The 288358-nt window shown below is 34.9% G+C and overlaps 8 protein-coding genes across 9 annotated transcripts; 6 read left to right on the forward strand and 2 right to left on the reverse strand.

Annotated features, from left to right (window-relative positions):
• Positions 1-335: 335 nt before the first annotated feature.
• Positions 336-19559, forward strand: LOC138324042 (GTP-binding protein Rhes-like). The gene is made up of 3 exons (XM_069269048.1): positions 336-420; positions 5059-5423; positions 18871-19559. The coding sequence occupies exons 1-3, from the start codon at positions 398-400 to the stop codon at positions 19434-19436; spliced, it is 954 nt and encodes a 317-aa protein (XP_069125149.1). The 5' UTR covers positions 336-397; the 3' UTR covers positions 19437-19559.
• Positions 19560-39744: 20185 nt separating this feature from the next.
• Positions 39745-50322, reverse strand: LOC138324043 (uncharacterized). Its single transcript, XM_069269049.1, has 9 exons — positions 49851-50322; positions 47920-47980; positions 47546-47627; positions 46160-46329; positions 44854-45084; positions 44051-44135; positions 43796-43947; positions 42407-42544; positions 39745-40922 (listed from the first exon to the last, which is right to left on the reverse strand). The coding sequence occupies exons 1-9, from the start codon at positions 49973-49975 to the stop codon at positions 40740-40742; spliced, it is 1227 nt and encodes a 408-aa protein (XP_069125150.1). The 5' UTR covers positions 49976-50322; the 3' UTR covers positions 39745-40739.
• A 2563-nt stretch (positions 50323-52885) lies between these two features.
• Positions 52886-57955, forward strand: LOC138324044 (E3 ubiquitin-protein ligase RING2-like). The gene is made up of 4 exons (XM_069269050.1): positions 52886-53319; positions 54201-54535; positions 55172-55234; positions 56213-57955. The coding sequence occupies exons 1-4, from the start codon at positions 52904-52906 to the stop codon at positions 56419-56421; spliced, it is 1023 nt and encodes a 340-aa protein (XP_069125151.1). The 5' UTR covers positions 52886-52903; the 3' UTR covers positions 56422-57955.
• Positions 57956-75373: 17418 nt separating this feature from the next.
• LOC138324045 (interferon-induced protein 44-like) lies at positions 75374-186735 on the forward strand. 2 transcript variants are annotated; one of them, XM_069269051.1, is made up of 9 exons: positions 75381-75467; positions 97321-97414; positions 126935-127475; positions 170355-170410; positions 171385-171582; positions 172810-172956; positions 173866-174037; positions 177453-177745; positions 183567-186735. In XM_069269051.1, the coding sequence occupies exons 3-9, from the start codon at positions 126944-126946 to the stop codon at positions 183795-183797; spliced, it is 1629 nt and encodes a 542-aa protein (XP_069125152.1). In that variant the 5' UTR covers positions 75381-75467; positions 97321-97414; positions 126935-126943; the 3' UTR covers positions 183798-186735. The 2 variants fall into 2 exon arrangements, with proteins under 2 accessions (XP_069125153.1, XP_069125152.1); XM_069269052.1 differs by lacking the exons at positions 97321-97414; positions 126935-127475; positions 170355-170410; ... (3 more) ...; positions 177453-177745; positions 183567-186735 and adding exons at positions 83252-83789; positions 84444-84541; positions 85510-85707; ... (1 more) ...; positions 87106-87277; positions 87994-88762 and having other exon boundaries at positions 75374-75467.
• On the forward strand, positions 104479-111001 carry LOC138324461 (interferon-induced protein 44-like). Its single transcript, XM_069269525.1, has 4 exons — positions 104479-105010; positions 105669-105724; positions 106693-106890; positions 110942-111001. Exons 1-4 carry the CDS (start codon positions 104479-104481, stop codon positions 110999-111001), a joined length of 846 nt encoding a protein of 281 aa, XP_069125626.1.
• An 8565-nt stretch (positions 186736-195300) lies between the features above and the next one.
• Positions 195301-206451, forward strand: LOC138324046 (uncharacterized). The gene has a single exon (XM_069269053.1). It carries the CDS (start codon positions 195374-195376, stop codon positions 197039-197041), a length of 1668 nt encoding a protein of 555 aa, XP_069125154.1. The 5' UTR covers positions 195301-195373; the 3' UTR covers positions 197042-206451.
• A 22735-nt stretch (positions 206452-229186) lies between these two features.
• Positions 229187-236874, reverse strand: LOC138324462 (uncharacterized). The gene is made up of 3 exons (XM_069269526.1): positions 236870-236874; positions 235284-235717; positions 229187-230704 (listed from the first exon to the last, which is right to left on the reverse strand). Exons 1-3 carry the CDS (start codon positions 236872-236874, stop codon positions 230586-230588), a joined length of 558 nt encoding a protein of 185 aa, XP_069125627.1. The 3' UTR covers positions 229187-230585.
• Positions 236875-278460: 41586 nt separating this feature from the next.
• On the forward strand, positions 278461-282386 carry LOC138324047 (probable G-protein coupled receptor B0563.6). The gene has a single exon (XM_069269054.1). It carries the CDS (start codon positions 278680-278682, stop codon positions 279694-279696), a length of 1017 nt encoding a protein of 338 aa, XP_069125155.1. The 5' UTR covers positions 278461-278679; the 3' UTR covers positions 279697-282386.
• Positions 282387-288358: the final 5972 nt, after the last annotated feature.

The following is a 288358-nucleotide window of genomic DNA, read 5'->3' on the forward strand; positions in this document are numbered from 1 at the left end:
TTGACGTGTGCGTGGCCAGTGTTGATATATCCCATTATAGTAGACTCCACAGCCTCAGCCTGCTGTCACCAAAGACAGTCCAATTAGCAGACATCTACATCTGCGTTATGTATCATGTTATATTACAATTATTTGACCTCTTGTAACACACTGTTGTGTGTAGGGGTGAACAATAAACCGTGAATCCTGCTTCTGACAGCTATCTCCATTAACACCTGTCAGTCTGTCACTGCCTTTCTCCGGGAGAAATCTGGGACATACCCTACTGTTTAAGATCTTGCTGTTTATTGATCTACCCACAAAATGGTGAAACGCTTCCATCAAATTATAGGACTCTAACATATAACTGCTATTACCATTTCGTTAGGACCTTGGACAGACTGCTGTTTATATAAATATGGACTGTCAGAAGCTAATGAGGTGAGTTCAACGTATATAAAAATGGACTGCCAAAAACTAGTGAGCTGAGTTCACTTCGAATTACATACAAAATAGGATTGAAATGATGAAAATATCGCTAAATACACAATCTGTGATATCTTGAGAATATCTTAGGTAAATAATCAACAACAACATTGCAAAGGTTCTACATGTGTTCCCGTGAATACGTTTGTTGCTATCATGTGTTCGTTAAACGTGTGATTTATGTTACACTTAAATTGAATTTCAATTGCATGGTGTCATTAAATTTGCCGTGCTATATTAGACTGAACATTGGTATATCTAGCGAATATGATGAAAAAGTTCGAAGAGATACACGCAACAAATCGCTAGTAATCGACAGTAGAATCACTACGAACCATACAGTCAATTCCGTCATGACCAGCTACAGACCATACAGTAACCCCCGACTAAAAGACATGATTGTGATTATTCTAAATAAAAATTTCACATATTTTTCAATAGGGCAAAAATTATTTCTGTTTAGGGTTACATTGAAAAGAAAAAAAAAAGAAAGAAAAATAGGGTCGGTAGGTCGGGATTTTTTTAGTGTCTTTCACTCTAAAGTAATGGCCGGAACCGGAGTCTGAGATCGAAATCCCGATTTAAGATCTTTTATTCGTAGTAAAGTGGAAAAAACGGTCGGGGGTTAAAAATTAGGGTCGGTCGGGTAACCCTAAACAGACAAATTTTGTTTGCCTTATGAATCATTCCATATTTCGTCCAATTTGTTATCTGAATTGCAGAAATTTGGTCGGTTCGAATGCTGGTGTTGTTGATTAATGATTGATTACGTACGATTATCATAGAATGATTAAAACAAGTATTTGATATCAGTACCCTCCTACCTGTTTTGAATCTCTCGGTTCGGCGATCGCTATTTCCGCTAAATCGCTAAATTTATACAGTGAAGTTCGACCACTGTGAGGTTAGTTTTTATGAAGTATAAGTGGTGCCGTTTCTTTTTTAATGTTAACCCATGGTTTGTTCGCACGTCGTCGGTCGTAAGTGGCTTGTATGAGAAATCAGTGATAAGTTGGAAGGAGTTGGTTAAATATTTAGGGTGACCTACGGGGTAAAAAGACCTATTGTTTTTGTTCTGTTTCTTCTTTCTTCTTCTTTTTCTTCTTCTTCTTCTTCTTCTTCTTCTTCTTCTTCTTCTTCTTCTTCTTCTTCTTCTTCTTCTTCTTCTTCTTCTTCTTCTTCTTCAACTTCAACTTCAACTTCATCTTCTTCTTCTTCTTCTTCTTCTTCTAACTAGCAATGGCTAAAATAGGATAGCTATAATGAGGCTATCGCACTGATTAAAATAGGATAGCTATAATGAGGCTATCGCACTGGCTAAAATAGGATAGCTATAATGAGGCTATCGCACTGATTAAAATAGGATAGCTATAATGAGGCTATCGCACTGATTAAAATAGGATGGCTAAATGAGGCTGTCGCACTGCTTAAAATAGATATCTATAATGAGGCCATTATATAGACTAAAAAAGCATATCTACCATGAGGCTATCGAGCTGGCGCTATGAACGACGAGAACTCAATGACCTGATTCCCGCACTGTTTGGCAGCAAAATATTTCCGAAATCGCTTTTGATCCTAACTATTACAAAAGATTTCAGTGAAATATTTCATTCCTAATCCAAAATAGTATTGAGTTATCGTTATATTTAGAATACTAATTGACTATTTTATATCATTCTATTATTGTAACATACAAGCCTGTTTTCATGTAAATGGAAATTTCACCATTGCGCATGTGCATTGTCCTGTATTTTATTTGGAGATTACGCTACCATGCCAGCGGATATTACGTGACATTAACATTGCCTTATGCTGGTGGGTCATAACATTAATACATAACACAACATTCAGTTCAATTTAGAAGCGGTTTTATATCAAAATCTAATTTCCTCTTCATGCTGATTGCATGCTTTCTAAAAGCAATTTGGAAATAGTTGCTACTCATCGGAGTGGCACTAAAGAATACAGTGTTTCAAATATTAATAACTTGAAAAAAAGGCCTTACCTATTAAAATAGGAGTATTCTCTAATGTGATGTAAGTGTCTCGTTTATAGTAGAAATACAGCGATAACTGTGATCGATTGTCGCCTCAAAAAATGTAAGCTGATTACCAAACAGTGACAGGCGATGGATGATTTGTAACTATCTGTTGTATCTGTTTACGCATATAAACACTGACCTTGTATCATGTACATGTAATACGCCATTATTCGCTGATGGAATTACAAGTACACGAGACGTTCAATTTATCAGGACGACATAGACATCTACTCACGGTATTGTAATACGAGTTGTAAGCCAATCTCCTACTACACAAGTGATAAAGTCTCCATGTTTAGGGGGTCTATCAAGTCTGAGATTAGCTAAGTTTTCTACACATGTATTCCGACGTTATGTTGAATGCAATTCAATTAGAAAAGAATGTGATGATACTTTTTTGATGTAGCTATTTACATTTTGAGCGCGGATGTGGTCTGGTAATCCTAAGGGAAAAAAATAGCTTAGAAAAGACAATGGAAAAATGTACTATCCCATGCGAAATTATAACCTAAAAGGACAACGTATATGTATTATCCCTGGTATCATTAAAGGACCATTTAAGATTTCTATAATATCGATGAAATGTTATGGTACAATATTATATACGAGATGATATACCGTATTATAATGGCGAATTTGTAACATACAGGATGTTTCAGAAAGCATGTCATCAATTTACTACTTAACAAAACTTTTTAACCCCAAAAAGGTCCAGATATAACGTTAGATTGTAGACAATTCCACATGAATACCCGTACAATTTGATTGGGGTGTAACTATAGCGGTCTAGTTTCACAAATGCAGTTAATATATGCTACGTATAATTAACAAACTTTTATAATTTAAAATTAAAAAAAAAAAAAAAATAGGTGTCATTATAATATTTGCTGCAATCACTCCTAACAAACCTTTTTTCATCACGATTTCACGATGATAGTTTGAGGGAGGGGATTGAAAAGACTAATTCTTTCGAATGAAGAGAATAAAAGAGTTAATTTTTTCTTCGTTAATGTTGCAAAATATATCTATGGCGTTATATTTATCCATTGGTTTTGGATTCTGTTGTAGATATTCTATGTATATGTTTTTATCCTTACATTATCTCTCGGCTATAGAATTATTGATTGCTTCACAAGTCATTTCGCAATTTATTTCTTCGTTATAAATCGTCCCATTTATAATTTTGTTTTTGATGTATTTCTAGACAAATTGTGTTTAAATGATTTTGAGCTACTTACCGTGTTGTCTAAGTCTTACATTGTATACTAAACAAAGGTTCTCGGTGAGATTAATTATTTCTATGATTTTTTTTTCTGAAATGCATCAGAGGTAACCAGTTTCATCTCTGTCTTACGCCATATAGGTTCAAGTTGAGTTATTCCGCTTTGTCACATGGTTGGAAGTGTTGTCTGGTTCACTCATTGTTATGTCACAATGCTTGATTTCAGTATCAAATTTTATTTACTATAGTGATGCCAAGGAAATTAGTTGCTAGAGTATTTTGTGGATTCACATCAACCTTGTGTTTGGTGATCACAAATGTAAGTAAAAACTGTTCTGATATGTTTACAAACCCATAGAAGATCAAACAGACACTGTTCGTATTTTTTGGCCAACTCACGAGCCATTTTGACGCGGCATATATAGTTGGTCGGAAATTGACACCTTCATATATTCTCAACAATTCGCTATAGATAAACTAAGTGGCCTGTCTCTAAATATCCCTTAGCTATAACACAACAGTACCATCAATATGGGTCTTGCTGCTGCCTCGTAATACATGAAACTCTGATATTGCTGGGAAACATTTATCTGGGCACATGTCCCTGACGAAGACAGCCCTTTTCTACATATAAACCCATCTTATAATTATTCAATCTTGTCCCCTCTATTAGCTAGAAGCCAATGTTGTATCTTGTTGGCTTTACTATCGAATTCCCTAAGCTGAACATTACCATTTTATGCGAGCTCGGCTGACTGGCTGTGCGCCACGCTCCCTATACAGAAGAGCCGGTCTGGCTACACATGTCGTCTGCTGATCGAGGCCGATTTGTCACTTACATTGTATTATGTATAGATATATCGGATGCATTTGATGCAGAATTCCATGTGTTACATCACACGCATAGAAGTCCTACAATTGCGTTTTGATCTTAATTCGCTAAATATAGATTTCTTATTATCCGGACCACTTTTATCTTAATGAAGTTGATTTGAATCATGAAGATTGCTAGATCTTGATTACAGATTATAATGACTTACCTGAGTAGTTGGAAAGTGAAATAAAATTGAAAATGGAGCTGGAAATGAACGACATCTATAAATTGAGTGCGGTGAAACAAAGGAATTACCAGTGAATTGTTTTACATATTCCAATGGGGAAATACACATTCGCCTCTCGCTGATAATTCAATGTGAAATCATAGAGATTTCGGGCGAAACAACTGCATTTCACAAATCTGATATCAAAATATAGTATTATTTTTGTTTTCACGCCAACTTATTGCAGTGGGTCCATTACCATTGACCATGTCTTTGTCGTTTTGCAGTCGTCCATGGAACCTTCATATCAGTGCTCAGAATACTACTTCCTGTAACCCTGACAACCTTGAAGGCAATTGCTTGTGCTGGGCACCAAACTTTACGACACCCAAAATGGCGTTGATTGAACAAGGAGATTCAGCTCCGCCTGAAAATTGTCAGCGTCTTGTGGTTCTGGGATCGAGTAAAGTGGGTAAAACATCTTTGGTAAACAGGTTTCTGTATAATAAGTTCGACGATAATTACACACCAACGATTGAAGATTTCCACAGGAAAGTTTACCGAATAAAAGGGGAAGCATATCGCTTGGACTTACTAGATACTTCCGGTAATCATCCATTTCCGGCCATGAGGAGACTTTCTATGATAACAGGTAAGTGTATTACTACTAACTTAAACATAAACATTTTCCTAGTTAGAAACACTTAAACATTTTCAATTTCATGGTTAGAAATAGATTGAAGTCAGTTATTTCTATCGAAGTACTTAAAGATCTTAGTATATGTGTAGTGGTATTATCTAGCAGGATTTATATGTATGGTGTTATATAGCTGGATTTATATGTAGTGTGGTATTTTATAGCAGGATAAATATGAATAGGGTTTAGCAGGATTTTCATATATGGTATTATATAGCAAAATTTATATGTTTGGTGGAATTATATGGCAGGATTTATATGTATGGTGGTATTATATAACAAGATTTATATGTATGGTGGTATTATATAACAGGATTTATATGTATGATGGTATTATATAACAGGATTTATATATTTGGTATTATATGGCAGGATATATATATTTGGTGGCATTATATAACAGGATTTATATATATGGTATTATATAACAGGATTTATATGCACGGTGGTAATATATAGCAGGATTTATATGCACGGTGGTAATATATAGCAGAATTTATATATATGATGGTATTATATAGCAGAATTTATATGTTTGGTGGTAATATATAGCAGGATTTATATATAAGGTATTATATAACAGGATTTATATGTATGGTGGTATTTTATAGCAGGATTTATATATTATATGGTATTATATAACAGGATTTATATGCATGGTGGTTTATATAGCAGGATTTATATGTATGGTGGTATTATATAGCAGGATTTATATGTATGATGGTATTATATAGCAGGATTTATATGTATGATGGTATTATATAGCAGGATTTATATGTATGGTAGTATTATATAGCAGGATTTATATGTATGATGGTATTATATAGCAGGATTTATATGTATGATAGTATTATATAGCAGGATTTATATGTATGATGGTATTATATAGCAGGATTTATATGTATGATAGTATTATATAGCAGGATTTATATGTATGATGGTATTATATAGCAGGATTTATATGTATGATAGTATTATATAGCAGGATTTATATGTATGGTGGTATTATATAGCAGGATTTATATGTATGATTGTATTATAATAGCAGGATTTATATGTATGATAGTATTATATAGCAGGATTTATATGTATGGTGTATTATATAACAGGATTTATAATGGTATGATAGTATTATATAGCAGGATTTATATGTATGGTGGTATTTATATAGCAGGATTTATATGTATGATGGTATTATATACAGTGATTTTATATGTATGATGGTATTTATATAGCAGGATTTATATGTTATGATGGTATTATATAGCAGGATTTTATTTGTATGATGGTATTATATAGCAGGATTTATATGTATGATAGTATTATATAGCAGGGATTTTTATGTATATGGTATCATTATAGCAGGATTTATATGTATGATGGTATTATATAGCAGGATTTATATGTATGGTGGTATTATATAGCAGGATTTATATGTATGATGGTATTCATATAGCAGGATTTATATGTATATGGTATTATTATAGCAGGATTTATATGTATGGTGGTATTATATAGCAGGATTTTATATATTTGGTGGTATTATATAGCAGGATTTAATAATGGTATTATATAGCGGATTTATGTATGGTGGTATTATATAGCAAGGTTTATATATTTGGTGGTATTATATAACAGGATTTATATGTATGGTGGTATTATATAGCAAGGTTTATATATATGGTGGTATATATAACAGGATTTATATGTATGGTGGTATTATATAGCAGGATTTTATATATTTGGTGGTATTATATATAGCAAGGTTTATATTTATGGTGGCATTATATAACAGGATTTATATGTATGGTGGTATTATATAACAGGATTTATATGTATGGTAGTATTATATAGCAAGGTTTTATATGTATGGTGGTAATATATAGCAGGATTTATATGTATGGTGGTATATATAGCAGGATTTATATGAGGTGGTAATATATAGCAGGATTTATATATATGGTGGTAATATATACAGGATTTATATATATGTGCTATTATATAGCAGAATTTATATGTTGGTGGTATTATATAGCAGGATTTATATATATGGTATTATATAGCAGGATTTATATGTATGGTGGTAATTATATAGCAGGATTTATATATATGATGGTATATATAGCAGGATTTATATGTATGGTGGTATATATAGCAGGATTTATATGTATGGTTTATATAACAGGATTTATATGTATGGTGGTAATATATAGCAGGATTTATAGTATTATATATATGATGGTATGAGTATTATATAGCAGAATTTATATGCACGATGGTATTATAGCAGGTTTTTTGACGTTCTGTTGCGTTTTTTCTACGTATTATCACGGCTGATGCAGATTGAAAGCACGTTTTGTGCCGTTTTGTCCAGATTTGTCAAGGTTTTGACGGCAAGCCAAGGTGGATGATAACCGTTTCGATACGTTCTGTCAAGGCACATCACGGCTTGTAGCGATTGAAAGCCCGACGTGATACGGCGTGTTACGTCTTATTATGGTCTTACGTTGCAAGCAATATATGATGAAGTATCATTGCCTGGCCTGGTACATATTTGCTACTTCATGGAATTATTTGTATTTAATAAATAGAAATAGTCATTATCATAACTATTATTGCAAAAGGCAGATTTAGTGAGAGAACCATTACTGAAAAAAATATTTGCGTAGAAAAACTTGACTATAATAATTATATATTCATACCAAATAAAGTTAAGATTTTCTTCTCTTTTAACACATTTTGTTATTAAAACGTGTTTGAAATGAAATTATCGGTCATAAATATTGTTTCAATTGCTCCAAAACGCCCGGCATCAGACTTTCATCCCTTGTGAGCCTTGGCGGACCGTGAAAAACGTATCGGAGCTTGAGCAAAACGTGTAAAACGTAGCAGACCTCATCAGATCGTAACAGGCTTAGAGAGAACGTAGTGGTACTTTGATAGACCGTGCTAAAGCCATAGTGTTCCTTTAACCTCTGGGAACAGCACTTTCCCCTATATCTACGGTCCATCACGTAATCCGTAAAATACCGTGGCAAAACTTCACAAGACCTAGCTCAACTTGAATATAGAGACAAAAATAGCCAAAATTCCCCGGCGCACCACGTTTCGGGTAAACGGGGCTACCGTGGTCGCCGGGAACATAATGTAAACCTAGTATTACTGTCGGGTAAAACTTAATCTTGCATTAGCTCTGTTGAAACAAACATTGGCCTAGACAAGCCAGATGTCCACCATATCCAAACTTGATGCCATCGCTATGACATGAGGGATAAAATTGGGACAAGTTAGAAAACCAGTCAGTGTGCACATGGGTTTGTGCAGCACGTGTAGTTTGGTGTCTGGATGCATTTCTGTTGAAGTTGAAGCTCTTTTTAACGTTCTTTTACTCATTGCTGTTGACAATGCAAGGGAAAACGCATACATTTGAGGTTTAAGATAAAATAAAAAATAAAATGATAAAAACAAAAAAGTAATCCTAAAGGATAACAAATAAAAAAAACCCGTTTACCCCCCCCCCCCCCCCCCCCCCCCCAGTTATGACATATCCAAGATATGTGGTATCCAAAGAAGGTAGTGGCTTTTTCTTTTGCTCTGCTTTGTTATCTCCCACTGGTCAACCTCTATATATAACGCACGGGACTTGATACACGTCTAAGCATATATAGTCTCGGACAACATTGTCAAACTGAAAATAAACAATGCACTCACATGACAAGGTTTCATTGAATTAATATTGCCAGCTAGATCCCAACATATTTCAATTACGAGCTAATAAAACACTTTAATATACACTAGGTTTTACACGTACATGTACGCGTGTGTTACCATGGTATTATATATATGGACGTGAAAGGTGGTCACGTGCACATGGCAAATCGAGTGCATCGAGTACGATAATATACGTGGTGATATGTAGACGGTTGAGAAATTTTATTTTGAGAAACATCTAAATGACTGCTTAGAGGAATCGACATGTTTTCTTGCTAAACCAAGCCCAATACAGCTGATACACAGTGGGCAACTGCTGGGTGTAAATGTACATGCATAGACTGGGTCGTACGTGTGTCGATTTACGCTCTTCATATACATTTTGTATATAGGGGTCGGTGCGCGCGTCGGAATACTGGTAGAGAGAAGAACAAAAGTGGCTGTCCTCGATATAAACGATTCTTGCAATATAATTGTACTAATCTTTTTAACTTGCGTTACCAATTTTAAGGTAAAAAATAATCAAACTTGAGACCTCAAAATAATACCGTAATGTCCTGCGTTTAACCCGCGGCCTATACGATGCTTTGTATCAGGAAATGTATATAGCCGATGCGGGCTAATTGTGGAATCTATTACCAAATTTGAAATATATACAGGCTATACGTTAGAAGATATTTCAAACACACACAAAGTACCTGGTGAATCACTGAGATGTCATCTTAATATACCAATGTATGAGCTAATTTTCTGGCATTGCCAACCTATTTTAAACAAGTAGTATGCTAATGACAACTTCACATTTCTTTGAATAAACATATGCCCCATTTCATATTAAAAGAATGTAAGATATACATGCATATACAAAGACTCATATACCATTATTGATCGATGTATAAACCCGCGGACAATCTGCCGATACGGTTTATGTGAAATTCATTTTACAAAATCATAGAAAATGTCTGATTTTGCTTCCCGCGGGCTATACCTTGGTGCCGGGTAATACGCAGGAAATTACGGTATTTACAATGTATTTCAGATACATCTTCGATGCTTTGTTGTTCCGAGTTCACGCAGACTGGAGATACATATGTCTCACTCATCGTCTTATCATTCTGTGCTGACATTCAAAACCTTGTGCGTAAAAATTCCTGACCTAGCCATCGCTTCATGTTTTCACCATTGAGACATAGATGGCCGTTTGAGTGTCCGATTGTTCACTTGGGAAAAAGGGTCAGTACCGATCGTTTTAGTTTATGCACGAATTCAGCAGTTGATGTGGATAAGCAGCATTAATGGACTCAAGGATTCTTTCAGGTTAGGCAAAGAGATAACTGTAAAAGTATAATATTTAAAAGATAGCAAAGCTGAATACGTTAGACAAACAGAACATCCTGGATTGTTTACTTGTTTGCCTTGATTTAGTTGCTAACATTTTCCGTCTAGATAAGTAGGAAAATATGCCTTGCAGTGCAAACTATTCGAAATGCTTGATAAATTATACCTAAAATAACTGTGTATTGATATACATGTTATACACAGAATTCTTATAGTTTTTACTGCGCTGACTCTTTTTTAGCTCACCTGGCCCGAAGGGCCGGTGAGCTTATGTCATGGCGCGGCGGCGTCCGTCGTCCGTCCGTCCGTCCGTCCGTCGTCCGTCCGTCCGTCGTCCGTCCGTCAACATTTCCTTTAAATCGCTACTAGTCATAGAGTTCTGGATGGATTGTAACCAAATTTGGCCAGAAACATCCTTGGGGGAAGGGGAACAGAACTTGTATAAATTTTGGCTCTGACCCCCAGGGGGCAGGAGGGGCGGGGCCCAATAGGGGTAATAGAGGTAAATCCTATAAATCGCTACTTGTCCTAGAGTTCTGCATGGATTGTAACCAAATTTGGCCAGAAACATCCTTGGGGGAAGGGGAACAGAACTTGTATAAATTTTGGCTCTGACCCCCTGGGGGCAGGAGGAGCGGGGCCCAATAGGGGTAATAGAGGTAAATCCTATAAATCGCTACTTGTCCTAGAATTCTGCATGGATTGTAACCAAATTTGGCCAGAAACATCCTTGGGGGAAGGGGAACAGAACTTGTATAAATTTTGGCTCTGACCCCCAGGGGGCAAGATGGGCGGGGCCCAATAGGGGTAATAGAGGTAACCTATAAATCGCTACTTGTCCTAGAGTTCTGCATGGATTGTAACCAAATTTGGCCAGAAACATCCTTGGGGGAAGGGGAACAGAACTTGTATAAATTTTGGCTCTGACCCCCCGGGGGCAGGAGGGGCGGGGCCCAATAGGGGAATTATAGGTAAATTCTTTAAATTGCTACTTAATTGTCCTAGAGTTTTGTATGGATTGTAACTAAATTTGGCCACAAACATCCTTGGGGGTAGGAGAACAGAACTTGTATAAATTTTGGCTCTGACCCTCAGGGGGCAGGAGGGGCGGGGCCCAATAGGGGAAATAGAGGTAAATTCTATCAATCGCTACTTGTCCTAGAGTTCTGCATGGATTGTAACCAAATTTGGCCAGAAACATCCTTGGGGGAAGAGGAACAGAAGTTGTATAAATTTTGGCTATGATCCCCTGGGGGTAGGAGAGGTGGGGCCCAATAGGGGAAAGGTAAATCCTTTAAATCGCTACTTCTCATAGAGTTCTGCATGGATTGTAACCAAATTTGGCCAGAAACATCCTTTGTGGAAGGGGAACAGAACTTGTATAAATTTTGGCTCTGACCCCCAGGGGGCAGGAGGGGTGGGGCCCAATAGGGGATTTAGAGGTTAATATTAAAATTCCTTCAGAAAAGAAACAATGAACCTGTATTCAGAAAATTATTTGGCATTACAAACCAGGTGAGCGATACAGGCCCTCTGGGCCTCTTGTTATTATCATTCCCTTTTGGTATATATCTCTTTATATATCGTCTGCTTTTTTCGCTTTTTGCTTCAACATATCAGCGGGAAGCTTAAAGAGCACGTGTGTGACAGCGAGGTTGACTAACTGCTAAATACCGAGCTTCCTGTTGTGGAAACGGTAGAGCTGTATTGATTATAATGTTGGTTGACCGCAGTGATTTTACCTAGAGAACAAGCCATGATGCATTACTAGCAGTTTCCTTTCTATATAGAAATCTAACAATATTGTCAATATTCAAATACGAGAAGAAATCAGTCGTCGCAGCAATCAAAACCAGATCGTCACGTCCCAGAAATATGGAAATTTTGGATGTGGTCATATTTTGACTTGTTTAACGTTTGGCACGAAATCGATAAGATTTATCACACTAACATTTAATTAAGTTCTTATTTGTTTATATTTTTATTTCGCTTCGCCTCTATGGAACTAGTGAACTCCGATCACTTTATTTGCCAATGAATATGTTCGGTCACGCGCTGACCTCTGACCGACGTAAGAATACATTAAGACATTGTACTTTCTGCGATGAGGCCTGTAGTAATATCGTTGTACATTTAGAAACACCGACAGGAATGCTTGATCAAGTGGCATCAGTGTCAGTAGTATGCAGATAATTTAGAAGAATACGCATGTTGTGATGAAACTTAGGCTCAAATTATAGACAGATCTTTTAATTAATTGACATTAGGTCTAAAGTCCATTATCAACAAAACGATGCACTGAGTGACAGCACCCAAGATAATGGTCGGTCGAAACCGCCAACATTTGAAATCGATATTCCTCTACTTACTTTATTAAAAAAATTGATCCTCAAAATCCAACTGACAAAGTTGCCACATTTTGAGAATAACACAAAAGTCTCCCAGTGATCTGTGACTAAATGCCACATTTAACACGTTATATTGAGCTCCGAAAGCTTCGTGTTATTTGATTGCATAGCATACCATAGACACAGGAGTTTCACACAAAGTTAAGTTAATATATATTTAAATATCATTTGCAAATAACCTCTAAACAAAATAAACATTCAGTTACATCTTACAATTATTGAAATTGAGTTTGAAAGGTTTCATTATGTAAATAGATACAAACTGTTCGTTATTTTCCATAAATCGCCAATTTCTTCAAAAATCTAACATTCTACACCAAATGTAAATCAATGTAACCAAGGAAATCTACTAGTCCACACCAGATGTAAACCAATGTAACCAAGGAAATCTACTAGTCCACACCAGATGTAAACCAATGTAACCAAGGAAATCTACTAGTCCACACCAGATGTAAACCAATGTAACCAAGGAAATCTAACATTTCACATCAAATGTAAACCAATGTAACCAAGGAAATCTTACATTCCACACCAAATAAAAACCAATGTAACCAAGGAAATCTAGCATTTCACATCAAATGTAAACCAATGTAACCAAGGAAATCTGACATTCCACACCAAATGTAAACCAATGTAACCAAGGAAATCTAACATTTCACATCAAATGTAAACCAATGTAACCAAGGAAATCTAACATTTCACATCAAATGTAAACCAATGTAACCAAGGAAATCTGACATTCCACACCAATTGTAAACCAATGTAACCAAGGAAATCTACTAGTCCACACCAAATGTAAACCAATGTAACCAAGGAAATCTACTAGTCCACACCAAATGTAAACCAATGTAACCAAGGAAATCTAAAATTCCACACCAAATATAAACCCATGTAATCAAGGAAATCTAACATTTCACACCAAATGTAAACCAATGTAACCAAGGAAATCTGACATTCCACACCAAATGTAAACCAATGTAACCAAGGAAATCTAACATTCCACACCAAATGTAAACCTATGTAACCAAGGAAATCTAACATTCCACACCAAATGTAAACCAATGTAACCAAGGAAATCTAACATTCCACACCAAATGTAAACCAATGTAACCAAAGAAATCTGACATTCCACACCAAATGTAAACTAATGTAACCAAGGAAATCTAACATTCCACACCAAATGTAAACCTATGTAACCAAGGAAATCTGACATTCAACACCAAATGTAAACCTATGTAACCAAGGAAATCTGACATTCCACACCAAATGTAAACATATGTAACCAAGGAAATCTAACATTACACACCAAATCTAAACCTATGTAACCAAGGAAATCTGACATTCCACACCAAATGTAAACCAATGTAACCAAGGAAATCTAACATTTCACATCAAATGTAAACTAATGTAACCAAGGAAATCTAACATTCCACACCAAATGTAAACCTATGTATCCAAGGAAATCTGACATTCCACACCAAATGTAAACCTATGTAACCAAGGAAATCTAACATTCCACACCAAATGTAAACCAATGTAACCAAGGAAATCTGACATTCCACACAAAATGTAAACCAATGTAACCAAGGAAATCTAACATTCCACACCAAATATAAACCAATGTAACCAAGGAAATCTAACATTCCACACCAAATGTAAACCAGTGTAACCAAGGAAATCTAACATTCCACACCAAATGTAAACCAATGTAACCAAGGAAATCTGACATTCCACACCAAATGTAAACCTATGTAACCAAGGAAATCTAACATTCTACACCAAATGTAAACCAATGTAACCAAGGAAATCTAACATTCCACACCAAATGTAAACCAATGTAACCAATGAAATCTGACATTCCACACCAAATGTAAACCTATGTAACCAAGTAAATCTACTAGTCCACACCAAATGTAAACCTATGTAACCAAGTAAATCTACTAGTCCACACCAAATGTAAACCAATGTAACCAAGGAAATCTACTAGTCCACACCAAATGTAAACCTATGTAACCAAGGAAATTTAACATTCCACACCAAATGTAAACCTATGTAACCAAGGAAATCTGACATTCCACACCAAATGTAAACCAATGTAACCAAGGAAATCTAACATTCCACACCAAATGTAAACCAATGTAACCAAGGAAATCTGACATTCCACACCAAATGTAAACCTATGTAACCAAGTAAATCTACTAGCCCACACCAAATGTAAACTAATGTAACCAAGGAAATCTAAAATTCCACACCAAATATAAACCCATGTAATCAAGGAAATCTAACATTTCACATCAAATGTAAACCAATATAACCAAGGAAATCTAACATTCCACACCAAATGTAAACCTATGTAACCAAGGAAATCTATTAACCAATGAAATCTAACATTCCACACCAAATGCAAACCAATGTAACCAAGGAAATCTAACATTCCACACCAAATGTAAACCAATGTAACCAAGAAAATCTAATATTCCACACCAAATGCAAACCAATGTAACCAAGGAAATCTAACATTCCACACCAAATGTAAACCAATGTAACCAAGGAAATCTAACATTCCACACCAAATGTAAACCAATGTAACCAAGGAAATCTAACATTCCACACCAAATGTAAACCAATGTAACCAAGGAAATCTAACATTCCACACCAAATGTAAACCAATGTAACCAAGGAAATCTAACATTTCACACCAAATGTAAACCAATGTAACCAAGAAAATCTAACATTCCACACCAAATGTAAACCAATGTAACCAAGGAAATCTACTAGTCCACACCAAATGTAAACCAATGTAACCAAGGAAATCTAACATTCCACACCAAATGTAAACCAATGTAACCAAGGAAATCTAACATTTCACACCAAATGTAAACCAATGTAACCAAGGAAATCTAACATTTCACACCAAATGTAAACCAATGTAACCAAGGAAATCTAACATTCCACACCAAATGTAAACCAATGTAACCAAGGAAATCTACTAGTCCACACCAAATGTAAACCAATGTAACCAAGGAAATCTAACATTCCACACCAAATGTAAACCAATGTAACCAAGGAAATCTAACATTTCACACCAAATGTAAACCAATGTAACCAAGGAAATCTAACATTCCACACCAAATGTAAACTAATATAACCAAGGAAATCTAACATTCCACACCAAATGTAAACCTATGTAACCAAGGAAATCTAACATTTCACACCAAATGTAAACTAATGTAACCAAGGAAATCTAACATTCCACACCAAATGTAAACCAATGTAACCAAGGAAATCTAACATTCCACACCAAATGTAAACCAATGTAACCAAGGAAATTTAACATTCTTCACCAAATATAAACCTATGTAACCAAGGAAATCTAACATTCCACACCAAATGTTAACCAGGCAGTGTTGCTGCATATTAGGTGACAATCTGTATCAGTCACCGCATGCAATATATCTATCAGACAGGAATGCTTGATCAGGTGGAATCAGTGTCAGTAGTATGCGGATAATTTAGAAGAATATGCATGCTGTGATGAAACTTAGGCTCAAATTATAGACAGATTTTTTAATTAATTGACATTAGGTCTAAAGTCCATTATCAACAAAACGATGCACTGAGTGTCAGCACCCAAGACAATGGTCGTTCGAAACCGCCAACATTTCAAATCGATGTTCCTCTACTTACTTTATTCAAAAATTTGATCCTCAAAATCCAACTGACAAAGTTGCCACATTTGAGAATAACACAAAAGTCTCCCAGTGATCTGTGACTAAATGCCACATTTAACACGTTATATTGAGCTCCGAAAGCTTCGTGTTATTTGATTGCATAGCATACCATAGACACAGGAGTTTCACACAAAGTTAAGTTAATATATATTTAAATATCATTTGCAAATAATCTCTAAACAAAATAAACATTCAGTTACATCTAACAATTATTGAAATTGAGTTTTGAAAGGTTTCATTATGTAAATAGATACAAACTGTTCGTTATTTTCCATAAATCGCCAATTTCTTCAAAAATCTAACATTCCATACCAAATGTAAACCAATGTAACCAAGGAAATCTACTAGTCCACACCAAATATAAACCAATGTAACCAATGAAATCTAACATTCCACACCAAATATAAACCAATTTAATCAAGGAAATCTACTAGTCCACACCAAATGTAAACCAATGTAACCAAGGAAATCTAACATTCCACACCAAATATAAACCAATGTAACCAATGAAATCTAACATTCCACACCAAATATAAACCAATTTAATCAAGGAAATCTACTAGTCCACACCAAATGTAAACCAATGTAACCAAGGAAATCTAACATTCCACACCAAATGTAAACCTATGTAACCAAGGAAATCTGACATTCCATACCAAATGTAAACCAATGTAACCAAGGAAATCTACTAGTCCACACCAAATATAAACCAATGTAACCAATGAAATCTAACATTCCACACCAAATATAAACCAATTTAATCAAGGAAATCTACTAGTCCACACCAAATGTAAACCAATGTAACCAAGGAAATCTAACATTCCACACCAAATATAAACCAATTTAATCAAGGAAATCTGACATTCCATACCAAATGTAAACCAATGTAACCAAGGAAATCTGACATTCCACACCAAATGTAAACCTATGTAACCAAGGAAATCTAACATTCCACACCAAATATAAACCAATTTAATCAAGGAAATCTAACATTTCACATCAAATGTAACCATTGTAATCAAGGAAATTTAACATTCCACACCAAATGTAAACCTATGTAACCAAGGAAATCTACTAGTCCACACCAAATGTAAACCAGTGTAACCAAGGAAATCTAACATTCCACACCAAATGTAAACCTATGTAACCAATGAAATCTAACATTTCACACCAAATGTTAACCAGGCAGTGTTGCTGCATATTAGGTGACAATCTGTATAAGTCACAGCATGCAATATATCTATGGGGACAGATAAGTCATTAGAATATGAGCCGACAGGTCAATCCATAATGGCATCCAGTAATTAGATTTAAAATTGAATTACAGTAGCGTGATTATAAAAATGTCATCGATAAGTTGATAACACTCTCTGGAATTGAAACTGGAGTTACAGTCTCAATTTGTGTTATCACCAAGCTATTTAAATTGAAATGCTGACGGCGTGAAACGTGTTTTTTCATCGATTGTTTTATTTTTATAGAAACAGGTTAATTAGACGAAAGGAACAATGTAACGGATACTATTATTGCAAGTGGCTTAAAAGATGGAATTCAAATAAAACAGCATTTGCAGATTTGTTTTCCATTTTTGCTGTTATCATGCGATTTTCATGTATATATAAAACCAACATTGCAATATTTCCATGCAAGAGATAAAATCTAGATTGATAAATTTCGATCCTAAACAAAGATTCGGGATTAGTCATGGTGTTTAAAATGTTTGGTAAAAACTTAATTTTTGAACGTTAAAACATTTTACAACACGACTACTTTGTTAAAACTACATGGTCTGTGTGTGATTGTAGATTTTTTAGAGTGGTCTCGACCTCATCTTTCGCCACCAATATACAGTTGTTGATGTTATTGGGGTTTTTTTTAAACTTTATTTTTTGTTTTGGAAATGTAGTGGGCTTTTAAATATTCTGACGCCGTATGGAATTTATTTATTCAACCGTTCTTGTACATCTACATAACATAAGATATTTCTATATGCAACTTCAAAACAATAGCTCCGTTGGGATTTGAGGGAATGTCTTGAGCGTGATTGTGGATGGGCAGACAAACAGACGGTTGGACACAGTGATTACCATGGAGTTCCTGGGTACTAATACTGGTTTTGATAATTCATGTTGACAGTAAATTATCATGAGAGCACACACATGTCTTCATAAAAACTTGTAAGTTTATTCATTGATGTATTATTTTGTTATTCAGGTGACTTGTTTGTCCTCGTCTACAGTATCGACAACAGGGATTCTTTCGAGGAAGTGACAAAACTGTGTAAACAGGTCCAAGAGTGTAAGAGTCAGTGTAGGAAAGAAACAAAGCGGCTGGCACAGGTTCCTATGATGATTGTGGGCAATAAATGCGACAGAGAAAAGAACAGAGTCATAGACTCTTCAGAACCAGAAATGCTCATGGAAGCATTCCATCATTGTGGTTTTCTAGAAACTTCCGCCAAAAAGAACATCAACGTTGAAGAATCATTTCAATCTTTATTTGATCTCGCCAAGTTACCTGTAGAAATGAGTCCATCATTACATCGGCGGGTTCAACCCTCGTATATCGGTGGAAACACCTCGCAATCGGGAAAACGAGGAGTATCTATAAGACGTAAAATGTCTGACGCATGTGGCACTATTGCGCCCAATGTACGGCGACCTAGTATTCGAACGGACTTGCTTGTGGCTCAAATGCGCACAAACACTGGTGGTAGTGCTTCTAAAATGCCGTCAACTAGTGATAGACCGAGGACTGAGTTCAGATGTGTGCTACAGTGACTTACATTAAAATCCCGCTATACGTAAAGTTTATATTTTATATAAGTATATCTACTGGATGTTGGTGTCAATTATTTTAAGCCTTGATGTAAACTATATTGTGGAATAAAATGTGACAAAAGATACGTAATAGATTCCCAATTATAGATATCAGTGTTATAAATCATGCAATTTGAATGTCCTGGAATTAGCATTCCAAAGTATTTTTATATTTCAGTTAAAACAAAAGCTAAAACCATCATGGTGGAATCAGGATGATATCGTAGCCAATCCTAAAGATGTGAACATCGCATTGTAATTATTAGCAAATTGCGTTGTTATTAGCACATCGCGTTGTTATTATTAGCACATCGTGTTGTTAATTAGCAGGTATACTGTTGTAGGGAATTTGGTGGTGTAATTCCTACCTTTGCTGTGAGAGGTTGTATATTTAACGACTATATTCACAAATAGTCAAACACCATGCCGTTTTTATTAGCACATTTTATTTTCCATTCAAACGAAAATTAACAAAACATTTTTAACATGGCAAAAAAAAAAAAAAAAAAAAATGGACCCGGACACCGGGTGAAATATCCGGAATTATACTTAGAGTCTGCACTATCTGACCAGTCATATAGGCGTATACAACAATACTGAGGAACTGTAGATATCTAAGTAACAGGCCAATATGTCCATTGTGTATTAACTTTGTAACTGACAAACTTCGCATCAGTAACAACTGAATGATCGAATCATCTGTAACTATGTATCTATCTTTTTGCAGGAAAGAATTTAATGACGTTAATGTGTTTTGAATGCAAACAGTCGAGTTTTTTATCTTTGAAAGACGCGAATCGTAAAATACCGTATACTCATTTTCGTCCGGAAACGGGCAAACAATATGTTACGGAATTTTTTATTTGTTGAAAAAAAATCTTCACGAAGATATATATATATATAAGATGATATTTCGGAAAATAGTTAAATATAATACACAATCGCACATTGCAAAATATCTACCTCAGAAAAGCTAATTTATGAATTATTTGCTGCAGAATAAGACTCTTTTTTTAAAGATGCTCCACCGCTGACAATTGATATTCTTCACTATCAAAAACATGAGCAAACGATTTAGTAATTTTCTTCAGTTACAAAAGTTAATTACTTTACACCATTACCACCATTGAAAAGCTTGAACTTCTTATTTTACTTTAAGTTAAAGATATAAAGAAATAATTAATTGCATCCCGAAAAAATTCCGTGTCACTATACCCAATATGGAATGAAATACTGATTGTGCATGCACCAAAGGCAAAATAAATTATTTTATTATAGTTTTTGTGTTAATTAGACATATATATTTACGATTGAACACCAATTATTGTTCAAATGATGAATGCCATTTATGCTCTGTCGGCGGTGGAGCATCTTTAATCAAAAGTTTGAGGTTAGGCCTAGCTTTCCAAGCTTGTTATATCTAAAAGAAAATATATGGGTCAAGGAAGTAATATCAGCAGTCGTTTTTCCATATAACACTAGATCCTTATAGACATATGTCTGTAGGATACGAATTACTTAAAGTAGTAAATATCGGGCAAAGAAGTAATTCTAACAGATTGTCGAATATTCGAGGCGATCTGCCCCTTTGTCAAGACACAAGAAGAACAAATGAAATTACATGTTAAGGACGGTCACGGATGTACACAAAAAACATAAACAATGAACACAAATAGAACATCAATATAAAAAAAATCATCAAGATATGACATTGTTGTGTTATCTTGTATACTCCAATAATAAAATAAATATCGAAAACTTACAGGGGTAAATGGAAAACATAAAACGTTGAAATATGCTGTGGATTTGCATATTTAAGCGTTTTCAGAGCAAAATGCAAGGATTATCAGAAAGCGAATCGGTCATTTTTGAAAAAAAAATGTGGTGAGGTATACACTTCATTGCAAATATGTTCATCTATTGGGAAATTCTTAAAAAAAATCTTTTCATATCATTTTTCAGAAAAAAACCCATAACATAACTATTTTGATGCAATTTTTTTACTAAAACGGGTCAGAATTTATTTGACAAATAGCTTTATTTCGTTTTATTACGGAAAACTACACGATATAGTTATGAATGCTATATTACCTACTGAAGGTAGGAACATGATTGATATAGGCATATTCTTTATATGATAAGGGAAGTTACAAGGAGGAAATGCTATTTATTTAATAAATCTTAAAATCAGGAATATTAAATCATAAGTACATATCTTAAAGCAACCCTGGAATAAAAAATATACTGATGACATACGATAATTATGAGTTTGTGTGAATATTGTAAACCTTAAAATAAAATATGGAAAAAAATAAAGGAAATTCTTCAGAGGAAACCTGAAATTTTTAATAAAAATTTGTTTTCTACGACCTGAAGTAATGATACAAAAATCTATATCATAAAATAAATCCTTATATGGTAAATAGTCCTTTTGTCTGTTGTTTTGTTCAATAAATAAGATTATTAAATTAGGACTTAAAGGCAAATATATTTGATAAAAAACACATTTTAATATTTTGTCTTTACCATTTATATATTATGATGAATCCATGAGAACTTTCAATATCTTTAAAAATTTTACAAATCTAAAAGTTAGAAAAAAAAGATGGGCACATGAAACGTCATACTATACAGGTGCATATCAAAAAGTCTCCAAAAGTTTTAAATGACATGCGTATCAATATGATATTTCTGTCAGTATATTAGACTTAAACTGAGTTTGCTGTGTACATAAAACGCACAAGAATTGTATGGTTATAGAAGGTTACGGTAAATTCAGAAATTTGGAGAAATGACACAGTCGTTAAACGTAATCATTTTTTCAGAGCGATGGATATGTGTGTGTCCTTTGTTTAATACCCGCAAAACCGAAAAATCTAGCGGTAATGTGGACATGATGTACATAGCGACTATTATACATGATGAATAATTTGCGTGCACCTGTGCTTGGGCTGAGGTCATGGTCCCAGATATGCATCACTGATATATAGAGTCCGTTTATTAAAGATGTTCCACCGCCGACAGAGCATAAATGATCCAAGCAATCAGTACTTCATTCGATATATGATGTAGTGCCACGGATTTTTTTCGGGATGCAATTAATTTTTTTTATTTTTAACTTGAAGTAAAATTAGAAGGTCAGACTTTTCAATGGTGGTTATGGTATAAAGTAAGTAACTTTTGTAGCTGAAGAAAAATACTAAATCGTCTGCTCCTGTTTTTGACAGTGAAAAAATACCATTTGTCAGTGGTGGAGCATCTTTAAAAAAAGATGGATTAAGAAGATGTCATTTTTTTTCTACAGTAGCGTTCATACCCTCGATACTATATATTTCAGCATTGGACGATTTTCAGTTGGCATTCTTAGACAATATTAATGCCAACTGGACATAGGCAAATTCCATGAAGTTCGCCAGCGCTTCATTTTGGATTTGCCTATGTCAATTGCAAGAAGATGGCATTCATATTGACTATGAAGGTCAACTGAAAGACGTCCAATGCTTATATTCATATGTGGTTACAATCATGTGTTAAAATAACAAGGGAGTTTGCATCTATAATGAATTAATCATTTGTTATCTTGAAGGATGGAACAGCCATTTGAACAGCCGTTTTCTGTGTTCGCTTGCACGGCAATTGTGATATCACAATGATAATGACATCATAAAAACGATTGAAGTTCATAGTCTTTATGAATGCAAACTGTACTTAGTAAGGTTACACAGAGGGGCTGCAGTGAAAATGTAAATAAACACATATAAATACTGGTTATTAGAAATCCATGCCAGGTCATTATCGCGTATTTATTACAAACATAACAATTTCTAGGTATAAAGTGTGATACATATCTGATTCGTTTTATCTCTTAATGAAGGTCTAGATCGACATAACATAATATGTACATAATTATTTATTCAATGCCATGTAATGAATTAATGTAGCAAGTCTGGAATACAGTAGATATTTTCCAATACTTTCATATTAATTATCTGAATTTATGACTTTATTTACACTTCATTGTTGCGATAGTGCAATTCTTCATTTTTGTAATATATACCTTTAACAAATAAGAAGAAAACTATAAAGTGATAGTTGTCTTTCTCCCAACGTTTCCGCTTTGCTTTCGTACAGAATTCCAAAAACGACCACCTTTTACATGAACATCTTATGAAGGCATGGAGTTTCTAAAATGAAACAAAATGGATGTTGAAAAATATGGCCTTTATAATGGTCGAAGTGATATATATAGATACACAGATAATGACTATATTTAAGTATTGATATTACTATTTTTTAACTTCATAGGGGTATGAAAGAAATTTTGTTTGCAGACTGTGCGAATCCTCTTAGCGGTTTCTCACTAAAGCTGCAAACAAAATTTATTTCATACCCCTATGAAGTTAAAAAATAGTTACATTAATGCTTATCATTATTTTTTTCAGATTACTTTATAACATAAAGTACGTTTAAACGTACGATTTTTTTGATTGAGTTGTATTTAGTTTGAAAACAAATACAAATCAATTTTACGTAAATGTAACTAATATCTCTTTAATAACAATATGATATCCCGACAGTGACAGATATGATACATATTTTAAAACAAACAATGAAAATAACGAATGTTTCAAAGACAAATTATGGAGATTTTGTATCAAAATCACGATATCTACGTACATATTATTGTTATACGCAAACCTTTCCTAACTTGAGCTGCGATAATTTTCCTAGACTATGTATACTGATACATGTAAAACAATTAAAACATTTCGCGGCATTCCGAAATAACTTATGAAGTTACTCTCCATTATCAGTCTCTATCTGATTTCTATATTTAATCTTTGTATCAGAAGAATTCAATTTTCGTTTTATCAGTATTGAAAGAATTACGAGGCCAATAAATTAAATGAACGGAAAGCGAACAAAAATATCTAGACCACAATCCTTACCACAGAACGAATTATCAAAATTAATAAAATGACGTTAGTGTTGTCATTTTTTTCTCTCCTCAAAAAGTAGTTTTTCGGAAGCCCAAAAATAATGCCAGAATGACGTATCGTTTGAAACCCACGGCGGTGGAAATGGCGAAAAGCACAGTTTTCTACATGTATGTGCCAAAGTTTCCGGTTAGTTGTCAGAGCGTGATACCTTAATTATTGACGTGATAAAAACATTTATACTGCAACTGCCCCACACATTGACGGATAACTACTGTCGGATTCACTTGTGCTTTATCCGTCAATACAAACTGTTTATCCGTCAATTTATACGATCACGTGAATTTGTTCCATATTTGACGGATTTTTTTTCTAACTTGACCCCGAACTTTTACCTTCAGGTGAATGAAACGTCATTCAATCTAACTAAAATGTGACGTCACATTTACCGCATCGACGCCATTTTTATGATATCGAAAATCCTTCGTATAGTTGTGTCGTCTTGTTCTTGGCTCAAAACAAAGGTATTCAAAGGTACCGTAAAGTCATTATTTGATTTTTTGTATTATTTTTTATATTGCATTGAATAGAATTACTGGTACTGTTTGCGAATGCGTTTATATATTTTCCACTGAAGTAAAAAGGGGTACACTTTCATTAAGTTTAGTAAATTGATCTTTTCTCTGCATCAAAGAACCGTCCCGCTTCGGGCGAAACTAAGTAGACCTAAATAACTGGCAATTTGCTTTCGTTTTGAATGTCATAATAGATGCAAGATAAACCGAATATACGGTTTGTATCTTACAATACAAGTTTTATTTTGGTGTTCGATACGGAAAGCCGAGATGACTCCGCAAAGCCTCGTCATCTCGGCTTTCCTAAGTCGCACACCAATAAAAACCGTGCATCGTAAGATACAAACCATGTATTCTCTAACGCGTTAAGTAATGTCGCTAACGGTCTTTCATATAAAAAAGCGGAGATGATGAGGTTATGCCGAGTCATCTTTGTGAAAACATTTAAACATTTTTTTTCAAGTTTAACGCGTTAAATGTTGCAATCATATTTTTAACACGTTAAAGTTGAAAAACTAAGCTAACCAATCAGAGACTTCGTTTCATGAGTTCGACAGATCAACAATCAGCGGCAGACCACAGATCATAAAATTAGCCCTCTGGGTGAACATGTTATATGATGCTGACAAAAAGGCACGCTAAATTCAAATATATCAAATCATTTGTTTCAATGGTATAGAAACCAGACGTCGAAATACGGCTTCAGCGCTGGAAATATAAATTGTTATATATTCAAAGAACTGAGCTGAGTCATCGCACGACGACAATGACGTCATTGATAAAAGGAAATCAATCTAGGTCTACCGTTTCCATCTCTCTTTTATAATAGTCTTGGGCAATGCAAACCATTATCTTCCTAAAATTGATTCTTAAATTGCATCCATTACGGTAGTTTACATATAAAGTATTAATCATCATGCAATTATTTTTTACAAATTCATGTATATCTTATTTTTTTCTTTTCAGCATATACACTTTTGTAACTTGTATTTCATTTGACACGACGCCCGCTCACTACACATGTAACATTACAGTACATAAAACAAATATATCAAGTTATAAGAATAAATGTTTATGAAAGTCGAGATCGATGCATCGAACACTCACACACAATAATATATATAGTAGAGGTTTCCCAATACTGTAATATTCATTATCTGAATTGTATGAACTTATTTACACATTGTTCCGGTATTGTAATTCATTTTTGTCATAAGAAGGACACTGTGAAGATATAGTTGTCTTCCTCCCAACGATTTGCTTGGTTTGTTTTCGTTTTGTTTATGTAGGTACAGCATTTCAAAGTCAACCACATTTTTTCTTCAAGTTCTTATGAAGGCACGGACTTTCTCCAATGAAAACATGGATTTTGAAAATTATGGCTTTGATAACGGTCGAAGTGATGTGTATTTGTAGATATTCAGGTAATGAATATAATATGTATATACAACTAATATCTCTTACATAACAACAGAGTTCCGATAATGATAGATATGATACATACGTTAAAACAAACAAGATATTTTCGAATGTGTCAAAGACAAATAATTAAGATTTGATACGCAAACCTTTCCTTGAACTATCTTGAGCTACGATAATTTTCCTAGTTGATCTAAGTTTAAAGCGATACGTGTAAACCAACTAAAAAACGTTCCGTGATATTCCGAAATAATGTATTAAGCTTTTTTTCACCATTATCAATCTCTATCTCATTTCCTTAATTTCTGTTTCAGGAGACTTCAATTTTGGTTTTATCAGTATGGAAAGAATTACGAGGCCAATAAATCATATGGAGACGAAAATAAAAAAAAAGATAAAAATTCTAGGCCACTACTCTAACCACAAAACATATTGCCAAAATTAATAAAATGGCTTTATTGAAACAAATTTCTTCCCTCCTCAAAAAGTAATTTTTATCGAGTACACGAAGAAAACAATGCCAGATTGACGCATCGTCGGAAAGCTATGAGCCATCGATATATTTGTACTATTTTTCAAGCGGCTTTGGGATTTTGACCATATGGGAAAGGCAAAAAGCACAGTTTCTTACATTTTGTATGTGATAAAATAATTATTGACGTGATAAAAAACATTTAATGCGTTAGCATTTAACGCGTGATATGCAGTTTTAACGCGTTAAAAATGTGTTTAACGCGTTAAATTGTCTCGTTTCTGACATGAACGGCTTTTCTTTCATCTCGGATTTCCGTGTCGAGCAATCAAATATATATTGTGTGATACTAACCGTGTATTTGTTTATTCTGCAACTATTTTCTTATACATTCATTCAAAACAAAAGCAAATTGCCTGCGGTTTACATGATTCATCTCGAAGTGAGACGCTTCTTTGATGACCAAGAACAGATTCATTTCATAAAACCTTGAATGAGAGTGTACTCCTTTAGCGCCTTCACAAACAGTTCTAGTAATTCTGTTCAGTGTGTAATATGATTGAAGCAATATAGAAATACTCAGTAATTTCCCATCAATTAATGTCGATACAAGTGTTGAAAATGAAATGTTTGTTGATGTTGATCCGCTTTTTTTGTTGAGTTTAAAGGGCGTCAGAAAGCTTGTTTTCAACGGTAATAAACACCGTAGTGATAAAGACCTTCCAAGTTTGGCGATAGTGAGTATTTGCATCCGGGGATCAGGGACACATAAGTTGATTTTCTCCAAAGGTAAGTAAGTTAACATACATTGTACAATGATCGAACCATGTACCAATGACCTAGAATAAAGGTGAAAGACGTTATTTATGACAATATTCCGTGCAGCTAAACCTGTGATATTGAACGGTCAAAAGTCGTCTTTTAAACATACCTGTCATCTTGAAATTGCAAATGGAAAACCGACAACTACCGAAGCGTTTCGTATATTGGCCCACTCGGACCTGACCGACAGTGCATTGATATATGTATTGCAAGTTCAATGTTATGAACTCTACGGCAAAGAAAAACGGACACATACATATATTTTTTTTAAATCCGAGTATTTTTTGTTGATAATCGGGCTCTACATCAGTGACGCATATCTTACCTCAAAGAGAAGAAGTAATGGATACTATAATACAAATATATACTGTTGGTTAGAAATTAGTGCCATATCCCTGTTTAGAGATCTGCATAGGTCGCTAACGTGTTTGTTTCTGTTTTCACCGTGCGAAGTCGATCGGGTCACGACAATTACGAAGCGTTTCGTATCGATCGGGTCACGTGATATTATCCGGAAATGAGAGTTTCCGTGAACTCCTTTGTATCGTTTCGGTTTGTATTTATTGTTGGCAACATTGATTATTATTTTTGTGTGTACATTTTTCTTTTTCGAAACCTCACAGTTGATCTCGGTAACATCTTACCTGGCTTTAGTCAACATTTTCTGCAGAGAGAACGTGGTAATTTTCTTGTAAATGTTTGTGATTACAAAAAACAAAAACAAAAACAAAAAAAAAACACAACACAACACCCCCTCCCCCCAAAAAAAAAAAATGAAAAAAAATGAAATGTTACGTAAAGCGTGTATTTCATAAGTGTGAAAGGCACTTACATGAAAATATAAGAAAAATTCAATCATCAACATTCAGCCCTGCACACTGACAACTTAAGTTTTCGTCGGCCATATTGGATTCATCCACTATGTATATAACGCTTTACACCAAGGGGTGAACCCCAAAAAATTTCTGAACGAATATACAGTAACAGCTATTGGCGGCCATATATTTGTCTTGAAATTTTAACATGTTTAGAGTGTTGCTGGATACTCAAAATATAGCTAATAAAATGCAAATGATTTTTAAAGAAACAATTACAACTTTAATATTCCAGTAGCCATCTTAGAAGCCATTTCAAGTAAAATAAAATACTCACTCAAGGGTGTCCACGCTCATCTGTATCTTTATATCTATATTCGGCAGACAAGAACAGCTATATCATAAATATTGAGCCGGAATAAAATCCACTAGTTCGCGTCTAGACTATTATAAATTATTTATCATAGATTTTGGCGCCAATTTGGTCCGCCATCTTGAGTTAAGTAATACATATCGAAAATCTATCCTCCTTAATTTTATAATTATATTTTTAAAACTTTTATTTGTCCTGCATGAACATGCAATAATACTCTCCTTTCGATGGCTGCCAAGATTCGAACCTGACTCAATTTTGATAGTAGGTTATAATAAATACCATTTATGAAAGCAGTTTGCATCTAGATTACGGTTTGATGCCATTTTCACAATAATAACAAACAGTACACACTGCAAACAAGCAAAAACAGTCACCGGAAGTCCCTTAAAAGTCACCACGCACGGGTCATGGGAGGCAGAACCCTGCGCATGGGACTTTTTTTTTTTTTTTTTTGATGAAATCGGTGCTATTTTCCCCTTTCTTTTCCTTTTCTCTTTCTATTTTCTCTTACTTTGATATTTTTCTATCGTTTAAGACCATCTGCATATCTGTACCTTGATAATTTTGCTCACGACGACAGGTTTCCGGGCACACTATTTTTGACTTATTTGGACACGTTCAAAGGTGATTTGTGACGTCACTAATGCACTGACCGAATCGATATTGACATGTTATATAGGGATTGGATTTCGTTTTTATGTTAACCATGCTTGTATGGAGCAATTCCTCTAAGAATATATTCTATGGGGCGCGTTAGCGCCCCATATTGAATATATTCTTAGAGGAATTGCTCCATACAAGCATGGTTAACATAAAAACGAAATCCAATCCCTATATTTACACTCACACGACTTTTTATTTATATTTTATGCAATAAAATCGTCATTTGAAAGTGACGTAATTATTCAATAAAAGTCGGTCAAAAGTGGGAGGAGCTTACTCAATTGAACAGCGAATGATGACGCTGCACGTAAGGTAGAATTATTCATCCGCGACGACAAAAAAGTTCAATATTTTAGTGTAAAATAAACATGAAAAACAAAGTAAATTTCAGAGATAATTTTATTTAATCAGATCAGAACTTTAAGTAGGTATTAAATTTTGCAAAAAGTTCATATATAGCGTAATAACATAAAGTATTTGTTCTCGGCCACATGTGTGAACTCGGTGACCGTTATTGTGCAGCGAGGCGAGGCTGACGCACGCTTACACAGTGGAGTTTTCCGAAGTTGTCAAAACACCAGTGTTCAAGTAGCTAAATTTGTTTGAGATTGTCGTCTGACTTGACGATATTACATCCTTCGGAGCCATGTGATTATATAATCTACGCTTATATCCATCGCCATCTAGGCTATAGATGGAACAACTTCACTTGTGTTCGATGGATACAATGTATTTGTGGTGACGCGTAACTGTCAACACGTGGATTACTAGCGGTGCATGTTTTATAATACACATGATTAAATTCTCAAAGAACAAAGACAAGAGGATATGTTTATAACTGACCTCTATCAGGAGGTCTCACGCCCGTCCACCCAAAAGACTCGATCGTATGACGAACACAGACACAGAGGTAATGTTTACATTTGACACCCATCATTTTTAACAAAAATGAAAGCACGTCGCCCCGGTCGGGATATTTTTCCGTTTCTTTATACAATTGTTAATTTAAAAATTGTTTGAATCATATATAAATATAAAACATGTATTTATTGTTTACATTTTTCCAAAATTCTATGAAAAACAACAATATACACGTAATGTTGCATCAAAATGTAAACAAAGCCATGTGTTTGTTTAAAAAAGTAGTCCTTTTACGTTGCATAGAACATTTTCTTACGCAAGTTCAAAGTTCAATGTTACCATGCAGTTATGGTAAACAAAATCGGCTAGTATTAGCGTATAGTGACCAAGCATAGCAAGTGTAAATATATAGTGATGAACCTCTCCTTTTCAAAAAAACCTCGTATTTAGTTTTCAATGGTCTTAATGGGGCTCCAGAAGGGTGCATGAAAAGGGGCAAATGCATAATTACGCATAAATACCGTACGGCCGTCCAAAGGATATAATATCGTCTTGTTATATAGTGTTGAGCTAATGAAGGTTAAACCTTAGGCTCATTAACATTTAATTGTTAACGCTACCTGTCTGTGTAATTGTTAATGGAGCTGCATAGGAAATGCACTCAATAAACCCCAGAGTTACAAGTGTTGTTTATTACATTGACCATATTCAAGTTTTCGATTAGTTCAGTACTAAATTACGGTTATCGGTATCACATCTTATAGATTTGCTCTTCTGTAACATGTAAGCCGGGGCGAATCCTATTTCTTGTTGGATCCCAATCACGCTGGGCCAGTCCAAGAACGATATTGACCGATGTATTGTGGCAAGTACTGGCGTCGTTTTTCTTTTCTTTTGTTGTTGTTGTTCATTGACGGCATTAAGATACCTTTTCTTTCTGTCGGCCTGCCAGTTAGTTCTGTAGAGATTCCTGAATAGCCTAATCTTGAGGATTGTTCAGATAAATAAAACGTGAATTATATCCAACTGTTTTAGAACGACCTACAAAAAGTGTTACTGTAGCAGCAAATAACACAACCATGTACAAGTATATCGAGACATGCAACGTAGACAGCATTTCAATTATTTTTAAAAGCTGTTTAAAATACGAATTAAGTGTATATATTTTAATGATTAACAAATGTGCATTTCGAAGTGATGATTTTAGTTGAAGATAAAGCTTGAGAAAAAAAGCTTAATAGCGTTAAAAGCATGCATTTTCAGTGTAAACCGATATGATTTTCAGATAAAGCAGGTTAAACTTTTCCTTCAAAGACAATAAAAAACTTTCAATGTCATCTTAAACCATCAAAATCAGCCAAAAACCGACACTTTTGCCCGGCATCCATCTTTGATGACCGTAATATATATTAGTCATCAGTGTGTGCACAGTGCTATTTGTGTCATGATGGGTTTATTTACTTAAAATGCTCCACCGCCGATGAACCATAAACAATACTCATTATTTGAACAATAATTGGTGTTTAATCGTGTATATGTATGTCTAATTAACTCAAAAAATAATATGAAATGATTTATTTTGCTTTTGGTTCATGCGCAATCAGTATTTCATTCCATATAGGATATAGTGCCACAGATTTTTTTTCGGGATGCAAAAAATTAATTTTGATATTTTCATCTTGAAGTGAAATGAGAAGCTCAAACTTTTCAATGGTGGTAATGGTGTAAAGTAAGTAACTTCTGTAACCAAAGAAAAATATTTAATCGCCTGCTCCTGTATTTGATAGAGAAAAAATGCCGTTTGTCAGAGGTGGAGCATCTTTAAGAAAATGTCTAATTTATCAAAACATATATCGGTGTAATATATATTTGGATCTTCCTCAAAGAATATACTGTTGTTTGATCTGATAATCATGTGATGACTAACTAGGATTTCACTCTTAAGCCAAACGGCCCATATCTGACTATTATTCACAAAATAAAACATGATCAAATTATACAATAGCGAAAAGGAACTCGGTGGACTGAAATCGTCTTCATTTCTTTGGCTAAGAAATAAGATATTGCACGCTCGGAGCTCTTCAATGAACGTTTTTGGTGTCTGATATATCTTTACCAATGTTACCAGGAAAGTAGGTCAAGCTTATTCAAGTAAACAAATCATCTGGAGTACCACAGACCAACTATCTGAGTTCTTTATCATTTCATATATTTTGAGAAGCTGCTTGAAGACTAATAGGGTCTTTCCATACCTTGAGGGTAGGACAAGGAAATCTCTACCGAGATGGAAAATGAAAGTGAATGATCCTTTTTCTGCCCCTGAAATTTCCTCAAAAATATTAAAACTACAAATACGCGATTACACAAAACCCAAGAATAACAAACATTTGGAGATTTGCATTTTACTTTGTCAAAAACTTTGTTTAAATTGCTGAACTGTGACAAACAAGAATCGAATTCAATTTGAAATATTCACAGTCATAGAAATACTAACTAAAATGAAAACCGGTTAAATAAGTCTTTTTACCGGTTAAGACATCAACGAAAATAAGTGAAGACAGTTGGGATTCCGATTGCGATGATCATTAGATCAAAGTTCATCACGCGCGTGAAGCACGAGCTCGAGTTCGAATGTGATATTGATTGTCCAATTGGACTGCACAGATTAAGTGTTATATGCATATGACGTATTACAACTTCCAGTTTATCACGCGAATATGTTCTACGAGTGCAGGCTGTCTTGCCCTAGGTATGACAGAAAAATCTTACCCTTACCGGAAGTGCAGTTATCTCTGTCCGATGGGGTAGAATTTCATATCTTTGACCTGTTTGAAGTCCTTCATTCCGCCACATTATAAGTCGTCTCGGTTATTGCCAAGGAGTTGTTTATGTTTGCCAATTTGAACCATTTGACATTGAATTAAAGTCATTGTCATTCATTTGACAACTTTTATTATATATTATATTATGTCATATTATAAGGCTTTTTATATGTGGATATAAAGGATAGGTATATTGTACCCGAGGGTCACAAAATTTACAACATTTTGTGATCTCGAGGGTAGAATATCCCTATCCTTCATATACATGTATGAAAGAGTACTTTTTCTCTCTCACCTCGACGTTTATTGCAATTTTACTACTAGCATTTCCCGCCATTTTGAAAACGGGAATGCGAGTCAATTCTCCATACATAAAAATCGCGTGTTATTTTCAAATCAATTCCCTTGTTTGTATCTTTTAAAGTAAATCCAGCCTAGTTTCTGAAAAAAAAGAGAGTTAAAATCGTACCCAAAAGATAGTAATTTTGTCAACGCTGTGACTCACAAGGCTTTATCGCATGGGAAGCCATACAATACAGCCTGAGGCGACACGAGTATATTGCCCTAGACCAGCCAGTATTACACGTGTAGGTATGAGAGAAAAAATATCTACATTTCATGATAGAACACACTTGGAACTTCGGAGTTACATCCCTTGCATCCATATTTTTAAAAAAGAGATAATTATATATCTATATCAGTGTATCTACATTTAAATCAATTGAAATTTGAAAGCGATCGCACAATCTTCAAAGCATTAAAAAAAATTTTTTTTCTTTTTTTTTTGTTGTTTCTTTTTTTGTTTGCTGTGCTATAATCTCAACATTTAGATCTTTTATAATATCAAACATGTAGAAACGCATCAATTAGAATGTCTCAATTTCTCGGTCAGCAACTCACTGTTTGTGATGATCAATCATCGGTGTATTAGAACATACGTCCTTGATACTCCTCGTTCTTGCTTTAATTTTCAAAGTAAAATTTCATTTTACAATCACAAATTTTGTAATTAACAAAATGTCAAAGACACAGATACAGGAAAATGTCATTATCTTATTTGTTGCTGAACTCCTCGACAAAAAAAAACCAACTGAACTTTTTGTGTGAATTTTCCTTCATAAAAACATGAAAATACCTGCAATTAAAGCACAAATTAAAGTATTTGAACCATTGAATCCCACACTTTTAGTTATTTACATTCGAGCTTAAGTTTTTGAACGATTAACTTCACTCAAAAGTGGATCAGGAGGATTTTTAGGTCAGATGGTAAATTGTTAAACATTTATGAAATAATATATAAATCCTAATATCATTGTTAATTTGGACATAGATGTGTTTAATGCCTGGTACAAATTAAGAACAAAATCCGATAATTAGAATGCGACGGCCAATCGCTGCTTAAGACATACTTATGGTATAACAAACGAATTTCTGTAGGAAATGAGTTATTTTTATCGTAAGTGGTATGGAAAGGGGGGGGGGGGGGTAATTATAATTAATAACTTTTTAAAAAACTACGTAATTTTCCTTTCCGACATTTAATAAATTTTACACTATGCATAGCACAATAACAAACTTTTTAGAATACTATGGTCTAATTAAGTGTTTGTCTGATTTTGGCGGCTTCAAAAACCTGATGGTTTTCGATAGATTCCCGAAGAAAAAACATAACATGTCATTTTGTTTGCCCAGTTATGGCATTATCTCTAATACTAGTACATGTATATGTTTCTGCTTTCAACTTTTTCATATTCAACATAGACTGGTGCACAACTGGCGAGATAGTTTTAACATGACCATGTACACGTTTGATCCTGTAGTTAAAAACCGGTAAGATATACCTTATAGATGGAGATGGTGTAACTTTGGATTAAATGCTGTGGGCGAGTATAATCAGAATTAAATTGAAAATTAACTCGTAGAATTACAAATAACTTTTCGTATTTCTTCACGGCTAGTGTAATATGTATTTTAATGTTTTCACGTTATCGATACATGTGCATAGCGCATTGTCGCCCTGTCGCATGGTACTAGTATATTGTCGCACGGTTACATGGCTTATTGTCGTACTTTAGCATGACTCATTGTCGTATTCATTGACGTTTTGATATAAACACATCATATATACTGCTGTTGCCCTAATTATATACATCTTTCCTTCGCAAATGGTAACCACTGAGGTGGCCGTTTTTGGAGACTGTTTCAGTTTTCCGAAACCTCTGTGACGACAAGAAGAGGAACATTGTAAGCATAAATGGATGTGGACTCGTGGACAACCTCGATGAATGAATGGTAAACTGGAGTCTTGAAAAACTATGAACGGCAAAATGTAAGTATACTTAAACTTTCGTGAAAAACGTAAATCCAGTAAACATCTATGTTTAATTGTAAAGAAATTGTTCTAAACAATGAATGTGTATCAATTCGCAAGTTAATACGCCATGCGACAACTCGACAATGCGCCGTGCGATAGTGTGTTTGTCGCATAGTGCATTGTCGTACTCTGGTATGCTATATTGGCATACTGTCGCATGCTCTATTGTCGAACTGTCGCATGGTGTATCGTCGTAATGTCGCATGGTGATATTGTCGTACTGTCGCATGGTGTATTGTCGTCCTGTCGAATGGTGTATTGTCGTATTGTGGTATGCTATATTGTCTTACTGTCGCATGGTGTATTGTTGTTATGTCGCGTGGTGTATTGTCGTACTGTGGTATGCTATATTGTCTTACTGTCGCATGGTGTATTGTTGTTATGTCGCGTGGTGTATTGTCGTACTGTGGTATGCTATATTGTCTTACTGTCGCATCGCATGGTGTATTGTCGTACTGTCGCATGGTGAATTGTCGTACTGTGGTATGCTGTATTGTCTTACTGTCGCATGGTGTAATTGTTGTTATGTCGCATGGTGTATTGTCGTACTGTCGCATGGTGTATTGTCGTGGTATGCTATATTGTCTTATGTTCGCATGGTGTAATGTTGTTTTGTTCGCATGGTGTATTGTCGTAACTGTCCATGTGTTTGTGTATGTCGCATGGTGTATTGTCTTACTGTCGCATGGTGTATTGTCGTACTGTCGCATGGTGTATTGTCGTACTGTCGTATGGTGTATTGTCGTACTGTCGTATGGTGTATTGTCGTACTGTCGTATGGTGTATTGTCGTACTGTCGTATGGTGTATTGTCGTACTGTCGCATGGTGTATTGTCGTACTGTCGTATGGTGTATTGTCGTACTGTCGTATGGTGTATTGTTGTTATGTCGCGTGGTGTATTGTCGTGTTCATTTACATTTCGAAATAAGCATGTCCTATACACTATCACAATAATTATATAATTCTTTCTCTCGGAAATGGTAATCACGAGAGGTTTGCCGTTGTTTGAGACTGTTTCAGTAGTCTGAGACCCGAATGGTCGACAGGAAGGGCGACATGGTAGCATCCTTGGAAGTGCACCCTTGCTTAACCTACATGAATGGAGTCGTGAAAAACTACTAGCACTCATATTGCATTGGTAACATCCTTATGAGGCGGGGATTTAAAACTGTACAAATTGTGGGACAGCTCAAAATTAAGTGTCAATTCGATTATTTCCTATAAATGACTTTTTCTCTGAAAATTGGGTAACACTCATATTGCATTAATTTATGGGTTGGATTTCAAAATTGTACAAATGATTGGGCCAAAATGTTTTTTTGCTATACAGTATAACCCCTTTAGCTCGAACTCGCATTCCTCGAATACACTTAATTCGTCGAACAGATCGCATGGTCCTGATCGTGTCCCTATATAATTATATAACAAAACCCCTGATAGCTTGACCAGCTATTCGTCGAATACCCCTTATTCCTCGAACAGAAATATATCCCCGTTTCATCAAAAACACAGTTTTAAACCATGTATTCGTCGAACAGATGTTCGGCCCTTTAGTTATATTCAAAATCTTATTTTCATATAATACATATGTTTGCAATCATATTCTACTTTCATTAAAAAAATTAAAATGCATAAAATCACGGTAATAAAAATGTCATTGACATGCATTGTGTGTCATATTTTAACACAAGACATTTTGACTGTCAATAATCGATCGTGCCCAACCTCGGATGAGTCGAATACCATATATTCCTCGAACTATTCAACTGGTCCCCTGCTGTTCGAGTTATAGGGGTTTTACTGTATGTAATATTTTGTGATGTTACTAAATAAACCAGATGAGTGTTACATATCTTAGCCTCTTTAATCTTAGCGACATTTTTTCAAAATGCATGGCCACCATTGCCGTCAGCTTCAAGATCTGGTTGGGGTCATCTCCTGAAATGGTTGGTGCGAGGTCAAAGTAAGTGTGCCTTTACACTTGTATTACAAAATTCATGTTTCAGCAAAACATGACTTAAGACAGCTGCAATGTAAATGTTCTAAGCAAGATGATAACTTTTTAAAATTTTCAATTCTGGGGGTATAAAGAAGTGGCAACGCATATACTTTGTTTGGAGTTGACAGTATCTTTCCAAAGTCCACAAGTCAAGGCTTCAAGTGCCAAGTGAAGCGGAAAATTCAAGATGCAAAAATTGCAACACAAGATGTACTCGATAAGTATCTACGTCACAAGAAGAGGCATAATCAGCTTGGATGTCCAAATCCTATACCAACACTCCTGGTTTAATAAGACGGATGGCGAAGAAGACAAGCCTGTTGACTATAACAATGGAGAACACACGGAAGACTTGAGAGAAGGGAAAATAATAAACACGAAGCCTTCGAAACAATAATGAGGTAGGCCAGTTCTGCTATAACGTGGAGGAATGGGTTAGATACTGTGAGAATTACAATAATGAAAGAATGTCTGAGAATAAAGCACATGTGAAAATGGAGGGAAAATGAAACAAGTCGAAAAATATTTGATGTGAATTTTGGGTGAAATTATCATATGCATTCTAAAGTTATAAAATGATTCAATACACGAGAAAGTAATAGATGATGAACAGAAGTCATTTTGATGTTGGTGTCATTATGAATATCTTTTAGTTGGCATTCATAGACAACCAGACGACCATCAGGATAGTGACCACCCTCAGATGACAGACGTTCCTGGATAGTGACAAAAATTAAAATTGGTGCTTTTCCTGGTAAAACAAAATATATTATGTGTTTATTATGCGAATGAAGGTAATGTGTATTTGTATGTTATTACCTGTACTTGTTTTGAAAAAAAATGAAAATTAAATAATAAGTAAAAAAGCAAATTTGGTCTGGAATATTGGAAAGAGGAAGAATAGGTGTTCGTAAAGTACACGTATGTGATTTATTACCATAACATGTATTTTCCTCCATACTAATGATATCAATATATTCTCCCTGAGTGACAACAATGCATCAGGATAGTGACGAACATCAGGATAGTGATTAACATCAGGATAGTGAAAACCATAAGATAGTGACTCACATCAGCATATGTTAACCATCAAGATAGTGACTAACAGTCAGATTTTCATATCTCGAATCTTCGAAACAATGGTGACTTGTTGACTTGTTTACTTACTGAATTATTTAAGGTAGCTCTATACTTTTGGAAAACTCATAATTTTTTTCTAACAGGTTTTATTTTCTTCATTTTTCTACTTTTTTTTTAGATATTTGAGCTTGAAATGTACAACCCGTACAAAGCTACCCGAAAATAGATAAAATCATAAAAATGTTTTCTGTAATATTAGGGTGACTGTAGTATCAGTCCTGTTGATTTTTTGTCCTTAATTTCTAACAGTTTTTGTAAGCTTGAAGTTTTCAACTTCATTTCATCCAGGGCTATGATGGGTCATATTTGACTATTTTTTTGAAAATCATGCCACAAAAAACATTCCACATCAGATCTTGTTTTAGTGTTATCAAATCTGGTTTATGTCTGTTATTTTGATGATTTTCTCCAAATTTTGTGTTTTAAGGAAATCCGTAGGCATTTTTATAGTTAGATATATATTTAATGGGGAGAGCAGTACCGGAGCAACGCACAATCGGAACAGTTTAAACCGGAAGTACGAAAAAAATTTAACCATCCATACCTGCAGGTCATTGATCTCAATGTGTACTTTTGCTTACGTATATGTTACCGAAACAGAACTCCGATTTTCGACGCGAAAAAGAGCTTTGCTCTTATTATATTTAGACAATTTTCACCTATTGAAAAAATATCAAAGTGGAATGCCGTAGCGTATCGTAAACCATTCTTGAATTCAAATCAACCTTGGCAGCTTCGGGTTTAGCGTCAAATGAATTGGCATGGTTTTCAAAAGTATGGACCTACCTTAAAGAATGACGCTCGGGATCTATAGTGTATTTTTCATTTGTTTTTATTTATTGAATTAAAATTTCAGAATGCAATTTCTGCTCTCAATTTAGTAATTTTTAATAATTACAGTATTATAAACATAGCTAATTTTTTTTCTCAATATTCTTCTATATGTAAATATATATCTAGGATAAAAGAGTTTTACAATATAAACTATATGTCAATATCATCCAGCTAAAGGAATTTTACAATAATATAAACTACAAAATGTATGTTAATATCCTCCATCTTGATGCAAAAGTGTTTCGATCACTATTCCATATGTAAGTTTCATCAAGCTTAAGGAGTATCACTATTATTTTACATGTAAATATCATCCAGCTAAAGGAGTTTTACCTTATCTGCGGGTAGGCTTTATTTTCAAATCTAGGAAGATCATCAGTACCGAAAACAAAAATGAAAATTGTTTGATTATACATGTATTTGTAGACATGTGTTGTTCATAGTACAAGTATGTTTTTACCTTCAAATTATTACCTTAACCGTTATTGAAAAGACAGATTTGATTAATAAATACTATCTAAATCTCTGAAAATAATCAATATCCTTTGAGAAACAATAACAATTTGGTACGTTTGTATATCAAGTTTGTATATGTTGTGTTCCACAAGTTTTCAATGATATATAATGTTACCTACATGTAACTTTATTAAAAGAGGAAAATCACAATCGCGGCTTTTAAGTACCGGATCGACAGACAGACAGAGGGACAGACGGACGGACGGAGGGACAGACAGATGGACGGACGGCCAGACAGACAGACAACAATCTTGATTTCCTCTTTACAAGATTTTATATCAATCAACCAATAAATGTGCTATATTTCAGTTTTTGACCTAGTACATGTACCTGTATGTTTAATTTATAGATGTACATGTAATTACATTTCTAAAAAAATAATATGATTTTTTATTTGTAAATATCCAAGTCTGAAATACACGTTAAACCTACGACTCATTAACATCTAATTGTTAATGAAGCTGAATAGGAAATCCACTCAATTAACCCCGGAGTAACAAGTGTTGTTTGTTACATTGACCTTATTACCATTTCCGATTAGAGCAGTGCTAAATTACTGTTGTCTGTATAGCATTTTATAGATTTGCTCTTCTGTAACATTTATGTCGGGGCGAATCCTAAGTATTGTTGGACCCTGATCAAACTGGACCAGTCCGAAAACAATATTGACCGATGTATTGCGGCAAGTACTGGCGTCGTTTTTCTTTCCTTTTTTGTTGTTCATTCACGACTTTAAGATATATTTTCTTTCTGTCGGCCTGCCAGTTAACGTAATTCTGTAGAGATTTCTGAAGGGCCTCATCCGGAGGAAATCGACTCTCCTGTTAACACAAATAAAACGTAAATTATATCCAACTGTTTTAGAACGACCTACAAAAAAGTGATACTATAACAGCACATAATACAACCATGTACAAGTATTTCGAGATGTGCATCGTAGGCATCTCAAATATTTTTAAAGATATTTAAAATACGAATTAAGTGGTGCAGATATTTTAATGATTAACAAATGTACATTTCGAAGTGATGTATCGTAGTTCTAGAAGTTTAAGATTGAGAAGTTTAAAATTATTGCAGTGCTTTAATGAAGTGTCACCTAGAAAGGCTAAAAAGGATGTTACATGGCCACTCACGATCGATTTTCAAGATTTTTAGTGCTTATTCCATAACTATCTTAATCCTGCGATTACAGCGCTACCTTTTGTAAGTTTACGTCCGCTTCCTACTAGTACTCCTTTAATGTATCATATTAAGGCTCACAAACCGAAGATGAATTGTTTTTGTGTATTAAAATAGCATTTCATATTATCTTTTTAACGATATACCACACTTCTCATATCTGTTTGGGTTTTCTTGCAATTTCCAGCTTTGCTCTTAATTTTTCATGAAAATAGAGCAATTTCATTTTATTAGTTTTTTATTAAATCCTTAGATAACATTAAAACCCCATGTACCCTAAAATTTTATATAAACAACAATTAAAATTATCTTTTTAAATCTTAAACTTCTCCTTTAATTAAGGTCGATGTTATTCGTTTTAACACGCCTGGTAGTCCATTATCCTAACATATTACAGACCCAATATCAGGTTTCTAGTCCTCTTAGTTATTCAAAAGAAGTTGTTTATTTTAGTCTTTTTAACCCCTGTGACCTTGAAGGAAACTGCGAGTTCAGAAGGGCCTTTTTTGCAATTTTAGTTAATTTTATGCCTTTTAGCCCTTCCCAAAAGCTGGAAATAGTTCAACCTATCTTTCCGTGAAAATTTATTTTCCTGCACCGGAACCTCATTACCATTTATCTTGTAGAAAATATTGAGTTTTTATTATAGTTTTTCGTTTTTTATAGAATCTATGCTAGAATCTATTCAAAATTTGTAATGTTCCAATCATCCGGTCTTGTCATTTTAAATTATCGTCTGTATCATTATTAATTTTAATCATGTTGAATGGTTTCAATAGATGGATTCCACTATTCATTTCTAGTTTTAAGTAAAAGTATAATTTCCAACGAATTCGTTTTGGGTTTTAATCTGTTATCTAGGTACCCTTCTAATCTCATATCAAAGTAACGATTTACTGTCTCCTCAAACAAAAAAAGCATAATATCATTATGTTTCTAATGTAGATTTTGATATATCAAGTTGTTTTTTCGGGATGATATTTTTTGCGATTTTGCGGTGTATTTGTTGGCATTATATATGAATAATAAGCCAGAAAAAAAAACACATTTTCATACCATGATGTCCAAAGTATATGCATTCAATAGATATCAGACAGAAAATGTTATGTTACAGCTATCAACTCACACATTGTTCTAGATTTCGTCGGACGGATTCTGTGGATTTCTCTTCGAAGAACTTCTTTGAGATCATTATACATTCCGCTCCATTACTAACCAGACTAAAGGAGGGCTGGACCTCTCTACTAATTACACTGTGAACCCCCTGTCAATAAAATCATACCGGTAAGGACAAATCTCGGCTATCCAGGGGGTCGAACGTGTCTTGGTATGCGAAGGTGTAATTTGGTATGCGAAGCAAATATGGCGTCGAAAGCTCCGCTTCGAGTGTCAACCGTGACTGGAAAATCACTCATGTCTCTTCTATGCTTCATGGATCATTCTCATAGATGTTGCGCTTCGGTGACAAAATTATTTCAATTTTTCTTAAATTGAAATCTATTGAAGAAAAACCAATCGATTTCACGCAAAAAACATCACCTAGGCATGATACAGGACTTTGTTTGGCTGAATGTAAAATTGTAGTTCGTTAGAACGACCGTTTGATAGACAGAATCCTTTAAAACAACCTATAAAACAATGTTTACCCTGTGTCCACTGTGAGAAATTGCTGAATTTACAGTATCGATCATTTTATTTCTGTGTACGCAATCATACACCTTCGAATACCAAGACACGTTCGACCCCCTGCAATCGTTCTGATCATTCATTTCAAACTGTATCTCTGAAACTTAATGAATTTGTTCCAGGCAGGGGATTTCGGAAATTTAATAGTAGTTTATTACAGGAACAAGAGTATCTAGTATAGTAAAAATATGTATTAGGAAAACGAAACTAAAACATTTTCTTCCTGTCTATAATTTAAATATCGCAGATCACATCTCTCACTCTGAAATTGACTTCATTATCGATGATCAATTATTTTTAGAAACACTGCCTATGCAAATTAGAGGTAAAACTTTATCATAATCATCCCTTAGGAAAAAAACCAAAACATTAGGAAAGAAAATCTTTTAAAAAAACTATTCAGGATATCGAATAAAGAAATGATATAGACATGGTTGAGTTAGAATTCAAAAAGCGAGAAGAACTACAGGCAATTAGAGAACAAAAGATTAAATGAAGTATAGTAACGTCATGTGCTAAGTGGTTAGGTTTTTGGTTGAATAAGAGCAGGTACGAGACAATTTAAACTACAAGTTTATTTTTTGAATCTGTTTTTATCTTAAAATCATACTGGGATAAAATTACAACTAGATAAAGATAAGATCACGCTTTCGAATCTTCTATCTGGAAGCGAACCATTTCCGCCATTTACATTTCCGCCATTTACATTGCAACGACAACCCTATCTGTGACATAGTTTCCCCACCCTGATATTCTGTAGTAAGCTATAGCCACACTTTGTACAGTCAATAGGCAGACAACTCAAACACAAAACAGCTTCTTAACTTACAAAGTATTGTCCCCTTTCAAGGACTTTGACCAAAATAAACATTGGATTGAGATCAGCCTCTGTGAGTTTGAAGTCAGTCGGTGTGTTTTTATCAAACTCCTCAGCTATTGTCTTCCTGTCTTCCCCGTGTGTCGCCTTTTGCCTCCATAATTCTGAAAAGATCATGCCATTTTTTTATATGAATTAAATATTAAGCCTAGCTATCTAGTGTTCAGTAAAACAGTTCTATAATTAATACTACTGTCTACTATATACCTTCCTTTCTCTTCTGTATTTCTTTCTGAATATTCTGCTCCATGGTTACCTTTCGTCCTGATTTTCCTGAAGAGAAGTATGCTCCCTGAGGACACATTAAAGGTAATTATACTCAAAACAGCGTTCGAGCGTCGGGGGACAATTTCAGCTTTAAACAAAGCACAAACGCAAGTTTAAAAATTATATTTAATGCAATTTTCACTCGAACAGACTTAGGTAAAACATACAATATCTGAATATGCATGTATATCTTTGATAGTTCAGATCCATAAAGACATCAGCAAAGCACGGAGAAAAACTTTCGGTTAAAACTGGAAATCCGAATCGCATCAAGTGACCGACATCGGCGTTACCTGTACAAATCGGAATAGATCGAAGCTTCCCGAGTCGTATCACGTGACCGTTATCGAAAGCTTTCGAGCTATTTTCAACGTGAACACGAGAAAAACAATATATATATTTACTGGATTATTTAATAATGTTGCGATTACTAATGTTATCAAAGTAGGAAAATATTGAAAGTTTAAAACTTAAAGACACAGAGAAAAAAAAACGTCGGACACTTTAAATGTTGTTTGTTATAAAGGAAAAAGAGCAAGTCATAGATCATGATATTTAAAAGGTGGTTTTATAATAGTTATTTGCAAGAAATATGATTTCAATAAAAATATGATTAAAATCAGATAATCCATGGTGCATAGGTTAAATACTCGTATACAACAGCAGAATCAACTCCTCATATTTGATATTCTCAGTGAAAAATGGCACAACCCTGTCTAATGAAAACGAAATGGAATAATTACCTTAGATGTTTTATGTATGCTAGGCAGTCGAACCTTTTGACTACTTGTTTTGAGTTCATCTTTTCCATTTTTTTCAATCGAGTCATCACTTGGTAAGAGAGGTAATCTAGTTTCATTTCCATCAGAACGTTTGTTTGAAATGATCCTAGCGTTATGTTTGTTGATGATGGCGTCATAATCAAGGACACCCAACCTTTCTCTAGGATTGTTCACACCTGGTAGACTCTGCTCCTGTAATTAAACCAGAACTACTTTTTATTCTTTCAGACTTCTGACTGGTCAATATTTAGATATTGTAAGGTCAGTGGAAAATAGAATTTTTTTCGGTATGCAACTTGCATGCATTGTACCACATTTGAAAATCTGCGTTGGCATGGTTACGAAATAAGAGGCTTCTGATTGGTCGAGTTTCGGATAACACCCGATTTCAATGAAACAATGTAAGTTTTAGTGCAAAAAAGCCAAACCAAAGGCCTTACCGGGATAAATATTAAAAAAAATGCAACCAATAGCAGTCCACCAAACTAAAGGCCTAACTTGGTACCAAATAGAGGAGAAAAAATGTAATTTATGCTATGTTGATAGCAGCGCTGAATTTCACTATCTTTAAAAATGAAAACTCGGAAATTAAAGCTTTTAGAGAAAATGTTTTGCTCAGTATTATACCAAATATGGTACTTTTAAAAAAAATCAGAGCGGCTAATGAATGTTACGAAAGTTATAAACAAGAGCGGTAGTGATATTATTTTAAATTGAACACTATCCGTAACTTTCTGTATTTTTATACAATGTAAATTGTATATCCATCTAGTCATGCATATGATTGTATACTACAATGTATCATGCCCTCATTTAACACATTTCCATTTGTTTGAGGAAATCAATAAAAATCCTGAATCTTGTAATAACAAACAAACAAAAACAAGTCATCCTAGCCGGATAACAAAGAATGATCTATGTCTGACAATTGAAAGAGGGATTTTTTCTCTGCTTTTCAAACTGCAACTATCAAAATAAAAAAGTTGGCGGCCGGTCGGCCATATTATTGACCGATCGGTCCTGAAATCTGATATGCACAACTAGGGTCCTGGGAGAATCTACATATGAAATTTGAGATAAATTCCTTCGGTATTTTCTGAGGAATAGCGGTAACAAACTTCAACTACCGATCGGCCCCAAATCCATTATGCCACAGGCGGTTGACAATGTATGATACACAGGTTTACTGCAAAGTATATGTACAACTGATACAAGACATTATGATAAAATCTCCACATGAGATCAGCTTTCTGGTGGGATGACTTACCAGTCTCCTCTCCATTTCGTATCGTGATTTGTACATTTCAGGTTCTGACTGCCATCCTTTCCAGAATTCTGCCAAGTCTGTATCACATTCTCTTGAGTAGACTTTAAGGCCTTTCTGTCTCTTCTGATAAGGCACTCCATAGGACTGGCGCTTTTTGTCAGTTTTCGTGTCTGTGCGAATTCATAATGACATTTTATTAAAAAAAATATATTTAAGCAATATGTGTTGAAAAAGCAATAATTCCATGAAGAGTAGAATCATTATTCTTTGCTTGCACTGAAGGGAATGTTTGGAGGAGTTGCATAGAGGATCAAAATGCGCCCTCGATAAAGTTTTGAACTTTGAATTTAGATAAGTTACATAAATTCATAACATACATTACATAAATTCACATTTGTTTATAATACATCATTTCAACCACAATAGCTAGGTGCTGTTATTCAACTCTCAAGTTATCAAATAAACAATGCAGCTTTTGATCAACAATTTGGTTATACCACACATGATATCATGCCTGTTTATCCAATTTTAGATTACGGATTTGATAACATTTCTCATAACTGAGGCAAAATAGCTCATGTAACTATCATCTGATTTTTACGTCCTCATAATTTGGAAGCGCAATCCGATTGTTGGAAGCGGCATTGACAGATTTACTTAAATAATTGACTGTCACGCATCCTTGGTAGCATTTTAGATCATATGGTTTATTATATTCAATGTCATTAACAACTCAGATGATTTAATAATAGCTTGCTATGTGTGCACAGTACATTTACACATGATGACACGAATAGAAAATACTTTTTACGACCGTGTGTGCATAACGAATTTTTATTTTTGAAGTTCTAAATATAGGTCATATTGACATTATTTTGTATGATGACACAACACATTGTCTAGATGAATCTATGACCATAAAACGGACATTTTGTATAAAGTATGATAGATAGGCAAAAACAACTTTTAATTTGATATAAATTGCTCCATTTTTATATTGAAAACCCAAGAAACTGTAAGAAAACCGCTTCAGATAAGCTCAATTATTGTATACCGTTGCTATGCTGTGACACCAAAATGATTTCTCTTAAAACCCCTTAAATGATACATTAAGGGTGCACATAAAGGAATCGCGCGTAAAACGTGTTAAAGAAGGTGGCGCTGTAGTCGCAGGATTAATCTATTCATGGAATTAGCACTGTTCCAATACGTAACTTTAAAATCGATCGTGGGCGGCCATGAAACCTTGATCTTTGAATATAGTTGATACAAACGTCCTGCGGTAAAACTTGATCAAAACATTATTGACATGTTAGGCTCGCATATAACATATTTAACTCTATGACTAGTAAGTTATGTTGGTGATTTTGAATGTAATAGATATACCGCTGTGTATCCCTGGGTTAGGAAGTTCCTCGTCCGTTTGTGGCAGGACCTCTTTCAGTTTCTTCAATACCGACAGACTTCCCTTTAATGAAATTACAAGAGTTTTGTGTCTGCCTGTAGCATATTACAAAGTGCAGATATATAAAACACATCAAAAGCTGCCAGCGCCACGTAGTATTTAAGGTAAAGTGCATCGATAACTCATTCAATGATATTGTTTAATGGAATTAAAACATTAATTAGCTATGTTCACCTCTCACATGTATGCAGCCTTCTCATTACAACTCTTTCAAGATTAGTATATGATGTGGGGGCAGGTGGAACAGATCAAACCAACCACATGATTTAGTTTACAATTGTAGCATAATACATACCGATTTAACAATGTATATCCATTCTGAGTGGTTACTGTCACGGACGAGAACTTGGCCTCGCCTGTAACAAATAGTAAATCTCATCACCAGTATATCACCAGTCATCACCTGTATCTCAGCAGTATCTCACCTATATCTCACCAGGTTTTTTTCACCTGTATCTTACCTGTATATCACCGGTATCTCATCACCAGTATCTCACCTATATCTCACCAGTTGTCTCACCTGTATCTCATCTGTATATCACCAGTATCTCATCACCAGTATCTCACCTATATCTCACCAGTTGTCTCACCTGTATCTCACCTGTATATCACCAGTATCTCATCACCAGTATCTCACCAATATCTCCCCAGTATCTCACCTGTATCTCACCAGTTATCTCACCTGTATCTCACCAGTATCTGTTGATGAGATACGGGTGAGATACAGGTGAGATACTGGTGAGATATAGGTGAGATACTGGTGAGATGTGAGATAACTGGTAAGATACAGGTGAGACAAAGAACGAGTGAACCAATTGATATCTTCTTTTTGCAACATTAGTAGGATTACAAACAATGATTATCATAATTCGAAACAGAGACCAAGAACTAATGACGATAAATCTTGGTATTCTGGGGATTGTAAATTGAAATACAGAGTTTACAAAAAGCATTGTGGAAGTTTTCTCAATGTAAGTCCATGCAAACCACTCTGATCTTATTGTCAAGGAAAAATAACTAACATGGATTAAAACAAGATTACGGCGGCATCAAGGCAATCTGATGTTTTTTTGTTTTTGTTTTTTTAAGAAAACACAATTCCAAAAGGTTTTCAAACATTTTAGGAAGAAAAACAAGCAAGCAAATTGTAAAAATAACGAATGAAACTTTAACAAACATTTTAAATCATCCCTAAGCATATATGAAAATGACGAGTTTCCTCGAGATTATCGAGACATCGAACGGAGAGTTGTTGGATAATATTGTATCAGAAAGAAAAGTTTAATAATCAATTTCTTTTTTCAAACTTTTGTGAGATCCGCTACGCAGATTCACACAGTTTGCAAACCAAAATTTCTTTCATACCCCGATGAAGTTAAAAAAATTAGTGACATCAATGCTGACATGTATAATCGACCGAGGACGTAGTCTGAAGTTTCGGGTCGATAAGGTCATTATTTATCTTGCTCGTCCTAAGTCAATGTCATTCGGACGGATAAAAAAAAAGAATTTGGATTAAAGACAATTATTATAGGATGATTTGTCGACCGTATGACGCTTTCTGGCTTTCATCCAAATGTGTATTGAGTTAATACAGTGTGTAATTATAGATTATTTGACGGTGTGCTGTTATAATAAATGATACGGAAGTGGATGTATTGAACATCGTTACACCTATAAGTATATATTGTGGCAATTTATCGTTACACACTATGCAAATAAGAATGTATTGACTATGAGGGAAATCGATAGTCTCCTAGTGCGAGAACCATAGCTAGAACTCCGCTATGTTGCTCTATACTTTCTGTAGAGGTTTGTCTCTCGACATCGGACATTCACATATCAGATAAAAGTTAAAATGAATTAATCTTAGACTGACAAGGTTATCGCACGTCCAACGTTAGGTTTACATACTCTTATCGTTTCTTCATTCGTTTTCTAGGTATAATTATATGTGTTGTGTCAAATTCCTACTGTTTCTGTCGTTCACTGACGACGGCCGCATACCATAGCATGGCATGGCTTTCATGGTAAACGTTTGTAACATGTAGTACTTCAAAGTTATCTATGTGTTGAGAAATGCAAACAAATATGCAAATGTTAGTAGCAGACTACGTTACGATTAATCAAACCTTCCTTTATGTGACAAACATTTCAACTTGTTTAAAAATCAATCAGTTTTTCAGCCTATTCTTAATTAAGATAATGAATATTTTATATACTTACTTGAAATAATGGAACATGCAAGCATTCGGATTTTGGGCTAGCAAATGGACCGGCCAGTTCTGGAGAAATTGTATATTCCTCGAATGTATAAAGTTCAAAGCATCCCCTAGTGTTGTCGTTACCATACTCACCAAAGCGCACAGTATTAACAAAGGTTAAAAGAAAACACACAATAGTTACTATTATAAGACTTTGTCAGCCTCCGATTGCGAGCTCTGCATGGTACACCCGTGCCGTGCGGTAAGCTAAGGTTTTCAAGTCCATAATAAACTATATATGACAATGGTAAGTTTGTGTAAAGTTTCTAATCGATCATGATAACAGAGCTGACGGACGCCCATAGACATCAAAAAGGAACGAAAATGCTGTTATCGACAATTAATGATGCCGTTAAATAAGAGTGTGTTAATTGTAGTGTGTTTCTATGTACTGACGTGTTGAAAAGACGCGCCCTATTGGTTTAATGCTATCGCGTAAGACCCAGCGATAAGTTATGTCAGGTAAATTCCGTATGGTGATTTTCCTACCTATCAGTACAGTTTACATAGGATTCTAACCGCCGACGTTACTCCTAATGTTGTCGCCAACAAATACATACCTGTTGTGATAAAATGGTTTTTAAGCAATGCAGAGTGATTCTGTAATGTGGGGGTCATTATTTAATGGAATGTCGTTAAGCAATAAGATACAATATATGTATAGTGTTACCATTGATTTAAATAATGATAAAAATTAGTTGGGAAGGGAACAAACAAAAGTATTCTATATAATTGTATAGATTATGTAATTGATGTATCTCTGTTATGTCATCTCAATGTATTTGTTTCATTGACCTCCTGTTACACACGGGTCGTGTGTCTGGAGAGAATAAAATAAATTTAATAAACTTATCTGCAGTGTTTCTGTCAATCATTGCTATGACCAGAAACATATATACATAGAGATTGGCAACTCCGCCATTTTTACGATCGGCAGATGTACCTCTATGGGCATAGGGGTTATTAGACAAACTTTTAAATAGTTAAATACAGCAGAATAACTTTGAAATGTAATAAAAGTTCAGTAATTTTTAGATGGTTTGGGTACGATTTTGGAAAGAAAAAACAATTTACTTATATATTAATAAAACTAAATGCACTTCCGGTTTTGAATATCTGATTTTCGAAAAACTAGTTAAAGTTGCCGATTTTCATTCTTTCAAAAATCATTAAATAACATCAATTGGAAAAACTGATCACATAAAACCATCATATAATTTTTAAACTTTGTATTAATGCAAAAATATCATGTTGAACAGAATACACTTAAAAGTAGTTAGTCAAGGCAAAATGCCTATAAACCGGAGGTCCCTCTCCCTGTCAACTAAGACAAATAAGGAGTTTCCAATCTCTATCTATATATGTTTCTGCTATGACACCAAAAATGACATCGCCTAGGTTGCTAGTTGAATAGAGTATCTTTTGATCATCCTCTTTCTACCTATAAGGCAGTAAATATGTCATTGTTCTAATGTAATCATTACCTGCCGATCCTTGATAGCACAGGGATCTGAGAATTAGATACAGTTTATATTATTATGGACCCAACAGAGTGCCCCAAGACCATGGTTAGGCTTTAGAGGTTCAGACCAAAAATCGCTAAAATTCATACTCTATACAGTACTATAATTTCGATACGGTTAGATTTGGATTTCAATTTTACATCATTGTGCCAAATATCAGCTACAGAATTTCTTACTTTCCTACGGCGGCACAGAAGTGAAAAATATTTTTTTATGTAGGACGAAATTATTTTTTTTATGTAAGACAAAAAATATTTTTTTATGTAAGGTGAAAATATTTCTTGTGTTACACAAACTGTTTTACGTGAACACGTAAACGTTTTACGTCCTCACGTAATAAGTTTTACGTGAGCACGTAAAAAAAAAATTCACCCTACATAAAATCTTTTTTTTTGTCCTACATTAATTTTTTTTTCGTGTCACTTCTGTGCCGCCATACTTTCCTCATAAGGCCATGAAAAAAATGTGTCTGTTCAGGGTTACATTGGCAAAAAAATAGTGCCGGTCGGGAGGATTTTTTTTATCACGGCGATGGCGTACTGTAAGCAGTCTCAAGATCCCCGAACCCGTACCACGGGAGCTAACTCTTATATATAAATGGCCAATAGTTTAAATGATGTCATTACTAAACATGTACTTGTACCTGTGAATGAAACAAATTGACAAAAATGTTTTTTTATTAATGATAACATGCATTAAACGCATACTCAGTTATACATTTTTTGTATGACTATTTATGTTCGATAATCATTATAGTACATTTTTGTACATGAATCTTCAACTCCTAGTATTGACGGTAAGCCAATAACTTTTGCGACTCTACAAAATTCTTAATCTCGTTTTACATTCCAATTAAAAAAATTAAAAAGCCGTTTCGGAAATGTTTACGTGGGCCTTTAAGTGAATTATTAGATAAACACAATTAATTAAAGATAAGTAGGGCGATATAACATATAAGACAAAATAAAAATGGATTATAAGTAGAACCACGTCCTCGTCGTTAAGTATGAAAAATATACATAGGTTAAAATATATGGCGAAGCCAAGGATTTAAAAGTCCTTGAGCTAAGCGTTTTACACGCAGCTGTCAATAAGAGTTAGATCCCGTGCTCACATACGCCATCGCTGCGATACACGATAAAGACAAGATTTTGCATAAGTAACTACTAAAATCTTTAAAATACATGTACCTTTGAAAATGCAATATGTTTCGGATTGCGGCGTGCAAGAAAACACCGATTGAACAAATGAAAATTTCAATTATGATAAATTTGACACAATGATGTAAAATTGAATTTCAGATGTAACTGTATCAAAATTATTATTGTAGTCAGAGATAGTTAACTATCTAAACTCTGTTGTAGTTTGATAATTCCTGGTACGGTGATTAGGTACGGGAACGGGGACGGCGTACACGAAATCACCTCAACCTTCAGAGCGACCCCTAGCGGAAAATAGAATCACTACGGCAGGTAATTTGGCGATAACAAAAATGGCGAACGAGATCACTCACGCTCCAAACAAAACATGGGAATTGAGTCTGTACGAGCTGCACAGGACACCACAGGAGGCAATAACAGATTCGACAGAAATAGCTGTGTCCCCAAGGAGTCTACACAGTGAACTCATGTGTCCGATTTGTTTAGATATGCTCAAAAACACAATGACAACAAAAGAGTGCTTGCATCGTTTTTGTCAGGACTGCATCATCACTGCCCTCCGAAGCGGCAATAAAGAATGTCCAACATGCAGGAAAAAACTGGTATCAAAGCGGTCTTTGAGACCTGACCCAAATTTCGATGCACTTATTTCTAAAATCTACCCTAGTCGAGACGAATACGAGGCGCACCAAGAGCGAGTCCTTGCTAAACTGAACAAGCAGCACAGCACTGCTGCCTTGACACACAGGTAGCAAAATTGAATATTAATCAGTAATGGTCATTATAAATAAGAATTTGAATATTTGCAAAAGAAATAAACCAAAGTTTTATGGTTAAATCTGACAATTGTAAATGGAATTTCAACCTATTGACATTTATAATTATTAAAGACCATTAATAAATCTGTAACACTAACTAACAGGTTTGGCACAACCCTGCATATGGCCTATGGGTAACAATTATGGGATCCAAACAGTAGTCGTGATTGTGTGCCAATTTTACTGTGCGTCCAGATTTCCGAATGTCTGGAGCAGTTGACGAATATTCGTGATGGTGTCAAAATTATTATGCCCTTTTTTGATAAAAATGTTCAAAAACAACTTCATACATTTTTCTGTTACTCAAATGGTAACTGTTACCCATATGCAGGGTTGTGCCCAACCTAATAAATGGCATGGATTAACAGGTTTATAGGATTTTAATGGAAAACTAATGGAAACTTATATTTGATTAATAGTATTTTAATTGATTCTGCATATAATAATGTATATAGTCCAACTACATGACCAGTTAATAGTTTCTGAACAGTTAGATAGTTGTCACGGATGTCCTCAAACTTTTTTATGTGAAAAATAATTGCAATTTCGTTATTTACATTTAATAGAGATTCATTTATAAATTGCTACTGCTATGTCAATACAGGTGTACAAAACATGTATGATATCAATGCTAGAATAAATATTACGTTATTGAACAGAAGTATTATATTTTAAATTTCCTCATTTTGTTGACTATATCTGGTAATAAAAACTATAGGTAAATAACAAGTTCATTACTACCTTCTTATGTCATTTTTTATAGTCATTTGTTATACTTTCATTATTTTGATTGTTTTTTATCTTCCCTCAGTATTGAAGAAGGATTGAGATTACAGGCAATGAATAGAGCCCAAAGGGTACGAAAACACGCTACAGAGCCCGATCGCCTCGAAACAGCCAGTACTACATCTAATGATGCAACACCAAAGAAGAGACCAAAACCCTACTCCGATGATTCCAGTACAGAGAACTCGGTCGGGGAAGGTGGTTCTGAGCTCGGACATCCCACTGAGCCTGCAGAACGTGAAGCGCCAGTTAGTGACATCGAGCTTGTGTTCAGACCATTACCTATCGACTCAGAGTCAATGGCAGCTAACTTTGATGCATCACAGACACGCTATATCAAGACAACTGCAAATGCTTCAGGTGAGATCAATCAACATTTGTTGGTGTTAAATTATTTTCAATGTTGTAAGTAGGGATGTAAAATTATATTAAGCCATATATATGCGCATGATTTAAGCATTTCAACGCACAATATGATAATCTTTATTATAATCAAAACTATAACTATGAACGATTTTTTGGTCATTTGACCTGAAGTGTCGTCGGCCTTCTTCTCAATAACTGTAATGCCCAGGGTACTTGATCATATTGGGTTAAAATCTTTTAAACAAGTTATTGTCAATAACAATGAGCCCTAGATACATGTACCTCATATTGGGCCTATAGCATGTGGGTATGAACGCCTAGATAGGCTACCAAGATTGTTCAAATCAATGACCTTGACACAGGAGTCAAATAGGCAAAAGTCTTTAAATAACTTCTTATCAGTAAATAAGAGGCCTAGAGACCTGATATTGGGTCTGTAGTCAGATGACTGTTAAGGCTCATGGGCCTCTTGTTAAGGTCGTTTGACTAGACGTAGACAGAATTGAGAAAAACATGAAATTACAAAATAGAAAGAGTTAAAAGTCTGATAAAAATGATTGTATGCCAGAAAAGACCAAGGATTGCCATCAGATATTACTTACATTGTTAATTCTTCTCTTTTATTTTCAGTGGATCATTTATCAAAATATCTTGCTATCAGACTGTCACTGGAATCACAGAAGACTGACGGTGGTAAGAAAAAATTTAAGGAATCCCTTAACTTAAAATTCTCCATAGGAAGGCATTACATATTTTAAGGAAGGCTTCGAGCTCCTTAAGATTGTTTCCTTAACTTTTGTTATGCTGTGTTTATGGGGAAATTTATATAATTAAGCTAAGGAAATCCTTTAAGTTAAGGAATGTTCATGAAACTGGGCCCTGGTCCTTGTTATTCTAAATTCTATCAAACCGGTTATTTTCACGAGTTAAAAGTTTCGTGATCTGAATTAAAAAAAAAACCCAGAACAGTCCAATTTTAGCAGTTTTAAATATTTGTGATCTGGCTTTAAGGATATAATGTATCAACCATTTCTTAACATTTCGCTGATCAAATTTTTGCGATCATAGCAAAAAGATTATTTCTGTGAAAGTCACCTAGCTTTTAATGCTATCGGTTGGCTCTGGTTGTGACTTCTTGGGTTTGCAGAATGAAACCAATTTACCACAGTATTTAGAAAATGTGAAATATACACTTGACCATAAGTTAGGGAGCACTCCTATTTTGTGAAGGACCTGATTTTGTCAGTTATTTAAAAGCACAAAAAAAGACAGAAATTCACATGGATATACAATAATAATTTTTTTTTTTTTTATCTATGAAGATATCTTAAATAATAAAAACACCAGCAACAGGTGTAACAAACAACGTCAAAACACGTCCAAATGCATCTGTACTCAGCCAGCCCAAATTTATGTTTTGTATAAGTAAGGGGTCTATTCAGAACATGAAATCGTCGAGTACGTGTGATACTGGATAGTCAGTCAGAGTGATTCATAAAATTTAACGATACATGATATCAGGGGTGACATAAATGTCCATTCATTTCGAAATGAAAAGTTCATTGCTGTCTAAAGTATAAACTGTACTCCCTAACTTATGGCCAGGTGTATATATGTGAATTTAAATTGTAGCCACATGTTTGTAAGCGTCCTCTGATTGTGTGTTTCCAGGTGGTGCTAGCAGTGACACGAGATACAGTATCCACATAGCCAGTACTCCGGGATGTTATACACTGTTGAGTGGAGTTATGACCCTGGAACAAGTCAACGAAAAGTATTGGCGCGTGAACAAGCCTCTGGAAATGTACTTTGCCACCATGAAGAAGACCGGAGAAAATACACCCAGTCATACTCCAACTAAAAAAGGCAGTGAAAAGTGAATCAGTAATGGAATTTTAAAACCTTCATGACCTATAGTTATCATGTTCCATCGTTGTGCGTAAACTTTCATTCAAACGACTTCGTTTCTATAACCGAATGGCCTGGGGTACTGATATTTGGCATGTAGCATGCTGAGATGGAGGGCAACCAAGTTTGTTAAAATGAATGACCTTAATTTCATTCAAGGTCACAAAGGTCAATATGGCAAAAATCTTAATATATCTTCTTGCAGTTGTGAATAATTAAGAGACCTAGAGACCTGTGGCTGTTTTACTAAGCTTCTTTTATATTGTAACCTTCATTTAAGTTAATATATACGTGAAATTTGTTACTAAACTTTGAATCTTTAGTGGTCAGCATGTTTTTAGAGCGTAACTACAGTTACTAATGTCTGATTGGATACAGTGAAGATGTAGATGGTGCCGTAAACGTAACTACAAAATTTTTAATTCAAGTTTTCGTAAATTTCTTACGAACGTTTTAGTAAAACAGATATATTGTAACTTAAGTTTTGACTTACGAAAATCGGAAGTTAAAATTTTCATCATTACATAAGAAGTTTAGTAAAACAGGCAACTGATATTGGGTCTGTAGCATGCTAGCGTTAAGAGCTACCAAGTTTGTTCAAATAAATGACCTTGACCTTTATTCAAAGTCACAGGGGTCAAAAAAGCTAAAATCTTTAGCTGATGTTCTTGTGAATAACTAAAAGCCATTGAGATCTGGTATTGAACCTGTGGCATGCTGGGATGTAGTGCTACCAAATTTGTTCATTTGACCTCCATTCAAAGTCACAGGAATCAAATAGGTTATAATCTTTAATGATGTACTGGACTTCCTGTTTACCCTATTTCTGCTATATATGTATTGTATTTATAGTCAGATGACAGTACATGCCCATTGGGCCTCTTGTATAAAGTGCATATATACACAGATATTGAACTTCAAAATCTTGATTACTGATTACGTTTGAACTATTCGCTTGTCATCATTGAATGTTGGTGATGTAAGAACAATACAAAATACCTGGAAATGTTGCCGAAAGAAATAGATACGCATATATTTATCAGATATAACCCATGTGTCAATATTAAGTGCATTGCTAAAATTTAGTGAGATCTGGTAATTGGAAGGTTTCTGACCGCTGAAAATAAAAGAAAAGGAGCAAATCAGTAAGATGTACATGTCTCGTACTTTGTAAGAATATTGTAAAATATGATATTTGTTTTGTAAACGTAGCTAGCTTCGTATCTTTTTGTACACATTGTCATATACTTTCTTTAAACGTATATATTCATTTCATACCTGTGTGTACATTGTATTTTACTGCTTATTTGATTCCTGGTTGCATATTAAATGTGTCAATGTTTTAAAGTTTTAGAGTTGTTATTATTCACATTAAAATCTGAACTTTGGTAAGATAGTATTGTCAGAGGCCCTGTATGGGGAATACAAAACTTTTTCAGGGTTTTAAGTAAGATTTATGATAGATTGTCAGAGTAACAGCTAAATATCAATAAAAAAGAGAGTACATCAGTCTCCTGTCATGTTTTATTCTCGCCAATTATAGAATGTGTATAAACTTTAAAAATAAACTGTAGAGCAGGTATTTACTGTCAGAATAAATGTTCCTAGAATAAATCGTACTCTTGTGATACAGGCGATCCTTTGTTAATAAACACCAGTTTTTTGCCCACCATCATCAAATTGCCTTTCGTCCATGGTTCATGGTCCGTCTGAAACAACGCTTAATAATGCTATTTCTCAAAAGGTACTGAAGGATCTGTCTTAATTTTCATATGTAGGTTCCCCTAGGGCACACAGAGTATCATGCAGATTTGCAGAAAGATCGGAAAACCAATATGCCCACCAGGCAGCAATCTTGGATTTTGGTAGTTGATGTTTGTTGCCGCTATTTCTCAGAAAGTACTCAAGGGATCTGTCTCAAATTGCATATGTAGGTTCCCCTAGGGCCCTAGGAGTGTCAAACAATATGGCCGCCAGGCAGCCATCTTGGCTTTGGTTGTTGATTGTTACTGCTATTTCTCAGAAAGTTCTCAAGGTATCTGTCTCAAATTTCACATGTGAGTTCCCCTATGACCGTAGGAGTGTCATGCAGATTTTCAGAGTGATAAGAAACACAGCATGGCCGCCAGGCAGCAATCTTGGATTTTGGTAATTGATGTCTGTTACTGCTATTTCTCAGAAAATTCTCAAGGTATTCGTCTCGAATTTCACATATGAGTTCCCCTAGGACCCTAGGAAAGTCATGCATTATTCCTGACTGATCGGAAAAACAATATGGCCGCCAGGCAGCCATCTTGGATTTTGGCAGTTGATGTTTGTGTCCGCTATTTCTCAGAAAGGACTACAGGGATCTGTCTCAAATTGCATATGTAAGTTACCCTATGGCCCTAGGAGTTTCATGCTGATTCTGAGACTGATCAGGAATACAATATGGCCACCAGGCAGCCATCTTGGATTTTTGCAGTTGATGATTGTTACTGCTATTTCTCAGAAAGTTCTCAAGGTATCTGTCTCAAATTACATATGTAATTTCCCCTAGGGTCGAAGGAAAGTCATGCATTTACCCAGACTGATCGGAAAAACAATATGGCCGCCAGGCAGCCATCTTGGAATTTGATAATTGATGTTTGTTACCACTATTTTCTCAGAAAGTACTGAAGTGATCTGTCTCAAATTGTATATGGTAGTTCCCATAGGACCTTTGTTGTGCATTTTGCATTTTCGGACTGATCGGTCAAAAAGATGGCCGACATGTACCATCTTGGATTTTGATAATTGAAGTTTGCTACGTGTACTGTTATATATTTCAGAAAGTACTCAAAGGATCTTTCTCAATATCCATATGCAGTAATTAGAGGATTATATGTTATACTTGATCATGTATGTGTCCATGTATGCGTCAGCATATCACCAATTATTATTGTCTAGATCTAATTTACTTTGTGTGTCTTTTCAGACCGTGTTCATTGCTGAATAAACAACTTATGAAGTAAACGGACTTGAGTCCCATTTATGAACACGGTGAGATCTCTACAGTTTATCCTACCACATCGCCACAATGCCAGCTGTTGCCTGCCCTATACCCGACTGCGACTTTGTCACGGAGGACCTGAACGCCACTATCGTTGCGGCACTCATCACGGCTCACTCCGCTGTACACAACTCGGGACAAGCAGCAAAAGTTGTGAAAGTCAAACGACCAACGCTCAGCGCCACAGGAACTAGTGAAGAGTGGGCCTACTTTGAATCCCGCTGGTCTGATTACGTTAGTGCCACGAAAATAACGGGACGCGATAAAGTAGTTCAGCTACTTGAATGTTGTGACGAACCACTCCGCAAGGATTTAACTCGATCTGCTGGTGGTAGTCTCGCGGACAAACCTGTTGAAGAGGTTTTAACGGCCATTAAAAAGCTAGCAGTGCGCGAGGAAAACACAATGGTCGCAAGAGTAGCGTTACATAACATGCGACAGGATCGCGACGAAACCGTCCGAAGCTATGGTGCCCGTCTTAAAGGACAAGCCGGTGTCTGCAAGTTTGTAATGAAATGTCCTGGATGTGCGAACGACGTCAATTACACTGATGCTATCATGCGCGATGTACTAACACGCGGGATTTCTGACCCGGAAATACAGCTTGATCTGCTCGGACACAAGAATCAGGACATGACTCTCGAGGAAATATTCCGATTCGTAGAGGCAAAGGAAGCCGGTAAACGTTCTGCTTCTAGACTATCCGACTCCCACCCGGTTAAGGCTGCCAACAGTTCATACAGGAGAGGCAAGTTTGACAGATCACCACCAAAGGATACTTCTAACAAGACAGATCCATGCGCGTATTGTGGAAAGAAGGGTCACGGCAAATCGGTCCCTGCTCGAATTTGCAAAACAGAGTGTACAGCGTATGGACACACGTGTGAGCATTGTCATCGACAACATCATTTTGAAATCGTGTGCAGAAGTAAGGATAATCCAAAACCATCTGATCGAGGCGCGATTTCTGGAAGTGCATTATTTGACGCTCTGTGTACTGCTCAAGACTACCATTGTACCGTTAGCGAGTCCGGCATGGAACGTTCTATCCGTATTGATCATCACATCTACGATGAACTGACAAATTCCTGGGTGAAAAAACGATCACAACCACAACCATTTGTGAATGTCAAGGCTCGTATTACACGTGAAGACTATGCGGCTTTAGGCTTCAAGCTACAACGTGATACCCGCACCATGCCATTACAGGCTATGGCCGACACTGGATGCCAGAGTTGCCTAGCTGGCCTCAAAGTTATCCGCCGTCTTGGTTTACGCGAATCTGAACTCATACCGGTAACAACGCAGATGCACACTGCTACATACAGTGGCATCAAAATTCTCGGAGCAAAAATTCTTCGTTTGGCGTCCGAAGACTAGGCAGGCAATATCAAGGAGACGAGACAAATGACTTACGTTACAGACTCAACAGACAAGCTCTTCCTCAGTCGCGAAGCCTGTGCTGTCTTAGGTATCATTCCAGAATCCTTTCCGCATGTTGGCACTGAAGACACCTCTGCATACATCAATGCTACTTCGTCTCCCGTTAACCGCCAGGATGCACCATGCGATTGTCCTACACGTGAACAACCTCCACCGCCTCCGACGAAACTTCCTTTCCCAGCTACAACGGACACTGTCGGCCGGCTAAAAGATTACCTCCTCGAGTATTACAAGTCGAGCACATTCAATACGTGTGAACATCAGACCTTACCTCTAATGAACGGACCACCCATGAAACTCATGGTAGATCCCGACGCGAAACCGGTTGCCCATCACACACCTGTACCCGTTCCGATTCACTGGCAAGATGCAGTGAAGGCTGGAATAGATCAGGACGTCCGTCTTGGGGTTCTCGAACCCGTACCGATCGGTGAACCTGTCACTTGGTGCCATAGAATGGTAGTTTGTGCGAAAAAGAACGGAAAACCTCGTCGCACCGTGGATTTCCAACCCTTAAACGCGCACGCCACTCGCGAGACTCACCACACTCCTTCACCATTCCATCAAGCGCAATCTATTCCACACGGAAGGAAGAAGACATTATTTGATGCTTGGAACGGTTATCACAGTGTACCAATTCGCGAGGAGGACAGACACCTGACTACATTCATCACACCTTGGGGAAGGTACCGCTACAGAAATGCGCCCCAAGGCTACATCGCTTCAGGCGACGGGTATACTAGACGCTATGACGAACTTGTCTCGGATATTCCTAACAAAACCAAGTGTGTCGACGATGTGCTCTTGTGGTCAGACACTGTTGAGGAGAGCTCCTTCCAGGCCGTACAGTGGCTTGACATATGCGGCCGTAACGGGATAACCATCAATCCTGAGAAGTTCCTATTCGCAGAAGACACTGTAGAATTTGCGGTATTTGAAATCACCAGCGATAGTGTTCGACCATCACAGAAATATTTACGTGCTATCTTGGACTTCCCTACGCCGAAGAATATCACAGATGTGCGATCATGGTTCGGACTAGTCAATCAGGTATCATATGCCTTCAGCATGGCCGAGAACATGCATCCATTTCGTGAATTACTCAAGCCTGATCAACCATATAAGTTGACTGAAGATCTCCAACGAATATTCGAGGAATCTAAAATCGTCATCGCAAACAAAATTGAAATGGGTGTTCGAATTTTCGATCCAAGTAAACCAACGTGCCTCGCGACGGATTGGCCGAAGTCTGGAATAGGATTTTGGTTGCTACAAAAACACTGTGCGTGTACTAATGAGAGTCCCCTGTGCTGTCGCGATGGATGGAAAGGAACACTTGTCGGAAGTCGGTTCACGCACGCCGCGGAAATGCGCTACGCGCCAGTTGAGGGAGAAGCTTTAGCCGTAGCGGATGCTCTAGATAAGGCTCGACACTTCGTTCTTGGGTGTGACAACTTGATCATAGCGGTCGACCACAAACCGCTTTTGAAGCTATTTGGAGATAGATCTATGGAAAATATTCCGAACAATAGACTTCGCAACCTCAAGGAAAAGACACTACGTTATCGGTTTAGAATGCTCCACATACCTGGCATACGACATCGCGCTGCTGATTGCATCTCCAGACATCCTATTGGCGATCCCGATAAACTCTTTCTCGAAGATGACATGTTCTCATCAACCACTGACTTCAGTGTACTACATGGTTTACGCACACCGTCCTCCGGATTAGCTTTTGTCGAGGAACATGTCATAGCTGCAGCTTCTACAACACTGAATGCCATCGATTTACGTTCAGTAACTTGGGATCGTGTCAAAACAGCCACTACAAGCGATGACAACATACAAGCGTTACTCGCGTTGATAGAATCCGGTATGCCGAACACTCGGCATGAACTTCCGAAGTCACTACAGGAGTATTTCACACTCCGTGACGACCTTCATACAGTAGATGGTGTGGTTCTTTACAAGGAGAGAATAGTCATTCCACCATCACTTCGACAGGAAATATTGGCCTCTCTACATTCAGCACATCATGGGGTTACATCTATGACTTCAAGAGCTGAGGCTTCAATATTCTGGCCTGGGATCACACCTGCCATCGCGTCGGTTCGGGCATCATGTAATCACTGCAATCGTAACGCCCCGTCCAACCCGAGTGCACCACCAATGCCTTTGACCACGCCTGACTATCCGTTCCAATGTGTATGCGCCGACTACTTTCGTTACATGGGATGTAACTATCTCGTAATCGTCGATCGTTATTCTAACTGGCCAATAGTGGAGAAAACGTCCGTTGGTTCTAGCGGCTTGATAGAAAGCCTCCGAAGGACATTTGTTACTTTTGGCATTCCAAATGAACTAGCCTCAGATGGAGGTCCCGAGTTCACTGCCATGAGTACACGACGATTCCTCGAAAACTGGGGCGTTCACCATCGACTATCATTAGTCGCCTTTCCCCATAGTAACTCTCGCGCTGAAGTGAGAGTCAAAACAGTGAAGCGATTGATCATCGGCAATACAAGCACCAGCGGCGATCTTGACACTGATGCGTTTCAACGTGCTATTCTCCAGTATCGTAATACACCTGACAGGGACACAAAACTTTCCCCTGCTATGTGCGTGTTCGGTCATCCTTTACGGGACTTCATCCCTATACCACCAGGTCGGTATATTCCACATAACATATGGATGGAAACATTAGCAGCCCGCGAAGAAGCGTTAAGGAACCGACATATGCGTGATAGCGAACGTTGGTCTGAACATACTAAACGTCTTTCGCCACTGGTATTTGGAGATCATGTGCGTATCCAAAACCAAGTCGGACCCCATCCCCTCAAATGGGACAAGACCGGTGTTATCATCGAGGTTCGCCAATTCGACCAATATGTAGTTCGGGTTGATGGGTCTGGACGTGTTACCCTACGCAACAGGAAATTCCTCCGAAAATACATCCCTGTTATTACCCCTCCAGCGCGTCTGACGATCGATAAAGACATTGCCATTGGCCTTCCTCATCGTGTATCGTTACCTACCTCAAAAGTCCGCTCACAGTGCCCCCTAGTCCTACACCTATACCACAGACTACACACTCACACCTGTCCGTAAATCTGGTCGTACAACAAAACCGGCGTGGCACTTGGACTATGATATGTCTGGATGATTTGACATTCTACTACTCAGGACATTGGTGTTGTACTTTTTACAGACTTGATGTTCATTTTATGTTCACTTCGACAAGTAGTCTGACATGTTAGTGATCATTGTATATCAGTGACACTTCGAATTCACCGCCAAAGACCTGAGGGGAGATAGAGGATTATATGTTATACTTGAACATGTATGTGTCCATGTATGCGTCAGCATGTCACCAATTATTATTGTCTAGATCTAATTTACTTTGTGTGTCTTTTCAGACCGTGTTCATTGCTGAATAAACAACTTATGAAGTAAACGGACTTGAGTCCCATTTAGTAATATGTAGCAGAAAAAAGAAATTTAAGTTTGAAAAGCAGAGAAAAGATCTCCTGTAATGTCAAATGTTTGAGTTTTCCCTGTAGGTAGGGTGTTCAAATAATAGCTGTTGCCTCTATTTTATATCGTAAAAGGCGACTAAAGGACTGTATAGTTTGGGCCATTTCTGGCCCAAAAATTGGTCAAATTTTCAATATGGATATTTATTATTTAAATTGTTGGATTTGACATATTTAGTACATCCCTAATTTAATTGTGATTATAGGTTTTCTAATTATGCAGCTTCAGTTGCCATGGGAACTACTATGCATTAATTATGAAAATGTGGATTTTTTTTGTTTTAGAAACCATAGAGCGCATCTTTGAACAAACTTTATGTTTCTCCTAAAGATGTATTAGAAGTGCATTTCCACATTTTTATAATTTATGCATATTTTGGATTGTTACCATGGCAACTACAGCTGCAACAGTATAATGTTGAATCAAAGCTTAAAGATGCTCCACCGCTGACAAATGGTATTTTTTCACTATCAAAAATATGAGCAAACGATTTAGTATTTTTCTTCAGTTACAAAAGTTACTTACTTTACACCATTACCACCATTGAAAAGTTTGAGCTTCTAATTTTGCTTTAAGTTAAAAATATAAAAAAAAATATTAATTGCATCCCGATAAAATTCGGTGTCACTTTACCTATATGGATTGAAATACTGATTGCGCATGCACCAAAGACAAAATAAATTATTTTATTATAGTTTTTGTGTTAATTAGACACATATATATATATATATACGATTGAACACCAATTATTGTTCAATTGATGAATGTCATTTATGCTCTGTCGGCGGTGGAGCATCTTTAAGGTGTACTAAAATGCAGAAAATTAATCACTAAATAACAGTATTGAAAATTTCATGGATTTGGGGGCCCCAAAAGGGTCCAAACCATACATATACTTAAGGCCACACCAATATGAAAAATAGTTCCTCGGGAATTCCCGCTCCTAAAATTGAAATTTCAGAAATATATATATAATAATCCCGCTCCCGTTTTCCGATTCCGGATTTTGATGAACAAATTCAGTTTGTTCAAATCGCTTTTCGTTCATGGTCCGTCGTCCGTCCGTCCGTTAACAATTCTTGTTACCGCTATTTCTTAGAAAGTACTGAAGGGATCTTTCTCAAATTTCATATGTAGGTTTCCCTAGGGCCCTAGTTGTGCATATTGCATTTTGGACCAATCGGTGAACAAGATGGCCGACAAGCCGCCATCTTTGATTTTGATAATTGAAGTTACCACTATTTCTCAAAAAGTGCTTAAGGGATTATTCTCAAATTTCACATGTAGGTTTCCCTAGGGATCTATTTGTGCATCTCGTATTTTTGAACCGATCGGTGAACAAGATGGCCGACAGACCGCCATCTTGGATTTTGATAGTTGAAATTTGTTACCGCTATTTCTCAGCAGAAAGTACTGAACGGATCTGTCTCAAATTGCATGTGGAGGTTCCTCTAGGGGTCTCGTTGTGCATTTCGCTTTTTTGGACCGATCGGTGAACAAGATGGTCGACAGATCGTCATCTTGGATTTTGAAAACTGAAGCTTGTTACCACTATTCCTCAGAAAATACTGAAGGGATCTGTCTCAAATTTCAGGTGCAGGTTCCTCTAGGGACCGAGTTGTGCATATTAATTTTGGAACCAATCAGTTGACAACATGGCCGACAGGCCGCCATCTTTGATTTTGATAATTGAAGCTTGTTATCACTATTTCTCAGAAAGACTAAAGGGATCTGTCTCAAATTTTATGTGCAGGTTTGCCTAGGTCCCTGGTTATGCATATTGCATTTTGGTACCGATCGGTGAATAAAACGCTATTTTGGATTTTGACTATTGAAGTTTTTTAACCGCTATTTCTCAAAAAGTACTTAAGGGATATGTCTCAAATTGCATGTGCAGGTTTCCCTGGGGGGTCTAGTTGAGCATATTGCATTTTGGGACCAATCGGTCAACACGATGGCCGACAGGCCACCATCTTGGATTTTGAATGTTAAAGTTTGTTATCATTGTTTCTCATAAAGTACTGAAAGTACATGTAGCCATCTTGGATTTCGATAATTGAAGTTTGTTACTGTTATATATTTTAGAAAGTATCAAAGGAACTTTCTCAAATTTCATAGGTAGTAATATGTAGTAAAAGTCTGAAGAGCAGAGAAAAGATCCCTCTTTCATTTGTCAGACATAGATAATTCTTTGGTGGACGCCAAGATCCCTCTGGGATCCCTTGTTTAGCTCTACTGGCCCAAACCCTGGATTCTAGCTCCACAGACGTCATCAGCAGGTCCACCTTTCCCTAAACGTTTTGACTACTAACCTGGAACGTCCTCAAGATGGCGAGTTGACAGTGATTGGCCAAATCACAGCCCGTCTGTGGATAGCTTCCAGCTCATGTCTTGTCGTCTCCACCACAGCCAGCTGGACGTCTTCACTGCTGTTCTTGACAGTCGGTCCACTGCTGCTTTCCTGTCTCTGCCCTTCACACCCAGTGCTGCAAATATTCTCCATGTTGAATGTGTAGGAAATCCTCTGCATCCGATCTCCACTGAGAAGAGCCAAACACTTCACCCTAAGGCCCTGATGTCTCCTGCCTTTTCTTCATACTTTCCCTTCTTTCGCTCAAATGCCTCCTCACATCTTCCTATGGAACTGTCGATTCCACCATGACCATCTTCTCTCCTTGCGTTGACCATATGAGGATATCTGGACACAGATTGGTCTGGATGATGTTGGGACGTACCAGTCTACTGTCTAGGTCGACCCTCTTCTCTATAGCTCAATTAATATCATAATCGTGTCTTTCAGAACCATGTGAAAAAATTGTGTTGTCAGTGGTATATCATTATCAAGATTCATAATAGAATTAGAAATAGGAAAATAATAAATTCGTACACTTTGCATAGTGTCCTCGTTCATTATAATAGAACTTGTTTCAGACGAAGATTTAGTTACAGACTTTCGAACAATTGTAATGTCCCTCCTGGAAGATGCTTGCTAAATGCCTTTCTGAACAAATCAATGACAAGGGATAGAACTTATCTACACATAACCAGACGATTCAAACATTCCTGTTTAAACGTTCTACGTTTCTAATATTGAAACATATTAATTAAAATTGGTACCGACCGTCTTTTCCAAAACTTCAAGTCACTACTTATTATCACATTTGCCAGTGGTACTTACAGCCCTAAGTGTAGATGTTAAGGTGCGACTAAAGGGATATTTTCAATTATTCATCAAAATATGATAATATATTTTTCTAATATCATACTAATTGAACCAAGAGCATTGTGGTTTTCAATATAAGAACACATTGACTTCATCAAACTTTATGCATCAAACATTCCACACTGTTCATACCGCCATCTTTCGTTCGGGAATATGTTGAGTATATGATTGAAATGACATGAGACTCAGTTATAGTGTAGATTATGTTGTGATAGATCCTATATAAATCAATTATGGACCTTTACTGAGGTTCTTTACTAAAATTCTGTAAGGGCGATATAACATTATATTACCGAAACAAAGGTCATTAATGTTTATATTAGATATGTCGTTTCTTTAACAAATGTCAAAAACAATTACTAATGTGTATATTAATTACACGAATATAGAACAAAAACCATTATTTTTCTTCATAACAGAATAAAATATTGAGCATCTGGCATAGAAATCAGTTGAGGAAGTTGAAAGGTGTTTGCAGACTTCCTGGTACTGTTATCCGTATGGTTTGAACAAGGGATATTGTATAATGCGGAAATCCATTCTGCTGGATAAGTTAGTGGAATACGAAGGTGATGATGTTTGTGGGACAGGCATTCGAGGGACCAGTTTACATTATAAGACTCTTTTTTATGTGGATATGAAAGATATGGATATTCTATCAACGTATGAATGAGTATTTTTTCTCTTACCTCGACGTTTTATTACAATTTTACTACTATGATTTTCCGTCATTTTGAAATAAATTCGAATTAATCGAGTAATAATTTATCCCATTGATTTATTTTCTCACATTTTGTACAGGTCCAGTTATTCTATAAACACTTAATGCATTTCAGTACAGAACCTTCAATCAAAGAGGAAGTATTTATGTTGCCTAAGTCAAGTTTACATAAAAAAGTTTTATGCACTATGGTTATATTACATAAGATCTCATATAACGCTTAAGCAATACCATACACGTATTTGACCTTTAATGACTAATGTAAATGACATCAAGGATTTCCTTTTTAACAAACATAAGTTTGTTAATGCTGTTTTATGTATCTAGCAAGTTTAAGAACGCCATACTATCTATAACTACAAAAATTAATGGTTGTCAACCCGTGTAACATATATAACTAACGTATATTGTCATAAAGGATGTCCCCCATGCTTCGTAACATCACTGATATTACTTTGGCAACATGTCAGGGAGAGAGAGAGAGAGAAAGAGAGAGAGAGAGAGAGAGAGAGAGAGAGAGAGAGAGAGAGAGAGAGAGAGAGAGAGAGAGTCTCTAGCTATTAGCTGTTTACCGGTATATGTTTTATCAAGTTTCAAGTACATGAATGTATATCTATTAACTATAAAACTAAATAACCCGAGTTAATTAACTAAAAGACATGTAAATGGCACGAAGGATGATTTTTGTCAAAACATGTTAATATTGTTTCTCTATGTCTATCACTTTTGTAGTACGTCACATCATATATCCTAACAAACGGTAATGGCACGAGTTAACTAAATGGCAGATATTGTCATCAGCGTCCTTTTCTAACTACAATTTGTAAATATCTTCTCATTAAACATTATGGAAAGTTGTTCAGCAAAATTTGCAGCAAGGATAGGTTAAACATTCGGATAGCAAATTCACTCAGAAATTTTACTTTAGAATGATAATTTACTTTGAAATTTGACTATTGGTGGCAAAACTGATATTTATAAGGCTTAGACATGATAATTTACTTTGAAATATGACTATTGGTCGCAAAACTGTTCTTATAAGGCTTGGTTCAAGAAAAACATAATTGTAGTATATGATTTGATTTAGGATAGTGACACGTTTACTTTTTTACTGTTTTGATGATTTTATACAAATCTATCAGATTAGTACTAATTTTGTAAAATATCCTGGTTTATTATCTGCTATCAGAGAATATCTGAATTAAGATGACTCTGAAATATGTCAAATTTTATTCCTACTAACTTTAAATATTTCATATTGATCTGCACAATGTAATGAAAAAATAACATAACTCCTACCGGGAGGAGAAGATAGGAAGACTTAGTTCAGTCGAATCATTTGAAATGGGTTGATATTTCTAAAATGTCCTTTACAGTAACGAAAAATTGTAAGTTTCAGTGGTTTCAATATATCTTATAGCAGATTCACTCAGCAATTTTACTCTGACATGATAATTTACTTTGTAAAAAGAATGTGTTACAAATTATATTACATGTACTTAATATAGAAGATCTTGTAAATATTACGTACATGTATTACGCAAACAACCAAACGATAAGATGCCGTTATAAAATGACCCTTCATCTTCTAAACAATAGAACAGCCAATCTTAGATCACTGCTTATCATTTTGATGTGGTCATGATCAATGTATCACATCTTCACACTTGGCTGCACACTGCTACAGATACGGAGAGATGTATATATATGGTTGCACGTGGTTATCTTTCCTATAATCTTTGAAATATTTTTCTCACAAACTCAGCTCCTTACCGCTCCGAGCAACCGTTGTAAATGAATTATATAACATCTGTTGAGAATATGTATTACAGTATTTACAGTAAAACCTTTCTATTAAAACCACGCAGTGGTCTGAGTAAAAGTGGTCCTAATAGCGAGGTGGTCTTAATTCTGAGATGGACCAGGTTTCATCTCTGATCATGACGATCAAGAACAGTAACTCTCTATCCTAGCTGACCGGTACATGATACATGTACTGTATTTTTGTTTCAAGATTTAAATTTTATGAAAAATGTAATATACATGTATATATAAATGTATATCATATTTTAATGCATGCGTATCTAATACAAAACAGTAATTTACAAATATTTCTAATTATTCAAGTTTGATAAATTAGGGACATATATATAATGACTATGCCATTTATATTTTATTTCTAGAGCATAACCATATTTTTTCATTAAATAATGTTTATAGTGTGTGCTTATTTAAATCTTAAACTGAATTTCACTGAAGTTGTTTTTGACAATCCAAATGGAAATACCTTTATATACATTACTTTCTATTATGTTCTAATTATGATTTAAATATATATCGGTAGTGTAATTATCACATAGTATCACCTGTAGGCTAGACAATGAATTTTTTTCCCCATAAGGGGTTGGACAAAAATTATAACAAAGGTTTTTTAACATTAGTTAATGTAAATGTTCATCTAACCACAGAAAAAAGTTTACTCGAATCCCTGCATGGCAATGCCTCGTTTTCGACACAAATCCAAGATGGCCGCCGTTAAGTCTGATCAACTTTTGGTATGCTCATAATTCTGGAAGTAAGCGACCTATAGATATGTTTGAGGTGTCAATTTTGATGGAATTGGTGATGGCGGATCGTTTGGTAACAATAATAGAGTGATAAGAAATCAGCTGAAGCGGTAAGGCTCAATATCATTACAATGAGTACTTGTTAACACTAGTTTTTTGCCCACCATCATCAAATCGCATTTCTTCCGTGGTTCGGGGTCCGTCAGTAAACAATGCTTGTTACCGCTATTTCGGGGATGGGAACAGAGTTTGTATAAATTTTGGTTCTGACCCCACCAGGGACAGGAGGGGTGGGGCACAACAGGGAATAGAGGTAAATCCTTAAAATCGCTACTAGTCATAAAGTTCTACATTGGTTTTAACCAAAGAATATTGTTTTGGATAGGAAAAAGAGTTTGTATAAATTTTGAGTCTGACCCCCTCGAGCGCCCAATAGGAAAATCACGGGTAAATCTTTAAAGCCGCATGATCCGTATCTTTCAGGGTCTGTAAAACAAAAAATAACAAGATATGGTGTAATAGCCCTAAAAAGTTATGAACTTTCCCCAAATTACAAGTCTAGAAAGTTAAGAGGTCCAAAGATATAAATACAAAATGTATACAAAATTTTATTTTAGACTTACGCGCGGTCCGACAGAAAGTCAAAAGTTAACGCCTCCAAAGCTTAGAAATGCTACTTTGCGCATGTCCGGAAATAAAAGTTGTTTACCGCAATGGAGCGAGCTTTGCAGTGAAAGCTCGCCGGCTTAGAATCAACTGCTGATTCGAAGTGAATAAGGAAATTATTTAAACTAAAAAATGTTCTGAATTGCTGAGAATATTATATGGAAACGAATTCGAGCTATGACAACAACTATGATTTGTGAATGATCTACCAAAACCACATAAACTGACTTCTCTTCGTCTCTATAAGGTGAGTGGGGCCCCGAAGGGGTAACAGTTATATTCTGTAAGTGTTTGGTCGCTTTTTGGAATTGGTACCATAGTTAAAATAGAGATTAGAAATCAGGAAAGTGTTGATAAATTTGGGAACATATAACAGATTTAATCTTGGATTACAACAGAAGCATTAATAGAGTCATATTATACGTGTTTCCTTAAAAGATGATCGCATTCTTCAGTGTTATACATGTACATGTACGATATACATGTAGCTACTGTTAAAGGCTTACAGCGTCAGGAGTGTGATATCTTTTCCGATATCTATTTGTGTTTTGATGTATATCAGTGATATATATCCTTTTACTGTATGCTATGGATATAACTGTATTAAAGAAGCCACTTTCAAACTTAATTCATCAGTGCTCGTGTGTATAAGATTGTATTTTTTTAGACTTACAGTCACTTAGTCACGTACTCGTTATCCTATCTGCTGGTCTTAATTATATAAAATTCACACCAATACATCATAAGTGGTGTAAGTAAAGAATAGTAATTGACTTTTTAAAATATGTATTATATATTATGTCCAATATATTTAGGCTACATAAATTCTGGCACTAATTAGTACCATTATTCTTCACATGGAAATGTCTAGACCTATGTAATTCAAGAAATGACTAACTTAGTATCTAGTGAGGTTTGAATTTGATAAACGTGTTCAAAAAATGTGTAATTGTTATAAGTTTGTGTTTGACAGAAAACAATTGGAACTAGTTTGATTTACATGTAGGCTTACACTGAAATGCATGCATGTATACAGTATTTATCTATGTACATAACTGACATTTACTCCACATTTTCTTTATAGAATATATGGGACCTTCAACCAGATGACAGAAGTGCAAGATGTGATGGCAGCTCGCCCAAAAATAAAAGGGAAAAACAACTACATGTATCTCTGAGATCAAAACTGACAGTAAAAAATAAAGTCTGTTTGTAATGTACCCATTATGAACCAGAAAGAAATTATTTTCAAGAAGGAAGGACAGAACAAACCTAGCATAATTCTTTACTATTATCACCAGGATATTTTAAAATTATTCATTTCTTCTTCACACAAATGAAAAAAGGAATAATAATGATTATTGCATGTTTACACACCTAGTGTGTATAACTTTTGAATAATTTATATGGACAAGGATGTAATTCTAATTTATGAACAATAAACCAATTAAAATAATATATGTCATTTGTCTGAGTTGTTTAATTATGAAGTGTTCATTTCAGAAATGAATAGTAAACAAGACTGGAGCTAGATCAAAGGTTATTTGGGTCAAAAGTCAGTGTCAAATCTCAAGATATTGGCTCTATAGATATACATATATCCCTATGTGTAATAAAAAAATCTTCTTGTTGTGTAATACACAGATTGCACATATATATAAGAATATCCATATATCTGTAGAGACAATAGCCTGTGATGCATGCTGTTAAATTGCATTATTCATTTTTGACTATTTTAAGTTGCAAAGTTTTGATTGATTTAGAAAGGAATAGACTGACAATAACTTCTAATTAGTCCAGGTCAATCAAGGTCTACATGTACAAGCTCTTAGCAACTTCACATAATTAGTGTTTGGAGCAAGATCACACTAAAGGAATTAGGATTGCTTGAATATATAAAGATAAACTAACAAAATACAACTAATAAAGTTAGATTTTCCACCAGGTTAGACTATATACATACTAAAAAATGAATTTTACTGCAATTACTCTGATGACATGATAATCACATGCTATGGTCAGCTTATTTGCTACTGGATGCTATTTTGAACTCCAGTCATTTTCTATTGACTTAAAATTCAATACACAATATGTGTACATGACACTATACAATGCATATGAATGTGCTATTTGTGCATGAATATGATTGTATAAGAAACATCTAGGTCTTTTATTATGCATGTTTCTGATTCATTTGATTCAGAGGCAAATTCACGGCTGGACATCATATTATATGGTAGATATATGGTTCATTGGCAAGCTATCATGTACATGTACATCACAAATTTAACTAAGGGAGCTGTCTTCATTATCTACACAGAAAATATATGCATAATTGCATGTTAGACATTCAGAACTTTTAACACACATTAAACCGCCTTATTGCAACCTCAACCCCATTCTTTCTTTTATTTTTTTTTAAATTTTCTCTAATCCTTGAAATCATATAACCAAATGTTTATAGTTTCACCAGAAGTTTATCATCATGTTTTTAACGAACATGGAGCTTTTCCAACATAAATATCAGAAATATACATACAATAACATGTATTAAGTTTTATACTCGTTTATGGCGGTACATGGTGATTATTTAACTAATAGATATGTATGTATACATGTATACACATAAATGTATGACATTGAACAAAAATGCACATTATGTCAAGTTTGCTCTCCGTGCTTATTTTACTTGATTTATTATTACATTTCATTTGGACCTTTATAAAACAAGTTATATGGTTATCCATGGCAAGTCAAATATCGTCTGGGATACTTATTTAAAAAAATTATCACCAGAGATTTACATGTAGAAAACCATTTTCGTCTCTATATAGTACGATGTGTCTTGTCTATTTCATTATTTATCAACACCATTATTTATATATCTGGTACATTTTTGTGCAATTTATTATCTTGTCTAGTACGTTTTATGGTATCGCAACACGTATTTTATACGAAGTTTTAATACCGTTCCCACAAAAATCCCTCCGGTGGCCCCCGGAAATTAGGCAAAGCATAGTCAACCGATCGCCGTATTGTTAACACTCAAAATGACCGAATGGAAGTATTATTTACACGACGTTAATGTATATATATATTGTTCTGAGGGACTCTTTAACTTCATCACATAACAAAACATTCACTTGTTCAGGATAAGTAACAAGTTCTTCCGTAGAAGTTCCTGCTAACATGAACGACACACTTTTGACTGGGCACGCCATTTCGTTTGGTCTGGAAAGTCACGTGATCGTCTACGATTGAAAATGCATCCCATCCTCGATACTACAGGGGTCCGATCACTGACGATAATCCCATCCTCGATACTCCAGGGGTTCTGATCACTTACGATCTAATCCCATCCTCATGATATTCAAACACTCTGGATATCGAATTTTTAATCATTAATTTCTTTTGAACTTGGGACTTTTTGGGTGTGTAATTAGGGAAAAGTTGATAACTTTTTATAATATATGTACACTAATTTTCTTTTGTTGATTTACGGACCCTGAAAGATACGGATTATGCGGCTTTAAATTAAAAAAAAAGAAATAATGACTCTGTATTAAGAACATTTCTTGCCATCATAAACCAGGTGAGCGGTACAGGCCCTTTAGTCTCTAGATCTGGGCCTCTTGTTAATAATAATACATGGTCTTTTGTTAAGCGATATTTTCGATATATCAGCGCAGGTGGCTTTTTGTAAGTATGATTAGTTTTCACTTTCACTTTTCTTTCCAAGAACAGGTGTGTTGAAACGCCACTTGACAAAGACCACCAGCTCGCTACAGAGAATACAAACACGTCCTGATTTCTGTCGGTTCGGTCCATCGAAAGTAAGTATGCCATTAGTATTGACTTCACTGCTAATAATACACATGTTCTTGATTTTGTTAAAAATCTAGCTACTATTGTAGCGGAAAAGATATCACCTTTTGACTGACCTTTCCGCTACTGCAAGGTCCCTCTATAAAGCGCGGTGGCTAGTTTACAAAATGTCAGTTGATTTTAGCCGGTATCCAGGTGTGTGTCAAGTTGAGCCGTGTTTGATCGAAATAATTTTCGACAAGACATAATCAATGGTCGGTCGTACCAACACCTTGCAGTAGCAGAAAAGTCAGTCAGAAGCTAAGGGGATATCTTTTCCGGTACAACTAGTAATATCATACTCTTCATAGTACTATATATGTTGTAGAGTACCGGCATATTACTAGTAATAACATGAAATCAAAAACTGCATGGTATTATATTTTGCATGGTAATATGCATGGTTTTTACGTATGCACTTTTGATTATAACAAGAACGTAAACAAGATATGCTCTACTATAAATAATTATTATAAAATGCTTTTGAACTTTCACTTTCGTTTTTGTTTTATGGAATAATCGGTAAACTCCCACCGACGCCATTCAATCGACGTTATAATGCCCTTTGTATATCATTACATTACGATTTGTTAGTTTTCAGGATATTTAAAAAAAACTTGTTTGCTTCTATTAGTTCTTGGAATATTCCTCAGCCTAAAAGTTATTTTAAACTGAAAACTGAAGAAACTTATTATATTATATCTACAGGTGGGGGATATGGCACGAGGACTGTATGTCTAATTTGTACACTGTACGGGTGGGGATATGGCACGAGAACAGTATGTCTAATTTGTACACTGTACGGGTTGGGATATGGCACGAGAACAGTATGTCTAATTTGTACACTCTACGGGTTGAGATATCATACGAGAACAGTATATCTAATTTGTACAATGTACGGGTGGGGCTATGGCACGAGAACAATATGTTTAATTTGTACACTCTACGGGTTAGGATATGGCACGATAACAGTATGTCTAATTTGTACGCTGTACGGGAGGGGCTATTGCACGAGAACAGTATGTCTAATATGTACACTCTACGGGTTGGGATATGGCACGAGAACAGTATGTCTAATTTGTACACTGTACGGGTGGGGATATGGCACGGGAACAGTATGTCTAATTTGTACACGTTACGAGCTATGAACTATGTTAAAATCTATTTACAGACGGATTTCAATTTGATTTAACGAAAAATATGGATTAATGGAATTGCTATTAGACTGCTATTATAATAATTGTTTGCTATCAATAACATCAATGTATTTGGTTATTTTGGCTGATAATATAATGTATTTTCATTTTTTTATATGGCATATCAATTAACGTCCCACAGACGTAGATCCAAGGGAGACAATAGAGTTGGACCCGTTAGTAAATGGTGAATTGATAAAAATGATTTCCGGACGCTAAGATGAACATTTTGCTTTATTTTCTTATAAAACATTAAAAGGTAAATTCACAGTAAGAGTATGTTGACAGAAAACGTTATATGCATGTTACAAGTTTGGGTTCAACAAATTGCATAAAGGAGACTGCATATATATTTTTTTATACAACTCAGGCGCGAGACGAAACGACAAAAACAAACAATGCATTAGATTAAATTCGATGTATGAACTCATGGACACTTATCTGGTTTACTTATACAATTCAAACATTCAAACAAGATTATGTATCACTGCAAGCGATATCAGACTGTTATACAAGAGATAACACGGGGATACTAATAATCAGTAATTTGTGTGGGCGTTTTCTTTTGTACTATCATAACGGATTCAATTCTTGAAGTATCAAATCGTCACTGTGGTAAGTAGATATCTAGGTCATTTGACCCGAAGGGTCAGCATGACCATTGTCATCAGGCATCGTCCGTCGTCGTGCGCCGTCCGCCGTTGACGTGCGTAAACTTTTCATTTAAATGACTTCTTCTCAATAACAGAAAGGCCCAGGATACTCATATTGGGACTACCAAATTTGTTCAAATGAATAACCTTGACCTTGATTCAATGTCATAGGGGTCAAATAGGCTAAAATATTTAAACGACTTCTTCTGAAGAACCGAAAGACTCAAGGTACTCATATTAGGCCTATGATATGCTGGGATGAAGGGCCACCAAGTTTGTTCAAATGAATGACACTGACATTCATTCAATGTCCCAGGGGTGAAATAATCTTAAATAATTAAACGCTTTGTGAATAACACGCATGTATGTTACACGTCAAAAATATGACAACCAATGCTTATATTTATATTTAAAGTGGCCATTACGTTTAAAAAAAGAAAATAGATGAAAAAATAAAGCATGAAAATAGCTTATACATCTGCATAGAGAAAAATATATCAGTCGATGGAACAGCCTATGGCGGGAAATACTGTGTGCTACTGGCTTCCGGTATGTTGTCATCGACAACCGACTAAACAATAGCAGTGGATGAATAGTCCAATCGACAAACCAGATATACAAAGATTGATACAACACTTCAATCCTTTTCAAGTATTTTAATTAGAACATTTTGCCATATTGATCAATTCTAAGAATATTTTAACAGTTTTTGCAGTGAAATCTCACATTGACTTAAACCCAATGTTTTCGTGACCTCTTCAACTTTGATTGTAGTAATAGTACGCCCGAGCCTAACTGCCAATGTTAATATTGGACAATAACATGCATTGGGCTTAGTAGCAACATTAAGGTACTATACAGTGGTAATGTAAATCTGTCTTAATCTTCTTTCGGGTCTACTCTGGTGAAATGTCAGATTTTTTGGATGACTAGCTTTTTTTCTATAATAGCTTTTTGGAAATAGGAATTCATACCAAAGTTAAAAATGTAATCAAAATAACAAGGTGTTGTGTTTAATTTTTGATGCTGTGAAACAGCATTCTTAGGTACGCTAGGCGAGCCTGTGCACATCTAAACAATAAAACCACTCCACGATGAAAATTAAATGTTGTTTTGTTCATTTTACCTTTTACTTGATGGTATAAATAAATCGATCCTCGGTATTAAAAAATACAAACATTGAATTTTACCTACATATGCACCATAGATGATGTGTTTTAAATGTTCAGTTTAGACTTTATGATTTTTGTATTACTACGCGTCTTGTGTACTCCCAAAAATCAAGAACAGCGCCTGGTTCGATGCCTTCCTCCGCGGCAGACTTTCGGTCGATTTTGGATTGTGTATGTTTGTTTCAATTTTACGTAATTCATGGTACTGATCGATTAATGTAATCAAATGTTAGGATGATAATTGCAAAAGAAAGTTCTTATAACGTTTACATTTTTTTTGTTTTGGTTGCATTGACGAACTATATCTTTTTATATTATCGTGAAGAACATTTTAAATATCGTGATTTTTGCTTCGCCGAATTTTTCTTATAATAAATCATGGCAAAATACTTTTGCCAAATAAAAGGTATATTATTTGGTTACTTATACCACTTAAATTTCTTTTGAATTACTAAGAACGCTGCTAACATCAAGAAAACTTCATGCAAAGCATCTGGCTCAAGTACTGTAAGTCTTCGTCTACCGTACAATACAACGACAAATAAAAAGTTTTTGTGTTCGCTATGGCTATCGTCTAGCAACCCGTGTTAAGAAGCAATTTTTTAAAAAGGAAACCAAACCAATTAAAAAATGTAATCAAAATTTCTAATGTTTTAATTTTGATGCGAAAAGCATTCTTAAAAGGCGAGCCTGTTATACAATAAAACCATCCACGATGTACAAAATTAAATGTTGTTTTGTTTTATTTTTCTTTTACTTGAGAGACATTAAATCGATCCTGTATTGAAAAAATACATAACATTGAATAAGAAACCTACATATTAACACGAAAGATGATTATTTTTAATGTTAGTTTAGACTTTATGATTTTTGTATTAACGCGTTTGTGAAACATCAAGAAAGCGCCTGGTTCGATAAAAATTCCAACTTACGGTCGATTTTAAATAATTGTGTTTGTTTATAACTCCAAAATTTACGTAATTTATGTACATCGATTAATGTATCAAATGTTAGGATGATAGTGCAAAAGAAAGTTATTATAACACGAGGAACTATATTTTTTTATATTTAGACTTTTAAATACATTTTTGCTTCGCCGTATGGTACACGGAGTGCACACTTAAAGCATCCTTTAGACTACAGGTAGACTAAAGGTTCGGACGTGACAAAAACTATGCACAAAGATAGACTACAGGTAGACTGCACAGGGTAGACAACAGGTAGACAGTGCACTAGTACAAGTGTGAACACGGTGTCCACGGTGTCCACTACAGGTGGACATCGTGTCCAGGTAAAATGTCCACTACATCCAGACCACAGACAGACTAGATGATGTGCCACAGAAAAATGAGAAAATATGTATTGATTCTGCAGTCTATATGGACTTTGACAGATAGAAATATTATTGCGATCAAAAACATTCTGATATTCATTGCAACATAAAAATTGCCGTTAATTACTGGAAATCATTTGTATGCAATTTTATTTGAATAGATACATATAAAGTAAAATGTATCAATATATATTATCAAACAATTTAATTTATAAAAAGGAGATTTAATTATAGAATTTCGCCAAAAGCAAATTAACTGCGTCTTAAAATTAACTGCGTATTAAAATTCTAAAACCACATACATGGTTATGTCTCATCAATGGATAGTTCCCAGTTGACTTGTTTTTCTTAGCTAGACCTGATAAGTAGTTTAAAGATGAAATTTTTTTTCGAACGCATAAAGTGATGAACCTTGCGTGGAGTAAAGATTTTTAGTATAAGCAAATCGTCGCCAAAGAGATATTTTGATCGGCAAATTATTTTGATTAAAAAGAGAATATACTTGATGGGCATAATAAAAGCAAGGACCATATAAACATAAACAAATTACATTCTTCATAAAATGTTTAACTATGTATGTATGGAATATAGTTTTCTAAACGGCAAGGTGCGCGAAATTGTTTGTATAATACGTATACATTTGCTACATGGAACCTGGCGCGTTGCAACAGCTATCGGGGTAAAAATGAGGATAAAGAAATCGTCACAATAGGAGGGTTAAAATAATAACGGCATTAGAAAATTTACTCTTTATTACTACTCAACAGATTGTCGAAAACCTGTAAGCACTGGCTTTAAAGTAAGCAAAAATATTTATTATCGGGCATGTGGGCTGCTCGTTGAGGCAATCAATACATGTTTATGTTCTAAGGACCGATCGCTAATATGTAGGTCATATGTCTGTCTAATACAAAATCAAACAGACAGAATTAATATTATATCCTAACTTCATACATTTAAATGTTGGATTCATAGTTGTTAATTAGATTCTGGAATTTGTAATAAATTAGTTTTATAATTCTAGTAAACCTTGATAATGTGACAATATCCTTATTTGACCTTCTTATACAAACCGCGTGAATTTTATGATAAACAATATATATATTAATGTATTATCCATACATGTAGTATATTGTTCACTTAAATTTGCCTGCTCGAAAGGTAGACCCCCTAGGCTAGGACTGCAGTTGCCATGGTCACTTGGACTTCATTTACTGTTCCATCAACCACACGGGTTTGATAATCTAAATTACCTAAACATTGGTCAGAGTGGGGCCAGGGTCTGCTGGGGCCTTCTTTTGGGCACCCTTCTATAAATATGTTCAGTCAAGTGTATCCACAGACTAACAACACCTGTATACATGTAGTACCTTATCCCAACCCCAGGAGGTCCATTTATAGCATGCTCTGTACTTAGGTGGCAGCCTCTCTACATACATACATTGTACTCATCAACAATATACGTACAGTTTATACAACAATGCTAGTCAATAGGGATATGTGTTTTAACTGGTAGTGTGCATTTTAATTTATTTGTTAATGAAGCTTTATCATATTAAAATTAATTAAATAATGCTAAATACCAAGTGTATAGTTTAACTAAAACATTTATTTCAAATTATTGGAAATACATATTTCATCCAATATTTTAATTAATTTATTTTTTTACACTGGTTTTGTACATATATGAAACCTGGATTACCTATGTAATATAAAATACCATGTTACATGTTGAATAAGTTCCTAATCTACATTAATTTTGATTATAAATATATAAATGTATTATTGGTTAATTCAAGGTTGTGACAGACATTCATATTTAGCATTGTATTGTAAGCTACCTTATGAAATAGGTCATTTTTTGTTACAATGTTTTCCCCCACTTCCCCCCCCCCCCCCCCCCCCCAGGAATGTACATGTTTTCTACAACAAGCATGTACATGTATCTAAAAAGAATTGGTACTTATGTGTTTCAAACTCATGAACATATATGATTTTTTAAACGGTAAAGGGTCAATATTTTGTTTGTCTTAACAAACTTCCATAGAAACAATTCTAAAATACATATTATATAAGGATACTGAATTCTCATAAAGCCGTTGCAAACAAAGAAGGTAACGATTCTGCCCTCTGGCCATCTATCGATGGTCACCTTGAGGACTGTATAGCTGGATACTGTGGCTTACCTGTATGTTTGACAAGTTATAATTACTGGACCATGACGCAATATACGGTCAAGATAACTTGCGGGGTTGGGATCATAAACTTTATTGTGTTACCGGTAATTAAGAATCAAAACAAGCTGAATTGGGTACTTGTAGGTAGACAACCAATTAGTGGAGGACGTCATATAGTTTGAAGTGGATATTTAATTCTGCATGATCTTTTAAAGACGTTCAGTTTTCATAAAGAATATGTAATTAAGTTTTTTTTTACGTACAATACTTTTAGAACTTAAAATAGCAAGAAAAATATTATAAAAGTGTATATATTTTAATGAAAGACGATCTACAAGGGTATCGCTAGACAACTGATTGATAGGCACCAAATCTTTTTGTTTAAAAGCTATGTATTACCCGGTATATGATTGTATTACTGATAGCTTATTATAAAAGAAAAAGTGTCTCAAAAGCACATTAGGACTGGTTTTTGCTGCAATTCAAAGTTGTTTTTGACTTGTGAAAATGCTTGATGTAACTCGGAAATTATAGTTTAATATATATATTTCCCCATAAAACATTTACTTTTGAAAACGTAATATAGACAATTTAAGATAAGAAATGGAAACTATGATATAATATTAAATAGACATAAACATGTACTTAATGAATATAAATGAAATCTTTATTACTTTTGCAGTGAAAAGGTTTTATTCATGTATACTTAAAAATTGTATTATTGTTATATATACTGTACATTAAATTGTAGATGTTGTAATTAAAAAAAAATAAACACTTAAAAATTATAATTATGTATTATTTTCAAATTGAAGAACTTATTCTTCCCCGATCCCTAACTGTAACACATCACCTTGTCTGTCAATTAACTCAATTACCTGGACACGATGTCCACTGTAGTGGACACCGTTTCACACGTAGTGGAACTCCGTGTCTACAAAAATATACTCATTATTTTACTGGCTGCTGCGAGGTGGCGAACCAAAAAAGGCCACTTTAAGTTGCTCGTACATATATGGATCTATATTATTCTTATATTGTCAGTTTTTGTTCATAAATTTTGTTCTGTTTTTCCTTTCTATATAACGCAGTTGTCCACAACTCCCAGTGACAGAACAAGGGAGGAAACTCGTATTCAAAACTATTACCTTTATTAACTGCGCAATAGTATACTCAAGTGAGACTGATATTTCTACATGGTATATATTTATATACGTTTTAGGTAATTAAAATGGCGAAGAAGCTGACAGAGACCCACAAAAACCAACTTTCCAAGTGGATTGATTCGTCAAAATCACACAAGTTTACATTACTGTACAAGATCAGCCGAGATGGCTGTAATGCTCAGACCTTCCACACTTACTGTGACAACAAGGGACCAACTGTTACCGTCCTTTATAACACAAACAACTCAGTATACGGGGGATACACCGCCGCCAGCTGGAACTCAAACGGTGCCTACATACCTGATCCAAAGGCGTTCTTGTTTAAATTAGAATACAATGGGACACCACAACCCATGAAGTTCCCCAACACCAATGAAACATATGCCATATATGGTGCATTTGATTATGGTCCGACTTTTGGTGGAGGCCATGACTTAATTTGTTTCAACGGAACTGTAAATAAATCTGGCAATTATTTCCCATTGAATGGGAGCACTAATGTGGGACATTCGTATGACATGCAAGGACAGAATTACTCCAGTGTCATGAACAGTCACATGCAAGTCCTGGAGCTAGAGGTTTACAGCGTTCAAGGTACAACATACTGAATACGGTTACAATTATAAATAGTATTTTTGTTGTTTATTCTTTAGGTCTCAGGCAAAATCAGGACTGGCTTTGACGTTGGCATCCGTCAGTCTGTCTGTCCGTATGTTTGTTTACATATGGTAATCTGAAGCTTCTACAAGGTTAGGATATTTAGAAAACAGACTGGGATTAAAGCTGCGGTAATATTAGCGCTGTTAATAAAAATAGATTCCAGAAAATTCATCCAATATTTGTTTTGGAAAGTAGAACACGCTTGTTGTTAAACACAGATAACTCGTGCAATATGTCAGTTTCTTGATTTAAACATATTTTATTTGCACATTATATACAAATGGGATTAGACACAAGTTGTGAACTTATAATCAGTCTTCTCCGGTTTGTTAGTAAGTTTCTATAAATCACAACATAATGTATACGGTTACAATTAATTTATTATATTGACGAACTCTATGTAATCAAATATAGGTGTATTGTATCGAGGATCATGTATTCGTGAATTACATCATTCTGAACCTAGTTACATAATGTACGTTGACTTTATTGAAATCGAAACGTCCACTTAATAATCCTGATTGATGAAATGTATTCGAAATACATCGGAATTATGTTTTAAAGTGTTACCTTCTTTTAATTGTTCAGAGTCACTGGATGTTCTTCAAAAGCCACTGGATGTCCTTCAAAAGCCACTGGGGGTTCTTCAGAAGCCATGGATTCATAATATTGATTGGAGTAGTAAGGTAATAGGGCATTCTTCAATCTAGATAAAGTCATTAATGCCTAATTCATAAACATGTTACAATCTGTAATTTCTCTCTTAGAAATATTCTTCTGAATAAGTGGGCATCAGAATTACTCTTCTGAAAATGTGGCGCTTAAAATTATATCCTTATAATATGTTATTTACTACCAAAAATTACCAACATTTTGAGAATTACAATACTTATAATGCATAGGATTAAATTTCATAAGTACAAATAAGAGCTCAAAATGATTTTTTGCAGTACTGAAAAAATCATTATATTTACATCTACAGCGCAACGGTGAAAGTATATAAGGTCCGACCTTGAAGTCCAGTTGTAATCTATAGTTTAATTTTACATTTTTACAGTAAAAATTGATTGTAAAGCGATCAGGGATGCTTCCATCTAAACATACATAAGTCGTAAAACAAGAATTGTACATTGCATAAACGTCGTCTTGTAACTAGTGTTTATAAAGCGTACATATTTGTACGCGCCTTTGAATGCTTTTCAAAGCTTAAATTTTGGTTTGTTTTCAATAGATTACTTAAGAAATAATAACATGTCAAAGTTTTCCCCGGTTAGGGCATATATGTCTTTAGCAAAGTCGACCTTAAAACAACCAATGTTGCAAGATATATTTTGACGCCTGATTAAGAAATCATGATTGCTAATATTAAATCCTTCCGATATTTCCATATATTTATGTCACATTCAAGTTTTCATTAACAGTTGAGATTTTTGTCACTATATGGCCTGCGATTAAAAGTATTGTAAATATCCCAGTATGCTATTGCTTAAATAATACATTGCAACAAAACACCGTATTGAGGTAAATATTCAAAATATTACGTTTCGATCATCATAATTACAAGTTAAATGTCTTTGATATAATATCAAGAAGATGCCACAGACAAAACTAGGCTGATATCAATACAAATAATACAATGTATGTCTATCCGCAGCTGGAGGAGGAGCTGAAAGACAAAGTGGCTGCCTACAAACCATTATCTGGCCTAGATCTCCAGCAGGCGAGGATCTTACTGGTGGGACAGGTTGGTGCGGGCAAGTCAAGCTACTTCAACACCATCAACTCCATCTTTAGGGGACATGTTAGTGCTCAGGCTAATGCGGGAAGTGCTGAGCACAGTCTAACAACTGCTGTGAGTCGAAAATTTGAAACTTTTGTGAACTGTTTAAAACAACACCTGTATGTTTACAGGTTACCTATGATAGATCACGAACATATAATGTTTAAACTCTAATGAAAAATGTATCACCTACCATTAATAATGGTATTTTAGATTTCAAGGATTTTATCAAGTTTAGTGAATTTGATAGAAGTATGAAAGTAGGCCCTTGAACTGTCTTCTAAGATCGCAGAAAGACAAAATGAGAATATTGGTGATCTTTACGTAGCAGTAAAATACTTGTTTGGTAAGAAGTAAGTTCATTGTTGCATATTTGTAAATTGTTTAACCATTATTTAGTACCGGATATATCAAGTCCGAGACGGATATGCCGGTAAACCCCTCAACTTCCGGTTATGTGACACCCGTGGCTTGGAAGAGGATCGGGGTCTAGATGATAGAGATGTGGACTATCTACTGGACGGTCAAATGCCTGACCGCTACAAGGTCAGTGGATATAGTATATAATCTTACATGGGTACTCTAAGTAGATAGGGATATTTCAACTGAAAAATTTTGCTTTCTCGTTTCGAGGGTTGACGACTAAAATATTTTTGTAGCAACCACGGGATATTATCCCTGTGAAGTATGGAAGAAATTTATATGTGCCATGCTATATTGTAAGATCATTCTTCGGCAGTCATAGGTTAGATGTCGTGACTATACAAAAACAACATAATTCACCTATATATATATTTACACATTCTCATTATTTATTTATTTATTTCATAAGCAAATATGAATTTGAATTGGTATTGAAATGGAACATGTAAGTTTAAGTCGTCCTGGCTATGAGCCAGTGGCGACGTGTTAATCTAAATGTTCGTACCCTGCATAAAAATTGTTTGACAGATTTCCAGTCGATGCGCACGCATACACCGACTTACTTCCGCTTCTGAGAATACCAATATTTAACGCAACGTATAATCATTAACAACTACAAGATCTTACACTAAATCTCCATGAATGTATTATTTATTGTAATATTTCTTACACTAGTAAGGATGTATAAAACACAAAGAAATTTTTCAAACGTAATGAAAATATTGGTTTTAGAAATTATCGACGTCAAAATAAAACGGAAGCCCTGGAACATTAGTGTATTCATCGTATGATTAAAGACATGTAGAAATAAAAAGTAAGAAATGAGGGTAGTATTTTGTTGTTTCGTAATTTATAAACTCCATATTAAACAAACACCAGTGATATTTAACAAGTGATTTTATTTTTGTTTTGTTTTTTAATACTTGTTACGTACGGGTCAATGTCATTCGTTGTCTGTAGTCTCCTTTGCTATGTATTTCAGATTGGTTTACGGGTGACATTCACCCTCAATATCTCTATAATTCTATGTCTTTTGGTCTCCTCCAGTTTAACCCCTCCGTGTCACTGTCGCCTGATGCCATATGCTACGTGAAGCATCCTAAGCTGTCAGATAAGATCCACTGTGTTGTGTTTGTCCTAGACGGTAGTACTGTGGATGTCCTTTCTGAGAAAGTGCTGGAGAGGATAAAGTCCATGCAGATACGGATGAATCAAAGAGGTGATGTTCTGTTTCGTATTCATTGTATCAATGCAATGGTGTAAATTTGTTTGAGATTGTTCAGTACTGCATTTCATTTAAAGCTGAAAACAAGCCTCCTTACGAAAAGTCAATATGTCATTGCTGAGCCTTAGTCAAAACAGCTATCCTGTCAGACTCGGGGCGTATGATTGAGCCTCTTTCCCCTTCATACAATATGAAAAGGGGGCTACCTGATTTCCCGTATTATAATAAGTGTACTAGAAGTGTTTAGTTGCATAGAATACTATTACCTCTCCAGTCGACATTCTTTTCGCTTGATTTATAGCAGATAAAGCCCAGTTATCCACAACAAAAAGCGGCAACAGGTCATAGTATTAGGTAAATTAGTTTCCCATCTTATTAACACAGATAAATAAACATTCAGTTCATCTGATTATGATAAGATGACTGTGCTTCGTCCGTCGTCGTGCGTCGTCCGCCGTGCATAACCTCTTTATTCAAACGGTAGACGTAGAGTACACATATTGAGCATGTAGCATGCGGGATGATTACTATTGTATACTTTGACCATGTTATTTTGTGCCAGTAGTCAGAGGACCGTCAAGGTCCCTGGGCCTCTCATTGCTTAACATTTATGTGTACCACGTCATCTTAAATAGCTGATGATGACAATTTTTATGCCATTGTCATTTATTTTCATATAGTACATGTTAAATTGTAATTGTTTTCCGCAGGAATACCCCAGGTTGTGCTGCTCACCAAAATCGATAGAATATGTGAAGAAATCTCCGATGACGTCAGCAAAGTTTTCTTTAGTCTAGCGATGAAGGAGTGTGTTGACAAAGTTGCCATGGTGATGGGTTTACCCCGGTCACATGTACTTCCTGTCAAGAACTATGAGGGTGAGGTTGAACTTGACCAGAACACCAACATCCTGGCACTTCTCAGTCTCAGACGGCTCCTATATTTTGTTGATGACTTCCTGTACAACAAACTGGACGAGATGGAGGCTGATCAAACACAAAAAGTTAAAATCAGAGAATGAAACGACGTATAATAGACGGAATTCTAAAGCGAATAAAAATTTGAAAGATGTTGAGAGAAATGAAGGAACATTAAAAGACATTTAATAATTGCTTTACAACTAACGCTTTTCACATGACATGTTTCCCTTAACCATAAACTGTAGATAATGATGATGATATGAACATGCTTCGGTGTCATTAAGTTAGGAATATTTAATCATAGCCAGTGTGTAAGATGTCATGCAGATTTTGAGTTCACACAAATAAGGAAAATGCAGATACATACGTAGAATATAATGGCGATCTTATTTTTATAACGTAGAATATAATGGCGATCTTATTTCTATAACGTAGTGTATAATGGCGATCTGATTTCTATAACGTAGTGTATAATGGCGATCTGATTTCTATAACGTAGTGTATAATGGCGATCTGATTTCTATAACGTAGTGTATAATGGCGATCTGATTTCTATAACGTAGTTGTATAATGGCGATCTGATTTCTATAACGTAGTGTATAATGGCGATCTGATTTCTATAACGTAGTATATAATGGCGATCTGATTTCTATAACGTAGTGTATAATGGCGATCTGATTTCTATAACGTAGAGTTATAATGGCGATCTGATTTCTATAACGTAGTGTATAATGGCGATCTGATTTCTATAACGTAGTGTATAATGGCGATCTGATTTCTATAACGTAGTGTATAATGGCGATCTGATTTCTATAACGTAGTGTATAATGGCGATCTGATTTCTATAACGTGTTATAATGGCGATCTGATTTCTATAACGTAGTGTATAATGGCGATCTGATTTCTATAACGTAGTGTATAATGGCGATCTGATTTCTATAACGTAGTGTATAATGGCGATCTGATTTCTATAACGTAGTGTATAATGACGATCTGATTTCTATAACGTAGTATATAATGGCCGATCTGATTTCTATAACGTAGTATATAATGGCGATCTGATTTCTATAACGTAGTGTATAATGGCGATCTGATTTCTATAACGTAGTGTATAATGGCGATCTGATTTCTATAACGTAGTGTATAATGGCGATCTGATTTCTATAACGTAGTGTATAATGGCGATCTGATTTCTATAACGTAGTGTATAATGGCGATCTGATTTCTATAACGTAGTGTATAATGGCGATCTGATTTCTATAACGTAGTGTATAATGGCGATCTGATTTCTATAACGTAGTGTATAATGGCGATCTGATTTCTATAACGTAGTGTATAATGGCGATCTGATTTCTATAACGTAGTGTATAATGGCGATCTGATTTCTATAACGTAGTGTATAATGCGATCTGATTTCTATAACGTAGTGTATAATGGCGATCTGATTTCTATATAACGTAGTGTATAATGGCGATCTGATTTCTATAACGTAGTGTATAATGGCGATCTGATTTCTATAACGTAGTGTATAATGGCGATCTGATTTCTATAACGTAGTGTATAATGGCGATCTGATTTCTATAACGTAGTGTATAATGGCGATCTGATTTCTATAACGTAGTGTATAATGCGATCTGATTTCTATAACGTAGTGTATAATGGCGATCTGATTTCTATAACGTAGTGTATAATGGCGATCTGATTTCTATAACGTAGTGTATAATGGCGATCTGATTTCTATAACGTAGTGTATAATGGCGATCTGATTTCTATAACGTAGTGTATAATGGCGATCTGATTTCTATAACGTAGTGTATAATGGCGATCTGATTTCTATAACGTAGTGTATAATGGCGATCTGATTTCTATAACGTAGTATATAATGGCGATCTGATTTCTATAACGTAGTGTATAATGGCGATCTGATTTCTATAACGTAGTATATAATGGCGATCTGATTTCTATAACGTAGTGTATAATGACGATCTGATTTCTATAAGATAGTATATAATGGCGATCTGATTTCTATAACGTAGTGTATAATGGCGATCTGATTTCTATAACGTAGTGTATAATGGCGATCTGATTTCTATAACGTAGTGTATAATGGCGATCTGATTTCTATAACGTAGTATATATAATGATCTGATTCTACGTATTAATGGCGATCTGATTTCTATAACGTAGTATATAATGGCGATCTGATTTCTATAACGTAGTATATAATGGCGATCTGATTTCTATAACGTAGTATATAATGGCGATCTGATTTCTATAACGTAGTATATAATGGCGATCTGATTTCTATAACGTAGTATATAATGGCGATCTGATTTCTATAACGTAGTATATAATGGCGATCTGATTTCTATAACGTAGTATATAATGGCGATCTGATTTCTATAACGTAGTATATAATGGCGATCTGATTTCTATAACGTAGTATATAATGGCGATCTGATTTCTATAACGTAGTGTATAATGGCGATCTGATTTCTATAACGTAGTATATAATGGCGATCTGATTTCTATAACGTAGTATATAATGGCGATCTGATTTCTATAACGTAGTATATAATGGCGATCTGATTTCTATAACGTAGTGTATAATGGCGATCTGATTTCTATAACGTAGTGTATAATGGCGATCTGATTTCTATAACGTAGTGTATAATGGCGATCTGATTTCTATAACGTAGTGTATAATGGCGATCTGATTTCTATAACGTAGTGTATAATGGCGATCTGATTTCTATAACGTAGTGTATAATGGCGATCTGATTTCTATAACGTAGTGTATAATGGCGATCTGATTTCTATAACGTAGTGTATAATGGCGATCTGATTTCTATAACGTAGTGTATAATGGCGATCTGATTTCTATAACGTAGTGTATAATGGCGATCTGATTTCTATAACGTAGTGTATAATGACGATCTGATTTCTATAACGTAGTGTATAATGGCGATCTGATTTCTATAACGTAGTGTATAATGGCGATCTGATTTCTATAACGTAGTGTATAATGACGATCTGATTTCTATAACGTAGTGTATAATGGCGATCTGATTTCTATAACGTAGTATATAATGACGATCTGATTTCTATAACGTAGTGTATAATGGCGATCTGATTTCTATAACGTAGTATATAATGACGATCTGATTTCTATAACGTAGTGTATAATGGCGATCTGATTTCTATAACGTAGTGTATAATGGCGATCTGATTTCTATAACGTAGTGTATAATGGCGATCTGATTTCTATAACGTAGTGTATAATGACGATCTGATTTCTATAACGTAGTGTATAATGACGATCTGATTTCTATAACGTAGTGTATAATGACGATCTGATTTCTATAACGTAGTGTATAATGACGATCTGATTTCTATAACGTAGTGTATAATGACGATCTGATTTCTATAACGTAGTGTATAATGACGATCTGATTTCTATAACGTATTGTATAATGACGATCTGATTTCTATAACGTAGTGTATAATGACGATCTGATTTCTATAACGTATTGTATAATGACGATCTGATTTCTATAACGTATTGTATAATGACGATCTGATTTCTATAACGTAGTGTATAATGACGATCTGATTTCTATAACGTAGTGTATAATGCGATCTGATTTCTATAACGTAGTGTATAATGACGATCTGATTTCTATAACGTATATAATGCGATCTGATTTCTATAACGTAGTGTATAATGACGATCTGATTTCTATAACGTAGTGTATAATGACGATCTGATTTCTATAACGTAGTGTATAATGACGATCTGATTTCTATAACGTAGTGTATAATGACGATCTGATTTCTATAACGTAGTGTATAATGCTTGATTCTTAAGTATTATATGACGATCTTTATTTAATCAGATTGTATCAATGAACCATAAGAGTATTTCAAAAAGATTCATATCACATTGAAGACTTTGAATGGAAAAATACCGATGATAATATTTTTGAACAGTTAACGAAAATAGATTTACTCTGGCAAGCTTGAAAAACTAAAAAGCTTCTTGTGAAGATAAGATTTTAAATGAATACTTTAAGAGTACAATGGATGTTTGCATACCAATCTATCCTTAGGTGTTTACTATTATATTGGATACAGAGAAACTGGAGTAATAAAACTAGTGAATAAAAAATAAAGGTGACCCAAAAATCTCGACAATCATACAGCGAGTACCCTAGTATCATGTCCTGGAAAAGTTTTTACTTCTTTCACTAACAATCGACTTAACAAGATTTTTGATGAACTCAGTCTTATTAGCAGTGCTCAAGCTGGGTTCAGAAAAAAAATATTGTACAACAAATGATATTTATGTTCCCCAAACGAAGTTGGGAAACATATTGTTTTTGCTCCGTTTCTTCTCCTTATTATTATTATTACAAGCTAACCGATATTTACATAATATATAATTCATTTTTCGCAATTTTCAGTCATGTGGACATGACGTACATAGCAAATATTTTACATGATGAATAATTTGCGTGCCCTTGTTCTTCGGCTGAGGTGACCAATATTACAGTTCACGGTCCTGGAATAGCAGTTGAGATGGGTATTTTTCATCTTGTATACACGTTCCTTCCACATATTCATATATCTAAATATAACTGTCGAAGACAGATATATCTGGATCAAATTATCGATGAAAAGTTACATAATACTTATATGTATAAGAACACGATCGAGTGCATTGTGGGTAGCGATAGGCCTAAGACGTCTCCTTGCAGGCGGTATATGGAAGAAATAAATGATTTGTTTTAATGTCCAGGAGACAGGAGTCATCTCGTCTTTCCGTGTCGACACCAAAATAAAACTAACAGGCCTATTCAAGGATACGTCCTTGGCCTACTGTAAGATATTGACCGTGAATCCGATGTAAATCCTAAGATATATTATTATTTATTTTGTAGTAATAGCTACATGTACATGTAGCCCTCACCATATCTTGCGATTAGTTTGAATAAGCATGTTTGCATGATATATTAAAGAAAAAACGGAAAAAAATTGTCGCCGGTGGTGAGAATCGAAAGATGAGAAGAACTGCACGTTAACACTAAGCCCGATTTCTGTTTTTTATATACAGTGATTTTTTTATGTGAAGCAGATACCATTGTTATTTTAATCACATATCTTTAATAGCAAATATTTGATGATGTATGATTTAGTATTTCCTAAAAAGGGCACAGCCCTTCGTGAAGCACTTCTAAGGTAACGCATACACGAAAAAAAAAGAAAAAACAATCTTTAAAATTCAATCCTACACACTGACAGCTTCAGTTTGCAGTCGCCATTTTTTACCCACTGTAAAAAATCCCGTCAGCGTGAATGCGATGCTTTGAAGTCAGCTCAATATATAATCTAGCGGTTCAAACGCCCTTATGATACGACGAACGTAATCTTCGTCTGGTAGAAGCTCAATGCAATTGCTCTTTATTTGGAAGCGTTCAAGTGATAGACCACCTTCCAATATAATCAGCTGACCCAAAACGGAATATCTGTTACGGAAATAAAAAAAATCTTCTTCCTCTTATGTGCATTTCCTTCTCAGATGGGGGTTTGGGGACAAGGATAGAGTGAGTAAAAAAAAATAAAAATAAAATTCTGCTCCGTTATTTCCATAAATTGAACTTTTTAACATTGCATAATTAAAGGTTACTGAAACATGTGGTTGCGCCCTTTAAGGCCTTGCCTTCAGTCATATTAGGAAAAAAAACTTTTGTAAATGTGATGTGCATGTAGCTGTTGTTTCAACATGAAGAAAACTGAAAAAATGGTAATAACGGATTGATCACAAATATCAAAGTCTTTTGTTGTTCTTTAATATACCTGGTATACGATATTCTTTGTTTGTTTGTTATTTTATTGATTTTTTTGCCGAAATGCTCGAACGTTGGTGAAGACACCCCTGAGAGGAACGAGTCAGATTTCGCCGACACGAAGCACAGGATCGTGTTACGTTGATACATGTACGGAGAAAACAACATTTTTATTTCATAATGTTACCATGGAATATCAAAGTTATATGCAGTGAGAAACTGTACAATACTATCTATTTCAGATTATATTTTTCGGTCGAGCCTACTGCATATGCATCATAAAATTCTACTTAGTTGCATGAAAAATCACGATAACTCAATGTCGGGAACAGATCCGATTTGATGCATTCAACTCAAATATAAAAAAAATGAATGCTAGTGCCGAAACCTTTTGGACGTAAGATAGTTCATGTGAATGTTTAGGTCTTTAAAGATCGCTTCTTTTTAATGAATATGTTGTAAAACCTCGTGCAATGCCACACATGAAACTACACGGTCACTGATAATAAAAGTATACTCACCAGGAACTGTGGCTCTTGGCGAGTACAGGCATATAAACATCGTTAACATACATGTCATTTACAGTCAAAGTCAATGTCAATACTAAATAGGGTATACGTGGTTACTGGCTGGTGCTGGATTCAAGACTGGCGAGGTTTGTCAACCACCTATCGGACGCACACAGATACCCGAGGTATCCCGAATACCAGCGGCATTCCGATAATTAATACAACTTGACCAACCCCTGTTTCACTACAAATAAGAAAAAAAAAACATGAAAAAATCACGATAGGCTTAGCTGCTCGCAACCCAGTTCCGCGGTTTCATCGGTTTTCGACGGCGAAAGACCAAAATAGATTTTTACACACAATGTCAAACATATTCAATTCAAATCATTAATTATATGTTTCAGAAGCATTTTAATGATGTTTTGTGCAATATTTCATGAATTTCATCTACTAAACGAAGCATTGTATCCACAAACGCTGTAAGATTTACATTGTAGCCTATATTTCTTTTTGTCAAAGTGACGTTTAAATAATGAAATGTTTCAAGATAAACTTACACTATTATTTTAAACTATGTTATGCTGTATATGAGTGCAAATTGTCGACATGATACCACAAATGAATGCTTATTCCTCCAAAACGCCAGCTTGCAAGGTCGAATCACCCGGGCTCATAGAGGACTAAAAAGTGACGTCATTGGAATGTTCGGGATCCAATTGTCAAATTTAGAAATGGTAATCAGAATAAAGAAATTAAACATTTATTTACTCATATCGCAATATTTTCCTATCGCAATTGTTAGAGGAAATTCTTATTACCTGGTATCGAGTTCTATGCTTGATTAATCTCTATATTAGTGCTGAAAATATCTGGTTTATTGATACTGTTTCGCTACTTTTGTTGAGTTTGAATTCGCAAATTCGAAGGGCGTCAGAACGCTTGTTTTCAAAATGAATCAACACCGTAGTGATAAAGACCTTCCAAGTGAATTTTTGCATCGGAGGAACTGGGACATTAAAACATGATTTTCTCAAAAAGTAATAAAAATAGAATACATTAATTTTGCTGGTACACTAAAAAAATCATTCTGATTTTGGAACAGCTGGAATTATGAAGATACCTCTAACAGTATTTTTATTATTATTATTACATATTATGTAAGTTAATTATTTTTATTTTTATTTCTTCCACTTTCTTCCGCCGCGCTGGTTTCCGCAGCTTTTCTCAGAAACTACTGGGCCGATTATCGCGAAACTTCAAATACATACTCATTAGGGTGTCGGATTGTGCAAGTTTTTTTCCCAACCGGAAGTCCAAGATGGCCGCCAGGGCCCATTTCCTGTTTTCAGGTTTCGGTCTCCGATCTCAATGAAAATTGGTATATAGGGGTTTTAAGGGATGGCGAACATCATGCAAACATTTTTGTAAAGATTTTGGTATTCCAAGATGGCCGCTGGCCCACTTTCTGTTTTCAGGTTTCGGTCCCCGATCTCAATGAAAATTGGTCTATAGGATTAATTAGGGATGACGAACAACATGCAAACGTTTTCATAAAGATTTTGCTACTCCAAGATGGCCGCTGGCTCACTTTCTGTTCATCAGGTTTCGATCTCCGATCTCAATGAAAATTGGTCTACAGGGGTTTTAAGTGATGGCGATCAACATAAAAACATTTTCGTAAATATTTTTGATATTCCAAGATGGCCGCTGGGCTAACTTCCTGTTTTGATATTTTGGTCTGATTTCAATAAAAATTAGAATATAGTGGTATTAAGGGATACTGAATAATATGATAAAAAATTTAAAAGATTGTCGCTGGGCCAACTTTCTGTTTTCAATTTTTCGTCAGCAATTCATTGAAAATTGGTAAATGGGGGGTTTTAACTTAAAATTTTAAGGGATGCCATACAGTCATGATAACTGCCAAATCAATTCCTCTGAAAATAGCCTTGTATTACCGTATTTTTGTGTGTATAGTGCGCACTTTTTTCATAAATTATCAAATGAAAGGTTGGGGTGCGCACTATATACAGGTACAAGGCATGGCCAGGTCCTGGGTCATGATCACCGAGTTATGTAGTTATGCACATTTTAGGAGAACCTGAATTCCTATATAAAAGTACATCAAATTTCTCCCAAGATGTTCATATACACTGTGAAACTGCATTCTTGATTTGTTGCAATTGGGGATGCGTTTGGGGGACTATGTAATGGTGTCCATTACAATGAGTAATTGTTAACACTAGTTTTTTGCCCACCATCATCAAATCGCATTTCGTCCGTGGTTCGGGGTCCGTCAGTAAACAATGCTTGTTACCGCTATTTCGGGGATGGGGAACAGAGTTTTTGTATAAATTTTGGCTCTGACCCCACCAGGGACAGGAGGGGCGGGGCACAATAGGGAATAGAGGTAAATCCTTAAAATCGCTACTAGTCATAAAGTTTTACATTGATTTTAACCAAAGGATATTGTGTGGGGATAGGAAAAAGAGTTTGTGTAAATTTTGAGTCTGACCCTCTCGAGCGCCCAATAGGAAAATTACAGGTAAATCTTTAAATTAAAAAAAAGAAATAATGACTCTGTATTAAGAACATTTCTTGCCATCATAAACCAGGTGAGCGATACAGGCCCTTTAGTCTCTAGATCTGGGCCTCTTGTTAATAATAATACATGGTCTTTTGTTAAGCGATATTTTCGATATATCAGCGCAGGTGGCTTTTTGTAAGTATGATTAGTTTTCACTTTCACTTTTCTTTCCAAGAACAGGTGTGTTGAAACGCCACTTGACAAAGAACACCAGCTCGCTACAGAGAATACAAACACGTCCTGATTTCTGTCGGTTCGGTCCATCGAAAGTAAGTATGCCATTAGTATTGACTTCACTGCTAATAATACACATGTTCTTGATTTTGTTAAAAATCTAGCTACTATTGTAGCGGAAAAGATATCACCTTTTGACTGACCTTTCCGCTACTGCAAGGTCCCTCTATAAAGCGCGGTGGCTAGTTTACAAAATGTCGGTCGATTTTAGCCGGTATCCAGGTATGTGTCAAGTTGAGCCGTGTTTGATCGGAATAATTTTCGACAAGACATAATCAATGGTCGGTCGTACCAACACCTTGCAGTAGCAGAAAAGTCAGTCAGAAGCTAAGGGGATATCTTTTCCGGTACAACTAGTAATATCATACTCTTCATAATACTATATATGTTGTAGAGTACCGGCGTATTACTAGTAATAACATGAAATCAAAAACTGCATGGTATTATATTTTGCATGGTAATATGCATGGTTTTTACGTATGCACTTTTGATTATAACAAGAACGTAAACAAGATATGCTCTACTATAAATAATTATTATAAAATGCTTTTGAACTTTCACTATCGTTTTTGTTTTATCGAATAATCGGTAAACTCCCACCGACGCCATTCAATCGACGTTATAATGCCCTTTGTATATCCTTGCATTACGCTTTGTTAGTTTTCCGGATATTAAAAAAAAACTTGTTGCGCTTCTAGTAGTTCTTGGAATATTCCCCAGCATAAATGTTATTTTAAACTGAAGATCTACAGTATCGTATGCAATCGGATCTCCTCGGAGAAATTTTCGGCAATCTTCTAAATTTCCGATGATTGACGGGAATTACTCGGAGATGTCGCGATTGTATCGTATGGTGACTCATATTTAGAATTTAGCTTATGTATCTAAGTCCTTATGTCACGATAGTTAAGCAATAGTCTAACGAAACACCAACATGTGTAGAAAGCATGTGGTTGGGATATGGCACGTGAACAGTATGTCTAATTTGTACACTACGAGCTATGTACTCTACAGTATGTTAAAATCCTGATTTCAACTTAATTTAATAAAAAATATAGATTATTGGAATTGATTTCAGACTCTAATAATAATAATTGTTTATCACCAATAACATAAATACACTTAGTTATTTTTGCGATTAATATAATGTATTTTTGTTTTTTATACTTGGCACATCAATTAAAAACCCATAGACGTAGGTCCAAGTGAGACAATAAAGTTGGACTCGTTATCAAATGGTGAATTGATAAAAATAATTTCCGGACACCAAGATGAACATTTTGTATTATTTTCTTATAAAACATTAATAGGTAGATTCACAGTAAGAGTATATTGACAGAAAACGTTATATGCATGTTACAAGTTTTGGCTCAAAAATTGCATATACAATACATGCGCGAGCCGAAATGACAAAAACACACAATGCGTTAGATTAAATTCGATGTATGAGCTCATGGACACTTATCTTGTTTACTTATACAATTCAAACATTCAAACATGATATGTATCCCTGCAAGCGATATCAGACTGATATGGTATACTATAGATAACACGGGGATACTAATATTCTGTGTGAGCGTTTCTTTTGTACTATCATAACGGATTCAATTCTTGAAGTATCAAATCGTCACTGTGGTAAGTAGATATCTAGGTCATTTGACCCGAAGGGTCAGCATGACCATTGTCATCAGGCATCGTCTGTCGTCGTGCGCCGTCCGCCGTTGACATGCGTAAACTTTTCATTTAAACGACTTCTTCTCAATAACAGAAAGGCCCAGGATACTCATATTGGGACTACCAAGTTTGTTCACATATAACCTTGACCTTGATTCAATGTCATAGGGTCAAATAGGCTTAAATCTTTAAACGACTTCTTCTGAAGAACCGAAAGACTCATGGTACTCATATTAGGCCTATGATATGCTGGGATGAAGGGCCACCAAGTTTGTTCAAATGAATGACACTGACCTTCTTCAATGTCGCAGGGGTGAAATAATCTTAAATAATTAAACGCTTTGTGAATAACACGCATGTATGTTACACGTCAAAAATATGACAACCAATGCTTATATTTAAAGTGGTCATTACTTTTAAAAAAGAAAAAAGATGAAAAAATAAAGCATGAAAATAACTTATACATCTGCATAGAGAAAAGTATCAGTCGATGGAACAGCCTATGGCGGGAAATACTGTGTACTACTGGCTTCCGGTATGTTGTCATCGACAACCGACTAAACAATAGCAGTAGATGAATAGTCCAATCGACAAACCAGATATACAAAGATAGATACAACACTTCAATCCTTTTCAAGTATTTTAATTAGAACATTTTATCATATTGATCAATTCTAAGAATATTTTAACAGTTTTTGCAGGGAATTCTCACACTGACTTAAATCCAGTGATTTCGTAACCTCTTCAATTTTGATTGTAGTAATAGTACGCCCGAGCCTAACTGCCAATGTTAATATTGGACAATAACATGCATTGGGCTTAGTAGCAACATTAAGGTACTGTACAGTGGTAATGTAAATCTGTCTTAATCTTCTTTCGGGTCTACTCTGGTGAAATGTAAGATTTTTTGGATGACTAGCTTTTTTTTCTATGATAGCTTTTTGGAAATAGGAATTCATACCAAAGCTAAAAATGTAATCAAAATAACAAGGTGTTGTGCTTGATTTTTGATGCTGTGAAACAGCATTCTTAGGTACGCTAGGCGAGCCTGTGCACATCTAAACAATAAAACCACTCCTCGATGAAAAATAAATGTTGTTTTTTTTCATTTTACCTTTTACTTGATGGTATATATAAATCGATCCTCAGTATTAAAAAATACAAACATTGAATTTTTACCTACATATGCACCATAGACGATGTGTTTTAAATGCTCAGTTTAGACTTTATGATTTTTGTATTACTACGCGTCTTGTATAATCCCAAAAATCACGAACAGCGCCTGGTTCGATGTCTTCCTCCGCGGCAGACTTTCGGTGGATTTTGGATTGTGTATGTTTGTTTCAATTTTACGTAATTCATGCTACTGATCGATTAATGCAATCAAATGTTAGGATGATAATTGCAAAAGAAAGTTCTTATAACGTTTATATTTTGTTTGTTGCATTGACGAACTATATATGATGATACACTTGCGCAGTTAATGAAATTATTAGTTTTGAATACGAGTTTCCTCCCTTGTTCTATCACTGGGAGTTGTAGATCCATATATGTACGAGCAACTTAAAGTTACAATCAATCAATCAATCAATCAATCAATATTTGATTTTAGTGTCACGCATCGTAAAAATATACAGCCATTGATAAAATAAATATACAAGTAATTTTTGACGCCCAGCCGATATCAAATGAACTTTTATTGCCGTGTAATGTACGGTAGCCTTACGAAGACTTGCTTAAGCCCGATGCTTTGCATGAAGTTTTCTTGATGTTAGTGTTCTTAGGAATTCTAAAGAAATTTGAGTGTTATAAGTAACCAAATAATGTACCTTTTATTTGGCAAAAGTATCTGGTCATGGTTTATTACTCTAAAGTCGTCAAAGCAACCCGTGTTAGTTTTCTAAAAAGGAAACCAAAACATATCCGGAAATGGTAACATTTCTAATGTTATATTTTCCGAAAATATTCTTAAAAGTTTAGATGGGTATTAAGACACAGTTATGTTAACTAATTATTTTTTGTTTTTGAAGAGACATTGATGTTGAAATCGATAATTCAGAAATAAGAAATTTAAATAAAACATTTATTTAAGTTATTTCAGGAAAATAAGTTATTCAAGTTCTTGAAACAAATTAAAATATCATAAAACAAATACGGTATACTATAAATATATTTTGTTATAACTCCAAAATTCAAAACTGCACACTTAGTATATTAATTCAATATTTAAATGAAAAACACATTTTCTCTATTTCTTTGTTTGAGTCCTTCATTCACAGCATCTATGAGTGGCCTTGGCACTTTGATTAGATATTATGAATCAAAGATAGTTATTTGACGTAAATTGTGTTCTCACCGGAATTTCAATGTTCTGGGCATACACTCGGCAAACTAAAGCAATATTTTGCAAATCAGTTGTCTGATGAGTATGAATATTCCCAAAATTGACAAAACCAATGTGATCTTCAAGAAAAATAATAATATTACACGTTCATTCTATTATTTTTGCTCAAGACAGTCGTATATTTTGCCCCTACCCCCTACAGTTTAAAGATGAAAATACCTCGTTTTTCCCATTTTTGGCAGATTCAACGTTTCGCAGAAAAATATTCTGATGATTATTTTTTTTTAAATTTTGCAGTCCCATAGGTTATGATTCCAATCTTATATGCTTATCATTTTCATCTCAGTAAACATAAGAAAGATTTACACAAAAAAATTAACTTGATATAGCTCAAAATGTTGTTGCATCGGTGAGTTAAGTAAAAATATTGAAGAAAAAAAATGAAATTTCACCTCTCTTCAAATTGTAAGAAACGCACCTTTTCAAAATGATCGCCAAATTGGACATGTCTTAAAATTTGTGTATTAAAATTCTAAAAGCAATTGAAGTCTTATTTTAGGTCACCTTAGACGAAGTCTCAAGTGACCTATTCTAATCGCCTTTTGTCCGTCGTCGTCCGTCGTGCGTCGTCCGTCGTCCGTCGTGCGTCGTCCGTCGTCCGTCGTGCGTCGTCCGTCGTCCGTCGTCCGTCGTGCGTCGTGCGTCGTATGTCCGTAAACAATTAACATTTTCGACTTCTTCTCCAAAACTGCTGAAGCAATTGCAATGAAATTTTGCACAAACCTTCTAAGGCATAAGGCCAATCAAAATTGTGTATTATATGGTCCCCACTCCCCAGGGGGCTGAGGGAGGGGCCAAAAGGGGTAAAATTGAGTAAAATTTCAAAAATCTTCTTCTCTGCTCGCAGATGTGGTAGGATCAAATACTCTTCATAGATAGAAAGGTCTTAAGGTCTTTTACAAAAATTGTGAATTATATGACCCTGGGGTCTCTAGATTCCTCCTGGGGAGGAGGTTAAGTTTACTATAGTTTATATTGGAAAATACATTTTTGAGCATTATTTGGTCATTTGTAATAGAAAATGAGTCAAATGTTGTCAGAATTATCAGTATGAGATGGCCATTTAATCCTTTTAACAAATTTTCTATGACTGACCCCCGGGGGCCTTAGGGGCGGGGTCAAAAGGGGTCAAATAGGCTAAAACTTCAAAAATCTTCTCCTGAAATTCTGGAAATGGTAGAATCAAATATTTTTCATAAATAGAAAGGTCTTAGGGTCCTCTACAAAAATTGTGAATTATATGACCCTGGGGTCTCACGTTTCCCTCTGGGGAGGGGTCAAGTTTACTATAGTTTATATAGGGAAAACACATTTATGAGCATTTTTTGCTCAATTTTCATTGGAAATGAGTCAAACTTGGTTAGAATTATTAGCCTGAGATAGAATTTTAACATTATATCCATATTGGTCCAGGCCGACCCCCTCGGGGCAGAGGGGCGGGGCCAAAAAAGGTCAAATAGGCTAAAACTTCAAAAATATTCTTCTAAAATTCTGGATATGGTAAAATCAAATACTTTTCATAAATAGAAAGGTCTTAAGGTCCTTTATAAAAATTGTAAATTATATGACCATGGGGTCTCATGTTTCCCCTTGGGGAGGAGGTCAAGTTTATGAGCATTTATGAGCATTTTTTGCTCAATTTTCATAAGAAATGAGTCAAACTTGGTTAGAATTATTAGCCTGAGATAGCATTTTAACATTATATATCTATATTGGTCCAGGTCGACCCCCTGGGGGCACAGGGATGGGGCCAAAAAAAGGTCAAATAGGCTAAAACTTCAAAAATATTCTTCTAAAATTCTGGAATTGGTATAACCAAATACACTTTATAGATGAAAAGGTCTTAAAGTTCGTTTTATAAAAATTGTAAATTATATGACCCTGGGGTCTCATGTCTCCCCTTAGGGAGGGGTTAAGTTTACTATAGTTTATATAGGAAAAACACATTAATGAGCATTTTTTGCTCAATTTTCATAGGAAATGAGTCAAACTTGGTTTGAATTATTAGCCTGAGATAGCATTTTAATATCATATCCACATTGGTCATGGCAGACCCCCTGGGGGCAGAGGGTCTGGACTAAAAAAGGGTCAAATAGGGTAAAACTTCAAAAACCTTCTTAAATTCTGGAAATAGTAGAATCAAATAATGATAGATGGGAAGGTCTTAAGGCGTTTTATAAAAATTGTGAATTATATGACCTTTGGGTCTCACGTTACCCCCTGGGGAGGGGTCAAGTTTACTTTACTTTAAATAGAAAAACATATTTGTGAACGTTATTTGCCCAATTTTCATAGGAAATTAGTCAAACTTGATTAGAATTATTAGCCTAAGATATAGCATTTTAACATCCATATCCGTCCTCGATGACCCCTTGGGGGACCAGAGGGGCAGGACCAAACAGAGTTAAAATGCTTAAAATTTCAAAAAATACCTCTAAGTTCACAGGTTTGATGGAAGCAAATACTCTTCATAGTCTAAAAAGTCAAATTTATAAATCACTGACCAACTTCAAGGCCCAGCATATAGTGTTTATGTGTCTTTAATTTGTTTCATTATTTGTTTCATTATATATTCTAACTCGGATGACAGTTAAGGCCCATGGGCCTCTTGTTTCACATATTTTCTATATGGTAACTTGCTACAACTTGGAGATCACAAAAAACTCTTAGATGGATGTTGAAACGAGACTGTGCAGGGTCTACTTTGCTGAATGTACTTTTCTTGTTAACACGTGTTTCAACGTAAACAATGTGGCACTCGTTTATATTCTTTATTTGTCATCATGATTGAATTACAGCTTGATTGTACCTGCAGTGCATAATATGAATTATACGTAATATTTACTGCATGGTACATACAGTAGACAATTAATATTTCTTTATCGACGTGGAACAAGTATAGGGTTTTTATAAGACACAACTATTAATGTAGATCTGTCAGAATCAGTGATAAGAGTGCGAACTCCAATCAGACTGATATTTCTACCTGGTATATATTTATATATGTTTTAGGTAAGCGAAATGACCAAGGAGCTAACACAGACCCACAAAAAACAACTTTCCAAGTGGATTGATTCATCAAAGTCACATAAGTTTACACTATTGTATAAGATCAGCCGAGATGGCTGTAATGCTCAGACCTTCCACACTTACTGTGACAACAAGGGACCAACTGTTACCGTCCTTTATAACACAAACAACTCTGTATACGGGGGATACACCGCCGCCAGCTGGAACTCAAACGGTGCCTACATACCTGATCCAAAGGCGTTCTTGTTTAAATTAGAATACAATGGGACAACACAACCCATGAAGTTCCACAACAAAACCAATGGAACAAATGCGATATATGGAAAATCTGGTTATGGTCCGACTTTTGGTGGAGGCCATGACTTATATTGTTTCAGCGGAACTGTAAATAAATCTGGCAACTATTTCCCATTGAATGGGGGCACTAATGTGGGACATTCGTATGACATGCAAGGAGAGAATTACGACAGTGTCATGAACAGTCACATGCAAGTCCTGGAGCTAGAGGTTTACAGTGTGCAAGGTACAACTTACTGAATACAGTTACAATTATAAATATAATTTTTGTGGTTTACTCCTTGCGTGAGTCCCCAGCCGAAATCAGAACTGACTTTGAGGTTGGCATCCGTCAGTCTGTCTGTCCGGGTGTTTGTTTTTAAATGATAATCTGAAGCTTCTACAAAGTTAGGGTATATAGAACAAAGACTGGGATTAAAACTGCGGTAATATTAGCGCTGTTAATAAAAATCGATTCCAGAGAATTCATCCAATATTTGTTTGGGAAGTAGAACACGCTTGTTGTTAAACACAGATAACTTGTGCAATATGTAAGTTTCTTGATTTAAACATATTTTATTTGCACATTATATGCAAATGGGATTAGACACAAGTTGTAAACTTATAATCAGTCTTCTCCGGTTTGTTAGTAAGTTTCTATAAATCACAACATACTGTATACGGTTACAATTATTCTATTATATTGACGAATTCTATGTAATCAAATATATGTGTATTGTATCGAGGATCATGTATTCGTGAATTACATCATTCTGAACCTAGTTACATAATGTACGTCGACTTTATTGAAATCGACACGCCCACTTAATAATCCTGATTGATGGAATGTATTTGAAATACATCGTGATTATGTTTCAAAATGTTTCCTTCTTTAAATTGTTCAGAGTCACTGGATGTTCTTCAAAAACCATGGATTCAGAATGTTGATTGGAGTAGCAAGGTAATATAGCATTCTACAATCTAGACTCAAGTCATTAATGCCCAATTCATATATATGTTACAATCTGTAATTTCTCTCTTAGAAATAATCTTCTGAATAAGTGGGCCTTAGAATTACTCTTTTGAAAATGTGGGGCTTAAAATTATATCCTTATAATATGTTATTAACTACCACAAATTTCCAATATTTTGAGAATTACAATACTTATAATGCATAGGATTAAATCTCATAAGTACAAATAAGAGCTCAAAATGATTTTTTCCAGTACTGAAAAAATCATTATATTTACATCTACAGCGCAACGGTGAAAGTATATAAGGTCCGACCTTGAAGTCCAGTTGTAATCTATAGTTTAATTTTACATTTTTACAGTAAAAATTGATTGTAAAGCGATCAGGGATGCTTCCATCTAAACATACATAAGTCGTAAAACAAGAATTGTACATTGCATAAACGTCGTCTTGTAACTATTGTTTATAAAGCGTACATATTTGTACGCGCCTTTGAATGCTTTTCACAGCTTAACCTTTAATTTTCAATAGACTACTTAAAAAATAATAACGTGTGAAAATCCCCCCCCCCATTTATGGCATATATATCTTTAACAAAGTCGACCTTAGAACAGCTGATGTTGCAAGATATATTTTGACGCCTGATTAAGAAATCATGATTCCTAATATTAAATCCTTCCGATATTTACATATATTTATGTCGCAATCAAGTTTTCATTAACAGTTGAGATTTTTGTCACTATATAGCCTGCGATTAAAAGTATTGTAAATATCCCAGTATGCTATCGCTTAAATAATACATTGCAACAAAACACCGTATTGAGGTAAATATTCAAAATATTACGTTTCGATCATCATAATTACAAGTTAAATGTCTTTGATATAATATCAAGAAGATGCCACAGACAAAACTAGGCTGATATCAATACAAATAATACAACGTATATCTATCCGCAGCTGGAGGAGGAGCTGAAAGACAAAGTGGCTGCCTACAAACCATTACCTGGCCTAGATCTCCAGCAGGCGAGGATCTTACTGGTGGGACAGGTTGGTGCGGGCAAGTCGAGCTACTTCAACACCATCAACTCCATCTTCAGGGGACATATTAGTGCTCAGGCTAATGCAGGAAGTGCTGAGCACAGTCTAACAACTGCTGTGAGTCGAAAATTTGAAACTTTTGTGAACAGTTTAAAACAACACCTGTATGTTTACAGGTTACCTATGATAGATCACGAACATATAATGTTTTAAACTCTAATAAAAAATGTATCACCTACCATTAATAATCATAGGCGTAGGAAGCGGGGGGGGGGGGGGGGCAGGGGGGGGCCCCCCCCCCCCCGTTCCCCAGGACGGGGGGGCAAACATGTCTTTTTGCCCCCCCCCCCATTTTCGCCGACTGAAATTTTCTAAAAATGTTTATTTGAAAGAAAAAAGGGTCCTCCTGCACATTTTTCGTACTTCATTCTAGAAAATTTTCCGCTGCGCGGCGTATTTCCTAAAACGTTCAAGCACATAATGTCAAACCTTAAATAGGCCTAGTCAAAATTCAATACACAGGATTTTATGTACTACCTAAAAAAATTCTCTTAAAAGATCAATTTGTTTATGTCTTAGCGAGATAATATTAATTCATTTTTTATGTTACACAACCATGTGCCGATGGTGTGAAGCCGGTGTATTCAGATCGAGTAGGGTTGCATAATGTTTTGACGACACAATTATCATTTCTAAATGCAAGCAGCTTTAAATAGAAAAATTACCATGTGAAGAACGCTTTATAATCATTAAAATACATCGTAAAACTCATCTCAGCCATTCTAAACCGTAATTTTTTTTCCGGGGTAGACACCCGGACCCCCCAAACACCAAAATCTCGCGCTTTCGGGCGCTCGCAAATTCATCAAAACTCATTTAAGCTATTCTAAATCGTAATATTTTTCCTAGAGGAGGCCCCGGACCCCCCAAACACCAAAATCCCGCGCTTTCGGGCGCTCGCAAAATCATCAAAATACATTGTAAAACTCATCTCAGCCATTCTAAATTACTATATTTTTTCCGGGGGTCACCCTCAGACACCTAAAACACTAAAATCTCGCGCCTTCGGCGCTCACACGCTAATCTGGCCAATTTGCGTATTCGTTAATATCCTTTTATAGCGACCCCCACTGTCTATAAATGTGTACAAGGATTAAATTTACTGATATATGAAAAATGTACATAAAACATATATGGTTGGGAGTTGAATTAATCTCCTCCTGTAGGTAGGTGTCGTCGATCATCATAAATCAGTCGTTAAATTAAACTTATGTGCCACTGAAAACTAGGTGATATCAACTACAATAAATTCATTGAAACTGGAGGAGGATATTTGCTTACAAACAATTACAATTCCAAAGCGATGATTTATGGGAAAGAAATCGAGCTACTACAATCCATTCCATATCAGGGAAAATATTTTATTCAAATTAAAACAATGTGTTTCGAAAATTTGATTAAAACCTTTTTCGTTAAGTAAACCTGTATTTAGTTACCATGAAGATCACGAAATTTAATTTTTAAACTTAATTATCATACTTTTAATTATAATCAGCTTAGCCGTAGAAGGGGGGTGGGGGGGGGGGGGGGGGGGGGCAACTGCCCCCCGTTCCCCAGGACGGGGGGTCATGTCTTTTTTTCGCCGACTTATTTCTAAAAATTTGAAAGAAAAAAGGGTCCTCCTGCACATTTTTAGTACTTATTCTATAAAATTTTCCGCTGCGCGGCGTATTTCCTAAAACGTTCAAGCACATAATGTCAAACAGATTTTAAATAGGCCTAGTCAAAATTCAAAACATTCAGGATTTTATGTACTACCTAAAAAAAATTCTCTTAAAAGATCAATTTGTTTATGTCTTGTTATAGATAATATTAATTCATTTTTTTATGTTACAACCATGTGCCGATGTGTGAAGCCGGTGTATTCAGATCGAGTAGGGTTGCATAATGTTTTGACGACACAATTATCATTTCTAAATGCATCAGCTTAAATAGAAAAATTACCATGTGAAGAACGCTTTTATGCTTAAGCATTAATCATTAAAATAATCGTAAAACTCATCTCACATGTATAAGGTTAAACCGTAATTTTTTTTCCGGGGTAAACAACCCGGTCCCCCCCCCAAACACCAAAATCTCGCGCTTTCGGGCGCTCGCCAAATTCATCAAAACTCATTTAAGCTATTTCTAAATCGTAATATTTTTCCTAGAGGAGGCCCGGCCCCCCCAAACACCAAAAGGTCCCGCGCTTTCGGGCGCTCGCAAAATCATCAAAAATACATTGAAAAACTCATTCTCACCTCAGCCATTCTAAATTACTATATTTTTTCCTGTGGGGTCACCCTCAGACACCCTAAAACACTAAAATCTCGCGCCTTCGGCGCTCACCGAGAGACTTTCTCAAACAACACGCTGAAATCAAATGGCCAATTTGCGTAATTCTTTAATAACCATTTTACATAGCGACCCCACTGTCTATAAATCTCGGTACAAGGATATAAATTGTACACTGATATATGAAAAATGTACATAAAACATATAATGCGTAGGGAGTTGAATTAATCTCTCCTGTAGCGGTGCGGGCGGGCGGGCGGTGGGTGGGCGGGGTCAGTGTGGGGGGTTACGAAATATTGAAGGAAACCTTTGCCCCCCATTGACGATTCATCTTCCTACGCCCAGATTAATGGTATTTAGAATTTACAGAATTTATCAAGTTAAGTCAATTAGGATAGAAGTATGGAAAGTAGGTCCTTGAACTGTACACATTTTAAGATCGCAGAAGATACACAAAATGAGAAACTCAAACTTGTGTTCTGTACGGTAACAGTAAAATACATGTTTTGGTTAGGAAGTAATGTTCATTAAACACATTTTTAAATTGTTTAAAACCAATATTTAGTACCGATATATCAATTACTAGACGGATATGCCGGGTCAAAAGCCCTCAAACATTCGGTTATGTGACACCCGTGGCTCTGGACAGTAGGTTCAGGTCCTGGCTAGAATAGAGATGTGGACGATCCTACTGCGTACGGTCACGTGCCATGACGACTACACTAGAGTCAGTGCAACATAGAGTTGTAGAATCTTACTACAGGGTCATGCTTATCACGAATAGGGATATATTATAAAGTGAAAGATTTTGCTTATCTCGCTACTGGAGGTTTCACGACTTCTAATTATTATTGGTAGCAAACCACGGGAATATTATCCCTGTGAAGTAGGTGAAGAAATGTATAATGTGACAATCGCTATTATATGAATTGTAAGTCATTCTTCGGGACATTCATAGGTCAATAGTGATCGTGACTATACAAAAAACAAACATACAGTTTTCACCACTAATATTATTAATTTACACATATCTCATTAGTTATTTTCTAATTTATTTCATAAGCAAATATGATTTGAATTGGTATTGAAAATGGAACATGTAAGTTTAAGTCGTCTGGCTATGAGCCAGTGGCGACGTGTTAAACTAATATGTTCGTATCCCTGCATAAAAATATGTTTTGACAGATTTACAGTCGATGCGCACGCATAACACCGACTTACACTTCCGCTTCTGAGCATCTAACCAATAATTAAACGCAACGTATAATCATTGACAACTACAAGCATCTACTACATTGAAAATCTTCCATGAATGTATTATATTATTTGTAATATTTCGTTACACTAGTAAGGATGTATAAAACACAAAGAAAATTTTTCAAAACGTAATGAAAATATTGGTTTTAGAGAATTATCGACGTCACAAATAAAACGGAAGCCCTGGAACATATAGTGTATTCATCGTAATGATTAAAGACATGTAGAAATAAAAAAGTAAGAAATGAGGGTAGGTATTTATTGTTGTTTCGTAATTTATTAAACTCCATATTCAAACAAACACCAGTGATATTTAACAAGTGATTTTTATTTTTGTTTGTTACTTACGTGGAGGTCAACGTCATGTCACTGTCTGTAGTCTCCTTTGCTAATGTAATTTCAGATTTTGTATTACGGGTGACATTCAACCTCTAATATCTCTATAATTCCTATGTCATTTTGGTGTCCTCCAGTTTTTAACCCCCTTACCCGTGTCACTGTCGCCTGATGCCATTAGACTACGGAGAAGCATCCTAAGCTGTCAGACAAGATCCACTGTGTTGTGTTTGTCCCCTAGACGGTATACTGTGGACTGTCCTTTCTGGAGAAAGTGCTGGAGAGGATCACAAGTCCATAGCAGAATACGGATGAATCAAAGAGGTGATGTTCTGGTTTTCAGATTCGATTTGTATCAATGCAATGGTGTAAATTTGGTTTGAGATTGTTCAGTACTGCATTTTCATTTAAAGCTGAAAACAAGCCTCCTTACGAAAAGTCATCATATGTCATTGCTGAGCCTTAGTCTCAAGAACAGCTATCCTGTCAACTCGTGGGCGTATCATTCGAGCCTCTTACCCCTTCATCTACAATATGAAAAGAGGGCTACCCTGAATTTCCCGTATTATAATAAGTAGTACTAGAAGTGTTTAGTCGCATATTAGCAAAACTATATTACCATCGTCCAGTGCGATATTCTTTTCGCTTGATTTATAGCAGATAAAGCCCAGTTAAGCCACAACAAAAAGCGGACAACAGGTCCATAGTAATAAGTAAATTAGTTTCCACGCTGCTTACGTAACACAGATAAATTAAACATTCAGTTCATCTGATCATACATGATAATATATACTTGAACCGGTATCCGTCCGTCGTCGTGCGTCGCCTGCTGTGCATAATCTCTTTATCAAAACGGAAGACGTAGGATACACAGTCATTGAGCATGTAGCATGTTGGAGAATGATTACTATTGTATACTTTTGACCATGTTATTTTGTGCCAGTAGTCAGAGGTACCGTCAAGTCCCTGGGCCTCTCATTGCTTAACATCTTATGTGTACCCCGTCATCTTACTATATCTGATGATGACAAATTTTTATTGCCATTGTTCATTTATTTTCATTTCATAGTACATCTGTTTAAAATTGTAATTGTTTTCCGCAGGAATACCCCAGGTTGTGCTGCTCTCACCAAAATCGATAGAATATGTGAACAGAAATCTCTCCGATGACGTCAGCAAAGTTTTCTTTAGTTCTAGCGATGAAGGTGTGTGTTGACAAAGTTTGCCATGGTGAAGGGTTTAACCCCGGTCACATTGTACTTCCTGTCAAGAACTATGAGGGTGAGGTTGAACTTGACCAGAACACCACATCCTCTGGCACTTCTCAGTCTCAGGAACGGCTCCTATAAGTTTTGTTGATGACTTCCTGTAACAACAAAATATGGACAACGAGATGGAGGCTGATCAAACACAAAAAGTAAAATCAAGAATGAAACGACGTATAATAGACGGAATTCTAAAAGCGAATAAAAATTTTTGAAAGATGTTTGAGAGAAATGAAAGGAACATTAAAAGACATTTAATAACATTGCTTTACAACTAACGCTCTTTCACATGACATGTTTACCTTAACCATTAAAACTGTAGATAATGATGATGATATGAACAACTGCTTCGGTGGTCATTAAGCTTAGGAATATTTAATCATAGTCCAGCCATGTGTAAGATGTCATGCAGATTTTGAGAGTTCACGGACAAATAAGGAAAATGCAGATACATACGTAGAATATAAATGGCGATCTTATTTTTAAAACGTCAGAATATACTGACAGATCATGATTTCTATAACGTAGATTCTTATAAGGCGATCTGGATTTCTATAACGTAGTGTATATACGATATCAGCTGATTTCATTCTATAACGTAGTATATAATGGCGATCTGATTTCTATAACGTAGTGTATAATGGATATGGCGAATCCTGATTTCTTTATAAAACGTAGTGTATAATGGCGATCTGATTTTTCTATAGTACTGTGAAGTGTATAACTGGCGATCTGATTTTCTATAACGTTAGTATAATAAATGGAACTTGATTTCTGCACTTTCTATAAAACGTAATAACATAAAGACGAACTGATTTTCTATCGTATAAAACGTAGAATGTATAATGGCGATCTGATTTCAAATAGACGGAGCGAATCTGGGGGCGATCCTGATTATTTCTAAAAACGTAGTGTATAAATGGACGATCTGATTTCTATAACGTAGAATGTATAATAGCGATCCCCTGGATTTCTATAACGTTAGCGTATGAATCGAAATCTGATTTCTATAACGTAGTGTATAATGAACGATCTGATTTCTATAACGTAGTGTATAATCAGGCGATGCTATAACGATCTAGATTCTCTATAAACGTAGTGTATAATGACTATCCTGATTTCTATAACGTAGTGTATAATGGTGAGATCTGATGCTTCTTATAACGTAGTGTATATAATACGATCTGTATTTCTATAACGTAGTGTATAATGACGATCTGATTCCTCTATAACGTAGTATATAAAATGGCGATCTGATTTTCTATAACGTAGTGTATTAATGGCGATCTGATTTCTATAACGTAGTGTATGGCGAATGAGCGATCTGTTCTTAATAACGTAGTCTATAAATGGCGATCTGATTTCTCTATAACAATTAGTAAAATATAATGGCAATGGATCATTATTTCTATAACGTAGTATATATATGGGCGATCTGATTTCTATAACAAGTCGTAAGTATAATAATGACGATAACTGATTTCTATAAACACGTAATAAAGTAAAATGTCGATCTGATTTCGTATAAAACGTATTCAATATAAAGTGGCGATCTGATCTGTTTCTATAACGTAGTGTAATAATGGCGATCTGAGTTCTATAAACGTAGTGTTAACTGACGATCTGATTTCTATAAAACGTAGTAGAATATAAAATGGCGATCCTGATTTCTATAAACGTAGTATATAATGTGCGAATCTCTGAATTTTCTATAACAGTAGTATATAATGGCGATTGATTTCCGTATAAGGTGTATAATTGGCGATCTATTTGCTATAACGTAGTGTATAAATGGCGATCTGATTTCTATAACGTAGTGTATAATGGCGATCTGATTTCTATAACGTAGTATATAATGGCGATCTGATTTTATAACGTAGTATATAATGGCGATCTGATTTCTATAACGTATTGTATAATGGCGATCTGATTTCTATAACGTAGTGTATATTTGACTATCTGATTTCTATAATGTAAGTGTTATAATGGCGATCTGATTTCTATAACGTAGTGTATAATGGCGATCTGATTTCTATAACGTAGTATATAATGACGTGACGATCTGATTTCTATAACGTAGTGTATAATGACGATCTGATTTCTATAAGTAGTGTATAATGGGCGATCTGATTTCTATAACGTAGTTGAGTATAATGGGCGATCTGATTTCTATAACGTAGTGTATAATAGCGATCTTGATTTCTATAACGTAGTGTATAATAGCGATCTGATTTCTATAACGAAGTGTATAATGGCGATATCTGATTTCTATAACGTAGTGTATAATGACGATCTGATTTTCTATAACGTAGTGTATAATGACGATCTGATTTCTATAACGTATTGTAAAATGGTACGATCTGATTCTATAACGTAGTGTATCAATGACGATCTGATTTCTATAACGTAGTGTATAATGGCGATCTGATTTCTATAACGTAGTGTATAATGACGATCTGATTTTCTATAACGTAGTGTATAATGACGATCTGATTTTCTATAACGAAGTGTATAATGACGATCTGGATTTCTATAAAACGTACGTATATAATGGCGATCTGATTTCTATAACGTAGTGTATAATGGACGATCTGATTTCTGATTTCATGTATATATGCGTAGTATTCTATAGTAGTGTATAATGGCGATTGATTTCTATAACGTAGTGTATAAATGGATGTACGATCTGATTTCTATAACGTAGTGTACTAATGACGATCTGATTTCTTATAACGTAGTAGTATAATGGACGATCTGATTTTCTATAACGTAGTATTATAATGGCGATCTGATTTCTATAACGTATGTGTATATAATGACGATCTGATTTTCTATAACGAAGTTTGTATTAATGGCGATCTGATTTCTATAACGTAGTGTATATAATGGCGATCTGATTTCTATATAACGTAGTGTATAATGGACGATCTGATTTCTATAACGTAGTGTATAATGGACGATCTGATTTCTATATTACGGTAGTGTATAATGGCGTATCTGCACTTTTCGATAACACTTACGTAGTACGATAATGGCGATCTGATTTCTATAACGTATGTGAATATAATTACGATCTGATTTCTATATAACGTAGTGTATAATGGCGATTGATTTCTATAACGTAGTTGTCTAATGGACGATCTGATTTCTATAACGTAGTGTATAATGGCGATCTGATTTCTATAACGTAGTGACATAATGACGATCTGATTTCTATAACGTATTGTATATTATGGCGATCTGATTTCTATAACGTAGTTATAATGGCGATCTGATTTTATAACGTATAGTGTATAATGGCTATCTGATTTCTATAAACGTAATTGGCGATCTGATTTCTATACGTAGAGTATAATGGCGATATGATTTCTATAACGTATTGTATAATGGACGATCTGATTTTATATAACGTAGTGTATAATGACGATCTGATTTCTATAACGTAGTGTATAATGGCGATCTGATTTCTATAACGTAGTGTATAATGGCGATCTGATTTCTATAACGTAGCTTGATATAATGGCGATCTGATTTCTATAACGTAGTGTATAATGGCGATCTGATTTCTATAACGTAGTGTATAATGGCGATCTGATTTCTATAACGTAGTGTATAATGGCGATCTGATTTCTATAACGTAGTGTATAATGGCGATCTGATTTCTATAACGTAAGTAGTAGTATAATGGCGATCTGATTTCTATAACGTAGTGTATAAAGGCGATTCTGATTTCTAAAACGTAGTTATAATGGCGTATCTATTTTCTATAACGTAGTGTATGAATGGCGATCTGATTTCTATAACGTAGTGTATAATAATGAACGATCTGATTTCTATAACGTAGTGTACTAATGGCGATCTGATTTCTATAACGTAGTGTATAATGCGATCTGATTTCTATAACGTATTGTATAATGGCGATCTGATTTCTATAACGTAGTATATAATGGCGATCTGATTCTATAACGTAGTGTATAATGGCGATCTGATTTCTATAACGTAGTGTATAATGGCGATCTGATTTCTATAACGTATAATGGCGTGATTTCTATAAATGTACATAATGGCGATCTGATTTCTATAACGTAGTATATAATGACGATCTGATTTCTATAACGTAGTGTATTAATGGCGATCTGATTTCTATAACGTAGTATATAATGGCGATCTGATTTCTATAACGTAGTATTAATTAGCGATCTATAACCGTGTGTATAATGGCGATCTGATTTCTATAACGTAGTGTATAATGGCGATCTGATTTCTATAACGTTGTAGTGTATAATGACGATCTGATTTCTATAACGTAGTGTATAATGACGATCTGATTTCTATAACGTAGTGTATAATGAACGATCTGATTTCTATAACGTAGTGTATAATGACGATCTGATTTCTATAACGTAGTGTATAATGACGATCTGTATTTCTATAACGTAGTGTATAATGACGATCTGATTTCTATAACGTAGTGTAATAATGACGATCTGATTTCTATAACGTAGTGTATAATGACGATGATGATTTCTATAACGTAGTGTATAATGGCGATCTGATTTCTATAATGTAGTGTATAATGACGATCTGATTTCTATAACGTAGTGTATAATGGCGATCTGATTTCTATAACGTAGTATATAATGGCGATCTGATTTCTATAACGTAGTGTACAATGGCGATCTGATTTCTATAACGTAGTGTATAATGACGATCTGATTTCTATAACGTAGTGTATAATGGCGATCTGATTTCTATAACGTAGTGTATAATGACGATCTGATTTCTATAACGTAGTGTATAATGGCTATCTTATTTCTATAACGTAGTGTATAATGACGATCTGATTTCTATAACGTATTGTATAATGACGATCTGATTTCTATAACGAAGTATATAATGACGATCTTTAATTTAATCAGATTGTATCAATGAACCATAAGAGTATTTCAAAAAGATTTCATATCACATTGAAGACTTTGAATGGGAAAATACCGATGATAATATTTTTGAACAGTTAACGAAAATAGATTTTACTCTGGCAAGCTTGAAAAAACTAAAAAGCTTCTTGTGAAGATAAGATTTTAAATGAATACTTTAAGAGTACAATGGATGTTTGCATACCAATCTATCCTTAGGTGTTTACTATTATATTGGATACAGAGAAACTGGAGTAATAAAACTAGTGAATAAAAAATAAAGGTGACCCAAAAATCTCGACAATCATACAGCGAGTACCCTAGTATCATGTCCTGGAAAAGTTTTTACTTCTTTCACTAATAATCGACTTAACAAGATTTTTGATGAACTCAGTCTTATTAGCAGTGCTCAAACTGGGTTCAGAAAAAAAATATTGTACAACAAATGATATTTATATTCCCCAAACGAAGTTGGGAAACATATTGTTTTTGCTCCGTTTCTTCTCCTTATTATTATTATTATTACAAGCTAAGCGATATTTACATAATATATAATTCATTTTTCGCATTTTTCAGTCATGTGGACATGACGTACATAGCAAATATTTTACATGATGAATAATTTGCGTGCCCTTGTGCTTGGGCTGAGGTGTGCAATATTACAGTTCACGGTCCCGGAATAGCAGTTGAGATTGGTATTTTTTATCTTGTACACACGTTCCTTCCACATATTCATATATCTAAATATAACTGTCGAAGATAGATATATCTGGATCAAATTATCGATGAAAAGTTACATAATACTTATATGTATAAGAATATATATGGTATATATATATATATATACGGTATATGGAATTTTCAAAATATTATTTGCCTAGATGAAATAAATGATTTGTTTTATGTCCAGGAGACAGGAGTCATCTCGTCTTTCCGTGTCGACACCAAAATAAAACTAACAGGCCTATTCAAGGATACGTCCTTGGCCTACTGTAAGAATACTAACCGATTATTTATTTTGTAGTAATAGCTACCATGTACATGCAGCCCTCACCATATTTTGCGATTAGTTTGAATAGGCATGTTTGCATGATATATTAAAAAAACGGGAAAAAAATTGCCGCCGGTGGTGAGAATCGAAAGATCAGAAGATCTGCACGTTAACATTAAGCCCGATTTCTGCTTTTTTTATATACAGTGATTTTTTACCCACTGTAAAAATCCCGTCAGCGTGAATGCGATGCTTTGAAGTCAGCTCAATATATAATCTAGCGGTTCAAACGCCCTTATGATACGACGAACGTAATCTTCGTCTGGTAGAACTCAATGCAATTGCTCTTTATTTGGAAGCGTTCAAGTGATAGACCACCTTCCAATATAATCAGCTGACCCAAAACTGAATATCTAGTTACGGAAATAAAAAAATTCTTCCTCTTATGTGCATTTCCTTCTCAGATGGGGGTTTGGGAACAAGGATAGAGTGACATATATGAATAAAAAAATAAACAGAAAATTCTGCTCCGTTATTTCCATAAATTGAACTTTTTAACATTGCATAATTAAAGGTTACTGAAACATCTGGCTGCGCCCTTTAAGACCTTGCCTTCAGTCATATTAGGAAAAAAACTTTTGTAAATGTAATGTGCATGTAGCTGTTGTTTTCAACATGAAGAAAAGTGAAAAATGGTAATAACGTATTGATCACAAAATACCAACGTCTTTTGTTGTTCTTTAATATACCCGGTATACGATAAATAAAAAAATATAATCTTTGTTTGTTTTTTTATTGATTTTTTTGCCGAAAATGCTCGAACGTCGGTGAAGATACCCCTGAGAGGAACGAGTCAGATTTCGCAGACACGAAGCACAGGATCAGCGCAGGTGGCTTTTTGTAAGTATGATTAGTTTTCACTTTCACTTTCGTTTCCAAGAACAGGTGTGTTGAAGCGCCACTTGACAAAGACCACCAGCTCGCTACAGAGAATAAAAACACGTCCTGATTTCTGTCGGTTCGGTCCATAGAAAGTAAGTATGCCATTAGTATTGACTTCACTGCTAATAATGCACATATTCTTGATTTTGTTAAAAATCTAGCTACGGTTGTAGCGGAAAAGATATCACCTTTTGACTGACATTTCCGCTACTGCAAGGTCCCTCTATAAAGCGCGGTGGCTAGTTTACAAAATGTCGGTCGATTTTAGCCGGTATCCAGGTATGTGTCAAGTTGAGCCGTGTTTGATCGGAATAATTTTGGACAAGACGTAATCAATTGGTCGGTCGTACCAACACCTTGCAGTAGCAGAAAAGTCAGTCAGAAGCTAAGGGGATATCTTTTCCAGTACAACTAGTAATATCATACTCTGCATAGTACTATATATGTTGTAGAGTACCGGCGTATTACTAGTAATAACATGAAATAAAAAAAAAACTGCATGGTAATATATTTTGCATGGTAATATATGTTTTTACGTATGCACTTTTGATTATATAACAAGAACGTAAACAAGAATGCTCTACTATAAACAATTATTATAAAATGCTTTTGAACTTTCACTTTCGTTTTCGTTTTATGGAATAATCGGTAAACTCCCACCGACGCCATTCAATCGACGTTTATAATGCCCTTTGTATATCATTACATTACGATTTGTTAGTTTTCTGGTTATTTAAAAAAAACTTGTTTGCTTCTATTAGTTCTTGGAATATTCCTCAGCCTAAAAGTTATTTTAAACTGAAGATCTACGGTATCGTATGCAATCGGATCCCCTCGGTGAAATTTCCGGTAATCTTCGAAATTTCCGATGATTGCCGGAAATTACTCCGAGATGTCGCGATTGTATTGCATATTGGCTCATATTTAGAATTTAATTACAATGTATATATCTAAGTCCCTATATCACGATATAGAAAGCAATAGGGTAACGAAACACCAACATGTGTAGAACGCAGGTGGTGGGGAAATGACACGAGAACAGAATGTCTAATTTGTACACTGTACGGGTGGGGATATGACACGAGAACAGTATGTCTAATTTGTACACTGTACGGGTGGGGATATGCCACGAGAACAGTATGTCTAATTTGTACACTGTACGGGTATGGCAAGCCGTTGGGGTTTTACCTATTGAAATGAAGATATCTCTATTTAATTAAAGATATCTCTATTTAAAATGAAGATACCTCTATTTAATTAAAGATATCTGTAATTTAAATAAATATATCTCTATTTGAATAAAGATAGGCCTATGTAATATTTGAATACAGATATCTCTATTTCTACTGAAAACAGAAATTATCTTCTTTTAAATTACAGACTATCTCTATTTCAAATTCAGATATCTCTATTTGAACTACAGATATCTTTAATCGTAGATTTTTTGATTTCGTAATTGAGATATCTTTATTTTAAATAGAGATATCTTTAATTATTGTCCAATTAAAGATATCTATATTTGAAATAGAGATATCTCTATTTGAATTAAAGATCTTCCTATTTTAAATAAAATAATGTTAATTTTGTTTATATAGAGATGTCTTCATTTTAAATACAGATATGAATTAGACATATCTGCAATTACTTTGCAATACAGATATCTCTATTTAAAATAGAGATATCTCAATTTGAATCAAAGATATATGTACAAAAAATAATGACTACTCCCTAATCCTGACCAATGTTAATGAAACGCTTGTAATTAAATTGGATTTTGAAAATGTATGATAAATGTAGGTCTACTACTAAACCGATAAACTTGCTATTTGGAGGGGATTTCTTATGCACAGAACATGGCAACTGCTCTCCGGGAAAACAGAGCGAACTGTTGCAGCTATAATTGAATAATGTTGAAAGCAGATACGTTGTAACACCGTGTGCATTCCCTGCCATTTTGCGTCACTACTGCTTTACTTCCGTCATACGCAAAACGGAGAGTCAAGGGAGCAGTCGTTTTTCCTATTTGATAGTTAAATACAGATATCTCTAATTCATGTCAAATGAAGATATCTTTAATTCAAATAGAGATATCTGTATTTACAATAAAGATATCTGTATTTCTACAACAATTAGAGATAACTTTAATTGAATTAGAGATATCTTTATTTGAATTAGATATATCTTTATTTGAATTAGAGATATCTCTGTTTTAAGAGCAGATATCTTTATCTACATTGAAATACAGATATCTCTAATTGAAATAAAGTTATCTTTAATTGAATTAGAGATATCTGTATTTCGTGTTTAATTCGAGATATCTCTATTTTAAATAGAAATATCTGTAATTCAAATACAGATATCTCTAATTGTTGTAGAAATACATATATCTGTATTTTGAATGAAGGATTTATATGTGATACGTCTTTGTTTGAATACAGATATCTTCATTTCAATAGATAAAAACCCAAACGGCTTGCCACATACGAGGGGGGATATAACAGTATGTCAAATTTGTACACTGTACGGGTGTGGATATGACACGAGAACAGTATGTCTAATTTGTACACTGTACGGGTGGGGATATGACACGAGAAAAGTATGTCTAATTTGTACACTGTAAGGGTGGGGATATGACACGAGAACAGTATGTCTAATTTGTACATTGTACGGGATGGGGATATGACACGAGAACAGTATGTCTAATTTGTACGCTGTAGGGTGGGGATATGACACGAGAACAGTATGTCTAATTTGTACACTGTACGGGATGGGGTATGGCATTGGAACAGTATGTCTAATTTGTACACTGCATATAACAAAATGAATTTTGAAACTTGTTGGTATACAGATGTCCGGGTTGTTCTGGTGATACTGGCGTTGTTACTGTAATTGGCCGGCATGGTGTCTTTGTTGTGGTTCAATAATGATGGAGACCAATATTGTGTCGACGTTTTATTTTCTTAGTGCATTTTACAATATGCAGGCAATATACATTGAACATTATATCGGGAGCCCAAAATGGGACCACACACAAGGTGTGTGCTCCAGGTTAGTTCCCGCTCTCTCTAGCCCTGTCTAGCTGTCTCCCTGTATACATTACTGGTCAGCTCTATTTATAATAGTTAGTACATGTTAACAAGATCTACAGAGCAGGTAGGTTTACACATCAGTATTTGGGCATGATATCTAATACCTGATATCTACTACCGCAACAGCCCACACAATGTATCCATTCCGTGTTATACAAGACTAACGAGGTATTATGATATGACCAACATGTGTGCAGATAACTGACCGTATACATGTACATACACGAGTAGCTTTAGTCTGACACTAGCCGAATAGCTTATTTTATGAATTCAAATGAAACTTATTATATTATATCTACAGGTGGGGGATATGGCACGAGAACAGTATGTCTAATTTGTACACTGTACGGGTTGGGATATGGCACGAGGACTGTATGTCTAATTTGTACACTGTACGGGTTGGGATATGGCACGAGAACAGTATGTCTAATTTGTAAACTGTACGGGAGGGGATATGGCACGAGGACTGTATGTCTAATTTGTACACTGTACGGGTGGGGATATGGCACGAGGACTGTATGTCTAATTTGTACACTGTACGGGTTGGGATATGGCACGAGAACAGTATGTCTAATTTGTACACTGTACGGGTTGGGATATGGCACGAGAACAGTATGTCTAATTTGTACACTGTACGGGTGGGGATATGGCACGAGAGCAGTATGTCTAAGTTGTACACTCTACGGTTGAGATATCATACGAGAACAGTATATCTAATTTGTACAATGTATGGGAGGGAAAATGGCACGAGAACAGTATGTCTAATTGATTAATTTCTACACTGTGCGGATGGGGATATGGCACGAGAACAGTATGTCTAATTTGTACACTGTACGGGTAGGGATATGGCACGAGAACAGTATGTCTAATTTGTACACTCTACGGGTTGAGATATCATACGAGAACAGTATGTCTAATTTGTAAACTGTACGGGAGGGGATATGGCACGAGGACTGTATGTCTAATTTGTACACTGTACGGGTGGGGATATGGCACGAGGACTGTAATGTCTAATTTGTACACTGTACGGGTTGGGATATGGCACGAGAACAGTATGTCTAATTTGTACACTGTACGGTTGGGATATGGCACGAGAACAGTATGTATAATTTTGTACATTGTACGGGTTGGGATATGGCACGAGAACAGTATGTCTAATTTGTACACTCTACGGGTTGAGATATCATACGAGAACAGTATATCTAATTTGTACAATGTATGGGAGGGAAAATGGCACGAGAACAGTATGTCTAATTGATTAATTTCTACACTGTGCGGATGGGGATATGGCACGAGAACAGTATGTCTAATTTGTACACTGTACGGGTGGGGATATGGCACGAGAACAGTATGTCTAATTTGTACACTGTACGGGTAGGATATGGCACGAGAACAGTATGTCTAATTTGTACACTGTACGGGTTGAGATATCATACGAAAACAGTATATCTAATTTGTACAATGTACGGGAGGGGATATGACACATGAGAACAGTGTGTCTAATTTGTATACTGTACGAGCTATGAACTATGTTAAAATCTATTTACAGACGGATTTCAACTCGATTTAACGAAAAATATGGATTAATGGAATTGCTATTAGACTGCTATTATAATAATTGTTTGCTATCAATAACATCAATGTATTTGGTTATTTTGGCTGATAATATAATGTATTTTCATTTTTTTATATGGCATATCAATTAACATCCCACAGACGTAGATCCAAGGGAGACAATAAAGTTAGTTAGTAAATTGTGAATTGATAAAAATAATTAACGGACGCTAAGATGAAGATTTTGCTTTATTTTCATTTTCTTATAAAACATTAAAAGGTAAATTCACAGTAAGAGTATATTGTCAGAAAACGTTATATGCATGTTACAAGTTTGGGTTCAACAAATTGCATAAAGGAAACTGTATATATTTTTATACAATTCAGGCGCGAGACGAAACGACAAAAACAAACAATGCATTGGAATAAATTCGATGTATGAGCTCATTGACACTTATCTGGTTTACGTATACAATTCAAACATTCAAACATGATATGTATCCCTGCAAGCGATATCAGACTGTTATGGTATACAAAAGATAACATGGGGATACTAATAATCAGTAATTTGTGTGGGCGTTTTCTTTTGTACTATCATAACGGATTCAATTCTTGAAGTATTAAAATCGTCACTGTGGTAAGTAGATTTTTAGGTCATCTGACCCGAAGTCAGGATGACCCATTGTCATCATGCACCGTCCGTCATCGTGCGCCGTCCGCCGTTTGCCGTGCGTAAACTTTTCATTTAGACGACTTCTTCTCAATAACAGAAAGGCCCAGGATACTCATATTGGGACAACCAAGTTTGTTCAAATGAATAACCTTGACCTTGATTCAATGCCATAGGGGTCAAATAGGCTTAAATCTTTAAAACGACTTTTTCTTTAGAACCGAGAGGCTCAAGGTACTCATATTAGGCCTATGATATGCTGGGATGAAGGGCCACCAAGTTTGTTCAAATGAATGACATTGAATGAAGGTCAATGTCACAGGGGTGAAATAGGCTAAAATGTTTAAACGCTTTGCGAATAACACGCATGTATGTTGCACGTCAAAAATATGACAACCAATGCTTATATTTAAAACCCATTACTTTTAAAAAAGAAAACAGATGAAAAAATAAAGCATGAAAATAACTTATACATCTGCATAGAGAAAAATATCAGTCGATGGAACAGCCTATGGCGGGAAATACTGTGCACTACTGGCTTCCGGTATGTTGTCATCGACAACCGACTAAACAATAGCAGTAGATGAATAGTCCAATCGACAAACCAGATATACAAAGATAGATACAACACTTCAATCCTTTTCAAGTATTTTAATCAGAACATTTTGCCATATTGATCAATTCTAAGAATATTTTAACAGTTTTTGCAGTGAAATCTCACATTGACTTAAACCCAATGTTTTCGTGACCTCTTCAACTTTGATTGTAGTAATAGTACGCCCGAGCCTAACTGCCAATGTTAATATTGGACAATAACATGCACTGGGCTTAGTAGCAACATTAAGGTACTATACAGTGGTAATGTAAATCTGTCTTAATCTTCTATTCGGGTCTACTCTGGTGAAATGTCAGATTTTTTGGATGACTAGCTTTTTTTCTATAATAGATTTTTGGAAATAGGAATTCATACCAAAGTTAAAAATGTAATCAAAATAACAAGGTGTTGTGTTTAATTTTTGATGCTGTGAAACAGCATTCTTAGGTACGCTAGGCGAGCCTGTGCACATCTAAACAATAAAACCACTCCTCGATGAAAAAATAAATGTTGTTTTTTTTCATTTTACCTTTTACTTGATGGTATATATAAATCGATCCTCAGTATTAAAAAATACAAACATTGAATTTTTACCTACATATGCACCATAGACGATGTGTGTTTTAAATGCTCAGTTTAGACTTTATGATTTTTGTATTACTACGCGTCTTGTGTACTCCCAAAAATCAAGAACAGCGCCTGGTTCGATGCCTTCCTCCGTGGCAGACATTTCGGTCGATTTTGGATTGTGTATGTTTGTTTCAATTTTACGTAATTCATGGTACTGATCGATTAATGTAATCAAATGTTAGGATGATAATTGCAAAAGAAAGTTCTTATAACGTTTACAATTTTTTTTTGTTTTTGTTGCATTGACGAACTATATCTTTTTATATTATCGTGAAGAACAATTTAAATATCGTGATTTTCGCTTCGCCGAATTTTTCTTATAATAAATCATGGCAAAATACTTTTGCCAAATAAAAGGTATATTATTTGGTTACTTATACCACTTAAATTTCTTTTGAATTACTAAGAACGCTAACATCAAGAAAACTTCATGCAAAAGCATCTGGCTTAAGTAAGTCTTCGTAAGGCTACCAGTACATTACACGACAATAAAAGTTTTTGTGTTCGCTATGCTCTAACTCATTATTTTACTGGCTGCTGCATGCTGAAGCTCCGTTTTTTACAGATGTGATATGTAATGAAATATATAACAGAAACCATAATGAGAATGATTATCAATTTATTAATTGACTAGCATATCCAAAACAACTGGATAACTGAACAATTTAACACAAACTTATGTTACAAAACATTACATAATTATAAACTCAATTATGAACATAAAAATAGCATCTATAAAAAGGTGGCGAACCAAAAAAGGTCTTACACAAATTACGGCCAAACTACTACTCAACAACGTAAACAGTAGTTTTGCAAAATAAATCAACATAAAAAAATAAGGGAGAGGTGGGTGGGGTACCAAAAATCTTTTCTGAAAAACGAGGACGCTTCTTTGTCTTAGTGCGAGTAGTGCTAATTATAGCTTGCTCAGGGAGATAACTCTATATCGTTCAACGGTTTAAATCTCCCCTGGAGCAAGGGAAATAACTCGAGTTGCCTAAAGTCAACAATCATAAAAAACTAGAACATAGATCACACAAAATTAATTATCCACGCTACGCTACATAATTTACATTTGTGTTCGCTATGCTCTAACTTCGCAAAAATATACTCATTATTTCACTGGCTGCTGCTAAAGCTCCGTTTTTTACAGATGTGATATGTAATGAAATATATAACAGAAACCATAATTGAGAATGATTGTCAATTTCATTAATTGACTAGCATATCCAGAACAACTGGATAACTGAACAATTAACACAAACTTATGTCACAAAACATTACATAATATAAACTCAATTATGAACATAAAAAATAGCATCTATAAAAAAGGTGGCGAACCAAAAAAGGCCACTTTAAGTTGCTCGTACATACATGGATCTATATTATTCTTATATTGTCAGTTTTTTGTTCATAAATTTTGTTCTGTTTTTCCTTTCTATATAACGCAGTTGTCCACAACTCCCAGTGACAGAACAAGGGAGGAAACTCATATTCAAAACTATTAACTTTATTAACTGCGCAATAGTATACTCAAGTGAGACTGATATTTCTACATGGTATATATTTATATACGTTTTAGGTAATTAAAATGGCGAAGAAGCTGACAGAGACCCACAAAAACCAACTTTCCAAGTGGATTGATTCGTCAAAATCACACAAGTTTACATTACTGTACAAGATCAGCCGAGATGGCTGTAATGCTCAGACCTTCCACACTTACTGTGACAACAAGGGACCAACTGTTACCGTCCTTTATAACACAAACAACTCAGTATACGGGGGATACACCGCCGCCAGCTGGAACTCAAACGGTGCCTACATACCTGATCCAAAGGCGTTCTTGTTTAAATTAGAATACAATGGGACACCACAACCCATGAAGTTCCACAACAAAACCAATGGAAAAAAAGCGATATGTGGAAAACCTGGTTATGGTCCGACTTTTGGTGGAGGCCATGACTTAATTTGTTTCAACGGAACTGTAAATAAATCTGGCAATTATTTCCCATTGAATGGGAGCACTAATGTGGGACATTCGTATGACATGCAAGGACAGAATTACGACAGTGTCATGAACAGTCACATGCAAGTCCTGGAGCTAGAGGTTTACAGTGTGCAAGGTACAACTTACTAGCTGAATACATGTTACAATTATTAAAATATATTTTTGTGGTTTACTCCTTGCGTGAGTCCTCAGCCGAAATCAGAACTGACTTTGACGTTGGCATCCGTGTAGTCTGTCTGTTTATGGCATCCGCTTCTAAAAGGTTAGGATATTTGTCTGATAACACCGGTAAACAAAAAAACTGTTTGTTTCATCTTGTTTATTTTTTTGTGAATAAACAGGTAATCTGAAGCTTCTATAAACAAATGTTAGTTTTCAATATCCACTTAGTAAAAATATATGACTGGGATCGAAATACATCGGTTAGTTTTAAATGTTACTTCGACTTTTTGATTGTTCAGAGTCACTTCGGAAAATGTTTTGGAATGTTGCAAAAGATACATGACGTGGATTATACAAATCATGATTGCTTTAAAATAGCCACTGGATCTTCCATATTTCATATATTGATTATAGTAACAATAGCATTTTCATTAACTAGTTGAAAGTCATTATATGCCTAATGCGATAAAATGTTACAATCTGTAATTTCTCTCTTAGAAATATTCTATTGCTTAAATAAGTACATTGCAAATTACTCTTCGTGAAAATTGTGGGTCTTAAAGGTATTCAAATATTATTTTGATCAAAATCAGTAATTACAAGTTAAATGTCTTAGGATAAATATCATAAGTACAAATGCCACAGACAAAAATGATTTTTCAATATACAAATAATTCTTTATATGTTATCCGCAGATTGATATAAAGGTGTCTTGAAAGACAAAGTAAGGAAATCCTTGATTATTATACGGTGTCCGTCAGACTTGATAATACACAGTAGGCGAGGATTTAACTGGTGCGACAGGATTGTGGTGCGAAGTTTGGCAAGTCAAGCTAACATTTGTACACATCAAGAATTGTAATCTTTAAAACGTTAGTGTCAACTAATGCGGGAAGTGTTGCGATAAAGTCTAAACAATTGCTGTACGTCGAAACTTTTGAAACTTTTTGAAATTTTAAAACAACACCTGTAATTTATAATTGAAAGTTCACGAAATGGTATGTTTATACTCTAATGAAAAATGTATCACCTTACCATTAATATGGTATTTTGACGCCTGATTTGAAATCGGATTATCAAGTTTAGTAAATTTGAACAATATTTATGTCGAAAGTTTTAGGTAACACTGTCTTATGTTCGATTCAGAAAGACCGTATGAGAATAATGGTGTTCTTTACGTACAGTAAAATACTTGTTTGGTAAGAATTAAGTTATTGTTCGATTTAAATTGTTTAACCATGTATTGGTGTTTTTTAACTAAAATGCCGTGGCAAGACTGTCACTACTCTTCGTATGTTGCTGCGAGGCCCGATTTTGGAAAAAAAACGTCAATGTTCTATAATATAGAGGATATTTTTACCAGGTCAACTACTGACACACCCATATTACTACATTGAAAATGATTGAAGATTATACTAAAATAGGATAATTTTCAATTTCGTAATCTTTATATTTCATTGAAACCTAAAATACCTTTAAAATTATCCTTATAATATGTTATTTACTACTATTACCAACATTTTGAGAATTACAATACTTATATGCATAGGATTAAATTTCATAAGTACAAATAAGAGCTCAAAATGATTTTTTGCCAGTACTGAAAAAAATCATTATATATTTACATTCAGCGCAATGGGTGAAAGTATATAAGGTCCGACCTTGAAGTCCAGTTGTAATCTATAGTTTAATTTTACATTTTTACAGTAAAAATTGATTGTAAATAGATCAGGTATGCTTCCATCTAAACATACATAAAGTCGTAAAACAAGAATTGTACATTGCATAAACGTCGTCTTGTAACTAGTGTTTATAAAGCGTACATATTTGTACGCGCCTTTGAATGCTTTTCAAAGCTTAAATTTTGGTTTGTTTTCAATAGATTACTTAAGAAATAATAACATGTCAAAGTTTCCCCGGTTAAGGGCATATATGTCTTTAGCAAAGTCGACCTTTAAAACAACCAATGTTGCAAGAGATATTTTGACGCCTGATTAAGAAATCATGATTGCTATATTAAATCCTTCCGATATTTCCATATATTTATGTCACATTCAAAGTTTTCATTAACAGTTGAGATTTTTGTCACTATATGGCCTGCGATTAAAAGTATTGTAAATATCCCAGTATGCTATGCTTAAATAATACATTGCAACAAAAACACCGTATTGAGGTAAATATTCAAAAATATTACGTTTCGATCATCATAATTACAAGTTAAATGTCTTTGATATAATATCAAGAAGATGCCACAGACAAAACTAGGCTGATATCAATACAAATAATACAATGTATGTCTATCCGCAGCTGGAGGAGGAGCTGAAAGACAAAGTGGCTGCCTACAAACCATTATCTGGCCTAGATCTCCAGCAGGCGAGGATCTTACTGGTGGGACAGGTTGGTGCGGGCAAGTCAAGCTACTTCAACACCATCAACTCCATCTTTAGGGGACATGATTAGTGCTCAGGCTAATGCGGGAAGTGCTGAGCACAGTCTAAACAACTGCTGTGAGTCGAAAACTTTGAAACTTTTGTGAACTGTTTAAAACAACACCTGTATGTTTACAGGTTAACCTATGATAGATCACGAACATATAATGTTTAAACTCTAATGAAAAATGTATCTCCCTACCATTAATAATGGTATTTTAGATTTCAAGGATTTTATCAAGTTTAGTGAATTTGATAGAAGTATGAAAGTAGGTCCTTGAACTGTCTTCTAAGATCGCAGAAAGGACAAAATGAGAATATTGGTGTTCTTTACGTAGCAGTAAAATACTTGTTTGGTTAAGAAGTAAGTTCATTGTTGCATATTTGTAAATTGTTTAACCATTATTTAGTACCGGATATATCAAGTCCGAGACGGAATATGCCGGTAAACCCCTCAACTTCCGGTTATGTGACACCCGTGGCTTGGAAGAGGATCGGGGTCTGGATGATAGAGATGTGGACTATCTACTGGACGGTCACATGCCTGACCGCTACAAGGTCAGTGGATATAGTATATAATCTTACATGGGTACTCTAAGTAGATAGGGATATTTCAACTGAAAAAATTTTGCTTTCTCGTTTCGAGGGTTGACGACTAAAATATTTTTGTAGCAACCACGGGATATTATCCCCTGTGAAGTATGGAAGAAATTTATATGTGCCATGCTATATTGTTAAGATCATTCTTCGGCAGTCATAGGTTAGATGTCGTGACTATACAAAAACAACATAATTCACCTATATATATATTTACACATTCTCATTATTTATTTATTTATATTATTTCATAAGCAAATATGAAATTTGAATTGGTATTGAAATGGAACATGTAAGTTTAAGTCGTCCTGGCTATGAGCCAGTGGCGACGTGTTAATCTAAATGTTCGTACCCTGCATAAAAATTGTTTGACAGATTTCCAGTCGATGCGCACGCATACACCGACTTACTTCCGCTTCTGAGAATACCAATATTTAACGCAACATATAATCATTGACAACTACAAGATCTTACATTAAATCTCCATGAATGTATTATTTATTGTAAAATATTTCTTACACTAGTAAGGATGTATAAAAACACAAAGAAATTTTTTCAAACGTAATGAAAATATTGGTTTTAGAAATTATCGACGTCAAAATAAAACGGAAGCCCTGGAACATTAGTGTATTCATCGTATGATTAAAGACATGTAGAAATAAAAAGTAAGAAAATGAGGGTAGTATTTTGTTGTTTCGTAATTTATAAACTCCATATTAAACAAACACCAGTGATATTTAACAAGTGATTTTATTTTTGTTTTTGTTTTTTAATACTTGTTACGTACGGGTCAATGTCATTCGTTGTCTGTAGTCTCCTTTGCTATGTATTTCAGATTGGTTTACGGGTGACATTCACCCTCAATATCTCTATAATTCTATTCTTTTGGTCTCCTTCAGTTTAACCCTCCGTGTCACTGTCGCCTGATGCCATAGGCTACGTGAAGCATCCTAAGCTGTCAGATAAGATCCACTGTGTTGTGTTTGTCCTAGACGGTAGTAGTACTGTGGATGTCCTTTCTGAGAAAGTGCTGGAGAGGATGAAGTCCATGCAGATACGGATGAATCAAAGAGGTGATGTTCTGTTTCATATTCATTGTATCAAACGAAATGGTGTAAATTTGTTTGAGATAGTGTTCAGTACTGCATTTCATTTAAAGTCTGAAAACAAGCCTCCTACGAAAGTCAATATGTCATGCTGAGCCATTAGTCAAAACAGATATATCCTGTTCAGACTCGGGGCGTATGATATTGAGCCTCTTTCCCCTCATACAATATGAAAAGGGGGCTACCTGATTTTCCCGTAGTGTATATAAATGGCGTATCATAACGTATATTATAAAACGATTAGTATAACGTATATATTGGCGATCTGATTTCTATAACGTATTTATATAATGGCGATCGATGATTTCTATAACGTAGTGTATAATGGCGATCTGATTTCTATAATTAGTAATAATGACGATCTGAATTATAATGGCGATCTGATATTCTATAACGTAGTGATATATAATGGCGATCTGATTTCTATAACGTATAGTGTATAATGGCGATCTGATTTCTATAACGTAGTCATATATAATGGCGATCTGATTTCTATATAAACGATTTTATAAGTAGTAATAATGACGATATCTGATTTCTTTCTATAATAGTGGCGATCTGATTTCTATAACGTAGTATTGTAACGATGTATAATGATTTCTACATTTTCTAGAACGTAGTATATAATGTATTTCTATAATGGCGATCTGATTTCTATAACGTAGTGTATAATATGGCGATCTGATTTCTATAACGTAGTGTATAATGGCGATCTGATTTCTATAACGTAGTAATATAATGGCGATCTGATTTCTATAACGTAAGATCTGTATAATGGCGATCTGATTTCTATAACGTAGTGTATATAACGTAGTGTTGTGGCGATCTGATTTCTATAAACGTAGTATATAATGGCGATCTGATTTCTATAACGTAGTGTATAATGGCGACATCTGATTTCTATAAACGTAGTATTAATGATAATGCGATCTGATTTCTAATAAGTAGTGTATATAATGGCGATCTGATTTCTATAACGTAGTGTATAATGGCGATCTGATTTTCTATGTAGTGTATAATGGACGATCTGATTTCTTCTATAACTATAGTGTATATAATGTAATCTGATTTCTATAACGTAGTGTAGTAATATAATGGCGATCTGATTTCTATAACGTAGTGTATAATGGCGACGATAACGTAGTGTATAATGACTCTGATTTCTTTATAACGTAGTGTATATAATGGCGATCTGATTTCTATAAAGTAATAATGCGAAATGACGATATGAATGGCGATTTCTATAACGTAGTGTATAATGGCGATCTGATTTCTATAACGTAGTATATAATGGCGATCTGATTTCTATAACGTAGTATATAATGGCGATCTGATTTCTATAACGTAGTGTATAATGGCGATCTGATTTCTATAACGTAAGTGATTATAATGTAGTGTATAATGGCGATCTGATTTCTATAACGTAGTATATAATGGCGACTGATTTCTATAGTGTATAATGGCGATCTGATTTCTATAACGATATATAATGGCGATCTGATTTCTATAACGTAGTATAATGGCGATCTGATTTCTATAACGTAGTATATAATGGCGATCTGATTTCTATAACGTAGTATATAATGGCGATCTGATTTCTATAACGTAGTATATAATGGCGATCTGATTTCTATAACGTAGTATATAATGGCGATCTGATTTCTATAACGTAGTATATAATGGCGATCTGATTTCTATAACGTAGTATATAATGGCGATCTGATTTCTATAACGTAGTGTATAATGGCGATCTGATTTCTATAACGTAGTATATAATGGCGATCTGATTTCTATAACGTAGTATATAATGGCGATCTGATTTCTATAACGTAGTGTATAATGGCGATCTGATTTCTATAACGTAGTATATGGCGTGATTTCTATAACGTAGGGGACGATCTGATTTCTATAACGTAGTGTATAATGGCGATCTGATTTCTATAACGATTTTATGTATAATGACGATCTGATTTCTATAACGTAGTGTATAATGGCGATCTGATTTCTATAACGTAGTGTATAATGGCGATCTGATTTCTATAACGTAGTGTATAATGGCGATCTGATTTCTATAACGTAGTGTATAATGACGATCTGATTTCTATAACGTAGTGTATAATGGCGATCTGATTTCTATAACGTAGTGTATAATGACGATCTGATTTCTATAACGTAGTGTATAATGACGATCTGATTTCTATAACGTAGTGTATAATGACGATCTTTATTTTAATCAGATTGTATCAATGAACCATAAGAGTATTTCAAAAAGATTCATATCACATTGAAGACTTTGAATGGAAAAATACCGATGATAATATTTTTGAACAGTTAACGAAAATAGATTTACTCTGGCAAGCTTGAAAAACTAAAAAGCTTCTTGTGAAGATAAGATTTTAAATGAATACTTTAAGAGTACAATGGATGTTTGCATACCAATCTATCCTTAGGTGTTTACTATTATATTGGATACAGAGAAACTGGAGTAATAAAACTAGTGAATAAAAAATAAAGGTGACCCAAAAATCTCGACAATCAAACAGCGAGTACCCTAGTATCATGTCCTGGAAAAGTTTTTACTTCTTTCACTAACAATCGACTTAACAAGATTTTTGATGAACTCAGTCTTATTAGCAGTGCTCAAGCTGGTTCAGAAAAAAAAATATTGTACAGCAAATGATATTTATGTTCCCCAAACGAAGTTGGGAAACATATTGCTAAGCGATATTTACATCCCCAAACGAAGTTGGGAAACATATTGCTAAGCGATATTTACATAATATATAATTCATTTTTCGCAATTTTCAGTCATGTGGACATGACGTACATAGCAAATATTTTACATGATGAATAATTTGCGTGCCCTTGTGCTTGGGCTGAGGTGTGCAATATTACAGTTCACGGTCCCGGAATAGCAGTTGAGATTGGTATTTTTTATCTTGTACACACGTTCCTTCCACATATTCATATATCTAAATATAACTGTCGAAGATAGATATATCTGGATCAAATTATCGATGAAAAGTTACATAATACTTATATGTATAAGAACACGATCGAGTGCATTGTGGGTAGCGATAGGCCTAAGACGTCTCCTTGCAGGCGGTATATGGAATTTTCAAAATATTATTTGCCTAGATGAAATAAATGATTTGTTTTAATGTCCAGGAGACAGGAGTCATCTCGTCTTTCCGTGTCGACACCAAAATAAAACTAACAGGCCTATTCAAGGATACGTCCTTGGCCTACTGTAAGATATTGACCGTGAATCCGATGTAAATCCTCAGATATATAATTATTTATTTTGTAGTAATAGCTACATGTACATGTAGCCCTCACCATATCTTGCGATTAGTTTGAATAGGCATGTTTGCATGATATATTAAAGAAAAAACGGAAAAAAATTGTCGCCGATGGTGAGAATCGAAAGATGAGAAGAACTGCACGTTAACACTAAGCCCGACTTCTGTTTTTTATATACAGTGATTTTTTTATGTGAAGCAGATACCATTGTTATTTTAATCACATATCTTTAATAGCAAATATTTGATGATGTATGATTTAGTATTTCTTAAAAAGGGCACAGCCCTTCGTGAAGCACTTCTAAGGTAACGCATACACGAAAAAAAAAGAAAAAACAATCTTTAAAATTCAATCCTACACACTGACAGCTTCAGTTTGCAGTCGCCATTTTTTACCCACTGTAAAAAATCCCGTCAGCGTGAATGCGATGCTTTGAAGTCAGCTCAATATATAATCTAGCGGTTCAAACGCCCTTATGATACGACGAACGTAATCTTCGTCTGGTAGAAGCTCAATGCAATTGCTCTTTATTTGGAAGCGTGAAAAGTGATAGACCACCTTCCAATATAATCAGCTGACCCAAAACGGAATATCTGTTACGGAAATAAAAAAAATCTTCTTCCTCTTATGTGCATTTCCTTCTCAGATGGGGGTTTGGGGACAAGGATAGAGTGAGTAAAAAAAAATAAAAATAAAATTCTGCTCCGTTATTTCCATAAATTGAACTTTTTAACATTGCATAAAGGTTACTGAAACATGTGGTTGCGCCCTTTAAGGCCTTGCCTTCAGTCATATTAGGAAAAAAAACTTTTGTAAATGTGATGTGCATGTAGCTGTTGTTTCAACATGAAGAAAACTGAAAAAATGGTAATAACGGATTGATCACAAATATCAAAGTCTTTTGTTGTTCTTTAATATACCTGGTATACGATATTCTTTGTTTGTTTGTTATTTTATTGATTTTTTTGCCGAAATGCTCGAACGTTGGTGAAGACACCCCTGAGAGGAACGAGTCAGATTTCGCCGACACGAAGCACAGGATCGTGTTACGTTGATACATGTACGGAGAAAAAACGAAGTTTTTTTATTTCATAATGTTACCATGGAATATCAAAGTTATATGCAGTGAGAAACTGTACAATACTATCTATTTCAGATTATATTTTTCGGTCGAGCCTACTGCATATGCATCGTAAAATTCTACTAAGTTGCATGAAAAATCACGATAACTCAATGTCGGGAACAGATCCGATTTGATGCATTCAACTCAAATATAAAAAATAATGAATGCTAGTGCCGAAACCTTTTGGACGTAAGATAGTTCATGTGAATGTTTAGGTCTTTAAAGATCGCTTCTTTTTAATGAATATGTTGTAAAACCTCGTGCAATGCCACACATGAAACTACACGGTCACTGATAATAAAAGTATACTCACCAGGAACTGTGGCTCTTGGCGAGTACAGGCATATAAACATCGTTAAAAAACATACATGTCATTTACAGTCAAAGTGGCAATGTCAATACTAAATAGGGTATACGTGGTTACTGGCTGGTGCTGGATTCAAGATGGCGAGGTTTGTCAACCACCTATCGGACGCAACAGATACCCGAGGTATCCCGAATACCAGCGGCATTCCGATAATTAATACAACTTGACCAACCCCTGTTTCACTACAAATAATAAAAAAAAAAAACATGAAAAAATCACGATAGGCTTAGCTGCTCGCAACCCAGTTCCGCGGTTTCATCGGTTTTCGACGGCGAAAGACCAAAATAGATTTTTACACACAATGTCAAACATATTCAATTCAAATCATTAATTATATGTTTCAGAAGCATTTTAATGATGTTTTGTGCAATATTTCATGAATTTCATCTACTAAACGAAGCATTGTATCCACAAACGCTGTAAGATTTACATTGTAGCCTATATTTCTTTTTGTCAAAGTGACGTTTAAATAATGAAATGTTTCAAGATAAACTTACACTATTATTTTAAACTATGTTATGCTGTATATGAGTGCAAATTGTCGACATGATACCACAAATGAATGCTTATTCCTCCAAAACGCCAGCTTGCAAGGTCGAATCACCCGGGCTCATAGAGGACTAAAAAGTGACGTCATTGGAATGTTCGGGATCCAATTGTCAAATTTAGAAATGGTAATCAGAATAAAGAAATTAAACATTTATTTACTCATATCGCAATATTTTCCTATCGCAATTGTTAGAGGAAATTCTTATTACCTGGTATCGAGTTCTATGCTTGATTAATCTCTATATTAGTGCTGAAAATATCTGGTTTATTGATACTGTTTCGCTACTTTTGTTGAGTTTGAATTCGCAAATTCGAAGGGCGTCAGAACGCTTGTTTTCAAAATGAATCAACACCGTAGTGATAAAGACCTTCCAAGTGAATTTTTGCATCGGAGGAACTGGGACATTAAAACATGATTTTCTCAAAAAGTAATAAAAATAGAATACATTAATTTTGCTGGTACACTAAAAAAATCATTCTGATTTTGGAACAGCTGGAATTATGAAGATACCTCTAACAGTATTTTTATTATTATTATTACATATTATGTAAGTTAATTATTTTTATTTTTATTTCTTCCACTTTCTTCCGCCGCGCTGGTTTCCGCAGCTTTTCTCAGAAACTACTGGGCCGATTATCGCGAAACTTCAAATACATACTCATTAGGGTGTCGGATTGTGCAAGTTTTTTTCCCAACCGGAAGTCCAAGATGGCCGCCAGGGCCCATTTCCTGTTTTCAGGTTTCGGTCTCCGATCTCAATGAAAATTGGTATATAGGGGTTTTAAGGGATGGCGAACATCATGCAAACATTTTTGTAAAGATTTTGGTATTCCAAGATGGCCGCTGGCCCACTTTCTGTTTTCAGGTTTCGGTCCCCGATCTCAATGAAAATTGGTCTATAGGATTAATTAGGGATGACGAACAACATGCAAACGTTTTCATAAAGATTTTGCTACTCCAAGATGGCCGCTGGCTCACTTTCTGTTCATCAGGTTTCGATCTCCGATCTCAATGAAAATTGGTCTACAGGGGTTTTAAGTGATGGCGATCAACATAAAAACATTTTCGTAAATATTTTTGATATTCCAAGATGGCCGCTGGGCTAACTTCCTGTTTTGATATTTTGGTCTGATTTCAATAAAAATTAGAATATAGTGGTATTAAGGGATACTGATCAATATGATAAACAAATTTAAAAGATTGTCGCTGGGCCAACTTTCTGTTTTCAATTTTTCGTCAGCAATTCATTGAAAATTGGTAAATGGGGGTTTTAACTTAAAATTTTAAGGGATGCCATACAGTCATGATAACTGCCAAATCAATTTCTCTGAAAATAGCCTTGTATTACCGTATTTTTGTGTGTATAGTGCGCACTTTTTTCATAAATTATCAAATGAAAGGTTGGGGTGCGCACTATATACAGGTACAAGGCATGGCCAGGTCCTGGGTCATGATCACCGAGTTATGTAGTTATGCACATTTTAGGAGAACCTGAATTCCTATATAAAAGTACATCAAATTTCTCCCAAGATGTTCATATACACTGTGAAACTGCATTCTTGATTTGTTGCAATTGGGGATGCGTTTGGGGGACTATGTAATGGTGTCCATTACAATGAGTAATTGTTAACACTAGTTTTTTGCCCACCATCATCAAATCGCATTTCGTCCGTGGTTCGGGGTCCGTCAGTAAACAATGCTTGTTACCGCTATTTCGGGGATGGGGAACAGAGTTTTTGTATAAAATTTTGGCTCTGACCCCACCAGGGACAGGAGGTTGGGGCGGGGCACAATAGGGAATAGAGGTAAATCCTTAAAATCGCTACTAGTCATAAAGTTTTACATTGATTTTAACCAAAGGATATTGTGTGGGGATAGGAAAAAGAGTTTGTGTAAATTTTGAGTCTGACCCTCTCGAGCGCCCAATAGGAAAATTACAGGTAAATCTTTAAATTAAAAAAAAAAGAAATAATGACTCTGTATTAAGAACATTTCTTGCCATCATAAACCAGGTGAGCGATACAGGCCCTTTAGTCTCTAGATCTGGGCCTCTTGTTAATAATAATACATGGTCTTTTGTTAAGCGATATTTTCGATATATCAGCGCAGGTGGCTTTTTGTAAGTATGATTAGTTTTCACTTTCACTTTTTTCTTTCCAAGAACAGGTGTGTTTGAAACGCCACTTGACAAAGAACACCAGCTCGCTACAGAGAATACAAACACGTCCTGATTTACTGTCGGTTCGGTCCATCGAAAGTAAGTATGCCATTAGTATTGACTTCACTGCTAATAATACACATGTTCTTGATTTTGTTAAAAGTCTAGCTACTATTGTAGCGGAAAAGATATCACCTTTTGACTGACCTTTCCGCTACTGCAAGGTCCCTCTATAAAGCGCGGTGGCTAGTTTACAAAATGTCGGTCGATTTTAGCCGGTATCCAGGTATGTGTCAAGTTGAGCCGTGTTTGATCGGAATAATTTTCGACAAGACATAATCAATGGTCGGTCGTACCAACACCTTGCATGTAGCAGAAAAGTCAGTCAGAAGCTAAGGGGATATCTTTTCCGGTACAACTAGTAATATCATACTCTTCATAATACTATATATGTTGTAGAGTACCGGCGTATTACTAGTAATAACATGAAATCAAAAACTGCATGGTATTATATTTTGCATGGTAATATGCATGGTTTTTACGTATGCACTTTTGATTATAACAAGAACGTAAACAAGATATGCTCTACTATAAATAATTATTATAAAATGCTTTTGAACTTTCACTATCGTTTTTGTTTTATCGAATAATCGGTAAACTCCCACCGACGCCATTCAATCGACGTTATAATGCCCTTTGTATATCCTTGCATTACGCTTTGTTAGTTTTCCGGATATTTAAAAAAAAACTTGTTGCGCTTCTAGTAGTTCTTGGAATATTCCCCAGCATAAATGTTATTTTAAACTGAAGATCTACAGTATCGTATGCAATCGGATCTCCTCGGAGAAATTTTCGGTAATCTTCTAAATTTCCGATGATTGACGGGAATTACTCGGAGATGTCGCGATTGTATCGTATGGTGACTCATATTTAGAATTTAGCTTATGTATCTAAGTCCTTATGTCACGATAGTTAAGCAATAGTCTAACGAAACACCAACATGTGTAGAAAGCATGTGGTTGGGATATGGCACGTGAACAGTATGTCTAATTTGTACACTACGAGCTATGTACTCTACAGTATGTTAAAATCCTGATTTCAACTTAATTTAATAAAAAATATAGATTATTGGAATTGATTTCAGACTCTAATAATAATAATTGTTTATCAGAAATAACATAAAATACACTTAGTTATTTTTGCGATTAATATAATGTATTTTTGTTTTTTATACTTGGCACAATATTAAAAACCCATAGACGTAGGTCCAAGTGAGACAATAAAGTTGGACTCGTTATCAAATGGTGAATTGATAAAAATTTAATTTCCGGACACCAAGGATGAACATTTTGTTATTATTTTCTTATAAAACATTAATAGGTAGATTCACAGTAAGAGTATATTGACAGAAAACGTTATATGCATGTTACAAGTTTTGGCTCAAAAATTGCATTTACAATACATGCGCGAGCCGAATGACTAAAAAACACACACAATGCGTTAGATTAAATTCGATGTATGAGCTCATGGACACTTATCTTGTTTACTTATACAATTCAAACATTCAAACATGATATGTATCCCTGCAAGCGAACATCATATCAGACTGATATGGTATACTATAGATAACACGGGGATACTAAATATTCTGTGTGAGCGTTTTTTTGTACGCTATCATAACGGATTCAATTCTTGTGAAGTATCAAATCGTCACTGTGGTAAGTAGATATCTAGGTCATTTGACCCGAAGGGTCAGCATACCATTGTCATCAGGCATCGTCTAGTCGTCCGTGTGGCTCGCCTGTCCGACCGTGACATGCTGCGTAAACTTTCATTTTAAATACGACATCTTCTCACATAATCAGAAAGCCCGAGGATTTCTTCATATTGGGACTACCAAAGTTTTGTTTCACATAAACCCTTGACCATGATTATCAATGTCATATGGTCAAATATAGCTTAAAAATCTTTCAGAACTTCTTCTTCTGAGAACCGAAAGACTTCATGGTACTAATAATAGGCCTGATGGATATGCTAGGATGAAGGGCCACCAATTAGTTCAATGAATGACACTGACCTTCTTCAATGGTCCGCAAGGGGGTGAAAGATAAATCTTACATAATTAAAATAAAAAAAAAAACGCTTTTGATTGTGAGATATAAAACAAACACGCATCGTATGTTACCACGGTCAAAAATATGAACAAAAAAAAACCAAAAAGCTCATAATTAAAACGGGGGTCATTTACTTGTTTCAAAAAAGAAAAAAAAAAGATGATTAAAACGATGAAAGCATGAAAAAGAACTTATTATTATACATCTTCATGAGAGAAAAGTATCAGCAGTCCTTATGGGAACAGCCAAAGGCGGGGTGAAATACTACAGTGTAACTAACTTCTACACTACTTTGTACTCTCTTACTGACTACTTACTGGCTTCCCCCTTTCCCGTAATGTAGTCATATTCGACCAACCCGACTAAACTATATAACCAATAAGCATAGATGATAGAGGAGGGTTTCCGTCCATATCTAACCAACCAGATATACAAATGATAGATACACAACAACTTTCAATAAAATCCTTTTATCAAGTATTTTTAAATTAGAACATTTTTTAATCATATTGATCAAATAGTCCTAACATAGAATATATAACCGTTTTTTGCAGTTGAAAATCTCACATTTACTTAAACCCCAATTATTTCGTGACCTCATCAACTTTGAATTGTAGTAATAGTACGCCCGAGCCGTAACTGCCAATGTATATATTGGACCAATAACTGCATTGGTGCTTAGTACCAACATTAAGGAACTATACATGTAAATGTAAAATCATGATCTTAATCTTCTTCGGTGTCTACTCTGGTGAAAATCTTGTAGAGATTTTTAGTTGATACGCCTATCTATTTTTCGTATAAAGATTTTGGAAATAGGAATTCAAACCAAAGCTAAAAATACAATCAAAATAACAAGGTGTTGTGCTTGATTTTTGATGCTGTTGAAACAGCATTTAACTTAGGTACGCTAGGCGAGCCTGTGCACATCTAAACAATAAAACCACTCACGATGAAAAATAAATGTTGTTTTTTTTATTTTACCTTTTACTTGATGGTAATATACTTAAATCGAATCCTCAAGTATTAAAAAATACAAACATTAACTTACAATTTTTTACTACATATGCACCATAGACGATGTGTTTTAAATGCTTCAGTTTAACTTATGATTTTTGTATTACTACGCGTCTTGTATAATCTTATCACGAAAGAGCGCCTGGTTCGATGTCTTCCTCCGCGGCAGACTTTCGGTGGATTTTGGATTGTGTTATGTTTGTTTCAATTTTACGTAATTCATGCTACTGATCGATTAACTGCAATCAAATGTTAGGATGATAATTGCAAAAGAAAAGTTCTAATAACGTTTATATTTTGTTTTGTTGCTAACTTGACGATTCACTATATATGATGATACACATTGCGCAGTTAATGAAAGCTTATTATGTTTTGAATACGAGTTTCCTCATTCCTTGTTCTATAACTTACACTGGGAGTTGTAGATCCATATTTTGTTACGTCAGCAACTTAAAGTTACAATCAATCTAAATCAATCAATCAATCAATATTTGATTTTAGTGTCACGCATCGTAAAAATATACAGCCATTTATAAAAAATCAATATACAAGTAACTTATCAAATGAACTTTTATTGCCGTGTAATGTACGGTAGCCTTACGAAGACTTGCTTAAGCCGATGCTTTGCATGAAGTTTTCTTGATGTTAGTGTTCTTAGGAATTCTAAAGAAATTTGAGTGTTATAAGTAACCAAATAATGTACCTTTTATTTGGCAAAAGTATCTGGTCATGGTTTATTACTCTAAAGTCAGTCAAAGCAACCCGTGTTAGCCTTTTCTAAAAAGGAAACCAAAAACATATCCGGAAAATGGTAACATTTCTAATGTTATATTTTCCGAAAATATTCTTAAAAGTTTAGATGGGTATTAAGACACAGTTATGTTTAGAACTAATTATTTTTTGTTTTTGAAGAGACATTGATGTTGAAATCATAATTCAGAAATAAGAAATTTAAAATAAAACATTATTATATTTCAAGCCATGACATAAGTTATTTCAGGAAAATAAGTTATTCAAGTTCTTGACAAACAAATTAAAATATCATAAAACAAATACGGTATACTATAAATATATTTTTGTTATAACTCAAAATTCAAAACTGCACACTTAGTATATTAATTCAATATTTTTAAATGAAAAAACACATTTTCTCTAATTTCTTTGTTTGAGTCCTTCATTCACAGCATCTATGAGTGGCCTTGGCACTTTGATTAGATATTATGAATCAAAGATAGTTATTTGACGTAAATGTATGTGTTCTCACCGGAATTTCAATGTTCTGGGCATTACACTCGGCAAACTAAAGCAATATTTTGCAAATCAGTTGTCTGATGAGTATGAATATTCCATAAAATTGACAAAACCAATGTGATCTTCAAGAAAAATAATAATATTACACGTTCATTCTATTATTTTTGCTCAAGACAGTCGTATATTTTGCCACCCCTACCCCCCTACTGTTTTAAAGATGAAAATACCTCGTTTTTTTTCCCATTTTTGGCAGATTTAACTACGTTTCGCAGCAGAAAATATGTATACTTCGATATTTTTTTTTTTAAATTTTGCAGTCCCCATAGGTTATGATTCCAATCTTATATGCTTATCATTTTCATCTCAGTAAACATAAGAAAGATTTACACAAAAAAATTAACTTGATATAGCTCAAAATGTTGTTGCATCGTGTGAGTTAAGTAAAATTATTGAAGAAAAAAAAAATGAAATTTCACCTCTTCCTTCAAATTGTACAGAAACGCACCTTTTCAAAATGATCGCCAAATTGGACAATGTCTTAAAATTTGTGTATCAAAATTCTAAAAGCAATTGAAGTCTTATTTTAGGTCACCTTAGACGAAGTCTCAAGTGACCTATATCTAATCGCCTAACTTTTCCGTCGTCGTCCGTCGTGGCGTGTCGTCCGTCGTCCGTTCGTGTGCGTTTCCGTCGTCCGTCGTGCGTCGTCCGTCGTCCGTCGTCATGCGTTTATTCGTGCGTGCGTATTGTCCGTAAACAATTAACATTTTCGACTTCTTTCTTTAAAACTGCTGAAGCAATTGCAATGAAAGACAAATGCACATGTGTAACCTTCTAAGGCTATAAGGCCAATCAAAATTGTGTATTAGTATGGTCCCCACTCCCAGGGGGCTGAGGGAGGGGCCAATAAAGGGGTAAAATGAGTAAAATTCATCAAAAATCTTCTTCTATACTCGCAGATGTGGTAGGATCAAATTTCATTCATAGATAGAAAGGTCTTAAGGTCTATTTACAAAAATTGTGAAATTATATGACCCTGGGTCTCATTAGATTCCTCCTGGGGAGGAGGTTAAGTTTTACTATAGTTTATATTGGAAAATACATTTTTGAGCATTATTTGGTCAATTTGTAATAGAAAATGAGTCAAATGTTGCTTCTGAATTAAGTAGTACCTTGAGATGGCCATTTAATCCAGTAATTTAACAAATTTTCTATGCGTTACTGACCCCGGAGGGGCCTTAGGGGCGGGGTCAAAAGGGGTCAAATAGGCTAAAACTTCAAAAATCTTCTCCTGAAATTCTGGAAATGGTAGAGAATCAACTTATTTTTCATAAATAGAAAGGTCTTAAGGGTACCTCTACAAAAATTGGTGCTTAATTATATGACCCATGGCTGGTCTCACGTTTCCCTCTGGGGAGGATTACAGTTGTCAAGTTTACTATAGTTTATATAATTTTAAACACAATTATAGCTTTTATGAGCAGTTTTTGCTCAACCATTTCATTGGAAATGAGTCTAAACTTGGTTAGAATTATTAGCCTGAGATAGAATTTTAACATTATTATCCATAGATGGTCCAGATTGACCGACCCCCTCGGGGCAGAGGGCGGGGTAAAAAAGGTCAAATAGGCTAAAACTTCAAAAATATTCTTCTAAAATTCTGGATATGGTAAAATCAAATACTTTTCATAAATAGAAAGGTCATTTAAGTGTCCTTTATAAAAATTGTAAATTATAAGACCATGGGGTCTCAATGTATTTTTCCCCTTGGGGAGGAGGTCAAGTTTATGAGCAGTTTATGGCATTTTTTGCTCAAATTTTCATAAGAAAAGAGTCAAACTTGGTTAGAATTATTAGCTGAGATACTGCATTATAACATTATCATATCTAAAATTGGTCCAGATTCTGCACGACCCCCTGGGGGCACAGGAATGGGGCCAAAAAAAGGTCAAATAGGCTAAAACTTCAAAAAAATTCTTCTAAAATTATGGAATACTGTATAACCAAATACACTTTATAGAAGGAAAAGGTCTTAAAGTTTCGTTTTTATAAAAATGTGTAAATTAATGCATACCCCATTGGGTCTCATGTCTCGCCCCTGTAGGGAGGGGTTAAGTTTACTGTAGCCTTTATATAGGAAGAAAAACACATTAATGAGCACATTTTTGCTCAATTTTCATAGGAAATGAGTCAAACTTGTTTGAATTATTAGCCTGAGATAGCATTTTAATATCATAAATCCACATGGTCATGGTACAGGACCCCCCTGGGGGCAGCTAGGTCTGACTAAGCCAAAAGGAGTCACTAAGACCAGGGTTAAAACTTAGAAACTGCTCTAATTCCTAAAATACGGCTAGTAGTATCAAATAATGATTACCTAGATGGGAAGGTCTAGATAGGCGCTTACTCATTAAAATATTGTACATTATCCTGACCTTTGGGTCTCACGTATACCCCCTGGGGTAGGCTATCACAGTTTACTTTACTTTAAATAGATAACCAGTTTATATTTGTTCTATCTATTTGCCCAATTTTTAGTACATAGGTAAATTAGTCAAAAACTGGCTTAGAATTATTAGCTCCTATAAGATATATAGCATGTTTAACAATCCATATCCGTCCTCGTAGCTATGACCCCATTTGGTAGACCAAGGAGAGGCAAGGACCAAACAGAGTTAAAATCTTAAAATTTCAAAATTTACCAAACTAAGTTTTGTGCAGTTATTATGGAATGCAAATACTCTTCAATCATGTTTTAAAAAAAGAAGTCATAATTTCATAAATCACTGACCAACTTCAAGGCCCAGCATATAGTGTTTATGGTGTCTTCAATAATTTGTTTCATTGATTTGTTTCATTATATAGTACCAAACTAGTATGACAGTTAAGGCCCAAGGGCCTACTAACCATGTTTCACATAGTTCAGGTATAATGGTAACTTGCAACAACTTGGATTTCACATGAAAAACTCTTAGATGTAATGTATAAGAAAACGGAGACCTGTATGGCAGTGTCTACTTTGCTGAACTGTACTTTTTTGTAAACACGTGTGTTAAACGTAATAACTTATATGTTGCACTCTATTATATTACGCTTTTTATTTGTAGTCATTTCATGAATTTGAGTATAACAGCAGTGTTGTACCTGGCTAAAGTTTTAATATGCATATAGTACGTTTATTTTGACCCAGGTTGCATGGTAAGATACAGTAGACAATTAATATTTCTTTCATCGACGTGGAACAAGTATAGGTTGTAGTAGCAGACATTAAAGACGACAACACATAATACAAGTGGTGTAAATACTATACATTCGTGTGATAGGTTGACCTGCGAGGTTAAGCAACACATATATTCTACCATGGTAAATATATTTAGGATATATGTTAGGTTTAGGTAAGCGAAATGCTACTTTGGATAGTCTCCTACACAGACCCCACAGAAAAAACAACTTTCCAAGTAGGATTGATATTCATCAAATTGGTGAGAGGACATAAGTTGATTTTACATATGGGTGTATTAAGATCATTTGAGATGGCTAGATAACTGCTCAGACCCATCCACATACTATACTGTAGTTACAAGGACCAAGGTTGTATGTCCTGATACTGCACTACCGAACCAATTCAAAGCAGTTACAGGTTAAACCCAGTACTCGAAAACCGACCTGCCAGCTCAATCAACAGCGGTTGCCATACATACCAGGAACTCGTATGCATAAAAAATCTAAGTTAGGATTTTTTCTTAAGTCTTGTACTTATAGCTAAATTTTCAAAACAGTTGAAGCGATTCTAAGATCTTAGCTGTTTTTTCATAAGCAATACTTAAAGCACCAAGCATGGGCGATCTTGACACTGATGCTTTCATCGGCAAACGCACCAAGCGGCGATCTTGACATTCTCACAGTATCCAGTATCTCGTAATACACCTGACAGGGACACAAAACTTTCCCCCTCTATGTGCGTGTTCGGTCATCCTATTAGGGACTTCATCCCTATATCCACCAGACCGGTATATTCCACATAACATATGGATGGAAAACATTAAGCAGCCCGCAAGAAGCGTTAAGGAACCGACATACGCGTGATAGCGAACGTTGGTCTGAACATACTAAATCGTCAATCCGCCACTGGTATTTGGAGAAGTACAAGTCGTATCCAAATACCAAGGCGGACCCCATCCCCCTCAAATGGGACAAGAACGGTATTATCAACTGAGGATCGCCAATTACTCGACCATATACGTAGTTGTCGGGTTGATGGGTCATGGACGTGTTACCCGCTACCAAACAGGACAATCCTCCGAAAATACATCCCTGTGTATTCCCCCTCCAGTCGCGTTCTTGTACTATGTCGATAAAGACATTGCCGATTGGCCTTCCGCCATCAGTGTTATCGTTACCTACGCTTGTCAAACAAGTCCCGCTCGGACAGTGCACCCATAGGTCCTAAATAAACTATACCCACGATTACCTTCCACCTTATAGTCAACTCCACACACACCCCTGCACCGTCAAATCTGGTCGAACAATAAAAACCGGCGTGGTCACTTCTGACTAAATGAAATATGTCTGGATGAGAATTAGTCACATTCCTACGACTCAGGACATTAGGGTTTTGTGACTTTACATATCAGACTTCTAGATGTTTCATTTTATGTTACACCGTTCGACAAGGTAGTCTGACATGTTTGTGATCATGTGTATATCAGTGACACTGCACCTCGAATTCACACTCGCCCAAAAGACCTGAGGGGAGATAGAGGATTATATGTTTTATACTTGAACATGTATGCGTGTACCATGTATGCGTCAGCCATGTCACACCAATTGCTTTAACATGTCCTAAGATCTAATTTACTTTGTGTGTCTTTTCAGACCGTGTTATTCAGATGCATGTAATAAACACAAACTTACAGGAAGTAAACTGGACTTGAAGTCCCCTACCATTTAGAGTAATATGAGTCTAATGGCACGAAAAAAAGAAAATTTAAGGTTATTGAAAAGCAGAGAAAAAGAGTCTCCTGTAATGTCCAATTGTTTGAGTTTTACCCTGTCGAGGTAGGGTGAGTTCAAATAATTAGCTGTTTGACCTTCTAATTATAATCGTATAAGGCGATTAAAGGAGAGACTGTAATAACGTTTTGGAGGCCATTTCTGGGCCCAAAAATTGAGGTCTCCAAATTTTCAGATATGGATATAGTATTAATTTCAATTGTTGGATTTGACCAATCATTATAGTACAATCCCCTAATTGAATTTGTGGATTATGAGGTTTTTCTAAGTAAAACTGCAGCATATCAGTGCCCATTGGGAACATACAAATAACCACTCAACTTATGTGCATTTAATGGAGAAAATGTGGATTTTTATTTTTTATGAAACCATAGAGCGCACTCATTGAACACAAACTTTATGTTTTCTCCGTAACAATGTATTAGAAGAGCATTTCCACATTTTTAATAATGTTGCGTATGCCATATTACTTGGATTGATACTCATGTGCAACCCTACAAAGCTGCAACATGTAGTGAACTGTTTGAAGTCAAAAGCTTAAAGAATGCTACCAACCGATGACAAATGTGGAGTATTTTTCACAATCATAAATATGAGCAAACGAATTTAGTATTTTTCTTCAGTAACAAAAAGAGTTTCTCACGTTACTTTACAACCAATACCAATCGCAGATTATGAATAAGTCTTTGAGCTTCTAATTATTAGCTTCTTAAGTTAAAACTTATAAAAACAACAAAATAAGTTAATTGCATAGCCCGATAGAAATATCGGTGTGTCCACTTCTACCTCTATAGAGATTGACATACTGATATGCGCCATGGCCCCAACGCCAAAATAAATTTATTTTATTGAACACACCTAGTTTTTTTTTTTTAGTGTTAATTAGTACACATATATACTTATTATATAATAACGATTGTAACACCAATCTTCAATGTTTCAATTGGATGCAAGTCATCTTTATTGCTCGGTCGGCGGTGGAGGCAGCTTTAAGGAGTAACTAAAATGCCGAAAAATAATCACTAGCAAATACCAGGAGTGAAAATCTTCATGGATTTGGGGGTGCCACAAAAGGGTCCAGAACCATGAACATATACTTCTAAGGCGCACACCCAATGATGACTAAACATAGTTCCATTAGCGGGAAATTCCCGGTGGCTCCAAAAAATGAAATCTTCAGGAATACATAATAATATCATTCTCATGCGCCGCCCCCGTTTTCCCGATTCCGGATTTTGAATGAACAAATTCAGTGTGGTCAAATCGCGCTTAGTTCGTTCCTGGTCCCGTCGTTCCGTCCGTCCGTTAACAAGTCTAGTTACCGCTATTTTCTTAGAAAGTACTGAAGGTATCATTCCAAAATTTCATATGTAGGGTTTCCCTAGGGGTGCCTCCCCACCCTAGTTAGTGCATATTTGCCATTTTGGACCAATCGGTGAACATGATGGCCGACAAGTCCGCACCAGTCTTTGATTGTTTATAAATGAAGTTACCACTAGTTCCTCAAAAGATGCTTTAAGGATTATTCTCAGAATTTTTCACATGTAGTGTCCCCCTAGGGATCTATTTTGTGCATCGCGTATTTTTGAAAACCGATACGAGAACAACAAGATGGTAGTCTCCGGCTACAGGACCGCCAATCCTTGAGATATTTGATAGTTGAAATTTGGTTATCCTTGGCGACATGCTCTCAGTCAAGAAAGTACTGAACTGGATCCTTGTCTCAAATAGGCATGTTGAGAGTTTCCGTCTAGGGGTGTCTGCGTTGGGCAATATTCGGCTTTTTGGGAGCCTATCCGGTGACACCAGATGGTCGACAGATCGTTCATCTTGGATTTTGAAACAACTGAAGCTTGTTACCTACTAGTCCGCAGAATATACTGAAGGGATCTTGTGCTCTAAATTTCAGGTGCAGGGTTGCCTCTAAGGAGGTCGCCGGATTTTGTGACGAACTAAGATAGATCTTTATGAACGCCGATCGAGTTGACAACTCGTGATGCCGACCTGGCCCGTGCCATACTTTATTGGACTTATTAGATCAATATGACAGCTTGTTTTACCTCTGTATTTCTCAGAATGACGCTCGAAGGGATCTGTGCTTCAAATTTTATGTGCAGGTATTTGCCTAGGTCCCTTGGGTAAGCTAGATTCGCATTTTGGTACCGTGATCGTAGTGAATAAAACTGCAAATGTGGGATTGTGTAACTATTGGAGAGGTTTATTTAAACCGGCGTATTTCAGCAAAAGTGTACTGTAAGGGTATATGTGCTCCAAATTGCATTGTGCAGGTTTGCGCCTTGGGGGGGGTTCTACAGGTGATTGAGCAGTAATTTGCATTTTGGGGACCAATCGTCGTCTAACACGGAAGGCGCGAGACAGGCCACCATCTCTAGATTTTGTCATTAGTGTTAAATGAGTTATTGTTTATCATTGTGTTCTCATAAAGTACTTGAAGAGTACAATGAATAGCCATCTTGGATTTCGATAATTGAACGATTTGTTATACGATGTTAATATTTTTTTAGTCTCTGTTATCAAAGGAACTATATTCTCAAATTTTCATAGGTAGTAATATCGGGTACTTAAAAAGTCTGAAGAGAGCAGAGAAAAGATCCCTCCGTTCATTATAGATCAGACATAGATTAATTCTTTGGTGGAACAGCCAAGATACCCTCTGGGATCCCTTGTTTTAGCTCTACTGGCCCAAACCCCTGGATGCTCTAGCGTCCACAGACGCCACCTCAGCAGGTCCACCTTTTCCTAAACGTTTTGACTACTAACCTTGGAACGTCCTCAAGATGGCGAGTTGACAGTGATTGGCCCACAATCACAGCCCGTCTGTGATAGCTTCCAGCTCATGTCTTGTCGTCTCCACCACAGCCCAGCTGGACGTCTTCGACTGCTGTTTCTTGACAGAGTCGGTCCACTGCTGCTTTCCTGTCACTGTCTCTGCCCTTCAACACCCAGTGCTGCAAATATTTCTCCATGTTGAATGTGTAGGAAATTCCTCTGCATCCGATCTCCACTGAGAAGAGCCGAAACACTTCACCCTAACAGGCCCTGATGTCTCCTGCCTTTTCCTTCATACTTTCCCTTCTTTCGCTCAAATGCCTCCTCACATCTTCCTATGGAACTTGTCGATTCCACCATGAAGCCATCTTCTCACTCCTTTGCGTTGACCATAGATGCAGGGATATTTCTGGACACAGATTGGTCTGGATTGTGATGTTGGGAACACGTACCAGTCTACTGTCTAGGGTCGACCTCTCTTCTGCTATAGCCTCCAATTTATAATCATAATCGTGTCTTTCAGAACCATTAGTGAAAAAATTGTGTTGTCAGTGGTATATCATTATCAAGATTCATAATAGAATTAGAAAGCAGGAAAATAATAAATGTCGTGACAACTTTGCATAGTGTCCTCGTAGCAAATGTTATAATAGAAACTTGTTATCAGACGAAGATTTTTAGTTACAGGACTTGAGCTTTCGAACAATTGTAATGTCCCCACCTGGAAGATGCTTCTAAATGCCTTTCTTGAACAAATTCAATGACAAGGGATAGAACTTATCTACACATAACCAGACATTCAAACATTCCTGTTTAAAAAACGTTCTACGTTTTCTAATATTGAAACATATTAATTAAAATTGGTTACCGACCGTCTTTTTCCAAAACTTCAAGTCACTACTTATTATCACATTTGCCAGTGGTACTTACAGCCCTAAGTGTAGATGTTAAGGTGCGACTAAAGGATATTTTCAATTTATTCATCAAAATATGATAATATATTTTCTAATATCATACTAATTGAACCAAGAGCATTGTGGTTTTCAATATAAGAACACATTGACTTCATCAAACTTTATGCATCAAACATTCCCACACTGTTTCATACCGCCATCTTTCGTTCGGGAATATGTTGAGTATATGATTGAAATGACATGAGACTCAGTTATAGTGTAGATTATGTTGTGATTAGATCCTATATAAATCAATTATGGACTTTTTTTTTTTCTTATTTTACTGAGGTTCTTTACTAAAATTCTGTAAGGGCGATATAACATTATATTACCGAAACAAAGGTCATTAATGTTTATATTAGATATGTCGTTTCTTTAAACAAATGTCAAAAACAATTACTAATGTGTATAATTAATTACACGAATATAGAACAAAAACAAAAACCATTATTTTTTCTTCATAACAGAATAAAATATTGAGCATCTGGCATAGAAATCAGTTGAGGAAGTTGAAAGGTGTTTGCAGATACTACCTGGTACTGTTTTATCCGTATGGTTTGAACAAGGGATATTGTATAATGCGGAAACATCCATTCTGCTGGATAAGTTAGTGGAATACGAAGGTATGAGATGTGTTTGTGGGACAGGCATTCGAGGGACCAGTTTACATTATAAGACTCTTTTTTATGTGGATATGAAAGATATGGATATTCTATCAACGTATGAAATGAGTATTTTTTCTCTTACCTCGACGTTTTATTACAATTTTACTACTATGATTTTCCGTCATTTTGAAATAAATTCGAATTAATCGAGTAATAATTTATCCCATTGATTTATTTTCTCACATTTTGTACAGGTCCAGTTATTCTATAAACACTTAATACATTTCAGTGCAGAACCTTTCAATCAAAGAGGAAGTATTTATGTTGCCTAAGTCAAGTTTACATAAAAAATGTTTTATCCACTATGGTTATATTACATAAGATCTCATCATATAACGCTTAAGCAATACCACACACGTATTTGACCTTTAATGACTAATGTAAATGACATCAAGGATTTCCTTTTTAACAAACATAAGTTTGTTAATGCTGTTTTATGTATCTAGCAAGTTTAAGAACGCCATACTATCTATAACTACAAAAATTAATGGTTGTCAACCCTGTAACATATATAACTAACGTATATTGTCAAAAAGGATGTCCCCCATGCTTCGTAACATCACTGATATTACTTTGGCAACATGTCAGTGGGAGAGAGAGAGAGAGAGAAAGAGAGAGAGAGAGAGAGAGAGAGAGAGAGAGAGCAGAGAGAGAGAGAGAGAGAGAGAGTCTCTAGCTATTAGCTGTTTACCGGTATATGTTTTATCAAGTTTCAAGTACATGAATGTATATTCTATTAACTATAAAACTAAATAACCCGAGTTAATTAACTAAAAGACATGTAAATGGCACGAAGGATGATTTTTGTCAAAACATGTTAATATTGTTTCTCTATGTCTATCACTTTTGTAGTACGTCACATCATATATCCTAACAAACGGTAATGGCACGAGTTAACTAAATGGCAGATATTGTCATCAGCGTCCTTTTCTAACTACAATTTGTAAATATCTTCTCATTAAACATTATGGAAGTTGTTCAGCAAAATTTGCAGCAAGGATAGGTTAAACATTCGGATAGCAAATTCACTCAGAAATTTTACTTTAGAATGATAATTTTACTTTGAAATTTGACTATTGGTGGCAAAACTGATATTTATAAGGCTTAGACATGATAATTTACTTTGAAATATGACTATTGGTCGCAAAACTGTTCTTATAAGGCTTGGTTTCAAGAAAAACATAATTGTAGTATATGATTTGATTTAGATAGTGACACGTTTACTTTTTTACTGTTTTGATGATTTTATACAAATCTATCAGATTAGTACTAATTTTGGTAAAATAACCTGGTTTAATTATCTGCTATCAGAGAATATCTGAATTAAGATGACTCTGAAATAATATGTCAAATTTTTTTTCTTCTACTAACTTTAAATATTCATATTGATCTGCACAATGTAATGAAAAAAATAACATAAACTCCTAACCCGGAAGAGAAGATAAGGAAGACCATAGTTCAGTCGAATCATTTGAAATGGGTTTGATATTTATTAAAATGTCCTTTACAGTATCGAAAAATTGTAAGTTTCAGTGGGTTTCAATATATCTTATAAGCAGATTCACGCAGCAATTTTTACTCTGACATGATAGTTTACCTTACTTTGTAAAAAAAGAATGTGTTTACAAATTATATTACATGTACTTAATATAGAAGATCTTGTAAATATACCGTACATGTATTACGCACAACAACCAAACGATAAGATGCCGTTATAAAAATGACCCTTCATCTTCTAAACAATAGAACAGCCAATCTTAGATCACTGCTTATCATTTTTGATGTGGTCATGATCAATGTATCACATCTTCACACTTGGCTGCACACTGCTTACAGATACGGAGAGATGTATTATATATGGTTGCACGTGGTTATCTTTCCTATAATCTTTGACAATATTTTTCTCACAAACTCAGCTCCTTACCGCTCCGAGCAACCGTTGTAAATGAATTATATAACATCTGTTGAGAATATGTATTACAGTATTTACAGTAAAACCTTTCTATTAAAACCACGCAGTGGTCTGAGTAAAAGTGGTCCTAATAGCGAGGTGGTCTTAATTCTTGAGATGGACCAGGTTTTCATCTCTGATCATGACGATCAATAAAAAGAAAAAGAACAGTAACTCTCTATCCTAGCTGACCGGTACATGATACATGTACTGTATTTTTGTTTCAAGATTTAAATTTTATGAAAAATGTAATATACATGTATATATAAATGTATATCATATTTTAATGCATGCGTATCTAATACAAAACAGTAAGTTTACAAATATTTCTAATTATTCAAGTTTGATAAATTAGGGACATATATATAATGACTATGCCATTTATATTTTATTTCTAGAGCATAACCATATTTTTTTTCATTAAATAATGTTTATAGTGTGTGCTTATTTAAATCTTAAACTGAATTTCACTGAAGTTGTTTTTGACAATCCAAATGGAAATACCTTTATATACATTAGTTTCTATTATGTTCTAATTATGATTTAAATATATATCGGTAGTGTAATTATCACATAGTATCACCTGTAGGCTAGACAATGAATTTTTTTCCCCATAAAGGGTTGGACAAAAATTATAACAAAGGTTTTTTAACATTAGTTAATGTAAATGTTCATCTAACCACAGAAAAAAGTTTACTCGAATCCCTGCATGGCAATGCCCTCGTTTTCGACACAAATCCAAGATGGCCGCCGTTAAGTCTGATCAACTTTTGGTATGCTCATAATTCTGGAAGTAAGCGACCTATAGATATGTTTGAGGTGTCAATTTGATGGAATTGGTGGATGGCGGATCGTTTGGTAACAATAATAGAGTGATAAGAAATCAGCTGAAGCGGTAAGGCTCAATATCATTACAATGAGTACTTGTTGAACACTAGTTTTTTGCCCACCATCATCAAATCGCATTTCTTCCGTGGTTCGGGGTCCGTCAGTAAAAATGCTTGTTACCGCTATTTCGGGGATGGGAACAGAGTTTGTATAAATTTTGGTTCTGACCCCACCAGGGACAGGAGGGGTGGGGCACACAACAGGGAATATAGAGGTAAATCCTTAAAATCGCTACTAGTCATAAAGTTCTACATTGGTTTTAACCAAAGAATATTGTTTTGGATAGGAAAAAGATTTTGTATAAATTTTGAGTCTGAAAGCGCCCAATAGGAAAATCACGGGGTAAATCTTTTAAAGCCGCATGATCCGTATCTTTCAGGGTCTGTAAAACAAAAAATAACAAGATATGGTGTAATAGCCCTAAAAAGTTATGAACTTTTCCCCAAATTACAAGTCTAGAAAAGTTAAGAGGTCCAAAGATATAAATATGCAAAATTTTATTTTATACTTACCGAGGTCCGCCAGAATGTCAAAAGTTAACCGCCTTCAAAGCTTAGAAATGCTACTTTGCGCATGTCCGGAAATAAAAGTTGTTTACCGCAATGGAGCGAACTTTGCAGTGAAAGCTCACCGGCTTAAGAATCAATTGCTGATTCGAAGTGAATAAGGAAACATTTAAACTAAAAAATGTTGTGAACTGCTGAGAATATTATATGGAAACGAATTCGAGCTATGACAACAACCATGATTTGTGAATGATCTACCAAAACCACTTAAACTGACTTCTCTTAGTCTCTATACGGTAAGTGGGGCCCTAAAAGGGGTAACAGTTATATTCTGTAAAGGTGTTTGGTCGCTTTTTGGAATTGGTACCATAGTTAAAATAGAGATTAGAAATCAGGAAAAGTGTTGATAAATTGGGGAACATATAACAGATTTAATCTTGGATTACAACAGAAGCATTAATAGAGTCATATTATACGTGTTTCCTTAAAAGATGATCGCATTCTTCAGTGTTATACATGTACATGTACGATATACATGTAGCTACTGTTAAAGGCTTACAGCGTCAGGAGTGTGATATCTTTTCCGATATCTATTTGTGTTTTGATGTATATCAGTGATATATATCCTTTTACTGTATGTATGGCTACTGTATTAAAGAAGCCACTTTCAAACTTAATTCATCAGTGCTCGTGTGTATAAGATTGTATTTTTTTAGACTTACAGTCACTTAGTCACGTACTCGTTATCCTATCTGCTGGTCTTAATTATATAAAATTCACACCAATACATCATAAGTGGTGTAAGTAAAGAATAGTAATTGACTTTTTAAAATATGTATTATATATTATGTCCGATATATTTAGGCTACATAAATTCTGGCACTAATTAGTACCATTATTCTTCACATGGAAATGTCTAGACCTATGTAATTCAAGAAATGACTAACTTAGTATCTAGTGAGGTTTGATTTTGATAAACGTGTTCAAAAAATGTGTAATTGTTATAAGTTTGTGTTTGACAGAAAACAATTGGAACTAGTTTGATTTACATGTAGGCTTACACTGAAAGAATATGTACATGCATGTATACAGTATTTATCTATGTACATAACTGACATTTACTCCACATTTTCTTTATAGAATATATGGGACCTTCAACCAGATGACAGAAGTGCAAGATGTGATGGCAGCTCGCCCAAAAATAAAAGGGAAAAACAACTACAATGTATCTCTGAGATCAAAACTGACAGTAAAAAATAAAGTCTGTTTGTAATGTACCCATTATGAACCAGAAAGAAATTATTTTCAAGAAGGAAGGACAGAACAAACCTAGCATAATTCTTTACTATTATCACCAGGATATTTTAAAATTATTCATTTCTTCTTCACACAAATGAAAAAAGGAATAATAATGATTATTGCATGTTTACACACCTAGTGTGTATAACTTTTGAATAATTTATATGGACAAGGATGTAATTCTAATTTATGAACAATAAACCAATTAAAATAATATATGTCATTTGTCTGAGTTGTTTAATTATGAAGTGTTCATTTCAGAAAATGAATAGTAAACAAGTACTGGAGCTAGATCAAAGGTTATTTGGGTCAAAAGTCAGTGTCAAATCTCAAGATATTGGCTCTATAGATATACTTCATATATCCCTATGTGTAATAAAAAAATCTTCTTGTTGTGTAATACACAGATTGCACATATATATAAAGAATATCCATATATCTGTAGAGACAATAGCCTGTGATGCATGCTGTTAAATTGCATTATTCATTTTTGACTATTTTAAGTTGCAAAGTTTTGATTGATTTAGAAAGGAATAGACTGACAATAACTTCTAATTAGTCCAGGTCAATCAAGGTCTACATGTACAAGCTCTTAGCAACTCCACATAATTAGTGTTTGGAGCAAGATCACACTAAAGGAATTAGGATTGCTTGAATATATAAAGATAAACTAACAAAATACAACTAATAAAGTTAGATTTTCCACCAGGTTAGACTATATACATACTAAAAAATGAATTTTACTGCAATTACTCTGATGACATGATAATCACATGCTATGGTCAGCTTATTTGCTACTGGATGCTATTTTGAACTCCAGTCATTTTCTATTGACTTAAAATTCAATGCACAATATGTGTACATGACACTATACAATGCATATGAATGTGCTATTTGTGCATGAATATGATTGTATAAGAAACACCTAGGTCTTTTATTATGCATGTTTCTGATTCATTTGATTCAGAGGCAAATTCACAATTCACGGCTGGACATCATATTATATGGTAGCTATATGGTTCATTGGCAAGCTATCATGTACATGTACATCACAAATTTAACTAAGGGAGCTGTCTTCATTATCTACACAGAAAATATATGCATAATTGCATGTTAGACATTCAGAACTTTTAACACACATTAAACCGCCTTATTGCAACCTCAAGCCCATTCTTTCTTTTATTTTTTTTTAAATTTTCTCTAATCCTTGAAATCATATAACCAAATGTTTATAGTTTCACCAGAAGTTTATCATCATGTTTTTAACGAACATGGAGCTTTTCCAACATAAATATCAGAAATATACATACAATAACATGTATTAAGTTTTATACTCGTTTATGGCGGTACATGGTGATTTATTTAACTAATAGATATGTATGTATACATGTATACACATACATGTATGACATTGAACAAAAATGCACATTATGTCAAGTTTGCTCTCCGTGCTTATTTTACTTGATTTATTATTACATTTCATTTGGACCTTTATAAAACAAGTTATATGGTTATCCATGGCAAGTCAAATATCGTCTGGGATACTTATTTAAAAAAATTATCACCAGAGATTTACATGTAGAAAACCATTTTCGTCTCTATATAGTACGATGTGTCTTGTCTATTTCATTATTTATCAACACCATTATTTATATATCTGGTACATTTTTGTGCAATTTATTATCTTGTCTAGTACGTTTTATGGTATCGCAACACGTATTTTATACGAAGTTTTAATACCGTTCCCACAAAAATCCCTCCGGTGGCCCCCGGAAATTAGGCAAAGCATAGTCAACCGATCGCCGTATTGTAACACTCAAAATGACCGAATGGAAGTATTATTTACACGACGTTAATGTATATATATATTGTTCTGAGGGACTCTTTAACTTCATCACATAACAAAACATTCACTTGTTCAGGATAAGTAACAAGTTCTTCCGTAGAAGTTCCTGCTAACATGAACGACACACTTTTGACTGGGCACGCCATTTCGTTTGGTCTGGAAAGTCACGTGATCGTCTACGATTGAAAATGCATCCCATCCTCGATACTACAGGGGTCCGATCACTGACGATATAATCCCATCCTCGATACTCCAGGGGTTCTGATCACTTACGATCTAATCCCATCCTCATGATATTCAAACACTCTGGATATCGAATTTTTAATCATTAATTTCTTTTGAACTTGGGACTTTTTGGGTGTGTAATTAGGGAAAAGTTGATAACTTTTTATAATATATGTACACTAATTTTCTTTTGTTGATTTACGGACCCTGAAAGATACGGATTATGCGGCTTTAAATTAAAAAAAAGAAATAATGACTCTGTATTAAGAACATTTCTTGCCATCACAAACCAGGTGAGCGATACAGGCCCTTTAGTCTCTAGATCTGGGCCTCTTGTTAATAATAATACATGGTCTTTTGTTAAGCGATATTTTCGATATATCAGCGCAGGTGGCTTTTTGTAAGTATGATTAGTTTTCACTTTCACTTTCCTTTCCAAGAACAGGTGTTGTTGAAAACGCCACTTGACAAAGAACACCAGCTCGCTACAGAGAATACAAACACGTCCTGATTTCTGTCGGTTCGGTCCATCGAAAGTAAGTATGCCATTAGTATTGACTTCACTGCTAATAATACACATGTTCTTGATTTTGTTAAAAATCTAGCTACTATTGTAGCGGAAAAGATATCACCTTTTCACTGACCTTTCCGCTACTGCAAGGTCCCTCTATAAAGCGCGGTGGCTAGTTTACAAAATGTCAGTTGATTTTAGCCGGTATCCAGGTATGTGTCAAGTTGAGCCGTGTTTGATCGGAATAATTTTCGACAAGACATAATCAATGGTCGGTCGTACCAACACCTTGCAGTAGCAGAAAAGTCAGTCAGAAGCTAAAGGGATATATTTTCCGGTACAACTAGTATATGTTGTAGAGTACCGGCGTATTACTAGTAATAACATGAAATTAAAAACTGCATGGTATTATATTTTGCATGGTAATATATGTTTTTACGTATGCACTTTTGATTATAACAAGAACGTAAACAAGATATGCTCTACTATAAATAATTATTATAAAATGCTTTTGAACTTTCACTTTCGTTTTTGTTTTATGGAATAATCGGTAAACTCCCACCGACGCCATTCAATCGACGTTATAATGCCCTTTGTATATCATTACATTACGATTTGTTAGTTTTCAGGATATTTAAAAAAAACTTGTTTGCTTCTATTAGTTCTTGGAATATTCCTCAGCCTAAAAGTTATTTTAAACTGAAGATCTACGGTATCGTATGCAATCGGATCCCCTCGGTGAAATTTCCGGTAATCTTCGAAATTTCCGATGATTGCCGGAAATTACTCCGAGATGCCGCGATTGTATTGCATATTGGCTCATATTTAGAATTTAATTACAATGTATATATCTAAGTCCCTATATCACGATAGTAAAGCAATAGGGTAACGAAACACCAACATGTGTAGAACGCAGGTGGTGGGGATATGACATAAGAACAGAATGTCTATTTTGTACACTGTACGGGTGGGGATATGACACGAGAACAGTATGTCTAATTTGTACACTGTACGGGTGGGGATATGACACGAGGACAGTATGTCTAATTTGTACACTGTACGGGATGGGGTATGGCATTGGAACAGTATGTCTAATTTGTACACTGCATATAACAAAATGAATTTTGAAACTTGTTGGTATACAGATGTCCGGGTTGTTTCTGGTGATACTGGCGTTGTTACTGTAATTGGCCGGCATGGTGTCTTTGTTGTGGTTCAATAATGATGGAGACCAATATTGTGTCGACGTTTTATTTTCTTAGTGCATTTTACAATATGCAGGCAATATACATTGTACATTATATCGGGAGCCCAAAATGGGACCACACACAAGGTGTGTGCTCCAGGTTAGTTCCCGCTCTCTCTAGCCCTGTCTAGCTGTCTCCCTGTATACATTACTGGTCAGCTCTATTTATAATAGTTAGTACATGTAACAAGATCTACAGAGCAGGTAGGTTTACACATCAGTATTTGGCCATGATATCTAATACCTGATATCTACTACCGCAACAGCCCACACAATGTATCCATTCCGTGTTATACAAGACTAACGAGGTATTATGATATGACCAACATGTGTGCAGATAACTGACCGTATACATGTACATACACGAGTAGCTTTAGTCTGACACTAGCCGAATAGCTTATTTTATGAATTCAAATGAAACTTATTATATTATATCTACAGGTGGGGGATATGGCACGAGAACAGTATGTCTAATTTGTACACTGTACGGGTTGGGATATGGCACGAGGACTGTATGTCTAATTTGTACACTGTACGGGTTGGGATATGGCACGAGAACAGTATGTCTAATTTGTAAACTGTACGGGAGGGGATATGGCACGAGGACTGTATGTCTAATTTGTACACTGTACGGGTGGGGATATGGCACGAGGACTGTATGTCTAATTTGTACACTGTACGGGTTGGGATATGGCACGAGAACAGTATGTCTAATTTGTACACTGTACGGGTTGGGATATGGCACGAGAACAGTATGTCTAATTTGTACAATGTATGGGAGGGAAAATGGCACGAGAACAGTATGTCTAATTGATTAATTTCTACACTGTGCGGATGGGGATATGGCACGAGAACAGTATGTCTAATTTGTACACTGTACGGGTTGGGATATGGCACGAGAACAGTATGTATAATTTGTACATTGTACGGGTTGGGATATGGCACGAGAACAGTATGTCTAATTTGTACACTCTACGGGTTGAGATATCATACGAGAACAGTATATCTAATTTGTACAATGTATGGGAGGGAAAATGGCACGAGAACAGTATGTCTAATTGATTAATTTCTACACTGTGCGGATGGGGATATGGCACGAGAACAGTATGTCTAATTTGTACACTGTACGGGTAGGGATATGGCACGAGAACAGTATGTCTAATTTGTACACTCTACGGGTTGAGATATCATACGAGAACAGTATATCTAATTTGTACAATGTACGGGAGGGGATATGGCACATGAGAACAGTGTGTCTAATTTGTATACTGTACGAGCTATGAACTATGTTAAAATCTATTTACAGACGGATTTCAACTCGATTTAACGAAAAATATGGATTAATGGAATTGCTATTAGACTGCTATTATAATAATTGTTTGCTATCAATAACATCAATGTATTTGGTTATTTTGGCTGATAATATAATGTATTTTCATTTTTTTATATGGCATATCAATTAACATCCCACAGACGTAGATCCAAGGGAGACAATAAAGTTAGTTAGTAAATTGTGAATTGATAAAAATAATTAACGGACGCTAAGATGAAGATTTTGCTTTATTTTCATTTTCTTATAAAACATTAAAAGGTAAATTCACAGTAAGAGTATATTGTCAGAAAACGTTATATGCATGTTACAAGTTTGGGTTCAACAAATTGCATAAAGGAAACTGTATATATTTTTATACAATTCAGGCGCGAGACGAAACGACAAAAACAAACAATGCATTGGAATAAATTCGATGTATGAGCTCATTGACACTTATCTGGTTTACGTATACAATTCAAACATTCAAACATGATATGTATCCCTGCAAGCGATATCAGACTGTTATGGTATACAAAAGATAACATGGGGATACTAATAATCAGTAATTTGTGTGGGCGTTTTCTTTTGTACTATCATAACGGATTCAATTCTTGAAGTATTAAATCGTCACTGTGGTAAGTAGATTTTTAGGTCATCTGACCCGAAGTCAGGATGACCCATTGTCATCATGCACCGTCCGTCATCGTGCGCCGTCCGCCGTTTGCCGTGCGTAAACTTTTCATTTAGACGACTTCTTCTCAATAACAGAAAGGCCCAGGATACTCATATTGGGACAACCAAGTTTGTTCAAATGAATAACCTTGACCTTGATTCAATGCCATAGGGGTCAAATAGGCTTAAATCTTTAAACGACTTTTTCTTTAGAACCGAGAGGCTCAAGGTACTCATATTAGGCCTATGATATGCTGGGATGAAGGGCCACCAAGTTTGTTCAAATGAATGACATTGACCTTCATTCAATGTCACAGGGGTGAAATAGGCTAAAATGTTTAAACGCTTTGCGAATAACACGCATGTATGTTGCACGTCAAAAATATGACAACCAATGCTTATATTTATATTTAAAGTGGCCATTACGTTTAAAAAAAGAAAATAGATGAAAAAATAAAGCATGAAAATAGCTTATACATCTGCATAGAGAAAAATATATCAGTCGATGGAACAGCCTATGGCGGGAAATACTGTGTGCTACTGGCTTCCGGTATGTTGTCATCGACAACCGACTAAACAATAGCAGTGGATGAATAGTCCAATCGATAAACCAGATATACAAAGATAGATACAACACTTCAATCCTTTTTAAGTATTTTAATTAGAACATTTTGTCATATTGATCAATTCTAAGAATATTTTAACAGTTTTTGCAGTGAATTCTCACACTGACTTAAATCCAGTGATTTTGTGACCTCTTCAACTTTGATTGTAGTAATAGTAAGCCCGAGCCTAACTGCCAATGTTAATATTGGACAATAACATGCATTGGGCTTAGTAGCAACATTAAGGTACTATACAGTGGTAATGTAAATCTGTCTTAATCTTCTTTCGGGTCTACTCTGGTGAAATGTCAGATTTTTTGGATGACTAGCTTTTTTTCTATAATAGCTTTTTGGAAATAGGAATTCATACCAAAGTTAAAAATGTAATCAAAATAACAAGGTGTTGTGCTTGATTTTTGATGCTGTGAAACAGCATTCTTAGGTACGCTAGGCGAGCCTGTGCACATCTAAACAATAAAACCACTCCACGATGAAAAATAAATGTTGTTTTGTTCATTTTACCTTTTACTTGATGGTATAAATAAATCGATCCTCGGTATTAAAAAATACAAACATTGAATTTTTACCTACATATGCACCATAGACGATGTGTTTTAAATGTTCAGTTTAGACTTTATGATTTTTGTATTACTACGCGTCTTGTGTACTCCCAAAAATCAAGAACAGCGCCTGGTTCGATGCCTTCCTCCGCGGCAGACTTACGGTCGATTTTGGATTGTGTATGTTTGTTTCAATTTTACGTAATTCATGGTACTGATCGATTAATGTAATCAAATGTTAGGATGATAATTGCAAAAGAAAGTTCTTATAACGTTTACATTTTTTTTTTTTTGTTGCATTGACGAACTATATCTTTTTATATTATCGTGAAGAACATTTTAAATATCGTGATTTTCGCTTCGCCGAATTTTTCTTATAATAAATCATGGCAAAATACTTTTGCCAAATAAAAGGTATATTATTTGGTTACTTATACCACTTAAATTTCTTTTGAATTACTAAGAACGCTAACATCAAGAAAACTTCATGCAAAGCATCTGGCTCAAGTACAGTTGGTAGTAGACTAAAGGTTACACATTGTGCACACGGTGTGAACTACGAGTGGACACGGAGTGCACGAGGTTTAGACTACAGGTAGACACGGAGTGCACGAGGTTTAGACTACAGGTAGACACGGAGTGCACAAGATTTAGACTACAGGTAGACACGGAGTGCACAAGATTTAGACTACAGGTAGACACGGAGTGCACTACGTGTGAACACGGTGTCCACTACAGGTGGACATCGTGTCCAGGTAAAATGTCCACTACATCCAGACCACAGACAGACTAGATGATGTGCCACAGAAATATGAGAAAATATGTATTGATTCTGCAGTCTATATGGACTTTGACAGATAGAAATAGTTATTGCGATCAGAAACATAATATTCATTGCAACATAAAAATTGCCGTTAATTACTGGAAATCATTTGTACTGCAATGTTTATTTGAATAGATACATATAAAGTAAAATGTATCAATATATATTATCAAACAATTTAATTTATAAATAAGGACGTTAATTATAGAATTTATAAAAGCAAATTAACTGCGTTGAAAATTAACTGCGTACGGTAAACCACATACCGGTTATGTCTCATCAATGGATAGTTCCCAGTAAAAACTGTTTTTCTTAGCTAGTGATAAGTAGTTTAAAGATGAATTTTTTTTCGTACGCATAAAGTGATGAACCTTGCGTGGAGTAAGATTTTTAGTATAAGCAAATCGTCGCCAAAGAGATATTTTGATCGGCAAATTATTTTGATTAAAAAGAATATATTGATGGGCATAATAAAAAGCAAGGACATATAAACATAAACAAATTAAATTCTTCATAAAATGTTTAACTGTGTATGTTTGGAATATAGTTTTCTAAACGGCAAGGTGCGCGAAATAGTTTGTATAATACGTATACATTTGCTACATGGAACCTGGCGCGTTGCAAAGCATTGGAAAAATGAGAAATCGTTCATAGACGTTAAAATCGGCATTAGAAATTACACTTTATTACACTCAATCGATTGAGAAACCTGTAAGCACTGGCTTAAGAAAGCAAAAAATTATTATCGGGCATGTGGCTGCTCGTTAGCATCAACACTGTTTATGTTCAAAGGACCGATCGCTAAAATGTAGGTCACATGTCTGATAACAAACAGACAGAAATCAAAATAAATCCAACTTCTACCCAGTTAAACTGTAGATTCATAGTTGTTGATTAGATTCTGAATTTGTCATAATTATTTTAATTCTAGAAACCTTGATAATTTGACAATATCCTTATTTTGACCTTCTTTTACAAACCGCGTGAGTTATATGATAACAATATATATATTAATGTATGATCCATACATGTAGTATATTGTTCACTTAAATTTTGCCTGCTCGAAAGGTAGACCCCTAGGCTAGGACTGCAGTTGCCATGGTCACTTGGACTTCATACTGTTCCATCAACCACACGGGTATGATAATCTAAATTACCTAACATTGGCCAGAGTGGGACCAGGGGCCTGGGGCCTTCTTTGGGCACCCTTCAATATGTTCAGTCAAGTGTTCTCACAGACTAACAACACCTGTATACATGTAGTACCTTATCCCAACCCCAGGAGGTCCATTTATAGCATGCATGTACTTAGGTGGCAGCCTCCTCTACATACATACATTGTACTCATCACACAAATACGTACAGTTATACAACAATGCTAGTCAATAGGGATATGTGTTTTTAACTGGTAGTGCATTTTAATGTATTTGTTAATGAAGCTTTATATATTAAAATTAAAAATAATCTAAATACCAAGTGTATAGTTAACTAAAAAAACATTTATTTCAAGATTATTGGAATACCATATTTCATCCAATATCTTTTCATTAATTTAATTTTTTTACACTGGTTTTTTTACATATATCAGAAACCTGATTTATCATGACTATGTATATAAAATACCATGTTACAATGTTGAATAAGTTCCTAATCTACATTAATTTTGATTATAATATATATATGTATTATTGGTTAATTCAAGGTTGTGACAGACATGCATTATTTACGCATTGTACAGCTACCGTCAGCTCTTCACTTCCCCCCACCCTCCCCCCCCCCCCCCCCCCCCCCCCCCCCCCAGGAACCGGTTGTGTACATGTTTTACCCAGGCTCTACAACAAGCATGTACATGTATCTAAGAAGAATGGTACTTATGTGTTTCAAACTCATGAACATATGTGATTTTTAAACGGTAAAGTATATTTGTTTGTCTTAACAAACTTCCATAGAAACAATTCTAAAATCACATATTATATAAGGATACTGCCCCCATTCTCCAATAAAGCCGTGCAAACACAGAAGGTAACGATTCTGCCCTCTGGCCATCTATCGATGGTCACCTTGAGGCACCTGTATAGCTAGGATACTGTGGCTTACCTGTATGTTTGACAAGTTTATAATTATTGGACCATGACGCAATATACGGTCAAGATAAACTTGCAGGGGTTGGGATCATAATAACTTATTGTGTGTACCGGTAATTAAGAATCAAAACAAGCTGAATTGGGTACTTGTAGGTAGACTAGCCACCAATTAGTGGAGGACGTCATTATAGTTTGAAGTGGATTTAATTCTGCATGATCTTTTTAAATGACGTTCAGTTTTTAATAAAGAATATGTAATTAAGTTTTTTTTTTTTTACGTACAATACTTTTAGAACTTAAAATAGCAAGAAAAATATATTAAAAAGTGTATATATTTTAATGAAAGACGATCTACAAGGGTATCGCTAGACAACTGATTGATAGGCACCAATCTTTTTGTTTAAAAGCTATGTATTACACCGGTATATGATTGTATTACTGATTAGCTTATTATAAAAGAAAAAGTGTCTCAAAAGCACATTAGGACTGGTTTTTGCTGCAATTCAAAGTTGTTTTTGACTTGTGAAAATGCTTGATGTAAATGATATATATATTTACCCATAAAACATTTACTTTTGTAAAAACGTAATATAGGACAATTTAAGATAAGAAATGGAAACTACTGATATAATATTTAAATAGACTTTATACATGTACTTAATGAATATAAATCAATCTTATAATACTTTTGCAGTGAAAGGTTTTATTCATGGTATAACTAAAACCATATTGCTATTTTTTAGGTTATATATACGTGTACATTAAATTGTAGATGTTGTAATTAAAAAAAATAAACACTTTAAAACTTTATAATTATGTATTATTTCAAAATTGTAAGAACTTATTCTTCCCCGATCCCTAACTGTAACACATCACCATTTGTCCTGTCTAGGTACTCAAATGTACCTGGGACAGCGTTGTCCAACTGTAGTGGACACCGAATAACGTCGTTCACACGTAGTGCATCTCCGTGTCTACCTGTAGTCTAAATCTTGTGCACACTCCGTGTACCTACCTGTAGTCTAAATCTTGTGCACCCGTGGTCTACCTGTCTGTCTAAACCTCGTGCACTCCGTGGTCTACCTGTTAGTCTAAACCTCGGTTGCACCTCCGTGTCTACCTTGTAGTCTTTAAACGTAGCGTGCCACTCTCGTGTGCGTAACATAAGGGGGTAACCTTTTAGTCTAATTCCAACTGTTTAATGTCTTCGTAAGGCTTCACGTACTATAACACGATCAATAAAAGTTTTTTGTGTTCGATTATGCTCTATTCTTCGCAAAAATATACTCATTTTTTTTACTGGCTTGCTGCGAGGTGGCGAACCTAAAAAAGGCCACTTTAAGTTGCTCGTACATACATGAGATCTAGATTATTCATCTCTCATATATTGGTCCAGTATTTTGATCATAAATTTTTGTTATAGTTTTTACTTTTAAATATTTATAGCAGTTTTGTCCACAAAACTCCCAGTGGACTAGAACAAGGGAGGAAACTCGTATTCAAAACAGTTACCTTTATTAACTGCGGCATTTGTATAACCTCAAGTGAGACAGTGAAATATCTTCATGGTATATAATAATATAAGTAGTTTTAGGTAATTTATAATATGGTCGATGATAGCTGACAGTGACCACCCCAAAACCAACGTTGTTTTTGTTTTACTATGAATTACAAGAGGCATTGATTACATCAATCATTTCTTCACGCAACAAACACTAAGAGAGTAGACATATAGAATATTACAGGTAGCCAGACGAGCCTCCGGAGAAGCAGTGTTACCAGTGAACAGCAACAACCAACCACATCAAACTCTCAAATCTAGTGGAGACACAAGGTTTACCTATAGCGTAAACCTGTCCAATAAAACAGCAGGCTAAACACAAACCGAAAGACTACTTCGTAAAAGGGGTTGTATACACCGCCGCTAGCTGGAAACTCAAAACGGTGCCTACATAACCTGATCCAAAGGCGTTCTTGTTTAAATGAAGAATACAATGGGACACCACAAACCCATGAAGTTCCACAACAAAACCAATGGAAAAAAAGCGATATGTGGAAAAACCTGGTTATGGTCCCGACTTTTGGTGGAGGCCATGACTTAATTATGTTTCAAACGGAACTGTAAAATAAAATCTGGCAATTATTTCCAATGAATGGGAAGCACTAATGTGGGACATTCGTATGACATGCAAGGGACAGAATTACCTCCAGTGTCATGAAACAGTCACATGCAAGTCCTGGAGCTAGAGGTTTACAGTGGTTCAAGGTACAACATACTGAGTATACGGTTACAATTATAAATAGTATTTTTGTGGTTTATCTCTTTAGGTCTCAGCCAAAATCAGAACTGGCTTTGACGTTGGCATCCGTCAGTCTGTCTGCCCTTATGTTTGTTTTACATATGGTAATCTGAAGCTTCTTCAAGGTTAGGTATATAGAACACAGACTGGGATTTAAACTGCGGTAATATTGCGTTAATAAAAATCGATTCCAAGAATTCATCCAATAATAGATAAACACAGATAACTTGTGCATGTAAGTTTCTTGAATTGCACATTATATGCAAATGGGATTAGACACAAGTTGTACTTTTGTCTTCTCCGGTTTGTTAGTAAGTTTCTATAAATCACAACATACTGTATACGGTTACAATTATTCTATTATATTGACGAATTCTATGTAATCAAATATATGTGTATTGTATCGAGGATCATGTATTCGTGAATTAACATCATTCTGAACCTAGTTACATAATGTACGTCGACTTTATTGAAATCGACACGCCCACTTAATAATCCTGATTGATGGAATGTATTTGAAATACATCGTGATTATGTTTCAAAATGTTTCCTTCTTTAAATTGTTCAGAGTCACTGGATGTTCTTCAAAAACCATGGATTCAGAATGTTGATTGGAGTAGCAAGGTAATATAGCATTCTACAATCTAGACTCAAGTCATTAATGCCCAATTCATATATATGTTACAATCTGTAATTTCTCTCTTAGAAATAATCTTCTGAATAAGTGGGCCTTAGGAATTACTCTTTTGAAAATGTGGGGCTTAAAATTATATCCTTATAATATGTTATTAACTACCACAAATTTCCAATATTTTGAGAATTACAATACTTATAATGTATAGGATTAAATTCTCATAAGTACAAATAAGAGCTCAAAATGATTTTTTCCAGTACTGAAAAAATCATTAAATTTACATCTACAGCGCAACGGTGAAAGTATATAAGGTCCGACCTTGAAGTCCAGTTGTAATCTATAGTTTAATTTTACATTTTTCCAGTAAAAATTGATTGTAAAGCGATCAGGGATGCTTCCATCTAAACATACATAAGTCGTAAAACAAGAATTGTACATTGCATAAACGTCGTCTTGTAACTATTGTTTATAAAGCGTACATATTTGTACGCGCCTTTGAATGCTTTTCACAGCTTAACCTTTAATTTTCAATAGACTACTTAAAAAATAATAACGTGTGAAAATCCCCCCCCCCATTTATGGCATATATATCTTTAACAAAGTCGACCTTAGAACAGCTGATGTTGCAAGATATATTTTGACGCCTGATTAAGAAATCATGATTCCTAATATTAAATCCTTCCGATATTTACATATATTTATGTCGCAATCAAGTTTTCATTAACAGTTGAGATTTTTGTCACTATATAGCCTGCGATTAAAAGTATTGTAAATATCCCAGTATGCTATCGCTTAAATAATACATTGCAACAGTTGAAACACCGTATTGAGGTAAATATTCAAAATATTACGTTTCGATCATCATAATTACAAGTTAAATGTCTTTGATATAATATCAAGAAGATGCCACAGACAAAACTAGGCTGATATCAATACAAATAATACAACGTATATCTATCCGCAGCTGGAGGAGGAGCTGAAAGACAAAGTGGCTGCCTACAAACCATTACCTGGCCTAGATCTCCAGCAGGCGAGGATCTTACTGGTGGGACAGGTTGGTGCGGGCAAGTCGAGCTACTTCTACACCATCAACTCCATCTTCAGGGGACATATTAGTGCTCAGGCTAATGCAGGAAGTGCTGAGCACAGTCTAACAACTGCTGTGAGTCGAAAATTTGAAACTTTTGTGAACAGTTTAAAACAACACCTGTATGTTTACAGGTTGTAACCTATAGTTTAAATTAGTTTAATTTTACATTTTTACAGTAAAAATTGATTGTAAAGCGATCAGGGATGCTTCCATCTAAACATACATAAGTCGTAAAACAAGAATTGTACATTGCATAAACGTCGTCTTGTAACTATTGTTTATAAAGCGTACATATTTGTACGCGCCTTTGAATGCTTTTCACAGCTTAAATTTTGGTTTGTTTTCAATAGATTACTTAAGAAATAATAACATGTCAAAGTTCCCCCCGGTAAGGGCATATATGTCTTTAGCAAAGTCGACCTTAAAACAACCAATGTTGCAAGAAGATATTTTGACGCCTGATTAAGAAATCATGATTGCTAATATTAAATCCTTCCGATATTTCCATATATTTATGTCACATTCAAGTTTTCATTAACAGTTGAGATTTTTGTCACTATATGGCCTGCGATTAAAAGTATTGTAAATATCCCAGTATGCTATTGCTTAAATAATACATTGCAACAAAACACCGTATTGAGGTAAATATTCAAAATATTACGTTTCGATCATCATAATTACAAGTTAAATGTCTTTGATATAATATCAAGAAGATGCCACAGACAAAACTAGGCTGATATCAATACAAATAATACAATGTATGTCTATCCGCAGCTGGAGGAGGAGCTGAAAGACAAAGTGGCTGCCTACAAACCATTATCTGGCCTAGATCTCCAGCAGGCGAGGATCTTACTGGTGGGACAGGTTGGTGCGGGCAAGTCAAGCTACTTCAACACCATCAACTCCATCTTCAGGGGACATGTTAGTGCTCAGGCTAATGCGGGAAGTGCTGAGCACAGTCTAACAACTGCTGTGAGTCGAAACTTTTGAAACTTTTGTGAACTGTTTAAAACAACACCTGTATGTTTACAGGTTACCTATGATAGATCACGAACATATAATGTTTAAACTCTAATGAAAAATGTATCACCTACCATTAATAATGGTATTTTAGATTTCAAGGATTTTATCAAGTTAAGTCAATTTGATAGAAGTATGAAAGTAGGTCCTTGAACTGTCTTTTAAGATCGCAGAAAGACAAAATGAGAATATTGGTGTTCTGTACGTAACAGTAAAATACTTGTTTGGTTAGAAGTAAGTTCATTATTCACATTTTTAAATTGTTTAACCATTATTTAGTACCGGATATATCAAGTACGAGACGGATATGCCGGTAAAGCCCTCAACTTTCGGTTATGTGACACCCGTGGCCTGGAAGAGGATCAGGGTCTGGATGATAGAGATGTGGACTATCTACTGGACGGTCACGTGCCTGACCGCTACAAGGTCAGTGAATAGAGTGTAAAATCTTACATGGGTATTCTACGTAGATAGGGATATTTAAAGTGAAAGATTTTGCTTTCTCGTTCAGAGGGTTGACGACTAAATTATTTTTGTAGCAACCACGGGATATTATCCCTGTGAAGTATGGGAGAAATTTATATGTGCCATGCTATATTGTAAGATCATTCTTCGGCAGTCATAGGTTAGATGTCGTGACTATACAAAAACAACATAATTCACCTATATATATATTTACACATTCTCATTATTTATTTATTTATTTATTTCATAAGCAAATATGAATTTGAATTGGTATTGAAATGGAACATGTAAGTTTAAGTCGTCCTGGCTATGAGCCAGTGGCGACGTGTTAATCTAAATGTTCGTACCCTGCATAAAAATTGTTTGACAGATTTCCAGTCGATGCGCACGCATACACCGACTTACTTCCGCTTCTGAGAATACCAATATTTAACGCAACGTATAATCATTAACAACTACAAGATCTTACACTAAATCTCCATGAATGTGTTATTTATTGTAATATTTCTTACACTAGTAAGGATGTATAAAACACAAAGAAATTTTTCAAACGTAATGAAAATATTGGATTTAGAAATTATCGACGTCAAAATAAAACGGAAGCCCAACATTAGTGTATTCATCGTATGATTAAAGACATGTAGAAATAAAAAGTAAGAAATGAGGGTAGTATTTTGTTGTTTCGTAATTATAAACTCCATATTAAACAAACACGAGTGACATTTAACAAGTGATTTTATTTTTGTTTGTTACTTAAGGGTCAACGTCATTCACTGTCTGTAGTCTCCTTTGCTATGTATTTCAGATTGGTTTGCGGGTGACATTCACCCTCAATATCTCTATAATTCTATGTCTTTTGGTCTCCTTCAGTTTAACCCCTCCGTGTCACTGTCGCCTGATGCCATATGCTACGTGAAGCATCCTAAGCTGTCAGATAAGATCCACTGTGTTGTGTTTGTCCTAGACGGTAGTACTGTGGATGTCCTTTCTGAGAAAGTGCTGGAGAGGATAAAGTCCATGCAGATACGGATGAATCAAAGAGGTGATGTTCTGTTTCATATTCATTGTATCAATGCAATGGTGTAAATTTGTTTGAGATTGTTCAGTACTGCATTTCATTTAAAGCTGAAAACAAGCCTCCTTACGAAAAGTCAATATGTCATTGCTGAGCCTTAGTCAAAACAGCTATCCTGTCAGACTCGGGGCGTATGATTGAGCCTCTTTCCCCTTCATACAATATGAAAAGAGGGCTACCTGATTTCCCGTATCATAATAAGTGTACTAGAAGTGTTTAGTTGCATAGAATACTATTACCTCTCCAGTCGATATTCTTTTCGCTTGATTTATAGCAGATAAAGCCCAGTTATCCACAACAAAAAGCGGCAACAGGTCATAGTATTAGGTAAATTAGTTTCCCATCTTACTAACACAGATAAATAAACATTCAGTTCATCTGATTATGATAAGATGACTGTGCTTCGTCCGTCGTCGTGCGTCGCCTGCTGTGCATAACCTCTTTATTCAAACGGTAGACGTAGAGTACACATATTGAGCATGTAGCATGCGGGATGATTACTATTGTATACTTTGACCATGTTATTTTGTGCCAGTAGTCAGAATACCATCAAGGTCCCTGGGCCTCTCATTGCTTAACATTTATGTGTACTACGTCATCTTAACAAGAGGCCCATGGACCTTAACGGTCACCTGATTTCAGATACAGAATGAAACAAAGACATGCATATAAACACTATATATATTTGCCCATCAGGCCCTTGAAGTCAGTCAGTGATTTTATAAATTTGACTTTTTAATCTATGAAGATTATGTGAATTGTTATCCATGTTATCCATTTTGACCCCTTTTGGCCCCACCCCTCTGGCCTCTGGGGGTCGGCCAAGACCAATATGGATATGATGTTAAAATGCTATTCCAGGCTAATAATTCTAACCCAGATTGACTAATTTCCTATGAAAACTAAGCAAATAATGTTCCTAAATGTGTTTTTCCTTTATAAACTATAGTAAATTTGACCCCCTCCCCAGGGGAAAATCTGAGATCCCAGGACCATGAAATTCACAATTTTTTGTAAAGGGCCTTACGACCTTCCAATCTATCAAGAGTATCTGGTTCCATCAAATCTGTGAATTCAAAAAGAAGATTTTTGAAATTACCATTTTGACCCCTTTTGGCTCCGCCCCTCTGGCCCCTGGGGGTCAGCCATGAACAATATGGATATGATGTTAAAATGCTATCTCAGGCTAATAATTCTAACCCAGTTTGACTAATTTCCTATGAAAAATAGGCAAATAATGTTCATAAATGTGTTTTTCCTATATAAACTAAAGTAAACTTGACCCCCTCCCCAGGGGGAAACATGAGACCCCAGGGTCATATAATTCACAATTTTTGTAAAGGACTTTAAGACCTTTCCATCTATGCAGAGTATTTGATTCTACCAGTTCCAGTATTTCAGAAAGAAGATTTTTAAAGTTTTAGCCTATTTGACCCGTTTTGGCCCCATCCCTAAGGCCCCTGGGGAACAGTCATGGAAAATTTGTTGATAAGATTCAATGGCCATCACATAGGGATAATTCTGACAACAATTGACTAATTTCCTATTTTAATGACTAAATAATGCTCAAAAATGTGTTTTCCCTATATAAACTATTGTAAACTTAACCCCCTCCCCAGGGGGAAACATGAGACCCAAGGGTCATATAATTCACAATTTTCATAAAACACCTTAAGACCTGTCCATCTATGAAGAGTATTAGATTCTACCATTTCCAGTATTTAAGAAGAAGATTTTTAAAGTTTGAGCCTATTTGCCCCTTTTGGCCCCGCCCCTCTGCCCCGAGGGGGTTGACCAGGACCAATATAGATATATGATATTAAAATGTTACCTCAGGCTAATAATTCTAAACAAGTTTGACACATTTTCTATGAAAATTGAGCAAAATATGCTCATAAATGTGTTTTCCCTATATAAACTATAGTAAACTTGACCCCCTCCCCAGGGGGAAACGTGAGACCCCAGGGTCATATAATTCACAATTTTTGTAAAGGACCTCAAGACCTTTCCATCTATGAAGAGTATGTGATTCTACCATTTCCAGAATTTCAGAAGAAGATTTTTGAAGTTATAGCCTATTTGACCCCTTTTGACCCCGCCCCTAAGGCCCCTGGGGGTCAGTCATGGAAAACTGGTTAATAGGATTCAATAGCCATCTCATACTGATAATTCTGACAATATTTGACTCATTTCCTATTACAAATGATCAAATAATACTCAAAAATGTGTTTTCCCTATATAAACTATAGTAAACTTGACCCCCTCCCCAGGGGGAAACGTGAGACCCCAGGGTCATATAATTCACAATTTTTGTAAAGGACCTCAAGACCTTTCCATCTATGAAGAGTATGTGATTCTACCATTTCCAGAATTTCAGAAGAAGATTTTTGAAGTTATAGCCTATTTGACCCCTTTTGACCCCGCCCCTAAGGCCCCTGGGGGTCAGTCATGGAAAACTGGTTAATAGGATTCAATAGCCATCTCATACTGATAATTCTGACAATATTTGACTCATTTCCTATTACAAATGATCAAATAATACTCAAAAATGTGTTTTCCCTATATAAACTATAGTAAACTTGACCCCTCCCCAGGGGGAAACGTGAGACCCCAGGGTCATATAATTCACAATTTTTGTAAAGGACCTCAAGACCTTTCCATCTATGAAGAGTATGTGATTCTACCATTTCCAGAATTTCAGAAGAAGATTTTTGAAGTTATAGCCTATTTGACCCCTTTTGACCCCGCCCCTAAGGCCCCTGGGGGTCAGTCATGGAAAACTCGTTAATAGGATTCAAAAGCCATCTCATACTGATAATTCTGACAATATTTGACTCATTTCCTATTACAAATGATCAAATAATACTCAAAAATGTGTTTTCCCTATATAAACTATAGTAAACTTAACCCCCTCCCCAGGGGGAAACCTGAGACGCCAGGGTCATATAATTCACAATTTTTGTAAAGGACCTTAGGACCTTTCTATCTATGAAGAGTATTTAATTCCATCACATCTGTGAGTGGAAAAGAAGATTTTTGAAATTTTAGTCAATTTTACCCCTTTTGGCCCCTCCCATAGCTCCCTGGGGGGTGAGGATCATATAATTCACAATTTTGATTGGCCTTATGCCTTAGAAGGTTTGTGCAAAATTTCATTGAAATTGCTACAGCAGTTTTGGAGAAGAAGTTGAAAATGTAAATTGTTTACGGACATACGACGGACGACGCACGACGGACGACGGACGACGACGGACAAAAGGCGATTAGAATAGGTCAATTGAGACTTCGTCTCAGGTGACCTAAAAAGCTGATGATGACAATTTTTATGCCATTGTCATTTATTGTCATATAGTACAGATTAAATTGTAATTGTTTTCCGCAGGAATACCCCAGGTTGTGCTGCTGACCAAAATCGATAGAATATGTGAAGAAATCTCCGATGACGTCAGCAAAGTTTTCTTTAGTCTAGCGATGAAGGAGTGTGTTGACAAAGTTGCCATGATGATGGGTTTACCCCGATCGCATGTACTTCCTGTCAAGAACTATGAGTGTGAGGTAGAACTTGACCAGAACACCAACATCCTGGCACTTCTCAGTCTCAGAAGGCTCCTGTATTTTGTTGATGACTTCCTGTACAACAAACTGGACGAGATGGAGGCTGATCAAACACAAAAAGTTAAAATCAGAGAATAAAACGACGTATAATAGACGAAATTCTAATTAAGGCGAATAAATATTTGAAAGATGTTAAGAGAATTGAAGGAATATTAGAAGACATTTAATAATCATTGCTTTTATTATGCTTTTCACATACTATGGTTCCCTTAACCACAAACTGATGATAATGATGATAATATTACCATGCTTAGGTGTGGTAAGTGTGGAAGATGTCATGCAGATTTTGAGTTCACATTGCCGTTTAAGCAATATAGTACGGAGGCTTAAGCACAAAATCGTGCACTTTGTAATACAAGTATGAAATTTGGCACCTTGGTTCTATGGACTAATACAAGGTATTTCAGAACGGGACCCCAACCGGATCTTGGTGCTGACGAAAATGGCGGTCATTTTTCAAAGTGGCCGCCATAAAAATATTATTATTTATAATATCTGAAATAGAAATCTAATTTTTGTTGTATACCTACATATTTAGGGTTACTGAATCCAAATATGAGCACAAGTAATTGGTAAAAGCTGTCGGCCATCTTGTTTTCAAAATGGCCGACATAGACATAACGTTTAAATTAAAATATTTTGAAAACTAATTGATATAGAATTCTAATTTTTGTTTTTTGCCTACATTTTCAGGGTTACTAAATATAATGATGAAAGTTTGTAATTGATAAAACTGTTGTCGGTCATCTTGGTTTTGAAAATGGCCGATATAGAAATGTTTGAATTATAATATCTTGAAAACAAATTTATCTAGAATCCTAATTTTTGTCTATATCTTTATTTTCAGGGTTAGTGTTGGCAAATATGAGCATGAGTGATTGATAAAGAGCTGTTTTATCAGCCATCTTGATTTTCAAAATGGTCGACAATGACAAGTTTAAAGTGAAATGTTTTGAAAATTAATTATCGTAGAATCCTAATTTTTGTGTCAATGCCTTTATCTATATGGTTAATGAATGCAAATATGAAATTTCCAAAATGGAAAAAGTTTTCACTAATATTGTTTCTCATTATGGCCACCATATTATAATTAAATGGGTAAATAAATCAATAATGTCTACCATTTTGTATTCATAAATAAAAACTATTCACAGGTGTTATTTCTATAGTCTTCCATCTGGAACAATGGGTAAAGCGATATAGTTTTGTGTCGTTTTGTTCCGTCAGTCTGACGGTCATTCTGTTAGCGGTAGTGCAATCGTCCCCCGCTCCATCTTTCATTCTTCCTTACATGGTCTTGTCTGGACCTTATACCCAATTGTACTATGAAGCATTGTAACATATAAAGTGATACTTAGGTATGATAGTTTGTTGCATTTAACATATTATTTTCCAATTACCTAAATTTATCGAAACTTCTTAGGGCTTTTCTTTTTCATATGACACTGGAACTTCATACCTGGTGCTTGCGTTCGGGGAGTCGATGAAACGCATAGAAAACCAATTATCTGTGACATATATTTCGACCATTGTTATCCATTGAAAAAAGGTATGTTCTTTATCTTAAGGATGTATTCTTCTGAGGTTTCGGTCCCTTTGAAATCTTGTTTCGACAAAGATCAAAGAAGAAATACAGTTTATAAATATCTGTAGCAAATTTTGTCAAAAAATTACTTTTGTATTCTTAGTAGATTTTTATACAGGGATTTTAAGAAATGGTCCATTTAACGGTCATCTTGAAATTAAAGCTTCTTTGCGCTTTGAGTAGAGCCACAATTTTACCATTTTTTCACTTCAATTGTTTTTACTTAAATTATCACTGTGCCAGCATTTTTAGCTGTAGCGAGCTTATGTTTGCTTTGAATCTTGGTTCGTGGTAATAAAGATATTGAGCATTAATGTATGAAATGACACACTTTTGCCACTTTATTTTTACATTTAATGGTAATTTGAGCACTTTTATTTTTTACTATAAAATATTGAAAAATAACAAATATTTGAATGAGGAAAAAGTAAGCACTTAGAAAGAACAACCCTTTCCCTATTGAAATGCAAAATATTGACAAAAGTTTAATACAAGAACTATTTCTATAAAGAGTTGAATTTTGCAAAAAAGTTTAAAATGGTGCATTTTATAGTTAAAAATTAAGGGGTAGGGGTAGCATATGTTGTTATCTGAGAAAAAAATATGAGCTTTATTATTCATCACTAGTATATTTTTTAAAGAAGACCACTGCAAAATTAATTCTACAAACATCCATACATATAAAATCGCCTCATTAGGAAATAATGGCTTTAATCTATCGTGTATATGGTCAAAACGGCAAAATTCCCATTAAAGCCAATATTTTGGTACTAGGTATCTTTGAGTGGCAATAGCTCAAAACGAATACACGGACATATGATTTTTCTTCCATTTTATTTTATGGTAAGAACTCCCTATTTCTAAAAATCTATATGAGGAAAAAAAGTTAAATATAAGAAAATTTTGTCATCTCAGAGGAGAACATCCTTTATACAGATCTATTAGTATCATAACAGCTTATTCCATGGAAATATGGCGTCCCCTGCTTGAAATGTATGCAATATATTGTCTACATGTGTGAATATCTGTATGTTTTGGGAGACTGAAATTTATAAGCATGCAGCCAAAAGAACAGAACAGCACACACATAACCCAAAAATATACTGATATCAACCAAGCAGTCATTTTGCTTCATTTTTGGTAAGCGATAACCAAGAACAGAAACTACCACTTTTATGCCTCGGCCAAGGGACAGAACCAAGGGCTGTCCACACATCCTCAACACTGAGCCAAGAGTGAAGCGATGTCAGGGGAGACGTTAGTAAGAAAACAATTACAATATCCAAAATTGATTCTCATTTCCAGACAGTGCCATGATGGAAACAAGTTCCAAATCAACAATACGCTATTATCTATGAAAGTTGTATGGTCTCCTAGTATCACTTTCGCTCTTTTTGTCATAGTGAAAACTGTATAAGTGCTATACACATTTTTCTCCGTCTGTCCAAGGTTTAAACTTTCTCATTTTACCACTTTTTATAAAGTTGCAGAGTTGTGAAACCAAGAGAAATGTCAACAATTATTCGTAAACAAAACATGTTGTCGACCTCAGCAGATTGGATCTACAAAGAAATTAATGCTCGCACATTACAATATTTGATACACACAATATTGAATTACGTCAATATGTAGATTAGATGTTTCAAATACTCGCTCTGTGGACACATACCAGCACGATTTGCTCATATTAGCCAGAAAGAAAACGTAAACAAACACATGTGCGCTTACGCTAGTTACCTGGATCACCACGTGCAGGACGTGTGGACGTCAGTCAGGTGATACGATTCGGAATTCCGACAAAACCCGAAGGTACTGAACATGGCGGTGATTGAAGGCGTTTTATTCAAAACCAGGAATATATGACCCCTATATTTCGGCTCTATTACAGGCTGACATATGGTTTTGGGGAGCTTAATCATTAAGTTACATGTCAATGTTCAAATATCAAATATTAAAGCGACATATCGTTACAGTAAAAATTACCAAAAATACAACTTTAAGGTGGTAGTTTCTTGTGTTTCTGAACGCTGAGTATAAAGGGAATGGTACCAGCTAGGTAGTTTTTTGTTTAGCGGAATGATTCAGTGGGATAGTACTATACTAATAGAAAGCGTTCCAGTTCCAATATGACATGGAGACACAACGCAAATTTACTAAAGCTTTCAAAACATACACTTACACACGCAACTAATTGCTTACAGGGAGAAGCCACCAACCAATCAACTAATGGTTTGAAAATTGTTTGACAATAATTAAACTTATTCAACACGTAGGAAGATAACTCCATTTACATTACCAAAAGAGACAATTTAAAAAAATACATAAATTAGACACCTTTTTGAAAAATATATTACGTAAAAACTATGCTCCTATGTATTAGTTCTTCAATATATTTGAAACTTCTGGTATTCGTTTCAATAACATACATGTAACATATGGATTTTTTCAATGACGGTCAAAATGAAGAGCATAGTGGCTTGGTTTACACTGTCTTACCTAGAAATACACAAAAATATCAGTTCCAATGACTTATAGTACAGGAAACAAGATAATGCATTAAATGATAACATTGCCGACGAACTGACCAAACGAAGAACTTGGCACATATTTATCTTAAGTATATCTAAGGCGGCCATCTCATAAACAAGGTGGCGGAGAACAGCTTTTACCAATTACTTATTTTTACTCATTCATATTTGCAATCAGTAACCCTGAAAATAGAGATATAAAACAAAACTTGGGATGCTATATCAATTAGTTTTCAAGATATTATAATAATTCAATTATTTCTATGTCGGCCATTTTTTAAAATCAAGATGGCCGACAACAGCATTACCGATCACTAACGTTTATATTTATATGCAGTAACCCTGAAAATATAGATATTGAACAAAAATTAAAATTCTATATCAATCAGTTTTCAATATATTAGAATTTAAATATTTCTATATCGGCCGATTTGAAAATCAAAGATGGCCGACAAAACAGTTTTTACCAATTACTCATGTTTATATTTGCAACCAGTAACCCTGAACACAGAAAAAATAGAACAAAAATAAGGATTCTTTATCAATTAGTTTTCCAGATATAAGAATTCAAACATTTCTATGTCGACCATTTTGAAAACCAAGATATTATACTTTAAATATTTTTGTAGCGGACATTTTGAAAAATGGCCGCCATTGACGTCAGCAACAATATCAGGTTTGGGTTCCGTCCTCAAATACCTTGTATTAGTCCATAGTAATGGCGTACCAAATTTCATACTTGTATCACAAAGTGCGCGATTTGGCCAAAAATTGTGCCTAAGCCTCCGGACTATTCCGGATCCGACGCACCGCCATGTTGTTCCAACCAGAAACTCAGCTGCAGGTTTACATACCTTAATGTTTGTGGAATTAAGTCCAAAACCATGAAGTCATACATACATTTTCTAAATATAAATTTAGACTTTGTATTTTGGGTAAAATTTTCGAAACAAATCTTGAACTCTGATGAGGATTTTTTCCTCGGTTATACAAGGTAAACATCACCTAATGCGTTAACTGAATGATAGTTCTTGCTAAAAATAGTAACAAAATATCATTAGTTGGAGATTTTACTTCAAAACCCCAAAATAGAAATGGTTATGTAGAGCCTGATGATAATTTTATCCACTCGCTTAATCTAAACGAAAGCTAGGAATTGCTTTCATATCTTTATGATTTTAAAAAGTTGAAATCATTAAATGTTAACTTACAAAGAATCATTCAGTGTAAAACCAATGTAAATAACTATGGTAATAGATGATTTTTGCAAGCAAAATAATATGTATATAGCCAATGATCGTATTGGTAAAGATGCACAAAAGTAGTATATGTGTCTCTTTAACCCCTATCGTGACCTACATTTGACCTAGAGCGTGACCTACTTTCGCACCTGCGTGACCTAGCCCCAAGTTGACTTAGCTCTTGCCTGAACCCCAACATGACCTAGGTCCGACCATGTGTCCTAGTATAAACTCCAACGCGGCCTTCTTAGACCTATGCGGTACTCTAACCCCAAATTGACCCAGTCCCCCAGTTCATTGATCTAGACCGTGACCTACTTTACCGTATAAAAGACCAGGGATTCCGGTGATCCGGCACCAGTCTTATTTGGAGTAGAACGCGGTCCGGTTTACAAAAACAATAAGATAATATTGTATTGTTTTTCTCATGTTTAACACTTTACACATTTGAAGTTGTTCTAATTCTTATACAGAGCAAACACTTCTAATATAACAAAAGAACTTAATGTTTTCAATTACTCTTGCAGATAATGAGTCCGTGTAGAGAAATAACTGAGATTGAAGATCTGACAAGAACGGGCCTTCCTTTAAAGGAGTACACGAAGCGTATTCTGAATGAGAAATTAGATAACATCATCAACGCCATGAAAAATCTTTCACTGTCTGATGATTGTAATACAGAGGACGGCGGACGAAAAACTGAGCGAAGAGAGAATGTGAAGATTCTCGTTCGATCTTGGAAAGAACGCAAAGATTGAAGTAACGGAACAGGCATGCACAAAGTATAAAAACTATTTTAAATTTTCAGATCTGTAGATGTCCATAAATCTGTAGGTCTAGATGAAATGAACATCAAATTGTTAAAACTGTCCCATACTCATATAGCTAGACCTCTCACCTATATTTTTAATCTCAGTCTTAAATCTGGTAAGTTCCCTAGTGAATGGAAACTTGTTAAAGTTTTACCCGTCCATAAAAGTGGATCGATGTGAGATGTTTCAAATTTTAGACCCATATCTGTTTTGAATGTTTTATCAAAGATTTTTGAAAGACATGTACACTGTAAATTTTAGAATTATTTATGTACACACAACCTACTTGTATCTTTTGGTTTTAGAAAAGATAATTCCTGTAAAACAGTTCTTCTTGATATTGTCAACTCATAGTGTTGTCTTTTTAGATTTTAGAAAGCTTTTGACTGTGTAGACCATGAAGTCCTATTACAAAAACTAAAACTATAGAATTAAATCTTACTTAACTGATAGACAGCAAATGAAAAAATGTCACATAGTATGCCTATGACACAAGGAGTATCACAAGGTTCGATATTAGGTCCACTAATGTTGTTTTTAACTTTTGTAAATGATCTCCTTTTGCATATTCAGAGTGGTAACGACATGTATGCTGACGACACCATCTTGTCAGCCTCTAGTGCCACTTTTGCAAATGTTCGGGAAAAGCTGCAGGTAGCCCTAAATGCAGTTGCTAACAGGTGTTTGTGTAAACAGAATGTTAATCAATGCAGACAAAGCAAATTGTGTGGTTATAACTACGAAGCAAAAGCACAGTAGAAATGATTTTATACTTGATTTACATCTGATCAATAGTGAGTGTGTTTAGCCAAATAGAGTCTGCTAAATTACTTGGTGTAAAGGTGGACACATGCTGGGAAGACCATGTGAAGTACGTGCTATCTAAAATTTATAAAGGCTTAGGTTTGTTAAGAAGAAAAAAGGAAATATCTCCCCCTTGTTAAATAACGAAATATTTTGATGTATTTGTTTTCCTCATTTTTTTATTGTTCGACAGTTTGGAATGGTTGTTCTTCCAACTTGATGCAGAAACTTTTTAAAGCTCAAAAACAGGAAGCAAGAATAATTCTAGAAGTACTATTTTCATCTGCTGACATGTTTGAAGGGTTAAACTCGTTACCATTAGCTGAATTTTATAAATATAGGAAAGGTACAACGGCGTACAAGTGTATAAATCATCTGGTCCCTGAATACCTATGTAATGCTTTCCATCCACAGTCTCATGTTCATACCAGATGTACTAGATCTAGTCAAAATAAGATTTTACAAATTTTTTTTTAGTCTCTTTAGTCTCAGGAAGACAAATTTGGAATGATTTACCAAATCAGCTAAGAGAGTATGTGACCATTAGTACTTTTAAACGTTCATTTAGTAGATATCTTAGAGAGCACATGTGACGCCTGACAGTTTTACCATCTTAGTGATTTTTAGCTACAATCAACTTTTGTTTACTTTTAAAGTAATACTCCATATTATATCGACTTTCACATAAAGATTTACGGGTATTTTTGTCTAGGTGTCTTAATCATCTGATATTTAACCTCAAACAATTTAGTATAATCAAATCCTTATTACATGTTGTTGCTAAATTGTAGTTATAGCAATTTTAGATTATGCTATGTAAGCGCATAACTATGTCAATTTTTATTTTGTTGCTATATTAGCATGCATGTAGATTAGGCATGTCATTTAATTGAACAACATTTATGCATGAAATTTATGCATCCTGTGATAATTTTTAATTAGCTTCTGTGATATAACTTTGTCATTCATTATATTTCTTATATTCCAAATGTATGTGCTTTTATCTAACCCATTAGTATATATGTTTTACTAACCAGAGGACCATGCGGTAGATTAGTCTTCAGGAAATAAAGTTTATAATAATTATTATTTTAAAGAGGATTTGTGTTAAAAAGGGTGACAAAGAGGTTATATTTCTGCTCCAACGTTGGAAAGAATTGTCTTATTCCACCGAACAAGTCGACGAAGCCGTGTCATATTTCAAGGCTGGAATAGAAGTTAATTTCCGTGAACATTTGTGAAGAAACGTACACGTTTCTGTAAATCACCCGTACGCTACAGTGAATATTCGTCACTTCTGGAGACCAGAAGGTACCAGTGAAAAACGAGCCACCTGTAAAGGAGTGGCGCTTCATTTTGATCAATACACTCGCCTGAAGGAATTCCTGAAGGTATTAACAGACAGAATCCCTGAACTAAGACACCGAACCGCGTTATCGACACAATTACAATCAAATGTTAATGCTTTACTGTCCATAGTGTAATCCTAACGACACGTGTTGGGATATTTGAAAAACCTATGAAAAGGACTTGCTTCAATTATTTATCCTCACTCTGTGAAGAAAGACAAAGGGACAAGGAATTCCAGAATGGGTTCATTCGTCAGTGACGTCGTGCAGGATATGAACGAAATGATATCAGGTTTGAATTCCGTGTACGAAAGACACAGACTATACGCCTGTATTGTAAAATTTGTAGGAATGCTTGCCTGGATCGTATTGGCTACATCATCAGTGGTTGTAACCGAAAACTTGACAGTAAAAATGACAAAACATTTGATTGTGTGAAAATCGTGACAAATTCAACAAACTATGAACTATGGTCAATGACACATTGTGTAGGAGTTTGAAACAGTACCCGTTATCTGGCGACTACTATCTGTCGGTGTGTCGATACCAGGGACTTGTACGTACGTGTTGACCTGAGACAGTTTATCGACGGAAAGACAAACATTCGTGTTATCGCATTAACTGTTCGACAGTGAAATTATTTACAACGAATAACCGCTCGTATCAACATGTCCATTTGAAATGCAAATTGATTGTATTTATTCGTAATAAAATGTCAATTAAAATCTGAATGATTATTGTTTTTATATAATATGTTTTAGATGTACGCACTTATTAAAAGGGAAAATGCCTGACTTGGAGGACTACCTAAATCAGATCTGTTACGATCCTAAACACCCCGCATTATTTCACGGACCAAAGAATTTGAAATTGTATCAAGTTGTAGGTAAAGAAGGGAAGGTTAAAGAAGGCATACGCAGGATAACGCAATGGCTCCAATCAAGATGCTTCAGTTTACAGAAAGAAATTTAAGGAGAATAGTATGGCAAGCCAACATGAAATTTATTCAAAGAGAAAAGTCAATCCTTAATTTCACTGCATATATATAAGATATCTTGATTGAAATATAAGATATCTTATATAGTATATGAGATATATCATATAGTATATGAGATATATCATATAGAATATGAGATATCTCATATAATATATACTATATAAGATATCTTATATAATATATGAGATATCTCATATTTTTTTAATTAATCCTATATAAGATATCTTATATCGTATATAAGATATCTTATTTAAGTTATCTATACAAGATAAATTATATAGTATATAAGATATCTTATATAGTATATAAGATATCATAAATAATTGAAAGCTCGTTGCTTTATAAGATATCTAATAAAGGAACGAGATTTCAACAAAGGCCCAGAAATGAAGTCTCCCTACCCGGAAGTCATAGAGAGCTGTAAAGTATACTACTACTCGTTCAGCCAGACTCTAGTTGGTTTCGCATGCTACGACAGTATCAAGCGTTTGGTTGAACTAGACAAAACTATGCATGTGTAGTTAGGTTACCAAATTATATTTATTGTCGCCATGTTCGAATAGACAACTAGAGTGATGGGAATAATCGTTGAATGCAACTAAACAGCGGTTGATTCTCCCTAAGAATTAGAGTCTGGTTTTAAATGCTACGAAATCTCATTCTATATAAGATATCTTATATAGCAACGAGATTTCAATTATATAAGATATCTTATATATTAATTAAGATATCTTATATACGATATAAGATATCTTATATAGAAAATTAAATAAGATATCTTAAATACTATATTAGATAACTTATATACATATATAAGATATCTTATCTAATTTTTGTACGAGATATCTTATATACTATATAAGATATTATATAATCATATAAGATATCTTATAAAATATGAGATAACTTATATACTTTATAAAATATCTTATATATTTTATAAGATATCTCATATATATATAATTATATAATTCGATTAAATACGGGATAGACCTTGCTTCTTCAATAAATGTTGGCTTAATTTGCTTAATTTCGCACGTCAAGCGGACGTTTCAGAGAGACTATCAACAAACTGGATGGATGAACTGTTTCTCGTAGACCGGAGATTTTTGAGACAAGGAATATCCGTATATAAATCAAAAGATTTTGCAAATGATGAAATATCTGGGCCATTTTACGAAAAGGAAATGCAGAAATTGAATGCATATGCCTAACCAAATATAGAGTGGAAACGATGCTGAGAAAAAGGAAAATAGGCGGTACGATCGAAGTGTATGTGAAATGGTCAGGCTGGCCGTCAAAATTCAATTCATGGAATCCCGAACTCATTATGGTATTTGGATATTTACTTTAACGTCATAATGACATGGGTACGCGAGTCGTGCTGAGGTCAAAAATTAGCTAAGAGTTATACCCGGATAATCATGCACGTGACTTTAGAATACACCTATCGAAACCTTTGATATTAGATGGATACTGGACGGTCTCCCTCACAGAACTAACTCTTTATCGCGGGAAAAAGAAACCGTCATTGTCTTAAGAATTCTTGATTTGCTGTAACCTTTATGACGACAATATGGTAGGGGATACTAAATTACCCTTACTGACATACAAAACGACTGATAAAAATGCTATAGGTATGTTTACGACACCACCGGACAGAATCGTGTACGCTTACACGAAATACCAGCCAATATTCGACAACATGGAGGGTGTCATCTTTCATCAAGGTTTACCTGATAAAAACCAAATCGAGGACTACTTGGATGGGGTGCGCCACGTGATTCTCGCATTGGACGACCTGATGCTTAAAATAACTCCGTCCGAGGATTGTGTTTAATTATTCACCGTAACCTGTCATAATCGCAACATTACTTATGTTTTTCTGACGCAAAATCTGTACCGTTCCGGTAAATATACCATATCAATATCTCTCAATTGTACGAACGTCATCTTATTTCGTAACCATCGTGACACGAGACTGTTGTTGACCTTTGGTTCCCAGATACTCCCTGGTCAATCTCTTATTTTAAAGACGCGTACGAGAAAGCGACTAGTAAACCTTACGGTTATTTTTTGATCGACCTTTGACAATATTTTCTAAAACGATGACTATACAGTGTTTATCCCAAAAGTATGGAAGGACATGTTTGTGTGATGTAAAGACCAATTGTGTCTGGATGAGTGGACGAGTAACACAGCAATCGGGTTCTCTTAATTTTCTATATATAACTAACCCGAAACAGAGAATGGGAATCGTACAATATGTCACCTATCCACAGTGAGATGTGCTGAGTTTGATCGCTAAAAACATATTGCATGGAAACATACCAATCAGTGATGCTCGATATACATGTTAGTCATTAGAACTCTACCCGGTCGTCGGGTGAACAGAGTCAGGAAGAAAGAGGCTTTATTGAAACATATCGCGTCATTACCACTTCTTATTAAACCTGCCCTACCCCTAATCAATAACAATCGCTAACGAATTGATACTGACACCCAAGTTCAAGTAGGAAATATTCTGGAACATCTTTAATACATGTGGTGGTTCATTAAATAAGGCAAATGCAGATATTTGTATCAATGAACTTTACAATTAAAAAAAATGAATGAGCTGGATCACATTGAGGTTTTTGAATGGGAAAATATTTGATGAGTTTTAAAACGGAGAAATAACAGTTTACGAAAATAGATTTACATTGACCAGCTTGAAAAACAATAAAGCTTCTGATGAAGATAAGATTTTAAACGAATACCTTTAAAGTACCATGAATGTTTTAATACCAGTTTATCATAAAGCGTTTAATTGGATACAAGAAATATTCGTAAAGCTTGAATAACTGGTATAATAAAACCAGTGTGTGTATAAAAGATAAAGGTGACCCAAAAGATCTCGATAATTATACAGCGATTACCCTAGTATCATTTCCTGGAAAAGATTTTACTTCGATTATAAATAATCGACTTAACGAGATTTTTGATAAACCCAATCTTATGAGCAGTGCTCAAGCTGGGTTCAGAAAAGGGTATTCTACAACAGATAATATATTTGTATTGTATTCTTTCATATCCGTATATTTTTCATTGGAGAAAAAAACTTTGTTGCACCTTTATTGATTTTAGGAAAGCATTTGACAGTATATGGAGAACTGGTCTTTGGGAAAGGTTGCTTAAGAGTAATGCTACTGGAAATAATTTAATATCATTTTTATGCTATATAAGGATGCGAAATCATGTGTTAAAAATCGAAATGAACTTGTGAACATCCAGTGTCTTCAACCACGGAGATTTGTAAAGAAGCCAGCTTGGATTTTTAACGAAAGAATGTTTCTCTTCTTTTTCATATCTGTATACATATTTTGCATACTACGAACACATTTCCTAGATCTAACCACTTACATGTAATAGCCAGATCGCTTATCCTGGCTTTGGCCTCCCTGATGATCTGTGTTAGAACACTTGTGTGTTCAATGTATCCTGACACACCTGGTACTCCTCCTGTCTGCACAGCGATGTCTATATACTCATTGATAAGCAAATATTTGGTCATTCTCTTTGCCAATATCTTCTCTTCGATGTTTAATGACGAAATGGTGCGCAATTGCTTTGATACTTGTGCTTGTGAATTTTCTTCCTTTGTTGTAACTTTTCCTTCTGTTTGATGCCAATAATCTGCCAACTGTCCTTTTACTCCAGATGACCTTCAGATGTTTCCATAGTAATGAGCTTTGGACAGTTATTGTATACTATGGGATATATTAGGTTCCGGAGATAATGACGCTCTAGCCTTCCTGATGACTTCCACCACTTCCTTAAAATTAAGTTTTGATTCATTAAACACATGCTAAAGATGGTCAGGCTGAACCAAAGTCTCTAATTCTCTCAAATTCTTCTTCCTTTTAGGATCACCATGCGTGTCCTTCAGAGGTTTCCCGACCTCTTCCCTTCCGGCGTTCAATGTACCATAGCCCATACTTCCTAATAATCACGATGTGAACTGGAATGGATTGGCTGTAAACAGTGCTCGCGCACGCTCTCTCTGCGTTCTCTTCCATCTACGTCTCTCTGCTCTTCTCAATATCTTCAACTTCTCTCTGATCATCTGATGATCTTTCTCAATTCCGACAATGCTGGCCTTTTCCGGGGGCTTGTCGGATCCTTCTCGCCAGTTTTTCAAATCCTTCCCCCTCACACTCATTATCTATTGCTGTTTCCTGTTTTACTGCCTGCTTCGTTTGATTGTCCCCTCTCCTCTGTACCAAATCTATCCAGACCGACGATGTATATTATTGTTACCATGCTTCCTATCTTCTTATCGTTGCTGCATCTACGTCATATTCGAACTTCTCCCACTTTGCTTTTACATGTTTGCATGTGTCATTGCGATACCTGGCCAGTTCGACAGGAGTGTTGTGTCACACTGTCGCGTTTTCCTCGCTTTGGCGGGGTATTTTTTCGCTCCGTACACAGTCGCTTCTCATATTTTCGTATTTTATGTTGAAGTTTGGCATAACATATGCCAGCTGGTAACATGAGTCATTATGTAAATTAGCAAAAGTGTGCTTTGAAGAGTGTATCAATATAGTAGTTTTATCATAAACCGGGAAGAAATACATAATTCCCACATAGTTATGTCAAGCGTACGCGCTCGCAATATCATATTGAGCTCTCGATAGCAAACGAAATGTCAAATCGTTCAAAAGTACACCGCTTCATTAACTCAAAACAAAGAAGCAATTGAGGTCATGTGAACTAAAAACAGATCTGACACACTTACTCAAGCAATGCCTTGAGACAGATGTTTAATCAGTTCAATTACGAACAACTAATTGGTACCTTCCCATGCTAAGCATCTCTTACCGCTGGCAGAAGTTGGCTTACATAAGTAAATTAACTTATCGGCTAACAAGTGGACACGCAGAGCACGTGATGAGAAGGACCAGACGACACACGAAAATTTACATCCGGAAATTACTAGTTTTATCCGGTAAGTTGTCGTTAATTAGTTCGGCATTACAAGAACTGCCCGGAGAATAGTTTGCTATCTGGAGGATTAACGTCCTAAAATCAGGTTAGGTTTCTCCGACTCCACCTCGCCCTAGACAAAGTATCTGGTGTGTCATTACAGCTTAATAATGGTACCACAAACACCGTGGCACATATACGACAGCTCAGAGGTCATTCTACCATGTGTCAATCTTTGAGTCCGATTTGTAGAAGTAATTGGGAAATGCTGGAGTTTTTCTCTTGAGGCATTTTCGGCAAATATATCTATTGTTAGATATCGGTTAATGGTGTTCCCTACTAATGTAGTGCAAAATAACCATTGAAATGGAAAGGACATCCTGACTTGATGTCATAACGATCAATCAATCTAATTAAAATTGGATGTTCATTATCTACTCTGTATACAGGGTAGACCAATAATGAACATCGAATTTTAATTAGTTTGAACGATCAATGAATACTATCTTTTAGATTAAAACATCTTCACAAGCTACATGTTTAGTGTAATGTAAAGGGACAATTCTGTCTAAGGGTCACATATATCAAACCAGTTCTAAAGGGGGTTACAGTAGTTGGTATTTATGCAATATGTCTGAAAATCCCACAGTGGTGAAATGTGTGTGAAATGTACACATTGGGGTCGGACGTTTTGTATGCCGAACCCAAGCAAGTTACAGTGGAATAAAGCAACTTTTGTCTAGAACGATACTAATCGCTCTTGCAGTAGTGTGTTTACCTTATTATGTGCATGCTTCTGTCTGAAAAACTACTCCATCAACTCCTCGGTGGTTGTGTAATGCATTTTTAAGCTACATGTACGTGACATCAGCTCGGGTATGGGTACAACGTATACATGTACATGTACATATTGAACTTGCTCTTTCAATTTTATCAATTAATTTAAGATACTTAAAACAATATCAATATTATTTGTTTAGTGTTTCATAAGGAATGTTGAACAATACCTTTATGCCATATTTTGCTTCGTGGTTATGTAACGACAACACAAATACTCATTCCCATATCAAATTGCCTAAGAAATGCCCCATCCCTACCCGTTCCTAAATTATCTAACGTACCAATATTTACCTAATAGATGAGATGGTAGTACGCAGGAACTCAGTTCGTCAGACTCCCTAGATTGTAGGGCTCAACGTCCTTGTTCCGGTTATAATCGCGAGTCTGGGACACTAAAGCTGGGCGGGGGAGGGGAGATTTGATGAGGATTAAGGGAGACAATTTCGCAATTTCATATTTAATAATCACGACGGAGTGAACACAGACAGACATGTAAAACCCATGAGGAATAAAATAAAAAGGTATAGGTACACAATCCACATATGGAAACCAGCTTTACTCGTTAGCTTACCCTGTCCACATACATTAATTACATGTAACATGTAATGTATATACATGTGTACATGTACATTTAGATACAATGTAAATATTTAAATCCCCCGATACTCTTATCTAAAGGCATAACGATTTTTTTTATTACGGTCTTAATGACCATGTTCAACCTTTGGGCTAAAAGTCCTCCCGGCACGCGGCATTACCTCCAAACTCGGGATATATCTGCCTCTATTTTTATAGTAAAAACCGTACGTATATATACATCTGTATCATGTAGAGTATGATTTTTACCGATTTTTTTTTTATCCAGACCCACTGAAACGCCTAAAATGGTCTTGGAACACTCTGGTCATATCACCTGTAACTAATTCTCAGATCCGTGTGATTTTGGCTTGGTTATTGAGGTGCCCATTAGAGGCAATTAAGACGACATTTAGAGAGGGCAGGGTATTTGTCTACCTAGAACGAATATACGTACCGGACTATAATGCTTTTCGGCCAGGTACGACGAGATGGTCCCTATGTATCCTAGTGGAGCACTGGCTCCGAAAACCACTCGGGCACAATTTTCATATATATATATATATATATATACATAAAAAAACACAACTATAAAACAGTTTTTTCTCCCTAGCGCTTTCTCGGCTCATGCCGGTCTTCAGGGGTTTGAATTCTTTTATTTGTAAAACATGACGTCATAGTACAATGACGTCATAGTAAGATTACGTCATGACATGGTACATAAAGATATTGTGAATGGTTCTGGAATATTAGTATTCATATTAGTTTTTATTTCGTCCTCATGTTTTTGTTATTTTCTTCCAGAACCATTCACAATATCTTTATGTACCATGTCATGACGTAATCTTACTATGACGTCATTGTACTATGACGTCATGTTTTACAAATAAAAGAATTCAAACCCCTGAAGACCGGCATGAGCCGAGAAAGCGCTAGGGAGAAAAAACTGTTTTATAGTTGTGTTTTTTTTTATGTATATGGAAACCATCACATGGACATTGTTCTTTTTTATTTATATATATATATATATATATATATATATATATATATATATATATAATTTTTGTAGGTTTCAAATTATTTTATGCATACACATGCATTTATATATCATTTTTGTCTAAAACAAACATTCATTTTCCATACTACCCTTCTTATTCTTATATCTACCATACCGCTCACAAGACGTCGAGTCCACAATTTGTAGACTTGCCGTAGAAATTCCTTCCGGAAGATCTTTATTGTGTATATGTACAAAAAAATAATAATAGGTCTAATATTGTCTCGCTGCGAATTTGATATTGTATATGGTTTAGTTTTATTATATAATAATTATTTTTTATCTATTTTCATACTAAATTCAACTATCTGATCACAATTTGTAAACAAAATTTCTTTCATATTCCGATGAAGTTAAAAATAGTGATATCAATGCTTAAATATATTGATACATACCCCTGTTGGTTAGAAATTCGTGCCAGGTCCCTGTGTGTGCAACTGTAAATTACTTCATTCTTTCACTTGTAACTAAAATGATTATGCAATTTTACGCTGGATTTGATAACTGCAATTAAAATGAAATATAAGGATGTATTATGAACAAACGTTAAATTCATAATTAGCTTAGCAGTGAACTTATTTTATCGCGCAATGCATCTATTATGGAAAACGAAAGTAGAAAATAGTTCGGGACATGATAAGTTTAGATTCTATTGCCGGAATTGGCGTACGGATTTATGCAGTGAATTATGTGCAAATCAAATAAACAGCCTTATAAAATCTGTTTGGTCATTTTTCTTATTTCAGAAACTATCACTTGAAATATCAGTAAAGCTATATAAGTACGACATGAAATTGATAACATTTATACAAAATATTCCGGATAAAGAAGTCCGTTGTTTGGTTTAAGTTTGTTTATTACTGTCAACGTTGCATCTGCCGATAAGGGATCGATTAAGAATCGAATGTGATGATGACAGTTTAAACAAAATATGGAAGATCTTTGTGAGGAACATGACGATGAGTTGGTGAGATTCTTTTGTACGGACTGTAAACGTTTGATATGTGACGTTTGTATCGATGATGGGCACAATAAACATGCCTTCTGCAGCGTTAAACGTGTGGCGGAAACGAAACGCAATGACCTAATGAAACAACTCGGCAGCGACAGACAGCCCATTCTCGACCGTCTCCATCAGTATTCAGAAAAGATACAGCAATCTAAAGACAATTTCTCTAACCAGACAGAAGATCTGGTCGACAAAATTGACGCAAAAGTCGAATATTTAGTGAACAGAATACACAAAGTTAGAGAGAAAGTTGTCTCCCTTGTTTTTCACTATCAAGAACAATGTGAAGAGCCTTTCACTCTAGCACAGAGGAAAATCGACGAATGTTTGTCACTTATTCATAATTACTCGGAAATGATGGAAACCATAGAAGAGAAGACAGACAGACAAATTGTTGTTATGCAAACAAACTTGGACACCAAGTTGTCGGCGGTTCCGGACCCCGATAACATCCCTTCAGGACCTGTTATGACATTTGTTGAAACAAGTAAAGAAAATATGAGTGACAAAGATTTTGAGTCTTTATTTGGTCACTTCACACTCAACAGCTTAAATGACGAGAACAACTGTACTGATTTGATGATCAATAAAAAAGACGCAGAAACAAACACTGATCCAGTAGAAGTCTCAATATTGAACGATGAGGATGGTATTGAAGATGAAGAAGATCTTGATGAAAGCAGCCATGACAGTAATGTAATAAAGGAGTATGCAACAGTTCCTGTTATGGATGATTACCAAGATATCTCTCTGAACTTTGAACTTGTAGGTCATGGAGCTGTAAATAAAATTCTCCCATGTTACAACTCAAAGTCTGCGTATGTTCTAACATCAAAGAGCATGAAGTTTGTAAATGCATTGGCTAAAGGTTTGGACACATCCCCAGACAAGATTCACAAGCGTGAAGCACATCAGACGATGTTATCTAATGTATCGGATGCTAGCATGACCAAGGACGGTCATATTGTATTTATAGAGGAAAAAAGAACATCAGTGAAAAAATTCACAAGTTCAGACTCTGTTGTTATTTTGGCAGAATTTCCCAAAGATTCTACAGTTCATTGTCTTAATGTATCGAATGATGATCACATCATAGTGTGCCATTCTAAAGTACAAGACAGAAAACCACGAACCTGCATTACCCAGTTAGATGAACATGGAGTCCAGCTTAAATCGGTCATGCTTGGTATGACCTACAGACATCCATACAGATTTTGCCACAATATAACTGGCGACACACCTTTGCTTGACCTTGAGGGCCCGGGAATATCGAGAGGTTGTGTTAGAGTTGTGAATTCTGATCTGAAACATGTCGCTACATATGCTGGAGCTATAGGACCCAAACCGTCGGAAACCTTTGAACCTCGGGGGATCTGCTGTGATGCTGAAGGCCACATTATTGTTACAGATTGTCGGAATCATGCTGTTCACCTTTTAGATGTGAAAGGAAAGTACAAACAACTAATTCTGACCCATAAGGATGGTATACGACACCCACTGTCTGTTACTCTGGATAGAAACGGCCTCATGTGGATTGGCTGTCTCTACGGCAAAGTCCACGTCAGGAAATACAAGGACTTGTTTCTGTAGACCTCTTCACCATCTAGCCTTACATTTTATTATACACTCCATTAGCAGGAGTATAATTTTTATGCAAAATAATTTCTGTCTATAAATTTTATCAGCAAAATTTTATCGTTTTTTTTTCTTTGTTATATGCGTCACATAGCAATGGCATTGTATGTCTTTCAGTTAGATTTCACAAATATATTTTGCATCTTTTAAGAAAAAGGAGCAATAAGAAACATATAATTATGTTAAAATATCTACCTGTTTTATCTTTTATTTTCATTGTTATATGCGTTACACTAGCAATGGCATTGTATGTCTTAATATGTGTTATTATGTTAGATTCACAAATATATTTTGCATCTTTTAAGAAAAAGGAGCAATAAGAAACATATAATTATGTTAAAATATCTACCTGTTTCGATGTATGGAAGAGTTAATTCTTCCATCATTTTCATAAGATGGTCATATTGCAGGGCTTTTTTTCAGCCTGATTTGGAGCCGAATTTCGGCCCCATTCCCTATGGCAAATCCTCTTAATTTTTCCCAATTCAAGCCTTAAATTTCCCAAAATCAAATTTATTGAAGACTATCCAAAAATCATTGCATGAACTTAGTTGGCTAAGGCTTTAAACATTTGTGAATTGGCTTCGGAAAAGTACATAAAATTACGCTGGGAAAAAAAGTCTTATTTGTTATGCTTTATTTCATGTTTCATAATTTTTCCCAAATCTTGGTATTGTCGCACATTTTCCCAAATTCAAAGCCACGGGCCCCATTCCCAAAGGAGTGAGAAAAAGCTCTGTCATTTTTGTGTTATTGTGCTTTCATGTAGTTTATCATCCTAATAACAGCCAGGGTGTGCCAGGTTTAGAAGATGGATAAGTCCGACACAGAGAAAAGAAACACTGACCAGTGGTCAGTACATATATATACCTGACTACTCTCTCATTCACTCCAACCCAGGATGAAATATCAACATTTCATTCACTCTATGGCCCCTGAATATGAAGAATATTATTTTTTTATTATATTGATTTTTCTTTTTTATTTGTATATCTAAAATATCAAAGTAATGATCAAAGTAATTTGATCAGTTTCCAGAGGTTCATTTTAACACATATTTTACATTATAGTCTATATTATATAGTCAAATAATAACAAATTTTTATATGATTTTAGAAAGAAATTAAGATATTATTCAGATATAATGAACTATATAAATAATAAAGTAATGTATTTGATCAGTTTCCAGAGGTTCATTTTAACCATATTTTACTTCATAGTCTATATATTATATAGTCAAACAATAATAATTTTTTATATGATTTTAGAAAGAAATTAAGATATTATTCAGATATGCCATTATATATTATTATTGATATAGTTCATTATACCTACACCTAATACAAATAACTTGCTTATGAATCGTGACGGGTAATGAAAAGTGCTTTGGATTTGTTGTAAGACTGTGCGTTCCATTTGAGGATTCGTACCAGTTGCACTAAAGTGATACGCCAAATGGAACGCGTTTGGATTTTTCCATGATGGCGGCACCCATATGAAACATACGCTTCGAATATAAAAGCTAAGTATTTTCAGTGTTAACAATGAAATGGATATAAAAATAATACCTAAATAGTTTCAGCACATATTGAAATAAACGATCCATGTAATTTTATCGGATATCAATACGCTCTGCCTTATTTTCAACAAAGAAAACATTCCGATGACAAATGAAACATCTCGGGTCCGCCATCTTTGATACAAGTGGTACGCTTCTGAAAACGAACCACTTGTACCGGTTCGGTTCAGCTGGTACAGCACGTTCCATTACAGATACAGTTGTACATGTATCTGCAAATGGAATGCATGGAGAGTGTTTGTTATATAAACATGTTTTACTGTATTCTATTTAATATTATTTGTCATTTAACCCAAATTTTACATTCTTTTGATCAGTATAAATTCTGATAAAAGTGAGAACTGTGCTTTGGAAAATATAAGATAGCACAGGGACTTGGCACATATTTTTAAACAAACAGTATTTATATTAATATATTATAGTATCAAAAGTAACAAAATAAAATAACACTAAGTCTGAAGAGCTCACATTATACTGTTGGTTAGAAATTTGTGTCATGTCCCTGTGTTTAATAGCTTTTGTGGATAAACTTGAGCGTTCGCCTCTGTGAGGAAGGCTCTGGGTTCTGTCCCCTGGCCGAGACATACCAAAGTCTATAAAAGTGGTAGTTTCTGCTCCTGCTTAGCGTTCAGCATACAGGGAGTGGGACGACTGGTTCGCCCGTTGTCAGTATAATGTGACCGGGTGGGGTGTGTTGCTTGGTGTCTTCGGCGGCATGCTTCAGTGATATAGCACTATAAAAAGGGCAACAGTTCCACTGTACAAGAAGACACAACACGAACATACCGCAGTCTCCCAGTACACTCACCTCGCACAACATACACGCAACACACCGCATACATGGGAGGCCGTCCTTACATGACCATAGCTGTTAATAGGACGTTAATAAATCAAACAAACAAACAAAAATTGTGGATAAACACTGTTGAAATTCTATCTTGTATTGAATTCAGTGACAGTTATCTCCCTTTTAACAACAATGATTTGGCTCTGTTGTTTCTTTGTGACATTCACTTAAAGATGCTCCACCGCTGAAAGCGCATAAATGATATTCATTATATGAACAATAATTGGTGTTTAATCGTGTATATATATGTCTAATTAACACAAAAAATAATACAAAATAATTTGTTTTGCTTTAGATACATGCGCAATCAGTACTTCATTCCATATAGGATATAGTGCCAAGGCATTTTTTCGGGATGCAATTAATTCTTTTTCATATTTTTAACTTGAAGAAAAAATTAGAAGCTCAAACTTTTCCATGGTGGTAATTGTGTAAAGTTAGTGACTTTTGTAACTGAAGAAAAATGCAAAATCTCCCGCTCTTGTTTTTGATAGTGAAAAAAGACCATTTGTCAGCGGTGGAGCATCTTTAAATTGATCAATTTTATCTTTTTGTTGACATGTGACGTTTGTTTCAAGTTTTGTTATGTAACCGATGTTTTATGTACTGCATAAAGTGTTCACATAATTTATTTATGATATTTTATTTATTGTTATATTAATATCATTACTATTGTTTTAATTAATTAAAGAACAATTTACCATGACAACCATTTCCTCTTAGTAATATACACTGTAACTGTTTGTTATTTTAATTTGAAGTAATTCGTATCCAACAGATTTACGTTTGATTGGATCCCGTGTCATCTGGAAAATCCTGTTGGTATTACTTCTTTGACCCTTATTTTAATTTGATGATATTTTGTTTTAAAGAATACATTTATTACATATTATTTGCCATATTAAGAATATATCAAGGCAAAATGAATGCACTGAATACACAATATACTGAATAGTAAACCATAAGTGTACACATGTACATGTATATCCATACAGGTTTAGGCTATAGGTCCAAATCTGTTTGCTGTTTATTGACGAAGGAGCAGATTACAGTACTCTGAAAATTTAACAAAATTAATTACCCTTATTGTTGTAAATATTTTAAATATTTTTTTGCCAGCAAATGCTTAAAGTTTCCAAACTTCTGAAATAACAAATTTGCAAATTAAATTAATTTTTTAGTTTGAAATGCAATTTCACTGTTGTCAAATTTCTATAGTTTTTTCCAAATCTCAAACAAAACTAAGTAAAAACTAACAAAAAGAAAAATAATGACAGAACCTTGACAAAAGGTCAAGTTTGAAACATGTACAATTATTGCATATACATTGTCAAAATCTTATAAATTGTCATGTAAATTGCATCATATCTATATACATGTAAAATAGTCTTTACTGTTTATTTTTTTCCTTTGCCAAAGTAATTATGATTTGTGCCAATATTTCAATTATTATATTTTTTCTTATTATGAAAAGTTCTGTAGATGCATGTATGTACATGTATGTAAAAAAAATTCTCACCGAGTTATCTGCGAGGGGAGATAACTTTTAACTGCAAGGGCAGATAACTCTTTAATATGCATAGACAGAATATCACCGATATTTGTATAATGTAAATACTTCTAATAGTGTTTTGGTAAAGAAAACAAGTGTTCTGCGTATCCTGTCTGTGCTTGAAAGTCAATACAAATTTTGGTGCTTTATTTTTTTTTCTTTGCGTACATTAAGTAAATGTTCTGTTTGTCAAGTCTGAATGGCATCAATGTTAGACAGAAGTGGATGGTCTATAAGCAATGTATATTTGGACAATAATTGCACGAAAATTTGGCATATATATATGTAATATATATTATCATGCTCATGCTATACTTAAAGATGCTCCACCGCCGACAAATGGTATTTTATCACTATCAAAAACAGGGGCAGACGATTTAGTATTTTTCTTCAGTTACAAAAGTTACTTACTTTACACAATTACCACCATTGGAAAGTTTGAGCTTCTATTTTTTTTCAAGCATAAAATATGAAAAATAATTAATTGCATCCCGGAAAAATTCCTTGGTACTATATCCTATATGGAATGAAATACTGATTGCGCATGCACCAAAGGCAAAACAAATTATTTTATATTATTTTTTGTGTTAATTAGACATATATATACACGATTAAACACCAATTATTGTTCAAATAATGAATATCATTTATGCTCTGTCGGCGGTGGAGCATCTTTAAATAACACAATGCTTATTAGTATTATTATATACAACACTGTTAAGAATGAATGAAATGATGTATACATATTGCGAGATATATTGTGAGAGATTTCATCAATGGCAAAGACTTTTTTGACAGGTTGCAGTTTCTCAAAGAGAAAAGTCGTTATAGCCAAATGGTATTTATATACTTAATTATAAACTTAGATTTGAGTGACTGGTTGGGCTGCAGTCCGTTTCCGCTGGCGAGCTGCTGGTTACTGGACATAATTTGTATTATGTATAGTGTACCTGACCGGTTTCGTTTCCTATTGGAAACTCATCAGAGGTAATGAGTTGAGTGAAAGTGTTCCTATATGTACTCAATGGTAGCCGGTAGCCGTAGCCGGTAGCCGTAAAATAGCCGGTAGTTGTAGCCAGCAGCCGTAGTCGGTAGACGTAGCCGGCAGCCGTAGCCGGTAGTTAATTATAAACTTATTTAGCAGGCCAGCCCTAATTAATTGTTTGTTTTCCCTTAACCGACCCATACCATTCAGGTCAGTAGATGAGAACAATTTTTTTGGTAAGACAACAAATACATGTACCAAAAATTATTAGTTTTCTTTCAAAAACTGAACTTATAAAAGTATAAAATGTATATACTATAAGAACAGAATGAAAAAGAGGATATTATGAATTTTTATTTTGAAAGTAAACAAAAACATTTAATATCAGAAATGATAAAATATTTTGGGTGGGGGAGTTACGAACAATTCTTTATTTTAAGCCCAGTTGATCTTTACCCAAAGGCAATCTTGAAACTCCAGGGGTTACTATTACTGACATTATATATCTAGGCAGTTCAGAAGAAAAATTCTGAACAATCAGACCTGCAAATACTTCTTTTGTAGTGTAACAGAAAGAGAGTAATGTGCCGCCAGCGGGGCTCGAACCAGAGACCCCGGACTTACTGGTCTGCCGCTCTACGGACTGCGCTAAAGGGAAATTCCTTTTATCACGAAGCTAGGTGACCGTATCATTATGTACGCTTAAAACCTGCTACATTACTCCCTCTCTTTCAAACATGTTCGCCCCCAAACACAGACCAACACAGGTTCTATTTCCAACGAAGCCTTTCAATCTCGTATAGCTTTTGCTTGGAGTGGTCTACGGCACCAAATGTAACATAGCAAGACTAGTGTGCCGCTAGCCGGGCTCGAACCTGCGACCCCGGATTTACTGGTACCCCGCTCTACCAATTGAGCTAAAGGGAAATTCCCTGTAGGGTGAAGCTAGAAGGCAACCGTATCACTATGTACACTTAAAAACTGCTACAGTAGACTACAGATAGCAATGCCCAACTTCAAAGCCGTTCACACAGTCAACCACAGTGTACTATTATACGGCTCTTTTGATGTACATCAAAGAACAAAATTACCTGTTCTGTTCTGTTGCCTTCAGTTTTACTATGAGATTGTCCATGGGTGGATGTAACCTCAGTAATAGTAACCCCTGGAACATCGAGGATAACACAGAGGTGGTCGCTAACCGCATAGGGACATATAGAATGATTGTCTTTATAGCAAGGTGGTCAATATTCACAGGTTAAATTACTGTACCTTGGTATGTTGATAAAATAATTATCTTTATGGCCAGGTGGTCAATATTCACAGGTTAAATTACTGTACCTGGGTATGTTGATAAAATAATTATCTTTATGGCCAGATGGTCAATATTCACAGGTTAAATTACTGTACCTGGGTATGTTGATAAAATAATTATCTTTATGGCCAGGTGGTCAATATTCACAGGATAAATTACTGTACCTTGGTAGGTTGATAAAATAATTATCTTTATGGCCTGGTGGTCTATATTCACAGGATAAATTACTGTACCTTGGTAGGTTGATAAAATAATTATCTTTATGGCCTGGTGGTCTATATTCACATGTTAAATTACTGTACCTGGGTATGTTGAAATTATTGGTCATAGGACACTTAAACAAGAGGTCTTATTATATAGATGGTCTTTATACAGTGGTGGTGTCTAAACAGAGGTGGTCTTTATACAGAGGTATTTTTTATACAGAGATGATCTTTATACAGAGGTGGTCACTATACAGAGGTGGTCTTTACACAGAGGTGGTCCTTATACAGAGGTGGTCTCTGTACAGAGGTGATCTTTATACAGAGATGGTCTTTATACAGAGGTGGTCTCTATACAGAGGTGGTCTTTATATAGAGGTGGTCTCTATACAGAGATGGTCTTTACAGTGAGGTGGTCTCTATACAGAGATGGTCTTTATACAGAGGTGGTCTCTGTACAGAGGTGATCTTTATACAGAGATGGTCTTTATACAGAGGTGGTCTCTATACAGAGATGTTCTTAAAACAGAGGTGATCTTTATACAGAGATGGTCTTTATACAGAGGTGATCTTTATACAGAGATGGTCTTTATACAGAGGTGGTCTCTATACAGAGATGTTCTTTATACAGAGGTGATCTTTATACAGATGTGGTCAAAATACAGAGGTGGTAAATATACAGAGGTGATCTTTATACAGAAATGGTCTTTATACAGAGATGGTCTTTATACAGAGGTGGTCTTTATACAGATATGTTCTTAAAACAGAGGTGATCTTTATACAGAGGTGATCTTTATACAGAGATGGTCTTTATACAGAGGTGGTCTTTATACAGAGAATGTCTGAGATGGTCTTTAAGACACGTGCTACCGCAAATGATTGAGCTGACTTAAAAGCATGATATTACAGACCATTGTTTGTGTTTTGTATCTTGAAGAAAGCCTACTGTAGAATGTGGCTTCTTATGACATTCCTTTTGTATGTACAATGTATACAGACAAACAACACATGTATATTCTGATAATTTCACCGGAGAAAAAGTAACAGTTCATCTTTTTGCATTTCCTTTGGTGTATTTGCATCTGTTAATTAATCATCAACTATTTACAAGATCCAGAGAACTTATTTCAAATTCGTAACATTGATAGACAACGATTACAAGCGATTGGTAACCTAACAAGGATGTTTTTGCTTTATTTTTTTTAAGAAATCAGGGTTTTTGTAAATTCTTTATAGCTTTTTGAGGTCACTATGACACCTTTATAATATTGGTTGTGGTAATTAAGTAATTTTGAAGTTATATTCCCTGGTATTTAGGGTGGTATTTGTTGACACCTATTTTCGACCACAGAAAATTTAAAAACATGCTTTTGTTGATGTTTTAGTGGTTATCAATAAATATGTTTTGAAAAAATTGTATTTATTGACTTTTAACGTGTGCTGGTTTAAGACGTTGATTTTATTCCATATTGTCCTCTGTTGTCTGTCTGTCAACACTAGACTCAAAATTGCAGAGATGGCGCATAATTACATGTACAAAGTTCCCCTAATGGAGTGAGGAACTTATAGTGTTTGCTCCGTTTCTTCTCCTTCTCCTTTTTCCGCGGCGACTTTTGTCCGACTATTTTCTTGAAAACTGTAAGTCGGAACGCCATGGAATTTTGTTGGGTCATTTCTGGTGACCTGCAGATGTGTCGACTTTTATTTATTTCCGACCATCATTTAAGATGGCCGCCGCAGTCTTTCATTGTTCAAAATTGAACTGCTTATAGATATTAAATTACTGGTCCGATTTCCCTGGAATTGGTTTCAATATGTACCAGGTAGTTTAAATCAGATTCTAAATTTTTGAAGTGAAAAATGCCAAAATTATGAGTAAAAAATTTTCTAACACCAAGAAAGAGTTATCTCCCTTTGTTCACTGATCAGCAGGGATCCGTTTTAGGTCCAAGTTCATTTTTAAGCTATAGATCATATTGTTAATAGTGACATAAAAATGTTTTGAGGTCATTTTTGGGGCAATTTTTGCAGACCAGGAACAAAGATGGCCGCCACGGCATGCAATTGGTCAAAATTGAACAAAAAGGAACATGGTTGAGAACACAAATCTAATACAATTAAAGGCATTGCAGTGCCTAATATATTAAATTTAAATAATGTTACTTTTCAAAAAGCATTTTTCTTCTGCGTTTATAAAGTTTATTTACCGGTAAAACAATATCACGTCATCATTCAGGGGAGGTCACTCTTGTCAAATTATATTAGGTTCTGTGGAGATTGGGGGAATTTTTTAATTAGATCTTGTTAAACGAATCGAGAAATTCGACTATATTGGAAAACTTATATAGAGCTGCAAAAAATAGCAATTATTAAATTCAGCAAACATCATAGAAAATTAGTTGCCCTTTTTTTCTCCTCACAAAAGGCACTGACATTAAGAAAAACGTTATCTAAGAACATCATTTCTACAAAAAGTTACCGAAACAAAGATTTAAAGCTATAAGAAATGAGCGTGAATCATTCACTGGATCAGGTAATCATTGGAAAATAACAGCGTTAAGAACGTCCGCTATTTAGTATAACTGATATATATGATTAGAAAGCTATTTCTATGGGATGGCCCCGAGTTGAACCTTTGCTTGCAGGAGTTCCCTGAGCAATGCAGATACCCAGCTGATTGAAGACAAGTCATCATAGGAATTTCTATGTAATTAATTTCGAGAACGGATCGAGAATTAATCATATATCGAATGTCTGTATTTAGCTATTTTGGTGATGTGTATGAATTCATTTCGGCGCCTCCGCTGTCAAACAGACCGACTTGCGTGTTGACTTTTCTGACATACAATGTTTAGACACAGCTCGGGTTAGCATCACCGTTGTTAATTAGCCTAGGATAGAATAACAGATAAGAAGTTCTTAATTGATGTTCTCTGTGCTTTGGTTCATCGACACTTTCTTAAATAAACAAGTAAACAAAAAGTTTTTAAGGATACAGCGCATTCACTTTTATTTTTAGCATTATGCTACTTTTGGATTTCAACCACATTGGACCGATTAATTTGAAAACAGCGCCAAGCATAAATATGTGTTGATATTTCAATAGCGATCATAGCACGGAATTTCCATTCTGATCGGTAAATCAAATAATAATGTTATCGAACAGACGATCGCTTTAATACGTTTTTCTCTTTTAATATTTTGTTTTTCAAATTGAACTTATGAGCGAACAGTCGAAGAAACGAACGAACGTACGTTTGAAAGAAAGAAAAAAAAAGAAAAAACGACTGAACGAACAAAAAAGAAAGTTGTACTCGCACAGAGGTATCAACGGGTCCTTGTGCACACGTCCTTACAGACAGACACTGTATATAAACACAGTCACGAACAAATTTATCGAAGGACAGACAGACTGGCAGATGGATGGATGAACAGGCAGACACGCACGATATGATGATCGCAATTTGCACACATGGAAGAACAAACAGCGATGACAAAATGGTTGTAATGAAAACAAACTTTAACGATTTTACCCAAAAGTTCCGTCCAATTATGATTTGTTGTAAAGATATTTTGCATCCCTTTTGTTGAACACTTTGTTTTTGACGCCTCCTATATCAATCACAATTCAGCTGACGAAGTTAATGTTCAATTGGGGCTGATCGTTTAGTGTTTTGTAATGACAGTGGTATTCTCTTGTCTATGAAGGGATGTTACACGGCTCCAAAATTCTTCATGTGTTTATGACATGTATGTCGCTATCACTTGACGTTCAAGATAAACGCCTGACAAACGGTAGGTAAGTCTGACTACTTTGATGAGCGTTTGTACATGAAGGAGTGCTTCTCATCTATTCAACTAGTTTTGTTTTGCAAACCTTTTTATGGTGAAACAGACACACTGGTTGACTGGTGAGGTAATTAAATATAGATGTTAGAACCAGGCAGGGTAAACACATAACAGTCTATTAGATTGACTGACGTTTTGACGTACAATGTAGTTAAACTTTAATTTTGATATATACATGTATGTAATATGAACGAAAAGTAATTCTTTCAAGTGACAAGTGTTTCTTTTCCTCATGCGGTTATTTTCATATTTTAAAAATTGCGAACGTAAAGTTCATTGATGAACCAAAATATATAATTGCAACAAAAATAGACCATCAGCATTGGTGTAACAAATTTAATCTAGAATTGGTGACTATTTTCAACACAAAGGTCACGTTGTCATCAGCTGATGACGAAACAGCCAAGTAGATGTTATTGTGTTTTTTTGTTAATTGTGATTACACTTCTTGTGGATTTCACTCTACTATCTGTAATGACGATGAATGGAAAAATAGTAATGATAAATTTTCTGAGGTAAGTCAGTGCTCACAGGATCAACAAACACAACATGTTAACCATCCTACTTAGATTTTCAATAAAATAACAGCATGTTTAAATATTCAACCAATAGTATTGACCCGAATTATTAAGTTCATAATATCACAGTAAATTTGTATACAGAAATAAGTACAGAGCGCTGTGTTTGTCAATTTATAATATATTTTATTTCAATATGTTTGCTTCTCTGGCTAATTGTACTTAAGTTCCATGCGTATTCCTATTATGAGAATATGCATAGATCGTTAACAATATACTGACTTGAATTAAAAACGAATGGAATTTCAGGAATTTCAAAACCATTTGGATAACATTATGGGTTTGAAAATAGCTGCCGTCCTTGGCGGTGATTGATTCCATGCTTTACCAAACAATGATAGATGTAAATTTGTTTTTATCCAATTAGGCGTACAAATGATCCCAGCAGAACACAACTGTAGCTTTGTATTTCCATTTAACTCCTTCTCATCGGTCATAGAAATGGAAGCGATCAATTTTAATGAAAATAAATTGGGAAACATTAGAAACGAATTTAGAGAAAATTTTTAATCTTTTCTGTTATTTTTTCCCGTTGACTCATGGCGTTGTATCAGTTTTCTGACAAATATTTTAATTGATGAAGTTAACGGCTTTCTTTTTACATTTTAGATTATCTAGCCAATATACAATATTCTTTTATTTTTACTTGTTATTTTACTTAATTTATCTATATCTTGCATTAACCTGAACATTTTAAAGATACAGAGCTTTTTATAATGTTATACTTGACGTATATCGTGATTAGAGGATTAATGTTGGTGGACCAAATGGTCTCTTCTATCGGAATATCAGAAGAAAACCACAGACTCACTGTAAAAAACCATTTGTCTACCGTTTTTTTACAAGATTGAAAAATGTACAAGATTGTGAAATGTCAAACGATATCGTCAGTAAATGGTATCTGATGACAAGACGATGTCATGAAGAATGAAAACCAAATATTGTTTGAATGTCCTAAAATTTTTAAAATCATAAAAAAGAAATTACCCAGTAATACATTGACATTACATGTAATTTAAGTGGTTATTAATTACAAATAGGATCAACATACATAATTAGAGGAGGATGTATTACTATTAATTGGTTTCATCTTTTTGGTATTAACACAAAATGTTAAATTCGAACTACATGTATAGTACATTCCAATGCATGGAACTATTAGATTACGGACGGTGGAATTATCCGGATTATAGAATTATTCTGTAAATCTCCAAGAAACAGTACTTGCCTAATTTGTATAAAAAGGGGTCTCATGTGAAAACAAGACGTGATATTAAAGGGACATTTCACTCAGGCTAGTTCTTTTACATAACCAAGAAGCAAAATATGGCATAAATGTATTGTTCTACATTTCTTATGAAACATATAACATAAAATATTGACAAATTCCAAGTCATTGTTTAGTATTTTAATCAATATCGTTGAAATATCAAATCGTTGATCAACACGATTAACAGGTACAATATGGACGCTGTACCCATACCCGAGCCAAAGTCACGCACGTTAAACAAATAAGCTACATAATCCCTGAGAAGGTGATAAAATGATTTTTAGGCAAGACAATTCGCCTAATAAGGTAAACTCACTACTGTCAGAGCGATTTTAGCGGTTCTAGACAAAAGTTGCATTACTCTACGAGCAAGGGACAGGGTTCGGCATACAAGAAGTTCGACCACAATGTGTAATGGCGGACAGCGAGCGAGTTTGAACATCTACACACATGTCACAACCACGGGCTTTCCAGGCATATCACAGTAAAACCGACTGATCTAATTTCCATTAGAACTGGGTTTTTTTCGATATATGTACAAATTTTAATGTTTTCTTAGACTGAATTGTCCCTTTAAACTCGTCTCGAAAATTTTGCTTGCCAAGGTTCGCGAAAAAATAAAATCGTGTCATAAAATCTCATAAGAAATGAACAATTTTTAAAATCCTATATATAGAAATATCGAGTTGAGGTGTTTTAGATTCTCACCAGATTCATATCATAAAGCGTGCGGTGCCAATTGGTCGTTTTTTACCATCATCTTATTACACACAGAAGGGAGTATACATCACCAGTGCAAATGTTCGGATAAGTAAACTAGAGAATTAATGAAGTCGGGACAAGTTGTCACGAAACTCTGGCCTCTGAATCCATTTTTTTCTCTCTTTCCCCAGACATCTCATATTCATATCAGTTGATAAAATAGACTGCCAGGAAGTACGGAGAACCGTGTGAATGATACACTGGTAATTCACCACGTATTAATCAGCAGTTTTTTTGGTCATACACAATCAATATTATCAATTAATCACCATCTTTGCTTAAATACATATATTTGTACAATATGACTTCTTCACAATCAGCCAACTGGTATCAACATTACAGACCCTATGAGCCAATCAAACTCAACATTACAAACCCTATCAGCCAATCAAGCTCAACATTACAAACCCTATGAGCCAACCAAACTCAACATTACAAGAGGTATATTATGCTTATTGTGTCATAGTATGAAGTTTCAAGCATGTAATATGTATATGTAATGAAGTACTGATTGCGCATGTACGAAGAGCAAAACAAATTACTTTATGCGTATTTTTGTGTTAATTAGTCACATGCATGTATATACACAATTACAAATCAGTTAGTGTTCAAATAATGGGTATCGTTTATGCTTTGTGGGCGGTGGAGCATCTTTAAAGGTCCTCATCTTTCTGCAACAAAATTTAAAAGTTGCTTAAAATCAACAATAGTGACATAAGAGTATTTATATCAATGGTCTAAGATGATATTGCAACATCATGGAGATTCATTTCGCTGTTTTGCCATCAGGTGCAGTTATACATAACGTGCTGTAATTAGGACGACGGCGGGAAACATAAGACGACCCACGTTATGAAAATTAACATTTAATTTAGTGTGATTAAATTCTTCGAAATGTCATAGTAAGTGTAGTGTTGACGGTAAGAGTATAACTTTTGCGACTCTATAAATTTATTGATCTTGTTTCACATTTCCATTTTAAAAATTAATGGCAGATTAGGAAAGGCAGTTGTCCTTTAAGATTTCTCACAAGAAAATCGAAATCCTGCTATAATAAAGGGCTATGTTACTATGCCATATATTTTCGTGAATTAATATTGATAGTAGAAGAACTAGGTTACTACGGATAATGGACTGAAACACTGATATCAACCATAAAAATCAATATCCTTCTTTACTTAATGTTATCATTGTTGCATTAAAGGGCCACTACCTTTCCGAAACGGCTTTTAATTTTTGAAATAGGAATGTAAAACGAGATCAACAATTTTATAGAGTCGTAGAAGTTATTAACTATACGTTTACTAGCACACTTATCATCACCTTCAGAACTGTTTAATTAGAATAAATAAAATGTTAATTTTCATAACGCGGGTCGTTTTATGTTTCCCGCCGTCGTCCTAAATGCCGCGTGGTAGTTGACTATCACTGCGCCAGACGGCAAAACAGCGAAATGAATCTCCACTGTTATCGTACATGAGACAGGAAATCTTGCATATGTTTGGTGTTGTAACCTCATCTTAAGCCATCGATATATATTTTCTTTTGTTATTAATGTTTTTAAGAAACCTTTAAATTTTGCTCCGGAAAGGTAGTGGGCCTTTAAGTAGTTGGCAATGCTTATAACATCATATCATGACAGACGACCAAAATTCTACATCATTTGTTTTATTAATTTCAAAAATATTGTTTTAGAAATAAAAAATATCTTTGTTATTTTCTCTTCTGAACGTGTGTTGCAAGTACGTTATTGCGTTTTATGAATATACATGTATGTAAACGATTGATTCCTGTATAAATATGTGATGTGGTCTATATAGCCAGAAGGAAATAAGAACAAACGAATCACTAAAAAAGATATTGTTGAAAGAGAAAATGCATTTCCAACAAGGAAAAGACACACACCGTCTCCTTGAGACCCATAAAGCCTTCAAATGCATCTACTGAAATCCGCAGACTGTCTGAAGTTCTTACCCTAAAGGTGGGAAGCCTTGATAGACAAGGTCGTATATGTGTTACAGTCATTGTACAAGACTCCAGAGCAGAAAATGTAAGTCTTCTATGGATAAGAAGTTTCGAACATTATTAAATGATTTTTGTTTTCGTTTGAGGTGCACTCAACCAACCTAGGAGCTCATTTTGACGGAGAGTCGCCATGTACATATATGTATACTTTTGAAAACATTGAGGCATTATTTTGATACATTTCATCAAGGCATTAAAGATCAAACTGCAGTTAATTAAATTCAAAATGAAAAATGTCAAAACTTGTAGTGATAGTAGGTATATTATGTTACAATGGTAGTTGAATAAGTAGAGAATGTTTCCAACCTATTGGTGATATTAATTTGATAAATACTCAGGAAATATGTAAAATACCGTTTCAGTTCATTACACTAAACATTGCATTGTGTAGAAACATTGTTTTCGCACGTGCTGTGGAACCAAGGATACAACAATAACGATATCGAATTTATATAGGGATTGGATTGCGCTTTTATAAATAACCATGCTTATATATTTACACTTGCTATGCTTGGTCACTATACGCTAATACTAGCCGATTTTGTTTACCATAACTGCATGGTAACATTGAACTTTGAACTTGCGTAAGAAAATGTTCTATGCAACGTAAAAGGACTACTTTTTTTAAACAAACACATGGCTTTGTTTACATTTTGATGCAACATTACGTGTATATTGTTGTTTTTCATAGAATTTTGGAAAAATGTAAACAATAAATACATGTTTTATATTTATATATGATTCAAACAATTTTTAAATTAACAATTGTATAAAGAAACGGAAAAATATCCCGACCGGGGCGACGTGCTTTCATTTTTGTTAAAAATGATGGGTGTCAAATGTAAACATTACCTCTGTGTCTGTGTTCGTCATACGATCGAGTCCTTTGGGTGGACGGGCGTGAGACCTTCTGATAGAGGTCAGTTATAAACATATCCTCTTGTCTTTGTTCTTTGAGAATTTAATCATGTGTATTATAAAACATGCACCGCTAGTAATCCACGTGTTGACAGTTACGCGTCACCACAAATACATTGTATCCATCGAACACAAGTGAAGTTGTTCCATCTATAGCCTAGATGGCGATGGATATAAGCGTAGATTATATAATCACATGGCTCCGAAGGATGTAATATCGTCAAGTCAGACGACAATCTCAAACAAATTTAGCTACTTGAACACTGGTGTTTTGACAACTTCGGAAAACTCCACTGTGTAAGCGTGCGTCAGCCTCACCTCGCTGCACAATAACGGTCACCGAGTTCACACATGTGGCCGAGACAAATACTTTATGTTATTACGCTATAAATGAACTTTTTGCAAAATTTAATACCTACTTAAAGTTCTGATCTGATTAAATAAAATTATCTCTGAAATTTACTTTGTTTGTCATGTTTATTTTACACTAAAATATTGAACTTTTTTGTCGTCGCGAATGAATAATTCTACCTTACGTGCAGCGTCATCATTCGCTGTTCAATTGAGTAAGCTCCTCCCACTTTTGACCGACTTTTATTGAATAATTACGTCACTTTCAAATGACGATTTTATTGCATAAAATATAAATAAAAAGTCGTGTGAGTGTAAATATAGGGATTGGATTTCGTTTTTATGTTAACCATGCTTGTATGGAGCAATTCCTCTAAGAATATATTCAATATGGGGCGCTAACGCGCCCCATAGAATATATTCTTAGAGGAATTGCTCCATACAAGCATGGTTAACATAAAAACGAAATCCAATCCCTATATGGAGCAATTCCTCTAAGAATATATTCTATGGGGCGCGTTATTGAATATATTCTTAGAGGAATTGCTCCATACAAGCATGGTTAACATAAAAGCGCAATCCAATCCCTATATTTACACTCACACGACTTTTTATTTATACTTTATGCAATAAAATTGTCATTTGAAAGTGACCTAATTATTCAATAAAAGTCAGTCAAAAGTGGGAGGAGCTTACTCAATTGAACAGCGAATTATGACGCTTCACGTAAGATAGAATTATTCATCCGCGACGACAAAAAAGTTCAATATTTTAGTGTTAAGTAAACATGACAAACAAAGAAAATTTATGAGATAATTTTATTTAATCAGATCAGATTTTTAAATATATATTCAATTTTGCTAAAAGTTAATATATAGCGTAATAACATAAAGTATTTGTACTCGGCCACATGTGTGAACTCGGTGACCGTTGTGCAGAGAGGCGAAGCTGACGCACGCTTACACACTGGAGTTTGCCGAAGTTGTCAAAAACCAGTTTTCAAGTAGCTCAATGTGTTTGAGATTGTCGTCTGACTTGACGATTATATAATCTACGCTTAGATCCATCGCCATCGATAGATTGAATAACTGCACTTGTGTTCGATGGATACAATGTAGCTGTGTTGACGCATAACTGTCAACACGTGGATTACTAGCGGTGCATGTTTTATAATACACACGATTAAATTCTCAAAGAACAGAGACAAGAGGATATGTTTATAACTGACCTCTGTCAGAGGGTCTCACGCCCGTCCACCCAAAGACTTGATCGTAGGACGAACACAGACACAGAGGTAATGTTTACATTTGACATCCATCATTTTTAACAAAAGTGAAAGAACTGCACTTCGCCCCGGTCGGGATATTTTTCCCGTTTCTTTATACAATTGTTAATTTTAAAAATGTTTGTATCATGTATAAATATAAAACATATGTATTGTTCATATCTTTCCAAATTTCTATGAAAAACAACAATATACACGTAATGTTGCGTCAAAATGTAAACAAAGCCATGTGTTTCTTTAAAAAAAGTAGCCCCTTTACGTTGCATAGAACATTTTCATACGCAAGTTCAAAGTTCAATGTTACCATGCAGTTATGGTAAACAAAATCGGCTAGTACTTGCGTATAGTAAACAAGCCTAGCAAGTGTAAATATACATTGTTTGAATCACGGTTTCATATATCATGCACCTACAAACAAAATATGTGGACATATCTCAAAAATGAAAATAAGCATGCAAGAATATTTCATGAATTATAGACGACATTGCAAATATAAAGATATATATGGTCATGCAATTAAGGAAATGGTATATAAAAAAAATCTGTTATTATTGTTAATAACCATGTCGCGACGATTGATTTTTGTGAACTCTTACTGCCAATGAAATACTAGACGTTTATTTAACGTCATATTAACAACCAGGATCATGTAAGGACGTGCCAGGTTTGTTGGTGGAGGAAAGCCCGAGTACCCGGAGAAAAATCACCGTTCAGCAAAAATAAATTGCCTTATAGTACAATAATAACAGGAATATTCAGTATATTTACCTCTATTACTTTGACAAAAGTGTTCTGATACATCTATAAATGTATTCCATTTTACAAGTCGGTGTATTCGCAACATATCATCTTGAAATTGTGAATTAAGTCAATTAGTAGATTTTTACAGAAAATTGGGATCCAACATTTATATTTTTAGTATTGGAAGTAAATGACACTTGAAAAGTATTATGTCAAGTACGTAGTGAAGTAATTTAAAGTCAATCCAACTTGTAAGTATAATGAAAATAACCTAGATATCGCCTGTATCTGTAATGTGAATACGAATAGCACTTCAAATAGAAAATTATCATCTTCTTCTATTTAATGGTGACAGATGAGAAGGATTCGTCATAATGATTCAGAAGAATCTTTTTGTGTAGGTTAGGTTTTACAAACAAAATTTGTAGCTTTATCAGAGATCTAGAAAAAGAGTTTTATGTATTTCTGATGCCAATTCCACTCTGCTATACATAACAGACGGGAATCAGGTAAAATATCTACATTCTTAACTTACTTAATTAGTTTGTTTATTGTGTACAACAGAATACTTCAAAGTACTTCAGAAGATATTAACATAAGAATAGATTCCATCAGCATTAGCCTTAGACAATGGCATGTTTTTCAAATATTTACCTAACATATTCTTGCAATTATTTTCTAAGTGGGGAAACGATTGAATCAGTCATCATCCTACCAGGAAACTGTTTTATAGAGCTATTAAGTATCATATACTTATGGTAACTTCCATAGAGGAACATATAGTTATTACAAACAGCTGGCCTGCTTTAAACCCGGAGGTGCAAGTGTTACACTGATTCTATGCTGTTAATAGTTTCACAATGTTATACTGACTCCATGCTGTTCACAATGTTATACTGATTTTTTTCTATTCACAATTTTACACTGATTCTATGCTATTCATAATGTTATAGTGATTCTATGCTGTTCACAAAGTTATACTGATTCTATGTTGTTAACAATGTTATACTGACTGTATTTTATTCACAATGTTACACTGACTTACGCTTTTCACAATGTTATACTGATTCTATACTGTTCACTATGGTACACTGTTTCTATGCTGTTGACGTTTCGGTTTTCACTGATTTTATGCTGTTGACGGTTTTACACTGATTCTATGCTATTCATAATGTTATACTGACTCTATGCTGTTAACAATGTTATACTGACGCTATGCTGTTAATAATGTTATACTGACTCTATGCTGTTAATAACGTTATACTGACTCTATGCTGTTAATAATTTTATACTGACTCTATGCTGTTAATAACGTTATACTGACTCTATGCTGTTAATAACGTTATACTGACTCTATGCTGTTAATAATGTTATACTGACTCTATGCTGTTAATAATGTTATACTGACTCTATGCTGTTAATAATGTTATACTGACTCTATGCTGTTAATAATGTTATACTGACTCTATGCTGTTAATAATGTTATACTGATTGTATTTTATTCACGATGCTATGCTGACTCTTTGCTGTTCACGAGTTCACGGTATTACATTAATTACATGCCGATCGATCACGGTATTACACTGATTCTATGCTATTTAAGGTGGTTTACACTCATTCTATGGTGCTTACTCTCTTACTCTAGATTTACGAGTATACTATTCATGAACACTGTTTCGCTGGCGTTGCAGTCATAGGGACTCCACATCCATTCTTGTGCTTTGCAACCTGTGTCTAGAAATTGGCAAATGATTCTCACACTTTATAAGAACAGATCATGACTGTGTTTAACGATTTTACTATCGGTGGACATTTAACCGGCAGTTCTGAATCTACGCTGTTTATAACGTCACTGGATATTCATACACATCTTGAATGGTGAGTACATTTCAGTATTCAATATTTATTTCAGAACGATTCAATAATCGTATGTTTTCATTCTACTCAGTAGTAGCTGTGTCAATGACACAAGTTGACACAGTACCCTTGTTTTAGATAATTAATTAGCTTTAAAAAGTTTCCTTTTAGTATCACCTATAAACCTAATTGATTGTTATCAAAAATGAAAACATAACTTTCCTATTAATGTAAAATGCTTAACATTTTGCAATTCATTTGCCATAAAACAAATATCAGTAGGCTGTTTTAGAATGTTTATTTTATTCTAAAATACAGTAGCACTGCAGCGTGAATGCGAGCTCTTAAAACCCTCCTTTTATTTAGGTTGGAGAGTTATTCCCTTGTTAATATCTTCTAAACATTTGCTTATCATTAACGAATACCATTGGTGGTGTTTTATAAAAACAAAGTTAAAGATGCTCCACCGCCGACAGAGCATAAAGGATATTCATCATTTGAACAATAATTGGTGTTTAATCGTGTATATATATATGTCTAATTAACACAAAAAATAATATAAAATACTTTATTTCGCCTTTGGTGCATGCGCAATCAGTACTTCATTCCATATAGGATATAGTGACACGGAATTTTTTCGGGATGCAATTAATTATTTTTCATATTTTTAACTTGAAGTAAAATGAGAAGCTCAAACTTTTCAATGGTAATAATGGTGTAAAGTAGGTAACTTTTTTAATTGAAGAAAAATAATAAATCATCTGGTTCTGTTTTTGATAGTGAAAAAATAACATTTGTCAGCGGTGGAGCATCTTTAAGTTTTCATCACTTTTATCAACACTTCAGAAAACAAGACAATAAACCAATCATCAAGTACCTCAAACGTTTATTTGATTCTTAATTTCCACACACATTTTACTTTTGGTGAAACGCGGACTGGGTTAACGGTCGTTGCATCGTAACTTTGCGCAATGCAATTAAAAAGGTTATACTTGTTTGTTTGAAGGCTACAAACACCAGATATGGTCGTACTAGATAGAACCCGTTAATTAACGCTTGTACAGAAACGTTTTATGATAAAAAGACATAAAAAATAGCTGTTGAAATGACACTTTGATAAACACCTATGTTATGAACTAAAGCAGTTGAAGAAATTTAACTTTTGAAACTTTTGTCGGAATAATATTTTCAAGGTTAATCGACTAAGTGAAGGGTCAGCGATTTTATCGTAAAGTGTTTCCTGTCATTCCGGTATAGCATGATTCAGTATTGCTTGTTACGAGCATTTTCATTGGCTACAGAGTTTAAGTTATCATATCATACTTAATGTAAAACGACGTCACGGTTTATAACGTCACCTATAGTTGGATGATACAACGCCGTATTTTACAGTTATTTCTTTTAAGTTATTTTTAGCTCTGCATTAATAATTCTCTTGCATTAATAATATTCTCAGTTTGTGCAAAATGTTAGTAAACAGACACCATGGTGGAAATAAATAATGTCATTTATTGAGTTATAAATGACGGCTTAATTTCAATTTCACGTTTAGTTTAAAAGTGTGAAAAGTTATCTGTTAAAGTACAGATTTTACAAAAATAGTAGGAATCCCTGTATACAAAGATTGTTTTTGGTTAAGTCTGAGGCGAACGTTTATTTGAATTTCAAGGATAATGTTTTGATGATGGGTGATATCATGAGTTTCTGGCGTAAAACAACCGACCAGCTGTCAGTAGATAACATCTGTTCCAAGACTGTCCCAAACTCACAAATTAAATATGCTGGGGTTCTGGGGCTGTGGCACCGATCTCTGCAAAATAAATCAAATAATGCCAGAATCAAAAGACGAATACTCATCGCCGCTGACATACAATTTAGGTTTAAACTATTTATTAACACTTCTACAAAGCCGGGTTCACCACACTCAATCATTTTCTTTCTCCGTATCTTACATAACCGGTGACGTTCGGACGTGACGTGGAGGGACATCTCACTAACTACTTATCCCGAGTCAGCTGGGGACTATACCAGACGACAATACAAAGGATACAGAAAAAAAAACCCACATATCTCCGTCTTCAATTTACCAAGGAAAATTGAAAATATTCATGTATTCTGACCAACAAAGCGATAAGACATATATAGAAGCAACAAATATTCATCAAGATATCATGACAAATTGAACTTTCATAGAACACTTGCCATTCTGACAGTTTGTTTCCCATCGCAGTCTATGTGTGATATAGGCGTATGCTAATAAGTACATATTGTCAGTGTTATTCAGAAGGAAAGGAACTTGGCCTCATAGAAAAAAAATGTGTTTAGCATACTGTAAGTCCAATTAAGCACACGTACATGAAGTTTATACTTGAGAAATTGATATTGATTTCGTTCATCTTGTCAGTGATACTGAATGTTATTACATATACAAATCAATAATCAATATGAATCGCTTACGTTTGATTATATTAGTAAGGATATAAAGAAGAGCATTGAATGCATTGGATAGCTTTTAGGAAAATACTGTCTTAGGAAAAGTCTGTTTTTGCGATTTGTTTTTGTCGCGTTTTTCTATATGTAAAAACTGATTCTCTTATCAATTAATCTTTTTAAATCAAAATATTTTATTGTACACATACAACGTGATTGTAAAACAGGCGGTGTCTTTGTAAATCTTTCACCGCGACTGGTTTTAATGTAATTTGACTCCGTCAAACAGTTATTTTGACGAGTTTACAAGATACAGAAATCTTTTAACATTTATTTTCGATGTTCACGGTACATTTTGGGTTTGTGTGGGAGTCTGGCAACCATTCAATTCCGTAATCGTCTAGTCTGAAACCTGGAATAAGTGGTCAGCTAACGGCAAAAGAAAAGATTTAGCGATCGGCAAACGCGTAAAGTGTTCATCAGCTGTGTAAGTGATAGTCTACAGAAAAAACAAAAGCCTATTGTGTTTCTCTGTGCGTTGTCATAGAAACATATATTGCTCTCTTATATTTTGTCATAAACAGGAAATATGTTTTAATGGATGGATATTTTCTATGTCTGGCATGTATATAAATCGACAGTTACATTGTATTTGAATGTTTTCATATTTACTGTAAATCGACTAGATTTTGCGTGTGATAATCTCGCGTGCCGGTTCTAGTTTGCGACACATGAAGGAGTGTCGCGGATGAAATGAAGAGAGAGAAAGGGAGATAACTCTTGTACCGGGTATTTTGCGGACAAGTTTATCAACATGTAGACATCAGGAAAATAAATCAAAATATTAAAATAAGTTCAGTAGATACATATGGCTCTGAAAAGATACCACTGTAAATCACCGCGACCACAAGGAGACTAGGTTGGTGTATCAGACTGATTGCCACCGCATAAAGTTTAAGTGCTACACTGCAGTTTCCGTTTTCTCAACTAATGGTTATCAATATCATCAAGGTAGCCATGCCATAATTTCCAGTTTGATCATCATTGCTACCACTACAATACATCAATTTTCTCTTACGTCTTTTAAACAGACATAAAATGCAAATATCGATATTCAAATATAGCGGTGATAAACAATGTCAATGACCCATTAAACCGGCGGGTCCGTCTCCGGGGAGTGAGTTCTCACATACAGAGCAATGACTTCCGGCAAGGTCTGGAATCTAGGACAAGTCTGAGACACTTGATTTTAAGGTGCATTGCAAAGGAATCTATTGTTGTAGCCAAGGGATTAGGTTCTAATGTCAGTAGACGCATGCCTTATAAAATAGCAGGCTTGCCTCACTTTTTTTTAATTACATCACGTCATTCACGTCATTTCCTGCTCTGTCGTTTCCATTTTTGAATGATAAGTAGTATATGAAGACGGTTTTGCCATGCACCAGCTTAACATTTTATTTGGAAAGATTTCTTCGGTTGTCATTTATCATATTAGTTATTCCGTCTGCTCATTGTCATATAATGCGTATGGATGTCTTTACCTATAGGGCAAAACACGCAAAGCGGTATTAGAAATATCACTACATCAGAGTATTTGTTATCAAAAACATAGATTGCATTGTATGCTCTGAGACTCACTTTTGGAATTGACAACACATATTCCATATAATAATATATAATAATATTAAACACACATTGTTCCTTTTTAAGCGCTTTTCACTCAGTATTGGAAATCAATCGCATTTTCCATGTTTGCTAAAATAATGCTGCAACGTCTGATATTTTTCCCTATTCGACACCCATCATATGTTCTAGCATCATCAGTCTACAGTTGGGATCAATCCTGGATATTATGTGTGGGTTTGCAGAACTTTCCATCATCAGTAAATAAAAAATACTGCAAAACTGATGGCAAGTAATTACATTAATTAAAATAAGAACAGTATTAGGCCCAGAATAGACCTCTGGTGGACACCGGCGCTGACGTCACACCAAGCAGAGGATGCTCCATTCAATGTACTCTACTCTGTCGGTAAGGCGACATTTTCTCACGAACATCAAGATTATACAACAAATACATTCTGACTTAAAACTCTGATTGGTTGTCGACAGTGGTAGACAATGCAGAAGGAAACACCATTGTTATATATCCAGTTTCCCTTTAATTGACCAGGAGAGACGTGAAGTGAGCACACCACTCATAACAGTCAGTATTATAGTACACATATTTCCTTAACATGAGCAAACCCGTGTGTGTGTTATAATCCTAACAATTTTGTTTATCTTCCCTTAACTCACACAGGTTAGTTAAGGATAGCTTCCGTACAGAAGAAGTCATTTACTGATAATCCCATGTGGAAGATAAAAAGCACGCGTTTCAGTCAGAGTGGTTGGTGTTTTGATCACCGCGAATTAGTCGCGTTGGCGACTTGTCATTTCTGATGATTGCTGCAAGAGATAGCCAGCTGTCAATCACCCAGATCACATTGTACTTGTCGTCCTGATACACCTCAGTCTTCTGTAGGAGTATTAATGCACCTGGTGTTACCATGTAGATCTAAACACGGACCAATGTTCTCACACCGAAGGTGGCAACCTCAGGATCCAAGTAATTGCATATGGCGAAAAGCCAGCTGTTATTTATTAAATATAGAACATTCTATAATTGGGATATTGACATCGTTCAGATTAATGCTAGCATGTGCCACAAATGGCGAATAAAATAGAACTTGATAACTACAACTAGTTTCTTATGCACCCAGCACTGTTTCTATATACCGGCGGGAAACATCAATTATTGAAGAGCTTATTAATCGATAGCACGATAGGAAGATATTCCTAATAGCATGTAGTATGGTGTTCTGAATAGCTATCGGTCAAACTGTTGCCTGATATGATTTCTGTTATAGGGACTGCAAGAGCAATAGAGGGTCTTAAACGAATGGCTATGTGATATAAAATTTATCAAACGTGTTCAATGATTTGTTATTCCACGAGCCTTTAGGCGAGTTGTTTGGTTTGGTTTGGTTTGTTTATTTTTACGTCCTATTAACAGCCAGGATCATGTAAGGACGCGCCAGGTTTGTTGGTGGAGGAAAGCCGAAGTACCCGGAGAAAAACCACCGGCCAGCGGTCAGTACCTGGCAACTGCCCCACATGTGATTCGAACCCATAGACGAGTGGCATATTAAATTCTTTAACAAGTTTGATAAGTTTCATATCACATAGTCACGCTTGTAAGATTCTATTTATCACACAACTTTTATTAATAGAAATATAAGTAAAACTTTAAATTTCGACTCTATATATAGCAGTAGAAATCCGGCTCGGATGTGATGTTTCCATCTACTGGGACAATTATGCGAGGTTATGTATCATGACGCCAAAACTGCATGTGACGTCATGATGGTGTTATTACACATGTGTTTACGACATGACCGTATGGCATGACTGAACGGGTCAGTTATGTGATAAAATGTATTTAATACGCTATTCACTTTGGTCATGTATGATATAGTGTACTACCAGTGCCTAATGTGTTACTTCCTAAAAATATATGCATTTTAAGCTACACTATTTTATACGGACAAATATTTACAATTCCGTGTGTTCTTTTCTATATAACCAGACTAAATGGAAAATCGTTTACACTTGTGTAAACGCAGTCGATTGTCGCACAAGAATACATACACCGGAACACTGACTTCCGCAAGTAGTGTTAATGCGCATCAGTTTTGACTATATTGTTTCTGTATTTTTTTTTCTTCAATTAAAGATGCTCCACCGCTGACAAATGGTATTTTTTCACTATCAAAAACAGGAGCAGACTATTCATTATTTTCCTTCAGTTACCAAAGTTACTTACTTTACACTATTACCACCAATGAAAAGTTTGAGCTTCTAATTTTACTTTAAGTTAAAAATATGAAAAATAATTAATTGCATCCCGAAAAAATTCCGTGTCATCACTATATCCTATATGGAATGAAGTACTGACTGCGCATGCACCAATGGCGAAATAAATTATTTTATATTATTTTTTTGTGTTAATTAGACATATATATACACGATCAAACACCAATTATTGTTCAAATGATGAATATCATTTATGCTCTGTCGGCGGTGGAGCATCTTTAAACAATTTGAATGTAATAAAGATCTTAAATTATATTTCCGAAATAAAATATATGAGAAATATTGAATCAGTGTAATGAAAAGATGTGTTACTGTGAAACAATAGTTTGTGAACTTCCGGAACTTGCAACATTTCTCGCCAAATTGAAGCCAAATTCCGGGATTCCATCAACTGACTGGCTGTAACATTAATCGTATAACGTTGAAAAAAAGTTTTATTTTATCGCAACGTTAAATTTAAAAGAAATAGTTGGTCGAAATGTAGATATAAAAAAATAATTTTTATATATTGTTGTTTACTGGTGTGTAAATTGCATTTGTTGGACGGTTATTTCAACATGATGCGCTACCGCGCGTCATTTAAAATATCTGTCCAGCAAATGCAGTTTACACATCAGTAAAAACAAAAACCAAAAATCATTTCTTAAATGACTAATGCTCGTTGATTTGTTTGTATCATCTTTCTGACGGACAGAAGATAATGTTGAGAAACACTTAGCTGTAAACGACCAGTCACGCAATGTACCAATCTGTTTGTTTTAGAACCATCAGGTGGTCCTTTAGAATTCTGTCATATTCCTAGAGATTTTATGGAATGAGGCAGACGAGCGCAAAACGTTATCGTCACATGAGCGAGAACTTCTTGAAAAGAACCCTTCGAAATGTGGTGTGTAAAGTAGAGAGTTCCATTTATCTAGAACCTCTATATGGTCGTATTGGTCGTATTTGGAAGGATGTTGTAAGTTCGATTTTTCGGATGAATAATTTTCTTCTCATTTAGAAACACATGGGACCTAGACACTAATAATACTTAGGACTCTATAAGACCTATGTCTTAAATTCATTATCAGAACAGCAGCAAATACCTCGACCGTTTGTTATTCCTTCAAACGAAACAAAAATGTTCGAAGTACACCTCTACATGCCGGCCATGTGTTATTATTATAAATAGATAATTTCTAAGTGCAATACCAGTATTGTGTACTATAAGACATTATCTAGTTGTACGATATTTAGAATTCTCTTGTATTTTTGAAAATCAGCAAACAGCTTTAAAACGCCTTCCTGTCTGTGAATTCATTGTGAACAATCTTTGATATTTACTAGTTGGTTGAGACAATGGTAAAATACACCATTGTTTTGAACAGCTGTGATTTAATCGCCTTAATTATCCTGTGCGATATCGTTGGTGATAACAGAAAGCTGGCCTTATCTGTGATTTAATTACTGTGTTTTCATACCTTCGTCTTGTTGATATAGCCTGTGACACTGTTAAAACGTGAAGCACAGAGAGAATTTACCGGCGCAAAAATGGGATAAGATGATTCTGACTTTTGAGTAAGTATCTTATTAACAATATATCATTATCTCATTATAATGTGTGCCTACATTTTGAGAGACGCAAAGCAACCATACCTCATGCTTGTCATGGAAAACCACAGTGACTCTACTTTACTGTTTTTCAGTTAAACGTTGATAGAATATTAAGCCCTTTGGGATGAGATAGAAGAATCTCAACCCAAAGGGTAAGATTCTTAAGTCGTTAAATACGAGGCATTGCCGAGTGTTTGACAGTTTCAAATTTTATCCCAAGGGTTGAGATCTCCTGCCTCACCCCCAAGAGGGTGAATAGTTCTTTTCTCTTACCTGTACCTGTGTCTCGAGTGTAGAAATCTCGCGTACCTTGTCTTTATCCAACCTTAGATAGAAAACATTTCTCACACCGGTAAAATTGAAGATATTCTTAACTTTGGTCTTTCAAACGAACTATCAAAAGTTTTGAATTGAGAAATATGCCGATCCCTTGTTTGGGGTTCATGGTAATAAAAGTCAAGGGTGAGCTGTGTACAATGCCATTGTATTATTTATATTTTGTACATTTATATATTAATCTATAACGATGGTTAATCTCTTACAAAATAACAAAACAACACACATTATTGGTCATATGTCAATGTAGAGCCGTGTATTGTGAAATTGCGAAAATATTGAACCGAAACAAAATGCCATATTTATCTCTCCTTATTCAGTATTTTTAATTACTCCTATCATTATACGTGCTTTATGACTTAATGCTGTTTTTATTCACACAACAAATTAAATGATAGCCTATCATTATAACATTTTTGGCAATAAAAAACTATACATGTATTTCGAAAACATATCTTTTTCGGTAAGATGTTTTAAGGATGGCCTTATTCCGGAAAATGAAACCAGACTCGTTTCCCGTAAATAAGATGGCGCATTGTTGGTTGACCTTCCATCTCGTATTTCTGTTTATTTCCCAGTAAAAGTGTTATGTTTTGTAATCAATATGTGTTTTGTTGTAAATCAATAACATGGTCATTAGGCAGGCATCGCAGAATCCGTCAGATTGTTCTGAAGTAGTTCAACATTTCTCTCAGATATGAATACTGACGTCATGAAGTACACAAGCAATGTCAAAAACATTTTTTGTTAGCTTTATTTTACAAAAAAAATATAATAATTACATGTATATATATCTTTCGTAATGATTTATCAAGTGTTAATTTTGTTTGAGATAACAATACTTCCTTTGTCATCAGACTTTTTTTTTTTGTGTCTCGCCGCCTGCAATAAAATTACAAAATCTTTATGTTTCTTCTTGTACGATCCAATACAATCGTGATAAAGAACAATAAAATATGTCATTCTCTGGAAAAACAGAATCTCGTCTCACAATGTATACCATTAATTCCGGACCCGGAGGACAGAGACGGATCTCACTATTAGACAACGCAAGTCCGATCTGATTTAATTGCTCTCAAGTAGACAATGCATATCGCAGCAAAGTGATATAACCGGTCGCTTTTAATACCATGATTACCATTTTACAATATGCATTGATTGCAAATATATCAAATTATATGTATTGTTTTCTTAATAATATAAGAACAAAGAAAGCATGGATGAAACAAAGAACACCAAATCGATTGTTAAAAGTAAAATAATTATAAAAATATATCTTATATCAATATCAATGAGGAATTATTAATATTATATCAATGATTTTGAATAAAATTAATGTTATTAGTCTGCTTTCCCGGTAGGTTAGCCATGAAGGAAGGGCGTTGGATTGTACCTGCTGCCCCTATTGCATGAACGTAAAAGGCGACTAAATTTAGGATCTTTTCTTATCTTACTTACAAACTTCTTTCTAACGTCTCCCTTGACACCACCTCATGTTTGGCCTTTGGTTGAGCGCTCGCCCCAGTGAGGAAGGCGCTCGGTTCTGTCCCCGGGCCGAGACACACCAAAGTCTATAAAAATGGTAGGTTCTGTTCCTGATTAGACTGCTTAGCGCTCATCATAAGGAGTGGGACGACCGGTTCGTTGTCAGTATAATGTGACCGGGTGGGGTGTGTTGCTTGATGTCTTCTGCGGCATACTTCAGTGATATAGCACTATAAAAAGGGCAGTAGTTCCACTTTATAAGAAGACACGACACTGATATACCACAGTCTCCCAAACCACATACCTCGCACACATACTAGCAACACACCGCATACATGGGAGGCCGTCCTTACATAATCCTGGCTGTTAATAGGACGTTACTTAATCAAACAAACAAACAATATCTTTATGAATGACAACCAATGACGATACGTTATTTGCATTTTCTGGTTACACGAAACAAATGCTGTTCTTAGTGTATGAATGTATGAGTAGTTAAAGATCAATGGATGAATGAGATTACGGTTGTCAATGATATGAATTTCGATATACATTTCGTCGATCGGTTGAATTACTTTGTGTTATTACTGTATTCTATGGACATTGCTTAAATGCGGCAAACATAAATATGTTGATGCGGGCTTTTATCATTTATTGACACATATGAATACACATTTATATGAAACCACTTCTAAGCATACTAATACAGTGTAACTCACCAAGGAGCGGACAACAAAAACCTCACAGCGTTCCTTTCTATTACGTCTGTAATGTATTATCTTTCCGCCGTCCATTTTTGATTCCACATCAATGCTACAAACCCATTTGGTCATTATGGCATGAATATTCCATAAGACAGACGTACTATGGGGAGTGTGAATGTCAATAAGGCAGCACACCATTCTATATTTAATTTGCAATGTAGAAAATGAGAAATAATATAGCTACACATTATACTTCTTTTGATATTTAGGGAAAATACGCACTTTCAAAAGTTGATTTGGTTCAAGGGGTCCAAGGGTACTAATTTTGTGTGCCACATATCCTACCAACACCCTTTTAATTAAAGCATTAGCGTATGTCGGCTGCGATGAAAATCAACAACCCCTACTTGAAAGTGGTGTCCCTTTACGAGCGTCAAACTAGGAATTGATTTCTTTAGTAGGGAGTAGCTTATGGATATTACACCTTTCATTGACCGAGGCTATTTCCTTGTATTTTTTCACGCTGTACATTAACACAGGATGTTTAACCTGTTTTGTTTGGCCAAGAACATTTGGATTACGATTGCTATTGGTACGTTTTGGTACACAAATGTTTTGTTATGTTTTTAAAATACTCTTTATATTTTCATGTGTTTTAAATAATTTATATACTGGTCGTTTTGTAAACTGCTCACCACACTTACAGTTTGGTGTTTTATGACAAACATATTATTGAAAATGATGATTGTAATTACGTAGCAAATCCTAGAATATGTTAATATTTGATTAAAAACGGTGAATTACTGCTGAAAGTTTATGATTCTGGTCCCATCTTTGCAAAATTATACGAGTTATAGATACATTGCGTATTTAATACTAAAACAACACCCGTACCATAAATAATGATAATTTAAATCCATAACTACTTCTTAATGTCGTGTACAGACAACAATAGATTCACACTTCACACTGTGAAATGGTTCGCCATTCATTCGCAGACTATTTGCTCTAGGTTGGAAGTTAGTGCCATGTTTAAAACGCTTTGCTCGTTCTATCTATCTTGAAGCTTGCATACTTCTGCGTATGAATTGCTCATCATCGTCACATCATCACCATCATCATTCTGCGTATGAATTGCTCATCATCGTCATCGTCCCTGTCATCTTATCATCACGGTACATAAGCTGGAGTTATATATGTTGGTCATCTCTGTATACGTGTCTCTAGCGGAAGGCTATATATTTGTATTTAATAACAGCCCAATAATTAGATAACTTAGTTTAGTGTCTAGCCAATTTATCGCAATTTTTTCTCTAGTGCAGACTATTGGCTTTTGACCCAAGCGTTGTCACACACTTTAATAAACAGCCCAATAATTGGATAACTAGTTAGTGTCTAGCCAATTTATCGCAATTTTTTTCTCTAGTGCAGACTTTTTTGGCTTTGACCAAGCGTTTGTCACACACTTTAATAAAGACACCATGTGATTTCACGTTGAATTTACTGTCCGAACCTTACACGTTGATTTACTGTCGACCTTAGAGTGGCGCACCATCGAGATAAGAAATGTATACAAAACAGCCTGTAGGTCTATACACAAAACAGTCTGATCAAGTTAATGGTTCCGTGTATAGCATTAAACACAGATTATTCGGTTGCTTAAATAAGGCAAATTGACGTATATAGACTCTCGATAGGCAGAACCTATATACAAGCTCTCCTAATTGAGTAACAAAGTCAGGTCAATTGACCGTTTCTGGGACAAATACTTCCTCATTGAGCGGTCAAATGATAGACCAGACGTGCAATGCGCCGAACATTGACACGACAACATATATCAAAAACTTAATACGATGTGATATCACGCAACATCTGTTTCAAAAATGTTGTCTTATGTTACAAACAAAGTAATCAATATCAGTGTCTCTTGGGTAATGAAGTTGGAGCAGAAAAAACACAGATAGGTAGACTTACCACATAAATGATCTATGTTTCAATTTCTTGACTAGGCAATAAACCAAGGGACGGGGTGGGAGGGAAAGAAATGTGAAACCTAATGGAACAGTACACCCCAGCTGGAAGGAACTTACAAACAAAACAATAGCGATTTTTTTTCAAAAACTACTATTAAGTACTTTCAGTATATATAAATCATTAGTTTCGAAGCAATATTAAACAGGAATAAGGATTGTTTTGATTTTACCCGTACCCGTTTATTTTAGTTTATTTTTTAATTTAGTTGCTTTAAAAAAAAAAAAAAAGAAAAAAAAACTTATCAATTTATGCGACAGATACTAAAATTGATCCTTAATTGTTTGTTAAGATCAACAAAGTTGATGGGTAACAAAATCCACATCAACTACTTACTTATGCAGTTGAACTTTCGACCTTCGATTATCTTGTCATCCTATAATTATGATAAAAACTCAGTATGCAAAGCATACATAAAGTTAGGGAGTCACTTCAGCTGCATGCAAGTACATGTAGAGCGTGCCTAATAGTTATCCAAGCTGCTTTTGCATTACTAATAACGGCAACAGAACGTGTGTTTATCTCCTTGAACTTTGGTTTGGTATGGCCACCTAGGAAATGTTTACCTAACTACCAACACCTGCCGAAATGGGTTTTTAGAAATGCTGCTGGAAGATTAAGAAGATATGAGTAAAGGTGAAGGTCATTGGACGGGATAATCCAATGAGTTGTGACGTTTAGACTGGAGTAGAAATCAGGAACATCTTCGCGCATCATAAGAGAATGCGTGATAAGTCTTAAGAACCAAGCTCTGACATATAAAAGTCGTTTGATGATGTACTGCCCATATCTCACGGCTAATCAGCAAAACAATATAAGTAATTTATAACTACAGAGGGTTTCCTGCCCTCCTTCACCAATTCTAATTTTGTTGTGCAGCTTTGTAGTCTAATTATAGATATCGCCTTCTTTGATGTAACTTAGCCTCAGTCGTTGGGGTAAAGAGATCAGTTTGTTGTAACTGTTATCCAGTTTTATCACGTGCCACCGTTTCATCACAGAAATCTCTAATTCAATAAGAAAGAAAATAATAGTTTACTGAATAATGGAAACAAGAAAATTGAAATTTCATTTGGTGCAGATCAGATTAAGGCAGGGTTCAAAACATAATTATTTTAAACGGTTCTGAAGATTTAGAAATATGATCTCATGAACACGAGTCACTTTATTGCCGTACTTCTAATTTTGAAATATTTTTTCTGAATACATCTCACATTACATGCCATATATAATCTGTTATTTTGCAGATTTTTATTACTGTATATCATGTGAAGATCATAATGTTTACACGCAACATCCAGTAAAGCATAATATAGCATCCCATAATATACCATCCAATCGACGTCATAATCTCATTAGGTGGCCATAACTCCCCGCTTGCCCAGAACATTAACAATAATGATTATCCCTGATTACATTTAGCTTGAGATGAAATTATTTGATTGAACGCCTCAATTACTTTTAAAATCGAATTATTTCCTTTAAAGATTTATATATAGTTATATGATGTTGCTAAGGAGCTATAAGAGATATTTCATAAGTGCACTGTACCAACATTTGCTTAAAAAAACATTTTATTAATTAAGGATTAACTTGAATATATTTTTTATGTTATAGAGATATAACACAAAAATCTGAGTGTACTCTAAATAAACCGCGAAGCGGTTTATGATGAGAGTACACTCAGATTTTTGTGTTATATCTCCATAACATAAAAAATATATTCAAATTAATCCTTATAATTCAATTTACTAAAGATAATCTCTTCAATATTCAAAAATCATTTTGGGACTCTTTTGTCTATGAAATCATTACGCCGTCATCTTAGCCAATCAGAAGCAACGTTATAAACGGCGACGCCATTTTTTCCTTTATGGGCTGATAAAGTAAATTTTTAAGCCAATGAAAATGCTCGTAACAAGCAAAATTGAATTATTGTTAGATATAGCAATATTACACTTCGTAATTTCACGCCATTTTAAAGGAACACATGTCTTGTTATCATTTCCGTATAATGTGTGCACACAATCACGTTAGCCAATCATACTACATACATAAATAAGTTAGGTGTTTTTTAAATAGGCTTGCCCCCACGAGGAAGTAAAGAGAGAGAGAAAAATCCCAAAAGAAATATATATATGTATCTAAATACTCAAGCGTACCTAGACCACTGTTTACAATCTATTGCCAGATGTTGTTGGAATACTCCGTGACACTTAGAAAGCCATAAATACAGTGATAAGAGGTTTACTTCAATCTTTATAACAGTTTCATTGATTTGCTCTGGTTTCATGTTAGGTTAACTATACAGACTGTATTTAGTAATCAATCTAACGTTTAGGGAGCAAGCGTGACGACTCCAGACTAGATACATGTAGATAAATAAGGACCAACGACTTGTTGTGCCCTATTGCTTCCGTGGAATCTACTTGTGATCACCACGACCAGTATCAAAATAAGACAGTTTTAGGAATTTATCTTCTGAACATCTAGTACAGTTTAAATTAAAGTATTTTCATGCTTTACCTGTTGAAACGGTTTGGAATTTACATTTACTAGACACAATTATTCTTCCTGTGTTGGTAATGAATTCCAGTCTCCCTCAGGAACAATTTATGTCTGTACAACGTAATCATGTTCTTCAGAATTGCTTAAGCTTACGCCAGACATTCTATTTCTTAAGAAATCTCGTTGCCAGTTCTCTTGTCTTTCCTTTACGTAAACGTAATTTAGGTGAACGTCTGCCTACGACGACACCCAATGTTTTATTTTCTGTAGTCTGTAGGCATGCGGTTGTCTTTGTCTGTAGATGTATCCAACACTATTGGACTAAAATGGATAATGAAATTTCCAAATCAAACTGTCGGGTTTACGTCTCTGACACAGGGACTCTCGGAGTGATATACTGAGTAATGGTTCACATTACTTTATACCAGAGATTTCAGCTCACGAACTGTTAACGCGTTCATAGTTTATTTCTTGGTTTATATTAATTCAGTTCGATTAATTTAAATTTTGTAAAATAATGGAACATTAATATGTTGTAAAGTTCACACAAAACTAGCAATGCTATCCTAGTGACCTTACATAATTGTACAGGACACCATGGTATGGAGATTATTGATGGTGCAGTCAAACTGGGGTTTTAAGACAATAACCTAGCAGAGTGGGCAGGTCAAGGCTTACATTCCATACTGACTCCCACTGGTCGTTATCGTTCGCCTGTACCAGAGGATTTAACAAGCTCTAAGTCTACATCAACTCTCTGTTAGTGTAGTGATTCTAGTTCCTCCGAGTATGACGTGATCCTACCTTAGTTACAGTTAATGATGTAGGTTACTTCAGAATTGCAGAGCAGTAGAGTTTTGGAGTCGAGATGGCTGTTTAAACTTTTTGACATTCAGTTATGTTGATCAACCTCCCGTGATATTCTAGCCTCAGTTGTCTTTTGTGATCAACGTAAGTCAACGACCGTGTTGATAATCTACACTACCATTCCGGATCGGGACTTCCTTATGGCTACATAAATGCTCCGGATGGATATCTAGAAATCAGAAAAAGATACAAGGAGGCAAATGTGTGATAACTAATGATCCTTATAGAGTACAATACTGATACCGAAGGTACGTACTTTGTAAATGAATACTTTGGTCAAGTTTTTGGATTAATAAACATTTTGTTTAAATGATACACATATGGAATTCATTGCCATTTTAAAATGTTCAGAAGAAGATACCGAGGATATGGTCATGTACCCAACGTCTGATGAATTGTACCTATCAAGAAACAGCAATATTCAAATTCAGTTCTTACACTGATGACGTCAAGGCAGCATTCGGTAAGCATGATGTCTACAACATGTCGTGTTTTCGGAACTGTTCTGATAAAAAACTAATGAACTTCTAACTGCATGTGTACATTCTCATTAGTCTTAGTGATGCATGATCATTTGGAAATAAATTGAAAGGACATCACACATTTTGAGATAATTGGAAGGACATCACACATTTTGAGATAAATTGGAAGGACATCACACATTTTGAAATAAATCAGAAGGACATCACACATTTTGAAATAAATTAGAAGGACATCACACATTTTGAAATAAATTAGAAGGACATCACATATTTTGAGATAAATTGGAAGGACGTCACACATTTTGAAATAAATTAGAAGGACATCACATATTTTGAAAATCAAAGTTTAATAATCGTATATCCAATTCTTTACCCGATTTGAAGTAAAAATGAGTATATTTTAGCAGTTTTAGATTTTCGTGATCTGGTTTCCAGGGTATATGTTATAAATATCAAATAACAAGGGAGTTTTAATGTATAAAACTGTTTCATTTTATATACAGAATCCGTGTAGAATCCCTTACCATCTATTAGGACCCTATTTATACATACAGGCTATGGACACTTGCCAATACAATCTCCGCCCTCATTACACCAAACGATGGAACTACGAATAACAGCACGTTGAAGTTATACTTATAATGGGCTCGAGAGACCAAGCAATACTTGATATATTTTGTTTAGATTTATACTATACATATGTCCTTAAACATCGAGTGCTTAACTTAATGCTATTTTTTCCATCGCGAATAATGTCTTGTGTTAGTCGCATAACACAATCACCATCATTGCATTAATATTCTATTAATTTTCAGTATCCTGATCATTGTACTATATGTTACCCTCTTTCTTGATTCGCACATAGATTTTAAAAGTGTATTATTTCACGTAAAATTCATCTGAAGAAATATTGGCAGTGTACCAGGCATTCAGTATTCATGAATAAAACTTTTAAAAAAAAGTTGCTTTGGTTTGTTTGGTAACGTGCCAGGCTTATGAGTGGAGGAAAGCCATAGTACTCGGAGAAAACATCGGGAAATTTCTATTTTCTTTATTTGTTTTTGCCGGGATATTTTTTTTACACTAGGCCTTTACTGCCCCTTCTAACAAAAGTACTCTCTGAGCGCTTACATTGTACAAAAAGGGGAGCTAGGTAACTGTACATTCCTATTATATCATTATTAATGATGGGGACATAGCCAGGCTAAATAATCGATAAACAGTAGGTCAGATCATAACATAGATATTGAGTAAACACAATGTCATCTTGTAAACCTTCCTCGTAATAAAATATACAGATTAAGATAGTTTATTCGGAGTAATAATGCCCTTTACTAAATCCATTTGGAGAACTTGCAATTTCTCCGCTTCTCAAGTAATTTGTTCGGCTTATAACACAACAAATCGATAGCAATTCAGAGCTAGAAATGCGTATCCATCATTTTTATTATTGGCATATATCAATTTTTATGACGATAGTGAAAGAGAAAATTCGCCAGAATAGATTGACCCCAGGACTTATATCTATTCGTAAATGCCAAAGGTTTATCTGTGAGACTAGTGCCGTTTCGAACCAATATAAATGGTTTATAACCTGTGTAGTAATGTCGGTAAAAGCTATCTGTTGAATTAACTTTACACACTGTTTGATGTTTGAGAAAAAACCAAACCCGATTAAACATAAAAGCTTTGTTTGATTCATTCTATGAGATAAGCACAACAATACTACCTGCTGTTGTATCGGTGTATATGGCATCACTGACGAGTCCTAGAATGTCAGCGGTGTATATGGCGTCACTGGCGAGTCCTAGAATGTCAGCGGTGAATATGGCATCACCGGCGAGTCCTAGAATGTCAGCGGTGTATATGGCATCACTGGCGAGTCCTAGAATGTCAGCGGTGTATATGGCATCACTAGCGAGCCCTAGAATGTCAGCGGTGTATATGGCATCACTGGCGAGTCCTAGAATGTCAGCGGTGTATATGGCATCACTGGCGAGTCCTAGAATGTCAGCGGTGTATATGGCATCACTGGCGAGTCCTAGAATGTCAGCGGTGTATATGGCATCACTGGCGAGTCCTAGAATGTCAGCGGTGTATATGGCATCACTGGCGAGTCCTAGAATGTCAGCGGTGTATATGGCATCACTGGCACTGCGAGTCCTAGAATGTCAGCGTGTATAGCATCATGGCGAGTCCTAGAATGTCAGCGGTGTATATGCATATGGCTCCTGGCGAGTCCTTAGAATGTCAGCGGTGTATATGGCATCACTGCGAGTCCTAGAATGTCAGCGGTGTATATGGCATCACTGGGCTAATGTCAGCGAATTCAGCGGTACGTGTATATGGCATCACTGGCGAGTCCTAGAATATTAGCGGTGTATATGGCATCACTGACGAGTCCTACAATGTCAGTGGTACTATATATAGCTACCTAGATACGACATGAACCGAGCACATATTGCGCTTTATGCAAACTAAAAATTCTCTGAACATATTTCATACCGACATCAATCTAAAGTATACACTAGAATTTTGTGACAGCCCCCTGGTGACTTTGATCAGCTCTTATCATGTTCAGTCATATATTCAGAACACACTATGATGTAGTTTGTTTTGTAATATAGAATAAAGAATGAATATGATGATCATGATTTTTTTGATACATTATGTATTTTTGATACATTATGTCTCGCTAGGATGTAAAGTCGCTAACTATATTTATCATTGAAATCTTTGCCCATGTTTTTTTTTTTTTTTTTTTTTACATTATGCATATTTGAAACATTATGTGTCGCTGGAATGTATAGTCGCAAATTAACTATATCTATATTTGTAAGCTTTGCCACTCAAAGATAAATAACACCTTCTACGATTTGCTATCTGCATTACTATAATATAACTTTCTTTTGCGTGAGATCAAGGTTAAGTTTATCTCCGACAATTGATATTTTCCACAATTTTTGCCCAATTAAATATAAAGATATTTTCATTCAATTTTAAATCCGCGAAACAGAATCTCCGCAAAAATGTTTTGAAACGGAAATCGCGAGATTTAGTAGCCGCGAAAGACAGTTGGTTAACAGTGCTTTACTCCGGATTTGAAGTATGATATGATATCATAGATATAGATTTTTATTGTTTATGTGTATGTTGTTCATAAAAAAACATATAAAGTCGTAAGTAAAAATAGACATTTTCTACACCAAGGTTAAATAAGGAATAAGTCAATAATGATAGCGTGTAAAACATCTCACGTAAGGTAGTAAAGGGTCCTTTTGGCGAGGGTGGAAAAACCTACTTTACATCTCTTACCACATCTTCCCAATCGAAAACGTCCCATACTCCTGCTGCTAATTGAATAATCCCTGAAGATAAACGTATTATGTTGGCCCACCAGTACTTGTACCTGTGACAATTCCTGGGATTCAACACGCCATGCCTGTCGTCTGGCGCCGGCTAATGGATAATGACATCGACACACTGTCATTAAACGTAATTCCGGTAGACTGCGTTACGTCTGCTTGGCCCTATTATCCCCTGGTCAGGATTTGTGTCAGGATTTTTGAGTGTAGACATTAGGTTCTGAAACGTATTACGTATTGATGTTTTATTATGGTTTGATCACTCAGCGAAATTGTAGCGATATAACAATTATACATAAGTTGTTTTGGTTCAACGAAAGTCTTTTCCGTATTAACGATCTGTTTCTGGACATTTCCAAAGCTAAACGCTAGTGGTTTCAATATATCTAGTGTACATTCTGATAGGTGTCGATGTATGTAAATATACTCTCGTAAATTTCAGTAGCATTGTGTGGTGTTTTGAGTGGAATAAAAAAAACGATTTTCCATTGTAAACACCTGATCTTATTTCACTATTGGTCTGTAAAACTTTTGGTCATGCAATCACTTAAGCTGTTCTGAATATAGTGGTTTTCTTACTTTGAATTGACACAGATATGTATTAATGTAACCGGACATAACTTACTTATCCGAACATAACTATACTCTCCTTCTGTATTTAGTCAGAAATCTCGTTTGATACTGCCTAGTTTTATACTGCAACTCAACCTATTTTTGCGTTCATTTAAATTCGGAGCATTTTCCTGACAATCTTAATGTGTAAAGATAAATCACTACGAAGACGTTTCAACTACAAATATTTTTTTTGTAAATCACAGCCCATGAACAATACGTCTTGATTTGTTTGATTGTTTGATTGTTTGGTTGTTTGGTTGATTAATTAATTTAAAATCCTTAATTTTTAATCCTTTTAACAACAAGGGTCATTCAGCAGTGTATACTCTGTATGTAGTGCGAGGTGTTTTGGGAGATTGTTATGTATTCGTGCTAGTTTTCTTGTATAGTGGAACTATTTGCCTTTTTTATCGTTCTATATTATTGCAGCATACAGCCGAAGACATCAAGCAACACACCCCACCCGGTCACATTATACTGACAACGGACAAACCAGTCGTCCCACTCCCAGAATACGTCATGACAATTTTTTTGTCGCGAAAATGTGAAAATTGTTTTGTTTACAGTGTTTCGGGTTTTTTGTTTTTGTTTTTTTTTGTTTTAAATTATTAGATTTTTTGAGGCCAGACACAATTATAAAGTATTATTTGTTATTTTTATTTCCAAGGTTTTGTTTTGTTACATTTTATGTTGACGGCACGACACACATGATTTCAAATTGCTTAGGCCACGGTTTATTCCCCAAAACAGAAATGCCTTATGGGGTTTATGAACTATTTACCGATCAATACATGTTTACTGAGTCAGTTCCCCTTAGTTAACACTTTAGATGGCAAATCGAATGCGACAGTAAAAGTCTGGTTGTATAGTCCATAAGGAATTCGTATAAGGACGGTTAATTGAAAGAGTGATTCCCAAAAGACGTTTATAAACTCTGTTTACAAAATTTGCCAATACGGTAGAAATGTTTTCTTTTGCGATTTAAACATATCACTCATTGGAAACGCATTTACGTTCTACCGGTTATCAAGACTTCGGCGGTGAGGTAAAGTTTTCCTGACAAGCTACCAATGGTCTCCACCTCTGTGTGTCAAGTTCGACATTTTGTTTACATGCTTACATTGCTGAAATGTTTACGTAAACAGATTGCATCGATGGAAGGTCATATTTTTTATATAGAAAAAATCAGCAATGTTTTATAATCATTAATTTCTGGTTCACTTTATGGCTATAAATTCGTAATCTAATTGGTTCCGTCGTCTAATAATAACAAATTCGTAATCCGTACCTACTCAACCTTTACCAACTTCATCTAAAACCGTACTAATTAGTTTCTGAGGGACACGTACATATGATTTGTTACTTCGACCCATTTATCTCAGCCGACAGTTATTAGTTATTACTGGTTTAGGATGTACCTCAAGTACTTAATTATGTTACGCAACACGTGCAGAGGGATTAATGCTGATTCTATTAAAGAAGACAAGATATGTTTAATACAAACTTATCAGGAGGACTAGATTTATAATTAGTTACTTCTTGCACATTTCACTTTAAATAATGGTAATAATTAAAAGTCATGGATATTAACGAATGTAACAGTAACAAACTAACCTAATGTTATTTATTTCAAAGAGAGGATTTACACATTTATATTTTCGTTCTTGATTTACCTTTACGATTTCCACAGCTGGCTTCAAAGGTTGATGATCTTAAAAGGTGTGTAATGATAACAAATACTTTGAAATGAACGTATGGCAAGCTCACTGTAACATAGTAAGATGCGAAAGAAGATTGTAAGATTCCTTCATATGTATACATGAAGGATAGGGATATTCTACCCGAGGGGTCATAAAATGAGGTAAAACCCGAGGCTTGCCGAGGGTTTTACCACGTTTTGTGACACCGAAGGTGGAATAAGCCCTATTATCCATGTATACATAATGAAAGTGTCTTTTTCTATCATATTATTTACAATTTCCCGTTAAAATATCTTCCAGTCATTCATCTTACTTCATTTTTTCCAGATTTTTTATTACATAATTCTATGCTAAGATAATAAGATATTCTTAAAGAGCAAACCCGTTTTTGACAAGCTAAAAATTTGCTGATAAAACAAGATTGCCTTAATGGTAAATAGGCCTAAGTAATTGTCTCCATGTTAACACAAATTATTCCGCGCGCGTGAAATGCCATCTAAGATAGATTTTTCTCTCATACCTACACGTATACTTGCTGGTCTAGGGCAATACACTCATGCCGCCTGAAGCTATATTACATGGATACCCATGCAATAAAGCCTCATGACGTCACAGTGTCAACAAAATCACTACTTTCTCGGTACAATTTAAACATTTTTTCAGAAACTATGTTGTATTTACTTTAAAAGATACAAACAATAGAATATGCGTTGAAAATATCACGCAATTGTCATTTATGGAGAAATCATTTGCATTCACGTTTTTTGAGAATTCATTTCAAAATGGTGGAAAGTCGTAGTATTAAAATTGCAATTAAACGTCGAAGTATGAGAGAAAAATACTCTAACATAAGTGGATATGAAGGATAAGGATATTCTACCCTCGGGATCACAAAATGTTGTAAAACCCTCGGCAAACCTCGGGTTTTACAACATTTTGTGACCCTCGGGTAGAATATCCCTATCCTTATATCCACATATGAATGAGTCTTATAATCATACATAGCGATCTTTCATGGACAAACTCTATCTAACATGGCGTGATATGAGATAAATCTTGTAAGACTTGAAAGAAGACAGACTTTTAACAAAATTATGTATTTACTACCCGCTTCTTTAGTTTTTTTAATTTTTTTTTTTTTTTTTTTTTTTTTTTTTTTTATTGTATAACTGATTTTTTAAATCTAATTATATAATCCAGCGTGCTAGAATTATTTCCATTAGTTTTAAACATAATGCTTTGAGAGTAATACTTAAATACTGCTTTGCGGATGCAAATATCGCTAAACTTTATTTTAGGTCACTTATTTAACTATAGGCTTATTGCAGATATAACTATGGAAGAAACTAATTTCAATCGGTCGGGGTTATCAAATATAGATTCGTAATCTAATTTAATTTATCAAATTAGAACTTCATTTACCTAATCAATTTAATAACGTAATGTTCCAATCTCTCAGCGAGAGAACTTAATTACATATTCTGTGGTAAACACATTGTATATTGAAGGATTTCGTCTATGTGGGAGTACTTCTTTACCAAACTAAATGATATCATAGCAGCCAGCATTACGTTACTCTTACGTCATCATGTACAGTCTGCGTCATCTTGATTGTTTCCTCCTGTGGTATATCTACGGGACCGCGTCTACAAAACATTTCTGTATCAAATTAAGAAGAAAACCCCAAAGTAATTGAAGTTGTTATGTGTTTAGTGAGAACCATGTGCCTTTAATGTAAACATTTAGCTGGTCGGCTAACATCGAGACACAAAATTGTGAAATGTGCATCCAAACGACATTATTTGGATCCAAAAGAGCACACAAGCAATAACAAACAATGTTTTTTACGCCCAGACCCTTAATTCGATCTTGCCTTTTGTATCTCTTTTACACGCAAATATATGATTGTATGTTAACCGTTGTGCATCGAATAAATATTTAGGCGCCAAATGATCAACAAGGAAATCACTTGTTTTGGGATTGCCCATATGACCTTCCACAAAACGTGGCAATATGTTGTGTTTTAACATAATTATATACATATGATATCTTTCACACGTGCTAATATCACTATTTCCATGAAAATTATACCCGATAAAAGGTCACAATAAACAGGTGTCATGACTGATTGATACGGGAATAAAGAGCTTAAGTGCACCTGTTATCAACCACAGGTTAATGCTTATAGAAAACCGAATCAATAAAACAATGACAGTTTATCAACCAATAAAATGCTTTAACTCATTTTCGTAATGTTTGTGTGATGTATCATGGAAAACATCTGATGACCTATATCCTTATTTGTCAATAATATAAAGCCATTTCAGGTACGAGAGTGCTGGAGGACTGCATTTTTGTATGGTATGTCTGTGAAGATACCTGAACCATATAGGAAAAAAACGAATTGGAAAACTTTGATAACTAGTAATGTTTTAAATTGACTCCGTCGGACGATAGTGATGCCAACATAGACCTGAGTTACAGTTGTCACGTGTTGTCTATAAAGACTATCGTCAGAATTATAGTCCTGTTGTCTCTGATACTAACGGCAAACACACTACTTGAACATACACAGGCTGATCGACTCTTATCTAAATCTTTGTACATTCAGATTTGTAACAAAGAGACAGGGTCGTTTTGAAGCACCATAGATACATCTTTTCTTATACATTTAAAACAATTGCAGATAAACATGTTGAACGAAATCTCAACGAAAGTTTAATTTTTTATATTTCTTTGTTTTCATACAAAATCCGACTTCGGTCATTTCATTTTCTTCATAACTCTCTTAAGTAAGAATCAGAGAATGGCGCGGAAACTCGACGTCATCGTGACGTCACAAAGTAACACAAGATATTGATCACATTGCGTATTGATATGGAAAGATAACCCCTTCAATAAATCATCAGAACCGTAGGTTTAAACGTATCTATTTTATCGAGTAGTAGCAAAAATAAATGATAATCCCGCGGATTGACACAGTTTCCAAACAAAATTTCTTTCATACCCCGATGAAATGATGACACCATTGCTTAAATGTTTTTATTTTTAAATAAAATAAAGATATATTTTGGTATTTTGCTTTTTATATGTTTTTTAGTATTTCATAATGATGCTTATTAGTGGGTTTTTCAAGTAAAATATTTCACTATTTATTCCCCGCGTCGTAGGGCTGAAAGGACAATTACATGAAAAACATCACGTAATTTAATAATGTAACAGTATAAATTAACATCGTTATACTTTACCTCCCTTTGATCAGCATTGATCGTGAGGGCATTTTTTCTATCTTTTTTTAGAACGCCATTCCGTATAAAACCCATTACGTTTTATTATAATGGCCTTAGTAACCTGCTCTGCATCAAACTACCATGTCCTGTCACGAGTTGAGTGTAAAAAATCCGTGTGGAAACAACACGGCGTGAGTGAGTGATGTACGCGGTGGATTAGTGGATTTGTAGTGAAAAATGTATAAAAAAATTTAATTTACGATAGTAATACTTGATATTCATAGTTTGGAGACTTCAGACTTCTGGGTAAAATGTCTCAGTTTTTCTTTGTTTATATTCGTGATGCCAGAGAAGACATGAAAACAGCCAAATTTTCTATAATTTCATTTCACTATTTGACAGTATTATTAGTAATTGTAAAGTGATTTATGTAGGAATGTGTCCATCTTAGCACACAAAAGGCGTAAAAACAAGCTAACAGTGCATTAATTTAGTGGTGTAACCACAGTTTAAAGGGACAATGCAGTGAGACTAATTCTGCTACATAACCACGAAGCAAAATATGACATAAATGTATTGTTCTACATTCCTTATGAAACATGTAACAAGAAATATTGACAAATTTCACGACATTATTAAGTATTTTGCTTGATACCGTTAATTCTAAATCGTTGATCAATACGATTAAGCAGGTACAACATGTACGCTGTACTAGAGCCAAAGGTCAACATGTTAAACAAATGCAATATATTACCACTGAGGAGTTGATGAAATTATTTTTAGACAAGAAATGCATCTAATAAGGTTAACACACTATGGTAAGAGCGATTTGAGTAGTAACGGTATCCTCACTATCCTGTTGCAGTAGGCAGGCAAGCCAATCTTAATGGCCGCCATTTTGTTTAGTCAATGATAATAGTGAAACCGGACATGTGTAGAACAACAATAAAAAAATCAGGGTTTTTTTTCATTAATTTTCAGATATTAATTATATCATTACAAAAATATCATAAATATTATTGAATAACAATATGAAGATAATAAATATATGCATATTTTAGGGTTTGAAATATGTTAAAAATTATATTAAAATGTGGTTCCGCACATGACCGTTGTTTTGACCCTTTCACCCGTTTTTTCAAGGGTGATCACCCGATTTGACCTCAACAGAGGTTGGCAATACTACTAGTTCTTTTACTACACTGGCAAGGGCCAGGATTCGGCATACAAGACATCTGAACACTATGTGTAATGGCATACAGTTAGCGAGTACAGTTGGCTTTTCTGGCATATCACAGTAAAACCAACTAATCTAATTTCTATTAGAACTGTTTCGTATATATGCAAATTTTAATGTACTCTTAGACTGAATTGTCCCTTTAAATTCATTAAACCTGATGGTTTCTAAATAAATCACAGAAGAAGAAATGACATGCCAGAATTTTCGCCAGTTTGTCTTTGTAACATTCATAGCTGTAATTTATATGAGTGGTGCCATAACAAACGTGAAAACAGCTAAAGTTTTAGAACGAATATACGTACCCGGCCAACTGTACCATTCGGCCGGTACGAATTGGTCCCTATGTGTCCCATCCTCGATACTCCAGGGGTTCCGATCACTTACGATCTCTACACCCCTGGACTATCTCATCGTAAAACTGGAGGCAACAGAACAGAACAGGTAATTTAGTCCTTTGATGGATATCAAAAGAGCCGTATAACGGTACACTGTGGTTGACTCTGTGGCTTTGATGTTGGGCTTTGCTGGTCTGTGATTGGTCAAATATTTTCAGCTGAGCTGCCTTCAATTTCACTGTGAGATAGCCCAGGGGTGTAGAGATCGTAAGTGATCGGAGCCCCTGGATTATCGAGGATGTATGTGTCCTAGTGGAGCACTGCCTTCGAAAATCACTCGGGCACAGTTTTCTATACTTTTTTGTAGGTTTCCAATTATTTTATGCGTATACATGCATTTACATATCATTTTTGTCCAAAACAAACATAACTACCATATTTAATATCTACCGTACAGCTCACAAGACGTCAAATTCACAATTTGTGGACTTGCCGTATAAACACCCTTCAGAAAGACCTCCATATGTAAAAATGCCTCGATGAGTATTTGATATTTAAAGTGGTTCAGTTTTATTGCCTAGTAGGTTGGCGATATCAAACAAGTACGATAAAATGCCAACAAACTTTTTATAAGGGTTTGCATGATCATGAATTTGCTCTATTAGCAGTAATAGGCACCAATTGTAGCTCTAAAAACGACACCATTTTCTGTCTAAAAGTCTTTTGAGCTACAATATTGCAGCTACTAAAGTTTCTACACAACTAAAATCTTATGTTTTACAGTTTTATATAAACATTTAAATATTTGAATAAAATCCCTACAAACAGGACTCTGATTAATTCTAGTGTCTTTGTTCATAGGACACGACGATGCTTTATGAACATGTCGGCTACACATGAACCTATCTTATTTGACATAAACATAGAAATCCGCACAAACTGGACCTTGATTGATCCCAGTTATAGTTGCTACTGCTGACACGACATTGTTTTATTCCATCACGTTATTTAAAGTAACGTTGACAGACTGTCCAGTGACTTTGCTAATGATGATGTATGATGTCGCTACTCCAATATTCCACCAATGTATATAGATCATGTGATCTATAACTGTCGACACTGGGCCTGGAATGGGTATGTAATGAACACTTTGGTTGTCAGTTTCAGACATGGTTAGCATGATTCTGTTTCAATCACGTATTCATGACATTTCAAGCAAACTTAAAATGCGCAACGAATGCATATCAGTAATAAAAATACATCATTATTAAGTTAATGAAGATAGAATATTGCCTAGCGATGTTAATAGAAATTTCAGAGACAAATTAGCTCTGATATATTAAACAAAAATATCTACAAAGTTTTAAGATTAAAGGCCGACTATCTTTCCGCGACGATTTTGATTTTTTGAAATAGAAATGCAAAACAGGGTTGATAATTCTGTAGAGTCGCAAAACTTTAACGTTGAACTTTAATACTACACAAGTCGTCAACTTCGGAACAAATGAATTAAAATAGATTAAATATCACATTTTTATCTTTTATGTACATACATTGTACCCTTTGGTGTGTGTGTCGCCGATTAGAAGATCATTATGCGACTTTTGGGAAAGGTAACCTGAACAGTCATATGGGCAAGTATGTCCTTTGTACGATCGGAGATCCGATCGCCAGATTTGATTTGAAATACGCGATATTTTCCTACAATAATGGTCTCCACACGATTCTTTGATAATTGTTTATAATGTAGTCAAGTCAATTCTGTTCAGAAAGGGAGCATGAAGATAGTTGTGAGTTCCTAGTTCCGTTTGAAGTAAATAAAACTCGAGTTGGTGTTTAGTTCCATTTAGATTTAACGAAACTCGGAACATCAATCCATTCAAAATTATATCAAAGAAGGAACAGTGAATTAGAAATACTGGCATATGTTAATTTAATACGAGCAGTGGTGTTGTTTATCGATAAAATATCAGTGACGAGTAATAAAGAAATTAAATGCCTTTGTTACAATCAAACCCTTATCATCACACTGTCTTATAAGTATGGCTTGCCTGATATGAAGCATACATTGTAAGTATATCTCTATCATATCCAGTTTGGTCGCCGGTCACAGCCAGGCACGTCTCCGAAACATTGTTATGTAAGTCTAATTAGTGAAACATGTTGTAGAAATCAGAGGCCTCCACAAACAGACATATACAAATTGATGTGACATTGATGGGGCAGTCGAGTATCCAGTGACATCCGGGCGGCCATCAAGACATCAGGACTTAATATACAATATTCCAGAAAATACTGTATGACACACGTTTGCAATTTTGGTTTGCTCATAATGCATCGTTGTTTTATTCATGTGGGAAACTGAACATTGCATGCGTTTGCAGTTTTGGTCTGCTAATACTGCATAGTTGTTTATTATTCTTGTGGTATTGAATTTTGATACATTTGCGGTCAAGTGTTAAATTCTGCGCGGAAGAAGGAAAATTAATGACCAAAAATACAACAATTTTAACATTTTACTTAACATTACTGAAAATAACAATGCATGAAATATTCTCCCATCGAAATACATCAAAGATGAAATCAACCCCCCCCCCATATCCTTGGGAACAATTGACCAATCATATCCTTGGGAACAATTGACCAATCATATCCTAGGAATCCATTAGATTTGATCAATCCTATCCCAGGGTTCCATTGACTAATTGTAATCTAAGGATTCTTTGATCTACCTTAAACAGTACTTCTAAAGAGAAAATACAGTACATTGTATATGTACTTATGATTTGCCATATATATTCAAATCATTGAGACCTAAGTTGTTATCTTTAAAACAACCAATTGTTCAGATGTATTGATTGATAAGTTCGGCCAGTATAATTCAATCATTGTCCACAGTTTAATCTTTTGAGCTTATCAAATGTGGACCAGACATTTCTCTCATTTTGTTTCATTTCCTTCAATCAAACGCCAAATCTAGAAATGTAATAACAAACGTTGTTCGATGAAGTGTTGAATGGACCGTGTAGCGAATCTGGCTAGGATTCAATGAACCGTGTAAATTATCATGATGACTGGTCACTTGACTGACGTTATTAGGAATACATCAGTGGAGTGCCGGACCAACAGTTCTAGATGCAGACGTGTCAGAGAAAGGAACATAGCACTTAGACTAACAGGGAGCCATACCTTACATTTGTACGTCGAGCGATTCCTAACGACACTCACAACTAATAAAGTGAAACCGTGGACACTTTGGTTTACTGATGTAAACTTGTATATGGCGTCATCAAAAAGACATTTCTATTACATAGACATCAGTCAAACAAATGACAACTCTTTTTTCTATAATCGACATTATTGGTTTTGATAACACGAGTCCATTCGCCTGTCAACACTTTTCCCATTAGTGACTGTAACAAACATTTACTACATTTAAAACCTGAGATAACAAATAAACACAATATATTTGGGAAAAACGTATGGCTTTAACTCTTATTCGAGAAAAATAACTGGATAAGATAATCAAAATATATACATTTATATTTTAGTGGAAATATCTACACGAGACAACAACATAGATATGATACTTATAGACATATAAATAGGTTTACAGGCGTCAAAAGCTGAAAACTTACTCGGGATTTTAACATTTTTGTATTCTAAATGTAATGAATCGTTATGGGTATCACAACATAAAAACAAACAAATAAGTTGTAGAATCAAATGTAACTGAGAATGCTGTTTCAGTAAGCTTCATGATATGTAAATTATTTTCTATGGATAAAGCGATACACATTGCATGTTTACTTAATTGTCTATCAATGAGGCTATAAAAGGGTTGTCATTTCATGTCACATTTTATGAAACGAGACTGATTTTTTTCTTTATGACGTGGCAAGTCAACTTAAAAAATGTTTAACACTTAAAACAAGAACCTATATTTTGAATGATTTTAAAGTCAAAATGTGTTGAACAAATGACATCGACGGGAATTATCCTGAAATCCCAACACAACGTCATTCCTTCAGCAAGTGATTTTTTCATGTTCTTGGGGAGTGACATGGAAGTCCTGTCTGTTACAGTAAGAGCGTTTTAACGTCACTCGATAGCATGCGGAAATATAACATAAAGACATACCTGGGTCGTAAGTTCGAATGCCATGTCAGGTTCTGAGTGCCGGTCGGTAAATTTTTCCCAGGTGCTCTGGATAAAATCCTGACATGTTCTGAAATTACCCTGGCTGCTTATAGTACGTAAAACCAGCCAAACGACAAATCCTTGATAATTTAAACATTTGCCGTCGCTGGTCAAGGTGCTACAGGCTCCAAAATAAAAAAAAAATCGTTTTTTGAAAGTCTGACTTTTGATCAACGTTTGTGAGCGTGAATTCAGCGGCTGGAAAGCTTGCGAACCGCGTACATCATATTGGCTATAACTTATTCTAGCATATACTGGTAATTATTACATTATCCAGAACTTCAAGGTTCGACATCGCTTTCGATCCCTCCGTTTGCTCCAATTTTGATTTATCAAAACATGATGCCTATTAATATAATAAGCTTGAATTAAGCTTACTGCCAGTTATCTGAACCTCGTCACATCACAGTTTAGAAAAACTATGAAACACGGAAAATGTACCACATGCTAACCACCTTCGTTATTGGATAAATTAAATAGATTATTAAACGCTCATTTAATTTTTATTTTATAATCAGATGCATTTTAGCTGAGGACAGTGCGCTTAAGATAGAATTTCAGTACGTTATGAAAGAATTCATATTATCTGTGAGGCATCTTTGATAAATTTTCATTGAGATTTCTTTTGGCAGGTAATAACAAATGATAATGGCCAAACCATAATTGGATATTAGCCAATAACCAATTAGTGAAACGTAATGAAATAATCGAATAATTCGAGGAAGTCAGAAATCAATAAACCAGATGAAGACAAATGTATTTTTCTATCTCTTCAACCAAATATTTTATCAAATCTTGGCCTCATACACAATTGCATTAGAGTTCAAGAAAGTGAAATAGAATAGTTACCTGTATTTTAAACAAAAAGAAAGAATGTTTTCTTGGAATATTTTAGAAAAAACAAAGCTTAATGTGAAATTCAACGTTTTGTTATAATTGATTAATCAAAATAATTAATTAATGTTCACAATCTTACTAGAAACTGTATCATGACTCTTTGACATTTTGCTTTTAAAGTGTCGTAGAGTTCGAACTCATTCTTCAGAACAGATATTGTGGCGACTGGGTTGATCGGAAGTACATGATCGTCATGCACCTGATCAAACACAGCTTTTTTACAAAACCTTACAAGCTTTGTTGGACTTACAACCACAAGGTTTCTGTATTATTTGACAATCGCTGTAAATGGGATATACGCTAGTCTGGTTTGAAAGGACCGGAGATCAGTATCATACATAATGTTAACGATGTGTCAAATCATTTCCTTCTGCTCACCATCCGTTACTTTATTAACACAACACCGGGTTTCTACCACTCAATAATATTTCGTCACAATGGCCTTGATAATTTCAAACGTTTATGAACAGGTTTGCTCTTTCCTTTACATCTTTTTAAAATGTCAATATTTTTTTAACATTAGAGGTTAAATATATTAATACATTAAACGTTGTTAGTGTGTTTGAATGCCTTATGATATGAGAGTAGCAACTGAAGCATCCAGACTAGGTTTCGAATCCGGTACCTCTGAACTCAAGCCAGATAATCTACCGATTGAGTTACCTGGTCACCGATTAGCGCCTCAGTGTTGCGACAGTTTAGATATATTGCTTATATCATAAAGGATTTCAAGGTTAAGATTAAAAATGTTATTTTCAATGAAGCTAATTTGAAGAGAGAACCAGAGATTGAAATGGAAAAATCTGAAAAAGGCTGAAATATATGTTTTTTGGGAAAATCATATGGAATTACATGTACCAGGAACCTATTTTCTGAAAGTCAAAAAGACTGAAATCAGCCAATTGGCTGAACATTTTCATTACTGGAGAACAGAATTTAATTATCGCAGAAGATACAATTGATAATATTTGGAACATTTTTGACTAATCTGTTACATTTTAAGCAACATATTGACTTTTATATGTTCAATTTGGAAAACAGATACATTTTATGAAAACCAACTCTTTATAAGTTATGTTGTAATATATTTTTTCTATCAATACTTATATGTAAACAAAATGAAATGAAAACTAAAGACATTGTTTCATGAAACAAAATATACAGTTATACTCAAAACGTTTGTTATAATTTGAGTAGTTTCACGTTAGACATCTTTCGCATTGGATTTCTCGATCAATGAAATAAAATCAATGTTGATTCCACATTTTTAAAATAATAAAAATCATAATTAAGATACGTGTGCCAGAGAAATGCGGTTGTTAGTCTTTGACACAACCGGAAGCTAAGGAGCGTTTATTTTACAACAGAAAATGAATTCAACCGGTGTACATCTTCACATGTTTAGTTCCACAAGAAAATCCTAAATGGCCGGAAACGCTATTCGTATCAGAAAAGAAAAATGTAACTATGTATTGGGAAATAATGCGCCGACATCCTGCATCGCACCATTAAATTTAATGGTATTCTTCAAGATTACGTTATTACGATCTGGACACCCATATCCACAATCATAATTCTGAAAATTGCAAACATCCATATATAGGAAACAGCTGAATATGGCTCATTGAATCAATAATTATCACAATTAAAATAATATTCACTTGTAGGAAGTGGGTGTTTTTTATGTCGATGTGATTATTCCTAGTACGACTCAAAATATCATGCTATCTTGGATATTGATGTTGGCAGGGTATAATATATATGAGATAAATACACACCCCCAGTATTGTGATTATCCTCTTAAACATAACAGACGTGCACCCATAGTCACACAGCAATAAACGATCCTTCATTTTATATCTACCTTTACAAAAGTTTTCTGCTCATTCCCAGTATCAATATGGGGATTTCGTATTTGCTTTTTATTTTCTTAGCTGTACCAGATATTTTTTGTGATGTCATGATGTCTTTAGTGCATTCCGTGCTCTTTTAAATGTCATTGATTTTTTTTACGAAAATAATTCAAAGCCACATACTGCAAATCTCGAAACATCCGTTCTAGGAATTGTACACTTCTGAAATATTTAAATTGAATTCTATAAGAATATGCTGCTTTAAATTAGAAGTCATATTAAACATATACATTCGTTTCCGAATAAATATCTCTAATGACTGTGATATAATCGACAAATCAATTATTTGTGTTGTTTTCTCGACGCTCTTAAGGTTTTGCATTCTTTATCCAAAATTTAGATGTCAGATCTTTTCTGTCACTTTGTACCTAAGTGGAAATGGAGAAAATCCCCCTCGTTTTAGTGCGAAACCCTGTAAGGTTTCGAAGGATCTGACCGACTTAACACTCCAGAGATGAATTCTATTGTTTCCTATCTTTTCAGGAGTTGTGGACTCTTTACCACTGGTATTGTCAGACAAGCTAATCCAGAAACTGTAAAAGAAGGAATGGAAATGGAGTTTGAAGCCCGTATTATATTAGGTATTACGGATCAATAACTGCTATCCGATAGAATTGCATTAGACTCTATCTGTCCAGTGTTCCCCTGTCTTCAGTTCGGCGTGCAGTACCGCGAGTCCAACGGGATATAAAAACCTGTCTGTTTCAAACGACCAAGGGATTTACTGAACATACTCTGAACCCATGTACAATGTAAGAACCTAATTGTTTGTCAGAAAAATAAGAGATCTTTATTCAGGGATAGTCCTATAGGAAATTGTCAAACTGGATTAGTAACTTTCCAAGTTCAGTCAACACCACGGAAAAGGAGTTGTTAAATATATGGGCACAACAGTTACGTTTTTAGGATAAAGATTTGACATCAGAAGTAAGTAGATCTTTTATTTATCTTGTCAAGTAAAGCATGATATCTTTAAGACATACTTTAAAACATCTATAAAATCTAGAAGAAAAAAAAATCAAAAAAATTGTATACAACAGGTATTATTTCAAGCAAATCCTTATATCCTCAATTATTACTTTCTCTCCGGCTTTACGGACAATTTTACGTAGTTCATTGTTGTTTTATAATACTTATTGGTAAATGTCAATGGGTTTTGCCATATTTGAGAAAAGTGTTGTTTTTAATTTACATTAAATACCTTGTCAGATATATGCAGAACAAAATTTCCTCGGGCATTTTTTTAAATAATGATTTCCTTAAAAAAAAAGTCATATTCTTATATTCAAGAGAAAATTTTGTGAATCATATTGGCTAGTTTTTTTCAATATGAATGGTTTTCCAAGGTATTTGAACGGACACATTTAATAGTAGGTTCTGAAGACTGGTGTGACTAATGTATTTGTTATTTTAATACATACAGCGTCCCAACGTATCGTAGTTGTAAATACTCTTCTCTTAGCTAGTAAATGTTATAAATCTGTATTTGTATGACTCGTGTCGTAGATGGAGAACAAACGCTAACTCTCTCGGAGTACCTGGTGCTATTCTCAGTTACTTTGACTTGCTTATCCACATATTGTTAACTCTACAGTTACTTATTCGCAGGACATCACATTTCGCTATTTGCTGTAAAGTTTATTTTTGCGAACTTAAATATCCGCGTGTAAAATGGAACGAATAATTAAAAGATATTTAAGGTTAGCAAGTCACCAACAATTAAGATATCTTTATGTTTAAAATTGACTAGGTGCCAATGATTTGTCATATATTTGTCCCCAAAATGAAACAGTTATACATTACATCAATTCATTTTAATACCTCTTTTTGAATTTAAATTACTGTTTTGTTATATCAGTATTGATTGTTTAGGTATACAGCCTCATAAGCACTCCAATAGTTCATATACAGTAACAATAAGGAAAAAAACTATTTTGATGTAATAATAACAAAATTTCATCCATCGCGATTATTGGATTACTAACAAATGTCTACCATTGAAGTAATCCCTTACTAGATATATGTTGGTATTTTAGATGCATTTAACGAGAATTATATGACGCAAGTTAGTGCTTGGATCAAAATTACAATTTGTCTTAAAACGCGTCACGAGTCTCTTTTCACGGATAGGTGTAAAAAGAATTACTGAGTTAGTGTTTAAATCTCCTGTGCGTTAAAGAAATTTATATCTTCGGCGAACGACCTGTTCTACGAATGTCACAACACCCACTCACTCTCCAATGCCAAGTATCATAGCTGTTGAACGTTCAGTGTCAATATTGTTTTTTGCGATTTGATTTAGAATCGCGGATAGGCTATACCAAAGTCATATCTAAACAAAAGGAATGGAAATAGATTCGCCACGATTATGTAACCAAATGTGTTTAAGTAATCACTTCACGTAAGAGCCGCTAGCTGTAATAATCTTAATTATATGATTTAACTGAAAAGATTGATATCTTAATTCCATTTCTATGTTCTCTCTGTTCTATGACATGTGCTTTGGAAATTATAGACCTTACATTTACACCAGAAAAGTAGTAGAGAACTTCATGTTATGTCGTTATATCTAACTTCTACATACGTGCCAATATATTCTATTCGACATCCTAATTTGGATATCTTGATGATGATGTATGATAGAAAAGCTGCGTCCGCTAACTAGTGGGAAAACCATCAGTATGCTCTCCTTAATGTTCTATCATGGTTTAAAACATAATGATCTGAATGGGGGAAAATGTCATTGTACCGAGACAGAGGGCAAAAAAAACCTCATTTGATAACAATGGTTAAGGTCAGATTATGGTGTTAATGGTTCCACACGACATTGATATGTTTATATAGACCGCTTAACAGGACATCACGAGTCTCGTTTTCACGGAAATTAAAATGCTAAATATAGCTCATAAGCCTAATATATATTCTTTTGTATTATGATTAAAATGATACCATGCGTTTTGTGTATTTGACAGCGCACAAGTAGATACCGTATCAACAGTTACCAATGTCATTTGTGGACACAATAACCACTCTATAAAATGTGATATATTTGCCTTAATCATCGCCTAGGTAAAAATTATTAAAGGAAAACCATAGGTCTTTTTCTAATAAAGAAAATTATCAACGATTTCCTTTTTTGTGGTAGCGCATTGTAAGAAACACTTGTTTGATTGAACATAACTGTTAGTAAAGGATACATGTACATTACACGATCTACGTCTTGCTGTTTCTCTGCCTCGATTCGTATAGACCGTAAAACCAGATGATTTTCTATAGTATATATACGATAATGGTAACGTCCAGGTTCACCGTCCAGGCGAAAGAGTTTTGACAAAATATTAATGTGTAATGATATTTTTAAAAATCTTTATAAATTTTACATATTCAGATATTGCCAATTTTAAGGAATTAATTTTGGTTTTGCCCTGCCGTCCCTGTATCTAAGTTCCTATTATAACGTTAGGAACTTTGTACTAACTTTGTACTGACTTTGTACTGAGTTTGTACTAACTTTGTATTAGACACTGAGTAGATGTGGCGATTCAAGGAGCAAGATATTAAATGTTATATCAAATTCCATGTTTCATTGTAAGAAAAAAAAAAAGACTATTTTCTAACCATTATTGCAATTTCTTTTGCACATTAAATGATTTAAATTGCATCAATTAGATCTATTTTCCGTTTCTTATTTTACCTATTTCTAAAGATGTTTCAAATATTGCAATCGACATTGTCATTGGTTATACGTGTAGATATCATTATGTATTAACCAGTAGTGGAGAGTACATGGTTTTACGTTATATACTATGACATGTCATGGTATCAGCACTATGGGACCACATATGTCTTCCTACAATTATACACCCGCGGTGGCCGAGTGGTTAAGATGTCCCGACATATTACCACAAGCCCTCCACCTCTGGGATGCGGGTTCGAATCCCATGTGGGGCAGTTGCCAGGTACTGACCGCTGGTTGGTGGTTTTTCTCCGGGTACTCCGGCTTTCCTCCAACAACAAACCTGGCACGTCCTTACATGACCCTGGCTGTTAATAGGACGTAAAACTAAATATGTCTTCCTACAATTATACACCTATTGTTATCATGGTGTAGCAGACATATTCATTTTTAATCCAGATCGTGCCGTGACAGTATTGCCACACGTACACCTTTAACAGCTTTAGCGTCCTAGTATAACGGCTCTGGTAGTAAAACCGGATATTACCTGATGTTAACACTTGTTGCTAGGGTCGTTTACATTATATCCCTAACACAGAACACCAGTCATTCCTTATCGTTAATTAGGCAGAGATGATGGCGGCTCGTAACAAATGTGTAGTCTCCCTAGGCTAAGACGCACAGTGGTTTTCTCTCCCCAGCTTATTGAAGAATCCTCGGATTTTCACAACAAATTAAGGTGTAATCCACGATACGACATCACCTAACGGCCTGATTCCACTTCCATCCTCTGCCACCATGGCAACTAAAGCTTAACTCTTGCTTAAAGGTTTACTGCTTTTAGGACTTCACGGAATATCTGTCATTTCTGTTGCGTTACATGTACATGTATGTCATAATTACAAAGAATTACAAACCGCTTATCTAATCGATTGTTAAGTTATACATTGATGTCCTTTTAAGGAGTAGTCAACTAAAAACATGATTAATAATGATTTATTGAAAAGAATTTAAATCATGTGTTTATTGTGTAGTGAAAAAAACCAAGCAAGGTTAAGTTGGACAGTTATTCGTTATTCGTTATTCGAATAACGAATAACTGTTTAACTTTACTTCTGGCCGGGTAAAGTAAAGTTAGACAGATATTCGTTATTCAAGCGTCACCTGTTTTGACGGATGCAGCAAAATTAAATAAAGTCTTATTTTTGTTTTGTTTAATTCTTTGGAATAACTTCAATTTTTATCAAATGTACTTATCACATATTTTAGCATATAAGTGAGCTTCGTTATATTTGATGTTAACACCTATTGTCGGTAGCGTCTGCTTGGGACGTTAACGGAAAGAAAATGATCCACGGAATTAAAATATTAGGTGTAAATAGCCTTATCGCTGAAATATAATTGTATTTAAGTAACGTCTTAATTAACTGAAATTAATAAGGAAACGTGATTGGTTTGATATATCTTGTGTAATCACGATGTGACATGAATATTCCCACATATAACTTTTACGCGAATTCATCATGTAAACAAAGTTAGGTATACGTTTCGTCTGTTGCCCATTTCTGTATAATTGAAAATTTCAAGAAAGTGAAGTAAGTAAGTCCAGTCTGCAAAACTTATTTTTATCAATAAACCTTACGATGTTTTGTTTCATCAATATTACATTTTACTTTAAACATTTTACACTCCCACTGGTATACTAATAAGGATCTTCTGGTTGCCATTAAAAGTCCTCATTCATTATCAAGGCGACAAAACATTATATTGTCATTAGATCAGATGTCCTGATATCAAACCACAAGTCCTTCTAGGGCACGGAAATCCCTTCTAGGGCACGGAAATCCCACGTGGACAAGAGTAGTTGTCAGGTACTTACCATTTCGAGAACACCGGTTTGACCCACCACCTAAACTTGGTCCGTCCTTTAATGACCCTCTCTCTGTCTAGCCAAACCGAACTGTTCGGTTATCAAAACGTTCAGCATAAATACAAATCATTGCAATACGGCAATTTGTAGAGGACATATTTATAGATGCTCCACCGCTGACGAATGATAGATGTTTCTCTGTCAAAAACAGGAACAGACGAATTAGTATTTTCTTCATTTACAAAAGTTGCTTACTTTACACTATTACCATCGTTAAAAACGAGCTTCTTATTTTACTTTAAAATATTTAAAATAATTAACGGTGTCCCTAAAATATCTATGGCACTATGTTCTATATGGAATGAAGGACTGATTGCGCTTGCACTAAACGCAAAACAAATTATTTTATATTTATTTTTGTGTAAATAAGACACATATATACACGATTAAACATCAATTATTGTTCAAGTGATGGTTATCGTTCATGCTCTGTTGGCAGTGGAGCATTTTTAATGTGTCTAAAATTGGCAACCGTGCTATTTTTATGTTTCGGCTTCCGTGCTGATTTTCCGTGTTGTAATCACTGTCATCGGTATCCTAGACGATATATCGAGGTCGTCTTTGTCTGTCTGGAGCAGACGTGCATTTCATGTGGAACATGGCGTACTCAGGAGGGAGATTCGGCATTCCTATGACGGTCGATAGGTGAGCGATCACGGTAGTAATTAATTACATGTGAACGCTAGACTGACTTAGCCTGGCACTAAACACTGCCTTCATGGTTGGACGGTATGTCCTATTTCTCTAGAGTACCCTACTGATCGAAAATCTCTGTTTAAGGTCATAAATCTCACGGTGCTTGCTTCGTTTTTACCCACAAGAAAACTAATGTAAATTACAAAGAGTTTCTCTGTCAAGGAGGTGATTTCTAAATAAGTATATCATGGAATTGTAGACCAAAAATGTGACTTTAACTACATCATTGAAACACAAATTGGTGTGCTTCAATCGGAGACATTCAAAGGTAAAAGCAGTCAGGGATATTTTGGCGTCTAACTCGGGGAAATAGGGATTGATGGTGTCTATATAAATGATTCCTAAGTACACATGCCTCGGCAAACGATTCAGTGGTTAACATGCCGAGCTATATTTGTGTTGGATGAATGACTTTAAGCTCAAGTCTACAGGGGTTGGAAGGAAGTCGAAGAATAATTTATTACAGTGAAGGACATTAATGAGTGACATTGGGATGGGGGTTGTTCCGACAATCTAATCAGGGGTTGGACATCAGTGCCACTGGGATGGAGATGTTTAGACCATCCAATTATGAGTGGATATCAGTGACAATGGGAGGTGTTTAGACCATCCAATTCGGGGTGGATATCAGTGACATTGGGAGGTGTTTAGACCATCCAATTATGAGTGGATATCAGTGACAATGGGAGGTGTTTAGACCATCCAATTCGGGGTGGATATCAGTGACATTGGGAGGTGTTTAGATCATCCAATTAGGGGTGGATATCAGTGACATTGGGAGGTGTTTAGACCATCCAATTCGGGGTGGATATCAGTGACATTGGGAGGTGTTTAGATCATCCAATTAGGGGTGGATATCAGTGACATTGGGAGATGTTTAGACCATCCAATTAGGGGTGGATATCAGTGACATTGGGAGATGTTTAGACCATCCAATTAGGGGTTGATATCAGTGACATTGGGAGATGTTTAGACCATCTAATGAGGGGTTGATATCAGTGACATTGGGAGATGTTTAGACCATCCAATTCGGGGTGGATATCAGTGACTTTGGGAGGTGTTTAGACCATCCAATTCGGGGTGGATATCAGTGACTTTGGGAGGTGTTTAGACCATCTGATTCGGGGTGGATATCAGTGACTTTGGGAGGTGTTTAGACCATCCAATTCGGGGTGGATATCAGTGACTTTGGGAGGTGTTTAGACCATCCAATTCGGGGTGGATATCAGTGACATTGGGAGGTGTTTAGATCATCCAATTAGGGGTGGATATCAGTGACATTGGGAGGTGTTTAGATCATCCAATTACGGGTGGATATCAATGACACTGACACGGAGGTGTTAAGACCATCCAATTAGGGGGTGGGTATCAGGAACACTGAGGTGGCGGTGTTTAGATCATCCAATTAGGGGGTGGATGTCACTGACACTGGGAAGGAGGTGTTTGGACCATCCAATCAGGGATGGAATGAGTCACGGATAAAGATTAATTTGAAGGCATCTAGATAATCTTTACTGTTGATAGTTTGGTCTACCTCTCTTTTCTATTTTTGTTTTAAGTCTTTGATAAAATCACCAGTTAATGATCTTATGACCTCTAGGTCATCCTTATAAAACACTAACATTTTAATATCGTGTGTTAAACGGGCAGTATTTTGATTAACCACAGAGAGGCTAGATACATTTATATCCATAAAACGAAACCTTTTGGCGTCTAAGATATGTGATTTGAAGATCAAAGACGACAATATCAGCAAGTCTTGGCTTAAAGTCATTTATAGTATCTGTCAAAGGATATGATCTTATTTAGATAAGTGATTAAAGGAGAGATTCTTATCAGTAATCAAGGAACGAAGACGTCTTAATCAGAGGTTCAGGGATTAAGGGTGTCTAGATTGGTCATTCTGGGACTGAGGATAACTAGATCAGTGTAACAGTATAAAGCAAAAAAGAACGGAGTGCGCCGAAATAACGGCACTTAGTTGTAACATGCTGGCTGCGCTATTTCTATCTCGAAATTTTCTATTCTGAAAAAAAGTTGCTAGAATCAATTCTTTGTTCAAATCGATAAAAACAAATATCTCTGCCTCCATCTCACTGATCCTGAATCGTGGTTCCAAGCATCATCAACGTTAATGAGGTATGCTACACAGTGAGTTTGGAAAGCCTTGTAATTAGTGGAAGTAAATGCGTCTTTGATGCATTGTTTGAAAAAAATCGTTATAAAACTAGATTATATTCATGTTAGGTGCAGTGCTTGAATAGAAAAAATCCTTATAAAACTATAGTGCGCATAGGGAAGTATTTTCGCACTAATTTACCTATTGAGAAACTACCAATTTTCTTTTATGAAGTTTGTACAATGTGGAGACTAATTTGGGCGATGGCCGTATGAAATGAATTTCGTCATGTAATAATTCAGAGCTTGCATTAATCACAGCCTTGTTATTGTGAGTGGTCCCTGACAGACGTGACAGAACACAGTTCAACACACCCGGGGGTGAAGGGTACTTACTGTAGTCGTGATGAGCACGGACTTCATCAGCAATCTAATCTAAAGTGTATTGTTATAATATATTCATCGACATTGTCATTTACGTCATATGGAAATATAACGTCTGTTACCAGCCACTTCTTTGATTAAGTTTTGGTTAGATTAGGGCCAAAATCATGCGGAACATAATCAGATTTCTCTTCGGACTCCCTCGTTACTTATCATTGTCTACACACGGCAGTCTATCAGAGATAGTGGTTCTTGTCATATTAATCTTTACACGGTATGTGGTCGACATCACTGATCTTTCGCCAATTGACTTGCGTGACTCTAGTATGACTCAAGTGTGACATTGCTCTAATTGTATGTGAAGGAAGCTCATGCAATAAACAAAACAGGCTGTTTCGACGTCATGGCGTCTTTGGTGAATACTTCTTTTGCAATTTAATGTCTATTTTTACAACAGAATTATCTCATTTTACTAGACCGTGGATGATTTTAAAATCACGGGACCGAGGAAGCCCTTAACGAGGTCATAAATTAATTGCCGTAGGGTTGACGTTCAACTGGTTATTTGCTGAATATATTGAAGGATACATATATGGCATAGACACGGTCAATCCGGAAGGTGACTTTTAAGATTATGTCTCTGACGGGATGTTCGCTGTCATTAGGCCATCATCGATATCGAACTCAGATATAATTGGTATTGAATATTCGGCACATGTTTTTACTACTACAGTAGTGCTATTCTCCCGTCTTTGACATGTGATTGTCTTGATCTTGTTAGAATAGTATATCAGGTTTCTGTGTGGCATTCTCAATTTATGTTCTACTTTGTAATTTTACGTGATGACAAGTCATGCACTCTTTGTTATCCATTTAAGATTTTATTGCATTCTTCATTATACATGTTATGAAGTTCCATTTCCGTAAAGACTGCACAAGAGTCACGTTAAAAGGCATAACCCATTCTTTGCGTTTAAAATCAAAATGGAAAATGTTTTGAAATACAATAATTCAATTTTTAATGTCATGGTATACATGATTTGATTGATACATTCCATGATCATGAACAATTGAAAAAGTTAATTAATGTGAATTTATTTTCGCACCGAATTAACTTTTTTTTAACATTTTTATGCCTAAAGACACTTTCACACAGATTTAAGTTTGCAGTCTAGATTTATATGCATAGTTCCATTTATTACTTGTATCGTTAAGAAATTGTGGCAAATTATTTTTCATAATTCCTATCGCCAACGAAATTCGCGAAATTCAAACGTAAGAGAAATTAAATCGGTTTATATGCTGTCGTTACTGATAGACATGAGTCGTGATACACGTTTTTCTATTGTCTTTGTGCGTCATGTAGGTATATCACCGGTGACATATACTGGCATACCACATGATTAATTCACAAACAGCTACACAAGAAAGCCCCATATTAAAGTTACAATGGCTACATCAAGTGCATTCTAAAATCATGAGAAATTGTGACGTCAAAGGGTGAACATATGTTTTCAGCAACTAACAAATGTAAAATCCTTTATAAATATTTGCCGCATTGTCAAATGCATTATGTTGATGGAAGACGGCTTCCTGAGTAATAGTAATTTCCCTGAACCGTTATTTGGATACACAATAAAATATGTCTACATGTATTTTTTTCACTAAATTCACCGCTAATTATGTACTTCTTGATACTGAAAAGTATATGAGAATTGACAATGTCATTACATGGTCATTTCTTGATTTGTTTGCTGGAATATTTAAGGGAACAGATGATGATTATTTTTACAAACTTTATTTCAGTTATGAGAGGATAATGATAATTGAGCTGTAAATTATGTAATCCAAATGAAATCTTGTTTCTGTGCTAATAGAGATTGATCCATATCAACATAATACTAGTAATCAACAATATTGTCTGACATATAATTACGTATATTAAATACTTTTTCATATACTCAGAATAAAGATAAGTATATTTCAACCTAGGATTCACCAAATTAGGCAGAACCTCGAGTATCACGAACCTCGAGTATCACGAACATCAAGTATCACGAACCTTAAGTATCACGAACATCGAGTATCACGAACATCGAGTATCACGAACGTCGAGTATCACAAACCTCGAGTATCACGAACATCGAGTATCACAAACCTCGAGTATCACGAACATCGAGTATCACTTAACTAAATGATTTTTCTGGAGAAATGTTCCTGTTATTCATGATTACTATCTGATATGAAAGAGTCGTTATATAAAGTTCAACGATTCCCTCTTGTGCATTTAGCGATAGATGTTGAACCTTGCAGTTTTTGTCTACGTTAAAGGCATCAAGCAATATTTTGTAATGTTTGGTTGCATGCTTTCACACTCGAAATGCATATAAAGGTTGAAAGTGCGTTTTAACTGAAATTTACAGGTTCGTCGATGCATCGATCTCTTTGACGTTTGTGAATGGATGCACTTTAATTACTTGTCGACATCATATTAGTCACGTGACGTCAAACTTCAAATGCGACTTTGTTAACAGTAAAATGCATTCGTCTCTCTCTCTCTCTATATATATATATCTATATATATACTGCTGGGTGATACATAATAAAGGCACAATTCAATTAATTCACTAATTATATGATTGGTACGCAATCTTGTTCACAGTTATCCGTAATAGTACAAATTGTTTAATTCCTATTTCGATGCATATTGATGTTCCAATTACGGTATTTCATCATGTGTCAAATTCCTTAAGCTTATCCGATTATGATCAGTCGTTGATTGTAATTGAGTTTTCAAAACCATACCCAAATTTGGCGTCAGACACAATATCCAATTAAGTTGCTGCACATGCCTTAAACTTCAACGTCTCATCATTATCTCCGTAAATGATGTTTTAGCTGTGATAGCTTATCAATGTTACATTCAATTATGAAATTGGACTCGTCGTCTGCGAGTTTGGTTTCGATACATGTGTAGGCCAGTTATCGGATAATATAGGCCACAGAAAATGTCGATCACTAAAAACTAGAATGCCCTTAGTTATAACAACAAGGACCTAAGAATTAGCTGAACAAGGTTGACAAGTGTGTAAGCTAGTTATAAAAAAACTAAACTGCAAAGACATTCTCCATCACAAAAAAATGTCCTATCTATACCGATTATTTAACTGTGTCATGTAATAGACAGTACAAGAAATGTAATTTCAGGCTACTATTGGTGTAAAGTAGTCCATTGAACATTCATATTTACATAACATTATTTAAACAGACCTCTGCTGCAATAAGGACATTGCATCACTATAGAACGAAATTCTATGACAGTTACAGGCGTGGTCATTATGTTTACATGGGTACTGTATAGTATGCGATTTACTGTTTTAATTTATTCACAGGAGTTTGTTTTCACGAATTATCTTTGTTAACTTTGAAATCGTCATTCATACGACTGCCTGGCAGGCGCGGATTCAAGGGGGGGCGGATGCGGCGTACGCCCCCCCCCCCTAAAATAGGAGAGAGAAAAAAAAGAAAAAGGAAAAAGAAGGGAAAAAGAAAGAGGGGAAGGAAGGAAAAGAAGGAAGAAAGAAAAAAAAGAGGGAGAAAGGGAAAAAATTAAGGAATTAGATAAAGAGTGAGAATTAGACAGAAAGCTCCATTTCCTACCATTACCGTTTGATGTTATCATTTTAAAATCTAAATGTATTCGACTTTGTGGTACATACATGCATGAACATACTTGTATCCAGGCACAATGGAATAATTATATATTTTTTTCGTGTAAGTTTAGGTTTTATCTCCATCGCTTAAAAGGTACAATGTAAATCCCTTCAAGTATTTACTTTTTCAAAAAAAAAAAAAAAAAAAAAAAACCGATAAAATCCCAATATATTAGATAATTTATTGTCATTAATATTCAATATTGACAGGTTATATCTCGATATCCTTAGCAATAAAAGAAAAGGGGGAGGGGGTGGGTGGAAGGAATTGTAGCTGGCCATGAGTCTTCGCTGGTTGACTATATGTCATGCCCTTCGTTTTCCAGGTTGTAAATGATATATTACACATTTTTGAATAAGCATTAAAGTCGTGTATTAAATCCGACTATCAATTCACAAATGTGTGCGTACTTTCAAAACGCCAGTTACAAGATCACTACTGACGCCGAATGCTTCTAGAAGCCTTTTATTTGTCCTAAGAAAATGTGTGTAAAGAAAAAAGTGGAATGCGACAGAAAATGAGAGCCTCTAGGGTCTGGGTGTACTCCATGGCCAGATGCCTTCCTTTTTTGTTTCAATAAAAACATATTTTTTTATAACGATAATGTTATAAGATAGGCAAACGATGTTAAAAAATTAATGCACATGACAAAAGGCTCCCTATTAGAAAACAGGATGATAGCAATAGTTCCTGGCACCGTATGGTCATAGACAAGACCACTAGCCTTCTTTTCTTTCGTTGTCCAATACACGAATTATGAAGATTGTGTAAGTTAGGGAAAATGAATTATCTAATCTGACAGATAATGTATAAAAGTAAAAGCTTATATCGTTAAAAAAGTTCACATACACTTTCATTAGTCCTATAAAAACCTTCAATAGGCGACCCCTAGCTGCAATATTGTAGCTCAAAAGACTTTTAGACTGAAAATTGTGTCTTCTTTAGAGCTACAATTGTTCCCTATTACTTCAAAACCTTCAAAAAAGTATGAAAAACTGTGCCCGAGTGATTTTCGGAGGCAGTGCTCCACTACGATACATATAGGGACCAATTCGTACCCGGCCTAAAGGCATAGTAGGCCGGGTACGTATATTCGTTCTAGGCGGCCCCCAGACCCCCATCCCTTTCTTTGCTTCGTGCCTCTATGAATAGATATTCAGATTTTAGGCAGTGCAATTCTGTAACTTTATATTCAAAATATGACATTAGACGTCAAAAATAATAAACGAACATTTTTACATGGCTTCAATTATTTTTTGGAAAAAGTGTACATTTGTTCGAGGGCTTCTGGGGGCCTAGGCGGCCCCCACCCAGACCCCCGCCCTTCTTCGCTTAAGTCCATATAAATATTAAGATATTGATATTGCAATTCTGTAAGTAAAAAAAAATAAATCAAAACTTCAAATAAAAAATATGACACGAAAACCATAAATAAACATCCTTAAATGGCTTCAATTATTTTCTGGAAAATGTGTTCATGAAATCCTCAGAATGCAGGATTTTGCACCATTTATTCGAGAGCTTCTAGGGGCCTAGGCGGCCCCCAGACCCCTCGCCTGATTTGCTTTGTCCCACGCCCCCTCTAACCTCAAAACCTAAATCCGCCCCTGCCTGTAATGACAAAGAAATCTTAAATTTTTGATAAATTTTGCGAATTTGGATGAATCCGCGGATTTAGTGAATCAAAACCTCCGAGAACATTATCAGCTATACACTCGTAAGTCTGTCTGCACATTGCATTTCATTTGGACAGACATCTAACACGGGATGCAAGTAAAGTGTAACTAGTTTCCATGTTAAGTGTAACGTTTGGCCCCCCAACCTGTTATATTCTGTGTCCACCATCTTCCCCATACGACCCAGGTTGTTGCTGTCAATGCGATTCTTCAATCTCATACGATTGTTAGTATTTATGTTTTCTTTAATAGCAGTTATGTTGTGATTCTATTTTTAGAAACAGCGATAAGATATTTCTACGGTATATGCATATCAAATAACGATATTGATACTTTTAAACACCTTCAGATCTAATTTATATATATATATAATAAGTACCTTTGATTCGGTCATATGGTGTTATACTATCCTGGAAAAAAACCAAGGGCAAAATAACTCCAAATTTGATTGGTCGAGAATGATACGAAATGAAATGTTCTTGCATTGTATCTTGTATTAATATGAGGTGTCTGCGAGGGGTTCGCAGATGACGTCATGATTGATAATGGCGTCACATTTTTGCAGACATGATGCCGTAAAACAGATTCTACGTCATCGGTTGATATTTTTGCTGTGGTTAATAAAAACATGCATCAACCTCATCAAAAGACTACAATTGTATACAAGTATCATTAATCTGGCATTGGGTCATGGTTATATTTAACACGCCAGACTGTGGGATGTCCACAGCTAAAACTCTTACGTCTAATGTGTAAGCCGTATATGTGATGCTTTCACTCATCATTATGCATAATAATGCCATTTTTAACATCGGCGTGTAGACTTATCCAGAGCTGCAGGCATTTTAGTAATGTATATATAACTTTCAGTTGCTTCAAACTTCAACGTACTCTTTTAAAAAAACATTATCTTTCCGAATCTCTGATATCTGATATGTTGTCCCGTACTAAAATCAATTTTGTAATTTTATTGATCTCCGTGACATTCTGCGAATGCATTCTAGTGGTTTTTTTAAATGATTATGGATGTCGCTGAACATTTTCCGGATTACCAAATAGACAGAATTACTGCAGAGGGAACAGATTTTAAAAGGATTTGACAAATGAATTCCCTAACACTTTTAAAACAGACGAAATAAATGTTGCTTTAATTTGCCGTAACCTAGGAATTTCTGTTACCATGGCTTCAGAAACAGTGAGTCATTTCAGAAGCTTTACAAAAATCCCGATTTAATGTATAAGTCATAAAAATCTGTTCATTTTTTTTCCAAATCATTTTTTTTTTTACTTTCTGTGACTCTGAATAGCTTTATTCCGAATTACAAAAGTGTGATCACATGAAAATAAAAGGTTGTTCATAATCGTGTAGGCCCTACTGTTTTACCATTGAAACATATCAATCTGCCACTGTGACTCGTTAAGTATAATTCAGTTGTTTGATTTGCAGGATATCGCGGTTTTCTTAGAAATAAAACAAAAATCCACGAGTACACTCGTGGATTCCGAATTCCTTTAGGGACTTTTTTTCTATGAAATTATTACGCCGTTATATCAACCAATCAGAATCGACGTTGCAAACGGCGACGCCATTTCCCCCTTTATTGGCTGATGAAGTAAATTTTAAGCCAATGAAAATGCTTGTTACAAACAAAATTGTATTATAGCTATATCACGCATAATCGCGAAAATATCTCATGTTTTGTTTGTTTTTTTTTTTTTTTTTTTTTTCTTTTTTTTTTTTTGCATTAATTTTTTTTCTCACATCAAATTGTCCACTGATTCCCAATCCGATTAAATAACATGAGTAGTTATCTGTATTCACAGTTTTAATTATACTTAAAGAACTGTAGTCGTCATAAAAAAGACTAGGAACATCTTGTGATAAATGTTTTTGAATTATCCCGTCTACTCATTGTGACCCGATTAAAGAGAATAGAAATGGAAGAAGGAATTGCATTTGTGTCACACAATACTTTCAATTACGATTGAGTTCTAATATAATGAGCAGTAATTTAGCATAAATGATTAAACTCTTGCTAATAGCTCACGGGGAAAAAAAGATTAGTTTAAGAAGATACATTAAAATTTCTAAATTCAAATTACCACATCAATTTCAATACTATAAAGTATAGCAGCAGATAATCGATTGAGCAGTTACACTGTATTAGAAATGACGAGCACATTTTATAACTTTTCTTCAATTAGTACATCACGTGATAATTACTAGGAATGCGATTGGATAACAGCCATGGTCTATTTTGCGACAGTTCCCTGTCCTTCTTGACTATGGGAGACTATACCTGACTACGGGAACTATACTAAAGTATAGTCCCCCGGGAATGAGTATGCGACCAAATATATGACGTCATAATGTGCCGTACTAAATCTATTATGGCCCTTTCCCTCGGGAACAGTTCTCCTATAGTGTTGTCTGGCGAGGTATAGTCCCCTCGTCTTCGACTAGGGACTATACCTCGCCAGACAACACTATAGGAGAACAGTCCCCTCTGGAAAGGGCCATAATAGAATAATATAAAATGGTTTTTCATTTTTTAAGGTTATATTCATTTTGGCTTACAACCTAAATAATCGTATTCATGTAATATACTTTAGTTAAGTTATATATGATATATACAAAATATCTTTCTATGGCCCGTATGTAATATTATATAAGCGCACGATGAGTCTTAGTGTGGGAATAAACCGCAGTACCCGGTGAAAACAGTGGTCGAGAGAGACCCTTGAACTGTCTACGTCCACGCGGGAGATCTCGAACTCAAGCCGGTTAGTTAAAAGACGAAACATTTAAGCATTATATATGACAATCCTAATTATTTTCGCAATAAATTCCAATATATAGATACATTATTATATTGTGGTCATGATGTGCCCTTTTTGTAATGGAAATCTATCGCTAAGTGTCTGTTTCCCTCACCACTTAAAGAGAAATGGACACAGATGTTGTTACGGACAGTCTGTATATGTCAGTAACGACGTTGGTCATTACGTGAGTGGACACTCCTAATAGTCTGAAATCTAAATACGATACAGGATTATTGTATTGATTTCACTCTCAACACACAATTGCAGACCATTTCGGTACTTCGGGAATTCTAAGAATACTTGAATGTCATTATCAAAACGGGAACGCTGTTACATCCCTTTTATAATGAATAATGGAAATATACATTGTATGTGCTTATCAACCCCGAAACTAAAGAAACTGCCCTAGTATTTGATAAATTTGGCTTTAAGAGAGTTTACTTAACACGGATGTATTTACAACGTGGTGAATTTTCATGAAGGCATCCTCGACACTCCAGGGGTTCCGATCACTTACGATCTCTATACCCCTGGGCTATCTCATAGTGAAAGTGAAGGCAGCTCAGCGGAAAATATTTGACCAATCACAGGCCTGCAAAGATTTCCTTTGAAGACTACAGAGAGAGCGACGCCTAACATCAAAGCCACACAGTCAACCACAGTGTACCGTTATACGGCTCTTTTGATGTAGATCAAATGACTAAATTAGCTGTTCTGCTGCCTCCAGTTTAACTAGGAGATAGTCCAGGGATGCAGAGATCGTAAGTGATCAGAACCCCTGGAATATCGAGGATGTCATGAAGGGGAATACGAATATTATGTATTGTTGACCACTTTGATTCATATCGTGTTTCAATCATAACAAACACTCCATCTTCTATTTCTCGCCATACTGTACACTGTATTCGAACAACCGGAAGTACACATAATTGTAAACAAGGTTACACAATATTACGGAATGGGTGATGTTATATGCGGAACGAAATAATGCTACTCTTTCTATATTATCAACATGTATCAAATCATACATAGACAAATACTTGTTCTCTGTTATCTGAAGGTTCTTGCACAAGCACAATAGATACGGGTAAATCAAATGGAAAAGCAATGATGTTGTAGGGATTGAAAGGTAAATAGTTTCAATAAACCTCTCATATTGTTTTAAATATTAAAGATGCTCCATCGCTGACAAATTGTATTTTTTCACTATAAAAAACAGCAGCAGACGATTTAGTATTTTTCTTCAGTTACAAAAGTTACTTTCTTTACACCATTACCGCCGTTGAAAAGTTTGAGCTTCTAATTTTACTTCAAGTTAAAAATATATATATAATTGCATACCGAAAAAATTCCGTGGCACTATATCCTACACTTTATATGGAACGAAGTACTGCTTGCGCATGACCCAAAGACAAAATAAATTATTTTATATTATTTTTTTTTGTTAATTAGACTTATGTATACACGATTAAACACTAATTATTGTACAAATGCTGAATATCATTTATGCTCTCTCGGCGGTGGAGCATCTTTAAGTAGTATGCAGTAAGCCAGTTATTTCATGATAACTCGTCATTCGGGAATTACTTTTATAACTCTTAATATTCGAAAGCCAGGTAATGTGATAACCTTTGCTTGGTCCATATTCATCGAGATTTATGTTAAATATTGCTATGGATTTCACCATTCATTGACACAGCTTTAGTATCACAAAGTATTCAAAAGTGATTCAAAACGCGTAACAATACAATCGGATTAAGCAATATTGAATGAATTCACAGTAATGGTGCAAATCAATCTTGAAGCTAAGATGAAAAGCTCTGCTTCCTTAAAAATTGAGAAAAAAACATAATTCTATAGAAGGAATATCACATTGAAGTAAACTATCAATATTTGTCATTCGTATTAGCTTTAAATCTATTGACATTAGAGATATTATGGATATTTGCAAAAACATGTTGATAGAATCGTGATAAATGCATCAAAACAATGAGAATGGAGGGATTAGGAATGTAAGGGTTTCAATGATGATGTAGATAATTAATAATTATGCTCTATAATTGACGCAGCTTTTGTTTTCCTACTTAGATAAAAGAAGTAGGGCAGTGGGGATACCTATCTATCACATAATCCGCCTGGGCCAAGTTTCATTAACGTTCCTCATCTTTAAGGTATTTCTTAACTTATAATTCTCTATAGGAAAGCATTATAGATTTTAAAGAAGGCTCCTTATATATATTACTTACAACTTTTTTCCTTCTTTAGTGTTTTCCTATGGGGGATTTTAAGATTAGATTCTTTCATAAAACTTGGCTCAATTACCACGTAAAATATATAATGAGATTTTGACGTAGTACATGGAATTTATTAAGCTCGTCTCGAAATGTTAATTGCTGTTCGCCATCGCTCCTAAAAATAAAAACGTCGGAGTCTCATTTTAGAAAAGCAAAATGAAATAAATTCTCATTTAAAAGATCCCCAATATTTTCGCCTACACAACATTTCTGATGTTCAGACAACAGCTTCAAGTGTCGTCTGATGTCACATAAAACTACGATTGATTGAAGTGCTAGGAACATTATGTAAATAGATCCGGAACATTGCGTGATACCGGATCTACTGTTAGATTGCACCTAAACTCTGGGTAGCCTGTACTCTTTGTTCTGGTGACAGTCCGGGCAGACATCGCACCACAAAGACAGATCGACGGACATATTTAAGTAATTAACACTCATTAATGATGTCTGTCGACACTAAAGGAGCACGGCACATTACAGATCAAGTATCAGACGCCCACGTCAGAATTTTAGTTATATGTGCTGTTGTCTTCATACTGTCGAATTCAGAATTGCTTCACCGCCAACAGTCATCTATTCCAAGCCAACATGACATTTATTCAAAAAGCAGTGTCGATCCTTAATTGCAATGCATATAAACATGTATAAGATATCTTGATTGCGAAAAAAGATATTTCATATTGTTGATTTGATATATCATATAATAAATAAGATATCTTATCTACTTTATATATCTTATATAGGAACGAGATTTCAACAAAGGTCCAGGAATGAAGTATCCCTACCCAGAAGTCCACAAAGAGAGGTGTACAGTATACGCAGCTGCGTACTACTACCCGTTCAGCCAGATTCTTGTTTGCTTCGCATGCTACGCCAATATCAAGCGTTTGGTTGAACGAGACAAAAGTATGCACGTATAGATAGGTCACCATATATAGCCAATATAGTTATTGCCGCCATGCCACGTTTTCAAGACACCGTTAAATGCAACCAAACAGCGCTTGATTCTCCCTTACAGTGCCATCTCTGTGAAGTGCGAACGATTCAAAGAGTTGCTCCGAAGTGATTCGAATGACGTCCGAGGGTGAAATTAGTTAATGATTTTAAATGCTATGAAATCTCATTCTATACTGGATGTCTTATATAGCAACGAGATTTCAATTTTATGCGATATCTTATATATTAACTAAAAGATATCTTATATACGATATACGATTTGTTATATAGAAAATTAAAGATATCTTATTTAAATTCTATATGAGATATCTTATACACTATATAACATATCATTTACAATAATACAAGATATCTTATACATGTATGATATATGATATATCTTATATATTGTATGAGATATCTTTATGAGATATCTTATATACTATATGAGAAATCTTATATGAGATATAAGATACTTTATATACTATATAAGATATCTTATACATTATATTAGATATATTATACATTATCTAAGATATCTTATATATATATCAGATATATATGCTATCTTATAGATATATATAACAGATATCTTATACCGACAAACAAGAGCCTATAATTTTGACAGAACTGCCAAAAATCATAATAATCAAATGAAATATAATAGATGATGTCATAATAAAATGAAATATAATAGATAATATGATAATAAAATAAAATGTAATAGATAATATACATAGATAATATAGATATCTAAATATACATAAAATACAAGAACTTTTAATGTGCTCAAATTCTGTATTGTAAATAATATCGATAACGCATCACTCATGTTTGTCTGCCTTTGAATGATTTTCACAACTTATAATCAAATCTGATGGTTTCCAATAGATTACTAAAATAACCTGTCAAAATCTTCATACTGTTATAGCACGTACATCTTTAAGAAAGTGGGTGTAATGAACATCTCGAGCTGATTCATTTCACAACTTGTAGCAATCAAACTTTGCAATCAAACTTTATACATTAAATATCGCCTGTTGAACCTCAGATTCTCAGCACGGTAACATGATACATTTTCCAACTTCAATTTGCCATATACTTTTTATGTCACTCCTCTTACTTGATGTTTTTGTTCTGTTAGGGATATCTTTACACACGAGGATCAGTTGATATCTTTTTTGTGTCACTGTATTAAAAGTATCTTCTTTTCCATGTAATCATCTATGTCATCTTCCCCATGTGTTCCCCTCTAAACATACTCCTGGCCTATCTATTGTTTAACATTCCCAAGGTGCCCAATAAATCGTGATATATAATGAGGTGAGAGAAAATAGAATAGAGACTATCACACTGGGGTGTAGATACTACATCATTGTACAGAAATTGTATTTTTTTAGAGTTTTCAGATGAATTGTTCAAAGCTTCAGCATATTCACAATAAGACTACATTATATATCTACATGTATTTAGTCATTTACAACTCCATACGATTACAGAACATGTGAAAGGCTGATCATCTTAATGATTTAATTTATTAAAAGTCAAGCTCAATAAAAAATTCATTTCTTTATCAGAAAAGCGAAATCCCTAAAGTAATATACCATATAATATGCTGAAGAGAAAGGTGAAGCTTACTGGCCGCAATCTTTTATGGTGTTTGATGATTTGCTTTCGAAGATGTCTCATAACCATCAAAATGCAATCTTAGATTATAATTTAACCTGTGTTGACCTTATTTTGCATGATGCTAGCCGTGTCACCAAATATTCAAGGGCACGTAGTCATTTTTTCTGTTTCTCCTGTAGAAGTCGTTACACATATTTTAAAGCATTTTTTCTCAGGATTAAGAGACTCATTTTTGTTAAGGTTTCTCTGATGCATATATGGCGATTATCTGAATATTCTAACACAAAGCCTATACTGCAAGCTCAGCAATAAATATATGAAAATCATGCCAGTCGAGAAACCATAAGTATTTTTGCTCTTCTTGAAAATGCCCTAACGACCAAATTTGAAATATTTGTCGAATCATTGATCATGTTAAATTCATCATAATTATCTGTAAATACGTCGTTTCATCCCTCCAGGGGTTTTTAAAATAGAAAAAAAAACATGAGAGTTCGTTAACTGTAACAACGTGCCTCCATTTTATCTAGGAATTATACTATTTGTAAACCAAACATGTCTTATCAAGTTTTTCAAGACCTAAATATAATTTTAATTTATCAACTTGGCGTTTAGTTCGATTTTTACAAGTGCGGGTCGCATAACTAAAGCTGGTAATGATATATAGTATACAGTGTACGTGTTTAACTTTATCTGAAGGAATGATTGCGTTTCTATTTATGTTAATCAATTATCTGCACGTTATACAACGGCTTCGCCAAATTAATAGGTTTGTTTACAACAATAGTGTATTATATAAATGTCAATGGCTGTGTAGGATAGGGAATCCATTGTGACGTCATGATATATGAACCATTCCATTACGACTTGACACAATGACGTGATACCTGCATTCAAGAATATCATGGCAAATTGTTGTCTCTGCCTAAAATCCAACTAATTTGTAGTTATGTGAAAACTTACATTAATGTCGGGTCATGGTATATGATAACAGTGGTTATCATAGCTGACAGGCAGTCTTCAAACTGGTTTTTTTTTCAAACGGCACTCCCGAATATGTGAATGGGTCAAGGGGTGTGTGTAGTAGATTTTTAAGCCACTTGCCTTTCCACACTAGCCGGCAGGGCTTTCAATTCCCGGCCACCGAAAGCGATTTGTATAAAAGGTAAGGGTTTTCGCACCGATGTAAAATCGTTTCACGTATAGAATAATTTTCCCCGGGCACTCCGGTTTCTGCTTGTTTCATCAGAAAACTTTAATCTGTTAATGCCATACATTCATACTATCTCTAGTGTAACTTACCTTGAGTATTGTTCGTTTGTTATGTCGGTCGATAATTGTTCCATCATGCACAGGATTTAGGAAATATCAGAAAATTAAAATTCCAAATAATGTATGTAGCTCAGAATTATTTGTATAGTGTCCTTCACACGACCCACTCACTTTATTTCCGTCTGCTCAAAATTTTGCTTTGGAAACCTGAAGTGTCTTGTAAGCGACGTGGTCAATATTTTTCTTAATCGACTTGGCTACATTTAACAAGCATAAACAGAAAATGAATATTCACCATTGTTTTACTAATACTAATGTCTGTTGTTATGGTACAAGTTATTAGGCATGTGGTGACTTATATCCAATTGTCTTATCTAATCTGATATCACATAGGTCATTTGTTTTGTCATTCAACATTCCCAACTTATCCAAACTCGCCACTGTCACTTCATGTCTTCGGAGAGGGTTCACGCATCCATGTAACAGCGAAACGAGTGTCACGATCTTAAGACCTGATGCTAATGCTCCCAGAGTGAAGTGATTGTGTACAACGAGAAAACTACTGTTGTCAGCTATTTCGTTTATAACTTAACGTGTCAAATCTGGAGAGAGAAAAAAAGAATCTCATTTTGCACAGATCTGCATTTGCAGTAATTTTGTTTTAAAAACACGTTCATGCAACAGGAATTTAATTACATGCATGTTGAAACATTCATCACCTCCATAAGCTATGTGATGAATGGCGACATAAACTGTATTCGATCTGCTATATGTATCTCTATGTAGTTATTATTCTCCACGATACGCGTTTGCGGGGTATTTTAAATTGAGCTCCGTCAGTCCCCCCGTGCGTCCGAGATCCTTTTCTGGACCGTAACACAAGAAGCGTTGAACGCAGCTCCATTAAGCTTTCTGTATACATCAGACAAGTGCCCTAGTTGTGCCCTTTGTTATTGCGGACCTTCCATTTTTGGAATTATTTCTGTTACATTGTACCATGGAAACTTAGTCAAAAATACCAAATTACTACTTTCTTTTGTTTCCGGTTGTTTTCCAAAACCGTTCAAGTCGGCTCCATGAAAGTTTCTGTTTCAGAAAAGTGCCCTATTTGTGCCTTTTGCTATTGTGGAAGGTCCATGCTCAGTGGGTTTTTTTTCTTTTATTTTCAGTTACCATGGTCACTAAGTCAAAAATACCAAATTACTGTTTCTTTTTCTTTCAGGACTATAACTCCAAAACCGTTCAATTCAGCTCCATGAAACTTTCTGTACTAATCAAACAAGTGCCTTAAATGTGCCTTTTGCTATTGTGGACCTTCCATTTTTGGATTTGTTTTTCTGTTACCATGGAGACTCAGTCAAAAATACCAAATTACTGTTTCTTCTTGTTACCTGCTGTTGTGATTTTTTCAGTTTTACAATACTCGCACACATTTAAAGTTATACTTGAATAATTGTTGCTTTGACCTTGATGTGTTTGGGTTTTATTCCAACTGCGGGGCACGGGGGAAAATGCCACGCTTTGCGGTTCCTTGTTACTAGTTATGTGTTACATCACAAAACAAATCTCAGAATCACACAACTACCTTGTAAAATATCAGACTGGTTTATCAAGTGAACACCTGGGACATTTTAGAAATATCCGATATTTATTCACCATCATTTTAACTTTTTCATAATTACATTCTGACGGAATCGCATAGAAACAATTCCCAAAAGTTGTTCTCCCTAGGAAAAAATACTAAATATATATGAATATCTTTTTTCAAAGATTTTCGGCATATTTACTCTCCTAAGAATCAGAATCTAGTAAAATCTAATTGGAAAATCAAAACGAATTCTACTTAATTGGGTTTGATTTCATGCGCCTGAGGATAGTCAAGAGGCCGAAAATTTCCAAAAAGATACATTTATATTAAATCAAATATATTCATGTCAATTTATTCAAACCAACCAAATCCTTTTGAGATGGCACACTTGAGAAATTATTCCGACTTTTTATTAACATATCAAAAGCGATGTTAATTTTTTTATGCTATAGTTTCACTCCTAAACATTTAGCGATTGACAATGATTGTTGCACTTAGATAAACGTCTTCACTAATGATCCTATGGGTGTTGTCTGTCTCCATCATCGTTCGAATGCGTCTGTTTCAGATCATTACTAGAGATGACGTGTTCTTATTGCAATGATACACTATATATTAATTAAAAGGTTAACGCGGACAGCAGTTAATAAGCAATATATAAACAGTGTTGTCAATATATGTATCCCATAGGTAATAACTTTGCTACAGTATACTATTATATATTATAGAGTAACACGACATCCCGCTGAAAATGTCAAACGGGATCACCAACCACAGTACATATTAACAAAGAAACATTAATACTAAATCATATATACGTATTAATGGTTAATTTGTCAGACTAATTCCAAAAGGCAATCAAGTGCATTTATTGACACTATTCAGTGAACCGTAACATTACATCTACCGTGACTGGAGTTTTACACGGCGTCATAGATTGTCTTTGAAGAGGTAATTAGGCTCGTGTATCCGATATATTATAAACATTTGAAAGGACCATGATAGTGTTCAACGTTCCGTTAAAATATCGCGACATTAATGATGATAAAATCTATAATTAGATACAACAGTAAGTATAAACTACGACGTTGCAGCATTTAATTCACTTATTAAAGTTTAAAGCTGCTTTATAGTCGTTTGTTGGAGTTACTGAACTAAAATAATATATTCTATTTTAGCAGTGATAACACAAAGTCGACAGTGGTGCCTCATCTTTTTGTTTGTCATGTTTATTATAATATTTTATCACCAATGTCGGCTGACATTTATAATTAAATTTCAAAGGAACGTTTTAACAAGCCCGGATATTACTTCGACGTAGCATAATGTTCAAATAATACTACAATTTACTACTATATTTGCACACTTTACAGAAAGATTGTAGGAAACTGAGTTTTCTTTGTTTACGGTTCGTTATTGTTGTCGAGATACGAATATCGAATCCGATGTCATCTGGAATTTGAGATTATAGCATAACGGTTTCACTACCAACGTGTAATTGGAATGTTGGCAGCTTTGCAGTTCATTTTGATCAGAATGATTTGACAATTTATAGGGCCACTTACTCAGTTTTACCAAGTTTTAAATGTTGCAATTATCTAGATTAACTCGATGGTATACTGTCACCAATGGCTCTTGAAGATCTAAGTAGACGATTTAGAATTTTAAACTTTCTGTATACATCAGGCAAGTGTCCTAAATGTGCCTTTTGCTATTGCGGACCTTCCATGTTTGGGATTTTGCGTATTTAGATAAATTTTTTTATACACCATATACGTATTATTTAATTTGACAATTAAAATAAACCGATATATATTTTTACAATGTAAATAGCCTAATGTATATGATACAATGTTAACTGAGTGTTGGCAGTTTTGCAGTTCAAATTTATCTGAATGATCTGACAATCCTTAGGGTCACTTACTCAATTTTAAAGAGTTTTAAATGCTGCAAATACCTAGGTTAGCTCGGTGGTATAGTATCACCAATGGCTCTTGAAGATCTAAATAGAAGATTTAGAATTTAATGGTTGAGAAATACCAGATGACCAGACAAAAACATGCTTTAAGCTCACCATCCCTTTAGACAGTAGAATTTATTGGTATTGTATAAGACGTATGGGGCCGATATATGTCATCATTTGGGATGTTGCGTATTTAGATAATTTTTGATACACCATATAATACACATAATATATGATTTGACAACTCAAATAACCCGATTTATCATTTTAAAATCCAAATAGGTTAATATATGTGATTTGACAATGCAATATTTGAAATGTAAAATACATTTATTTTTCTGCACTGTTCCCACTCATCCCGTAGATAAAATGTCTTATGCATCACTGAATTTCATCATTGCTTGCTCTTTGTGCTCCTGCCATGCATGAGTTCAAATAAACAAATCCGCATATGAAATATTCATATGTATTTGAGATGAGAAAGAGTCGCGTACTTAATAAACGAATCGCTGGTCTGATATCTGCTGTACGATCAGGCTGTGTCAAGGGGAATTAAGTTTAAGTAGAGATGACAAGTCTATGTCGTCTCATCATAAACGGTAATTGCTTTAGTGGTCTGTGCAGACTGGGACCTTGTACAGTTATAAAGTCATCATTTATATATATTATGTTGTATTGTGACTTAATGGTCTTCCTCTGTTTTACAGATTCATCTGAGAACCCCCGGATTATGACGACAACATATCAACAATTCTAAAACGACAGGATTTGACAACTAGCTAAGGTACACCATTCTCAGGACGCATGTGTCTATCATTGAGCGGCTCGTCTTCAGAACAATGAAAGTGTGAAATGTTACAAATATTTTGAAGAATGATGACGGAAACAACTATTTTTAAGTAGACCAACAGACAAGTAAATAGACAAGATGAACCAGACGGTGGATCCGGACGTCAAGGATATGCTGGAGGGCATTTGTTATAACTACATTGGCCCGGTGCTTTGTGTATTCGGAGTGCTGGGAAACATTATCAACTTGGTTGTTTTGACGAGACAACAACTGGTTGAGTCACCTTACATCTACCTAAAGGCACTTGCAGTGACCGATATGTCGGCCCTTCTATTCTCATTTCCCTTTTTGGTGGTGTCGCGAACAGCTACAACCTTTCCTCTTAAATGGTATAATGCCTATATTTTCTTGCCAGTCGTCAACTTCTTTACCGCCTCCAGTATTTGGATCACAGTCGTCATGACAATCGACCGATTCATTTTTGTGAAATTTCCGATCTGGGCAAGATGGCGGTGTAGTCGTTTCAGTGCGCAAGTGAGAGTTTGGATAATTCTTGTGGCGACTGTTATGATTAGCGTCCCAAGGCTATTTTGCTATAATATAGTGCCTATCAGTGTTGAAAACGGTAATGTTACAGTGACAGATTTACATGGTTACAGACTGAAACCCACAGGTTTCCGGATGAGTGATTATTACCAGGCGATGAACATCGCTCTCATCATCCTCATCCACTTCTTGCCGCTCATTATTCTGTGTGTGATCAATATCAACCTGATCATCGCCGTACAGCAAGCACGCATCGCGCGCGAGGAGTTAAATCTACGAAACAACATGGAGACGGAATGGCAGAAGGACCAGCGCCGATTCACTATAACTCTCATCAGCATTGTTCTTTTAGCAATTGTCTCCATCTTTCCTGCCGCCATTTGTGATCTCATGGTCGAGATGAAATTTGGACTCAGATATTCGAAACTTATGCAGATTATATCAAATCTGCTAATGTGGCTCAATTTATCCATGAACTTTATCATGTATTGTGCATTCAATAAAAAGTTTGTGCGTGTGCTGAAGGACGTGATGGGGAAAAGCATTTACCGTTTTAGGTATTCACTGAAGAGTGTTCGGGGAGATCAAAGTGAAATGACGACAATATGATATCCTTAAGCGATAAAACATCGGATACATTTCATTGTTCTATGGAGTAACTTTAATGTTTTATGATTATTTTTTGTAATATTTCTAAAGCGTCTCACAGCCATCGAAAGCGGTAAAGGTGTAGATTTACGTCTCGATTCAAGCGTCTATGTGACACTGCTGATACCGGATTTCCGCAGCATACTCATCCCGTCCTGAGAGTGTAGACTCGCATTCCCCAGACTTTCGTTCAGGGCGGCGAGAGTCTGGGCAATACGAGACTAGAGGGTGTTCTGTCATTACTTCCGTTATGATGTAATCTTAAACTGTTATTGTTTCAACTGTGAAATTTAAGTAATGTATATGTACATGGTAAAATAGAAGTAGTTGACCCGATTCATCTGGTGATATCAACACTAGAATATGTAGCTACCAGACCCACCCATGTAGTACCCACGACAAGGATGGATACTTTGAGACCTGACGCACATGAAGCTGTACTGTATTATTAAACATAACCTTAGACTGAATATCATCCTACTCAACCTATCTATTTAATATTATTTTAAAGCTGTATGTGTCATAACCGGTAGAATTGTTTAGCATATTGTTCTTTTCTTTATATTATATTATTTACTTATATATTTACTTGATATTAGTTGTTTTATAAACATTAGTTACGACATCGACATGGTTTTGGTGATGTTGTTTTTTCATAGCTAAATTATAAATGTATAGTGCAGGTATAAACCACTCCTTGGCACCTTCTTCAATTTAACTTTAGATTTTTTATTTTTATTTTTTTGTGTGTGTTTTAAGTCAGAATACCGATGTAAGTGTAACCTGTATATATTCAAATACACATTGAACAAGATTAAGACACTTCAGGTAATTTTATCAGGTTGAATTGGGTTCCAAACAACACAAAATATATAAAAGTGTGATGGGACTGCGATGGATTTGTAAGTATTTTCATCATATATATTAGTTGATTATTTTTATGTTCTAGCAACAATCAGGTTCATTTAAGGACGTAATTTGCGGTGGAGGATAGCTAGACTGCCGGTGGCATAACTTTTTACCGGGACCTGGCAAAATGTCTACCGCAAGCCTCGAAAAGAAGAGAAAGGCTAATGATACTTTGTCGGAGCGTCTAAACATTTCCACCAGAACAGATTCTTGATTAGAATATTCATGATATAACGTACACCCGTATGGAAAACAAAGATAATGTATGCAATTAGAAGAAGTCCTGATAATGAAGTGAAATCGGAGTTCGAAGAGAAAAACATGCAGTGGAGACAAAATGAAGGAAAGTAACTCTTGTAGATCAAAATAGCAAGATCATCGTCAGTAGATGTTTGTATTATATAAACCATCGATATATAGATTTACATAAACACATAGCTATACGTGTGTACCTGTGTGGACTGGTCGTTTAAGGTATCCATCTGTAACACAAAATCATCTGCATATTGTTATTTAGAGTTATTGTGACATGTTCCCGTACTGTTAAATAGTAAAGTTTGTGTACGTGGTCTGGAGTTAGGACATTACTCGAGATTTGTTCTTAGTCTATGTGAAGCAATTATATTACTCCTAGAAATAACATCAATGATCTTATCAATGTTTGTGGTTAGAGAGTCACCACGAAAATCATAAAAGTGTACACAACGAACGTTTGATGTTACACTGCACACGAAATGACGAAAGCATACACCCGGATGTGCGTCACTGTTTTGTTTTTCAATTATACAAATACTCATTAGAAGAAGAAGAGTTGATGGAAGTTTAAGATGCCTATTGTAGTAACAGTCAAGAAACATTCTATGATTTCTACTTTCCTATTGATATTTTTGTTTAATTTTATTAACTAATTCAATTTGATCTCGAAAAGTTTACATTTCTTTTGCTCATATCAGAATTTCCCAAGAAACATTAATGGCATAAGTGTTGTAGCTCTAGATTTGAAACTGCGACTTTCTTTAAGTAGGATATTTTAACATGGGTTACTGAAGCTGGTTCAGTGGCAGTCCATCACAATAGCCCATTGTTATAAGGATAAATTAATCAATATACATGTCTGTTTACTTGATTCTGCTAATATAGTTGTTATGACAATTTCGTGAAATATTATTTTGTTATTTTTTCAAAATCATTCACCACACCACTTACACAATGTAATAAATGACTCACCAAATCCAAACCATAGGCATAGATATTTATCATTAAACAACCTCACTTTCACTCAATTTTTCATAGTTTATTTATAAATCAAAATTCATTAGGATGACTTAATCAATGTTTACTATATAAGTTGTTTGTACACCTTGATCTAATGCGTCAATTATGAACGGTAGAGCAAACGTGTATTCTCTACTTCGCATCTTCGTATAATTCAACGTGTTCACAAATACAATAATTCGCAATTAAAAACTGTGAATTTGATTTACATTTCGCAATTACGTATCATACGTAAATCTTCGCGCAAACATTTGCATGCGCATTGTAAGCTATTTTGAGAAATTACGAAAAAAAAATCTCTCGAAATCCCATTAATCGGTTTACAGTAGACGGAATGAGATAGACTAAATTTGAATTTCTCATTAGTTATTTTCCCGCATCTTGTTATATAACTTAGTAGTCCATTGTATATTTATATTTTCCTGTTTTATTGTAAGTGAAAATGTTACATTGTTTTAATGTTGATAAAAAAATGACGATATAAATTGTTTTCTGACTTTTCATTTATAAAAACAAATGAACTATGCATAATTTTGTATTGTGTACCCGAAAGTTCTCTGCAACACAGTATGCGTTTGTGTACTTGAAATAGTATAAATGATTGAAGATGCTTCACCGCTGAGAAATGGTATTTTTTCACTATCAAAAACAGAAGCAGACGATTTAGTATTTTTCTTTAGTAACAAAAGCTACTTACTTTACACCATTACCACCATTGAACAGTTTGAGCTTCTAATTTTACTTAAAGTTAAAGTGAATAGTCGGGCAAAGAAAACCAGTCTAAATGCGTTCATTGGCCTTCCAAAAGTTCTTACATATTAATACGACGGTCAAGTTCTGCTTAGTTTCCCAGTTCTGACCATTAAAGCAGAGAAAAGTTGAAAGCATTGAAAGCGAGGCTGTGTGGAAATGTAACTACGGACATAGTGAGCCGGAAGGACGTTTTAGAATTCCCATACTTTAAATTAATATCTTCGTACGCAGACAGATTTGGACGAGAGATTTTATTTTTCCATTTCATAAGAAATTATACTGCATACATTCACACCATTTTTAACCGACTTTAACCATCCTTGCCCGACTGTTCACTTTAAAAATATGAAAAATAATTAATTGCATCATGCATCGAAGGCAAAATAAATTCTTTAATGTTATTTGCTATGTTAATTACACTACATATATACACGATTAAACACCGATTGTTGTTCAAATGATGAATATCAGTTATGCTCTGTCGGCGGTGGTGCATCTTTAAGAAGAAAATGACTTATTAAACAAGGGGACTGAAAATACCAGAGGATTAACTAGATGTAGTTAGATATTAGTCATCAGACGTATTGAATCGAAAATATTCACTATATTTCATACCTTTTGGTAAAAACCATTGAAATAATTGTTAATATTTACACTAATTGTCTAATTCTTAAAACTAAGTTTGATTTCAGTTTATGTTGAATGGTTTACTAGATTATATAACAAATATCTTCAAATAACCACGGTATTGACCGGATGATGCAATTAAGAAAGCATCAGTTTTATCAGACACAGCAGTATAGATGACACCGGTGAACTAAACTATCTAGATACTCCCTATTATCTGCATGGCACTTACACAACCTTCGAAAGGGCATGGTTTCCGAGATATTTGATCCTGTTCGACGACATTGTTGTAAAAACCATAGGAAATGTAGAAGGAATGACAAGTTGTATTAGTTAGGTTTCGTGCTGGGTGCTCCAGATTTCCAACTCTGGAAAATGCATAACATGACATAAACGTTGTGTAGGAACACTCGCTGTTTTCGTAATTGCTATGAAATCAAGAGTTTGGTAAAAACAATATTCGTTTTCTTACATTAATGTATGGCATTTATGTTGTGTAGGGACACTCACTGTTTTCGTAATTGCTGTGAAAAGAGTTTGATAAAAACGATATTTGCTATTTTACATTACTGTATATATGTCGTTAAAACTACTAACCAAGAATACCTCAACCCACGAAATAATTTTGAAGTTACAAAACAGGAAAAAAAATAACTCTGAAAACAGAATATTTTACAAAATAAAATTATTCAAAAGATCAAATGTGTATACCAACAAAGCATAAAATAGGCAATAGGTTGGAATATGAAGGACAATATTGTATTATATATTATTGGTATACTAGGATTCTTGGATATTTGTTTCATGAATCTTTCAGTGAAATGGCAGACATATTGTGAAAAAGAACGACAGTGGCTTGCCAGGCCCGCGTGATGACGAGTTATAACTGGACAACATGAAATATTACACAAATATATTTTGTCACTAACTATAAACAACCCAGCCTGAGGCCGGAGTATGGAAATCCAGCTTAGGGCTGAGACAAGCCGACTTCTTGTCAGGGAGTAATTGCTAAATTCAGCAATTCACTTTTGGTTATTTTTATCTGGCACGATTTATCGAGATTTATGACACACTTATGTACGATATGACGAACTTTGATAAGGAACCGCGGCCAAGCTGTTTAACCAAAATACTACTTGTATCACTCAAGCGGATTGTTTCACTCTGCTGCAACAAGCTTAATCGGAGAGCTATGTAAAACCTAATCGATAAGTTACTACATTACGTCTTATCGTTTTGGTTTCAAATTAGCATACCGATCACAAGGAAAAACAAACATAGCAAAACAGCGGGAAAGAAAGCAAATGGTTAAATAAAAAGCATAGGTTTCAAGGAAAAACCATTATTATCATCTTATATCACAAAAAGAAAGAATGATTTTACTTAACTTATTGCAGTATTATTGACATATGATGATTGACATTTATACATTATCTAAAATGATCGTACACAGGACATGAAATACCGTAAGCGTATTTATTTCAAACTTATGTTTGAACAAGAGAGCGCATTGATGAATTAGCGTATTTTGCGGTAATTGCTACATGTATATTGCACGTTGACAGTATATAGCAGAGAGATTAAAGTCCGAAGTTGTTGATGATGGGAGGCAAAAATTTATCTTAAATTATATCTTTAACGAAGAAAGGTCAAATCAACTAATATGATTAATAATTAGGTGTCTTAAAGGCCCTTTAAAACAAACAAACAAATTCATTCAAGTTCCAGATATTAAAATCTTATCTTTATTCTGAAAAAAATATCACTATATAATTCAGCAAAGTTTTCAAAAAAATCAGCAGGCAGCCGTAAACAACATAGACAGAATCAGTTGATAATTACACGAGTAGGCGTGGAAGGCTCATCTTTGTACAAGATGGTAAAATGATGCCAATAATCACTGAGATTCAAAAAAGCCCAATAGCACAGTGATGGCCAGTGAACCCAATTAATACTCAAGTAAACATATATCTTCAATAAATAGTCAAAATGGTCATGAAGGAAATGAGAAATCATTTTGATTTCTTTGGAATAGTCGGGATGTAAATGCCATCATAAGAAGCTCATCACATATCTGTTTTGTTAATACAGTCTATCCCCCTGTGTGATGAGACCCCCTTTCTACCAGCAGGTACATACACATGGATTGATAAATTCCAAACCGTTTCATATGACTCTGTAGACCGACCAGCTTGAATCAGCTTCTTGTACACACGACTGGTCATGACCTTGAGTTCCTATAATAGATATCTACCACCTATCAGTTGGACCACGAACAAATCAAATCATTCGAATAATCGTATTTATCCTAACGCATCAATTTCTATAAACCAGAATCAGAGAAATCCCGATAATGTGAGACCTTCTAAGGTTTCATTCCATCAACATCTTAACTCTATAAAAACGTGTTTTCTATCACAACCTGGTCTGCTAAGTGTACCAATTACTGAATAAAGGTACCACGTGATATTACTACATACTCGTCAATGAGAAAGTATGGTATTTTGTCTTCATTAGCAATGTCGTTGATTATATAAACATCAGGTCTGTTTATTACAACATAAAATCTACTATCAACTTAATCTGATCTTCTTTAGAAGGATGCATTTAAAAGCAATTAAATCAAGCAAGAAATTTAAATGAGATAATGCTCAGGACCTTTGTATTCTGTTTTCATGTTGTTCTAGTAATTGCGTCAGTCATAGCAATGTTCCTTGATAGAAACAAATCAGGAACGAGTAAGTTGTTTGGAAAGAAACAAATAAGTCATTTTTATGTGAATATTTAAGCATTGGTGTCACAATTTTGTTTTAATTTTTTTCCTAGTAGCAGTTTGCAAACATTTTTTTCTAATTCGATCAAATCGACATTAATGCTTGTAATCATTTATTATTTATTTATTTTTATTTTTTGAGTATTTAATGAAATAAAATACGTTTTAATGAACAATTCCATTGCTTTTTCAAGGGATTCTTTTTCAAATCAATACGCAACTTCAATGTTTCTGTTGTGAAATCACGATAACATAAGGTCTCCGCGTCATTCTCGATTTTTAACAGTGGTAAGCAAAAATGAATTGGCCAGTCAGAAAGCCAGATTTAGTATGAAAACAAAGAAAAAAATCATTATAAAGTCGTGACATCAGCCAGCTTCAATGCTAAGCGTTTTCACTCCAAGCATTGCTATTCTGGATAATGTAAGCCTACTTATTGTAGCTAAGATTTATTTTCAGGTAAAATGCAATGTTGTACTTTGAATCGACTTTTCGGCGTCGATTTTTTTCGCCAATTTTACGACCTGCGAAATAATCGTTTAATCAAAGGTGGAAACATGTTGGTTAACAGATACTGTAATGTACGTTTTTATATAATCTATGCGAGAAGAGTACAACACATATCTACTGTATACCAACTTTCATTCGCGTGCGATTTACTTTTGAGAATTTCGCGATCCAAGTCAATTCGCGAAAGTTTATCTCCACGAATTCATATCTACATCATCTTTATTTATAGGAATTATCATTTAATTGTTTAAATCCGCGAATACTGATCTTCGCGAACTGAAAGTGAAATCGCGAAGTTTAATAGCCGCGAAAAAAATTTGGTTTACAGTATTTAATTTTGGATTATTTCTACAAATGGGACTGATTAACATACCACGTGATACCTGAGAACACTTGTGCGGGACTATTATTTCTATTGATGATGGAATGACGTTAAAAAAGATGAAACACGCGCTACGTCATTTCGGCGAAAATATTACGAAGAGTTAGGTTCCATCACCACTGGAGATACTTTATTCTGCACAAACGTTATCAGGTGTCACGTGGTACATGGATTAGTCCCAATGTTACTGCTAATGTCGCCTAGGATAATTTTGTGGTAGTTGTCACATATGCGCAGGCGCAGAAAATGTCTGAAATGTGGCCTTGCGAAATTATATTTTGGCAAACCAAAGTGACATACAGGAACTTCCATTGATTACATCTCAAGTGATGTTCTTGATATTTTATGGAATTCGGATTGAGTGTGTTGCCGAAGACAAATCTATCACAGTAAATCAAGGCAATGGCCGGAAGACACAAATTTCCCCTGGTGTGTGCGGAGTGACAATTAATGTCACAAAGCATAACCACCGCGATGGTCGGATTGACGACAATGGAGGATCAAAGCCCAAGAGTGCTGAGGGCTGAATCATCAAACAATATTTAAGATAAAATTATCACAACGTCATACAGCTATTTATAGTAATAAAAATATCGGCGGACTCGGGATTGAGACAACGTCTCCTGATATTTACTATGACAACCTCTTCCTGACCAGGAATTTTCAGCAGTCCAAATACTTGCTGCAGAAAACACCATTGTTGTTTTTCTTCTTATGGCAGAGTTACAGAGAATTGATCGTGTGGGTTTTTTTAATCTAATTGTTCAAACCCGTCGATTATAAAAAGTTATAAATCAGAACCAGTTTTCTTAATTATGTAACATGAACGAATAACAGAAATAAGAAACCAGCAGCTAAATTCAAAACACAATTTAATTATATATTCAATATTATACAGAGATGGTTTACAATATCTAAAGTAATTGGTGGTGGTACAAGAGTTATACGATGATAAGTGTTACTTATATCTGTATGCGAATGTCCTGGTATAATCCTTGATCCTTCCAGGTTTCAAATTAACAATAATCACAAATCCACGAGGAAAAAGAATGTCCACAGATGATTTGTAAACTTCCAGGCAATATGAATTAGCCTTGGCCAGCTGGAGTATATTGGAGAACCTTCTACTTCTAGAAATATCTAACTAAAAACAGTAAACAAATAAACACACAGAACTTTCTGGAAATAGTCCATTCTAGATCCCTACTTATAATCAACATATTTACAAACATGTATGTTTATACATGAAAATATTCTAGAAAGTTCTAAATTAATGATATGACCTTTTTAGGATGTATTGATAATATAGCGATAGGAGTTTTCTCCCTTATTTAATAACTACATGTATTTAGTGTCATATATAACATTATGCAGTAATTATAATGGCATTA

The sequence above is a fragment of the Argopecten irradians genome, chromosome 5 (genome assembly GCF_041381155.1).
Source record: "Argopecten irradians isolate NY chromosome 5, Ai_NY, whole genome shotgun sequence".
Taxonomy (NCBI): Eukaryota; Metazoa; Mollusca; class Bivalvia; order Pectinida; family Pectinidae; genus Argopecten; species Argopecten irradians.

What these genes read in the sequence shown, in the direction of transcription:
- LOC138324042 (XM_069269048.1), top strand. Translation starts at nt 398, where the DNA reads ATGGACTGTCAGAAGCTAATGAG. An exon ending in GACTGTCAGAAGCTAATGAG is followed by an intron (nt 421 to 5,058) that starts GTGAGTTCAACG and finishes GTCGTTTTGCAG; the next exon opens with TCGTCCATGGAACCTTCATA. An exon ending in GAGACTTTCTATGATAACAG is followed by an intron (nt 5,424 to 18,870) that starts GTAAGTGTATTA and finishes TTTGTTATTCAG; the next exon opens with GTGACTTGTTTGTCCTCGTC.
- LOC138324043 (XM_069269049.1), bottom strand. Translation starts at nt 49,975, where the DNA reads ATGGTAACGACAACACTAGGGGATGCTTTGAACTTTATACATTCGAGG. An exon ending in TGCATGTTCCATTATTTCAA is followed by an intron (nt 47,981 to 49,850) that starts GTAAGTATATAA and finishes TATTTGTTACAG; the next exon opens with GCGAGGCCAAGTTCTCGTCC. An exon ending in GACGAAATCTAGAACAATGT is followed by an intron (nt 40,923 to 42,406) that starts GTGAGTTGATAG and finishes TTGTGTTAACAG; the next exon opens with GAGAGTCGATTTCCTCCGGA.
- LOC138324044 (XM_069269050.1), top strand. Translation starts at nt 52,904, where the DNA reads ATGGCGAACGAGATCACTCACGCTCCAAACAAAACATGGGAATTGAGT. An exon ending in ACTGCTGCCTTGACACACAG is followed by an intron (nt 53,320 to 54,200) that starts GTAGCAAAATTG and finishes ATCTTCCCTCAG; the next exon opens with TATTGAAGAAGGATTGAGAT. An exon ending in GACAACTGCAAATGCTTCAG is followed by an intron (nt 54,536 to 55,171) that starts GTGAGATCAATC and finishes TTTTATTTTCAG; the next exon opens with TGGATCATTTATCAAAATAT.
- LOC138324461 (XM_069269525.1), top strand. Translation starts at nt 104,479, where the DNA reads ATGACCAAGGAGCTAACACAGACCCACAAAAAACAACTTTCCAAGTGG. An exon ending in AGAGGTTTACAGTGTGCAAG is followed by an intron (nt 105,011 to 105,668) that starts GTACAACTTACT and finishes TAAATTGTTCAG; the next exon opens with AGTCACTGGATGTTCTTCAA. An exon ending in ATGTTGATTGGAGTAGCAAG is followed by an intron (nt 105,725 to 106,692) that starts GTAATATAGCAT and finishes ATCTATCCGCAG; the next exon opens with CTGGAGGAGGAGCTGAAAGA.
- LOC138324045 (XM_069269051.1), top strand. Translation starts at nt 126,944, where the DNA reads ATGGCGAAGAAGCTGACAGAGACCCACAAAAACCAACTTTCCAAGTGG. An exon ending in GATACGGATGAATCAAAGAG is followed by an intron (nt 174,038 to 177,452) that starts GTGATGTTCTGT and finishes TGTTTTCCGCAG; the next exon opens with GAATACCCCAGGTTGTGCTG. An exon ending in AGGCTGATCAAACACAAAAA is followed by an intron (nt 177,746 to 183,566) that starts GTTAAAATCAGA and finishes TTACTCTTGCAG; the next exon opens with ATAATGAGTCCGTGTAGAGA.
- LOC138324046 (XM_069269053.1), top strand. Translation starts at nt 195,374, where the DNA reads ATGGAAGATCTTTGTGAGGAACATGACGATGAGTTGGTGAGATTCTTT.
- LOC138324462 (XM_069269526.1), bottom strand. An exon ending in ATACACCGATACAACAGCAG is followed by an intron (nt 230,705 to 235,283) that starts GTAGTATTGTTG and finishes TTATTGAATTAG; the next exon opens with AGATTTCTGTGATGAAACGG.
- LOC138324047 (XM_069269054.1), top strand. Translation starts at nt 278,680, where the DNA reads ATGAACCAGACGGTGGATCCGGACGTCAAGGATATGCTGGAGGGCATT.